Source organism: Corvus cornix, chromosome 9 (assembly GCF_000738735.6).
Source record: "Corvus cornix cornix isolate S_Up_H32 chromosome 9, ASM73873v5, whole genome shotgun sequence".
In the NCBI taxonomy this organism is placed as follows: Eukaryota; Metazoa; Chordata; class Aves; order Passeriformes; family Corvidae; genus Corvus; species Corvus cornix.
In genome coordinates, this window is record NC_046339.1 from 9868506 (window position 1) to 10143247 (window position 274742).

At 53.0% G+C, this 274742-nt stretch overlaps 13 protein-coding genes and 1 long non-coding RNA gene across 25 annotated transcripts; 7 read left to right on the forward strand and 7 right to left on the reverse strand.

Annotated features, from left to right (window-relative positions):
• Positions 1-1835: 1835 nt before the first annotated feature.
• On the forward strand, positions 1836-27914 carry RUBCN (rubicon autophagy regulator). Its single transcript, XM_039557211.1, is given in 24 exon segments — positions 1836-1914; positions 8019-8172; positions 9975-10058; positions 11007-11166; positions 11341-11447; positions 12014-12154; positions 12374-12530; positions 12767-13315; positions 13870-13914; positions 15855-15950; positions 16124-16239; positions 16727-16928; positions 17289-17390; positions 18154-18228; positions 20906-20966; positions 21507-21639; positions 21997-22093; positions 22096-22141; positions 22447-22511; positions 23052-23290; positions 23691-23752; positions 23934-24087; positions 24459-24552; positions 25328-27914. Coding segments are annotated over 24 exon segments (3141 nt in total). The 5' UTR covers positions 1836-1876; the 3' UTR covers positions 25492-27914.
• A 415-nt stretch (positions 27915-28329) lies between these two features.
• Positions 28330-32064, reverse strand: LOC104687943 (deoxyribodipyrimidine photo-lyase-like). Its single transcript, XM_039557212.1, has 10 exons — positions 32003-32064; positions 31444-31714; positions 31121-31266; positions 30819-31001; positions 30497-30655; positions 29973-30171; positions 29731-29883; positions 29359-29480; positions 29091-29250; positions 28330-28916 (listed from the first exon to the last, which is right to left on the reverse strand). The coding sequence occupies exons 2-10, from the start codon at positions 31673-31675 to the stop codon at positions 28765-28767; spliced, it is 1506 nt and encodes a 501-aa protein (XP_039413146.1). The 5' UTR covers positions 31676-31714; positions 32003-32064; the 3' UTR covers positions 28330-28764.
• Positions 32065-32094: 30 nt separating this feature from the next.
• LOC104687940 (mucin-5AC) lies at positions 32095-39011 on the forward strand. Its single transcript, XM_010397207.4, has 6 exons — positions 32095-32415; positions 33568-34503; positions 37114-37470; positions 37690-37806; positions 38110-38195; positions 38448-39011. The coding sequence occupies exons 1-6, from the start codon at positions 32349-32351 to the stop codon at positions 38520-38522; spliced, it is 1638 nt and encodes a 545-aa protein (XP_010395509.2). The 5' UTR covers positions 32095-32348; the 3' UTR covers positions 38523-39011.
• A 3851-nt stretch (positions 39012-42862) lies between these two features.
• LOC104687939 (collagen alpha-1(I) chain-like) lies at positions 42863-55886 on the forward strand. Of its 3 annotated transcripts, none has more exons than XM_039557135.1 (12): positions 42863-43043; positions 44923-49962; positions 50622-50761; positions 51053-51217; positions 51491-51646; positions 52135-52265; positions 53127-53215; positions 53633-53812; positions 54231-54383; positions 54595-54714; positions 55021-55062; positions 55187-55886. In XM_039557135.1, the coding sequence occupies exons 1-12, from the start codon at positions 42983-42985 to the stop codon at positions 55201-55203; spliced, it is 6294 nt and encodes a 2097-aa protein (XP_039413069.1). In that variant the 5' UTR covers positions 42863-42982; the 3' UTR covers positions 55204-55886. The 3 variants fall into 3 exon arrangements, with proteins under 3 accessions (XP_039413069.1, XP_039413070.1, XP_010395508.3); XM_039557136.1 differs by having other exon boundaries at positions 44923-49290; XM_010397206.4 differs by having other exon boundaries at positions 44923-48699.
• Positions 55887-56361: 475 nt separating this feature from the next.
• MUC4 (mucin 4, cell surface associated) lies at positions 56362-71245 on the reverse strand. Its single transcript, XM_039557302.1, has 29 exons — positions 71125-71245; positions 70577-70779; positions 66669-70481; positions 66220-66359; positions 65866-66030; positions 65632-65787; positions 65369-65499; positions 65048-65136; positions 64565-64741; positions 64329-64472; positions 64112-64231; positions 63712-63914; positions 62925-63003; positions 62509-62679; positions 62221-62322; positions 61780-62016; positions 61259-61393; positions 60991-61169; positions 60734-60893; positions 60556-60654; positions 59796-59978; positions 59630-59703; positions 59264-59328; positions 58776-58975; positions 58399-58567; positions 58140-58313; positions 57233-57270; positions 57052-57149; positions 56362-56830 (listed from the first exon to the last, which is right to left on the reverse strand). Exons 3-29 carry the CDS (start codon positions 70375-70377, stop codon positions 56774-56776), a joined length of 7254 nt encoding a protein of 2417 aa, XP_039413236.1. The 5' UTR covers positions 70378-70481; positions 70577-70779; positions 71125-71245; the 3' UTR covers positions 56362-56773.
• Positions 71246-72992: 1747 nt separating this feature from the next.
• Positions 72993-93678, reverse strand: TNK2 (tyrosine kinase non receptor 2). Of its 6 annotated transcripts, XM_039556866.1 has the most exons (17): positions 88099-88391; positions 87669-87962; positions 83929-84106; positions 83721-83791; positions 82277-82489; positions 82033-82185; positions 81557-81834; positions 81355-81481; positions 81117-81263; positions 80663-80757; positions 77743-77937; positions 76222-76313; positions 75661-75705; positions 74130-75445; positions 73617-73712; positions 73400-73527; positions 72993-73290 (listed from the first exon to the last, which is right to left on the reverse strand). In XM_039556866.1, exons 2-17 carry the CDS (start codon positions 87843-87845, stop codon positions 73284-73286), a joined length of 3318 nt encoding a protein of 1105 aa, XP_039412800.1. In that variant the 5' UTR covers positions 87846-87962; positions 88099-88391; the 3' UTR covers positions 72993-73283. The 6 variants fall into 6 exon arrangements, with proteins under 6 accessions (XP_039412800.1, XP_039412803.1, XP_039412801.1 ...); XM_039556869.1 differs by lacking the exons at positions 87669-87962; positions 88099-88391 and adding an exon at positions 93306-93678; XM_039556867.1 differs by lacking the exons at positions 87669-87962; positions 88099-88391 and adding an exon at positions 90169-90401.
• A 720-nt stretch (positions 93679-94398) lies between these two features.
• On the forward strand, positions 94399-97231 carry LOC120410463. Its single transcript, XR_005602636.1, has 2 exons — positions 94399-94622; positions 94735-97231. It is a non-coding gene; the product is annotated as an uncharacterized LOC120410463 (long non-coding RNA).
• Positions 95595-114046, reverse strand: TFRC (transferrin receptor). 3 transcript variants are annotated; one of them, XM_010397202.4, is made up of 19 exons: positions 113751-113897; positions 110280-110350; positions 108088-108301; positions 107278-107497; positions 106939-107082; positions 106150-106249; positions 105666-105788; positions 104334-104429; positions 104038-104177; positions 103500-103669; positions 103068-103187; positions 102381-102466; positions 102202-102265; positions 101806-101873; positions 101372-101439; positions 100913-100994; positions 99789-100013; positions 99189-99329; positions 95595-98907 (listed from the first exon to the last, which is right to left on the reverse strand). In XM_010397202.4, the coding sequence occupies exons 2-19, from the start codon at positions 110310-110312 to the stop codon at positions 98665-98667; spliced, it is 2337 nt and encodes a 778-aa protein (XP_010395504.1). In that variant the 5' UTR covers positions 110313-110350; positions 113751-113897; the 3' UTR covers positions 95595-98664. The 3 variants fall into 3 exon arrangements, with proteins under 3 accessions (XP_010395504.1, XP_039412797.1, XP_019140229.1); XM_039556863.1 differs by lacking the exon at positions 113751-113897 and adding an exon at positions 111901-112001; XM_019284684.3 differs by lacking the exon at positions 110280-110350 and having other exon boundaries at positions 113751-114046.
• Positions 114047-125986: 11940 nt separating this feature from the next.
• Positions 125987-128702, forward strand: SLC51A (solute carrier family 51 subunit alpha). The gene is made up of 9 exons (XM_039556854.1): positions 125987-126135; positions 126340-126434; positions 126821-126975; positions 127092-127165; positions 127241-127399; positions 127532-127643; positions 127745-127891; positions 128091-128196; positions 128318-128702. Exons 1-9 carry the CDS (start codon positions 126101-126103, stop codon positions 128452-128454), a joined length of 1020 nt encoding a protein of 339 aa, XP_039412788.1. The 5' UTR covers positions 125987-126100; the 3' UTR covers positions 128455-128702.
• Positions 128703-129732: 1030 nt separating this feature from the next.
• Positions 129733-149591, reverse strand: PCYT1A (phosphate cytidylyltransferase 1, choline, alpha). 2 transcript variants are annotated; one of them, XM_010397200.4, is made up of 9 exons: positions 149540-149591; positions 142784-142924; positions 139932-140031; positions 137851-137967; positions 135849-136000; positions 134969-135047; positions 134105-134247; positions 132882-133070; positions 129733-132300 (listed from the first exon to the last, which is right to left on the reverse strand). In XM_010397200.4, the coding sequence occupies exons 2-9, from the start codon at positions 142898-142900 to the stop codon at positions 132094-132096; spliced, it is 1104 nt and encodes a 367-aa protein (XP_010395502.1). In that variant the 5' UTR covers positions 142901-142924; positions 149540-149591; the 3' UTR covers positions 129733-132093. The 2 variants fall into 2 exon arrangements, with proteins under 2 accessions (XP_010395502.1, XP_010395503.1); XM_010397201.4 differs by lacking the exon at positions 149540-149591 and adding an exon at positions 149510-149529.
• A 1913-nt stretch (positions 149592-151504) lies between these two features.
• DYNLT2B (dynein light chain Tctex-type 2B) lies at positions 151505-156746 on the reverse strand. The gene is made up of 5 exons (XM_010397198.2): positions 156624-156746; positions 156037-156170; positions 154373-154442; positions 152580-152643; positions 151505-151966 (listed from the first exon to the last, which is right to left on the reverse strand). The coding sequence occupies exons 1-5, from the start codon at positions 156689-156691 to the stop codon at positions 151919-151921; spliced, it is 384 nt and encodes a 127-aa protein (XP_010395500.1). The 5' UTR covers positions 156692-156746; the 3' UTR covers positions 151505-151918.
• Positions 156690-166570, forward strand: PDCD1 (programmed cell death 1). Its single transcript, XM_019284548.3, has 6 exons — positions 156690-156798; positions 161186-161581; positions 163519-163851; positions 164149-164301; positions 164859-164893; positions 165717-166570. The coding sequence occupies exons 1-6, from the start codon at positions 156690-156692 to the stop codon at positions 165933-165935; spliced, it is 1245 nt and encodes a 414-aa protein (XP_019140093.2). The 3' UTR covers positions 165936-166570.
• An 8691-nt stretch (positions 166571-175261) lies between these two features.
• On the forward strand, positions 175262-176560 carry LOC104688122. The gene has a single exon (XM_019284607.3). It carries the CDS (start codon positions 175269-175271, stop codon positions 176256-176258), a length of 990 nt encoding a protein of 329 aa, XP_019140152.2. The 5' UTR covers positions 175262-175268; the 3' UTR covers positions 176259-176560.
• Positions 176561-181116: 4556 nt separating this feature from the next.
• On the reverse strand, positions 181117-204108 carry MASP1 (MBL associated serine protease 1). 2 transcript variants are annotated; one of them, XM_039557160.1, is made up of 11 exons: positions 203826-204108; positions 201701-201926; positions 194755-194932; positions 194363-194494; positions 193690-193886; positions 193237-193384; positions 192623-192741; positions 191689-191767; positions 187230-187367; positions 186166-186240; positions 181117-183698 (listed from the first exon to the last, which is right to left on the reverse strand). In XM_039557160.1, exons 1-11 carry the CDS (start codon positions 204083-204085, stop codon positions 182803-182805), a joined length of 2448 nt encoding a protein of 815 aa, XP_039413094.1. In that variant the 5' UTR covers positions 204086-204108; the 3' UTR covers positions 181117-182802. The 2 variants fall into 2 exon arrangements, with proteins under 2 accessions (XP_039413094.1, XP_039413095.1); XM_039557161.1 differs by lacking the exons at positions 181117-183698; positions 186166-186240; positions 187230-187367 and adding an exon at positions 189535-190077 and having other exon boundaries at positions 203826-204107.
• Positions 204109-274742: the final 70634 nt, after the last annotated feature.

A 274742-nucleotide genomic window follows, 5' to 3' on the forward strand; every position in this document is an offset into this window, starting at 1 on the left:
GAACCAGTATTTTAACTGTGTGAAGTCCAGTATGACTGGACTTCCAGTATGACTCAGCTGTGCTGAGATTGTAACACGGTGTAACTGAAACACCCACAGGCTGTAGTAAATTTTGGGTCTGGTGCTTTCCTGGGCTTCCCACACACATTTCCTGAGAACCAGTTGTCTCCTCACAGAAATGAGACCTCATGGCTTGTCTGCCCAGTTACCCCTGCTGTTTCAGTAGGAGGAATTGCGGAGGAATTGTGGAGGAATTGCGGAACAGATGTTACCTGCTGAACATGCAGAAATTCTTGGGACAAAGTGTAAAAATTACCAAGCAGAAATAACACCCAAGGATCAAGTGCTAAGCACACTCAAAGATTTAAAGCCAGATGGACTGTCTAGTCCAAGCTGAATGTTGTGAGCTGTGAAATACCACACCTGCTTTGATCCCATATTTATACATACATAACATACCTTTACAATTGTTCACCTCTATTGGCACTTCTTAAATTTTACACTGGAGGATTAATGTCCAGTTTAACCTCAGTGCAGATCCAGAAGCTCATGTCTGTGTGTGACCACAAGCTTTTTATTGATGGTTTTTTATATGCTTTCTAAATTGATGTGGGCACTGACAATAGTTAAGTAAACAATGACTATAATTAACATATGCAAAACAACATAATGAAGCAGGGAAATGGAGATTTTTTTTCCTGAAGAAATTTAAAAAGTCACCGTTGGGCAACATCCAGGCTATTTCTGACTTGTGGAGCTAGAAGAATGTTGTAATTCCTGGTGGAGGAGCTAAATTAGATCTGTTAGCTTTATCTGTATGCTCCATTTCACCAGACGCGCTCATCCAACAATCACAATAGTCCTAATGACTTGATTTCCTCCAGTGTGTTTACAGTGAGAGTCAACACAGTCTGATGCCCTGAGACCTAACGTGCCACGTACAGGCAGTGTTTTCAATTGGTGCAGTAGGCTCTATGAAAAGAAATTTCTGCCTGATGACCTGGCTCAAGTTGTTGTTCCACACTTGTATACAATTACTATGCATGAGGAGTCCTGGTCTCTTCATTAAGCACCTTCTGAAAAATATGTTATTTTTATCAAGAACAGCACTATAGAACCCGGTATCCCCATGTGCTGCAGGAGTACTGTACTGGTAAAATAAATCACATAGAAAATGTCAGGCCAAGGGGTGCTTTTTCGTGTATGCAGCATATATTTATCCTTACAAGTAACAGTTATAGGGAATTTCCATTGTACAAATGCCTAGCTTTGGTTTCTGAGGTGTCAGACAACTCCAGAGATGTGTCTAGGTTTTATCTCTGATAGTAATTTGTCATTGACTATTCTCAGTCTGAAGGCAGCAGCATCACTTTTTCCTTTTTGAAGTTTCATTTCACTGCATTTCGGTGGAAGGTACATCTTACTCTGCTGTATTTTTCACATCCACCTTACAGTGGGCGGTAGGACAGAACCCTCTTTCCTTTTCTCTGTCTCTGCAGGTGTGATCAGTGCGTGAGCTGTCCCTCAGGGACACGTCGTTTAGTTTTTTCCCCTTGCCATCACATTTTCCTCATTCCGCCCGAGGCAGGATTTGGTAAGGGTTATCTCACCAATCACTGTGCTTTTTCCCGGAGCTTCGAAGTCGGGGTCGCACCGAAAGCTGCGGGGCGGGGGAGCTGAAGCGGACCGCCCGCCGTGGCGCCCGGTGCACGCCGGGAGCTGTAGTCCGCCGCACCACCGGGTGCGCCGGGGGGCGCGGTGCACGCCGGGAGTTGTAGTCCGCGGGTGCGGCGGGGCGGGGCGGGCGCTCGCCCCTCCCGCGTGACGGTGTCGCGGTGGCGGCGGCGGCGGCGGCGCGGCCGCGCGCGCGCCCGGGATGGAGATCGGGCCCCACGCGGGGCACGCGGAGAGCAGGTGGGGCAGCGCGCGGCGGAACACGCGCGGGAGGGGCGGGTGCGGGTGTCCCGGGGACGCGGGCCGCGTAGGCGCCCGTCGGAGGCGTGACACGGGGCGCGGGTGTGACACGGCGCGCAGCGCCAGTGCCGGCGGTGCGGGGCAGCGTGTGCGCGCCGGGGGGCGGCAGGGTCCTGTGTGTGCACGCGTGGGGTGACGCACAGGCGCGCGCGCGCGCGCGTGTGTGTGTGTGTGTAAATGTATCCAGGACGCGGCGCGGGATGGGCGCGCAGGAACGCGGGTGGCAGCAGTGCCAGCAGGCGCGTGGTGCCTGGGAAGCAGGAGGGATGCGCAGGGGATGCTCCTGGAAGAGCTCACGTCCTGCGTGGGTGTGTGAGAGTGTGCGCACAGCCAGCACCAGGGCGGAGGTGTGGGGGTATCGGGGGGCGATCAGGGCAGGAACAACCCTCCCGTGAGTGGGATCAGTGCTTGCTGAGTGTGACACTGCCCCCGGCTCCGTCCCTCGTGGCACACAGTGGGCCGGGCTGTCAGAGCCGTAACCCACCCGAGGCCAGCGCATCACTCTATTCCATGGCCTGGGCAGGAGTCTTGGCCGCTGGAGAGGCAGTGACGGCTACGGATGTGCGCCCTCAATACCTGATGCTCTGTCCCCGCTCTGTCCTCCATCAGTAATGGCCAACACAGCAGCTGCCAGGCCTCTGCTTCACGCACCTTGAGCTTAGGGGCGAAACCACCCCGCCCTGACGCCACTCTGCCACCGTTCCGGTGACTCTGCAGCTTGCTGCTCTGGGATCCTTATCTCCTGTCCCTCCTGGCAGTCGTCTGCATCCCCTCTTCTAGGTGCTGGGCAGAAATGTATTTATTTTTCTCTTTATTCCTGAAGGCGAGGCCCTGCACCTGCACGTGGCTGGCGGTGAGCATGGCCGCACTGCAGTGATCTCACCTGCGTGGTCTTCGTTTGTGCTTCGGGCCTGGTTTTTCTTGTTCGCATTTATGTGAGCAGCAGAGGCTGTTTCCTGGAGGTGTTTTGATGATGAGTCCTATTTACTTCAGGTTTGCATGTGTGCATTCGTTTTGCCCTGGTGCTCACAAGCACAGGGTGAATGTTAGATGGAAATTGGAAGTGTTGGCTGGGGAGGAAGGAGCAGCTGAAACTTGATATGGAAGCATTCCTTATCTGAGGGGCTCAGCAGTTTGCTCTGTTCCTGCTTGCCGTATCAGCTGGGAAAATGCTACCGGTGCTTTTAAAGCTATAGCACGGGTTTGGGGTGCCTTCTGATTTGCACGGTTCGAGCTGTTCTCCCACTTTACTAATGCTTCAGACACAGCAGGTTCCAAAAGGTAAGAGGAATTGCCTGCATTCACTGCTTTGTCTTTCCAGGCTCATCTTTGTGCATTTTCTTGCCTTTGCAAGCACAAGTTCTGCACTACCAGACTCTGCCATCGTGTGACTAATACAGCTGGGGTGGTGCCACCCCCAGCACTCCCCCAGGGACAAAGGAAGGTGTCATCCCCCACCGGTGCTGGCACATGCAGGGGCCTGCTTGTTCTCCTGGCTGGCACTGATGCCTTGGGGAGGATCCTGCATGGGATTTTGTCCTTTGTGTGATGGGTTTAGCATTTTTATTCCCAGTGAGGTGCCATTTCACACAAGATTGTGGCAGTACTGATAAGATAGAGATCACTAGATCCATCTTCTTGTGAATTACAGAAAATGCAGAAGCAAATGAGGAAATGAGAGAGGAAAATGAGGATCTTGTGCTGGACTTTTCCTCCTAGCAGGAGGTCTGAAATGCATTGAGTGGCAGGACTGTAATGCCAATGTCCGTGGAGGACATTGTCCATAGAGGCGGGAGAGTTAGTGCTGTCCTGCTGGGCAGAGAGCAGGGCTCTTGGAGTGCTGCAGAGGACACAGCAGTTCTAGGGGCCAGTGGTCAGCTGGGCAGGTTAGCAAGAGCTGCCACCTTTGTCTCTGGCACCAGCAAGACCCTCAGGGACAGCAGAGCTGCAGGAGAGGGTTCCTAAAGGGAACCTGCGCTGTAAGCAATGGAGGGATGTGAGCAGCTGCTCTCAGGGAGGTGGCCTGCTGTGGGGATCTGCTCTGCCTGTCACTGCCTCTGGCTGCCTGCATGCTTGTCACAGGCAGGTCCTGTGCATATTGAAGCCCAATGGACAGTACCCTGGGTCCACAGGTTGTGGTCATCTGCTTGTGAGAGACTTAGTCAGATGAACAGGTAAAGCTATCTGCCATGGCAAGGCTAAAAACCACCACCTTGAATCCCTATTTTCTTCCCTCATCCTTTGCCAGTGCAGAGCAAGAATGCATCAGTAAGCAGCAGCTCGAGGCTGTGTTTGCTGAGGGCACCTTTTGTGGTTGTGCCCCCATTTTATATCAGTGCCAGCTTTTAGCGTGGATGCAAGTTACCCTGTGTGTCCCTTTTCCGGCCACCCGCTCAGCTATTCCTGCCCATCCCTGCTGGGCTGGCAGAGCTCTTCTGGCTTCCTCTGTCTTGTCAGCCACTCCCCGTGACTGCAGATGAATTGCACGAAGCCTGGCTTTCTTTAATCCCTTTTCCCAGCAGTGCTGAGCCTGCTGGAGGAGCAGGCGGGGGATTCCAGGGAAGGGGCTGCTGGTTGTCTGGGAGATCTGGGGACAACGAGGCGGGAGTAGGCTCTGAGCAGGGCAGGTTACGTGGCGTCTTCGGTTTCTGCAGGAGGAACTGACAGCCAGCACAGGAATGAATGTCCTTGGAGATTTGTCAGAAGTCCCTCCATAACCTCAGCATCCTTAGCCCGACCTCTTTAGTGTGCCAAGAAGGATCAAGAGAGTCTTCCAGGTACAGGTCAGGGTTCAAGCAGCCATTGCTGGGTGCCTTCTACAGAGCACAGGAGATACACAGCAGATGATCTTTGCCAGAAAGATGAGCTTCATTTTTATTTTTCATTTTTGAACGCTGGCTACCTGTGTGTTTCTGTTTTGGAAAGTAATCAGGGTTTGGTTTCATTTTAAACAAAGAAGTCAGCAGCATGGCTCCCTGCCTCTGCTGTGAGTCACGTTTGCTGACTTGGACCAAGAGAAGTTCCTACCCTTGCTGGCATGGAGGGGCTGAGAAAGCCTTGAAAGAGCGAGTAGCATTCCCTGTTGTCAGCAGTTGCAGCATTAAGCCATTTTTTGCTCCAAAGCTGGATTCTGTATTTTATCACTCCAGTGTGAAATATATATTCGGGACAGTTATATTTGGGACAGTTCCTGATGGCAGCTTGATGTTGCTGTACCTGAAGGTGGAGTTTGTTGTGAAGAAAGGAGACCCAGTGCCAAGTTTGTGGAGCTGGTGGTTAAAATTGGAGGCTGGATCAGAGGTTGTCTTTAAGGGAGGATAAGGATGCAGCTGAGATCTCACCATTGCTCCATGGCCCCTGCAAACACCCTCGGCCCTTCTGGCTGGGGGAACCAGGCTCTGCTAGATCAGGAGAGCAGAAGTATGTGTGGTTCTTCCAGGGGAAGCTCTGGTTGTGTTCTGTGACCCTCTGGGGTGTTACTCACTTTGCCCTTATTGTAAATTGGGGTGTTTTCATGATGTAGTATGAATTGGCCTTACCCCATGCCAGGCCTTCTATAGCACTAGCAAAGTAGAATTCTCCTTATTCAGGAAAAAAAGCAGATTTCTTACTAGTGCTCGGAACACTGTCAGAAAAGGGAACTTGGGCTTTCTCCATCCCTCCTGGCAGCCAAAACCCAGGCTCTGTCAGTGGGAGGGGAGCAAACCCTACCGCTAATTCGGGGTTGCCCCAGAGTTTGGTCAAAGCTGAAATGTGGTTGGCTGTGCTCTCAATTTCCCTGCCACCTGCAGCTAACTATATGGGTCTTCATTTCTTCAGCCTTGTGTCACTGTGTGCTTTTCAGCATGTTCCAGCCCAGAAACAACTGGGGTTAGGGTATCAAAAAGGTCTTGTGTGTCTAACTTGTGAACTGCTTTGGGCCAGCAAGTCCTGTAGGATACTTACCAGGATTTAATTCACTTTTGGTGGATTCAAGATCACCTCTGCAAAGGTGCTTTAATTATGCTGTTCATTCTCTATGTGTTTTTGTGTTCAATGTTTTAATGTTTTGATGTTATTTTGTTCAAGGATTGCTTACCCTTAGTTTCCCTGTGTTAGGAGAGAGCCATGGATCCTGGTTTCCTACATCTTGAGATGCACAAGTCCTTCAGTGAGACCATTCATTTGCAAAGGCACATCTCTGAGTGTGCTACCCTCACATCCTTGTGTGCATTGCCTGCTTTTTATAGCATGAAATTACATGGGAGGGAGTTCCCCTGACTCACTGACTTGGAATATCAGTGGCGTGGCTGAGCTTTCACTTGCATTTCCTAACTCTGAGTGTTGCAAACATCTTAGGGAGGAGCTGGTGATGTTTGAGCTCAGTGGCTGCCGGTGCTCTTTGACCAGGGACTGCTGATTCCTCTCTGGGCATCCATAGACAAAGAACATCTGCATCCCTCAGGGCAGGGATGGGAAAAGCCTATAAATTCAGAAGAGCTGGATCATTTTTTTTGTGTCTCCCCAAGCTGTATCTCCTTCAGAAAGCTGCCTCTGATTTATATCTGTGCATCTTTCTTCAGTCCCTCCTGAGATAAAGCCCTGACTGTGCCTGTGAATCTAAGTACAACACAAACATACACATGCTGCCATATGCACTGCAGCTGTGGTCTAGAGCTCCAGTGCTGTCAGGGTGACAGGCTTTGCTGGTGGAATGGGTTGGCTTCTGTGTGGTTTAAGCTTAGGTGGGCACTGAAAGTGGTGATGTTTCCCTCGTGAGGAAGGGGAGTGAATGGGAGCTTGAAGTAGAGCCATTAATTAATGATCTGCTTGTTCAACTGATCAGTTTGGCAGTAGTGAACCAGTCTCAAAAAGAGAATATTGGTGAGAAAAGCTTTGTTTTAATTACCAGAAGTATGCAGCTCACAGTTTGATCCCCAAGGGATGAAAATGAAAGCAGTTTTAAAAAATGTTATTTATTTTAATTTTTTTCCTTTTTTTTTTTTCCTTTTTTTTTGAGTCTCAATTTGGTTTTGGCTGTGGGAGTGATTAACTGCTGAAACACCTTCTTGTTTCTTGCCAGTTGAAAACCTGAACTTTCATTTTAAGGTGGCAGTTAGGGTGCTTTTGTTACAAACCCTGCAGAGACATTTTTTTGTTGTTGTTATTTACACTCCTAACTATACCTTGCAACATTCCTGTTCTTCTGAGAGAGTGGCTCCTATTTGAATATGTGTTTTTGACAGCTGCTGTTCATCTGGCAACATTGTCAAGCAGCTTGAGTGGGAACCTCAGTCATCCAAAGCTTCCTTCCCCAAAGCTGCTTTTTGCATAGTCAAATGATGTTTCCTCTCTACACCATCATTCCTGCTTTGTGGCAGATAATGTTGATTTCTTGCTGTATGCAGGGCAGCCGAGGGGGATGATATTGGTGAATTGTTGTGCATGCTCTAGAGTTCACCAGCAGTTTGCTAATCTCTGTCCAGAACATGACGAAGGCTTTTGCAAGTTGTGCCTACAGCAGCTCAGGGCCCAGAGAGCAGCTGTACAGCTGGAGATGCAGATGAAGTGTCACCTCCCTGGGAGAGGAGCACCTCTGCATCCTGACAGGGCTGGAGTGCTTGATGTGGTGTGCATTCCTCAGGGATTGCTGCTCTGTAAACGCAGGGTCTGCTCGATGTGGTGGCCCTCACACTGTTCCTTACAGCTGCTGTGCTCCTGAGGGGCTGCTGCTCTCTTAGAGAGAGCATGTTGGTGAAGCAAGAGGCTCAATAGAGAGATAACCTCCAGCTTTTTTGGCCCAGACTGGGCAAGTGGTACATTGCAGGAGCCATCAGTCTGTTCTGTCTGTCTCCTGGTGGTGGCTACCAGTCATCAGAAGAATCATTATGATACAGGCAGTTGGCCACAAACAATAATGCCTGGAGGTAAAGTGCTTCAGCTCACCTTTGCTAGCTTCTGGACCACCAACGGTTTCAGCCTGAACAGACTCCTTCGCGAGAGTGTTCCTGTTGCAAAGCTCCTCTTGCTGTATCTCTGATGTATCTTGATGTGTTCCTCTGCAGGAAGGAGCACTGGAAGCTCCTTGGCAACCTGAAGACCACAGTGGAAGGTTTGGTGTCCATCAGCAACCCAAATGTCTGGTCCAAGTATGGCGGCTTGGAACGGCTCTGCAGAGACATGCACAGCATCCTCTACCATGGGCTTATCCATGACAAGGTACAGCTCTGTCCTGCCAGCACAGCTGTCTGTCTGTCTGTCTGTCTGTCACAGCCTCAGTGCCTGTCACAAGCAGGGCTGCAGCTCACTTCTGTGCTCATAGCACAGAGTGGGCACAGCGCTTGTAGCGATGTGGGAAGTGATGCAAGCAGGGACTGAGCTTGCCTGGCAAATGCTGTGGTTGCCAGAGGGACCTGGGTGCACATTCTTTCTATCTCATCTATTTTCAGTATGGTTTTTCTAAGTACTTGTGCCCCCTGTGCTGAGGCCAGCCCCTCTCTTCTTTCTTTGTGCTGCAGCCAAGCGATTAAATTGCATTTGCAGTGAGTCAGCCCCGTATCATCTGCACTTGGACAAGTCCCCAGCGAGGCCTGGCAAGAGAAACCTCGCATCTTTACTGTTTCTGGTTAGCTGTGTTAATAACAGGAGCTGGCAGCCAGACCCGCACTCTGCATGAATGGGATCACTCTTTCCAGGCTCTTGTGCCTGCAGTTGCTCACCCAGCCTTCCCCCTTTCTGTGACTGCGTGGAAGAATTTTTCTTTCCCACTTGTGTGCAGAGGCTTGAAGATCTCCCCTTCAGCTTGCAATTACCAGCACAATTAATTTACAGTGGAAAGGTGAAGCAAGGTGTGGAAAGGTGAAGCAAGGCTGCAGGGCGTGCCTAGGGACAGGCTTCCCATCAGTGGCTCTGCCACCCAGAGAGAAGAGAAGAGAACGGCACAGAGGAGCCCCAGGCAGCTTGCCCGGGCCAGCTGGTCCCGGATCAGGAAAACTGCACCTATGCACTGCTGCACCCAAGCTAATAAACCTCCAGGAAGAGCCTGACTGGCAGGTTGTCCGAGCAGGGAGCTTTGCTCCCTGGATTTATTAAGTTTGCAGACAGCATTAGTTGAGGTGCTGCTCTGTTGCTGTTAGTCCCCAGCTGCATGGACCAGGGACCTTCTCTGGGAGATTGACAGATAGAGGAGCTGCCTTTTCCATGTGAGGTGTGCAGTGCTCCCTTCTGACAGACCTTCTGACAGGCTTCAAGAAGTGAGGTTTAAGTAATTTATACTTGTCTGTCTGTTGGTAGCAGTTCATGCCAGACCTGCAAAGCAGGATGGTGTGTTACCTTCCTCAGTGCTTTTACTATAGGCAAAGACAGCTCTTCCACTCAGGAATGTCTCCTCTGTTCAGGCATGTGTGACAACAGTCAAGCTATGGGAGTTGCAAAAGGAGGCCCATAAAAATACAGCTTCCTAATAGCAGTTGTCTCATAGTTGCTCCAGCAAAACATTTCCGTTTACTTTTTATTTTCTTGGCAACTTTTTTGCCTACAGCTGGGAATTAAAAAGAAGGTGAAAAAATACATATGTACACATTAAGAAAACTAGGGTAAGAGTTTTTTAAACTTTAGAATTAATTTTATTTATTTGTCCAGAAAACCCAATTCAGTCTAGAAAACTAAAATTGCCGTGTTAGTTTTCTAGTCTTATAAAACAAACTACTCCCCCACCGAACCCAAGAAACCACCAAAACAGAAGCCATTCCTCTGTCACTTGTGAAAGAGGAAATAGGGATGGAAGTAAAAATAATCAGCTTTTTGGTGAAGAGATACTTTTTGGGTCTGTGTTTACAACCAATAGGGTGGAGAGGAAAACAGCAACTCTGCTGCAGTTCCTCTCTAACGGGAAACCCCTCACTGTCTGAATAAAGCAGAGGCAAACAGCATGTCCTCTCATGGCAGCAAGGGACTAACGGGGATGTACTCATTTAACTGGCACTTGGGAGGTGGTACCTAACTGTGCCTGTCCTGGGCAGGTGTGCTGCAGACAGAAGGATTACTGGCAGTTTGTGAAGGACATTCGCTGGCTGAGTCCGGGCTCTGCTCATCACCTGGAGAAGGTGGGTTCTGGTGGGGTGGCCTTGTGTACCCAGTGGGAGGGGAGAGGGCAGCTGGGCTGGAGCCTCACCCGTGGGACAGTGGTGCCTGGGCTGCTGTGAGTAAAGTGGCTCCATGGCTTGTGGAGGCTGACACAGCCCCGTGTGTTTGGGTACAAGCTGTGTCCTGGGAACTCAGTGTGGCTTGGGCTGAGACAATTGGCTGCTTATTTCTCCCAGGCCAGTCTCCAGCTCTGCTGGGCTGGGTGCAGCAGGCATCACCACGGGAACTGGCACAAGCAGTGCTTGTGTGTGCGCAGGGATGATTCATGTGTCTGTGCAGATTTCTAAGGGTCTGGGCTGTGCCATTTCTGGGTTGTGACTTCACCATGCATTTATTCTCCCATTCCTGACTTGTGCCAACCACTGGTATATGGGGATGCTCTTGGTCCTTGGCTGCACCATGCTGACATCCATGTTCCTGCTGTGGATGGGCATAAAGGGCTGGCCACTGGTGGTCGCTTTGTCCAGCCTGCTGCTGGGGGAATGGGGGTGTAACTCCAGTCCAGCTCTGCAAGCTGCAGCAGCTCAAGCATTGCCATAGCCTTTCCCAGCTAATATGTCAGCTAGAAATGACTGTCACCACCGGGGTCAGATTGGATTTGGGTGCATGGGGTCCCTCCAGGTCAGGGGCAAGGCTCATGGGTGGGAGAGTGTGCAAGCGAAATTCGTTGTGCTGGTGGCTCTCAGAGGACTTTGGTCACTGGCTGACCTTTGAAGCATTGTTCCTGCCTGGTGCTTTTGCCTCCTTGGTGACTGGGGAGCTGCTGGGACATGCCCTCTTTCCTGCTGATGGTGACTGGCACGGGAAAGCTGCTGTTATCAAGGGGACCAAAGCCATGTGGCAGAAACAAGCCCTGCTCCCCTTCTTGCCTCTGCCTGCCTTAACCTGTGCCTGACGTCCCTTTCCAGTTCATCAGCCTGCAGGAGAGCGGCCAGCGTGACCCTGAGGGCCCAGGGGACCAGGCCATTGCGCAGCTGTGGCTGCAGCACAGCCTGCAGTGCCACTGCCTGTCGGCGCAGCTGAGGCCGCTCCTGGGGAACCGGCAGTACATCAGGAAGTTCTACACAGGTAAAGAGCAGTGGGCCTTTTCCTTCTTACTAGGAAAATATCTAGCTGGTGGCATTTCCAAGCTGCGTGGGAGTGAGGGAGGACAGCCGAAAAGTTGATTTGCATGTGAGCAACTGGTGTGCCAAACCATGTGGGTGAGAGAGACTCCCTTGAGCAGCATTTTTTTCTCCCCAGATACTGCCTTCCTGCTCAGTGACGCACACGTCACGGCCATGCTGCAGTGCCTGGAAGCTGTTGAGCAGAACAACCCCAGGCTTCTGGCTCAGATTGACACCTCCATGGTGAGTTGAGGTCCCGGATTTTCCATCTGGCTCTCCCCAAATGCTGACTGGCTGCGGCTGCTCCCACAAGGTCACATTCAGGGCACTTGGAGGCCTTGGACAAGAGGCTGGACTTGGAACTAGTAAAAGTTGCTCCAAGAGGGGAGGAGAGTGGGGAACTGGTCCTTGTCCTGCCTGCATGACCTGTCAGGGATCAGGGTGGCGGCGATGGCTGTGTGGAGCCTATAGTGGGGCACTTTGGTTCAGGCTTGCACCAAGGATTTGAGTAGAGGACCTGAGGACTAGTTCCTTGTAAGAGGCACCTTTGAAGCCCTCTCCAACAGTCCCAGGCTTCAGGGCCAGCAGAGCGGCCTGGTCATGAGGGACAGTCACCCTCTGAGGGGATGGGCAACGCCCCAGGACACCTGGGTGCCTACTCCTGCTCATCATGCCAGTGACCCCCTATGCAGCCCTGCACCAGCTGCCCCCTCTCCAGAGGAGGGAAACAGCAGCTGCCTTCTTTGCACAGAGCTCCCCAGAAGAGAGCAATTAATGAGGCTCATTAAATGGGGGCTGTGTTCTTTCAGCTGGCCGGCACGTCACTGCCGTCCCTGTGCGCGTCAGACCCTTCTGCTGGGACAAGAGAGATGTGTGATTGCAGCACTGAGGGACATGAGAGCCGTCTGCCGGGAGCGCTGGGCTGCCTGGATCATTTCACTGAGAGCCTGGTAATTTCCCAATGGGAATCTGTCCTGTAGCTGTGAACAAAGAGCTGCTTCCCTTCTTTGCTGCCGTGTTTTTTCCCCCCACCACCGTTGTGTTCCCAGGGCTGCCACGTCGTTTGTGGTTGGTGACCAGGCATTTGCAGGTTGATCCCTTTCTGTTGCTACTCTTTTGACATGTAGCCCCATAGATGCTGATTTATTGATGATGCCACCTCTCTTCAGCTTACTAGGAAGAGTGGCAATCCATCTCCAGTGACCAAGAGTCAGAGCCTGACTGTCCTCCCTGCATCCCTATGCGTCCCTGCTGCCACCTGCACACAGCAGCGCTGCTTTGGGTCCTTTTCCAGCCTCCAACATCCAGTCTCCTCTGGCCTCGCAGGTATCAAGGGTGGCTGGGGAGCTTAGAGCAGACCCAGAAAAGACTTTACCTAGTTATCTGCTTGTGTATTTGTTGGGGTGGATGGGTATGGAAGACTTCTGCCCATGATGGGAGGGAGGGATTTGCCTGTGGTGGGTGGACATGTTGGTGTGAAGCCACAAGCTTACTGCTATAGGATATGTCTCCTTGTCTCCTCGTGCCAGAGTGTGTGAAATCATGCTCCTGCCTCTGTCCAGACAGGAGACCAGTGAGTTCCTGTGGCAGCTCCAACTCCAGCCAGCCCCAGGAGCGCTGCCCATCCACTCGGTCCTCCTCCTTCAGCGAGGGCAAGTCCCCTCTGGAGCAGCCTGGCTCTGTCACCCACTTCCACGTCCCCTCACCCAAAGACCCCTTCTCTCCAGCCAGCGAGATGAGCTCCAGCACCACCAGCCAGAGCGAGGATACCTGGACAGGGAGTCAGGATGATGCACAGAGTGATGTTAATGACGGGCCGGAGTACCTGGCCATTGGCAACTTGGGACGCCGGGGCCGGGCTTGCAGCAGCGCCAGCACCAGCAGCACCAAGAGCAGTAGCTCTAAACTCTTCTCCTCCAGCAGCTCCCAGAAGCTGGACTCAGTATCATCCCTGGGGGAGCAGGGAGCAAGTGGAGGTGGCAGCAGGGGCCTGAGCCTGTTGCGTCGGTCCAGCTTCTCGGAGGGACAGTCATCAGCTCCACAGGGCATCCTCAAGAAGAGCCATGTGCGCTCACACTCTGACACCAACGTGACTTCCGGAAAGTTGCACGGTAATGGAACAGCTTCTCTGGGATGGCTTTTGGGTGTGGGAGTCCCTGGTACCAGAAGGCTGATGCTGGCCACCCCCTTGAGTCCATTGATCACGTTGGAGAGAGGGACAGTGGGCAAGTGATTGGACTTTTCCCTTAGCTTGTCAGCTCCACACTGGAATGATGGGATGACATCTTGCTTCCCAGAATGCCCAGGGGTGGACTGTTACTGGTACTGCAAGCTTTTACCAAAATCTTAGAAAATGGCAGCAATGCTGTGGCATTAGCTGTTCTGCTTCCCCACTGGCCTTGCTTGGCTAGGATATGGGACTGAGGCCTGGCCTCGTCCTGCTGGTAAGATGTTATCCCAGTGCTAACCTGCTGGGTTCTCCTGTGGTCTTGAGTGAGTGAATACATATGGATGGGGAGAGTGGGGTGTGAGGGGACAACCAGTTTGTGGGAGTTTGCTCTGGTGCTGCCTTCATTGGAGAAGTGGAGGTCCTTGCTGAGTAGTAACCAGTCTGTCTCTGTTTTCTCTCCCTTAACGCTGTCCTTTTCCTCCTCTGTCTGCCCAGGAGGCCTCAGGGATATCACCATTATAATAGAAGATCCAGTGGCAGGTTTGGGAGCCAGTATAACAGCCCTTCATTAGTGATCATTGCATCAAGTTCAGGATTGCCATCAACCCATTAGTGTTCATTTAGAAAACCAAAAAGAAAAATCTTTCTTTGCTGTGTCCCAGCTGATGCTTTGAAGTGTGGTCTGGTTTATGCATGCAACCTGACTGAAGATCCCAGCTTGGTTTGTGGAAGCAGTGGACCAGACCCAGAAGTGTGTCCAGCTCCCCTGCATGGCATTAGGGAGTGCTGGCCACCAAGTCTCTGAGCTGTATCCCCTGCCCTTCCCTCCACCCACTGCCTCGGAAGCCAGCCATCTCTTACCTGGTGAATAAGGGTTGGCAGCCAAGTAGGCATGGGCTTGAACATCTAATTTTTCCTTTTATTTTGTGGATCTGTGGCACAGGGAGGTTTGATGTTGGCTGATTTCCAGTGTATGTACCCACAGCTGAGACTCCTGGATGCTCTTTTGGGCTCAGGGCAAAGAACTGGGCACTCAGACTTCTTGGTGTGGTTGTGTTGCAGTCAGTCCTGCTGAAGAAGACCCTGTACCTCTGGCCTTCAGGATGGCTTTTCCCCCGAGCAGAAATGCTGGGGTGCTGCCATCCCTTTGCCCCACATGCAGAAAAAGTCAGCAGCTCAAAAAAGTGGGCTGTTTTGTTTTGCATCCAGTGAATAGTGGCACTGGGTTTGTCGACCTCACATCTGGGTGCTCTGTGTCTGGGAAGGCTCCTCCTTGGGGGTGATGGGTGTTCAGAGAGATGTGTCCAGCCCTGTGTCCTGCTCCAGCAGATGATGCTGAGCACTGCCTTGCCTTACCCTTCAGCAGTAGGCTCTGTTGTATGTGGCATCTACCTCATGAGGTGGTTTCTGTGTTGAGGTGGCTGCAGGACACCCTGTCAGGCTGCAGTAAGTAGCTGTGAGAGGCTCCTACCCTGACAAGTCTCCTTTGTCTCCCAGCCTGTGGGGTGGGTTGATCCCAGGCTCCGTCCTGGTGACTGCTGCTTCATGGCCTTCACAGGGAGAGGCTGGTATTGGTGGGCTCAGGAGCCCCCAGCCACATCAGAGTTACAGCACAAAGCTGGGAACAAAAGTGAGCAGGAAGTTGAGAGGACAGTGTTGCCCTTCTGTTACGCTCAGGATGTCAGCTGGCACCTGCCCTGTATCCAGAGCTGTGTGCTCCTGTCCCACTCCAGCCAGGGTGTTTTCAGTCTCCTTCAGCAGTCCTTTGTCACCCAGCCACTCCATCCAGGTGTTCCCTGGGGCCATGGCTCTCTGCAGAGCACATGTTCTTGGTCCCCAGTCAGGCCAGCTCCTGGCAGTCTCCACTGGCTCAGTCTGGCAGGGAGCTGCACCACAGTGTGTGCATGGGGCAGAGCCTAGCCCACAGCCCGTGTAGGTCACCTTGGGCACTGCACCCAGGCTCCAGTGCTGTGTGTGGAGAGCCCTGGCTTATAGTGGAGCAGGAGCATGTCCTTCAGATGCCTCCTTGCTCTGGTGTCCAGGCTGCTTTGCAGGGCAGGGATCCCCACAGATCCTTTGGCTGCTCGCATTTCCCTGTGTCTCCTGTTCTCTGTTCTGGGGGATAACTGCCCTCGGAGATGCTCCATCAGGAAGAAAGGGCTGGCAAGAGGTACTTGCTGGAGCCTGGTGTGTTCCCCAGCTCTGCTCTGGGGTAAACAGAGGAAGGCTCAGGACTCAACTGTTCCATGGCTCTCATGATCTTCTCTCCGTCACTCCCCTTCTCCTGCCTGAAATGCCTTTCTAGTTTTGTCTCATCCTGGGCTTGCCCTCAGCTGTGGCATGGGGCAGGAAGATGTCTCTCTTTATTTCCATCCATTCATGCCTGTGTGTGTGATGCTGAGCCCCTTTCATTTCACCCTGTGCAGTGGCTGGGTGCCTCTGAGCTACTGAGGTGTGCCTGGTGTCATCTTCCCTTCCAGAGTCCCATGGTGATCCAAGTGGAGGGAGAGGGCCGGTCTCTGCTTCCACGCAGAGCAGTGAACTGAGCACACCCAGCTCCCTCTACATGGAGTATGGTGAGTACAGCCAGCCTCAGCAGGGACACTCAATCCTGGTCAGGTTCCTCCATGGTCTGCAGTGACCTCAGCTGCTGGCACCTGCTTGTGGGATGCTGGCTGGGTGCTGGCAGGGCTTGGTGGCATGGAGATAGCAGGTCCTTCCCTCATACCTGTGTCTCTTCCTTTTCTAGACTCTGGACAGTACCTGAGTTCGGGGGAAGGGATGTTCAGGAGACCTTCAGAAGGGCAGTCCCTCATCAGCTACCTCTCTGAGCAGGACTTTGGCAGCTGTGCAGACCTGGAGAAGGTGAGGGAAGCAGCAGCAGCCTGTGTGCATTGGAGAATGTATCTTGGTGCAGGTTCAGAGACACTTCCTGCCGTGGGGAAGATAATCCCATGGTATTGCCTGCTGTAGAGCTGTGCACCGAACTCCAAGGTTGAGCTCCTCGGTGGTGTCTGGTAGCTGGGATCTGCCCATCCGTCATATACGTGGCAGTTTTGCAACATGTTAGGGCCTCTCGGGGCCATGTGCTGACCCCCCAGAGTAGATGTGTTGCACATCCTCTTTGTAGGATGCCTGTTGTGTTTTGTGAGTATTCTGATGCCCAAGAAGGCTTTGTTTTCTAGGTCCTCATAGAGGAGTCATATTTTACAGGGCTGACAGAGGTTAATGGCTTTCACCACCATCCATGAGTAATAAGCTCTTTCCTGTCATAGGTGGGGAGCAAAATTTTACCAAGTCTTCTTAGTTCATCCAAGGCATAGCCTTGAATGCTTTTGCTCTTGCCTTGCAGGAGAATGCCCACTTCAGCATCTCAGAGTCCCTGATCGCTGCCATTGAGCTGATGAAATGCAACATGATGAGCCGGCAGCTGGAGGAGGAGGAGGAAGACAGTGACAAGGAGATCCAGGAGCTTAAACAAAAGATTCGCATTCGGCGCCAGCAGATCCGCACCAGGCACCTGTTCCCTACCTGCCAGGAGATAGGCTCAGGCAGTGGGTGATGCGTTTTGGGCTCATCAGCTAGTGGGATGTGGGTTTTCTGTCCATTGCCTGTCCTATAGCTGCCTGCCTTCCTGCCCGTTCCTTGCAAACAGTTAAATTGCTACCAAGGTGCTGCCAAGATTTGTGAAACTGCTGCTATTGAAGACCATAATGTGACAGATACCATCCATTGATAACACTGCTGGCACTGAGTTATGGAATGTAATTTCATTTTGAACCCATAGTGTGTTCCATCTTTGAGCTCCATCCCTCCCTTCCCTGGCCGTACCTGGCTATCCCCTTCTCCCATAGCTGTCAGTGACCCTTTGGAGCACTTCCACTGGTGACCTGGCTGTGATGCATTTCTCCCAGGTCTGGTGGCGACAGACAGCGGGTCCCAGTTCAGCTCCCACGGCTCCATGCGGCTCTCTGACTCTGGCTCTGTGGAGGATGTGGAAGAGTACGAGATCCGAGGTAGGAGGAAATGGCTGTGTTGGCTTCTTTCATAGAAACAGACTTCTTGGTGTGGTTGTGTTGGGGTCAGTCCTGCTGAAGAAGACCCTGTACCTCTGGCCTTCAGGATGGCTTTTCCCAAACAACTGGCTGAATTGAGTATAAGCAGAACAATCAGTTTCCCTCATGTGGTGGCATGATTTTCCTTCAGAATCTTCTGTAACCCTGTCATGTTCTGTGCCTCTGGCTGGTAGGTGGTTTCCATTTCATTGCCTGGTACACACAGCTGCTGTCACAGCTAGAGAGGTGGGAGAGCTGCCCTCCTGCTCTTCTTCTCCCCAGGCAGAAGGAGCCATAGCTCTGACCACTTACCTCTTGAATGGTGGGTGCTGGTCACATCCCGACCTGCAATACCTCTAGTCTCTGCTCCTGGCAGCTTGGGTGGCTGAGCTTATCACCCACAGGAGACCAGCCTGAGTCCCTGGGTGTTCATTTCCTTCAGAGCCTTGTTCATCCTGAGGTGGATGACAATAGTACCTCCATCTCTCTTACTTTAAAAAGAAGATGGAGTTGTCCAGTCTTCTTGTCTCCTGACTATTGACAGCAACCCCTCCTTTCAGTCCATGAGGGTGAGGTTTTGGGCTCAGTTTTGTAGCCCATGGAGGAGTGTGTGAATTCAGTTCTGGGCTCTCCTCGTGTGAGTGCTGCTCTTGTTTTATGCCGTTTCTCTCTGGCCTGGCTGAAGCACTGAAGTCGACTGTTTTGTCATCACCGTGTCATACAGATGGTAACGATGGATCTAACCTGATTCAAATGTCCAAGAACGGCCTCTCAGTGTCAATGGCTTCCTTGTTCTCAGGTACCCTGCAGTGCTCCCCCGGGCACGCGCGCGTGTGTGTGCAAGGTGTGTGTGTGTGTGCACGGGCACACTTCTCTGAAAGCTGCCTGGTTTCAGAACTGGGAATTAGTTCCAGTACCATCCAGATGTCAGCAAGAAAAGCTGTGGCAGGATGATGTGGCAGGATGGAGTAGAGCAGAGGCAGAGGAATTCTACTGTGGGCTCCACGCCCCCAGGGCATTTTGCCATGCAGTATTTTGGATGTATCAAAAGTGCCTGCTGTGGTCAAGACCTGTCTTGCCTGGGGTAGGACTTCACAGGGCAGTGAAGCTCTGTAGGTGTTGAAGGCTGAGCCTGGGTTAAATGAGAGCAGAGTCCTCTATGATGTGGGACTAGGTCTCCATCCCAAGTGCCTTAGGGAGCATTATCCTACTTGACTTGGCAGAGCTGGCATGCCATAGCTTTGATCTGAACCACAGCCAGCCCTTCCTGTTCTGCTCAGACTTGACTTGTAGTGGAATCCTTCTAGAAAGAAGTTCTGGAGGGAGAAGTAGTGAGATCAGACAGGGCATTGGCAGTTTGTTCATGCTGGAGGCCCTAAGCACTGAGATCACATGCAGCTTAGTGTTTTTATTGTTTACAGTAGTACTAGTTAATCCTTCTGGTCTGCTGGCCATGTTGAAATAACCTTCATGTGCTCTCTGTTTTCTTTAGCAAGGGAACAGCCTGCTGGGCTGCTGCTGCTCTCTCCTGTCTGGTGTTCAGCACCAGCATGTTGCTCCTGCTGGATTTGCTGGTGCTCAGATCTTTTCTGCCAGCCCTGTTGGGTTCACAGACCAGGCTGTGATCCTGGCTGAAGCTGGCACTGGGGTGTGGGGCGATGTCCTTAGATTTGGGGGCTGTTCACAAGCCATCTGGGGGCTATCCCACCTGGTGATAGCATTGGCAGAGATGTTTTGGGCAGCTAATGATGATTTGGGAGTGTTTGCTGTTAATGTTAGGAAATGAGCGGTGTCCCAGTGCTAGCTCCTGTGGAAGCCTACGGTCAGATCTGGCTCCCTCTGCCATCCCTGAGACCATGTCAGTGCCTGAGTGTGCTGGCTCTGCCTTCCCATAGCACCTGGCCCACTCTGTGCTGCGTGTGCCCTCCCGTTTGCTCATGTTTGTCATAGTCTAGGACCATGCGGGACCTTCCTGCGCAGAGCAGAAGGCACACCGGAGCATGGCAGGTGTGTCTGACTGGTGTCCTACAAGGTTGTGAGGCTGTTTGCCTGAATTCCTTGTTTTCTGCAGCTAGAATTCAGTTTGCATGACCTAGATACGTGGATTCCTTAACATTAGGATGCTTTCGGGTGCCTGTTTCAGCAATGGATGTCAAACAGTGAAGGTCAAGCATCCAAGCTGAATTCCAATAGTGTGAGTCTGTAAATTTGCAGGACTTACTCCCTTTGTTGCTAGGGCAGTCCTGCTCTCTGTAGGAAAGCTCGGGGCAGGGGGACACTCCTTGCTCAGCCTGTGACTGCTTTGGCTCACAAGCTGTGATTCCCTTGGCCTCAGTGTGCAGTTGATGCCTGGCTGGGATCATATGGGCTCTCTGCAGATTTGTGTTAGCCTGCTTGGGGAATAGGAGCAGGGACCCTGAGCTGTGCCTCCCCATGCCAGCCACTGGGGCAGGGGAAGCTACAGGCTTTTTTGTGGGGGTGGTGTGGTCACTGCAGACCATTCCTAGAGCTCCCCAGAGGTACAAAACAGATCTGCTGGGATGAAGGTTTTGGCTTTGGCCACTCTTCTGTCCTGACCTGTAGTACCTTCACCTTGCATGCCCTCTTCCCTTTTCTGGGAGCCTTATCTGCCATGAAGCAGGGTTTCTGTCTATTTTTGTCTGCATTGTACAACTGCAAGTGTCCTGACACAGGGGTCTTCTACTGTTGAGATGGATTCCCGGTTAGGGTTTAACCTGCTGGAGTGAAAAAAAGATGAGTGTAAAAGGTACCTCTGGGTATTGCCTGCTACTGGAGCTGCAGGGCAGCCCAGGACTCTTTGGGAGCTGATGGAGGGGTGGAGGGAGCACGACTTCAATGTCCTGCACCTTATCTTGGACCCTTCCCTCCTCAGGAGATGAGTCTGTGACCTCTGCAGAGGGCTGGCCTCATGGCTGCTGGCCCTTTCTCTGCAGGGATGCTGATGTGTCTGGGCAGTGCTGGGCACAGGCTGCCAGCCCTGGCTGTGCAGTCAACTGACAAGCTGTGGCTTGGCCAGTGTCTGATCTTAGAGGTTGCAGTCAAGTAGAGAGAAGGGCTCTGCATCCCATTGCTAATCCCTTCCAGCATCTATACTGTGTGTAGAGAGCTACTAAACCTTCTTGCTAGCCCTGCAGTCCTGCCCTCCTGTGTGTGTTCTGTTTCAGGCCCTGTCACTGCTAGGACTTGATGTGTGACCTGTACCAGCAGCCACTTGTCTCCCCCAAACCTCAGGCTGGCTGTTCACAGCATCCCACCATGCCTTTCCCTTGTAATTTCAACAGCTGACTGATTAGGCTGCACCCCTCCTTACTGCTCAGTGCCACTGGTAGAAGTTGATGCTGTAGTTCACATGCTTTTGAATAGCTTGATGAGTTTTACCTTGAAGCTTTGGTTTGAAATGAGTGTATCCCCCTGCCCTGTCCCATCTGTTCCACCTTGTCTGTTTGTGATTTCAGATGCAGACATCAAGAAGAACCCAGACTCCAGCAGGAAGTCCTTTCTCTCCTCGGACTCCATGTACGTCTTCAACCTCATGGTGACACATCTTGGGTACCACATTCTCTTTCTTCAGCTCTGCTCTTCCATGTGCATCAGTTGCTGTTTTGCACTGGAGTAGATATCCCTCCCTCTCTCCCTCCTGCCTTCCCTCCCTCCCTCTGTGGGGATCCCTCTGCTCGTGTGGTAAAATACAAAGCTGTGTCAATGGTTGGCAGCTGCTTGGGTAGGTTCACATTGGGAGAGCAGTTTTTTTCTGGCTTACACAGGCACTGGCTGTCACTTTGCAGCTTCCCCTGCAAACAGGCACAGGTTTTGCTAAGTGATTCAAGTTTTGCTCACCTTTCTGAACAGTTGCTGTGGTGCCATTAGCCAGCTTTGCTTGGGGGCAGCTGCAAAGACAGAAATCAATCACGTGTATTAATTTTAAGCCTGTGTAGCAGTGCAGAATTATGGTACCAGAGTTGAAGAGAGGATCTTCAGCTTGAGCTGGGACTGGCATGGGGCTGCAAGGAGGGTGCAGCGGTGAGATCCAGTACTAACAATTCCTTTGCTGTCTAGATCCCACTCCTTCCTCAATTCAAACTCGGCAGAGGCTGTGGCCATGGGCCTGCTGAAGCAGTTTGAGGGCATGCAGCTCCCAGCTGCCTCTGAATTGGAGTGGCTGGTCCCTGAGCATGACGCCCCGCAGAAGGTAAGGCTGTGAGTTCGTGTCAGTGATTGCATTTGATCTTCCCTGAACTCCTGGCTTCAGGCCACTGCTGAGGGGGCTTTGCTTGTCCCAGTGCTCCCTTTGTGGAGCTGGAGGAGCGGGTTTGTCTGGGCTTTGGAGATGGATGCATCCAATCAGGGTTGTGCCACTGCAGCCTCCCACAGCAGTGTCCAAATCCCTGGAGACAGCCATTCTTCATCCCCCAATTCAGCTGGAGGAGCAACTTGGTGCCTGGCAGTTTTCCAGAGGGCTGCAGTTGCAGGTTTCTGGCAGTCCAGCCAGGTGCACTGCCTTTGCAGTACAAGATAGGGATCTGACCCTCTTGCCTGCCTCTCCCAGCTCCTGCCCATCCCTGACTCTCTGCCTATCTCTCCTGATGATGGAGAACACGCCGACATCTACAAGCTGAGGATTCGGGTGCGCGGAAACCTGGAGTGGCCCCGCCACGACCGCAGATCATCTTCAATGTTCACCCAGCCCCAGCGTAAGGACCCGTGTGGCTGGGGGCTCTCAGGGGATCTGCCCTTTCCATCCCTTTTCCATAAACACCGAGGTTGCTTATCCTCTGGTTGCTGGGGTTTCCCCGCTCTCAGACTGGTAAATCCACAGTGGTCACCACTGTGAGATGGTGAGATGGAGCCAGTGCCTGGGATTAGTGCCAGGACACAGAAGGGCTTTTTGCCTTGGATGTGTTGTCCACATAAACCTTCCAGGCCTTCCAATACCCATCTTCTGGTGCCAGGTACCATCAGGGCTGGGTCATGCATGTTGTCTTCTATCTCTGGGCAGGAGGAAGGTGGCTGTGGCCAAGCAGAATTACCGGTGTGCAGGTTGTGGCATCCGGACTGATCCTGGTGAGTGCTGGGAGCCTGACCTGTAACTGGAGAGTGCAAACAAGTGGGAAGATGCTGAGTGAGTGGGTGGTGGTAGAGCTCAGCACAAGGTCACTGGGGCAGTGCTGCACTGCCTTTGCCAGCTCTGCCTGCACATTGGTGTGCACCATCCACAGAGGAGTCTCCTCTTCCAGAAGGTCACAGAGCTGGTGGAGGCAAAGAGCAGCCAGCCTGTCCTTTGGAGGGCATTTCAGATCTTGACTCTTGTAACGCAAAGTCCTGTGTTGGGTCCTCAAGCTCCCAGCAGGTTCTGTAGCTGCAGAGCTCTTCCCTGAATATGTAGGTAGATGTGGCTGCATGAGACTGGACTATTGGTCCTGAAGGCTTTTGCAGCCAGAGAGTGCTTGCAGACCCGAGTGTTGAACACTCTGGGCTGGAGGAGATGGCAGCAAGGCAGAGTTCCTTGCTTGTTGGAAATGCTGAGCAGCATTGGGAGTGCAGCATGTGGCTGTGCAGAGCCCGTGCCTGGGCTGACCTGCCTGTCTGCCTGGGTTTGGCCAGATTACATCAAGCGGCTGCGGTACTGTGAGTACCTGGGCAAGTATTTCTGCCAGTGCTGCCACGAGAACGCCCAGACCGTCATCCCCAGCCGCATCCTGCGCAAGTGGGACTTCAGCAAGTACTACGTGAGCAACTTCTCCAAAGACCTGCTGAGCAAGATCTGGAGTGACCCACTCTTCAACGTGCAGGCTATCAATCCTGCCCTCTACCAGAAAGTGAAGGCTCTCAACCAAGTGCGGGTAAGACCCTTTCTGTGCCTTCCTGAGTGGGGTTTCGATGAGGTGGGTGGCTGCCAACTGTAAACCGTATTTCAGGGAAGCTGGGGAGAAGCAGATACTCAGTTTTGGAGGCTTAAAACCTCATCAGTATGTGTTTCCATTCCACGTCTTCTTATTTCTTCAGTGGCATAGGAATGTCAAAAGGAATTTGTGGCTGGTATCCAGCTGGGCTTCAATTTATCTCCTGGAGCACAGGATGATCGTTGTGCTTGCCTTGCCCTGTGTGATGTAAACACCTTGGAAACAGGAGAGCAGCAGCTGAGGAGCAGCAGTTATTTCAGCAGCACAGGGAATGGGGCAAACCTGCTTGGCTGAGGACTGTGCTCTGTTTACTCATTCTTTGTCCCCCCTTCCTCTGCAGCTGCTGAGAATCCAGCTTTTCCACATGAAGAACATGTTCAAGACGTGCCGGCTAGCTAAAGAGTGAGTCCTAGGCTGTTTTGCTGTCCTGGTTCTGTCCCCTGGCAGTTTGCATTGGGAATCTGTGCAGCCTGTGCATTGTGGGGAGAGAGGGGAGTGGAGGGGGAGAGAAAGCATAAGGAGTGGAGAGAGGGGTCTTAGTGGAGTCACTTTGCTCTGAGCTCTGGTTTCTCTGTCCTTGCAGCCTCCTGGACTCCTTTGACACAGTGCCTGGCCATTTGACAGAGGATTTGCACCTCTACTCACTGAGTGACTTCAGTGCCATCAAGAAAGGGGACCTGATGCCTCACCTGACAGAGCTCCTGAAGGCAGGCAGCCTGCACATTGACAAGTGCATGGTAAGGCCTCCTCTCCTGCCTCTTGCATGGCTCTGCAGCCTTGGGAGCAGGCTTTGCTGTAAAGATAACTGATGGGGAGGCTTTGGTGTGCCAGGCAGCCACCAGATTAACTGATTCAGTGCTAACTCTTCCTGCCTGCTTCATAGAGCTCCTACCTAGCACAAAAGGGATATTTGCTACCCCATTTTGGCTCTCCCCCACCCCTGACACAGGTTGATTCAGCCTTCCTGTGCTCCATGCTGGGGAAGGGCTGTCCCACATGGTTAGAGCAGGGCACCACGTCCTGCTGTCCTGCTCTACTCTACCTTCTGCCTTAACTTGCCAGGGAGGTGAGCATTTAGCTGCCTTTTCCTCATCTTTTCTCCTTCCAGCTGTGCCAAGCCAAAGGCTTCATCTGTGAGTTCTGCCAGAATGAGGATGACATCATCTTCCCCTTTGAGCTCAACAAGTGCAAGACATGTGAAGGTGAGATACTGGGGAGCAGCAGGGAGGGGGCAGACCCTGGGGCCACCAAGGTCTGCTTCCAGTTTGAGTGGCATTTGTGCTAGCAAGAGGTAGAGAGCCTTAGCCAGCCAGACCAGAGTGCACTTGTGCATGGCCTGTGTCTGCAACATACTCTCACAGCAGTAGATCAGCATTGTAACAGTGTTTGCTGGCGTGGGGAAGCATGTAGGTCCCCTCCTGACCACGCTGTGTGCTGCCTGCCCTGCCAGCAGCGGGCAGTCGGGCTGTGATTGCAGTGAGCGGGTGTCTGGGAGCCCTGGCTTCCCTGCTGCTGTGCTTACAGGACAGGCTGCAGCCTGCACGCAGCTCCCCTGCCCCTGCTTGGATGGCTGGAGCTGACCTTGCAGACCAGAGAGAGCCTGAAGGCTTTATCTCTGTGTCCTTCCTGCATGCTAAGAAATCCCTAGGCCCCTTCAGGAGACATCCTCGATAATGCCCAGTATTAATGGCTGAGTAGAGCTTGGTCCTGCATCTTGGGACCAGCCTCTGAACTGGCTTAAAATAGCTCCTGACTACATGCAAGCCTTGCTTTGGCAGGTGCAGTGCCAGAGAAAACTTGGGGCAAAGTCATTATTTCCTTGGAGTATCAAGGAAGTCTGGGGAGGGACCTTGTGTGGAGCAGAAAACCTCCCTCCTGTGCTTCCAAAGCTTCGTAAGCTAGTGCAGGGACCTGGGGTGTGGAGTGTCAGGCAGTCTGTCAGCCTGCACCAGTGCTCAGCCATGCTCTCCCTCACAGAGTGCAAAGCCTGCTACCACAAATCCTGCTTCAAATCCGCCCGCTGTCCCCGGTGCGAGCGTCTCCAAGCCCGGAGAGAGCTGATGGCCAAGCAGAGCATGGAGTCCTACATCTCGGACTACGAGGATGAGCTGGAGCAGCCGGAGGCAGTGGCAGCCACATGAGCATGTGCAGCAAAGGAGCAGATCATGGGTTTATTTATGTGCGTGGCCTTCATCACCAGAGACTGAACCACACAGACTGAAGATGAGGAGGACTGTTGGGAGGCTTGGAGCACTGTCTTGAAGGGATCTCTTTTCCCTCATGCAGTAGTGCTGGGCTGGGAAAGGAACATATTCCATCATGTGGATCTGCTCCAGGTGCTCCCACTCCCTGATGCCTTTGCTTGGGGGGAGGCAGCTGCTCCTGCCTGTCCTGCAGGCAGAACAGGGATCTTTTCCGAGCAGTTGTTCATGCTGGACTAGACAGGGCTGTGCTGTCCATCTCTGTGCCTTGCTCTGAGCCGAGCAGGGTCCCCTGCAGGGTCAGCACTTTCTGCTCATCAGCTGTATACTAGGAAGCTCTGGTCACATCTGCTCCTTGGAGGAGGGAATCAGGTCTCAGTCCTCTGATCCTCCATTCTGCTGCTGAGGGTTGTGTGCATGGAGGGAGGGTGGGGGTTTGGGGTTGGTTGTACATTTAACAGCTCCCTTTCTCAAATGTGCTGTGGGACACTGCTGGAGAGCAGTTGCTCTCACTCCAGAGTCAGAGCAGAGGAGGCGGCAATGATGAAAATGCCAGATTTCCCTGTGCTGCAGAGGGACACTGCCGCTGGAGCAGCTGCACAAGTGGATGTGCTGATGGACTTTTGGCAGGCAGATCCCCATGGCTCCACAGAAATCTGCCTCCATGGGATACGGTGAGGCTTCTGACCCTACTTCCTTCTCATGCTGCCAGTCTGTCCTACCAGGGAGACATGTCCTCCTCTAAGGATGACATGGGACCTCACTCTTGTGGCACCAGGACCTGCCTTGTGTGGAGCTGCCTTTCTGCCCAAGACCTGTTGGGATGCAGGTGAAGGCTCATGCCTCCAGCTGCATCCCCAAGCCTCTGTCTTGGTTTGTTGTTTTAGGTTGTTTTTTTTTTTAATCTGCTGGATTTGGTTTTATTTTTTTTTAATGTGGTTGTTTGTATTTTTAACTGTGTGTTCCCTCTCAAGGAGGTGCTGCTTGAAATGCCTCCTTAGGGGGTATGTGATCTGCTTGGGACTCACCAGTATAAATCGCCAGGGCTGTCCTGCTCCTGGTTCTTCACCCCTGGATGGAACTGGTCCCCTCTCCCAGCAGATCTCCTGCTTCCCTTGGGAGAGGAGGGGTCCCTGAGCCAGGCAAAGCCTTGAAGCTTCCCAGCTGTGCTGTGGTGAGATGGTCAGGCAGCCTGCTTGCAGTGGGGATACCCAGGAGGAGAGCGGTTTGGCACTGGGGTGCTGCCAAGGTCTGGTTCCTCGCTGATGTAGAGCCACCTGCCATGAGTGACAGCTCTGCAGGGTCAGGGTCAGACCCAGTGGGACAAGGTGAGCTCTGTGCCCAGTTAAGGAGGTGCCTCTGCATCGTGGGGGGATGTTTTAGCCATGGCATACCCAGCCAGCACCACCTCAGCATGGGTGGGATGTGGGGTGTTAGGAAGGATGGTGTGGCCTGTGTACGTGCAGAGGGTGTTGAGGGACCAGAGAGCAATGCACTGGCAGGAGGCCTCAAAGGGCAGTGGCTCTTTCAGGACATGTCCTGATTTGAGGCTGGGATGTGACCCCTCATGGGCTCTCCCTGTGGGGGCAGCAGGGCTGGGGAGAGGGGAAGAGGCAGGGGCCAGGAGAGGTGGCCGCAGGGCTTGCTCAGGGAGGGTGGCTGCAAGCCTTGCAGCTGGGGGCCAAGCTGCCGCACAGCAGCATCTCTCCCCTGCCTGCAGCGTCCTGACAAAGTCCTGGAAGCAGGGTTCAGCTCCCCACTTGCTCCCCCAGGGATTTTGCTGCCTTGTGTCTTGCTTCTGCTTGTTTTCCCCCAGAGCAGCTGCTCTTCTGCTCACTCTGTCTGCAAGCCCTGGGGCTACCAGATGTTGGTCTGCCTTGGTCTTGCCTGTCCCCAAGCCCAAGCCAAGCCCTCCTGTTGCTGCTCGGACCTGGGAACCCCTTCCCTGGAGTTGCCTCAGCAGCACACCTCCATCCACCCTATTTTGTTTGAAGCACTTTAATGTCATGGGACAGCAGCTGAGAGGCTGCCCAGATCCCTTTCTCAAAGCACTGAGTACTTTTAGAGAAGAGGGAAGGAATTCTGGCTTGTTATGGTTTCCACCCTCCACCATGGACTGTGTGCGGAAGCAGCAGGACTTGCAAACCTGGCAAAGGTCTCCAGGGCGAGATTGTGCCCAGCACTGACACTGCTGCCCAGCACTGACCGCTACAACTAACACTGGAACTGGCCAAGACAGGGACGCTCTTTGGGAGGGAGAGCTGGGGGCTGCCCTGGCTGTCAACTGGAGCTGTCACAACGGGATTATTATTGCACAGCACAGCAATTAAAATGCCGTCCTCAATAAACTAAGTTAATAAGGAGTCTGGTTGTGTTGTGACATTGTTTCAGGTGGGGTAATGGTGTGTATCCCCCCTGGAGGTGATGGGGTAGGCAGGGAGTGCTGCTGATGGCAAGGAACAATGGAAGGGACAGCTTGTGCAGCTGGTGATGCAGTCACTGGGAGGGGGTTACTGTCACTACACCGTGACTAATTAATCTGGTTTGTGGCCTCCGCCTGCAAACTGCCCACTGGACTCAGGGCAGGAGGTACAAGCCACTGAACAAGGGGCTCTCTGTAATGCCTGTTCCCTTCCAGAGCCTGCTTTGGCTGCTGTCAGAGGGGCCCATGGGCCTGGCCTTGGCTGCTCTGTCAGTGCTTGCATCCCCATTCCCCGCCGCCCAGCTCTCCCTTCACAGCAGTGTTGTGCATGTCCCCATAAACACCATCAATGCAGGTGATAGAAACTGTAAACTTTAAAACAACTGTTGAAAGATGGGTCTGACAGACCCAGCACTGGCTTCACGAAGAGCCTCTTCCTGGGGGCTTTTTCCTAAAAACACCTTGCTCAGCCCAAATCTCCGCTGTGGTTACCAGCAGCAATGGCGATCTGGGCTACTCCTGAGGACAGTGGTCGTAACAAAGGCTTCTGGCAGGCACAGGCATGCTGAAGATGGGCTCTCACAGCTGCCAGCAAACCTGTGGCAGCAGGAGGGCTCCAGCAGCTGCCCCAGTGTGGCAACTCGAGCACCAGCTGATGGCAAAGACTTGCAAAACCTTGGAGCTTGCTGCTGCTGCAGGGAGCCCTTCAGCATCCCGGGGTGATCCCTGCCCTGGGTGATCACTGCAAGCTGGCAGCTTGGCAAAGGCACAACGTGCCCCAGCACAGAGGGTCACTGGGAGTGTGTGGGGGCGTAGCGACGCTCAAACTGGTCCACGTCGAACTTGCGCTTGCAGCCGGCGTAGTTCATGTAGCGAATCTTCCCAAAGATGGCCCGCTCCGCCCAGCCCTGGTCGTGAATGCCACAGATGGACCACAGGCAGCCTGCTGGGCACAGGGACAAAGCGTCAGCTCTTCCCTTGCTCAGAGGCACCCAGAGAGCAAGTGGCATGTGGGTGCAAACCAGGATGCGCTGGAGTTGCCTGCAGAGAGCACCCACTGCAGCCTTGGCCATCACAGCTAAGGCCTCCCACCCCATGCCCCCATCCTGCAGCTTGCCTACGTATCCATTGGGGTCCCTCCCGTCCAGCTCGTAGCGGTCATTGAGGTAGATGGCAAACTGCAGGGCCTCCTCAGGGGAACGCGTCCACTCCAGGATCTTCTTGGCCCAGTACATCCGCAGGAAGCCGTGCATCTTGCCCTCCTGGACCATTTGCAGCTGTGGGGATAGGGACAGCCATAAGGGTCAGTCCGTGGTAGGTCACCTCTACCCCTCTACCCCTCAGAAAAAAGCTCAGCATTTTGTGGGGAAGATGGAGGGCAGTACCTGGGCAGCATTCCAGAGTGGGTCATGTGTGGTCCCCTGCTCCAGCTCCTGCAGACTGTAGAGATAAGGCCTCTTGTCTTTGGCATGGAGCTTCAGGGTGGTTTGCGCCCAGTCATAGGCACCTGTGAGCAAGAGATGAAGAGCAACACTGAGCAACCTGTTCTGTAGGGTCCTGAGAATGGGGCTACTGAGGGCACTGTGCCCTAGAGGCACCAGTCTTGAAGAGGGCACTCGCCAGCTGCTGTCCTACCTCCAGAAGGGACCAAATGATGGGACATTAGTGCCCCCACAGCCCTTCTAGGAGAAATGGGATTGCCAAGTTGGAGTGACCAGCTGGGTACCCAGCATGGCCCACGTGACCCGGGATGTTACCCTGCACGGTGTCGTAGTTCTCATTGTAGTAGCAGAAGTTTTCAGCCAGCTCCCGCCGCACCACAGCCTCCTCCACAAATGCATCCACTGAGTCCTTGTACGTGCGCCGGTGCTTCTGCACCTCCAGGATGGCTCGCTGGGTGGAAACTTGGCCTGGGGACATGGAGAAGCAGCAAATCAGGCTGCTGGTCCAAGCCACAATGCTCAGGCCTGCTGCAGAGTGGGAAGCCTGGGACACTCACCAAAGTGAAGCCACGGGGACAGGTTGCTGAGAGCCGCCTTGTTGGGATCATTCCTGTGGGTGCTGAAGAATTTCAGCCGCTCTGCAATGAAGGACTTCAGCACAGCCAGTCCTGCAGCTGTGCCAGGGGTTGCCCACTCCACCTCCTTCACGGTGTGGTCCACCTGCAAGCTGGAATAACAGGCCTCCCAATCGATGGGCTGGGTGGCGACCAAACAGTGAGTGCATCTGCAGAATCTCTTCAGTGAGGGCTGCCCTGAGTATTATGTCTCCAACCAGCAAGTCCCCAGCCCATGCCAGCCTCCTCCTCTTAACTAGCCCTCTGCATGGCAGAGATGTGGGAACCTGATGAATGAGGTGCGAACCTCCCTCTCCCCAGGGCATCCTCATCTCCACACCATCTGTGTGTGACCTCAGGCAGGTCACTGTCCTTATTCCCTGCCAACCCCTCCCAGGATCAAAAAATATCTGTGAAACACTCTGGGACCAGCCCGTGGATGGGTTTGGAGTGTCTCGTGCTGGTACCTCTGCTGGGCAGGAGGGGGAATGTGGGTGACGAACAACAGGGGGAAATTCAGTGAGGAACTCAGGTAGCTGAGCGTGGATCTTGCCCCGGATGGTCCTGGCGCTGTACTCCTGCTTGGGGGAGGCGACCCAGCAGGGCACGATGTTGTGGGCATCAACCTGGGAAGCAAAGCCATGGAGAAGGGCGTGAGAAGCAAACAGTCCTGATGACATGACACACATGCTCTCTGCTCAGGTCACTCCAGTTCGCAAGACACAGGAGACAAGTTTGTCCCACATCTCACCAGCCAGAGTGCTCCATTCCCAGAGTGCTGACACCCACCTGTGCAAATGGCACATCCTCCGGCAACCGTTCCCTGACGTCCTCCACCCACTGCCGGGGCAGGCGGAGGGGACTGAAGTCTGTCACCAGCCCACCCACACCATGCTCCACCACAAACGTGGGCAGCACGTCCTTGGCATAGCCCAGCAGCAAGTGGAAGGAGATGTTCAACTCTGCACACTCCTGCAGTGACAAGGAAATGGCTGTGGGACAGTTCATGGCTCTAGAGACCCCACCCCACCACCATCTCCCACTTCCCCAGGAGCCCTGTCCCACCCAGCGTGGACATCCCCTGGCCGTACCTCGGCCACCTCCTGCAGGCCCCTCAGCATGAACCTGTAGTGGCGGATGGTGGCCTCCAGGAATTTGGGCACCAGGCAGAAGCAGACATGCAGAGGCAGCTCCTGTTTGAGGGCCAGGCGCTGGGCGTAGAGGAAAGCCCAGTTATCTGGGGGAAAAGTACACAGGGCGGCGTCAGGAGAGTGCTTCACTGATGGGATGGAGTTTCACAGGAAGTTTCCCCCCACACCTCCCTGTAGAGAGTGGGGCCAGCTCCAAAGTTACCGAAGGAGGGAACCAGCGCTTTTACCACGCATGGGAGCCCCTTCCACCAGCTGGTTCGCACCTTGCACTCGCTGATCCCGGCACATCCAGTAAAGGATGCACCGAGCATCATCCTTTAGGTCCGAGCCCTGTGAGACAAGGCGAACACGCTTTTTGTTGTACTTGAACTCTCGAACGGACGGGGCCGCCTTCCGACGGGCCTCCTGTATCGCCTCCTCTTCCTCCGTCCTCCTCCGAGACACAGGTGGCACCTCCGTGACCTCGGCCTTTCGCTTCCCTTGTCCCCGCCGCATCCTCAGCACCGCCCGGAGCAGCGTGGTTGCGTGCGGCCGCTGCGAGAGGAAACCAGGCCGGACTGAGCTCCCACGCTTCCTTGCGAATCCCGGACCCCGGACCGCCCCCAGAGCCCGGGGGATGCTGGTCCCCTGCCCATCCTGGTCCTCGGGAAGCGCCGGATAACGGTGTTCCGGTCCCCGGCCCGATCCGCTCCTGGTCCCGACCCCGATCCCGACCCCGATCCCGACCCCGATCCCGATCCCGATCCCGACCCCGATCCCGACCCCGACCCCGGTCCCGATCCCGACCCCGATCCAGACGCCGATGCCGATGCCAGTCCCTACCTGGCAGCCACGCGGCCCTCGAGTGTTACACAAGCCGTGGGCGTGTGCGAAGGGCGTGTCCAGGGGTGTGGCCGTGTCCCGAGGGGCGGCTCCGCGCCCGGGACCGCCCCCCGCACACGGGCGCCGGTGCTGCACCGATGTCCCCGGCGCGCCCAAGGCGCTGCACCTGCCCCGGGAGGGGGGTCAGTGCCCGCTGGTGCCTCCCCTCCCTGTCCCCGGGAACAAGGAAGCAGCTCCAACTACCTTCAGCCATCACTCGGCAGCGTAGTTCCCCGCTGCCACCTTCCCCACGCTCTGTGTCCTCAGGTCCCCCACCTTGCAAGGCGTTGGGGTGCTGGCTGTGGACATGACTGGGGGCACGGGAGGGCTGCCCCTGCTGCTGCTGAGCCTTGCTGTGCTGGATCTCCCGCTGGGTAAGGGCTGAGCGGTATGTGGAGCTGTCCAAGGGGTGGGGGGTGAGTGAGCAGCATTGTTCTCCAGGGTGGTGGGTGGCCCTCGGGTGCCTTTACTCACAGAGGTGAAACTCTTTGGGTGCTGTTTGTTCTCCAACATCTCAGCCCTGTCCTAGTGAGCAAACAGGGCAGTGGTTTATAGAACACAAGCAACAAGCTCTATTTCTTTTTCCTCTGATGGGGGTCTCCATTTGGGAAGAGAAGACCTTAGGCCCAGCTGACCCCCTTGCTGAGCCTTGGTCCCTGCTGGGCTCATTGCCTTTGCTACAACCTGCCCAGTAGCACCAAATGGCCCTGCCCAGATGGCAACCTCACTGGGATGTACTAGGCCTGCAAAACTTCAAATGCCATCCCAACATTTGCACTTGATGCAAAGTAAGAGCAATGTTGAGTTGAGAACTGGGAATAAACCTGGGGCTTGTACCTCCTGAGAACCTTGAACTACAGCTGTAGGTCCCCTCCTGCTGCATCCCTCAACCCCCTCCCAAAGCTTTTGTGGGTCGCAGCAGGTCTCTCGTGGACTCGCCCTGAGCTGCAAGATGGGATTTGTTCCTTTGTGGGGCTGCTTCCCCCGTTGCCATTATTTACACCCACCGCTATCAGTTCCTGACTATCTGCAGCGCAGAGGGTTTGTGTAAACTGCTGCTGCTGCATTTCCAGCCCGTCTCACGGTCACCAGTTCCTGCTTGGCTCTTCCTGTCAGACGGGTTTGTCTGACTTCCTCCAGGCATGGGTGAAGATGGTGGAATGGGTCTTAGGACTGGCGCCTAGAGGAGTTTCTGTCCTGAAAGCAGCAATGGCCATGGCTTGTTCCTGCTTTGCCAGGCTGGGGATTTACGTGGTCTGCATGGCTGATTGTCATGTTGCTATTCAGGGAATCCACATGCTTGATCCATGCAGGACAGGGAATTCCCACTCCTGATGATCCATGGCTGATGCAAGGCTTGGGCAGTTCATGGTGGTGGTAATATAGCACCATCCCCAGCAGAGCCATGGTCCCAGCCTTTCACTGCCAGCCCTTGTGTGCCCTCTCCCACCTCTTTGCAGGGACCGCTGTCAAAGACGTGGCAATCCCTGTATCCCTGACTATCCCAACCTCCTTGACACCCACAGAGACCACGGCACTGCTGCCCAACACCACCTCAAGCACTGCAGCAGCCTTCCCTCCCTCCCGACATGCAACCTCCACCCCAGGGATGCCAATGGGTAACTTTACACCCGGTGCTTCTACAGCTCGGCAGAGTAGCCCGGCAGCCTCCAACACCACCAGACCACAGGTGAGGGGCAGCACAGCTCACAGCACCTCTGTGTCACCTGGGCTGGGACCTGCCACCACCAGCAGCACCCCAGCACAGCTGGAACCCACCACCAGCAGCACCCCAGCACGGCTGGAACCCACTACCAGCAGTACCACAGCATGGCTGGAACCCACCACCAGCGGTACCACAGCAAGGCTGGGGCTCACCACTACCAGCAGTACCACAGCACGGCTGGAACCCACCACCAGCGGTACCACAGCAGGGCTGGAACCCACCACCAGCGGTACCACAGCACGGCTGGAACCCACCACCAGCGGTACCTCAGCAGGGCTGGGGCTCACCACCACCAGCACGCCAGCTCCAACCTCCATGGCCATGACACCCAACTGTGACAAGATGACCACTTTCACGTCTGTGGGGACCAGCACAGCCCTGGCTGTCAGCTCATTTGGAGTTGAAATGAGCATGCTGCCTCCCCCCACCTCTACTCTTCTCTCCTCCACCTTGGTGGGCACCACGTTTGGCACCAGCACCCACCAAGGGCCAGCCACAACCACACTGCTTGACAACACATTCCCAGGGACCGGCAGCACCTCTTCTATCACTCCAGCAGTGACAGACACTTCAGATGAGCCCTCGATGTCCCCATCACACACCACGGTCTCCCTTGTTACCACCACAGAGGTCCCTGGGAGCACCCCTGTCCCCAGCCAGCCAATTGGGACCACAGCCAAGACCACCCCTGGTACCTCCACCCCAACAGAACCAGAGACCTCCAGTGACACTGCAGGTGAGTGCAGACACAGGGCACCTGGAGGTGGTGGATCAGAGTGGTAAATCCCCATGGGATCTCCCATCTTGCTCAGCCAGGTGCTTGGCTTCTTCCCCCAGGGGCCACCCAGTCTCCAGGCTCAGCAGGCCAGCGGGTAGCCCAAGGTTGGGGACCTGTGCTGTGGTGTGGCAGTACTGCTGTGTGGCTGTGCCATGGTGTGACTGTACTGTTGCTGTGCCCCCAGCACTGAGCCTGTATGTACACACCCCCTGGCAGTGAGACTCTGTGTACCCTGTACCCCAAGGAGTGTGACTGTCCCCCAGCAGTCCCCCTGCACTGCTGTCCCCTGGCAGTGCCGCTTACTGGGCACCCGTGTCCTGTCAGTGTGGCTGTACCCTGGTGGCTGTTGCAGGAGCCTTTATCCTGGGGCTGCAGATGTACCCTGGTGACACTCCACTCCATGCACCTCAACCAGGACAGAGAGACTCTACCCTGCCCCAGTACCCCTGGCCGTGCACATGTCCCTGGTGTCCCTGTACCCCAGTGAGCTACTGTATCCTCACAGAGTACCTGCACCCTGGCCCGATGCCTACGGTGTGAGAGCACCTCATCAGAGTGCTGGTACCCTGGTGATGGCCTCTGTGTGCCTGTGCCCTGGCAGTGCCCCCATGTGCCTGTTCAGCAGCAGGGTGGCTACACCCTGACAATCCTCCAGCATGCCTGCCTGTGGAACGCCAATACCTGGCCCAGTGCCTGCAGGCACCTCTGAGTGCTCTTGTGCCTGACCCTGAAGAGAAGGAAGCAGCTCCAGCTGTCAGCAGTACACTTGGGCTGTGGTATGCTGTGACACAGGGAAGTGATGCCTGTACAGACAGCCCAGGGGACAAACCCTCAGCCTGGAGCACGCCCTTCCTGAGCGCCGCCTGTTCTCTTGGCCAGTTCCTCGCGCTCAGACGGAGCTGGCTGTTGTCTCCTGAGGGCGTTGGTGCTGGGAGCCACCACCAAACATCACCCCTGTGGTGAAGTGCGGGGTTTCAGGCAGCCTGGCTCATCCTTGGGCTTTTTTCCATTGTCACCCTCCCCTCAGCAGGCAGAGGACGGCCACAGGAGCCAGGTCTGTGGTAGTGGTGGCCTTGCTGGCCTGCCCTGCCCACTTCTGGTGGCTGCTCTGGGTCGAGCCGTGCAGTTGATGTCTGCTGGGCATTGCACCAGTCCCTGGGAGTGTCTGTGTCAGGTGGAACCCCCTGCCTCGCTGCCAGCACCTGGAGGGTAAAAGGACCCACCTGGATGCTCCTCCTCTGCTGGGTGAAGGAGACCTGGAAACCCCAGTGCTGGGGCTGTGGGGAGCACTCAGAGCGGTGCCTACAGGGGTTTGTCAGCTCCTGCTCACCTGGACATGGCTGGGCAGAGAGGGGGGCTGTCCCTGCCCCTGCCCTGGCCCCTGCTGCTGCTGAGCCTCACCTGCCTCGCCGTGCTGCACCTCGCTCTGGGTAAGGGCTGAGTGGGATGTGATGCTCTCTACAGGGTGGGTGGAGAGCGGGGAGCATCATTCCCCAGGGTGGAGGGGATGGTGTGCAGGGGATGGAATGCTGTGGGGGCTGTTTGCTGCTTCTTAAATGGGAAGCAGAGGTGGACTTGCTGCTTCTCCTTTTGTGAGGATGAGGCCCTTCTGTGCAGACGCTCACCTGGCAAGGGCTGGGGTCAGACCTTTGCCCTTCGCCATATTTTTATTTAACCAGCTGCTGTGTGCAGGGAGGGTGTGGTTGCCAGGGGCTTTGGAAGTTTCTGGCTGGGTTGGCTGAAAGCAGATGGCAGCTTGTGTTTTGGTTTCCCATCCTCATGTGAGCAGAGTCCCAGACTCACCGGGTTTGTGCTGGGATCACTGGGGAATCCAGTCTGGCATCCCAAAGCTGCCACCTCGCAGACACCCCTTGACAAAGGTTCAGGCAGCCAGGCTGTCCTGCCCATCCTTTGGAGAGGGTTACAGATCCCTGGGCTTCTCTGGGGACAGCACACTGCTCTGGTAGAGAGTCCCTAGTGGAAGAGGATGGCTCTCCTGTGTCCCACCCCCTCCCCCCAGAGCTTTTGTGGGTTGCAGCACGTCTCTAACGGCTCATCCTGAGCTGCAAGCTGGGATTTGTTCCTTTGTGGGGCTGCTTCCCCCGTTGCCATTATTTACACCCACCGCTATCAGTTCCTGATTATCTGCAGCGCAGAGGGTTTGTGTAAACTGCTGCTGCTGCATTTCCAGCCCGTCTCACGGTCACCAGTTCCTGCTTGGCTCTTCCTGTCAGACGGGTTTGTCTGACTTTCTCCAGGTGGAATGGGTCTTAGGACTGGCGCCTAGAGGAGTTTCTGTCCTGAAAGCAGCAATGGCCATGGCTTGTTCCTGCTTTGTCAGGCTGGGGATTTACGTGGTCTGCGTGGCTGATATCCATTGCAGAGATCCGTGTGTTTGATCCATGCAGGATGGGGAACTCCCACTCCCAATGCTCCATGCCTGATGTGTAGCTCTGAGTTCCTCAGGGAGCTCACTGTGGTGGTGATCCTGCACCATCCCCAGCATAGCCATAGGCTCAGCCTTTCACCACCAACCCTTGTGCATTTTATTGTCCCAATTCTTTGCAGAGGTCACTGCCATGGATGTGACAGCAACTGTGTCCCCAGCTCTCCCTACCTCCTCAACACCTATGGAGAGCTCAACACTGCTGCCTACCACTGACTCCATCAGCACAGCCACCCTCCTTTCCTCCAGCCCTGAAACAGAAGCCTCCACCCCAGAGGGGTCCGGCACATCCCCAGAGACTGGCAACACCTCACCGCCCACCGCGCCTCCTCCCACTGAAACTACAGACGATTCAACCAAGGCCTTGACAGCCCTGACGGACACCACAGGCAGCCCTGTTATCAGCACATCAGACCCCATGAGCAGCCCCTCTTCAAGCTACACTGACATCTTCCCCTCAACTATGGAGTCGACTCCAGGTACCCTGACAGTATCTGGGACCCCCACTGCATCTATGAGTGGGTTCAGCCAGGGGGCACCTGGAAGGTGGGGACATGATCAGGGTGACAAATTCCCATGGGAATCCTGGGCATGTACTTGGGTGGCTTCACATAGGTGGCTTCACTTAAGCCTGTTCCCAGCGGCAGGAGCATCCTGCACCTCTGCAGACAGCACTAACCTTACATTGCTTTGCCCAGGCACTGAGCCCTCTTCCCCTGCCACCAGCTCAGCCCAGACCTCAGAGGTTACCCTCAGCACGCCTACGGACCTGACAATGCTGCCGCCAGTCTGCCCCTCTGGCTCGTCCAACACCAGTAAGTGCAGTGCCTGTGGGCATCACCACCCCCAGCATCAGTGCTCGGGGCCAGTGCAGGGGGTCCTGGAACCCCACTGCTCTTGCTTTACTCTCAGTGTGAAGGTATTGATGTTTTGGGGTATATGTGGTTTGCTGTACAGTGGGAGACTTGTTCTCCTGACAGTGTAGCGTGTCCATGACACAATTAACCTGGGAGGAGGTCCCATGTCTGTGGCAGCAATCCTGGAGAGAGACCCTCCAGGTTCTCTGGCACAGCCCAGGGTTCAAGGCCAATAACCAGAGCCCTGTTTTTAATCCCTAGGTGCATCTCACCTCTTTCTGTCGCTGCAGCTAACCACCCCCCTGGACCTGGGGAACACCACGGTGCAGGAGCTGGTGCTGTCCCAGGTGAGGTGCGCAGGAGGAGATCCCACTCTGCATCTGACAGCTGTGGTTCACGCAGGGAGGGGGTTGGGCAGCCAGTGGGAGGGGAATGGCTGCATCTTGCATTGAATGTCATCCAGAGCCCTTTCAGATGAAGGGGAGACCCTCCTTTGGCTGCCATGGTCCAGGATCAGCCCCTTTCTATGTGGGAACAGGGGACAGGAAACCCCCTCTGGCACAGTTTGATGGCTGTTTGATGGCTGTTCTTTCCCTCAGCTCCGTAAGGACCTGCAGACGGCGTTCCCGTGCGCTGGCCTGTCTCTGGCATGGCGAGGGAGGAGGAGGACCTGACCACTGCCCCTCACCCGGCCTGCTCCTGCCTGGACTGCCAAGCCACCTGCTCCCAGCTCCTCACTCCATGGTGGTGCAGGCCCCTGGGAAATCCTCTACAGCTCCTCTTGAACCTGGGGCTTCCCATCCCTTACTCTGCACCCCCAGAGGACCCCCAGTGCTGCTCCTGCCCCTTCCCACAGCCTGTCTGTAGAGCCCGAGCCCTCTCACCACCCTGCTCCAGACCTGGTTCCTGTGGTGGGACCCCCTCCAGCTCTGCTGGGGGGCTGGGAGAAGGGAACCCCGCAGGACTGGGCTTTTACATCTGGGACTGAGCTGGCTCAGCCATCAAAGCCACCCTGGGGACAGAGGAATGGGAGGAAGGAGATCTGAAGCCCCCAGGATTGCGGTGCCCAAGGCTCACCTGTGGTATTGCTGACAGAGGAGAACACCTGTGCCAACACAGGCTGGGCAGTAAATAGAAATTCCATGTTTTCTGTGTCGAAGTGATGACTTCTGCATTTTCCAAGTTGTCTCTCCTGATTTTCAGCTTTGCCATCTATTAGAGGTACCAGTGAGGAAAACTTGAGTCCCGAAAGCTTTGCGTGGAGAGATGGGCTCAGGGCTGTCCCCTCCCGCCAGGGGCTGCTGCAGGCATTCCAAAAGATGGCTCGGCACCCTGGCAGACTGGGGGGTCTCTGCTTTGGAGCTTTCTGCCCCATGACACCCCACAGCTGCAGGGGCAGCTCTGTGCACTCTGGGGCTGTGGAAATCCCGTGGGCTGTGCTCCTTCCCTGTTTTTTCCAGTCCCCAGCTAAGGAGACAGCCGCAACATCTGTCCCCCTGCAGCAAAGTAATTTATTAACTGATTAATTAACCAGATAAAATCCAACTGAAGCAATTATTAGCCTAAGCAAGCCACCTTGCCTGGAGATTGAAAACTGAAATAATTAGCAAAATAGCCTTTTTGCGTGTCAGGGGTTGTTTTTGGCTGATCCCTGCTTCTCACTGGCAGGCCTCACTGCCCCAGCACAGGGAGGGCTGGGAGGGGGTGTGTGGAGCTGTGGGATTCCTAACCTGGGGACTGCTCTCAGGCTGTCTGGATTTTCAACTGGCTGGGAAGGAGCCAGCAGCTGGACAGGATGGGGAGAGACACCATGGGATCACCCAGCTGCCTGCCAGCTCACTGGGCCTGGGAGAGGCTGGCTGGGGCTGGAGGCTGTGCCCAGGCAGCTTGTCAGGATGCTCCCATTTGGGATGCCCTTGCATTCCAGGGTTGCCCCTTTGCTCTTTAGGATGCTGCCTGACTTTTGTGGGCTTATTTGGCTCATCGAGACTGAGAGAGGTCTCTTAGCAGCCAGGCAAGGAGCCGGGGAGCAGGCAAAGCCTGCTGGAAGGGGTCCCTGTGCTGGCTGCCTGGTGGGGTGCTGGGAAAGAAATCCTTGTGGTCTGCCTACGCCTTGGAGCTGGGCCAAGAGTCCTCCCACGTCGCGTCCCACTGGGCTGTTTTCTCTGGCTGTTGAATCCATAACTTCAGACCCCGGGACATGGCCGGGCGCCAAGGCCAGAGTAATGGAGCCAAACTGCGTCACAAAGGGAGGAAAAGGTCCTGAAGTGCTGGGATGAAAAGGTGACCAGAGTACTCACTGTTCTCTGCTGGCACAGCCTCCTTCCACCGTTATTGTGGCTGGGGAGCTGTGGGGGGAGGAGATGCTCTGGTCCCCTCTGCCCCCGCCTGGGAGGGAGAAGAGGGTCCCACTGGGGGGATGTGTCATCACTGCAGTGGTGGCACAGAGCTCTGACAAGCCCCCGACACTGCCCATGCTCTCTGTGCTTGCCGTCCTTGAGGTGCCACCTTCACCCCATGGCTGCTTGCCTGCCATAAACCCCTGACAAGAGGGGCTTAGGAGGCTGGATCCAAGTCTTGCTGCTTTCTCAGTTCACAAAACAATTCTCAGCCTCTTTGCTGTAATACACTCCAATCTCTCAGCATTGTCCAAACGAACAAATCTTGTGCCCAACATGAATGTCACCTTCAGAGGACTTGGCAGCATCATGGGGTGCATCTCAAGATCCTTGTGACTCCAGTGTCCCTTCCAGTGTCCCTGTTCCCTTCACCCCTGCTGATGGCTATAGCCCAGCTCCCACTATGGCAGGAGGGTGTTGCAACACACCCAGCATGCCAAGTCATCCAGAACCTTGGGGTTGATGGATAACCTGGTTTCCCCCACTGCCACCCCTGAGCCCTCTCCAAATGCCCTTGCCAGGAGGCTGGAGTGGAGCCAGTAGGAGATGCTGTGTTCTCCACAGGAACAACCAGCCCATTAATTCTAGGAAAGCTGATAAGGCACTGTGCTGGGCCATGCTCTGCCACGCTGGATGGTGCAGAGCCCCTGGGTGCTGGGATTCACAGAATTGCCCCCTGGATACAGGCTCCTGAAGGGCTCCAGTGCCCACTTGATGCTTTGGTCTTTGGTAACAGCGGATTAAATGACTTTTACAGGAACCAGTGCTTTGGCAGGACCTTGGTTTCAGGCATAGCAAAAAGATCAGTGAAAAGCCCCTTCCCAGCGTGGTAACAGGGTACTGTCCTCAAGATGAGGCATCCCTTGGTGGCTGTGGGCTTTCTTGGGAGGATGTGCCAATGCCTGAGCAGAGGGATGTTTGGTTTGTCACCCCTGTGACTCTGCTGGGAGATGGGCATTTCTGGGGACAGCATGCGCAGGAGCAGCAGACACAAGGGTCTCCAGACAGTTCTGGCCCCTGTGGAGCATGGACAGGAGCTTGCAGGCAGGCTGGGGCCAGTGCCTTACTTCAGTCGAGTTGTTTTTTTCTATGCTGAGCAGCATGTTTGCAACAATCCCTGTGGTTCCCACCACATTTTGCACCTCAAACGCCATCTGGAGCAACTCTCTCCAGCGTCAGCATGTATTCCCTGTTGGGGTTGCTTTCCAAAGTGATACAGCATTGTCAGCATGGGCAGGAACAACTCTCCCACGGCAGGTTTACATCTCTCAAATCCTCCATCAGCCCTGGTGTGGTCACTGCTCAGGTGGCCACTGATGGGTCAGTCACCCCATAATCTGCAGTGCTGATTGCAAGACCCCCAATGCACTGTCCCCCCCAGCTTTACACCCACACTGGCATTTTTGGTGGGCAGGTGTTTAGTTCCAGGTGAGCGATACTCCCCCCAGTTTATCGCCTGTGCGCTGTTCCTGCTGCCAGGGGTAATGCGTGGGTTTCACAGGACGGGGTTCCATCAACCGTGACCTGGCCTCCCCTGGCATTTCCCCATCCACACTGCCCTGGTGCTTGGCCAGGGTGTCACTTGATGTGCTGCTTGCCCGACTCCAGCAGGACACTGTGTACTGCCTAACACCCCTCATAACACTTTGCAGGAGTTGCCTGGGGGCATTTCTGGTTGAGAAGTGTTTAATTGACTACAAAACCATGTAGTGGTAGGAGTTTGCATAATGCTGTTCACAGGGGAGCTGGCAGCAGTTTTCAAGGGGGCGTGCAGGAATTGCTGCTCCAGGAGGAGGAGGGGGGCGAGACATAGGGGTGAAGTGACCCAGGGGATCCCCATAGCAGGGAAGGGGGTCCAGGTTTGTGCCTTTTCCTGCTCCAGCCTCTGGGGATGCTGGTCCAATCTTGCAAAGAAGCTTCCCTGAACAATTTACCCCCTCACAGTACCCCAGCACTGCTGTGCCCAGACTGAGGTGCAGGTTTCAAACCCCACTGGGGTGTGCTGGGGCTCTGAAGTGCTTCCAGTTGCAGCTGAGCACTGAGGGGCTCAACTGACACCCCAGGGCCTGACCCCAGCCATATTTCGCCCTGCTTTATGTAACCTGAATCTGCTCCTGGGGAGCCAAGTGGGGACTTGTGTTCTGCCTTGTTCTGGCCTGAGACATGGCTCAGCTGGTGATTTTAGTGCCCGTGGTGTCCTCACAGGCATGGTGACACCAGCTGGCACTGCCTTGTCACCACCACACACTGCTCTGTGGCCCCATACCCTGCATGTGGAACAAGTCCTGTGGGGTCCGTGGGGTGACTGCCATGCCACTGTTGGCAGTGCCACACACTGCTCTGGGCTCAGCTTCACCTTCTGGTGCTGGCAGCCCGGGGAGCTGCACCAGGCTGTGGCCAGGTCCCTGGGGAGATGTGGGTCCCTGCAGGGTGGGCTTTGAGTACACCCCAGCCCATGCCCCACCTGAACAGGGCATCCAGCCCTTGGGAAGGGGAGGGCTCGACCGGAAGGGAAGGAAAGGGTGACAGGGACATTGGAGGGAAGGGACCGGGGGCGGGAGAGCAACCTGCCTCCTTCTGTCATCCCTATAAATAGGAGGGAGCAGGAGCAGGAGCACCTGTGGGACTCCAGCTCTGCAGGAGAGGCAGGCAGGGAGGGACGGAGGGAGCTGCTCCTCGCTGCTCTCTCCTCCCTTTGAGCTTCTGAGTGCTCTGCCTGTGTGGAGGCCTGAGGCATGGGGACCAGGCAATGGACGCTCTCCACCTTCCTGGGATGCTGCGCATGGATTCTGCACGGTATGTCCTATATTTTTCTGCTAGCCCATGTGCTACCTGAGCTCTGTTGGGGTGCAGCAGGTATGCTGTGAGATGCTTTTCACTCCTGGCTGTACTGGAAACTCCTCTTATGACCAGTCCTTGCAAGGCATTGCAGCCAAAGAGCTGGAAAAGCGTTTTACAGGGCAAGTATCACCCCGAGGGGCTGGTTGCAGGCGTGGAGCTGTGGGAGACATGAGAGCCCAGTCCGGAAGCCTGCAGGCAGCTGTGTACCCCTCCAGCAAAGGAGCCAAGGGAAGCCAGCTGGCAGAGCAGGACCCAGGGATGCTTCCATCCCTCCCACATCCCAGGAAAGAGCAAATGCTGGTGCTCCATGCTGGGGCCCCTCTTGCACAAGCTTCTCATGAATGGGTATGTGGGGTAGATGGTGTTTCCTGCTCCACATTGAAGAATTAAGATAAAGCAGGGATTTACTGGAGTGGAGTGGGCCAGACTGAATGGGAACGACTTGACTGATGTGTTTTGTTTTCCCTGAGATGGGGAAGGAAGCTGCTGAGCCCCTTTGGCTGAGGGGGCTGGTACAAAGAGCTTATTCCAGCCAGGGAAGATGACAATGAAGCAGCCTGATGGCAAATGGGTCTAGCAGAGGATGGACCCCTCGAGGACTGGTCTGGCACAGGAGCTAATATTCATTAATGACCCTGCACAAGCTACAGGCTAACGAGCTGAGCCGGCGGTGAGGTTGGAGGCACCTCTGCTGCAGGGAGATCTGGCTGCCTGTCAGGGGGAACCTGAAGAACTGGAGCACCGGGATTGGGAACAGGCTGGGGCTGTCAGGCTGCGGCAAAGCCCTGCTGGATCTTGCCATCGGGGTGCCCTTCGTCTCCTCTAATTGAAGCTCCCTAAAGCCAAGCGTCAGCAGATCCACCCGGCTCCTCACGGAGCCAACGGTGGCAGCTTGGTCTCCCAAGAGCCTGCGTCCCTGTCCTAAAAATAAGACCGCGTGAAACGTCACCCATGGGTGCCAGTAGGTTCTGGGAGACACGTCTGGGATGTGGGCAGGTGTCTCCTCCTTTCAGCAGAGCTCCTGGATGTGGGTTAAGATTTTGGCAGCAGGAGGAGAGAGCTGTAAGCAGGGCTTGGTCCTGGGAGCTTGCATATATTCCCTCTATGGGCGGGGAACCCCTGGTGCCTTCACTCAGCTGGAGGCAAGAGGGATGGGGGCAGGAGCAGGCAGGTGCTCAGCCCAGGAGAGTTTTATTGAACCTGCTTTAAGTGCAGCAGATCAGAATGCATCTGCAGTCAGGGAAGGCTTCCCTAAGCCTTGGCTTTCCTACCTGACAATGGGCTTTGGGTAAGGTTATTTAAATGTCCCTCAGACACCCAAAAGGTAAAAAAACACAGAACCTCCCCAGGCTCTGCAGAAGCGACTGTGCTCAGAGCTGTCCCTGCAGCGATGGAAAGTGGGCTGAGGGTTGTCCTGGGGTGGCACAGCTCCACAGACACCCCCGGGGCTATGAACCAGACTTACTGGGCTCCAGCTCTACCTGGTGGCTGAGCACCCCAGTACCATCCCCAGCACGACTGGACTGGGTTTCAGCAGCTGCTTTTGCCTCCATGCTTGCACCAGTGTCTTTCTCTGACCTGCAATGAGTTGTGTCCTGTCTCAGCTCCTGGCTGCTAATGCTGGGGATGCAAGAGGTGCTGTGCAGTGATGTGCCTAAGGCAGCCCAGGCTGCACTCCTTGGCTTTTAATCTGGGCCTTGTAAGGCTGTGGGATGAGGCAGAAGGGGTTTAAGAAGTGGTGGGAGGTTTGTGATTCTCATGGAGACGTGTCTGAGCCTGGTAGGCTGCCACCTCCAGCTCCCACTGTAACGCTCCACTCTGTGCTTCTCTGCAGGGCTTGGGGCTGTTGCTGCTGTCCCTGTCACTACCGATGGGCCCTTTACTGTGGGGACAGCTTTCCCCATCACAGCAGAGGACGAGTGGCCCCATACCACACTCACTGCAGAGATGAGCATTACAGCAGCTGATGCTGAGACCTTCCCTCCCTGGACTGAGACAGACCCAGTGACGGTGATGAGTGAATACAGCTCTACAGTGCCAGCTTTGGTGAACGTGACCAAGCCTCCTAACACGACTCAGAGTACTGAGGGAAGTTCAGCTGCTCCCACTACAGCCACAGCTGCTGCTGCCATCACCACGCAGCACCCCGCTGTCACCCCAGAAGCAGAGCATGATGAAATAGACATCCCTCCTGATGTCCCTCTGGGGACCACTCCTGTCCTCGAGGATGTGAAGGAGGACATCCTTGCAAACAGAGAAGACACAGACCTCAGTACTGGCAACACCACCCCTCCACTGGCAGTCACCTGGGTGCCACAGCCAACTGCTGGTGTCACTGTGCTGCCGAGCCAAGGGCTGACCACAGCCAAGGGAGCAGTCGAGGAAGGTGTAACCCTGCCTGAAGCTATTCAAAGTGAAGCCAGTGCCAACTCCTCGGGCCCCAGTCCCGATGCCGCTGGGGAGCTGCTTCCAACTCAGCAGGATGGAGCAGTAGGTGGGGTTGAGGGCATTAACCCAGAGCCAGCAGGAGAAATGGCCCCAGCTGGTGAGGAAAGTCCCTTGGCTTCAGAGTCTGGAGATGCAGGAGATGGAGTGAATGGTGAATTCAGCACAGCCAGCTCATCCCACCTACCTCCAGAGAGCCTAGTGATGTCAGGAACAGTGGAAACCCCTGAGAATTCCTCCCTCCTCCGTGGCCAGGCAGTGCTGAGTCCAGACTCTTCACTGACACCATCCAACGGTGGGGATGGGCAGGGTGTTCCTGGAGCGTCATCAGAGGCTTCTGGTTCAGTCTTGTCACCTGCAGCCAGCAGGGCACCAGTGGCACCTGAGGGAACAGAGAACACTGCCACCTTACTGCCAGCTCCAGAGCTTCCCAGTGATGCACACAGTGACACGAATCTCCCAGTCTCAGCCACTGCGCTGCCCGCAGGGGATGTGGGAGCTGTGGATCTGGCCAGTCCATCTCTCCAGCCTGCTCCATGGCAGACCCCCACTGGAGAACAGCCAGTGCTGCTTCCCGATGCTCTGACATCCCCCACAGACATCCCCAGTGCTCCCGGGGCCGCTTACCCAGCCCCAGAAGCTGGAGCCATCACCCTGCCTGAAGCTGATGGTGCAGCAGAGACACCAGCAAGTCCTGACCTCACTACTGGCCCAGAAGCACCTGTGTCTCCATCTCTCAGGGAGCCACAGCCAGCGGGGATGCCAGCTGGAGCTCCCCAGGAAGCCGATGGACTTGGCACTGGCTTGAGTTCAGATTCAGATGCCCCCAGCCCAGTGCCTTTTGTACCTGATGGACTGGCATGGCCCACTGCTGGGATCCAGGGTCAGGGAGCTGAGGGGATAGGGGACATGGCACAGGCAGGAGGTCCAGGGGATGCCAGTCCCTATGAAGATACCCAGAGTGACATGAGTCCTCCAGCCCTTCAGCCCTCAGCATCTCCTGCTGATAATGGAGAGCTGCTGACTGGAGGAACAGAAGACTTGGCAAATGCTGAACTTTCCCCTCCATCAGCACTTGGGGATGGAACAGAAGCAGGAGAAGTCCCAGCACTGGGACAAGTGTCTTCAACTGGTCCTGCACCTCCCAGCAGTGCTGGAATGGAGCCTGATCTCTCAGGATCTGAAGGACCAGGGGACCTGCCTGGTGAATCTGCCAGTGCTCCTGGGGCTGTTTTCCCACCCCCAGAGTCTGTGGCTGGCCCCGTGTCTGAGGCAGAGACACCAGTGAGCCCTGACCTCAGTGCTGCCCAGGGAGCACCTGGGTCTCCATCCTTTGGTGGGTCACAGCCATGGGGGACAGCAGCTGGTGCTCTCCCGGGAGCAGGCCTCCCTGGAGCCAAAGGACCAGACACTGACTCAACTTCAGCATGGGATACCCCCAGCTCAGCAGTTCATGGACCAGTAGGACCCCAGTCACCTGGCCTTGGGGACCAGCTTGGCACAGACGTGGGGCTGCCAGCAGCAGAAGGGCAAGGAGCTGGCATGGCAGAGCCAGCACTGGAAGGAGCAGGCAGTGGGATTGAGTCTGAGCCATCCCTGAGCTCCACCACAGGGAATGGAATAGCAGCTGGGGTGGATCGACTGCCTGGCGCTGGTTCCCCATCCGGTATCGCCTCTCCCAGTGATGTGGTGGCAGCACCTTCTGTGTCAAGGGGTGATGAGGCAGGACCCATCTCATCTGCAGCCCCTGGCCCTGACAGTCTGTTCCCAGCCTCTCCAGATGGTGAAACTCGCCCAGAGCTTGGTCTGGTGCAGGGGACTGAGAGTGCAGGGGATGTGGCACAGGCAGGAAACCCAGAGAGTGAAAGTCCCCATATAGAGATAAATCCTTCAGCTGTCAGCCCTCAGCAGGACCTCACTAACACCGGAGAGCTGCCAGCAGAAGAAACAGAGGATATGGCAAATGCTGAACTTTCCCCTCCATCAGCACTTGGGGATGGAACAGGAACAGAAGTCCCAGCACTGGGACAAGTGTCTTCAACTGGTCCTGCACCTCCCAGCAGTGCTGGAATGGAGCCTGATCTCTCAGGATCTGAAGGACCAGGGGACCTGCCTGGTGAATCTGCCAGTGCTCCTGGGGCTGTTTTCCCACCCCCAGAGTCTGTGGCTGGCCCCGTGTCTGAGGCAGAGACACCAGTGAGCCCTGACCTCAGTGCTGCCCAGGGAGCACCTGGGTCTCCATCCTTTGGTGGGTCACAGCCATGGGGGACAGCAGCTGGTGCTCTCCCGGGAGCAGGCCTCCCTGGAGCCAAAGGACCAGACACTGACTCAACTTCAGCATGGGAAACCCCCAGCTCAGCAGTTCATGGACCAGTAGGACCCCAGTCACCTGGCCTTGGGGACCAGCTTGGCACAGATGTGGGGCTGCCAGCAGCAGAAGGGCAAGGAGCTGGCATGGCAGAGCCAGCACTGGAAGGAGCAGGCAGTGGGATTGAGTCTGAGCCATCCCTGAGCTCCACCACAGGGAATGGAATAGCAGCTGGGGTGGATCGACTGCCTGGCGCTGGTTCCCCATCCGGTATCGCCTCTCCCAGTGATGTGGTGGCAGCACCTTCTGTGTCAAGGGGTGATGAGGCAGGACCCATCTCATCCGCAGCCCCTGGCCCTGACAGTCTGTTCCCAGCCTCTCCAGATGGTGAAACTCGCCCAGAGCTTGGTCTGGTGCAGGGGACTGAGAGTGCAGGGGATGTGGCACAGGCAGGAAACCCAGAGAGTGGAAGTCCCCATATGGAGACAAATCCTTCAGCTGTCAGCCCTCAGCAGGATCAACTGCCTGATGCAGGTTCCTCATCTGGTTCAGCCTCTCCCAGTGGTGATGTTGCAGCACCCTCTCTTTCCGATCCATCCAGCCTGGGTGCACTCGAAGGAGCAGGCAGTGTTGCTGAAGGTGCTCAGCCCTCCCTGGGTGCTGGCACTGGCGTCCTTCCTGCTGCAGAAGAAGGGGCAAGTGAAGTGGTTGGTGGTGGAGGGTCTGCAGGGCAGTCCCAAGCTCCTACCGGAATGGGACCAGCTGGTTCAGAAACCCTTGATGGAGAAACAGGAGATGCATTGCAGTCTGCATCCTCTTCCTCGTCTGCAGAGGAGTCTTCATTACCTGGGAGGACAGGTGAGGCTGCTGGTGAAACAAGCCTTCCTGGAGCTGCTGGAGCTGGTGGTGACTTGAACACAAGCTTGGAGGCTGCTGGCTCTCAGGAAGCATCTGTATCTGCCCCTGGCACCCAAAGTGGTGCCAGTACTGAACTTTCTGATGGAAAACTGAGCAAAGTCGATGTGGTGGAGGTGCCTGGAGGAGCCTTGGTGAATGGGGAACCTTCCCCTGGTGCCAGCCTGGTCCCAGTGGCTCCAGACAACAATGGCGTTTCCAATGGCATGACCACCTCAGTGGCTGCTTCTCTGCTTCTCCCTGGACATGGGCTGAGCTCAGGGCTGGCACCTAATGGGGACCCCAACTCTGCCCCTGGCACCCAGAGTGGGAGCAGGCCCCTGCTGCCAGTGTCACCAGGTGGGCTGTCAGAAGAAGCTGGAGGTGCTCAGTCGTGGTCTCTTGAAGATGAGGTGGCCTCAGGCATGCCGGCACCTTTGGGAGAAGCTTCCCCTCATGCTCCCATATCCCCCAACGCTGCCCCCGTGCTGCCTTCTGCCCCACAGAGAGGAAATTCTGCAGAGGGGGCGTCTGCCAGCCCTGGGCTTTTGGCACGTGAGTCAATAGTGGGGTCCCCTGCAGGTGGAGAGGGAGAGCTGGGGGCTGCTGTGCCAGGGGGCCCTGCCTTGGTCCTGCCTCCCCCCCAGCCAGGAAGCCCCGGAGCCCCCTCTGGGGATGCTGACAGCCCTGTTCCTGGAGAAGCGAGTGCTGTGCTCCATGGAATGATGGCAGTGCAAGGGGATGTAACCCGTCTGCTTCCCAGTGCTGCTGGATCCGGGGCACATATGGAGACTCACTCCCCACCTGGAGGGAGTCCAGGGCTCCCTGGCCTTCCTCCCGCTGGCATCACTGCTGGCAGTCCCGGAGCAAAAACCCTGGGGCCAGGACCTGCTGGTGGCTCATCACCCGCTGCCCTGCAGCCATTCCTGGGCAGGGAGCTGACCACCAGCCTGGCAAACAGAGCCCCTGCCACGTCTGGGTCGAGCCTTTCTGGAGCCTTCCCAGGCCAGGGGGGATCCCAGGGCGGGTTCCCAGCCACTGCACACCCTGCCACACCCTGCAGCCCGACCCTCGCCGGCCCAGCCCCACCAGCCCCCGTGCCCAGGGGCAGGGAGGTGCTTCCCAGGCCAGGAGCAGCCACTGTCACCTCCCGCGCATCATCCCCCGTGGTTCCAGCTCCACCAGGAGGGCCAGCAGCTGTCCCAGCCCTGCTGCCCAGTCCCGCAGGTATGTGATGCTCGCAGAGCAGCCTGGGTGTGACTAACGCATCCAGTTTCCTGACGGACCATCCTCAGGGACATTCAGTGCCTAGAAAACAAGGGATCTATTTGAAGACAGGACTCTGGGGGAGACACAGCATGAGGAGCCCCTGCACATGAGCTTGCACTGTTGGCAGGGTGAGCCTGCCTTCAATACAGTCCCATCAGCTGGAAAACCCATTCCCTCCAAGTGTTTTTTTTTTAACAGACATAAATAGGGAACTGGAGGCTGTAAAATCTCTAGAAAGAGCTGTGGGTGTTTAATTCTGTACTGTCCCCTGGCACAATCCTTGTATGATGTTCTTCCCGTCCTAATGGCAGTGTCCCAACAGGGCTGGTTGAAGCAGGGAACACTTACCACAAAGGCCATCGTAGCAGGTTTAGGGCAGCTGTGTTTGAGTAAGGCAGTGAAAGGGGTGGGAACAAGCTCCCGCGCAGGAAGGTGACATGCAGAGTGTCCCTGGAGGCTACTGGCAGTGTCGCCCATCCTTCTGCTGCCCAGGCTGTGTCGCAGTGGAAGCAAAATAATTTCAGCCCTTTAAAATTTTTGACACAGACCAAAGGCTTTGCTGTAAACGTGGTTTGGTTTTACTGTTTGTTTCTTTGTTTCTTTGTTTTCTTTTCCAGTTCCAGCTGTGCCCCTCTATGGGTATGGGGCAAGGGAAAATGATCAGGAGTACGTGGAAAGGAGAGTGGATTTTAATTCTCCGCTTTTCAAGCCTGAGACTGGATTCCCATTTGGGAAGACCCTGCGCAGCTCTCTCTATGTGAGTCTACTTGGGCTTGACTCATTGGGCAAGCAGCCATCACCCAAAAACCTGGGAGAGGCACCAGGGACCAGGTGCCTGGGATGGGACTCTTGCAGGGCTGAAGCTACTGGGATGCCGCTGTGGTCTATTTGCAGCAGGAGGTGACTTTGTGGCCGTTTCAGCAGTGGCAGGCGGTGGCTTTCCTTGGGCGTTGCTCAAAATGGACTTGGAAATGGGAGGGCTGCCAGCCCCATGCCAGGGACTGCTGCTGGTCCTGATCTCACCTGACGGAGGGATCCCTCTGCTCAGTTTACAGACAATGGACAGATCATTTTCCCAGCCTCGGACAACAGCGTCCTCACGTACCCCAACCCTCCTCCCAGCGGCTTCAATGGCCACGAAGAGGTTCCCATGATCGCCGTGTTTTGGGACAATGCTGACTTCTCCAGAGGTGTTGGCACCACGTTTTACCAGGTGAGTGAAGCCACGTGGGTGCATGATTGCACGAAACACCTTTCGATTATAAACTCATCCCCTATTCTGTGGATGCCTCTTGAGATGTTTAATTAATGGAGCTCGTGAACAGTTTTTCCCTTTTCTGAGCCAAATCTAAGAGCTGTTGGTGCTGTGTCACCTCTTGAGCCATCCAAATCCCGTCCAGCACCTTGGTTACAGGGGTCTGTGTGTGACCCCAGTCTAGGCCTACTACTGGGAGCTAAAGCAGACTTGTTTGTTCCCAACCCACAGGAGTTCTCCACCCTCAACACGGCCAAGCCTCCGTTCGTCCGTGACGTGGAAGCGAAGGTCCGGCGGTACCTGAGGTCCTCCTACTCTGCAGTCTGGACCCTGAAAATCACCTGGGAGAAGGCACCTGTCTATGCAGCAAGGACTGACACCCGGAAGGTAAGGGACTGGTGGAACACAGGCGCTGTTGAGTAGTCAGAAATCCCCAAGACCACAGTCAGTGACCTTCTCTGTGCCTGAAAATAAGAACCAGTTTTATGACAGAGGCCAGTCTTGAAGAATTTTGCCAAAAAGACCTGGGCTGTGCCCATGTTTTGGTGGTTTTTAGGTTTTTTGAGGGATATCTTTAGTAGAACTTCTCCCATTCCATAAAACCTTTCTCTTTAATGTGGTGGGAGTTTATTGCACACCAGAAACGCTGTTTTTCAGAGGCATAAAATTGGGTGAATTTGAAGCTTTTCATGGAACAGCTTCAAAGTAAAACCATCACATTTTCCATGCGAAATGTGAACCAGCCTTGGCTGTGTTTGCCTCGTTTCCCTCCAGACTTCAGTTCTGCTGTTTCCCAGTGAGCACTGACCTACACTCCAATTTTAAACCCCACATCTTCACTCACTTTCTTACCTGTCTGCAACACTTCTCCCCAGACAATCACATACCAGGCTGTCCTGACCACCGATGGCTTCAGGTCGTACATCCTGATGCTGTACCAGGACGGAGGCATGCAGTGGGATTACACCAGGCTCACTTCCACCAATGTGCTCATCGGCTACACCAGGTACAGCAGCTCAGCACCCCATCCCTGCCTCCTCTGAGCACTGGGTTGCATCCCACCCACAGCTCTGGCTGGTTGAATCCTTCCCCCATGTCCCAAGGAGTGCCCTACAAGGATGAGGACAGCCCAGAGGGGGTCTGTATGTCCATACAGCCTTAGCATATAGGGGCCTCACAAACAAATTTGCCCTACTAGGGACTGGATCACTCTGCAGCATGCTGTCTTGCTGGGCTGTGCTTGTTTTAAGATCCACAAATTCCTCTGGAGTCCTGGGCCCCCAGCATCCTGGCGGTTTGGGTGGAAGGAGTGGGAAACAGGGGATGTTTGTTGAACTTTGCACCAGCCGAGGGAAGGGATTTCCGTGCTTGGCCGGAGCAGTTGCTTCCTGCCTCCTTGCATTATGTCTTGCCCTGTACACGCTGTCTCCAGGGTTTTCCCATCAGCTGCTTGCTGCAGCTGGGCAAGGAAAAGGTGGCCAGGATGGGAAGTGCAGGCGGCACAGGCGTGTGTGTGTGTGTGTGTGTGTGCATGACCACTCATGGGTTTCTGCTCCAAATCACCCAGCAAAATGCTGGAAACCATGGAAGCAGCTCGTGGGGGTTTTCAGATGTCTGTGGGCTCAGCCCCTGATGCAGCAGGAGTGTTTGCAGCACCCAAAAAGAACTGCACCCTATGTAGAGGAGGAAGCCAGCTGGGGCAGCTCATGCCTTTGCCCTCTTGTCCCCAGAGCTGCCATGTGGGTGCTGCAATCCCACTGGCACGGGAACAGGATGGCTGAAGGGCAGGCTGGGGCTGGGACTGAGGCTGGGATAATCCCACCTGGGAAGAGCAACCCCTGATTTTTCCTCTTTCCTCTTCACTCAGTGGGGATGGCTTTTACCACAACGATGACCTGACTAAGAGACCTCCAGCTGCCAAATATCGCCCTGACCAGTTCAGGGGCTACAACACAGGTAGTGCCACAGAGCCGGGGTGGGTTCGCAAGGAGGAGGATAATCCCAGGGAATGAAATCCAGCCTGCCACTATGGCGAGGCTCTCACTGAATTCACCAATGCCAGGCTTTCCCTCCCAAGCACATAAAACTTGCTTCCCCTGGATACCAGCTATGCCCTGAGGCTGAAACATTCCTGCTGTGCCCATGGACACTTTTTGTCCCAATGGCTCTATCCAAAGGCTTTCTTCTTTGGCAGGAGCCTCTCCCCCCGTTTCCCTGCTGTTGAGTGGCTGTTGAGCATGGGGTCCCATGACTAAGAGGCAACATGGGCTTAGCTTCCAGCATCAGCATCATGTGACTCTCAGCTTGAGACAAAACAGCCCCTGTGGTCCCCTGGGTCAGACATGACAGCTCATGGTTTCTCTCCCTGCTCAGACCTCCGTGGATTGTGGATTTACAAGCTGGAGAGCCGCGTGGGCTACAACTACCGGCTGAAGTGTCTGGCATGGACGGGGCAGCAGCAGGAGCCCAGGATATGGAGCCAGGGCCTGCCCACCTGCCCTTGCTCCCTGCAGCAAGGGCAGCAGGACCCACGCTTCAAGAGCAGCCGTGGAGGCAAGTGGACATGCTGCTTCCTCACTCTCCTCATCCCCAAGCTGTCCCTCCCCACCTTCCCTGCGAGAGTGCTGGGGTCCCACTTGGCAGGGTGGGCAGGTGACCCTAAGGAAAAGAAGAGGGGGACTGGCCTACCCTTCAGAGACAGGAAAAGCAAGGAGGATTGAGGGCTGACCTGTTCCTGTCTTATTAGACTGGCCAGAGTTGGTCTGACCTGCATAGGGATGCTGGGGACCAGGGTCTCATCCTGGGGGACCACTCGGATGGTCTCCATCAGATCGTCCAAACCCCTCTAGCACCGTGGGTGATTTGGTGAGAGTGGTGGATAACAAGGAGCCAGCTCTGGCCTGATTCTTGCCCCGAGGCAGGTGTGCTGGCCAGGCAGAGCAGCCAAAGGCTCACTGCTGCCCCATTGCAGGCAGGTGGGGTGCCCGTGTCTCCATGCTGCACTCGGCCTCCCCCAACCAGCACGGCGCCGGCGTCCGCTGCCTGTACGACAGCCAGAACCAGCTCATCGAGGGGCGGCAGGAGAGGTACTGGAGGTTCTTCAGGCAGGCGTCACCCTACCGTGGTAAGCACAGCCAGCCTTGGCATCTCTTGGCTGAGGCTGGCATTGTTGTAGCCTGTAAATAATTTTAATCTCTATGCCAACCTGTTTCCTGACATGCTGTTTTACTTGGAGGGCGTGTGGAGCTGCCAAAAGCCAAGGAAAACCTCACCTGTAACCAGCCCATCTCCCCCTCCTCTTCCCTTCAGCCCCTCACTCTCCTTTTTGCCTCCAGACCAGGAGCTGAAGCTGTACGACTGGTGCTGTAACCGGGCGGGCAGTGCCCAGCTCTGCGCCCACTACAGTGAGAAGAGGCCGAAGATTGGCTGTGACGGATACCAGTCCCCCAGCATGGGTGGGTTTGCAGCTCACGTGCACTGGGGTGATGCTGTCTTGGTGCCCAGGGTTGGGAGGGGACTGGGAATGTCCCAGCCTCCCTGTGGTTAAGGCAGCAAGAGCCCTGGGCAGATGGGGGAAGGGTTTTGGGTTGCCCATGTGCAGGTTGTGCCATGCCCTGGGCTGTGCAGGGTTGTAGGGGCATCTCCTTCAGCAGATAACCACCAGCATAGTCTGGAGGTGACGGCACTGGGAGGGGAGGAGGAGCACAGCAAATGTGGTTACGGTGTAAGCTGATGTGGAGCTTTCTTGCAACCCTCAACAGATTCCTTGGAGGAGGCAGAGAATGACTCGGATGAGCAGATAGGTGAGCAGGATTGTGGGGTCTCCTTTCCCTCTGTCCATGTGCCCCTGCAAGAAAATGCCCTGGGAGCTCCCAGCTTGCCCCACAGGGAGAAGGTGGCTGAGCAAATCTCATTTCTTCTTTGCAGACGGAGAGGACAAGTAACTGGGAGGTTGCACACCCACAGCACGTTCTGGGCCATGGCTGATCCTCTAAGTCCTTTGATCTGCTCTTCTCTCATGTCCCACCCAGAACCCATCACCCCTGCCCACTACGCAGGGCAGCTCACTTGGCCAGTGCCTGCAGTTGCCTGCCCTGGCACAAGTTCACGTTTCTAACCCAGACTTGTCCCAAGGATTCAGTTGCTTTAGTCGCCCTTTCCCAGCTGCAGCTGAGGGGCAGAACTGCTGGGGAGGTGGGCAAGTACCCCCCACTACACACACCACCCTTGTCCTTCCTACATCCCACTGTGCTCCCACGCTGCAGGGTGAGGCTGGACCCCTGGCACCCAGGGAAAGGGTTTAAACACCACGTGTGGGTTGACTGTGGCCAAGCCCTTAAATGCCAGGGTGCACCAGGCTCGTCCTGTGAGCCTGTCCTGTCTTGTCCCCCACTTCTGTTTCCCAGCCATCCCTCCCTGAAGTGTTCCCCCAGCCCCTGTGCTCAGGAGAAGGGACAATCCTCCAGATCAAGCCAGAATCAGATCAGTACGTCTGCTGGGTGTGTGAGGGCAAAATGCAACCCCATGATCAGAAATGTTGGGAGAAAAATAATTTTTTGTGTGTAAGAAAGCATCTTCCTTTCTTAAAAAAAATAAATCATTGTCAAATCCTGTTTGTTCAATAAGACCTTGGAAGCATTTGAGCATCACTGATCCTTCAGCAGCCATGTCCTCTCCCAAAGTGGGGTGGGAAGCAGTGACGGGGCAGGCTTGGAGCAGCAGGATTACAGGATACTTCTGTCCTTGGATTTAGTGCTGGAGATGCAGATAAGCCAGGGTCTAGGGCAGTGAATGGGGTGGGAGTTGGAGGTCTGATGGGGTCTGATACACCCTCCTTGGATCAACATCTCCTAATCACAGGGTTGAAGGGCTGTGGGATGTTTGTGGAGACCAGAGCCCGACCTGCATGATCTGAGCCACTGTAAGCAGTATCCATGAAAGCAGTGTGAAGAGACTTGTAGCTTTGTAGCGAAAATGAGGGGATGAAGCAACCAAAAAATCTACATCCATTTTCACTTTGGTTCTGTGCATGGGACCAGCAGAAAGCAGGGACTTGAAGGCTCGACGACAGTGAAGCAGGGTTGGAGCAGGGACCCATGAGGTGCAGATAATTGAACAGCAAGCCAACATTTTTGGTTTATTCTATTTGGTTCCTAAGGGGTTACAATCACTGCATTGCCCCACCTGACCCTGCTCTCAGGGGCTCTGCAGGGTCTGGTTATATCACACTAGTGCATACCCTGGTGCAGAAACATTTAAGGATGGTCCCTGTTGTCTCTGCAGGTAGTCAGGGGAAAGTGAAATTCTGCTTTGGTCACCCCACATAAACCCACATTTTTCATTCAAAAAAGCACTTCCTCCAGAGTGAATCCTCCCACAGCCCAAAAGGCAGCTGCCTGTCCCCTGCTTCCATGTGTTGCTGCTGCTGCAGACCTTGACAGCAAGCAGTGGAGCAGGCAGCAGCATCTGGCTTCTCTGTGAGCCTGGAGGTGCCAGAACAGGACCAGTGGCAGGTTAGGGCTGCTGGGGGGGCTGGCTGGGAGGCATAACGTGGGGTCTCTGGATTCTTATCTGTAAAGGAGGGACAGGCCATGCTGTCAGTGTGGCACTGGCTCTGTGCCTAGCGACGAGTTCAGACAGTGGCACAGATCCCAGTGCTGGCCAAAGCATCAGTGATGCTACAGGATGAGGCACAGCTCCTGAGCACCTTTGAGGCACAGGGCCAGTATTCCATCCCCAGCCCGAAGTTCCCCACCCCAACACCCCATGGAGACAGTAACCCCAGGGCAGACCTGGACTGAGGGGTCAATGGCCTGGAGCTGCAGTTTCCAATGCCGTTCCAGGGAGTGGGAGAGGGTGGGCTCTGCTTGCTCTCCTGCCATCGTTAAAGCTGGAGCAGGGAAGATGAGCAGAGCTTGAGGACTGGGGTGAAGCAGAGCCATGGTAGGGGGAGTTTTACAGGCATGTACTCACAGGAAAAGGGTCGTGTCCTCCACAAGGTCTCCTTGGCCCTGAGAGAGGGGACAGAAAAGGAACAACAGGTTAGCAGAGGCTGGGAAAACGCCTGCCTGATCCTGGTGTCTGAGTCAGATGGCAAAGGGGAGCAGTGACTGACTGCAGGGGTAAGATGGGGCTGTAAGAGGAGGAAAAGCCCCAGTTGTTGTGCACACACAATTTCTTTCCTTGCCACAAGTGCAAATGAACAGAGGATCTTCCCGGAGATCCCTGGCTCCAGGGCTGGCAGGGAGCTGGGAGCATGGGCAGGACACAGCTCTGACCAGAGCCATGGGCTTGGGGGTCTAAGCTTCCCCTGAGTGTGGATTGCCACTGCAGGACCAAGGGCTGGGGAGCGGGGAAGGAGATGCTGGTGTTTCCACCCCAGCCTTGCACTTTGCCATTCTTCTGCTAACTCCCTGCTCTGCAGAAGAGCAAGGTCCAATCGTGAAACGACTTCTTCCTCACTCCAGGCCAGCTCTTTCCAGACCCATGTGAATTGCAGTGGAAATAATTTGGGTGGCATTCAAATTAAAATTAAATAGAAAGCCAGTCTGTAACCGAATACTGGGTGGGATGAGGAAGAAATGCAAACATTCCCTAACATGGGGGAAAAAAGGAAAGCTAATGAGCTAATGTTCAACCCACTGATGCTATCGCACCCCCCCTCCCCCATCCCCCCCGAGCAGCAGATGCCTGGGAAAGGGGCTGTAAGATGTTAAAAGGTCACCCAACCCTTCCCCCAGGGCAGGGCCCCCCTCCCCAAACCAGAGTTCTACCAGTGGTGGATCTTTCAAATGTGGATTTTCGATCAGTTTTTCTCTCTGACACCCAACCTGCCACACGCCCAGCACCCTCCCCTGTGCAGGTCCAGCCCACGGCTCACCCCTGGTGCTGGCGGCGGTGCTGGCGGCAGAGGTGCAGGGCCAGGCAGGCGATGGCAAACAGGAGGCAGAGCAGAGCCAGGGCTCCCAGCAGGATGCCGAGAAAGGCAGCCAGGCTGATGGCCAGCCACTCGCACTGGGTGCCAGCCGGGGAGTAGATGGAGAAGGGCAGGCAGCTGTGGATGGGGAGGGAGGAGCAGTGATGCCATGGGGAGAAGCAGCTGTGCAGGGTGGCCTCGTCCACCCCAGGGCTGCTGCTACCTGCACGTGGGCCCCTCGGGCAGGTGCTGGCACTGGCCACCGTGCTGGCAATAGCCCATCTTGCACAGGGAGATGCAGACAAAGCCGATGGTCCCCATGTAGTGGAGCCGATAGCCTTTGTAGCCATACAGAGAGCAGGGGAAATAGTCCCTCAGCTCGTCCACTGTCACTGGTGAGGGAAAGCACATGGGTTCAGCCTTGCAGCGACACCTCTTGATGCTTCCCCAAGTCTCCCCAAGCTGGATCCATGCCTGGGGTTGGGGGGCTGCCCACGTGCCTCCCCCATGAGAGTGAACCAATCGCCAGGGTTATGGGGACAATGGGGACAGTGGGGTAATCCTCTTGCACTCCCCAGCTCAGTGCCAGGAGCAACTCACGCTTCACCAGGTCAGTGATGTTGTCCTGGTGCAGGCGCTGGAAGAGGAGCCCCATGCCTGCCTCCCGTCGCCCCCGCCGCGCGTTGAAGGCGCTGGTGATGGCCGCGGGCAGCTCCTCGTTCAGGAAGCGGATGACGGTGCCGCGGCTGTCATAGGCAAACTCGGCCACCACCACAAAGGTGAAGCCATCGCTGTCTGTCCTGCAGAGAAAAGAGAGGGCTGCTGGCAGAGCTGCTGCTGCCTCACAGAGTGACTGAGCCTCACCGTGCCTCAGTATCCCCATTTGCGTGATGGTAAAGAAGGGATGAGGCAGGAATGGAAGGTGCCAACTGGCTGGTGTCTCCAAGGGTTTACTAGCATGAGGGCTGGAAAAACAGATTCTGAGCTGGGGGAAAATGCCCTTTGTGCACCAAACTCCCCGGGCCCATGCTCAGCCCTGCTCCACCAGATCCTTGGAGTGGTCACGGGCTGCTTCACATCTAACTCACGTCTGGGTAATGTTGGTGTTGCTCTGGAAAGCCTTTACCTCCAGGGAGTCCAGGATGGCTGAGACCTGCAGCGGGGGGAGGAAGAAGGCATTAGGGGAGGGCAGAATGACACCAGGATGGGGAAAGGTTGATGAGTGTTGTGGGCATGGTGGCCAAGCCCCAAGGGTTGCTCTGGCCTTTGGTTCATTTGCTGGGGACGTGGCACATGGCCACAGCTGCAGTCATAATCGTGCACTTGGTGCTTCCTCCCCTTATGCCCAGAGATCCCGTGGGAGGGCATACAGAGGCATGGGCACCCCAAGCTGCCACATTTCCCAGTATGCCAGTGTGTCCCCTGCTCTGAGCCCATCCCCTCCAGTAACATACAGTGCTGTTGACTTCCTCAGCAGTGGTGTTTTGCAGCGTCTTGATCCTCATCTGGATGCTTCTCCGAGGGAGATCTGCTGGGGGAAAGCCACAGAGGTGGCTCTGGCATCCCAGGACCAGGGTGAGTGGGGTTGGGTTTCACCCCATGCAGGGCACAGGTACCCACCTGAGCTGGGCAGTGGCCGAAAATCCCCCCCTGCCACCAGGCAGCGCTGGTCGGTGAAAGCCGGAGGGCAGGCGCAGGTAGGGGCACAGGTGATGGGGTGAAGGTGGCAGTGTCCCCCGTTGCTGCAGTAGCCCTCAGGGCAGGAGTGGTAGCCACAGGCTGAGCCACAGCCTGGCCTCTCACCTGTGGGACGGAGAGCATGGTAAGGTATGAACCTGGCTGCAGGGCAGAGCCCCAGCTCACTGAGCCATCCACAGCTGATCCGTAAGGCCTTTTTTCCAAGTTTTGTTTTGTTTTTCTTTCTTTGTGTTAGGAGTTTTAGTACAAATTCAAGGAAAAGCCCCACTCTCCCTCCTCCCAGCTGGAGCCATTTGCTCTTCTAAAATCCCAGACTGATGCATTAGAACAAGTGCAAAAGCCATCAACCCAACCCCACCACAGCAATCTTAAAACAGAGCTTGATTTAGCTCCCAACTTCCGCATGTGCATTTGAACTTTGCTGGGATGAGAATTTTTCTCAAGGAGAAAAATTGCATGGGAAAAATCTCCCTTCCCAGTGGATTAGTGAGATCTGTGGCCTGGGAACACGAGTGGTAGCTGGACTCTGGTCCCTTCTGTTAATGACAGTAAGGGTTTGGGCACAGAGCTCAGCCAGCTCTCCCTCTCCTCTCTGGCCAGCCTGGGTCCGTCAGGAACTCTCTCCACAGAGCCTGGTGGTGATGAGGACAAGGACCATGCCTGCCAGGGACCCCATACTCACCCTGCTCACTGGCCAGGCAGGAGCAGATGTAGCTGCCCACGGTGTTGGTGCAGGTGCTGTTCCCTGGGCACTCCGTCCCCTGCGCACACTCATCGATATCTGCCGAGGCAATGCACTATGGCACCGGGACAAACGCCTCGGCTGGGGTCCCAGTGGCTGTGGTGTGAGCCCTTGTCACCTGAGCAGTGCTGTCCATCCCCTGTCAGGCCAGCTGGGCAGGGGCCACAGCCACTGAAAGGGTCACATCCCACACCGGGGAAGCATCCCTGGGCGCAGGGGTCTGGAGGGTCCTGGCAGGAGGGACCCGAGTAGCCACTCTCACATCTGCAGGCTGCCAGCTGGGAAGGGGATGGTGACACTGGCTTAGGGAATGTGAGGAGGGTGAGTGGACAGAGAAGACAGCCAGCACAGCTGGCATGGGGACAGGCACACTACCTGCAGGGAAGACTCCCTGACAGTGACAGTGTTGCTGTAGTCACACTCCTGGCTCCTGCTGCATCTGCAAAGGGTGAAGCGGAGCTGGAGGAGTGCAGAGATGTTGTTGGACCCAACAGCCTCCAGGTTGATGGTGAATGGGGCTATCCCGTGGGGTTCCCATATCAGGGTGCCATTCTCTGCCAGGAGGAGAGATGCCAGTTAGAGGTGGCAGAAGAATTCCTTCCCATTCCTTCCCATCCCAGCTGCTCCATCTCTCCTTCCTTACCCGATATGTTGAGCTCTGGTGAGAGATGGGGAATGAAGCGTGCACCTGCCCCCAAGGCCTGGTACTGCCTTCTGACCCTCTCTGTCCTGAAGGCTGTGATTGATGGGTCACCGGTGATGACGGGAGGGAAGGCATCTGAGGAAAGAGCAGCCCAGCACACAAGTGGCCGTATCACCCCTTGGCTCTGAGTCCCCCCCAGTGAGGACGGGACCCCAGGCAGAACTTGTCATGGCTTCCCACCAACAAGGCCCTTATGTTGCACAGCATGGTGGCATCTCCCAGGTTTGGAGACAAGCCAGAAATGCAGTTCCAGGAAATGCAGTTCCAAAATCTTGGTGGCAACTGTCCTCCTGGTAGCATTTCCCAGGACCGGAGACAAGCCAGCTGGGCAGTGCAAATCCAAGATCTTGGTGACTTCTCTCCTGTCTCATATGAAGCAAGAGAGCCCAGGAAAGGAGCAGGGCACTGCCCAGTTACATCCAAGCCATGCCCTCTCGGAGGTGAGGATGTGTTCCACTTACTGAGTGCTGTCTTCCTCTGCTGGAAGTCGGCTGCAAGGCTCTGGGTGGCCAGGCCCAGGGTCAAGTTCCCTGTGCTCAGCGAATCGTAGATGCACTCCTTGCTGCCGTGACACTGCGAGGCTGCCAGCTGGTACTGGCTTTCATTCTCCTGCCGCAGCCGAGACAAGAAGAAGGGTGTGAAGTTCAGTGCTGCTGAGTCCAGAGGCTGAGCGAACAGGCTGTGCTCCCCAACAGCCCCTGCAAGAGAGCACACCATGTATACAGGCCATTTTAAGGTTTGTTGTATTTTAGGGTTCCTTTTCACAGAGCAGTGGGGACACCAAACACCTTCCCTTGGCACTGCTTTTGCTCAGGCAAGTGTTTAGGTATCTCAAGCCAAAGCATGGCCAGAAGGTGCAAGAAGGAGGGGATCATCAAGGGAGATCCTAAGCCCGGACTTACAGGTCATCCCATAGCTGTAGATCTTCTCCTCACTGCTGTTCACTGGGATGCTGGTACCATTTGGCATCTGGAAGTCATCTGTGGGGTCATGGTCCCACACACCTGGTGGAGCAGCACCAGAGGACTGGAATCCCCCCTGCCAGGGTTGACCTCTCTGGTGCTGGCCAGTGTTTAGTTTACACCCAGGTGTCCCTGCCCTCACAAGCACAATTCCCCAGTTTTCTAGCCTACTTTAGAGTGGGAAGAGAATTTACACCCCGGCTCTGCGGCGGTGCCAGAAGCCCTCACCCAGGAGGCCCCTGGTGCTGTTTCGGTACCAGTCGGGCAGGCTGCAGACCACGCTGAGGATCCCAGAGGCAGCCGAGATGGAGACAGAGATGGCCCCATTGAAGACAGCCGTGACAGAGGAGGCGTTGATTAGCAGGACACCAGGGCTGTAGTAGACCTCATCACCCAGGTCTGCAAGAGAAGGAGAGCACAGAGGGAGAGTCCAGACAAGGCTGGGATCTGAAACGATGACCATGGATTCATGGAGGGAAGTGCTCCCCATCCACCCCACCCAAATCAGGGACAGGTGCAGGTGAGAGACATTTGATGGATCTCAGGATGTCTGCCCTCGCATGGGGCAGGGCTGGTCCCAGGGGATGGGGACATCTCTGGTCCTCCCCACATACATTTAGCATTTAACAGCAGATCTTGCTCACCTTGGGAATAGGAAAACTGGACAGTTTCGTTGTTCAGGAGGACTTGGATGTCATCCTGGCTCCCCAAGGTCCACTCAACCTGAAAATCATGGTGGATGTCCCAGTCAGGCCCTCTGCTTTCCCTTCCTGCTGTCCCCCCATGCTGGGAACAATTAAATCCCATCCTCCTCCAGCCCATGAAGAGAGGCTCAGCCCTGGGGCCTGCGTTGGTGTGTTCTTCACCCCAGCAGACACATGACACAGCAGCTTTGATGTTTGCACAGAAGAGGACAGCCAGGTGCCCATCACCACTGGCAAGGGGCACACCCACGCCACCACCACTGCTCAGCTGACCTCGACAGCATGGAGAGCTGTGCTGGTGGGCTGCCAGCTCTGAGCCCCCTCCTCATGCTATTCAATGGCTGTTCCTGGTGACACCAGGACATTCTGCTTAATGAAACTAAACGGGTGTGGGGAGCAATTCTGCAAAGTCAGGAAGAGCAGTCGCTTGTACTAAAGTGTCAGGACAAAGAGTGTGCAATGAACAAGGTGAAGCAGACCATGTTCGTTCAGAGTCTCCAGCCCTTGCTGGCCCATTAGAAGGAGTTGTTAGACCTGTGCCTGGTGAATATTAGTCCATCCAACCACTATTAGTACTTTGTTGGAGTAGCGGGAGGTGGCAGGAAAAGGAGAGGGCATGCCCCTCAGGTCCCACCCACTTGTAGGTGATGCAGAGGTGATGCCCAGCTTGCCAGAGGGGTACCTCCCATTAGAGGCTCAGACTCATACCCAGGGCACTCCTACTCACTGTTGTGGTGGTGTTGGAGATGTACTGGGCAGCAAAGGCCACAAAGTTGGTGGCCTGGGCCATGCCAGTCTGTGCTGTGCGCCCTTGCAAAATGAAGCTGGTCTGGGCATCACTGGCCAGTAGCAGGACAAAGTCCCCGAGCCCATTGAAGGTGTAGGTGAGTCCATCCAGGGTGGTGATGTGAGGGTCCCCGAAGGCACCAGCTGGGGTCCAAAGGGGATGGAGCCGTTTTGGGGGGAGGAAGAAGAGCAAATGTTGGTGTCATTTCAGGGAGAAGAGCAGCCCCAGAGCTGTGGTGGCTCAGCAGCCCGCACTGGCATACTGCAAAGTGTGAGTAATGCATGGGGTCCATGCACAGCTCAGTGCCCTGGCACAGCAGAGGCAGAGCCTGGGGACTCACCGGGTGTGGGTGGCACGTATCCCTCACAGCCAACCCTCGGTCTCTTCTCAGCAAACCTGGCACAGAACAGGGGCTTCCCCACACGCCGGCAGCACCAGTCAAATGCTTCCAGCTCCTTGTCTGTGGAGGAAGGTGCTGGGGTGTGTCAGAGCCCTTGCTCTGCCTGTACTTGATGCTTGGGATATTTCAGGGTGAGGGAATGCCAGCTCCCACTTACCAGTGGCAGTGTGGAAGGGAAGGCTCCATGATCTCTCCTGCCAGCCTTCAAGCAAGCTCCCACCTTGGTACAGACATCGCACCCCAGCTCCAGCTGGGCTGGGGGATGCAGTGCGCAGCATCCTCACGGAGGTGTCTGCTGGGCCTGAAATAGTGGGGGGCATCACAGCTGTCCTCAGAGCAGGAAGGGACCATCCTCCCACTCTGCAGCTGGTCCTGGGGGGCTGTCCTTGGTACCTCTGCTCCAGTGGTAGCGGGGATCCAGCTCTGCCTGGGGCCGGGAGCAGGGGCACGGTGGCAGCTGTCTGTTCCAGGTGGCCGGCGCTGGCTCTGTGTCCAGCCACGCCAGGCACTGCAGCCTGTAATTCACCCGGGAGCGACTGTCCAGTCTGTAAATCCACAGCCCGCGCACATCTGGGGCAGCAACCAGAGATCGGCACCGCTCAGCTGGGGTCTCACCTTGTGCTGAGGGATCCCGTGGGACAGCTGTCCCTGGCCACTGACCTCACACGAGGTCTCCAGGCTCCCTCTAGAGCCAGCGGGGCTGTGGCAAGCCACAGCAGGACAGGGGACACCCACAGCCTGCTCTTGGTGGCCAGCTCTTGTCCAGTGGCTTTGCTGGCCCGTCACCTCCCAGGGATGGGTGCTGGGGTCACGCTCCCAGCACAGAGCACACAGCTCCCGCTTCCCCACCCGCCCGAGGACCCCCCAGTGCCGTACCGGAGTCGGTGCTGCTGTGCTGGTCTGGTCGGTACTTGGCAGCTGGTGGCTTCCGGGTCAGCTCATTGTTTTGGGCATAGCCGTTGCCGCTGTGTGGAGAGATGAGGTTTGGGGTCATCCTTCCAACACAGCCCTCCTCCTCTCCCCATAGAGCAGCTGGGGTGGGAACTGCTGCAGTTTGCAAGAGAAAGTGTTTAAATGGGGTGGGGTTGCTCTATGACTGGCAGCTGGGCTCTCCTGGGGGTAATGCCTCGGACAGTCCCAACACAGTGCTGGAAAAAATCCCTGCTGTCCCAAAACCCAGTGACACGTGTGCAGCACCTGGAGAAGCCGATCAGCACATTGGCTGCAGCCAGCTTGGTGTAGTCCCAGCGCATCCCACCATCCTGGTAGAGCAGCAGGGCGAAGGAGCGGTTCCCGTCGGTGGTGAGAACTGCCTGGTAGGTGCTCGTCTGGAGAAACCCAAGGCACCCCCTTAGCACCCCCAAAACCTCCCCTGCTCTCCCTGCAGCCCAGAATGAGGCGGTGAGACTTGAAACAGCCACCAACAGTCCTCTCTGTCACCTGGGTCCCCCGCTGCTCACCTGAGTGTCATCCCTCCGGGATGGGTATGCTGGAGCCTTTTCCCACGTCACCTTCAAGGTCCATTTTGCTACATAGGAGATTTTCAGGTATTTCTCAATCTTTGCTTCCACATCCTGCACAACGGGGTCTTGTGTAGAGCTGAGTGTAGAGTACTCCTGCCAGATGGCAAGAGAGAGAGTTAAATGAGTGAGCCAGGAACTGGATTCTCCCAGAACACCTCTGGTGGCCCTCACCTGGTACCAGGTGGTGCCAACACCCTTGGAAAAGTCTGCATCATCCCAAAAGACAGCCACCATTGGCAAGCTTTCCTGGCCAGTGAAGCCCCGGGGAGGGGGGTTGGGGTTGGATGGGACGTAGTTGTCCGTGGGTGGAAAAATGATCTGTCCGTTATCTGTAAACTAAGCAAAAGAACTTGTTATTTGCTGACTGGGATACGTTTTAGCCTCCATGGGTGAGCAGAAACCAACCATTTTGAATGTAAAAAAAAAGATATTCAGATGAAATTTGGTTTCTGCTCCATTTCATTGGGGGTTTTTTTACCAAAAAGGTGGCACATCCATTATGTGCTCACCAAGGGGGGCACTCACGTAGAGAGTATCTCGCAGCGACTTCCCAAAGGGAAATCCAATCTCTGGCTTGAACAGGGGTGAGTTGAAGTCCACCATCCTCCAGACATACTCTTGGTCCCCTCCTTCCATGCCAAAGGGGTAGAGTGAGGCCGCTGGCTCTGGCATGGGCAGGAGATCAACGGAAAAGGTGTAAAATCATTAATGTCTTTTTATCCATCCTGCAGTCAGGACAAACCTACCTGCTTGCTGCCAGGATGCTGTGCCTGTGCTCTGATGGATTGTAACCCAATTTTTAACCCACTTTTGGGATGCTCTCAAATGTCCAATTTTGCCTTTTCCCATGAATCTGGCAGCCCAATGTGCTACGCATATGAGATACCCTGGACCAGGCCTCATCCATCCCAGGGCTTGACTGGCTGAAAACCCCTTTCCTACTCTTGGCTTTGGGAAAAAGAAAATCTACTTACTGATAAGCTCATGGGGGGGTTGGGGCTCAGGGGCAGGATTTCTGTGCCCAGTGGTGGTGCGGGCAGATGTGCTTGGTGCTGTGGATGGTCCTCTCTGTGTCCCAAAGGGATGAGCCAGGGTGGTGGCAGGGCTGGTGGTGGCTGTTTGTCTCACTGGTGCCGTGGTTCCTGGGGCTGGGAGACTTCCCACCTCCTTGGCTGGGCTCACTGGGGCTGTGGATGCAATAGCTGTGGTGTTCCCTGCAGTGATGGCTGTGGTGCTGCCTGCAGCGGTGGCTGTGGCGTTCCCTGCAGCGGTGGCTGTGGTGCTGCCTGCAGCGGGGGCTGTGGCGTTCCCTGCAGCAATGGCTGTGGTGTTCCCTGCAGCGGTGGCTGTGGTGTTCCCTGCAGTGGTGGCTGTGGTGCTGCCTGCAGCAGTGTCTGTGGAGTTCCCTGCAGCGATGGCTGTGGTGTTCCCTGCAGCGGTGGCTGTGGTGTTCCCTGCAGCAATGGCTGTGGTGCTGCCTGCAGCAGTGTCTGTGGAGTTCCCTGCAGCGATGGCTGTGGCGTTCCCTGCAGCGGTGGCTGTGGCGTTCCCTGCAGTGGTGGCTGTGGCATTCCCTGCAGCGGTGGCTGTGGTGTTTCCTGCAGCGGTGGCTGTGGTGTTTCTTGCAGTGGTGGCTGTGGAGTTCCCTGCAGCAGTGGCTATCATGCTGCCTGCAGTGGTGGCTGTGGTGTTCCCTGCAGTGGTGGCTGTGGCGTTCCCTGCAGTGGTGGCTGTGGTGTTTCCTGCAGCGATGGCTGTGGTGTTCCCTGCAGCGGTGGCTGTGGTATTCCCTGCAGTGGTGGCTGTGGTGTTCCCTGCAGCGGTGGCTGTGGTGTTTCCTGCAGCGATGGCTGTGGCGTTCCCTGCAGTGGTGGCTGTGGTGTTTCCTGCAGTGGTGGCTGTGGTGTTCCCTGCAGCGGTGGCTGTGGTGTTTCCTGCAGTGGTGGCTGTGGTATTCCCTGCAGTGGTGCCTGTGGTGTTTCCTGCAGCGATGGCTGTGGCGTTCCCTGCAGTGGTGGCTGTGGCGTTCCCTGCAGCGGTGGCCGTGGTGTTTCCTGCAGTGGTGGCTGTGGTGTTTCCTGCAGCAGTGTCTGTGGTGCTGCCTGCAGTGGTGGCTGTTTTCTCCCCCCAAGCAGGTGCCCCTGGAGATGTCTGGAAGGCAGGAGGTGACGTGCTTGCTGCTAATCCCATGTCGTGGTAGCTGATGGGTGTAGGAGAAGTGGTGCCTTTTGCTGACTCGGTGGGAGTCTGTCCAGCTGCTGCCACCCCAGTTGCACCAACACCAAGCAGGGATAAGGGGGCTGTTGTTGCCTCCTCTGTTGGGCTGTGCAGGCTGGGGAGGAGAGAGTTGGACATTGCAACAGCAGTGCTGGAACCAAGGATGTCCCAGGATCCAAGAGTTGTCTCCACCAAGGGGTTACGTGCTGCTGGGGATGGGACAGGCTGCCCACCTCCATTTGTCTCACTGTGTGTTACAGCAAGGGATAGGGCACTGCTGGTGCTGGTGGCCTGTGCTGTGGCAGATGGCGTGGCTGTGGTGACCCTGGTCACAAAGGTCTCCCCACCTGTTGAGGTGATTGGAAGGGTAGTGCTGAGGAATGTGGTGGTGGATGGTGTGGTGGCCAGCATGGTGGCCAGGCTTGTGCCAGTGGCATTGGAGTCAGGGACACGGGTGCTGCTGGTGCTGGCTGAGGGTGCTGCACCCTTGGTGCCGCTCTCAGAGCGGGTGCTGTCCACATGGGCAGTGGTACCTGCGGCACCTGGCCAGGATGAAGCTGTAGTCTCCCATGCATTTGTGTGGCCAACAGCTGGCGAGGTGATCCTAGCTGTGGGCTTGTCCTCAGTGGCAGGTGGCTCTGATGATGGTCGTGCAGTGACAATCACGTGGCTGGGAGCTGGCCCCGCTGCACTGGCACCGGGGTTCTCCTCTGTGCTCACTTCCAGGAACCCCATCCCCATCCCTCGCCCTGTGGTGCTGCCATCAGGCTGGAGGTCACCTGAAGCCCCCATTGCTTGCAGGGGGGCAGCTGGGGACAGCGGGGACGTGATTGCTGCCATCTCTTGGGGTATGCTGGATGGGGACACCTCTAGAGCCATCCCTACACTGGCTCTGCCTTCCAGGAGAGGGGGCATGTCTGCTTGTGGTGCCATGGGGACAGTGACTGCTCTGGGCCCCCCAGGGGTATCTGATACAGCTGTGCCAGTGCCTGGTGCAGCATTGGGTGACAGCATCTCTGTCCCTGCAGCTTCCACAATTTGGAGCCCAGCCCAGAGCACTGGGGTTTGTGCAGATCTGGGTGTGACACCATTTCCTGGGGTTGTTGAGCCTGCTGTGGGACCTGGCTGGCTGTGGCTGGGGTATGTATCAGGTACAGGCAGGGTGGCTTCAGTGTCCCCTGGCATTGCAGTGGCACTGCCACTGGCCAGTGATGCTGATCCCATCCCTGCTTCAGTAATTGGAGTGTTGCTAACAAAGGAGGATGGATGGGTAGTTGTCACAGTCCCAATGCCATATGCAGCAATGGAAGGTGATGGTGCAGCAGCAGCAGCTCGAGGGGCCCTGTCTGGCTTTGTTCCACTGGTGCCCATGAGGGACAAGGGCATGGCCATGCTGCGAGTGGCTGGAGGAGATCTGCCTGCAGCTGCCTCTGCTGTGGTGGTCCCAAGGCCTGTTGAGAGGGACTGAGGGAGCAGAGAGCCCATGGAGCGCAGAAAGGGCCTTGAAGAGGAACCCTCAGGATCATTGAGAGCTGCATGTGGGGACAGACTCATGCTGAGCCCCCCTGGCACGTCCTTGGTCTCCGAGATGGCAGTGCCTGCTGTGGCTTTGGTTTTGGCCTCATTCCTGATGGACACCAGCTCAGCACTGGTGCTTCCCAGAGGTGGGATGTGGTCTCCAGCCACGACATCCATCACTGTAGCCAGTGTGCCCGGAGCTCCTGTTGTTGCCTGGGGTTGGGTGACAGCATTGGCTCCAGGCAGCCCATGTCCAGCAGTGGTGGGGGCTGCGCTGTGGCTGGGGGGAGGTGTCTCCCCTGTGCCCAGCGCAGCATCATCAGGAAGCTGGGGCAAAAGGGCTGGAGGCAGCTGAGTGGGAGGCCCAGGAGGGTCCTGTGAGGCACTGTGGTCAGTGTTGGATAAGGTTCGTGTCCCTGGTTCTGTAGCCTTGCCGGTGCCAATGGTGGCAGAAGAAAATGCGACCTTTGCCAAGGATGCACTCGGGAGGTCTGCAGATGGTGGGGCTGCCAGGCTGGCTTGCTCCGTGGCTGTGTTGGGGGGGCTGGTTGAGGCTGCTGCCATGTTCATGGGGTTGCCCCTGTCCTGAGAGATGCTGGCAGCTGTGGCCAAAGGTGAGGTGGCCTCACTCAGCCCCAGTACGACCTGCTGGGACAGGAGCATGGCAGTGGCTCGTGGCCCAGCAGAGCTCCTGCTTGTCCTGGGGGGTGACGACCCTGCGCTGTGCTCATCCTGGGGGAGCAGTGGCTCTGTGGTCCATGCTGTCACTGGCATCTCCTCTGCAGTGACAGCACCCATGGCAAGACTCACCGCATACCCCGTTGGCTTGGAGGACAGAAGCTGCACGTGCCAAGCGGTGGTGGGAGCTGGAGGGACGCTGGTTGGGTGGCCGGCAGCATCTGGAGGGGAGACCCCAGCCCCTGACCCTGCCTGGGGGCTGCCTTGCATAGCTGGACCCCCAGGGAGAGCTGCCGGACTGGGTGGCCCCTCCTGCTCACCACGGCTTTCAGCTGGGAGCAGCCCTCTCGCTGTTGCCTGTGGCACCAGGATGCCTGTGGAGCGAGACAAGGCAGCTCCAGCTGGATCAACCCCACCGCGGCCCCAGCAGGCAGGAACCTGCCCGCGGCCAGCTGCCTGCCGGCCTTACCTGAGCTCTGGCTGCCACGGAGGCGGTGGTCGGGCCGGCGGGAGAGGGCAGCTCTGCCCGTGCGGCTGCGGCTGTGGGGAGCGCCTGGCACATGCCCATGTCTGAAGGCAGCTCGGCGCTCGTGCTGTCGGCCACATGGGAGATGCTGCCCGACTCTGATGGGTCCAGCGTGGGGACAAGGGGCTGCCCCTTCATCTTCCCGGCTTGTGCAGAAGGTGGGTGAGGGCAGGATGAGGAAAAGAACAGCCCGGAGTCCCCATCACCCCTGTCCCTCCTCCGTTCTGCCGCAGGACCAAGAACAAGACAGGCACCTTCTCCCAGGGTGAGTCTCCCTATTTGATCCACAATTCCTGCCACCTTCCCCTGCTGCAACTGGGGACCACGACAAAGTTTTGGCACCCGCGGACAGAGACGGGCCAAACCCCGGCCGGGCCCTCGGGCTCGACCTTGCAGCGTTGTAGCAGCCGGAGGGTTGTTTAAAGCCCGTCACCCACATGGTATCAGCCACCTGGTCAGCCCGGAGCAGTGCGAGGGACCCTGGCACTTACCTGGCAGCACCCAGAACCCCCACAGCACCCAGCTCCAAAGCGGCCACGGACCCCGGCACCCCATAGTGCTTCTTGGGCGTCAGGGAGGAAGGCGACAGGGCTGCAGCTCTCACTGCCTCAGGGGAGCGCGCAACGGGTGGCTCCGGCGGTGAGCACTCCCCCAGGTGGGGGGGACGGGGACACCACGTGCCCTGCCTGGGGCACTGACGTCTCTGTCCTCGCAGCCTGCGCTGAGGTGGCAGCGTCCCAGTTCAGGGGACCCACTGTTGCTGGGGGACACACCCATTTTGCCATGGGAAGCTTTAGGGTCCTTCCCGGGCTGACCCCGTTGCTGACCGCCCAAGGCTGTGGTCCCCAGCTCCTGGGGAGCACCCGGGGGCTTTCAAAGTTACTTGGCCTAAAGGCACTGGGATGACAGGTGGGGACAGGGGTCCCAAATATCTCTGGGAGGGGTGGGTCAGTGCTGGGCTCTGCACCCCCATGCACCCTCCTGTTTGCTGTCAGGTTCCTCCACACTCGGCTGCACGGCCGATAACCCCTGGCAGGGGTTGGCCCGTCACCAAGGAGGAAGAAGGAAGGAGCAGGCTACCACTGATGCCTTGGGGTCCCACGTACTGGCCCTGCCCTGTCCCCCCCTTCGGCACTGCCGGTCCCAGGCGTTATCTGCCCATCGCGGCAAACGCCCACACAAACCCGGATGGAGTGGGGGGGTTGTTCCCACACGGGCGATGGTGCCAGGCATTGCCCTGGGTTGCAGGTCACCTTCCACCAGGGACAGAGGCTGGATGGACCCAGCTGCATGAACGGACCCAGGGAAGTCACTGCAGAAAATGAGTTTGCTTCTTCACAGGGTCTCACCCAGCTCCAGGACCACTTAAGGAGGGGGAAGTAAGTCAGTGATGGTGTTGTGCCTTCCTCACTTCACTGACAGCCCTGCCATGGTGGCTGCACCTCACATGGGAACACAGAAGCACAGAGTCCCAAGCAGTGATGCGTGACCGTGCTCACAGCAGCACCAGTTCCCCGTCCATGGTCAGGGCGGCCAGAGGACCAGAGCTGAGGGAGCTCTGGGTACACAGGCTGTGGCCAGGTACCATCTACCACAGGGAGGGATCCACGGTCATGCCGAGGTAGCCCTTCCTCACTGTGTATGGCGGGGTCTCTCCTCTGAAGCTACCAGCTCTGGAGTCGAGTATCCTAGAGAGCAGTACCTGGTGGGTTTGGGCACCAAGATCCTCCTCTACCTGATCCCAAGATCCCTTCCTGCTGCTGCAGGAAACCCAGCTAAGGGGCTTCGATACCCACTTGGAGGGGGGAGTGAGCACGGACACTGTCTCTGGGACCCCACAGGAGCCACCCCTCCACTCCTGCACCTGCTCCCAGCTCCAGGAGGCACCCGGTTGCACAACAGTGCTCGCGTGGGTGGGGGCGATGCCGGTGCCGCCACTCCCTGCCCGGGCATGAGTCAGGCGGCAGCCGGGAGCCGCGGGGCACCGGGCAAGGGGGGCCCGGCTGCGGGGGGCTCCCCTGCAGGCAAGCACTGCCCACTCAGAGCAGGCAAAACCGTGCTCAGCCTTGGGCCTGGGGGTGGGATATACCGTGACTAACTCCAGCAGCCCTGGATGGGGAGAACTTTGCACCCTAAAAAGGCCTGGGAGGACTCAGCAGAAGGTTTTACAGGTGCACATGTCACACAGCTTCCTGGGGATCCCCACAGTCCATGCATCCCCTCCTGAGCTTCATCCCATGGGGGATCCCAAGGGTTACAGTCCCAGCTGCCTGCAGGGAGGAACCAGCACCCATGGAGATGTGGCCTGTCCCTGTGTGTTGGCAGGGATAGACCTGGGAGACGGCCACAGGCACCCTCCTCTCCATAGAATATTTTTATATATACACATAATATATATATTAAAATTACATTTCTCTTTACAAAAACAATTCAACAAGGGGCCAGGGGACGGAGCCCATTGCCAAGGCCAGGGCACAAGCACCCTGGAAAGTCTGTGGTGCTGGGCAGGGTCCCTTTTGGGATGTCTCCACCCTCCAAGTGGGGGCTCAGTCCAGAGTCCTGCAGCAGGTTGCGTGGGTGGAGGTGGGGGGATTGGCCCCGTGGTGAGATGCCTGCTCTGGATTCGACACAGCTTGCCCTGTCCCCGCTGTCACCACCTGTAAGGAGAGGACAGGACATGAGCTCAGGAGGGGTGATAGTGCCAGTCTGCCCAGAGCAGTGTGGCACAGAGAACTGCTCCCCCCCCAAAAACATCGATGTCCCTACTTCTGGCGGGTGGTGCTGTAGGGATCGAGGAGGTGGGAGCTAGCCTGTGCCAGGTTCCAGTCGAACATCTCCAGCACCCGCTGGCACTCCATACGGGACTTCAGCCCCAGGCAGAAGAGCTGCTCCACCTGCAAAGGGACAGGGCATGGCCAGAGGGGTGACAGGGGTGCCACCACTCTTGCTGGAGCCGGGACGAGGGAACAGGGGTGCGCTGTACCTTCAGGTACTGGATGGCCCGTTGGATGTTCCAGTTGTGGTTCTGCAGGGCTGCCTGACACTCCTCGGTGGTCACGCCATGCACCGTCTCCTGCACCTGGGGGGGAGCTTGTGGTCACTGTCTGCTGCCACCCCTGGGCAGCGAGAAGCCTCTGACTGAAGCAGGGGACCACCGGGGCTGCCCCCATCCCTGGTTCTATCTTCAGGGAGCACTGTCAGCCTGGAGCTGGGATCATTCTTAACCCTGGGATCTTAAATCTCTCCTGGGCTTGGGTGGGCCACAATATCCCCAGCCTAGAGAGACCAAGGGGACGATAGCAACAAGCCACCTTCCCCCTCCCCAGGGCCTTCAATTCCCATTTTAGCATTGCAGTGAGATTTATGTCCCCTGGATATCTGGGGCCTCCTTGTTGCCAATCCCCTGGGGTTGAACTTGCAGAAACTGAGGCACAGGGTGAGGAAAGCTCTTGCCCAGGTGAGCCCACTCCACATGGATGCTGGGAATGACACTTACCAGCCGGATCTTGTCAGCAGGACGGCAAACATCTGGCCCGTCGTAAACGATCTTCTGGAGGCTGCAGGAGGCTTTCACCAGGCACTTGGGCCCAGGGTTGCTGTTGTTGGAGGAAAAGTTGGCCTTGCAGTCTGGCAGTGGCTGCTGCACCATGGGACGGACAGTGGCTGTGGTGACCTGGCGGGATGCTGGCACCTCCTCAGGGCTTTTAGCCTCCTTGAAAAACTTCTCATACTTGTCCAGGTAGGCAGGGCGCTCGGGCAGCAGGTAGTAGTGAGTGCTGCTGACCTTCTGCCCATCCTTCACGATAGGCAGGATGCAGGGTCCCTTGGAGCAGTCCTTGCCCTGTGCCTGGATGACCTTGGGGGTGGCGTATTTGGGGTCAAGGGCAAAGCTCTGTGTGGTGGGCATGGGCTTCCCTGGTGAGGTGGAGAGGCAGGAGCAGAGGGCAGCACGTTGCTGGGGAGAGCCCACCTGCAGAGCCATGGGGCTGGGTGTCCGGGAAGTGGGCTGTGACAGTGGGTCCCGTGGAGGGATCTGGGGCGGCCGGTCTTCCTCGCCCCCCGAAGCTGGGGAAAGGTCCCCTGACCAGCGCCCAGGCTCATTGCGGCGAAGGGGCCGGGGTGGGATTGGGACACGGGGCGGGATTTGGGGCTTGTCGTCAGCTGGGGCGGCTGGTCCCAGAGGGACGTTGAGCCTCTTCATGCACTCCTGCTGCAGCTCCTCGAAGAGCTCGGTGGTCTGCGTCATGCTGGGCTGTTTGGTCTCCTTGGGGGGCAGGAAGAGGTTGTCCTCCAGTGCTGGTCCCCGCTCACTCTCATCCACAAAGCCATAGTTGGTCTTGCCCCGCCGGCTTGGAGGGCTAGTGATAGAGCAGACCTCAATATCATCCTCATCCTGTGCCACGTCATCATAGGCAGGCGGTGGGGGCAACGGCCGGGCGTCCCAGTCCACCACTGGCGTGGGGTGGAGAGGCCGAGGAAGAGCCCGCGTGGGGCTCTGTGGTGGGGTCTTGTCCAGCAAAGAGCAGGCCTCCATGGCCAGCTTGGCTAACGATGGGGCTGTCAGCTCCCCCACTGGAGAGGGGCTACCCTGGGGCACTTCCTCCCCAAAGTCAATGAGGGTCACCTCGCTGCTTGCCAGCCCCTCACTTGCCAGCCGTCCGGGTTGCCGCTCGCCCACCTTGGTGCCCGGTACTCGTGCTGATGGCTTGACCGGTCGCAGACCCTTCCCTGTGCCTGGCTTCTTCAGGCAGAGCTTCCGGAGACCCCCTGGCAGACCCTCCTCCTCCTCACTGACCGGGTCGTAGCAAGGCTCTAGAAGGGGACAGAGAAGGATAGTGAGGGTCCCAGCACCCATCTCTAGGGTGCAAGAAGGGGCATCTGCATCTGCAAGCCCCCAAACCACCCCATAGTTTCAGCCCTCTTTGCTCCCAAGGCACACCAGGGCACCTGCCCCAGGCCACCCAGGTAAGAGAGAAAAGAAAGAGGGTGTGAGGAAGGGAGAGCAGCACCAAAGAAGCCCAACTTACTGGTGAGCAGGACGGTAGGCTGAGGTGGGCGTGGAGGAGGCTGCCCTGCAGAAGAGAGAACCCAAGAGAAGGGGAAGCATAGGGTGAACATGCAAGCGGCAGCCAGGGTGCTTGTTAACGGGGTGCATGCTTTGTTGTGTCCCTCTTCACCAGTGGCACACAGAGAGGATGCTGGTGGGAAGCCCCTCCAAGTAAAAACTCTAGGTTTATGGGGATTGTGGCATATGCACAGCATCCAAGTTCCCTCCCCATAGCAGCTCTGCTGAGATCCCCTGCACTGAGGAGGCCAGCTGTGGGAGGCTGGGAGGAGACAAGGGACTCGGATGAAGGGCAGCAGGGCAGAGTCCAGCCAGGCAGAGCCACCAGCCGCCCACACTGCTGGCAGTGGCGTACAGCCAAGTGACAACACGGTCCATCACCCCAGCTACCCCTGGTCTGCAAAAAGCAAGTGCCAGCAGAGAGACAGAAAGGAGAGGGTCCAGCCCATCACCCTGGCAGCAGGATACAGGGATGGGGGCTTTGTGCAGCTGATGGGCAGGAGGAAGGAGAAAAGCCACTCACTTTTAGCCCTCCCTGGAAGCTGTGTAGGTCTGGCAGCGCTCGGGTCCACACCTAAAATGTCAGGAGGGTCCATGGGATTTCCCAGGTACAGCCTGTGGGGAGAGAGGAGAGTGCCTGGGAGTCAGCAGGGGCCATGTGGGACCCCTCACTCCCCAGGCTCATGCCTTGGGACACCCCACAGCTCCTTCACCACACACCATGCCTGGTGAGTACCATTCCTGGGAGTGCTGGGGCAACACACCCCAGAGGCCTCCAGTGCTACGGCACAGAGCCTGGTGCCATCCCAATGTCGTGCCATCCCAATGTCATGCCACCCATCTCCGGCTCCGCGTGCATGATGTGCTGTGCCCAGGGGACTGCAAGCAGGGCACCGTGTCCAGGGTACTTGTGCGGGATGCAGTGCCCAGGACGCCCCTCCAGCACCGGGGCGATGCTGCGCCCAAGGCAGGGTGCCCCAGTACCACGTGCCAGTGGGTGCCGGGAGGCCCGGGCGAGCTGTCGCAAGCCAGGGAGCCGGCGGGAGCTGGCGCAGCCCGAGGGCTTGGGCGTGTGCCGAGCTCGGTGCGTTCTCGGCAGCCCGGGCAGCACGTACCCAGTGCCCGTGCCCACGCAGCGGGGCGCGGGGAGGCCTGCCGGGGCACGAGCCAGCTCTGTGCGCGCAGCGCCTCCGTTCAGCCCTCTGAGGGCCACCGGCACAGCCCACGACACAGGGGGCTGTGGAGGGGTCAGGCTGGGACTGAGGCACCAGCAGAGCTGTCCCAGGCCTGGGATAACAAACAGCAGTTGGGATCATGATTCCAGGGGATGGACTAGCGCAGGACCTGGCCCTACCCACCAGGAGCTTTCCAGGTTTTGAAATCCTATCCTGTGCCCCACCGCACTGACCTCCCACATCCCTCCAGCCCAGTTCAAGGAGAGACCCCCACATGCCCCCTGCCAAGGTGCTCCTGCTCACTGCCAGACAACCAGTCCCATCTGGCAGGGAGTATGTGGGACACTGGAGCACAAGCACCCAGCCCCCCTCCCCCCAGTCACAGTCCAGCCAGGTATCTTCTGATAGAGCAGGGTGGAGAAAAAAATCATTTTGGTGGATTTTTTTCATGTTTTGCTTTTCAAAAAGACTCATGCTGTTAGAAGCGTGGGGACAGGCTGCAAGCCACGCACATTTAACCGCCCTGGGACATCCCAAAAGTGCTTTGGGGTAATGTGGCCACCTCTGGGGTGGTGCTTACTGATGTCTCCCTGTCCCAGGACAGCCACAAAGGTCTCCCCACTGGGACAGCCACAAGCACAGCAGCCCCCGACGTCCCTAACCCCATTAGTAGGAAGAGGCAAGGAAGTTAGTCCAGCTGCAGGAACCCTACCCAGAGCCACCATTCCCATTACAGCGGGGGCGGAAAGAGATGCTTCATGGCGGGAAAGGGGGGCAATAGCCAAGCCGCGTCTTGCTCCCGAGCCCAGTGGGCAGCAGGGAAGGGAGGGAGCAGGCAAAGGATGCAGAGAAGACAAAAAGTTTCTTACTCATCAATTTTATCGGGAAACCCCCAGCAGTGCTGCGGGTTGGTGTCTCCATGGCCTGTGTGGATGAAGCTGTTTTTAAGCGGCTGGCTGATGTCGTGGGCTGACAGCCCTGCCACCGAGGTCACCGTGTTTCGGGGAAATTGGCCAACTTTTAGGGTCCGTTTATTCTGACCCCGCCACCAGTAATTCTCGGCCCTAAGGAATAAAAAGGACCTCGTTACTGATGAGGGGATGGGAGGTTGACACGCGCCTGCCCCAGTGATGGGGAGGAGGCAAGGTGACTCGTCCAAGTCCATGAAGGCGTGCGGTGACACAACCAGGAAGGGAACCTGGGTGCCCAGGATCCCAACCCTACACCGGCAGTATGCTTTGGCTCCCACCCCACATGGTCCCTGCACCTGGTGGTGCTGGGAATGCAAGTGGTGGGGAACAAAGCTACATGCTTTTGTCCCAAAAGATATGCCCCTTCCTCCTCCTTGCTGCCTCAAGCTATGCAGGAGCCTTGGGGTGATGCCTGCACCAAGCTGCTCGTTACCGATCCCTCTGTGGCCCATGCACTTAAGGAAGGCATAGGGGACACTCTTGGCATCTGATGGGGGCCCATATGGGGGACGGTGGTCTGTGGGGTCTTCCTCGCTCCCTTCCTACATTATCAGTGAGCCCTGTGCAGGCTGGTGCAGGCAGGGGGAGTTGGGCAGAAAGACAGGTGGTGGGCTTAGGCCACCCTGGGGTACTGGTCCCCAGTGCGTTCCCGAGGAGTCGCCCAGGACACAGCCACCTCTGGGGTGGATGAGCAGGTCATCTAGTCCAGAGGGACTGGTGGGGGGAATAGGGATGGGGCAGGGAAAGGCATCCCAAATGGTGTACCCCACCCAGCACTGTGCCAAATAAATGGTGGGGGGGCTCTGACCCTAAGCTACCCCCCTGCCTGTCAGGGCCCTACCCTCCCCGTGGGCAGGGTGTGCTGCGGGCAGGGGGCAGTGGCAGTGTGGGTGCCAGCCTGGCGAGGCTGGCACGGGCCCCGAAGTTTCCTGGAGTCACCTGTGAGTCACCCCCGGCCACCAGCTCAGCCCTTTTCCTGTTTACCTTCCCGCTGCCGCCAGCCAGCCGCCTTACTCAGCGTCGGGACCCCTCGGCAGAGCCCCGGCAGAGCCCAGCCAGTACCGGGCACCCTCCCTCACCCGCGGGCAGGCTGGGGGAGGTGGGGGAACGGCTCCCCTCCCCGGGAGGTCCCCTCCACTCGCCCTCCCTGCGCCCCTCACCGCCGCATCCCGACAAAGGGATGCTGCGGCCGGGCCATCCCTCCACTCTCCCTGCTCCCACCCTCGGTCCCACCGAACCCCAGCTCGGACCCCCGGCACAAACCCGCTCCGGCGCTGCCCTGGCTCCTCTCCCCGAGACAGCCCCGTCCCGCGGCCGGCTGGGTCCCCGGGGGGCTTTCAGGGAGGTCCCTGCCCCTGCCCACACACACGTACGCACACCCGGCGCCTGCCGAACGACAGGCAGGGGCTTGAAAAGGGGTGGGGGGTGTTTACGGTGCCCCGGGCGGCCTCGGCAGGGCCGGATGCAGCCCCCGGCTAGAGGCTCCCCCCTTTCCCCCGCCAGCTCTGCCGGGCATCCCCGCAGGCAACGCGGTGGGGGGCGGCCGCCGCGGGGGAAACTGAGGCACGGGGAGGGGCCTCCCCTCCGGGAATACCGGCAGCCGCTGGGGCTCCTGCCATCCCCCGGCTGCTGAACCCGCCGCGTGTGCCCTGAGTCCGCACCCCCAAAACCTATCACCGGGGGTCACCAAGGACCGGCGTCCCTCGGGGAAACTGAGGCAGGGGAAGCTGCGCCCCGGCTCTGCTCCACTCCCGGCAATTCCCGACCAACAGGCAACCTCCAGCCCCTCTTCCCGCTCCATCCTTCCCTCCGCGGCTCACCTGGGGCCGGCGGTGGGGCGGGGGGCGCGGACCCGCAGCCCAGCCGCGATGCAGCGGCAGGGACGATGTAGGCGCTCTGGCGCGGCCGCACCGCCCTCCGCCGCTCCTTCCCTCCCTCCGCCGACGCCGCTTCCCCTCCCCTCCCCTCCCCTCCCCTCCCTGCAATTAAACCGCCAGACCCTGGGCAAGAGTCATCCCCGCGGCGGCGGACCGGGAGCAGCCGGTCCCTGCAGACACACAAACCCGGCCTGATTCACCCCGGGTTGTGACTAACCGCGGGGAGCCGGCCCGCGGCGGGGGGAGACGGGAATAGAGCCCTCCTCCTCCTCCTCCCCTCGGGATTGGGGGGCCGGCCCTAGCGCGGGGACACGGAACTCCTTTGGGAGGTCCCCAGTCTCCCCCAGCTGGAAGGTGACAGGCACATCCTGGGATAGAGATGCAGGGACAAAAGGGCCCCCTACTCCAGTCCCCAGATCCCCGGGAGGGCAGAGGGGGTGGCTGTGCCCTGGCGTGGTCAGCAGGGACCGACGAGCCCACAGCATAGCGGGTTCTGCCAACACAGTACCAAGTCCCACGGTGCCTCTCTCAACCCGATGACAGCAGCACGTCTCCGGGTGCTGGCGGCACGTCCCCACCACTATCAGCAGGGAGCGGCCCTGGGGCGTGCGGTTTCCCAGGGCAAACCCACGGGCACAGTGGGGTGAGTCAGCAGGGATGGTTCGGGCAGGGCTGTGGGCAGTGTGGGCAGGGCTGTGCCCCCCACTCTGGAGTGGCCCCACCATGCTGTGCTGCCTGGGGGACCACAAACATCTCAGCTCTGCCCACCCGTAGGGTACACGGCCGGGTATGCTGGGGGCAGAGCCACCCCTTCCCATCCCTGCTTCCCATAGCTCTGCTAGTGCTCACATTGTCCCAGTCTCCCCATTCCCTATCCCTATGCACGCTGGCAGGCAGTGCATTTCCCCCTCTACAATGCCTGCCACCTTCCCGTGCAGTACCTGCCCTCGATGACCGTGATGATGTCGTTCATCTGGATGTGCAGCTTGTCTGGCTCCTCAAAGTCCTGCAGCGCTCTCATGTCGGTGGGCTGAGCCTGGGGGAGAGGTGGGTGAGGACAGGGGACACAGCCCCTCCGTCCACCCTATTTTGAGGGCAGGCCCAGCCCCATGGAGGGCATGGAGGCCCCAAAAATGGACAAGAGACAGCATTACCACTATCCCCTGCTCAGCTGACACAGCCCTGGGGTGCACGATGGCACTGCAGCAACCAGATGCTTCCTGCTGTAACCATATCACCACCCTCCACCTCCCAGCCTGCAGGGCTGCCTGGCCTGAGCTCCCACCTTGGCCCAGGTCACTTCCCACCTCAGCAATATTCTTAGCTCTATCCATGCTTGAGCAGAGCTGGCAGGACAGGGTGCTGGAGCTCCTGTCCCCCTCCCTGCTCACCCACCTCCACCAAGAAGTCTCGCAAGGCCACGAAGGTGGGTCGGTCCTCAGGCTTGTGTGCCCAGCACTGCAGCATGACGTTGTAGATGTCCTGGGGACAGTCCTCAGGCCGCGGCAGCCGCTCACCCTCCTTGTCTATCTTGTGCAGGATCTGTGGGACAGCACATGCTGTCAGGGTGTCCCGTATCCCCCCCAGCACCAGTGGGATGAGGTGAGGGGGCAGGTCCCTGCTGTACACCTACCTGGCTGCCATTGAGGCCGATCCAAGGCTCCTGACCATAGGTGAACATCTCCCAGAGGGTCACTCCGAACATCCAGGTGTCACTGGCATGTGAGAAGGTGCGGGTCTTCAGGCTCTCAGGAGCACACCTGCAGGGGGAAGGACATGAGCATCAGAAGGCCATGGGTGCTGCACCTCCAGATCTCCCCCTCCCCAAGGCTCACCAGGCAAAGGGGACCTTGCGATGCTCCTGCATCACGTAGTGATCATCATTTTTGGGCAGGGCCCGCATCAGTCCGAAGTCCCCAATCTTGACGAGCTCATTGGAGGCCAGCAGGATGTTGCGGGCAGCCAGGTCGCGGTGGATGAAGCGCTTGGACTCCAGGTAGGCCATGCCCTTGGCCACCTGGATGGCATACTGGCACAGGGTGGAGATGAGGAAATGGCCCTGGTTCTTCCGCAGGCGGTCCAGAAGGGAACCCAGTGGGGCCAGCTCTGTCACCTGGGCCATGGGGTGTGGACAGCAAGTCGGTCAGTCCAGGGGCACCCTGGTTTGGCTGGCTTCCAGCCTTCTTATGCCCCACTGGGGATGCCAGCAGAGGACTTGGGATAAAGACCCAGATCAGCTTTGCTCATGCCATCATGTGGGACCCCTGCCATGGGGGTGTCATTGGGGTCAGCCCCATCCCCCCACACTCACCATCTTCATGGGGTGGGAGAGCACCACACCATACAGGCGGATGAGGTTCCTGTGGTCCAGGGAGTGCATGGCATTCACCTCCCGGATGAAGTCGTCCAGTGCCTCTGGCTGGCTCAGCACATCTGTCTTGAGGCACTTCACTGCCACATTCAGCTATGGCCAAAGGAAGGATGAGCTCCAAAGTGTCTTCCCCTGTGGGTGGTCCCACTGCCTGGCTCCCCACCCCCCTAGAGCAGCCTCTCACCGTCTTGCCGGCAGGCGTGCACCACTCGCCGCGACGCACGACACCAAAGGAGCCGTCACCCAGCTTCTCAAAGATCGAGAGGTCCCGCTCCCGCACAAGGCAGGTGAGGGAGTGTTGGCCCCCAGCTTCAGGGGGTGGTGGCGTGGGGGGCTTGCGGAAGGTACTCTGGGGCTGGGGCGGCAGCTCCGACTCCGGGCGCTTCCCACTGAACACCTGTGGGACATGGAGGAAGGTGAAACATGGGTATGGGAACATCCCAAGCCCTCGGGTCTGTAAGTGAGCAGTGCTGGCACAACCCCTTGCCTGGGCTGTACATGCTGGAACCTAATGATGACCCCTAACAGGTGATGACCCAGAGAAGGCTGGTTGTGGGAGAAGGCTCTGTTCCTCCACCTGCCAGCACACTGAGCTGTGATTCCCGTGGAGGGAAGGGATTGTTCATCCCGCAGCAGCTCTGCAGCAGTTCCCCAACAGCCACAGCAAACCAGGCCGGTAGCCAGAGGGCCCTGGGCACTCCTTGGCCAGGCCAAGGCCACACAGTGTGCCTGGGCACAAAGCCAAGGGAAACCTCCAGCTTGGGCTGAGTGTGGTGACACATCCCTGCAGCGACATGGGCTTTGCAATGCGTGCTGGCTGCCACTGCCACCACTCAGAGGGGATGGGCTCTCCTTCCATTTCCCTCAGCTGGGATGGATGATGTGCCCCATGGGGCAGGGTCCATCCCAGTCTTGATGCAAGGTGTGTGGGAGCTGGGCCCAGCATGTGTCTGGGGTGGGAGGTGGCATTTCTGCCATTTATTCTTTAATATAAGTACCCTTCTATTAAAAGCCCATCCTGACCATGTCCCAGCACAGACAAGTCATGCAGGGGAAAGGCCATGACCCAGTGCCCAGCTGGCAAACAGCTCTGCCAAACTCTGCTCTTCTGGGGTGCCAGGTGCCATAGGGTGCCAGCAGCACCAGCTTTGGATGGGATGGCATCAGGGCATATGTAAGCATCCCAAGGTCCCCTGTCATAGTGTGTCCCAGCCTGCAGGTACAAGGCTTTGCCCCCTTGCTGTTAGGCAGCAGGGTGGGCAGTGTCCTGAGCACCATGGCTGCCCACAGAGCTGTCTGGAGCAAGGCTCTCTGGTTCACCGGCTGCAAACAAATTTCCTGACAAAGCAGCAAATAACATGAGGGGAATGAATTTTCCAAGTGCTGGGGTAGCAGGGCTCTCCTTTGCTGGGAATTGACCCAGGAGCCTGAGTGGGACTGGGGCACACACTGGTAGGGTCACACCACAGGCGGGGCAGGGATAGCTGGGGCTTCTGCCCATTTCCCCGTCAGCCTCCAGGGACCAGGCATGTGGGAGAGCCAGGCATCCCGAAAGGGCACAGGGAGAGGTCCAGCTCCTCCTGTCTGCCTCAGTTTCCCTGCCACACCTCTCTCTCTCCCATCCCTACCTTGCTCATCCAGGATTTCCGCTTGCACATGGCTTTCCTCCGTTTCACTGCCTCCCACAGCCGCCGCTGGCCTGCAGGACACAGGGACACAGTGACTGTCACAAGCCAGTCTGGGATAGGGGTCCCCTCCAGCCCCCTGTGCTCCTGTGGGCTTCCCAAAAGATGCTGCACATCCAGCTGGTGAGAGGTTTGGGGGGGATGTACACACCGGGGCGTCCCATGCCGATCTTCTCCAGATCCTCATTTTTGACGTACTCGAAGTGGGAGAGGCGTGTGACATTGAGCTCGTCTCGGATGCGCAGGAAGTACTGCTGCAGCTGCAGCTCAGTGAGCAGCTCCAGCAGCCAGTCCGTGCCCTCCTCCGCCTGCATGCTACAGCTCAGCCTCTGCTGGGACACAATACTGGGTTAGGGGCAACCCTGCTCTGCTCCCCTCTGCCCCATTCCCACTGGGGAGTCACCCAGAGGGGCTCAAAATCAAGGCTGGGGTGCTGTTGTGAGGGATACTAGTGGAGTCATCTCCTGAGCCTGTCACCAGCTCTCTGGGGGAGGCCAGGAGAGGCACCCTATCATCAGGACCCCCAGAGATAGGCAGAGCCCCCCAGTCTGCCCTGTCCTGCCCATAGAAATACCAGCCCACCTCTCCGTTCCAGCAGAGGCTATCCCTGGTCAGGGGTGCCAGGGACAGAGGAGGGAAGCAGAGCCTCAGAATAGATGTGCCCGCCCAATTCCCTCTGCTCAGCTGGAGGGGCTGTCCCCAGCAGGGACAGCCACCTTGGCCCCCTGGCATGCCCGCACACTTGGCTGAGTGGTAGTACAGACTATCGGGGGGTCTCCTCTGCCATAGGTGGTGGCACCTCACTGGCCAGACACAGGGAGGGGGCAGAGAGAAACATGTGAACATGTGGGTCTCTAAGAGTCCTGTTGCTCCAGTGCTGAGGTACAGGGCACCCCAGTGCTGCTGGCATCAGCCCCCAGCCATGCCAGAGCACAAACACGGAGAGATGAAGCCCCATGCTCCCCCCCACTCCCCATCCCTGCCTGCTGTCCCGGCTCTCCCCCACTTTCACCATCACCTTTCTGGAAAGGGATATAGCTCTGCCTCCTCCTGCTGAGAGCAGGAGGGAGGTTGGGACCCGCCACCCCAGCTCCACAGAGCGGTAGCCCTCTCCATCCTCTCTTCTTCCCCGGGAGACGACATGGCCCCTGGCGTCTTCACCCGCTGTGCTCGGCTCCCTCGGCCGCGTCACCGCAATTGCAACCCTCGGCACTGGGCTAAAAATACGGCGGGCGCGGCGAGCAGCTGGGCACGGGGGCGCATGGGGGCACGCAGGGCCACGCGGGGCGAAGGGAGCTGCGGCTCCCCCGCCCGCAGGCGACGGGGACAGGGCCGGGTGATGGCCAGCGCAGGGTCTGCACGGGGCAGGGGTCGGCACTTACTCGGTAGAGGCGGAAGCGGGTGAAGAAGGGGAAGGATCGGTGCAAAGCCTGGAAGCGTCGCATCCTGCCTGGCTGCCCGCCGCCAGCCCCTGGCACTGCTGATGTCCCTTCCCCGCTGCCGGCGTCCCACGGCGCAGCCCGCTCACCGCAGCCGGGGCACCCGCAGCCCCTTCATTTGCGCTACAGAGATGTCCCCTGGGCTCGGCCGCCCCACAGACCCCACTGGAGAGGGCAGGGGGTTCGGGCTGTCCGTCGGCCGGACGCGGGTTGTGGCTCTGCCCCTCCTTCCATCCGGCTCTCGATCCTCTGGCCGGCCGGCCCTCCCCTTCCCCAACGCAACGGGGCCGGGGTGGGGGGTGGCGGCAGGCAGAGCTGGGGGTCACTCCCCTGGCTGGAGCCGCTTCCTGGGGACCCCCCGCTGGCAGCGGGGCTCGGTCCCGGTCGCCTGCCCGCAGCGCTGCCCAGGAGGGTTATTTTCAGCCGGGCTGGGACGCGCGCCCAAGGGGCCGGGCTCCCATCAATGTCCCGCTTTCTCCCTTGTTCGGCGGTCGCTCGCAGCTGGGAGCCCGGACCCCCGCTCTCATTTCCATGGAAACTCGCCCCGGCCTTGGGAATCGCTCCCAGGCCTCAGTTTCCCCCCCAGGAAGCAGGGAGGGAGGGAGGCAGAAGAGACATCCGGCTCTCTGCTCCCCAACCCAGGCCACAGGCATGATGCCAGGGCGATGGGCACTGCGGGGGGGAGTTTCTGGCTCGGCAAACATATCCGCTGCCCAGCTGCCAGCCCCCACGGGGCTCTGCCGTGGGGTGCCACCAGCACCCCGGCGCTCGCTCCCCTTCCCTGGCGGGGCTGGCACCCAACCCCAGCAGTGCTGTCCGCCCGCGGGCTCCCCAGGGAGAACAGCTGGCCACGCCGGCAGCCACAGCGTGAGAGAGGAAAGACCCACAGCAACCTCTCTTGTCACAGCCCCCCCGCCTGGCCCCTCCAAAGCGTGGCCATTGCTGTGCCAGGGGGGGCAGGTAAGAGGGAGTTAAGTGCATCCCCAGGAGGAGTCTCCACTGGGGCTTCCACTGCCACTGGGATCCCAGCTGGCACCCGGCAGCACAAGCGCCGGGCACAAGAAGCCCATTGACTGGGGACAACTGGGCACAGTGCCCTCGGCACCAACCTCTGCCACGCGCCAGCTTCCCCCTTCCCAGCTCAGGGGACACCGGGGGTGGGGGGGTGCCCTGCCTCGACAGAGCATCACCCTCATCAAGCAGAAATGGCACCCACTGGGACTGGCACCGAGTGCACTGCCTCCTGCACCCCCAAGTCCCAGGTGAGGCTGCCCAGTTCAGTGCTCACACCGGGAGTACAGATTTCCAAAAGGGAACGGGGAACCCAGCTTTGCCTACCATGCCAGGGGAGGTTCCGTGCCTCAGTTTCCCTCTCTGTGATAGACCCACAGGCACAGGGAGTGATCCTGCGACCTCGACTCCGAGTTGGGCAAGGAGTCCTGCCAGCAAACTCCCATCCTGTGGTGGGGAAGTCACAAATCCCCTAGACCCCCGGCACAGGTGCTGCTCGGCCCTCGGTGCCCTGCCCGCCCCTGCCATGCACACCCATCCCTGCAGCGCCAGGGATGCACCCTACGTGCACCCGGGCTCATGCACGCTGGGCGGTGAGGACGCTCACGTGCGCCCCAGGACCACACAGGAGCGATCCCCCCGCGTGCTTCCCGCCACCTGCACAACCGCAGCCGCCCCCCACGCGCGTCCCCTCCGCGCACCCCCGGCTGCCGCCCTGCCCGGCCGCACGTGCGCAAACACCGCCGGCGGCACCGTCCCGCTCCTGCTCCCGCCTCCGCCCGACGCACACCTGGAGCCGCCTGCCCCCTGCGCGCCCACGGGTGCCCACCCCCGCTGTGGCATGTTCCTCGCCTCCGCGCTTGCCTGGCAGCGCACACACCCGTCCGAGCTGGCACGTGGGGGGGTCAGTTCCTCCCCATCTTCCCCCCCCCCCCACCCCATTACATCTATCCATAAGGACAACACAATACCTGTCCTACACCTCAAGCCACCTGCACCTACACATTCCCCACATCCATACAAAACCTGGCCTCCGCCAGGGACACCCCCGTGTGGGGATGGCAGCCTGCGGGGCCACCGTCTGCTTACAGCGCTGCAGCTGGTGGACGGCATCCTGTGCTGGGCACCGTGCCCCCCCCTTCACGAGCTGTGCCAGGCTTGGCTGATCCTCGCTGCCGCACACCATTCCCCCATGCCTCAGTTTCCCCAACAAGAAGCAGTAGGCATCCCCCCTCCCGTGGGTCAGGATGGGAGCACAGCCGAGCAAGGGGGGGTGTCAAGCTGCCCCGGATGCTGTGGGGTACTGCACATTCCAGAGGGGAGATGCCATGCAGGGACCCCCTGTGCTCCATGTCAGCTGCCAACCCATGCCCATCCTGGGACCATCAAGCTCAGCCAGGTGCCCCCCCCCGCTCTCCTCTACCGATTGCCCCCCACTGACCCTCCGGCACGGCACGCCCGGGGCGATGTCCTGCCGGGGGGGTGGCGTGGGGCGCCTGCTGCCCAGCCGCAGGGCCCGCTGCCCGGTGCTGTCCGAGAAGCTGTGGGGCAGGGGGCCGTGCATTTCCTCCTCCTCCTCGGCGCTGCTCAAGCGCTGGTAGTCGCATCTCTCACCCATGGCTGAGGCGGCGGCGGCTGCGCGCAGCGGCGAGTGGGGGGCTCTGCGGAGACGCCCGCGTCTGCCTGGGGGCGGCGAGGGCTGGAGCCGGGTTTGGGATCACATGGCAGAAAGTTGCTGCAGTTCCGGAAAACAGCGAGAGGGTGAAGGTGACCGCGACGGCGATGGAGGGGAGGCGGGGGGGGGATGGATGGAGGGATGCAGACGAAAAGGGAAAAGAGAAGGGGGCAGCCCCTTGAGCGCTTGTCCTCACCCCAATCCCAACCTGGCACCACTGTGTTCCTCCCGGCGCGGCAGCCCAACCGCCCACCTTCTGTCCCTGCTCCGGCTCCTGAGTGGAGAGGTGGTGGCATCGCCGCCAGCACCAGCGCCGCGCCAGCAGCCCCCTTCTCCCCGCACCCCGGCACGGTGTACCAGGCAGCCAGATGGAGGAGGAGGATGAGGGGGGACCATCGTCAAGCAGCCGGGGCTCTATGGCAGGCAGGATGGGTAGGGAGGCACCTGCAGAGGGATGGGGGGGCTCTGGCGCTGGCAGTATCCCCAGCATCCCTCCCGCTTCCCTGCGCAGGCAGAGGGGGATGGGATGCACAGGGAAGATGGCTGCTCCGCAGCGACCGGCAGCGCTGGCGCAAGCACGGCACGGCTGGGACAGCAGCCAGGCCCCGGGGGGTGCGGCTGGAATGGGGGTCCGAAGGGCACGCCAGGATCAATCCTCTCCCCCCACCCCGTTGCAGGGGCCTGGGGGTCTCCTAGACCTCTGCCAGGCGCTGCTGCACCTGGCACGACCCCGAGCAAGAAGCCACCCCCCCGGATGGGGAACCCCCACACCTGCACATAGGGACTGGCCTGTACCCCAACGCTGCCCAGCCACAGTCCCTCTCCCAGCCCCCTGGGCCAGAGCTGCAACTGGTTGAAATCAGAGCGGGGGGGGGGGCCTGCAGCCCCCTCAAAGACCTGTGACCTGCCTGTCCTTTGGGGCACAGCAGAGTCCCCAGGGACCAATTTGCTCCTCATGCCAACGCCACGGGGCATGATTCTGACCCCCAGAAGAACCCCCATGACCCCTCATTGCTCCCCCCACAGAGCCCTGAGACTCTGGTGTAGCCAAAGGAGTGGCACCAGGCTGTCAACGTGCCAAGGCAGGACGCAAGAGTCTGTCCTAGCCCCCCTCCCCTCTCCCTCCCCCAGAGAAACAAACACCCCCAGTCCAGGTGGGCATCTGCCCTGGCTGAGAGGCCGGGCGGGGACAGCTCCTTGGCGACTCCTCCTGCCATACCACGGAGGTGAGCTCAGCCGTGGAGCCGAGGCGGGCCGAGCCTGCGGCGTGGGAGCAGCGAGCCGCCCCCGCGCACGGCCCGCCGGCGTCACCGCGCTGGCACGCCACAGGACGGTGACTGATGCACGTGCTATGCCACCTTCCCTCCGGACCCAGCCGCCCTGCGCCACCCCAAAACCCTCGCCAGCCTGCCCCGTGAAGGCGATGCTGTGGGGATGAGTAGGGACGGCCCCTGTCCCCACAGCCCTGGGCATGGATTTGGGTCACACTCCCACACGTCAGGTCCTCCAGGCCTGACCAGGCTTAACTGACACCAGAATGATTAGGTACCCTCCAAGGAGACAAATGGCATCGTGCCCTGCCAGCCTTGACTCAGTTGCCTGCAATTCCCACCCTGAGGGGGGGTCCCACCACAATGACAACCACTGGATGGGGTGCACTGTCTTCTACCCTCCAGGGTGTGACACCCACACTGAACAGTGTCCCGCCCCTCTGCGGGGACAACGGAGCTCCCCAGCCCTCTGGGACACCACACTTGGCCCCACATCCCTGTGACCAGTGCCACAGCATCCCCCAGGCCCACCACCCCGCACAGAGGACCCCAGGAAGTGACAGGTCCCCCAAACAAGCTCCCAGAGCGGGACCGGGTCCCCCACTCACCTCCATCACGTCACCCTGCTCACTGTCACAGCCCGCCTGCCACCTTCCTGCCACCTTCCTGGCAGCTGTGTCGCCTGGAAGTGATCTCATTGACTGTGGCTGCAGCAGGGCAGCCACACCGTCACCCCGGGCTGGCTCATTCAGCCCTTGCAGGGCCCCGAGGGCGGCCCCAAATTGTGGTGACATACTCCCCAGCCCGGCTGCCACGGCGCAGGTGTGCAGACACGCACACATCCACGCGTACAAACACATCCTGCTCCCACCAGAGGCAGGGCTGCCGCCTGCATCCTGCCCACCTGTGGGATGCTGCTGCCACCCACCTCCCCGGGGACTGTCCCCAGCCCCTCACTGGCCTGTGCCACCCCACGTACCCCCATACCAGTTTACCTCCCTCGGTGCTGGCACCTGATGCTGCTTGGTTGGCCGGATGGAGCAAGCAGGAGGTCTCGGGGGGCCAGCACGAAGGACTGGGGACCCCTGTGGCAGGGGTGGCCGGGGAGGCCGAGGTGCCAGGTTCCTCCTCACTGCCACCTCTGGGCTCCCAGAGCCTGGCCCCATGGTCTGATCCTGCCCCCCAGCACAGGGCATCCCCTGCTCTGAGCCTCTGTCTGCAGCAATGGCTGTTTGAAAAGGAAAGACATAGGCATGTGGGGCGGGGGGGGGCATCCCGGCACAACCCCAATCCCCTCCCTAAGCCTCTTTCCTCTGCTAAATCCGCTCCGCAGGTCGAGCTGGGGCGGGCTTAGCTTGTCTTGCACCTCCCAGCTCACTGGCATGGGCAGCAATTGCTGACCCTATAGCTGATCCTCACCTCAGCCCCAAGCTCTCCCACCAAGGCAGGGTCACAGTGCAGTGTTTTGGGGGACAAGCATGCAAAGCAACTGTCCCTGGCACCCTCATTGCTGGGGAGGTGGAGAGGGCAGCTGGCTTGGCATCACTGAGCCCTGGTGTCACCGCCACAGTAGGGACTCTGCCACCCTGCCCTGATGCAAGGCTGGTTTGTGCCTGCCAGCCCCCCACACTGATCTGACCTGGGCCACAGGGACAGCGCTGTGGGGGTCCCCTAGCAGTGCCAGCCCCAGAGTCACAGCGAACTGGGCAGTGTGCAAGGGGGCAAAATGTCAGGGCTCACGTGACACTGGTCACAGGGTCCCCCTGGGATGAAGTGGGAGAGGTCAGAATGGGTCTCCCTGCCTGGCACCCCTATCTGTCCACCCCAGATGCTCCAGACTTCCTGATGGTTAAGGTACGGGAAGTCTCCCTGCATCCAGGGTCATGACCTGCTCTGCCCAGGCACTTGGAAGAGCCTTTGTGAACCTGCTCCCCAAGTGAGCTTTGCCCCCAGTCCTGCCATGGAAGGGGGGCACCAGGATGCACCCTCAGCCCTGGGTCCAACCAGCCCCTCCACCGCGGGGGTGCTGCGAGCAGTATCCCCATCTCCACCCCAGTACAGGAGGTGTCCTTGGGCCGGGCTGCAGCTGGCACGAAACAAGTTTGTCAGGTCTCAGGCCAGCCTGGCACAAAGCCACATCCACACAGCAGCATCTCCCCTTTGGGCGGGGAGCAGGCAAGATTGAGCCCTCATCCTCCTTTCCAGCCTCCCTGGAGCTGGAAGGGAGGATGAGGGCTCAATCCCCGCAGTTCCCCAGCACCAAAGCAGTGCAGCATCCTGGCCAGACCATCCAGTATTTGCCGGTCATTAGCACTAACTGACAGCACCCGAATTAGCCAGGCTGCAGCACGAGCAGTGGCCCTCCCCCAGGGCTGCTCAGCAAAGGGATGAACAAGATTTTCTCCTAAGTCCTCCTGTCCTGGCAGGGGCTGTGCATGAAGCAGAGCCTCCTCCTGTCCCCCAAAACCCATACAAGTGGGTAATACCCCCCCGGGATGCTTTGCCCCTGACAGCTGCCATCCCTCATGGACGCAACTGAAGTCAAAACTCAGGTGGCTCCAGGGGCAGGATGGGACATCTCAGGAGGAAACTGAGGTATGCTGTGAAGTCTGGCGTGCAGTTGGCTGGGACAGGCCTCGGCTACAAGCTCACAGTAGTTCATGGTCCTGTGTGGGCTGCTCCTCTGCCCATGCGGGCCCCCCTTGCCCCGGGGAGGCTGAGTCACAGCAGTGGGACAGCAGGCTGGCATCGGCCTGAGGAAGAAGCAGGCATCGCCAGCCCCCCCAGCCATACCCACTACACCCCACCCTGCACTAACAAATACCTGGCTAACGAGGCTCTGGTAGCTCCAGGGGTTGGTAACAGGTTGCACAGCCTGCACAGCCCCCACCCTGCACCCCCAGGCCTCGGCGCGGCCCGACGGGGGGATGCGGAAGCTGCTTCTACCCCCCCACTCCCTGCGGGGAGCAGTGGGCTCGGGGCTGGCAGCAGGAGCAGGGCTGCAGCCAAGGATGGGTGTGCAGCAGCCGGGGTCCATCCTGTACCCTCTCCCTAAAGAGGTGCCTGGTAGCGCAGACCTGCTCAAAGACACCCCACGAGGCAGGTCCTGTTTTTAGGAGACTTTTGCAAAGCCCAGTATCCAAAAACTTTGTTCAAAGCTTTGCCCTGAGCTAGCTCAATGAACAGCTGAAAGGGGAATGCACAACCTCCAGAGCCCACAGCACCTGGCAAGAAGGACACCCTTTGCACCCCGGTGTGCCCGCTGCACCAAGTGGCCCCAGGGAGGTGAGGGTGTGGGGAAGTGCCAGCGCCAGGCTCTGCCCCAGCCTGTCCTGCCCAGACAGCCCAGCCCCAGCATTGCCGCCAGAGACACTGTCCCTGCCTGGGTTCCTCTGGCCACCTCCAAACGCCCTCTCCAGCTGCTGCTTCAGAGTGGGCAAGGGGTCAGATCATGCTGGGGGAAGCTGAGCAGGATTCGCCTGGCAAGGTGGGATCCTTGTCTGGACTGTCAGCACCATCTTACCAGGTTTAGCTTAAAACTTTTATTAAAAAAAGCAAAAGCAACAAAGAGCAAACGTACCCAACGGTCCTGGACTGTTAGGAGAAAAACCTGCCACAACACGGCTGGATACAGCCACGGTGCTGCCTGCTGGGCCGGTGGTCAGAGGCTCCCCGCATCTCACTGTTGGCTCGGGGTTTTGGCCGAACACAACACCCCGAGGCGCTGGGCTGGCCCCGGAGGACAAGGATCCTCTGTTCAGTGCCACAGCTCCCACGAGCCCAGGGAAGAGGAAGAGCAAAGCTGCCTTTTCTCCAGGAAAAAAAAAAACTTCCCCCAGCTTCCGCTGTGGTTTAGGAGAGTTCAAGGGCACCAGGCACCCACTCACACCAAACCCTGCTGCCTGCTTTGGCCTGGCAGCTGGAGCAGGACGTCGGGCATGCTGCCGGCGGGGACTGAGCAGTCCCGCAGTGCCTGGGCACGAGCGCAGCACCGCAGCTCGCAGTACTGCGGGGCACGGTGCCAACACACCGGCACACTCAGACGTCAACCGGGCAGCACCACAGTGCCAAGCCCTGAACCCCCCTGCCCCTCGCAGGACCCCCAAACATGGGGTCGCGCCTCGTTCCTTACCTCTGCGCTCACCGCCACTGCCACCGCATCCTGCGCCGGGTCTGCAGCGTCACCGGAGGGCGAGGACGGGCACGGCGTTACTCCACACAGCCGGCATGCCAGGCGGGACGAGCCCACGCACCTGCCGGGGCGGGGTGCGACGATCGACGCCGGCGACGTCCAGGACGCGGCTGGGATCACCCCCGGGGCAGCGGGCACCGGGCACGGGGTGCGGCCTCACACCCGGGCGGACCTCCTGCGGCTCGGGCGGTGCGCCGGGGTCCGCGTGCCGGGGTTGCCGCCGGGGTGCTCCTGCTCTCCCGGGTAGAGCTCGCCCTCCTCCTGCACTCCGCCCCGGGCCTCTCCCTCCTCCTGCCGGCCCGCCGCACCCACCAGCGGGCGCGGGCCGGGGGACTCGCCGCGTCCCGCCGCCCCCGCCGCGCTCCTGCTGCGCCCGCCGGCCAGGCCCTGCTCCTGCCGGACCTTGGGGCCGTGCTCCTGCACCCCTCGCACCGCGCCCCGCGCCCGCCGTGCGCCGGGGCTGCCGCCCGCCGCCGCCTCCTCCGCGCCCCGCGCCCGCCGCCGCGCCCGCGCCGGCCCCCGCTCCCGGGGCCGCGGCGGCTCCGCGCCCGGCTTGGGGCTGCTGAGGGCGGTGACGGGCCCGGGCCGCTCGCCCCACTCCTGCAGGCTCGTCCGCTCGCCCAGCGGCACCCAGTGCCACCGGCCCGCCCCCCCGCCGCCCCTCGGTTCCCCGCCGCCCCTCGGTTCCCCGCCGCCGGCCACCAGCTCCTGGCCGCGGGGCAGCGCCCCCAGCCCCGCCTCCTGCACGCCGCGGGTGAAGCCCCCCTGCTCCTGCACCCCCGGGGCCACTCCGCCGCCCTCCGGCACCGCCGGGCTCAGCCCCTCGCCCTCCGGCACCCCTGGCGCCCCGCTCGCCCCCCTGCCCCCGGATGGTGCACGCGGCGGCGGGCCCCGCCCCGGCCCCGCACGCTGGGGAAGCCCCCCCGCGCCGCGCCGCTGGAGCTCCGGAGCTCCGACTCCGCCGCCCCTTCCTCCCCTCCTGCCCCCCCGCGCCTCCTCCTGCCGCCGCCGCCGCCGGGAGCCCGGACGGCCCCCGACCCGCCCCCGGCCCCGCTCTTAAAGGCGCCGCCCCGCCGCTTTACGTAACGGCGGGGGTGAGGACGGACAGACGGACAAGTGGATGGATGGATGGATGGATGGATGAGCACGGGGATGGACGCACGGACAGACTCACCACGGAGCAGCGTCAGGCCCCGGGACCGATCCGCTGCACCGGGGACGCGGGCTGCCCTGCGCTGCCCAAATGCCTGCTCCCAGGTGAGTTGGAAAGGGCTGTTCCCCGTTCCCTCTGCCCTGGCGGGGCTGGCGCTGCCCGGCCGCAGAAGGGCTCCCGCAGCCCCGGCCCGGCCTCTCGGGACGCTTTGCTCAGTTACCGCAGGGAGAGAGCCCTGCCAGGCGCGGGCAGGAGCTGCGGGAAACGACGTGCTTCCAACAAGTAAATCATCCCCGGGGGAAGAGGAGGGACCAGAGCTATGCCGGGACAGCCCATAAAGCTCGAGCTGGGCTCCTGGAGAAGCTGCCACTCACCCAAATAGTGTGACTTCTCAGGATGTGGTGAAAGGTGAGAGCAGTATGAGGGAGGGGGGAGGACAGCAGAGAGAAACTGACCATATTTAAATGCAGACCCCCAACCCCCTGGGGTCGCACCTGAGCAGGCCTCTGGGGCTGAGGAGGCACCTCCTGCCCTCCCAGAGCTCTAAGCAGTCTCCACCTGTGCATTTGTACCTTGGCCCATGGGACCTCCAGGATGACAGAGAGCGTGGACAATGCAGGAGAAAGTGCTGGCTTCCTGGGACACAACCAGCCACAGGCCTAGCCAGCCACCTTCTCAACAGCAGAGACCTGCAAGGCCACAGCCAGGGGGAAACCTGACATTTCCTCCTTCTCCCATCCTTCACCTGTACACCGCAGGCTTTTCAGAGTCAACACTGTGACGGAAAGGCAGGAGGTGGGACACGGCCATGAAAGGAGGGGGAGGGCTGGGGGCTTGCATAGAGTTGTGCTCCTCTACCTCATTACCAGAGTCCTCATTCCAGTTGTCTGTGAGGAGGCAGGACTCAGCTGAGCAGCACTGTGAAGTTCAGATTTGCTACTGCACATCAACAAGGTGGTAGTGGAGCTGCCACGTACCAGCTCTGATGGAGCAGGATAACAGCCCCCCTTCTCCAGCTGCCCATGGCCACACTGCCCCAACAGCATCATGGCTCTGCAGGAAGTCACAAGAGAAGGTGAATGTTCAAGCTTCAAAATCTTTATTAAAGCAGACAGCAGGTAATCCAGAACCCCACAAGAGAAGCTGAGTGTTGAAGCTTCAAAAATACTTTATTCAAGCAAACAGCAGGTAATCCAGAAACAGTTTAGCACCCCACAGAAGTCAGATGCCAGCACTGAGCAAGGCATCCCAACATTGCAGTAGTCACGGCTGTGCTGCCTAGCCAGGAGACAAGCTTTGTCTTCTGTCTCTCTCTGCTGGCTATAATGCACAAGATTAAGTCTGATACCAAGATGCATGCAAACACCACAGTGAGGACTCCCAGACAGCAGCTCTTAGATGCCATCCAGAGAAATGTCACTAGGAAACACTAACACAGACAGGGCTGTAGAAGTTAGAGAGTTAAGAGAAGTTAAGGAAGAGCAACAAGTTGCACAAGCCTGGGCATCAGGTTTCTAGAGACGGATGAAAATCCAGCCCTCCAAGCTGGTGAGCACTGAGCTCAGTAACTAGGCTGGGGGCTGGTCCCTGCCCACTTCTTGTGGAGCTCCAGCTGAACAATGTTCTTTCCCTCAAGGACTACTGCTGGGGCTGAGGCCACTCGCTCAGGTTAGGTTTAAATGCCAGATCAAACTGCAGAGTTTAGGTTAAAATTAAGCCGCAGGTTAGGTTTAAATGCCAGATCAAACTGCAGAGTACAGGGCTAGCAACAGCCACTGGGAACAGGCAGCACAGTTTAGCAGGTGTCACACATCAGCAGTGCTCAGTTTCGGGTCACACAGCAGAGCGGCACCATTAGAAAGCTGCCACTGATTTTCCTCCCTCCATGCAATACCCAAGGGGGCAAGACTGGAATTTCCAGGCAGAACTGGAGAGTGAGCAGCCCGTGCACACACACCAGCACCCTCCCAGTGCCACAGTAGGCCAGCCTCTCAAAGTGTTACATGCACCCAATCCAGAGCAGTGACCAAAGCCCTCCAGACAGCTGTCAGCCCCAAGCCCTACATTCACCTTTAATTCCTCAGGTCTTTGTAACTGATTTGAAGGAAGCTTACTACACCACAGAGCACACAGTCTAACTAGCCTAGTTTCCACTAAACACTCAAGCACCACTCCCGTGACTGGAGGCAGGAAGCCAATTCACCACAGCACAGCTATTTGAAACAGTTCAGCCTATGGAGAAGGAAGAGTCTAAGGATGTACATAACAGACTGAAATTTGTATCTGCATCACCACAGGAGAGTGAAAAAATAGGACTGCAGGAAATTAATCCATGTTAGATACTAACCATCAAGCTTCGCAGATGACATTGCGTGATAAGCATAGAACAATTATGGGAAACACTGTCCCCGATAATTACGTACACCCATAGTGCAACATATGGAGGTCACTGCCTCCGATATAACACTGTGGTAGGCAAAAACTACCTTGTTCTTTACACATTATGGGAGACACTGCCCCCGATAATGTCAGTTAGGTTTCATGATACATAAGGTACTGGAAGTTTGCAGGAAGCTGCCACTTAAAAATCGTGCCAATGCCTAATCTGAGGTACAGGGAGTTTGTGTGTGTTGCCACAGGTGGAATTAGGGCTACACAGCAAGGCCCTCTGCTGGGGCTGGGGCCAGGAAGGAAGCTGCGCTCCCTGTGAGAGCAACACAGCATCCAGAAAGGGGAGCAGAAAGAAGTCTGAAGCCCACAGAGGGGCACAGACCCTGCAAGGAAGCCAAATTTCTAGTATTGGAATTTCCACCCAGGTTTTCAGCATTTCAAGGATTACTTTGGAGCGCAACCTGGAGACTCACTACCAGGTTTGCACCTTCGTTTTCTTCCAGAGGGGTGTTTTTGCCACAGAAAGCTTAACTGCTAGTTTTCCAAACTTTTTGAGGGGCTTGTTTTGATTATTTTAAATGCAAAGTTCCAGTATCATGTTTGATTGTAATAGCAGATGCTGCTTTATTCAAAAACGACAGTATAACTGTCATAATTATGGAAGGCACTGCTTCCGATAATTATCTTCTATAAAAAAACACACCATTTATAGTGAACACTGTCACTGATAAATAAATAAAGAAATAAATATCTCAGTGCCAAACAAGAGCCAACCTGCAAAATGACATCAGTCAAACAGGGTTTGGCCAACAAGAGACTTGATTTCACACAAGGCCCCTGAGCAGCAAGGTCTGAAGTGCCAGTCTAAAGCCATTTCTCAGTGCTGCAGGACTCACTGAGGTGCCAGCCGAGGATATAAAGGGGACATTGGATAATCTTTGGGTCATTTTCCCTGGGTATTGATATCTGCCTTGGCAGAAGCAAGCCTGCAAGATGTCACTGGGACCCTGCTGTTGAGTAAAGGCAGGCTGGGCACTTCAGAGCTTGCTGGTAATCCAGCACATGCGGGCTATTAATACATTGTTTAATTTTTGAACTGCAGCTCTCTGCAGCTTCCTGTCAAGAGAAGGGATCCTCATTACCAGTGTTCAGAGGAATTCATTCCCTGTTTTGTCACTAGGTTTAGGTGGCCAACAATTGAAAGTCTGAATAGATGAGAGTCCTCCCCACTCAAGGTACCAGTTCAGGAAACACCTGAGCTCTTAGTGCTCAAGTACACTGGAGGCAGGAAACTCCATAAACAGCTGTACATGACCAGTTTGGACTGTGGTTAGACGGGAGCCTGGTCAGAGGAGACTTTATGGTAATCTTAGTACTGCTTTAAAACTGCCTCCTGTGAATTTGTCAAGGTGAGATTTAAATTTTAGGCTCAACTTTGGTCAAAAACATTTTGTTGCCAGAATATCTACAAGAAAGTAATGCCATGTTAGGGAGTGGGTTTCACTTAGGTTTCAGGGGATTTTGGTTAGGTTTCACAATATATAAGGTACTGGAAGTCTGCAGGAAGCTGCCATTTAAAAATTGTGCCAATGCCTCATCTGAGGTACAGGGAGTTTGTGTGTGTTGCTACAGGTGGAACTAGATCTACACAGCAAGGCCCTCTGCTGGGGCTGGGGCCAGGAAGGAAGCTGTGCTCCCTGTGAGAGCACACAGCTCTCCTGTACCTTAGATGGGTAATCCAGATGTTTGCTGTGTCTAGATTTCGTTGTCCGTGTTCCAGATATCACCCACTAAAGCATTGGCAGCCCCTTTAATGGTCCAGGTCGCCAGGGCCAGTTGTTCTTTCAGCTTGTTCACATCCACGCTGTCCCTGTTGACTTCCAGCTGCTCCAGGTTCTCCAGCAGACTCTGCAGGGTGTGGGAGCCTTTGCCAAAGAAGATATGGCGGAAGGGAGCATCTTTTGGTGAGAGGTATGGGGAGAGGAAGTCGTATTCCACCTGAGTAGAGGTGCAAATTTAGGGTTATACTCTCACCTCCCAAGTTTTTCTTTCCTTATCTGCCCCAAGACAAGCTGCCGATCTCTGATCCCCACTCAGCCCTTTCTCACAGCAGCTCTGCAAGGGCCAGACCCTCTCTCGTGAGCAAGTGCAGAACTGTCACGTTCCCACTAAGCAAGTGGAAGAGACACCAGTCTGCCCATGGCCCCTTAGGGAAAGGCCCATCCCAGCCAGCACTCTCTTCCTCTGTGAAGGAAGAAAAACCAGTTGAAGATACCCACCTTCATCATCCTGTCATTCAGGGATCTGCGGACAATCCTGTTTTCCCTGTCACTGTTTGCGATGTCTCTTCTCAGTGCATCTGCAGCTCGCTGGAAGTCTCCACGGGCATAAAACAGCCATTTCAAGGTCAGCCCCAGTGCCTGCAAGGGAGGAGCTGTTAGCAAACCTGATTTTCTTCTTTTGCTGCTCTCTTACCAAACGAAAGTGTTGTTTTTTGGGGGTTTTTTTTGCCAGTTTAGCCAAGTAGCAGAACAAGTTCCTGGCAGGCTCTTCTGAGGTCATTCCCTACCCACAGTTTCTTGTAGACTTTCAGCAGAGGTGCAAATGAGATGCAAAGCTGCACTATGCTGTGAATGATAACCAGAGAAGAAACTGTTCACATCCACTTCCTCAAGAGCTCACAACAGCCAGATCAGCTAAATCTGTCTGTCACAGCTACTCTGCCTGCACTGCTCCATAAGGAACATCAATTCTGATCACACTTCACTACCCTTTTATGCCTAAAAGGGAAAGATATCCATCCTGCTGTATCCACTGGCACAGGGCTTTATTAGCACATGGCCCCATGATCATCAGGGTGAACTCAGAGTCCTTCTTACCTTCACTTCGGAATCGAAGGGCAAAATCTTTTCCTGGAATGATAGCAATTCTTCACTGTATCTATCGAAGTCCAGGAAGAGCTCATGATCATGGGTCAGCCTGAGAGCTATTTGTCCAGCAACTTCTGCAGCAGTACGCATGAGAGGATACAACTTGTCAGTCTTCGCTTTCAGGTTAGCCAAAGTGTCCTGAGTAGTGCCCAAAAAGGAATATTCATCACCTTCCTACAAGAAAAGAGGTATTGCAGTTAGCCAAGAATGCTTTTCCAGTTAAGACTTTTTTCATCCCCCGCCACAGGTTACTTGTTACTTCTACCACATCCCATCTCCCTGTGCTGTTAAGGAGCAAAGACTCAAGTGGCAAAACTCCAAAGCACAGGGAAGGGAATGGAGCTCCTGCCTCTCATCCCTCACAGCTTCCAGCAACCAGCAAGATGTTCTGCTTGTTATTTAGACCCAAAGACATTTACCCCTCAGAGCTCACTGCGGAAGTGTAGGTGGGAAAATCTCACCACCCAGTCTGGTGTTTGCAGCAGCCTCCAACCCTTCCTGTCAGGGTAACTCAAATATTTTGTGAAACAAGTCTGACACTAACAAACCCCAAGCATTCCTAAGAGAGGGAGCTGCTATCACTAAGGCGCCCAGCTGCACACCTGCAGGCTGCTGGGCTGATGTCACCCCCAAGCTGCTGCAGCAGCAGACCTGAACAGCCTGAGGTAGTACTTGCTCTGGGCAATGATATTGCTTCCACAATGCCCTCTGCTTGGTGACCAGTAGGCTGTAGAACAGTCTTTCAATGGATGCAGCAACAGCTTGACATCTTCCTACTGCTTTTAGCTCCGGATTCTGAGCCTCCAGAAAAGCAAGTGACCCCTCTCCCCAAAAACCTGCAAGTATTCAGTACTTTGCAACAGAGACTGTAGGCCAGCCTTGTCCCAGGAGCAGCTGTGACAGCAAGTCCTGCCACAGCCACCAGGTTCAGAGTCTGCACCTCCTCCCTCTGAGAGGCTCTCGCAGAGGGAGTGAGCTTGGGACAGCACCTTGTGCTCTGCCATCCTGGAGAGCAGATGTCCTTACAGCACTCTGCGTGAAATGGGCACACCAGGCAAGCACACGTTACTTACATCGTAGAAACCAAAGGAAACCACTGGGATTCCTGAGTAGGCCAGAAAAGGGAATGCTGCATTATCCAGATCAAGGGGAACCCTGCAGAAGATAAGCACTGAGTAGTTACCAACTGGTTTGGGTAGCCCAGGAGAAAAGCTACAAGCTCTACAACTGAAGCTCTGAGCCAACTGGACTACTCTGTCTAGACAAGACTGAAAGAGTCCCAACCAAATCTCTGGACCTACTTGTCCATTCCATTGGACTTGGCACAAGGCTCTTCTTGTTCCACAAGGAGGTGTCTGGGCTGCCTCAGCCAGCTTGGGGCAGCAGTTAGTGCTGTACTGTTCATGCTTGCCTGACCCCACATCAGAAGGTAGAGCCCACCCCAGACAGCAGTATGACACTCAAACAGAATCCATAAGGTTTGCTCCTTTATGGAGATCTGCTTTCCCAAAGGGATGGATGACAATACTTACACGCTCTTTACCCAGTCAGAGCCAACTCTGCTATACAGGTATCTCGAATCCATTGTGGGGTCCTTTACCTGCACAGAGATGACAGTCAGTGCACTTGTTCCGACCTCTGCTTGGGCTTCCAGGTCCATCCTGGAGCTTATGCTGCTGTGCAGATGCCAGAAGCAGGTGTGCTCCCCTGACCTTTCTCCACACAGGCACATCTGCCACTGAACTGTGGCATTTGCTGATTTTAGATTCTTCATGTGTGAACTGCAATTCCCAGAGCCCAGCTCATTTCAGAGAGGGCCCTTCAGAATATCCCAAGTTTTTCTCCTAAATGGGTCTTTCTCCTCAGAAGGTATCCAGTGGGGAAAGGGACCCAGCACAGCTCTGTCTGCTTTCAGTTCCTCCTAAAACCACAGTCACCTTGATCAGACCAAGGCCCTTCAACTCACCCTCTTCATAGTTGTCTCCAGCAATGAGTAGAGCAATGGGCTAGCAGAAATCTTTATATGTTTGGAGCCTGCAAAAAATGAAAGGGTATTTGACATGGTGGCACAATCAACCACTACTGCTAGAGCTGCCCAACCCTGATCTACAGCTACAGTTGCCAAAGGATCGTCAAAAGGCACAGGACAGTCTACTGCAATTTAGCAGAGCTGACTCCTCATGGCTTAGGCTGTATCAGCCTTCCAGCTTCAATGACAGCTGGAGAATAAATGGACTCACACCATTCTTCAGCCAAACACCCACCAGCCACCTCTGGCACAGCCCCCATTCCTAGAGGGATGTCTGTTCAAGCTATTCTAATCCCACCCAATTTCGAGAAACTCAAAAGAGTAGCAGGTTACCCAGGACTGCAGTATCCAAGTTGATGTAAGTGAAGGCTTTGGCATGCAGCGTGGTGGCGTACCCCTAGAACAAAACGAGCATTTTAATAAGATGAGCAGCAGCAAGTCAACACTGAGATGTTTAATGCACAGGAATAACTGCACAGCCATCCTGCAGAATTCTATTAAACAGACAATACCTCCAGCCACTCGGTAGCACCCACAGCTCCATACTCTCCCGCACTCCAGCTAGCAAAGATAATGCTGCGCCGTGGTTTGTAGTCATCTGTAAAGAGAGAGAGACTGAGATGTCTGCCCTTCCCCCATGGAGATGCAGATTAGCACTGCGGGCCTGGGATGATGAATTGCCCGCTCCTGAGACAGCGCTGCTGCAGAGAAATGTGCACACTGCATGGACACTGGACCCTGCCCCCACGTGCTGCAGAACTGCGCAGGAGAACAATGCTGTCTGCATTTCCACCCTGTTTTGTTTAGCTGCCTGAGCCCAAAATTAACCCTGGAGACAAGTGTGCTCATACTAAGTGCCACCATGCAGTCCCCACTGCTCCAGCTGGTCAGATACTTCAGAGTTTTCCCACTTCAGGCCTGGCTGTCCAACAGACAGCTCAAGTTTAAGGTTTGCGTCATGTGTTATCCAAGGACACTCTTGTATTTGAGCCATACCAGATACAGGCAGGCAGTCCCTTGGAAGTGAGTGCTCACTGCAGACAAGATGTATTAGACAAGTAACAGCTTCTCAGGAAGCTTTCTCAGATTCCCTACACCTTCTAAAGGACTGCTTTGCAACTAGGCTTTCCAGTGTTAACACACACAGAGCTAGACCTGCATCACCTCCCACCGTCATGCTTTTGTTCACAAATATTTACCATTTTTCACGATGTCCGAGATCACACGTGCAAGTTCCAACAAGATGGCAGTGCCAACGCCAGCCTTGGCCGCTCCTGGCCCCCAGGAGTCTCTCTGGGCTCCGAGCACAACGTACCGATCTGTAAAGGAGACAAAATCAAGACCTGAGCTGCAAGCTTCAGATTGCAAAAGCCACTTATGAGAAGAGCAGCTTTCAGCTTCTGTACTAGGAAGAGAGTCTCTGCAGTCTGATCCCTGAATCTGGCACACTGAGTCCTTTCATTTAGCCTTTCCCTGGCAGCACAGTTCAGGTTTCTCTTTGATCCTCAGGGGAAGGCCTTGGTTCTGCTGAGAAAGAACTGTTGTCTGTCTGGGAGCAGCTGTCACATTCCAATGACCACAGAAGAGGAAGGGTTCCTCTCAAGATTGAGCCACAATGCAGCTGCTGTTACCTGGTTCTTCAAATCCCTTGATAACACCAAAGATGTTCAGAATCTTCCTGTCCACCATAACGTTGTTCACGGCCAGTTTCACTGTCATCTTGCTGTTGCTGCTCACTGTCACCTTACATCCCATGATACCAGATGTCCACTCCTCAAGGCATTTTTCTCCATCCATTTTTCTGAGAGAAAAAAGAAGACCCTTTAAACTCATTATCCAGCTCTGACCTCATTTAGCTATCATGTGAAAAATGCACACCTGCAACTGCAGGTGCAACCTTGTTCAGGGCCTGCCTAGGAGAGAGCTTGCACTAATTATGCGGGGAGGGGTAGAATGCAGAGGCCGAGAGGAATCCAAATCTAGATTAAGTTCAGTCTTTAAGACATGAGACACCGACACAAGTGACACTTCTCCAGCTAGTTCCAGAACACGCTCCCTGCCATACACAGCAGAGAGCAGCAGAGAGCTCTGTCTCACAGCACCTCAACACCATCCTCACTCCTGCAAGAGGCCACAGCACCTTAGCCTGCAGACAGGAGAAACAGTTACCTGAACAGTGCGGCTGCTGCTTGGCTAGAGATAGTCTGAACAGGAATGCGAGGTAGTCCAGAAGATTCCACTGGTGGGAACTGTGTGTGATTGAAAGAAGGGAAGCCTGGGGTGTAAGGGTCTCCAGTTCCAAGGTGGGCCTGTGAAGAGCAAGAGGAGTCCTCAAGTCTCACCAGAGTCCAACAGTTTTCACCTACACAAGGGCACTGCTGAGCCAGAGGCCTGCAGGACTGCCCCAGCCTGCAGCCCACAGCCAGAGAGGTTCTTGGCAACAGGGGAGCCAGTTGCATACTCACATGTCCAAAGGGGACAAGCAAATCTGTTTTCTTGTAATCTGAGGGATCCAGGTACATCAGGGCACCAACTGCTCCTTCCTCTCTGGCATTTGCAGCCTGCAGCAAAGAGAAACATTAACTGCACATCTGTACTGCAAGCAAGGGGAGTCCAGGCAAGAACATGGAGTAATGGTGTGAAGGGTTGTGCTCCGCAGTGCCCAACTCCACAACAGATTTTAACAGCTACCTGACAGATACATAAGGCAGCTAAATCCTAGCAGCTCAGCCCTGCTCCAGACAAACTGTGTCTAACATCCTTTTGAACAGTTAGCACACAGTGCAGTGTCTCAGTCTATGATTCCTTCAGCTTATACTTGCTCCTTGGAGCACCTTAAAATTTAATATTATTTGATTTTGATTATCCTCCCTCTGTTTTCCCAAAATGAGGTTAGTTTCAAGACAAGCAGCCACTGGAGACTCATCTTCACATGGAAAATGGAGGAAGAGTGGACCAGCCAGGTCCCTGTTTAACACACCAACAACCCAGCTCTGGTACGCCACTGGTACAAACACTCTTGCAAGGCTAGACACCAGTTTGAAAAGTGGGAATGGGATTGGAGAATCAGTGACCACACTTCTCGGAAGCACTTTCCAACACTGCCTGTGTCAGATGCCTGCAGACAGGCTGAGTCCAACTGCAAAGGGTCCTGTGCCCCAGCCCCGCCAGGAGCACCCATCTGAGGGGCAGCTCTGGTCAGATATGGAACAGGCTTGCATACAGAAGCACTTGGATCCTTTAGGCTGCTTGGCTATTTGGTTCTATTCTTTACAGAGGGAACGCTACAGCAGCATGCAAGGCCACCAGCTGGACACACAGTGCCAGCACTGCCACTTGGTCCAAGGGAACAGTCAGCAAGGGCCCAAGTGAGACACTGCAGCCAAGCTTTGAAAGTATCTGGCTACAGCAGCAAGAGGTGCCCTGGAGGCAAGGCTGTCTTGCTTCTTGCAGCCTTATGGCTGTATCTAGTGATATTAGCCAGCTCTGCATCCTGGTGCTCCCAGGCTGCCTCCCTCTGCCTCCCAGCCCCACCACTCCAGAGTCCTGGTTGTTCCAGCAAATTGCCAGAGGCCAAGAAGAATGGCACCATGAACAGTAACAAGCTCTGCTCAGCCTCACTGTCCAGACCTGCACGTGGAGCCTTAGTGCAAACAAGCAAGACCAGGCCTGCAGAACAATCCTACATACATGAGTTCTACACACCTGAAGAAAGACATACCTCTGTGCCTCAAAGACTAGGAAGCATAGCTTCCTGTTGCCAAGTATGGCCAGCCTGTGGGGCAGCCACTGCTTACCTTCTCAGCAAGGGTTATTTTTCCAGCTCTGAAGATGATTATAGTCCCATTCATTGGAACACCCATATTTTGTATCTGCTGAAAGTCCTCTTTCCGTCCATAGTTCACATAGATGGGTTTGCCCTGGAATACAAACACTGGTTATGAATGCAGCAGTCCTAGGTCAGTAAGACACCTGAAACAGCCTACTGTTAACAGTAGGGAGCTGAAGCTCAGCAATGTAAACTGATCCTGTCCAACATGCCTGTTGGAGCAGCACTTCTGCCAAGGTTCTGTCTGGATCCCAGCAGGGAAGTTTAAAGTTACTCCTGCATCTTGCTGCAGTAAGAATACATGGGCCCACTCCTCTCCCCACTCTGACCACCCACCCCAGCTCTCTTAACTGGGGAGGGCTTTATACACTCCGTATCTTAAAGGGACTTATTTTGGACACATTTTTCTATGCATGCAGACACATTTCCAGGATCCTCCTGGAGTCACTTACAGTAACTGTGTCGCTCTTGCTGTATGCCACATATCCATCAGGACTCTCCAGTAACTCTTCTGGACCACCATCTTCTACAATGAACACTTGGTTGTTGCTACTGTTAAATGTAAAGAGACAGCATTAAACTGACTGTATTCAGTTTGTGCTCTAACAATTCTGATCAAGTCAACAGAGCCTGAAACAGGCAGACTCATCCCAATACTTCCATGCAAGAATCTCTGGAGTTGGTCAGAGACATTAACAAAGGCTGATTTCTAAGACAAGTAGTAGAAAGAATCTCTGCTTCCAAGTCTCTCAGTCACCTCCTAAGAGAAGCTATGCAAACTCATTTCCCCTGACAAAAAGGCCAAGTAAGACATGAGGGTGTGAGCTGTCAGACAACACAGTGACTGCTGACACCCTCCTGAGCTACTGGAGGACCCACTACCAGGTGTGCAGCCCTGTCTGGGTGACAAGACAGAGTGGCCTGTGCTAGCAGTTTTAGACACAGGGAATCTGCCTTTCAGCTGAGTTTTTACTCAAGTTTGTTTTCTCTCCAATTCCTAAGCATACTTGGAGGAAACAGCTGCCCCAGGAAACATCCAGAGTGCTGCTACTAGACCCTCTGGATTTAGAAAGCCTGAGAAGAGGCAGGAGCAGTTATTGCTTGGCTGGATTGAGGTCATCTTTGGAGAGTGATAACTAGCTCACAATTTTCACATCATTTTAAGCAGAAATCACATGTTTGCTCAAGACTGCGGGTATCCATGCTATATGGAAGAGATGTGCATCTCTTCATTAACGTACCTGCCTTTATCCTGCAGCCTGATGTAGTGCTCATCATTCCACACATCATCCAAGCGGAAGCTGGTGAACTGGTCATGAATGTAGCTGGCAGTGGTCTCGTCTTCAAACTTGCCAGCTTCAAAAGAATTCTTACCTTCTCTTTGCCTGTAGGTAACAGATATACATGCAGCTTAGGCTACAGCACCAGGTTGCACTGCAGCCTGCAAAGCCATTTAAGCCTGTGTTTAACACACCCCACCCTACATCACCTGTAAGGCCCTTGTTCTGCAAATGAGCTCGAGTTCTGCTCACAGGCCATACCTCTCTCAAAGCTCTAGCTAAGCTTTCTGGAACTGTTACCTCAGGTTGGCCTCAAGATGTGCAGCTGACAGTTTAGCTGACAACATGTTTCTGAGTTCAGGCCAGTATAAGATACGTGGTACAGGAACCTCTTCCTCCTCTGTTCCATCATCTGAGAAGTAAGATGCAGTAGGAGTCATCTCGCAGTTGCCACTTCCATCCAGACACCTGTTAACCCTCTGCATTCGTCCACGGTAACTCAAGTAGCCGATGAGAAACCCTGTGGACAGAACAGGTATTTCTTTGTGCTGCAGAAAGATGACTGAACCAGCCCCCCACCACACAGCTCCACGGTTAAGATGCATCTGCTCTCACACCATTTTTGACAAGCTGGCTTACCCAAGGACAGACAGAATTATGCAGCCTGACATTTTGCCTGAGCTGGCATGTTTTAAGGGGCACTGTAAATCTGATCTTGCACTTGGCAGAGTCCCTCCAGCACCACTTGGGAAGGAGAATGCTCACTTTAGGCCAATGGCAGTGTTAAAATCCTTAAGAGACAAAGGCTTTACTCATCTGTTGAGCCACATCTCTACAGAAGTGTTAGGCGTTAATGGAGGGAAAACCAAAACTTCCACATGGACCAGTTTTCCCTTTAGCTAAGTCACAGTTCCACTGTCAAACGCCACAATTCTTTGTGCCAGTGCTGTACCTTAAGTCTCAGCTAGACATATTTAGTGACAAGAGGCTCCAGCCTGGATCCCAGTTGTTGAATTATCACCCAAAACAATACAGATTCAAATTTAACAGCCTTGGATTACATACAATACCAGAGTCCACTTCATGCAGCTGCCTCCCACCCTTCCTTACCAATCAAAAGGAGGAGGACAGCTGCCATGACTATGAAGCAGAGGTTCTTGCCATTCCTCCGTGGAGGAGACATGCTGGCATGCAGGTGCTCTGGTCTCCCAATTTCCCCTCCTTCCTCATCATCAGCAGCCAGCTTCATCTCCACGTGGCTGTTGTCTCCATCCATTTGCCGGGCAATGCTGAAGCGTGTGTATGACGTTGGCTCGCCACCAAACTGTGTGGAAAGATGTGATGGAAGAGTTGGCTCCACCAGCCTACAGTCCTTGCAGCCAGCTGCACCTGTGCTCCAGCCCAAACACTGCTTGTCCATCTACAGCTGCTCTAGTGCAGGGAGTGTTTGGTCTGTCAGTAAGTCAAGCTGGATGCTTTAAACACAGTTAAGACTCTGACCCAGTCAGGGTCTCCAGAGTCTATTTAGATTCCATTTACCCTGCACAAGTTTGGAGCCACACTGATCGGAGTTTAGCCTGGAGTCTGTTACAGATATGAAGCAGCCAATGGCATCGGCATTTCCCACGTGACCCCATGGCTGAGGTCGAGTCAAACAGAAACTCCTGGTCTTAATCAGCAGAACACAGATCTGACTTCAATGAGTACAACTTGCACTTTGATGAAGACAGGGGAAAGGGAAGGCAACCGTCCATGGCTGTGCCTTTGAGCCACATCCACTTTGATGTAAATACTCTCATGCAGCACCCAGATAATTTTGTATTAAACTGCCTAAGGCTACCCTTAAATTACACTACTGGTAGTGTTACAAAGCAGCTGGGCTGAAGAGAGATGACCCATGGGCACCGTGCTACCTCAGCTAACGTGAAAGCTGAGGCTACGCCTCTTGCACCCGCCAACGACTAGCACTGTTTGACAGGTTTTTACCACTGCCCCAGCAGAGCTTCCAGTCTGGAGCCCACTTTTCTAAACAGGTGCAAGGCACAGCCTCCCACAGAACAGCAGCCCGTGGACAAGGCAGCTGCTCAGATTAACTCAATTCCAGGCATAGCCAGGCACTGGCTGAACCACTCAGCTTCCATTAGAGACGCTGAAATTGCCTGGTTGTGCTGGAGAGTGGAGTGAGACTGGTAAAAGGCCAAAGGAGTAGCTTTGGGAGCAGCACTCCTGCAGCCCTCTCCTCTGTACTGGAGAAGCAGCTGGTGACAAGCACACAAGCCCTGTTACAAGCTCAGCGGCTCATCCACAGTTCTCAGCTCACTCTCAAACTATATGTTAGAGCTGGAAGTGAAGAGACCAGGTATCTGCTTGCTTGGGCAAAAGAAACCAATGTCATTTCAGACCTGCAGTTCCACTCCGGCCCACGCTGCCCACAATGAAGTGACTGCCTGCTCAGATTTTGGAAAGGGCAACATTGCAGTCTGTCCTAACACTCTCCCTGCTCAGCTGCTCCACAGCTTGGCTTCCCTCACACTTGAGGCATGTCCTCACACAGAGAACATGCCCCAACCCCACATATCCTCCATTCTTGTTCAGAGACCAAACCACCACACTCACAGTCCTAGCCTCGGGTCATTTCACAATCCAAGCTCTCTAGGACTGGCAGGCTTGGCTGAACAAGTTCAGAAGTCCCTCCTCCTGCACATTTGTTTCAAGCACAGGTTGCTTTCAAAAGCTGGACTTGAGGTTGAATTCCCACCTCCCAAGTAACAACAGAACACATGTTGACTGTCCCAGTAGCATTTGAATGGCTTCCTCTGCAGCACTTCCCTCTGCAACTTTGTTCAAGACCCACCCCCCCCCCTTTCTTACCAGTTTTCTGAGAGACCCAAGACATGATAGCAGTTAATGATAACCCCACCAGCAATGAGCCACTTGAGCCACTTCCTTATCATGGCCAGCTACTTGCAGTGACATTTGGCTCACCAGCCACACAGCAGCATCTAACGCTGCTTTGGATTCATCATCTTCTCCACTACTGATAAGGAGTGATATTTTTTTGAATAAATATAGCTCACTACTGATCAAATATCTTTCATACAGTTCCATCAACACAGCCACCTGTTGCACAGGATAGCTATATTCAATTCTACAACCAGTGTATGTTCAAATAGATAACAAACAACATGGAAAAAGTATAAAAATAGTATTATACAATCTCATACACGGATGTTGTTGAACCTTTCTTCTGCAGTATTGTCAGTGCACCAAGAGACAAACAACACTGGGGTACTACGTCTTACCAAGTTAGAGATTGCTGCTCTGGCATGGTCCATTGCCTTCTGGATGAATGCAAACCAACTTTACCAAAGCCCTAGAAGTTCAGAATATAACAAGTCAGGTCAGGCTGTTCCCCTGCCCCTCTGTTACACACCTGAAGCCAGTCACTGCCAATAGTGCACTGCTTGCCCATGGATTTTCTGTGCATACTTCCACCTAAGTCACTATGTTGGTGAACCTCCATCAACCTTCAATGCAACCTAAAAGTTCCCACAGCAATTATAAGCTCCAGTGAACACATCAACTCTTTCTTTGAGCTTTGGGCATAGTGACATGTGTACAAATGAGGAATACAGTCTCCAGTGGCTAAGTTCAGCCAAGGGTCTTATTAATGGCGGGGACATCTCAACTCAGGGAGTGCTGGCAAGAGGCATTTACTCAGCTGTGACAATGGCCTCTAGATATCTAAAGTTCCTGGGGTCTGTCTCAATGACAGGAAGAGTCCAGCTGGAAGAGAGAAGTGGCACAAGGCCATAAGGCAAAGCAGCACAAACTCCAACCCTGATAAAACACTTCTAATACGAACATCCCGCCTAGATGGCTATGTTCTCTACCACTTTATGAAGGCAATTTCTGTTTTGAAAAGTCTCTGAAAATTGCTAAGAGCATCTCCCCAAATTCATTTCAGCAACTGTTAAAATCTTAACTTCTCTGTAAACAGCGAACATATCTGAAAGCTAAACTGTAACTTATTTACTTCTCCATTTCTTCGTGAAAAATGTTTGTAATTTAGTGAATGACTAGACAGGTGTTGAGGTTGGGAGTAAGCAACCCCAGTATGCCCTGAAGCAGTGCTGCTAAGAAATGGCTCTGCTCTTCAGGTACACGTGGATTAGCTCTACACCTGGGAGCTCTGCAAGGTTTTATTTGGACAGCAAAGGTTAATAGTGGCCATTGCTTATTTCACCTTTTATTTAGGGGAAGAACACATGGCAGTGAAACACCGACAGATTTGAGAAGCCTTTCCCAAGTGACAACCTGAGGCCGCAGGCTCCCACCAGGGCACGAGTGGACTGAGCAGATGGAAAGGTCGCTAGAAGCAAACCCGGGAAGACGCAGGGAAGCACAAAGGGCCTGCGGCCAGCGCACCTGGTAGGGATGCTGGCCGGGTGCGCGATGTCTCCCCGAGCCCCTGCGGCCAGGCCCCAATCGTTCAGAAATAAGGCGAAAAAAAAAAAAAAAAAAAAAAAAGAGAGAGAAAAGCGAGCACGTTTGAGCAGCCGCCCCACAGGGATGGGCGGCCCCGGTATCGCGAACAGGGCCCGGCTGCGGTGCCCCAGATAAGCGGCGCGGGCGATACGCTGCCGGCCGCGGGCACGTCTCCCCCGTGCCCGCCGTGGGAGACGTGCGGGGCCGCGGCGGCGGCGGGGCCGCTCTGCGCTCCCCGCCAAGGTCAGCGGGCACTGCCGCATGCGACGCGGCCGCGTGCCGCCGCCCGGGGCCCCTGCGCCTGCCATCGCTCCTGCCATCGCCCCTGCCATCGCCCCTGCGCCTGCCATCGCTCCTGTGCCGCCGCCTCCCTCCCTCCCTCTCTCTCCCGCCCGTCCATCCCGCCCCGCTTCCCGGCCTCCCGCGCCCGCTCACCCGCTCCGCCGCCGCGCCGGCTCAACTGAGCGGCCGTGCCGTGTGCGCCCTTTGCAGCCCGGCGCAGGCCCGGCCAATCGCCGAGCGCGATCATATTTCGCCACACTGGCCCCGCCTCCCCGCTCCCCTCCACCCAGCACGGAGCCGCGGACACGTCCCTGCTACGCCTTTGCTGCTGGTGCGGGTCTGCGGCCCGCTGCCCGCACAGCTCCCCCAGGGGCTCGGGCGTGTGGCTCCTGCGTGCCCTGCCTGGCCCTGCGAGCGTAAGGAAGCGCAGAATCATAGAAGACACCTCCAAGGTCATCCAGTCCAGCCATCAACCCAGCACCATCCCCATAACCCCTAAACCATTAAACCGTGTGATCCAGCACCAGATCCAGGCACCTCGTAAACGCTTGCAGGGTGACCCCATCACCTCTCTAGGAAACCTATTCCAGTGCCTGACCACCCCAACAGGGAAAAAAAAATTTCTAATACCTAGTCTGAATCTCCCATCTCAGCTAAAGGCCATTTCCTCTAGTACTCTCTCTGTAGGCATGGTAGAAGAGAGTGGTTCCCTCCTCACGATGACCTCATTCCTTTATAAAGAATAAAACTGCATTCTTTATAAATTGCCTTTAGGTGCCCTTGGTACGAGCCACTTGCCAAGTGGCAAGTGTTTCACTGGGTGCACACCAAGTCTCAGCTTCCCCTCAGGAAGGGCTGAAAGTGAGGCAGGGAGATGAGGTTAACACCTCATGCTCGTACCGCAGTAGAAGAAGGAGCAGGTCACAGATTCAGCATTCCCACTCTCTCAGCATTTTGAGGGATGAGGGCAGGAAAAATATTTTCCTCCCTGGGTGGTGCAAACCAGACACAGGACTTGCTCTGGTTTGGGAAGCTCTCAGCATCCTCAGGTCCCAGCAAGTCACACATGCTCAGGGCTGCCTTTTTAGATCTGAATGGGCAGAGATGCCCGGGGTGCCTTTCTTTTGTGTTGAGCTGCACAGATTGCTATTTTATTTGTACGATGGGAAGCATGGTAGGTATTATGACTTCCAGCCCCTAAACACAAGAAGTATGGACAGCCCACATCAGGACACAGGCTGCCTGTGGCCCACTGTGAGAGCAGGTAACTACTTCCAGCCTCAGTCCTTCAGCTCAGGGCATCCCTCAAAAGCATGTCACAACTAGGGAACGCTTCAAGGTTCGTGTGTGCGCATGTTCTGCAGTACTGTGCTCGTTTGTCCCTTGCTCATTAGAAAAATAAATCAGTAGGCCCGGATTATTGCCTCAAATCCTCTCCCAGGAAAGAAGGATAGGAGCAGAAAGTTTGTAGTTTGGCAGAACACATGATTGCAAAGAGGATTATGTTTGGTGAAAAGCAATACATTCCTGCTCTGATAGAGGGGGGATTAACTAGACCTGAAATTCAGCGTGGCAGTCTGGAGACAAGTCTGTAAAGCGTCTCTCAGGCAAGACGTGCTGGTGGACCTGCCAGTTCTGTTTAGCAGAGGAGGTCTGAGCCAGGCTCCAGTGCCCAGGCTTTCTCTTCTCCAGGTTCATCCCTCCCCAGCTGTGGTGATGCCAGTCACAGGAGGGAAAACTATTGTCACTTGGCGTGTGACTGAACCATGGGACATGGTGCTGGTGGGTGCCTTGGTGGAAGCCCAAGGTGTAAGAGGGTTCAGAAAGAGTTTAGATCAGTCCTGCAAGCTGGATCCTCTGATCATTTCTCACCGCAACAGTCTGGATACAGCCTGCAGCTCAGGAAAGTGTAACCCGGGGAAAGCAGTCCCAGCTCCGCCCTGTTTTTTATGCTCCTCCTGAGCTCCCCCCGCCAAGCCCTCACCTTCCAGCAGCGCCTTTACCTGTGCACACCGTGCCAGGCGCAGGGCAGCGATTCCACACCGAGGTCCCGCCGAAGGAGGGACACCTGCAGGAGAGCTCAGACTCGGGACGTTCCCTGGAGCAATGCCGCAACGCAGGCAAGGAAGGCGGCAGTCGGATTTATTCCTCCCCCTGGCCACCGTTCTGGGTGCCCCCCTTCCGGCTACAGGAGGGGAGGTGCTCCGCCGCGCCAGCCCCGACCTGCCCTGGCAGAGACTCGCTGCAGGTGTTTTCCGTTCCCTCTCACAACGTGCGTGCGCTGAGCAGTCAGTTCCCCATTTCTACACGTGCCGAGAAAAAGAGAAGAAAGCTGACATTCTAGAAACTCAGATATTTTTGCACCTCAGCTGGTGTTGGCAGTGAAATACCTTAAAATGAGAGTTCTTCAAAGGCAGTGCTGTGTACCCCTGAGCAGTGGAGCACCCTTCACCTTACAGGTGGTTGGGAGTTGGCTGGCTATCGGTGCTTGGTGGCTGGTGCCACCTCTCTCAGGGACACCTGTTGTTCACACAGCGGTGCCTGTACTGCTGGCGATGCTGAGCCCAGGTGCTCAGGCTGCCCAGTCCAGCCAAAAATCTTCACAAGGAGCAGAAAGTAAAAGCTGGGAAATAGATGAAGAGGAAAGAGCATGTAGGATTGGTAACTGCTGACTTCTGATCTGTCTTCCCAGCTTCAGGGTGTTCCTTCTCATTGTGGCCTGGCTTGGTTATTTTAGGAGATGTCCTCGTGTCCTCTGAACTCCTGGGGGGCTTGTGAGTCCTCTGACTTGACTCAAATGACTCTGCATTCTTTTGTACCATATCTCATGATGTGACAGCGTTCTTCCTCTGGGATTCATGCTGAGAACATGAGATCAAAATGTGGGAAGGAAAATATGGTTTCACTTCAGTTTTGCAGCATAGCTGACCCTCGTGTGACCAGTTGTGTGACCCATGATAAGGCAATTTAAAAGCAGCCAAAACACATGCAGCTCTGAGGTTAGCTGGTTAGAGCATGGTGCTAGTAAGGCCAAGGTTGTGGGTTTGATCCCTGCATAGGCCATTCACTTAAGGGTTGGATTTGCTGGTTATTTTTGGTCCCTTCCAACTCAGATTATTCTGTGAAAATCTGCTTTGCCAGCATCTTATCACGAATGATGTTGTGAGGTGACTTGAACACTTCTATGGGAAGAAATACTGCAACTAACATGGCTCTTCAGTCTGGAAGGGATGGGAAAGCCAAGAACTAAATGCTACGGTGTGGTGCTAAGTTGGATGTGCTGTTGGGCTGAGGCCAAAGGTTGTGGGACATGCAGTGGCCTATGGGGTGGGAGGTAGTTATAGGGCTCCCATTGGCTGTGCACTCCATGGGACAGGGGCTGTGGGGCATTCCAGGCACCCCGGGGTGTAGAGGCAGAGAGGCAACAGATATCTGGGGACAAAAAAGAGACTTTGATCTTCTGCCCTGAATGGCAACTGCTTCCTCTGGATCCCAGCCACTCAGAGGAGTGGCAGTGCTAGCTCCTGCCTTCCTGGGAGCAGGTTTGAGGGATACTCTGTCTGTATGCCCTGATCAACTCATGGATTGCACTGGGGTGCAGTCAGCTATTACAGGTCCCAAGAAGCTGTGAAATCTAGGCTTTTTTTGTGTCAGAATCATGCTGCAACCCCTCTACTACCCTAACCTTCCAGGTTAGGGCTGGCAGGCATGGCTCCCAGGAGAGCCAGCTCTCTCTGCTCCAGTCTCACCAAGCCAAGAGTGCAATAGCCAAGAATTTCACAACACCATGAGTACCCCCATCTTCCAGAAGACCACGTGTTTTGGCCTTTGCTGTTGCATTTCTTAATTGCCCTGACAAAAAGTGGGTGAACTAGTTGGGTATGACCGTTTCAGGAAAAGCCATCATGCTGCCTTGGAAGATGTCATTCCATCCTGCTCTCTCCCAGCAATCCAGGCACACACAGCCATGCTTGGGAGCAGTTGCCCCTTGGCCACAGTCCTGACACGTGCTGCCATGCAGGCTGAGGAAGGATTGTGGCCAGAACTGGCATCTGGGAGAGGATCTGCTGGCTCTTGTCCTGTAGCAAAGAGGCTGTGGAGGAGGTGAGGGAAAAGGCAATTGAGAGAATGGAAATACAGCGGTGACACTGGCACCTGGCCACAGCTTTGTTGTCCCTTCAAAATAACACCCATCTTTGCATCCTTCCTGGGGAAGCACCTGGGGCTGGCCTGGCTCTCCACATTTTCCACAACTGGCCTGGTGCTCCCACCAGTTAGCTGGAGAGGAGACAGAGTACCAAGCATCTGGAGGAGAGATATGGGGCTGAGGACAGTGTGGGCTCTTGTTCCTATAAAGATGCAGACCTGGGGTATCCCATGGGCCCCCCACTCAAAATCCTCTGGGATTTTTTTTGCCTTCCTGCAATGAGGAGGCTCATCTCCCCATCTCTCCCATCACCCAAGGAGGGATGCGGATGTGGTGATGCTCATTACTGCTGGTCTGCTTGCCAGGGGCTGGCATGGAGGCCCAGCAGAGAGGCTCATGCTTGGACACTGCCCAGCGGGACTAAAACAGTCTGGCTGTTTTAATGGGGCTTCCTTGCTTGCAAAGACTGGGTTTCACTGCGATTTTAACCCTGAAGTCCTGGGGACCCCTCTGTGCTACTTGCATGACCTTACCCTACCTACAGGGAGGGGGGTGGACTGTTACCCTGCTTTATGCCTGCCCAGAGGGCACGGAGAGATGAGGTGATGATCAAAGAGCAAGACTTTAGTGTTGCTTCCCGCCTGGCAGTTACATCTTTTGGCAAGGTGCTGGCCCTCCCCAGATGCAGCTGAGGGGCAGAGCAGCAGCACCAGGACATTCCTCGGCGTGCATGGCACTGATACCGCTCCTGCCAACAGCCCGAGTGCCCCGGCAGCCCCGGGGCAGCACCCGCGGCCGGTGCAGATCTGTGGGGCTGTTGTTGACCTGGAGCCTTCACCCCTGCGGGGTCGGCCCGGCAGAGCTCCCGCTATCTTGGCAGCTGCACCTCGGACGGTGCCGTTTGTCCCTGCTCTGATAGCGGCTCTGCCGCCTGAGCCCGGCTGCTTTTATCTGGGGGTCAGGGCGGCTGCGGCTACGGCAGGGGGGCTGCGGGGCTGGGGCCCTCCAGCAAGTGTACAAACAAGCTCAGGATGTGAACACAATAGCCAAGGACCGGCCTTTGAAAAGCAGGGGGACGCAGCGTGGCCCTGGGGCACATCAAAGGCCCGTCTCTGTCTGCACTGCCGAAAAAGCCCGTGTTTGATGGCTACCCACGGACCGGCCCCGGCACAACGGGCCAAGGGTTTGAGTGGGGGAAAGTGGAAAGGGAAAAGAGAGCAGCAGGGAGAGAACACAGGAGCTGGGACACGGTCATGTGGGTCTCTTCCTCGAAAATGTGGGCTTCCCATTAATTCCCTTGGTCCACTTTATTCTGGCTCTTCCTGATCTGTATCTGGAGTGCAGTACACTGCCTCTCTTTCTCCTTCTTCAGTGCACCTCCAGGCAGGCATTCCAGGTCACTTTTGCAAAGTGCTTCGTGTGCAATTTTACAAGCACTTCTCTTGAATCAGCATTTGCCACAGCTGAGGGCTGTTGGGGTTTTTTCCCTCCAGACTTGGTGGTTTGAATCCTAGAAAGCCAGGCATACATCCACAATTTGTGGTGTTTTTTCTCAAGAAGTGAATGTGTTGAGAAGGAAAGTTACTGTTACTTAACAGCCTTGGAAACAGCTCCGTGCAGTGCCTGGACAGAGCCAGAAAGGACATGAAGATATGGTGGGAGAGATCTGCTTGGTATGCTGGACATGTACCTGCCCAGCAGGGTCCTGCAGTACCTGCTGTACCTCTCTAGCAGGATCTGGTCCTGCAAGTGTCCCTGGCTGCTCAGTCCTGTGCTCCCAAGAGGGCTCGGAAAGCCCGGGAAAGTTTTGCCTCTGATTTGCTCTGCACTGTGTGCACACACTGCTGCTTATGGATTAAAGACAGCCTGAGCCTGCTCCGTGGGAACCACCCTCTGTGATAAGGGCATATGTTGATTTAGAGATTAGAACTGTCCACTGCTTTGTTTTTTTACAATGTGCATTTATTGGCATAAGAGCAGTGCAAAGGGCAAAGGAAAACCGCAGCATAAAAAAAGCCAGCACCCTGTGCAACACTGCAGGCTCTGCAGGGGGGGAAAAAGGTGTCCCTAAGAGCTGAAGCCTGCAGGTGCTGGCCCCAGGCATGTGGGAGCAGCAGGCAAAGCCGGTGCCTCCTCAGTGAATTTGTGATTGAAGGGGTCTCATGGCCCTTCTCTTGATGCCATTGTCAGGGTAATTAAATGCTCCCAGGCAGGTGCCAGAGCCTTTTGCAAACTGAGAGTTGGCTTTGTCTTCTTGGTCTGCTGGAAATGCCTTGTTCTAGGGTGGATTAATCTCTCATAGCAGTATCTGAAAGAAAAGAGGGGGGCTTTAATTGGGGTGGGATTAGCACAACAGGGCTGAACAGGGAGAGCAGGAGCTTTCTTACTACCTGCTAATTGCCTCTTCTCTGCACTGGTGGCAGCTGTGACACCTGCCCCCGGCTGCTGTATGCCAGCGTTGTGCCATGGGGACTCAGGGGATGCCATGTGCCTTGTAGGTTTATTTATGGAGCAGAGGGGGAGATGTGGTGCTCAAATCAGGGGAGCTTAATCCCTCTCTGGCAGCCAGGGATGGGATGCTTTCATCACTCAGGTGTTTGACATGGCTCTGGGGGGCTCATGCCTTTCTCTTGGGCTGAGCTGAAACCTATGGGCTGCAGTTTGCAGCCAGTCCCCACTGCCAGGTACAGGCAGGCAACAGACCTGGTCGATATAAATGTGAGTCTGGATTGTTTTCCCTAGAACAGGAGAAGCAGGTCAGTGCCTCAAAGGCAAATCCCCTGGGAGGTGTGTGCTTGGAGAAGGCCTATGGCTCTCCCAGCTCTTGGAACGAGATAAGCAGCCCGTGCCTCAGCCAAATTGCTGACCTTCCCCTGCTTGCTGGTCTGCCCTGCAACAGCCTCCTGTCCCTGGTAGCCACTGTCCCCCCCATGTCCTCTTCAAGGGCAAAGGTCCATGGTGGGCTATGAGGAGGAAAAACTTTGCCTGTCCTCCTCTGTCTTAGCAAGCATCCTTTGGGATGCACACATGGCAGGGCTGGGCCCTTGCCTGGTGGGAAAAGCTAGTTTTACTGTAGGGGTAAAAAAATGAGTTTTTATTTTTGTCTTGATGTGGCCTGAGAGTCAAAGTCTTTCCTGCAGCTAGAAAAACTCTGTGGTCAAACCAATGGAAAAAACTTCCCCCGCTCTCTTCCCCACTCCTCCAATGAACAGTGGACTGTATTTGGTTTTACCTCCTGACTTTTAGTCATCTGTGGTCTGTAAAGGAATGGTCAGCAGGGTCTGTTTCCAGTACCAGCCTCTCCTTTAGCTCTGCTTGGCTCAGTGTGTCCATGAGAACTGCCCTGGGGGCTGCTGAGCCCTCTGTGCCAGTGCAGGTGTCCATTGTGGCTCCCTCCTCAGCCCAATGCCATTGTGGGGTTTGCCTGGTGTGATTATCCCTCTCTGGAGAAAACACCTTTCTTTGCCTGTGCACGTCCCCGTGGCTTTTATGGCAGATATGAATTTGGAGGTTCTATTTATTACTTGGGGATGCAAAAAGGGCAAAGGGGCCCAGGGTGATGTGCACATCTCCTAGTGCTGCCCCAGCCCTCTCTTCTCTTCCTCATCATTGGAGACTGGGGCTGAAAGGCCTTGTCCCTTTGTTTTATGCCACAGCAGGGACTTGGGGAAGAAGTGACATCTGGGAGAGAGGCTTGTCCAGGGCTGAGTGTTGTTTGGCTGTCACCAAGATCTGGTGATGCTGGGCCTCCACCAGCCTCTGCCTCGGCTCCCTGGCTGTGCTCACAGGTGTGAATGCCAGCCAGGTGGACAAACCCACATGTCCCACATCTGTACATCACAAGGTTGGGCACACACATGTGTACATGCACGTGTACACCCCTACCCACACATGCACCCAACATGAGTGTGCCCACACCTCTCCAGGCATGTTCATCCCCTCCCATCCCTCTGCCTCCTTGCCTGCCAAAGCAGGTGGGAGCAGGCAGCATGTGGGAGTGCTTGCCCAGCACCCTGGTGTGGACCTGGCACTGGTAGAGGTGACAGGAAGGGAAGGTATTTTTCTTGGTTCCCATTGAGCTGCACTTGGGATGCTTTCCCATCTGCGATGGGAGGCAGAATCACTCAGGGACAGATGAAGAAGTCCCACAGAGGGCTGAAGACTTTCCCCCAGCAGGTGGGACTGCTCCCTATGACTGACCCAAGCGGTTGTGGGTGACCCCATGGGGTGGCCGAGGCTGCTGGGTGGGTGTCACAGAGCTGGGAAGGCTCAGGGCCATCAGGGGAGCAGCACCTCCCTTCCACAAACACACTGTGTCTCTACTGGCTCTCTGGGAAAATATTTGTCCATCTGAGGCATGACTTTTTAAAGCCTCAGCATTTTCACCTGCGAGCTTCTTGCAAGACAGACGAGTATGAAAATAAAGCTCCTGACCAAAGCAAACGCTCACAGCCCACTCAGAGGGTGTGTTAACCTCGTCATTTACCAAAAGCAAACATCAGCAGTGACGTGACTATTTTAGGTAGCTGTGGCAGAAAAAGGCCCCTCTGTTTTTCAAACAAGGTGCCTTTTCAGTCAGAAGTTGGGGGCGGCTCTAAGAAACCAGTGGCATGTCACCGAGACACCCACTGGAAATGCAGATGTTACCTTAATGGCAGGAAAATACTTCTTTGCATCCAAAGCCTTGGAGCAGGCAGGAAGCGGCTCCCAAGAGTTTTGACTGTGGTATTTCCGCAGGATCCCTCCAGTCGGGTTGGGACCGCCAGCCGTTTGTTCGTCCCCTTTGAAGGACACAAAGCCCTCACCATGCTGAGCCCCACAGCTTGGTCACTTCCCTTCTGGCCATCGGACATGGAGCTGCTGGGAGGAAAAGCAAACAGAAAGGGGGCCAGAAGAGTTGGACAGAAGATGGGGGTGTTATCAGGTACCCCATCTGTGAGGCTCTGTTCAAACGGGAGGAGAAGGCAGGGGCCATCAAAGCTGCTCTGATGGCCTCGATCCAGATCATAGAAAGGTTTAATCCAGCTTCTGTTGGGCTTCTTTCTGCTCATGGTGGGCTCCCCTTCCTCCCAGACCAGGGACAGGCTCCACCATCCTCCTCCTCTTCTCTGTCTGGGGGAGGACCTACAGAATGCTGGGCATTGCAAAGGGCAGCCCCCTGCCCTGGGGAGCCCCTTTGGTCACCTGTGGGGCCAGGGGCCCCTTGGGTGGGCCAGTACACCAGGAGCAGTGGTTTGGAAGCGTGATTGAGGCTACGGCATGGGCGATAAGCCGGCCTGTGGGGAAGAGCTGTTCCAGTCTGAGGGCACACCCATTCCAGCTCATCACAGTTTATATCCACTGTACAAGATTCTAGATAGTGTAGAAAGTCACACACATATTTATAGATGTGTAGGTATATGTTATGTGTGGCTTTTCTATGAATATATGCACATGGTCAAATGATCTCAGCAGTTTTCGCAAGAGGCGTCTTGCTGACCTGAACTGCAGAGTTGGGCTGCTGAGGGCTCACAAGCCAGTTCCTTGTGGGGTGACCCCTTCAGGTGCTCTGGGACAGACACAGTGACATCCAGGTTGTGCCAGTGTCTCACTTCTCTTCGCAGCCTGGCAGCAGGGGAGCCTGGTCAGTGGCAGCCTCTATGGTGCACCCAGATGTGTATGGGGAAGGGACAGGAGTGTCCCTGAGGGTGTTGCCAGGGCTGTGCACAGGAGCTGGTCCCACAGCTGTGGCTGAGCAGTGTTTCTGAGAGCCAGAGCACGGCCCACACATCCTCTGCAGCACTTCTGCTTCCCGAGAAGGTTAGACATCCGGGGCTGGCTTTTCGGTGAAACAGTGAGCTGTTCTGGTTAGCAGAAATCCCCAGCTCTGCCCTGTGCTCCCCCGTGTGCCGCTGCTCTCATCCCACCATCACTGCCCCACGGCCACCTCCCGGGTGGGTGTCCCATCACCCATGGCTGGGCAGGAGGCTCGGGGGCTGGGGTCTCTTATGGGAATGATCCTTATCCCCTCATGCTGGGAAAAGGCAATTTTCCCCACCCAGAAGGGGAAGCTGAGGCCAGAAGGACTCCAACTCCAAACCCCTCCAGGGCCAGCATTTTTCCTGGTGACCTTGAGGTAGAAACTGGAGGCAGCCAGCTGGCTCCCAGGGCAGTGTCCCCCCTCTTCTGAAATGCCAGCTTGGTCTATAAATAACACCTGGCATGGATCTCTCCCCAGGCACCAGAGCAATGAGAGACTGAGCCCTCTATGCCCTTATGCTGCAGGACTCATGCCCCATTTTACAGCTGGGGAAACTGAAGTGTGCTGGGGTCCTTGATTCTGCCTTGCAGCAAGCTCGTGATGCAGCCTTGTAGGTTTGCAGGGCACTGGGAAGTGTTTTCCAGTGGCAGAGGACTGGTCCCTACTGGAAAGGGGAAAATTTGTGGAGGGTTGTTGCTCTGCCAGGGGGTCCACACTTTCTCCCATGCCAGCTGTGCTGTCAGGGCAGCCAGGACACCTTCACCTGCCCAGAGAAGGGACCCAGAGGGGCCCAGTGTCTCACACCCCTGCCCTCATCACTCACTGCTCCCTCCTGGCCGTATCTCCAGAACGGTGGCTCCCACCCCTCTAGCTGCCTCCCGGGGCAATCAGTGGGGAACACATGGGTCTTATCCATGGGCCAGACCTGGGCAGGGCTCCCTGCCATCCCTATCAGTGGGGTGGCTCCAGACCTGGGGCTGAGTGGAGCCAGCTCCATTCCTGCTATGCTGGGGCCAGGGCTGGGGGCATTGTCACTGCCCCACGCTGACCATTGCAGGGGGATGCTCAGAGGTCTGGGACCCCTCCCCAGCCTGGTGGCCAGTGTTGCTGTGACAGTGACAGATTTACAGGGGTACAGCCAAGGCCACCGAGCTGGGCAGTTATGGACTGTGGGACACTGAAGGCAGATAGTGGCAGCAGGGCCTGTCCCTCTGTGTCCTGCGACAGCAGTGACCATGGATCACCAAAAGCTCAGGGTGCAGATCTTTGTTGTCCACTTGTCTGGCTAGATCACAGCCTGAGCTGGGCGTGGGATTCTCACTCCCCAGCATCCCAATCATCCACTGTGGCCCCAGGCTCTGGGTGGGAGAGGAGAGTATGAGAAGGAATGTGTTTTGGTCTCCTACCAGCTCCTACCAAGGATTTAAATGAGGAGTTTTCTTCCCTGCCGTGTCCTGGCCATGGGGAAGCTGGTGATGGTCAGCTGGGAGCTTGCTGTGCCCACTGAGGTCAGCCCCTCTAGCCATAACCACAGGGAATTAGAGACGGGTGGAAAACTGTCTAAAACCCATGCAAATATTTGCATTTTAAGGGCTTTTCCAAGTATTGGGGAACGCTGACATTGCAGCAGTGTGGGCGATGCTGGCATGCTGAGAGGGTCTGCTTGGCTTTTTTGGGGGGGCAGGATTTCCATGGTCAAAGAGTTTTGTTTAAAATAAAAAAAAGCTAAATGAGCAAATGGGGAGAATTTCCACCACTGCTGCTGGTTTCTCTGCCAGCTCCTTGGGGCAAAACAGCCACCCTGATGCTGAGTGGGCCATGAGCCTTCAAGCCACCCCTGCCCTGGGCAAGTGGGTGTATGGCTCCCATCTCCGTGCTCCTTTTTCCTTCTCTGCTGAAGGGGTTTTTGGCAGGAAAGGGAGTCTCTGTGCCTGGGGCTGCTCTACCCTGGAGTATCCTGAAGGTCTGGGGCTGAGGTCAAAGTGGTAAGAGCTTGACCCATCTGTTGGCCCCCATGCCCATGCTGGGGGAATGCTCCCCTGGCAGCTTTTGGCTGTGGTAGCAGCCTGTGAGAAGGCTGACTGGGGGACAAAGGTGCCTGTGGACCCTGATGGCTTCAGGATCATACATCCCAGGCATAGACAGGGGCTGGAATAAAGGAGAAGTTGGAGGGACTCTGGGCTATCACATCCCACTGCATTCCCCCTCTCCACACCCATTTCCACCAGCTCCTGGGGCAGGTTGAAGCAAGCAAGTCACAGGCACGTCCTGTCCTGCTGTTGCAGGGAGGGCTCAGCAGCATGGGCTGCAGGGGTGAGAGCCCTCCATGTCCCCAGGGGACAGCTCTGGGGTGGTCCAGACCCGCAATACACTGTCCACAGCAGAACAGTGTGTGGGTGTGTCCTGGCCCCATGCGGGGTGGGATGGGGTGGTCTTGGGCACGGTGGTGGGGCTGGGGGCTCAGTGCAGGTAGGTCAGTGCTGTGGGTGTCACTGGTGCATCCAGCCCCAGTGGGGATGGAGAGGGGAGTGCGTGCAGCGGTGGAGCCCTCCTTGCACACGTGTGCATGTGTGGTGGGACGAACTCATGCAGAGCATCAATGTCTGAGGCTGCCCCCTTGCTCTGGGCTTGGGGTCCACTCATATCCTGCATCCCCCTCATGGGCTGGCAGGATGCACCATGCTGTACCTTGCACCTGGGGGTGTGCTGTGCTTGGGGAACGCAGGGGACCAGGGCTCAATCAGGCTCAGGCACTACCTGAGTGGTGAGAAGGATCATCATGATGCTGCAGCAGTGAGTGAGGGACAAACTGACACAGGTGTGGTGGGCAAGGGGACCAGTTCGTGCCCCCGTGCAGCGGGCACCCATGGGTGGTGCTGGCCCTGGGGCCACGCCAGGCAGGGGAAGAGACTCCTGCACGTGTCTGGGCAGTGCAGCACATGTGGCTGCATGCTGGGGCTGGGCTCGGCTTCCCCGGGGCCAGGGATACGTGCAGATTGTCCCTGTGCTGATGGACCACAGAGGGATGAGCACCAGGTGGATGAACAGGACAGCAGGACTGCCATGACATAGCCTGCAGTGACTGTCACATAAAGGCCAGCACAGCAGATGTGACAGGAGCTGACGTGTTTCTTCAGCCGTATGCAATACTGGTGATACTGGTGTGGCACAGGGGTGCTGGGTGGGGGGCCCCCATTGGTCCCGTGCACTCCATGGGGCCAAGAGCAGCCATGGTGAGGGCCCTGCTTGTGTAACGTGTGGGTGAGTGTGTGTGAGTGTGAGTGCAGAGGGCTGGGTGTGCAGCATGCAGTGTGCCAGGTTAGGTTACAGCATATAGGGCAGGAAAGGGTATGTACAGTGTGTAGGGACAGAGATACAGGGCTTGGTTAATGGGGCTGAGGGGAGGGGAGTGCCAGGTGTGCACAGCACCTTGGAAATGCACTGAGTCCTCATAGGATTCCCTCTTCCCCCATCCCATTCCCATGGCCACTGAAGCATCCACACCCATTCCCTTTCCCTGGCCCCTCCCCACCATCCCATTCCCATGATGACAGCAGCATCCTGCTCCTACAGCAAGGTGCAGAGCACCCATCTGGGGTCTTGGTGCCACTCTGGCTTCAGCAGGAGCCCCCTGCCAGAGGGGCAAAGGGCAGCGGTTCCAAGGAGACCCAGTACAAACCAGCACTCATTTTCCTTGACGGGTTGGGAGAACACCTGGAGCCGTGGACACTCCTGGGACCCATGTGGATTCTGGGATCCATCTAAGACAAAGATACGCTGTTCCTCATGCCTAAGGCCTCAACTCCCCACTCAGACTGTTCCCTCCAACCCTCTGGTCCCCTCCCCAGGCCAAGATGCTGCTGCTGTCCCGAGGCCAGGGCTCTGAGCGCTGGGCCAGCCCTGCCCTCTAGTGCCGTGGGAGGTGCTCCCTGCAGGGCTCAGCCCCGGGCTCCCTGGAGCTGAGCCACCCGAAGTCCTCCCAGGGCCCGCAGAGCGGAGCAGGGGCTGACAGGCTTCCCACCGGCCCGCGGCACCACCTCCCACCCCGGCACTGCTGCTGAGGAGACATGAGGACACGTCCCAGACCCTCCATGGCATCACCAGCCCACGTCCAGGCTGCCCGAGGGTGCAGCACTGTCACCCCAGCACCGGTGCCCTGCGCCCCTAGCCCTGGGACACGCAGGCGTGCCGGCACGGGTGACAATTGCCTTCCCGGCACCCCGGGTCGATAACCGGGTGGCCAAGGCCCTCGGTGGGCCGGGATGGCGTGGGGCCACTCCAATGGGTGCCCGCAGCGGCGGGAGAGGGAGGGAAGTTCTGGAGGCTCTGGTTAAACTGGAACGAGGCGCGGCATCGTCCCGCGGTCCCTGCCCTGGGGACTCTGACCCCGTGGGCCGGCGAGGGGAGCTGAGGCAGGCGGTGACGAGCAGCCCCACAGCCACGGAGCTAGCAAGGAGCTGAACAGCATGGATCCCACTTTGGAGCTGGCAGATGACCCTAGGTGAGTCCTGGAGACCCCCGTGCCGTTTTGCAGCCAGGCAAATCCAAATTTTTGGAGCAGAATTTTGGATTATGCATTCCCTCTGTAAAGGAAAGGAGACGTACGGTGGTGAGGCAAGCCAGCCAGGGGACTGCTCGGACCCTGCGGGGCTCGGTGTCCCCGTGTCCCTGCGGCCCCGTGCAGCACTCCCGTTCTGCTCCCCAGGTTCTCCCGCCCTTTGGTGGAGATGCTGATCAGGAACTTCAGCGTGCCGGCAGCCTGCTTCTCCCTGCCGCCCACCTCCCGGCAGCTGCTGCACCGTAGGTGGGGGGACGCGGTGGGGGGGACCCTCCTGTTGTCGCTGGCGAGAGCAGGACAGGGATGAAGGTGGTAGGGGGGCTGTGTCAAGTGCAGGCAGGGAGCAGCCCCAGAAGTCAGAAGTGGGGCCGCTGCCAGGGTCTTGGCCTCCCATCCCATAGTCCTACCTGCAGGAACGGGGACAGCCCAGGGAAGGCCAGCACCGGGGGAGGTGACATGGGACAGGGAGCAGCGGGGCAGAAGCCCCAGCTCTGGCATAGACATGTCCAGGGCGTGGCACAGAGCTCCCTAAACCTGTGGAGTGGTGGGTCGTGGGGCAGCTCCCTGCAGTAGTGGCCCCAGGGGGGACAGGACAGGATGAAGACAGCTTCTCAACCTTCCCTGGCAGAGCTGGACACGGCCCAACTCATCATCCTGGGCCTCTGCACCATTATGACACTGCTGTCGGTTGTGATCTATGTGGAAGAGGTTTTGTACCTCACCCGCAAGATCCGCTGCCCCATCAAGATGAAGACCCTCTGCTGGAGCAGCTCAGCCCCCACGGTGAGCTGGGCTGTGGGGGTGCTGGGGGGCATCACCCTGGGGGGCCAGGGCCACCCAAGGGATGCCAGCCCACACGAGTGGGGAGTGTCAGTGTGCCAAGCTCGTGTGTTCCCCAGGTTGTGTCGGTGGTCAGCTGCTTCGGCCTGTGGTTCCCACGCTCCATGATGGTGGTGGAGATGGCTACCACGGCGTGAGTATCACCCACCCTGGGACAGGGGCACCACAGAGCCCACAGGGCTTGACCTGCCTTCCTCCTCCTCCCCAGGTACTTCGCTGTCTGCTTCTACCTGCTGATGCTGGTCATGGTGGAGGGATTTGGCGGGAAGGAAGCGCTGCTCAGCACTCTGAAGGACGTGCCCATGGTGATCAGCACTGGGCCCTGCTGCTGCTGCTGCCCCTGCCTGCCCCGAATCACCATGAACAGGTGAGGGAGAGCTGGGATAAACCTCTGCTCCTGGAGGGCTTTCACTCCCTGTTTCTGTTGGGCTGGAAGAGAAGTCCCTGGGCAAGGGACTTGGGGACCTCAGAGTGCTATTGGTCTCTCTTGCCATGCCAGGAAAAAGCTTAAATGGATGATGCTGGGGACTTTCCAGTATGCCTTCTTCAGGGCAGTCGCTGTCTTCCTGGGGCTGATCCTGGCTGCCGATGGGAATTACAACCCTGCTGACGTGAGTGCCAGAGCACAGGGATGGGCAGGTTGATGACCCAGACAGGAAGCCTCCACCTGAGCTTTGTCAGCCCAGTAATGTTTTCTGTGCGTCCCCCTCAGATTTCAGAGGAGAGCGTGGCCCTCTGGATCAACACCTTGGTTGGCGTCTCCACCCTCTTTGGGCTGTGGGCCCTCGGCATCCTCTTCCGGCAGGCCCGGCTGCACCTGGCTGAGCAGAACATGCAGGCCAAGTTCACCTGCTTCCAGGTGAGCCCCCGTCCTGCCCAGCTCCCTCCTAGGTGAGGGGCTCCTGCAGCACAGATGGGATGAGGCGGCATGAGGGAAGATGCTGGGGCAGGAGCCACTGTTGGGCGAGAGCCCGGCCAGCTGCGGGACAGTGGGGAAGGTGAGGGGTGGGAGCTGGGCAGCAGCACAGCCCTCACCACTGGGGTGCTGGTGGTCGCAGATCCTGCTCCTCCTGACGGCGCTCCAGCCTGCCATCTTCAGCATCCTGGCCAACAACGGCAGCATCGCCTGCTCGCCACCCTTCTCCTCCAAGGCCAGGTCACAGCGTAAGTCAGGAGATGGGGGACAGCTCAGTGCTCCTGGCTGAGCCCCTCCATCACATAGCAGGGAATGAGGGGTGGGCATGGTGGATGAAGGCAGCTTCAAATGACCCTTCTGCTCTTCCAGAGATGAACGTACAGCTGCTGATCCCGCAGACCTTCATCCTGGCGGTGCTGACGCGGATGTACTACCGCAAGCAGGATGACAAGCCAGGCTACCAGCCTGTCAGCTTCGCACCCGCAGGCGCCAACGTCAAGGCGTGAGCAGGAGGGAGAAACTGGGGTGTCAAGGGGCAGAGTGAGGTGAGGGGCTGGTCTACCCTGCATAACCTTCTCCTACTCCCGTGGCCCTGGGGAGCTGCTGGCAGCAGAAGAGGCAGAAGGGGAAAGGGCATCTTGGGACAGAATGAAACAGTCTGAAACCTAAAAGCCATAAACCAAGGGGGTCCATGGAGCTGCCTCCAGCCCTGAGGCTGTTGTCTAGCACTGAGTAAAGATAAATTTTTACTTGAGTCTTGCATTGGTGACTGGGTTCATATTACCTCTGCCTAGGCTGGGAGGCAGATGACTCCACACAGGGGTAGGAGGATGGAGCCCAGACCAACACAGCCATGGCATGGGACTGTCATGGGATGACCAACACCCAGCTGTGACACTGAGCTCTGGGTGCTGCTGGCTGGGGTCCCACAGCCAAGGCAAGCCCACGGCAATGGTGATTTCTCCAAGGCATTGGGATGGGTCTGGCCTGTCCCCTGGGCACGTTCTCCATGGCACTGGCTGCTCCTGAGAGCACAGAGGGAGCATCCACATCTGCCAGTCAGGGGCCAGGCAAAGGAAGGAGCCTTGAAACACCTTCGTAACATTGGCAATTAGTTAATGCTGCCTTGACCAGCCTTGGTCCAGTACCAGTATCTGCTGTAGAAGTGGAGATAGACATCAGGAACAATGACAACTTGGAGAAACCACTGGGTAATCTTTTGACCCCAAGTGTTCATTACTGACAGAGGCACAACTCAAACCATGGTTTCAAATGAGCAGACCACAGGTTAAAAAGTTGCAGCACTTTCCAATGCTCTTGCTTCTACCACCATCCCTGGCACCTCTCAGCTCTGTCCTGTTGCTGCTGTTCTCTACCATCAGAAAATCCTCTCCCAGGAGCACACAACCCCAGATCTACAGAGGAAGTGAGACAGGGCTGTCTCACATGCGTAGATGCCTCTGGATTTAGCAGTGTCAAACTCCACAGCGTTCTTCATTGTGTGCTAGTAAAGTTTTGTTTTTTCACTGCACATTTTACTCCATGCTTAGTTCAAGCATGTCTCTTTTGAATGCTTCTTTTGAAGAGTGAGGGATGGGTTAGAGTTGTGCAGGACAGCCCTGGAGCAGCAGCACTGGGTGTATCTGTGGGTAACAAGATGATCCTGAGGAACTTGGCTCGTGTTTTGCTGAAAGATCCTATTCCTGATAAAACATGACAGTGCTGGAGAAGACTGGTCCAGCAATCCAGAAGAAAACAAAACAAAGGAAAAGAAAAGACTAGACTGGGATTTCAGTGTCCAATTTAATTTCAGTGCAAGGAGGAAGCAGGAATTATTGGTTACAAGAAACAGCTCTGTTATTCCAAGCTACACGTAAAACCATGGCTGGCTTCTTATCAACCACCCCAGATTTTGCAGAGAGACCAAGTACATTAAGGTCTCTGCAGAACAAGCCACCATCCAAAACACCACTGTTACCCAAACTTACAGAACACTGTTGCATAACTTGTGTTTAAAACAGTAGTAAGGCTCTAAAGCAGCTTGGCCTTTGTGATCCAGCTCAGGGAAGCAACGCAACATCCACACTGAGGGAAGGGTGAGGAAGGGAAGGTGGGGAAGAGGAGGGAAGAGACAATGTGGGTGATACAAAGGAAGTGCTCTACCACCCATAAACCAGGGGATTAACAACTGGCTTCTACCAAGTGACTGTTATTTGCTCCTTAACAGCTTAAAATCCACAGCAGCCAGCCATGCTCCTACAGCTGTGCACATCCCTGCTGAAAGAGGTCCAAGTGGCAGATTAGTGATCCCCAAAATACCCTTTCCCATACTGGTTCTGGCCTCAACAGAAGCGCAGAACCTCTGTCAAGCCCTTCGGGCAGTGTGACAAAGGACCATCAAGATAAAAGCTGGAAGGAAGCTGCAGCCTGTTCCTACCACAGGCCATCATGTGTCCTGGAAGCACCACAGTGTGCAGAGCTTGTGGCAGCACTTCATGAGTTTCCTCCTTGCATGTGCTGCTCCCCAAGCCTCACATCCTACTCTGGAGACCTCCCTGCGGCATTGCTGACTGGGCTCTGAGCTGTCCTCTGTTCCCAGCACTGCAGGACACAGGCAACTTGGCCCAGCAGCTCCACCCAGAGACAGTAGGTATCAGAGGCAAGCCCTGACAGAAAAGCTCCACAGGTACACGACAGCAAGGCCAGTCCTTCCAGCACTGGCTGCAGGACAGGGTGCATCATCCTGCTCTGCTCAGCCAGGGGGAGTGCAAGTCTCCTTGGGGAGCCACAGGCCACAAAGCTCAGTGTGTATCACAGACATGACAACAGGCACAACTTCGGGCATGGACTCAAATGAGCATTATGTGTTTAAATAACCTTAAAAGCTGCAGCACTCTCTGATGCTCCTTCCATCCTGCCCCACGGAGCAGAGTGAGCAGGCATGGATTTGTGCATGTACTGCACAAGCCAGCTAACTGTCACACAGGGCTGGGGCCCTTCACTGGGGTAGAACGTGCCCTTCATCCGTCCAGCTGCACACACTGACATGGGCAGCAAACTGGCTGTTTGCCCCTAGAGCAGCGACTTCATGGCACCAGTGTAAAGGACTCCTCCAGCCCCTAGAGCACAGCAACTGAAACAGACCAACACACACAGAGCACAGTGCTGAGGGGCCGTTTGGACACACACTAAAACGTGTAACACACCACAGACTGGGACAAGGAACTTCTCAAAACAGTACACACATTCATTTCCTACCTGGGCTCTGACACACCCAAGGAAATGCACGACAGTAAGTGCCCTGAAGCAAAGATTCATCCTTTTCTCTCCAACAGCAACTGAGGGCTCAATTTTAGCTCAGGATTTAGCAGTCTTGTTAAGATTAGCTGGAAAAGCCTTTCCCCTGCAGCCCCTCTATATGGAGCTGCGCATGCTGTGCACTTGACGGGGTGTGCCACTCTACAGTGCTGCAAGTCCTTCCCGGGTGTAACTCCTGCGTGCCAAGCTGGTACCCCCTGCCCAGCACGTCCTCACTGCGACACGCTGGGAAGCTCAGTTAAGAGGCATGTGAGCACTACAGGGGCTGCTGGATAGATTCCTATCGGCTCCAGCCCAGCAGGGATGTCTCTATTTCCTAGAAGCCTCATTACACCACTGCTTCGTGCGTGCTCTTGAGGTCATGCTGGTTGAGGAACTGAGGGGTCTTTTGTTTGGCAGCGGCACAGATGCTGCCTGGGGGTGTGGGGATAAGACAAGAGGAGCCGAAGGAAAGAAGAGACAGATGGGTCTTCCCACTCTCCCTCTTGCCTGGAGGTTTAACATGGGAAAAGAAACCAAAAGAAAAGCCACGCTTGAGTGCTATTCTTTGCACTTTTAACAAATATTTCCTTAAAATATAAAAACCATCTTCACCCTGGAAACCGCTAGAACGTAAACAATAAAAAGGGGATTTGGGGAGAAGAAGGGAGAGGAGGTTTGAATGTGCTTCCAGGCAGCAGCCCTTGCTAATAGCAACAGGTGCCTCCAAGGCCCTGTGCTCACCATCAGCCCTGTTCCTATGGCTCTCTTGCTCATTTAGAGTTCCCCAGTGGGTCTGGACTTAGGATTCAGCAATTAGCGGTCCGCAGCAAATCCTGGCAGGTAGGTTAATCCTCTTCATCCTCACTGATGTCATAGGTGACTGCAGACTCGTTCCTGGAGCGGTTGGCAGGTGAGGAAGGAGGAGTCTTGGTGGAAAAGGGCCAGCGGAAGGAGGGAGATGGGGAGCGGTCGTGCGTGGGGCTGCTGCTGGGACTCTGCTTTGGGCTGATGGCCTGCAGCATCCGGCCCTTGCCCTCCTTCAGCATGTGTTTCTGGTGATGGAAGCAGGAGGACAGTTAGCATGGTTTACAGTCATGGACTTGGAGACTACTTACAGCCTGTCCTTTTGAGCACATTTTGAGTTGTGTCCCTACAGTACTTTGTGCAATCTAAGAGCAGAAAAAGCCCCAGCATCACTCTGGGCTTTGGGAACTGCACAGTGTAATCACCACCCATTTTCAAGCACTTCTAACATAAAATGCCTGAAATATTCATCCAGCAGTGCAGGAAAGCCTGGCATAAACAAGTAGCTTCAGACTCATCTCAGGCCCATGACAAGGTGACCACCATCCTCTTGGCAACTCAGTGGTCAGCAGGGCACAAGGTAGAGTTTAGAGGCCAGCTTGTGAGACAGAGGAGCTTTTCACTCTACAATGTAACTGGCATTATCTTGTTGGCAATGGTGAGTACTCCCTGAAAACAGGCTGCCCAAGCCTGGGACAACTTGTCTGGAGACTGGCAGCACACTGAGCACAAATGCCAAACCTTTGCTCTGCAGACTCTGTAGAAGCTCTACAATGTCTGTTGATGTCTCCAAAATTCCCTTTCCCCTTTTCCCAGAGCAACTCCTTACCAATGCACCTTCAGGGCCAAACATCTCCAGGAAATTGCCAATGAACTCCCGGGACTTCTCTTCCCACTTCTGAATGAGATCAATACTCTTCTCTTCCACTTTCTGGACAAATTCCTTTGACTTCTCCTCTACATCCTTCACCCTCTTTTTCACCTTATCCACGCGTTCCTGGAGGTGGTATTTTTTCTCCTGCACAGAGAGTGGTGGATCAGAAAACAGCTCACCAGATTTGAGTGGCAACCAACTCTGCTCTGTGTTACCACACTCAACTGCTGCTTGAGACTCAGCATCTCCATTAGTCTGGTGACACTTCTCCTTCACTTCCATGACACTTCTTCCCTAGACTGCATGGCAGACACAGCAGGGCTGTGACACGCTCTGTGGCAGGCACTGGCACAGTACACAAAGCAAGACTAAAGCCAGAGATAAGCACTATCTAATAGGAGTGCATGGGAGAGGGAAATATTTATACAGCACACAGATTAGATTCAAGTGACTTGCTGTAGGTCTCTCTGCATATCACAATGGCACCAGTCTTTCTGCTGGGTGTTTTTAAACAGCGGCAGAGTTATGTGCCAAAGAGAGGTCAAGCAGCCGTTACCTCTCCTATTTCATTCATTGTTGTTCAAAGGCACAGTATCTGAGTGATAAAAAAAATGTTTATGACTTTACTTCCAACATCAAAAATATCTTCTGCCATGTATTCTTCCTGAGGACTAGAGCTGCTCAGCACAGGATAAGGGCATGTTCTTCTGTCCTACCCAAGCACTGCTGCTCCTGCAGCTCCAGGAAGGGAACAGTACAGTGGAAACAGCATCAGATTTTATCCTAAAAAATGACTCTACCCCAAGGAGGTGGCTGGGGGAAGAGGAGAGAGATGAGACAGTAGCTGCTGTCAAGAACAACTCACTCTTCATTCAAGGTAACACACATTTTGCCACACACTCTCTCTCCAGATCTTTCAATAGGTCAGACATCACCAAGACATTTCTGACAAGAGAGCAGTATTAGCAAACCCCCAGTTCCTCCAGGGAGTGTGTCCCTGAGGCAATTTCAGGGGTGGAAGAAGTCTAATTTCTACTCCAAGGACACTGGTTTGGTGCAGCTCTGCAGACAGGCCTTTCACTGGCACATGGCAGGACTGTGCTATCACTAAACTAGATCTCTTCACACTTTGCAAGACTCTGGCTCCCGCAGGTGTGGTGAGACCCACTTCAACTCACATTTATGAAGCTGACATTGAGCTCCTTGGCTGTGTAGCCCCGCTGCAGGTTCCGTCTGGCATAGACGTCGTAGTCCCGCACGATGCGCGTGATGATGTCGGACGTGGAGATCCCCTCAGTCCTCTGGGTCGGTGCAAACATGCCTAAAGTTGGGGAACAGGACCCAGGGCAGCTCGAGCAAGACACATGGCAAAAAGCTACTGCCACCTCTATTAGGAAATAATCTCTCCCATCAAGAGCTCACTTCCTAACTATTCTCACAACTTTGTCCTTAAAAGTACAATACCAGAGTCATCCTTTCTGGGACACCTAAGTAAAACCAAAACATGCCAAAACCCTGTCAAAATATCAGGTATTCCAATGAAAAGCTCTTCACTTTAGCTGGTTTAAATATTGACTATAATCCACTGCATACAGAGTAGTGTGGGGACAAGGACAGGACAAGGGGTCCTACAATTTAACAGATGGAAATATAGCACTCTGATGGCTGAGTTTGGACAGATATAAAAAAGCTGCACCACCAGTGAATTTTACAGCAAACAGCTAGAGATGCCCCTCTGCCAAGTCCATGAGACTCCTCATTTGTGGGAATCCCTAAGCCAAACCGTAGTATGTTTTCAAGAGGTTGCTGTTAATTCAATCAAAATAACTAGATTGAAATTAGGAATTAATGCTGGGCCATGCTTGGGCTGGGACATGGAACAGTCCTAGTACTATGAAGCAAGGCCCAGAGCTGCTTCTTCCTGCCCCCAGAGCCTCCTGGGCAGACCTTGTTCCCAGAGGGGCATAATCTTGCATTACAGAGGTACAGGAGAAACTACAGATCTTTGTCAGGAAGCCCTAGAAAATTTGAAGGGGACCCACCTGCTTCTTTTATATGCTTATAGACATCATCACTGCCAGCAGAAGAGTAGGGGATGTCATCATGTGCAACAAAGTCGATCTGAAAATTAAAAAAGCAAGTCAACATTTTATCGGGAATGTGCAGATCTCCTGCTGCTGTCGGAAGATGGTAACTTTTGGCTCAACACCTCCACTCAGGGGTGTGAGAGAGAATAGCAAGACACTTCCCTCTGTTACAATACAATACAGAGCAGTCCCAAGTTTTTAGTGGCAATTGCCTGTGAATTGTAAACACATGACAGAGAGGGAAGAAAAGGCTGGGAATAAGGACACAGCTGCTTTAAGCTCCACAGGGAAATGGCTTGTTAGTGGCAACAAGGGTAAACTAAGCAAGCTCCTCTGGAGACTCCTTCACCTCCCAAAGCTGTTCAACAGATGTTAGAGATTCCTTTCACTTTATCTCACCAACTGATAAAAGGCTTTCAAGACAGCTTGTCTGGTCTCCTGTGGCAGGGAAGCTGATGTATATCTAGGCTGCTCCTGCTGTAAGCAGGGAGTTGGACCAGACAGCCCCCAGAAATCGCTTCCAACCTATGTAATCCTCTCTGTACTGCATTTCACACCTATCTATAACCAGCACCAACTTCTGAAACAGCGAGAACCCTCTCAGGCTTTTTCACTATGTCACAACCTCTACCTTATTTTAATAGTACCTGCCAGCTCAGCAAATGCTTCTACACTCCCAAGAAACCAACTCAATTCCCATAACCCAGTTCATTCTATATATAAGGAGCTTCAACAGAAACAGTTTGCTCAGGCAGAGGTCACCCCCAAGGATGAATTCTTGCTGTAAACAGAGAGGCTGATCGAAATTCCAAACAGATCAGGTGTCACGAATTACCCTGTGCTCTGCCAGGAACTCAGGCGTGAGGGTCCAGGGCGCATTTCTCACCACCTCGTCCACATAGCGACAGTGCTGCACAGCATCATAGCGCTCGTTTTCATTCATTACCGTGAAACCCTTGAAGTTGTGGGTCAGCTCATCACTGCAGACTGGAGAAACAGGCAGAGAACACTGAGTCTGAGCCACTTACCCCAGTGACTTACAGTAAAAGGACCTTGCCCACACCCCTGCTGAACCAGGCAATGCCAGCAGCTGACAGAGGCTGGCACTGGTGCTTCCAAACCCAGCTCTTCCAGCCACAAAGCACCAGGAACAGGGAGCACTGCAAGGCACTAAACTCCCGAGCAATTCTGGGCAGGCTGTTTACAACACTTATCAAGAAAACCAGACAACACAGAAGACAACTCTCCTATACAAAACAGCACCTGGGGGCCTGCTGGGAAGAAATCCGCTTTAAAAGCAATGGATGTCTCAGGCTTGGAAAAAACTCACTGCCTAAACTTCTGATTTTATAAAATGCCAAAGCACAGTCTAGCTCTTGGAAAGTTAAGTTAAAACAAAGGGGGAGTTCACAGGAAATCAAGTTAGCTTAATTATTATGTTCTATGAGAAAGTAAATATTGAGGAAGGAGTTCTATTTGATTATCAGACTCCAAAGTAAACAAGGCATTACCAGTCTCACTGGTATTGGATGTATTTACGTTCTAGACAAACAGATGATAACGAGTGGGTGAGATTGGTCCCTGCTTGGAGCTAATTTTGGGGGCTGCAGCCTCTTGTCTCAGTCCTGGTGTAAGGGCAGCAGTTCATTGTCTTCCTCCTCACCAGTCTCCCAGAGGCACAGAGCATGGTTAACACTCCTTGCTACTTAAACATGTTAATAGTTTGACCTGAAGTTATTTTCCTGTTTGTTGTACAGTGTTTATGTACATGGGGATGTCTTTCAGCCTCTAAGATTTCTAAGCTCAGGGCAGTTTGTAGGTTGGAGCAACCCTTGCAGCTCTCCTCCCTCCCTTCCCCTTCCAGACACTACTGTAGCACACATACCACTATAAAAATGCTCTCAGCAATGAATGAAAACTGTGATAAGGAAACAAACCACCCAAGGATGTTATAAGCGTCCTATGGCAGGGTCAGAATTTCACTTTGCTTCACAAAGATACTGGGAGTTGAGAAGACCAGTTAAAGGTATTTTCAGTTCTCATACTTCAGCACCATTATGCAGCCTGACCAGGGGTCAGCTCCTGACAGACAACACGCACAGCCTGATGTGTCCTTAAAAGGGGTGGAGGGACGAGCACAGAGGCACTGCCTGGGCAGAAGCCCATGTACTGCAGCAGCCAGAAGAGGGGTATCTTTTTTCCTGTTATATTCTGGAAGGAGCCTGGCTGAAACACCTCTGCTAGATTCAGGCACTCAGCAGGATATTCCTGGCATCATCTAAAGACCTATGACCGAACAGACAAAATGGGGAACTTCTGTTTGGAGAAAGATGGGCTCACTGACTTCCATGTGTCCAGGCACATGCCCAAGAAACCACTGTGATCTCCATGCTCCCAATGGGATCTGTTTGGCATTAAGCAATCTCCAGCAGGAAATTGGAGCTGGAGAGTGACTTGCAGGGCATTACAGGTGACACAAAGCAGCCATGGAGGGACTCATACTTTAGCTGTCTCATTCAAGAGTCAGATGCTCAATTATCCCTAATGTATTTTGATACTCAGATGTGCAACTCACCTGTATCTGTCACAGAATTGAAAGGTCAAATTAGAACAGCACAATCAAGAATCTTTTCCTTAAGCACTCATTTGGTACAGGATACCTTTCTGCAAACATATCCAACCCTCAATGTTTTGCAATAAGACTCCAGCAATATTTGGGACAAGTGTCTACAGTGAGAGCCACTGAGGCCACAAAGACAAAACCCCTGTATGCACAACCACAGACAGAGCTAAACTGTACTCCTGCAACAGCCAAAGTCAACAAGGTCACTCCTTACCTCCAACAATGAGGTATGTGTTTGGGAAGAGATTCTTCGCTTGCATCAAGGCCCGGGCATGTCCAGAGTGAAACAAGTCAAATATTCCATCGGCATAAACTCTGACAGGACGGTCCACTGTGCCAAAGGGACAGAGAGACAGCTATGAATATGCCTTCCTGGAGAAGCAACTGCTGCTCATACTCATGTTTGAGGACCTTCTGAAAGTCATGGAGGTGCTACAGAATGCAGCACCATAGCCAGGACAGAATTGCGAAGATAAATGCCTGGCTCTCTGCCTTCCCATATGGAAACAAATGGAGCGGAGTACAGAGCTGAAATACAACCACATTCAAAGACAGACTGAAAGCCTACCATGTATCACCCAAACAAGGTGAAGGGAGACCAAGGGGAAAGCAAACCCTGAACATTTCCCTGCTATGGAAATCCAAATACAGAATTAACTGCAGAGGGGAACTGGCCCAAATATTTCACACGTGCCTGATTTGCTCCTGCCTGCCAGGATGGCATTTCAAGACCTTTACAGGATCCTCCTCTGCAGCCTGCTGCCACAGCCACCAGTCTGGTTGAGGTACCAGCATCAGTAGCTCCCCCAGACCCATGCAGTGTATGGCTTTTTTCAAAAACACAGCTGGACTAGTCAAAGAAAAGCAGACACAATTCTTCTGAACCACTGGCATTACCAGCTAAATCCATAGAAATACTACTACTACTATTACTACTAATGAGGAACCAAAATTCCCTCAGGCCACCTCTGCCAGGGGAAATTGTAGCTCAGTTCTTTGAGGTCAGCACAGAGGTAAAGTGAGATAGTCTGCGCTGCCATGTAGTAGTGGGAGGCTTCTGATCTTGGGACCACACAAGACCACGGTCCTCTTGCTGCTGGTAACCAAAAGCCACTGTCTTGGTATGTGACACACTTGGGAACAGCCTGGTGCTCCCTTAGCCCAGTTCAGACAGACAGAGGAGTGGTGAGCAGAGGCGCACCAAACCTGCAGCGAAGACGGGGCAGACAGAAGACCTGGCAGGAAGCTGAGACCCCATGGGTCTGGGCAGGGCCCTGGAGGTACCCAGAGACAGAGCTCAGGAGGCAGCAAGAAGAGGAGTTGATGCAATGGTCAAGGCTGTTAAGTTCAAGCAGAGAGGTCAGCTTGAGGACAGCCTCTTACAACCATTCTTTAGTAGTTCTAAAACCTCAATCTGAAGATGCCAGGAGGCTCTGAAGAGCCAAGGATTTGGAGATCTGCAACTGCAAAAGTTTTCTGTATGCTGGAAGAGAGCTGGTCCTGGCAGACCTTTATGAATGTTCATTCATATTCTGGAAACTGGCTGGGACATCCTTCCCTTTCCTCCGTACCTGCAGCAGCTACAGTCCCTGAGCACAAACATGAACAGCAACAAGGAAGTGTGCACTGTATTTTAGTCTTGGCAGGCAGGAGAGCCACCACTGTTGAAATCAGAGACCTTTGTGAAAACTCTGGAGGGTTTCAGCAGGGAAATTAATGCAGACTGTGAAATACACTGGATTTTCAGAACCTCTGGCATGAAACCACAGCCAGGTCTCAATCTGAGCTGGCTCATCTCTCAGCAGCAGTCAAGTAGATACAAGTGCAGCATTTTTATTGTCTCTGTAGCCATAACAGAGAGGCTAGGTAAGACAGCACTGTCTGCACACTCTGGCAGAAGAGGGCAATCACCCTTCAGGTGTCACTTGTGCCTCTACCTCCCCTTCGCACTTGCAAAGAGAACAGTGTTTCTGCCAGCCTGGTTTAGAAAATAAAAGGACACATTTTTGTTGTGAGGTTGGCCTGTGGTGTTTAATGACACTGACTTTAATTCAAATCCAGGCTAGAATGGGACATTCTGGACTAAGATATAAATTAGTTTTACTTGCCCATTTCAAGTTTCAGAAAACATGACTTTTGAAGTGCTTAACTTTAAGCTACCTCAGACAAAGTAGTACAGAAGTGTGCAGTTCTGTAACTCCAAGGGTAGTTTGGTCTCAGAGATATCACAATCATACCCACACCCCCCAAACCCAACATTTACACAATCCCCTTCCAGTCTGTGTTCTTACTTACAAGGGGTCCCTCTCATGGCTTCTTCATACGTCACTCTGATGTATGGCTTGCTGTAGTCAATCTCCACTTCGTCTGAGAACGGAGCTGGTTCCCTCAGTCCCTAAACAGCCAGGGAAGTTTCACTGTGAGAGTGCAAATGTGAGGGCAGTTTACAGTGGCAGCACTGACATTACAGTGTCCTCGTCACTGGGTGACTCACTGTGCTCACTGTGCCTCTGCACAATTCAGGCACGTGTACTAAAGACTAATCAGTGTAAAACCTCAAAACAGCCCTGCAGAGTGATTAGCCTGAGTTTAGAGAGGAAGAGAGAGAGAAAAGAAGAGTTTAGAAGACAGTAGTTATACTGAACCAAGAAAATCAGAGGCTCAGAACTGCAGCAGCTAAACTCAGGCTTTGGCAAACAGCAATTTACAGCAGCACAAGCCAAGCTTCAAACCTCACTGTCACAGCTCCAGCTCTGCCCACTCTGGTAAGACTCTGCTGTGCCTGAGTGCTTGTGCTGTGATGCACAAACTGTAACAGCTCCTTGATTTGAGTACATGAACGAGCAGAGGAGCAATACCAACCACAGCACTAACTCCCTGTGTGTTGTCACCATTTCTGAGCCATACAAGTGAGACACTGAGTTTGATCTGTGGCAGAGTAACTCCCAACTTCTGCAAGAAAACCCCTCTAGCCTGCTAGCTTGACCACAGCAGTACATTTAATCAACAGCTGAAGTCCAGGCATCATTTCTGGTCTGCTCGGAATGGGAACGAAACATCTGCCCTTCCCATAACAAAACAGCTCAATTTCCTTCCAGCTGGAACGTGTAGGGCTGCAATGGACATCTTGTTCCTGAGGCAGAACACTAGGAAACAAGCTTACAAATCATTACAATACCGTCAAGCTGAAAAAGGCTAATCCACAGCTTCCTCTCTGGCTTCCTGTCCCAGTGCAGAATCCTGCCACAGTGTCCAGCACCAGTGCAACCAGAAAAACCGCAGCTATTCTGGTCAGTGTCATTCCTTATTAGAATGTCACTTATAGTGAAATGCACAGGAGAACAGCCACTGACCACTACATTCAAACAAACTGCTACTACTGAACATCTCCTTTAACTTACTGAGGGCTCCACATTTCACACAGCACCTCCTCTACCAGGATCCTCACTGTCAGATAAGGCCTGCAGGTCTCTCCTATCATAACTGCCATTAAGTCTAGGACTGCCATATAAAACTGGATTCTTGACAGTTTAGTTGGCACATACCTGATATGAAGTTAGAAATAAAAGCACAGAAAAACCGTATCAAAATTATCAGAGGAACACAGAGAAATGTCCTCAAAAGGTCCTGCCAGAGTCTTGCCCTTCCCCTGCAGGGCCAGTGAGGGTCAAAACTCAACCTGATGTGCACAATACAACAGGCTTATGTGTCAGCAGGTTTGTTACCACCATCTGCTGCTGAGCCCTGCTGCTTCAGGGGAACATTCTGCCAACAGCTGCTTAGTTGGGAGTGGTAAAGGCTTCAAGGTAATCTCACAGTCAGGCAACACTATTACTCTTGCTATAATAAATAAAACTTTTGCAAAAGGAAGAAAAAAAATCTTTCACCAGAACTGTATTTGCCCTGTGGCTAAAAAACAGGCAGGAAGCTTAGAAAGTGGCTAGATATTACTTGTCTTGTGCTGTTCGCAGATGCTTTATTTCTAACACGGGACAGAGAGCAACTCAAAGAGCAAGTGACTCCTACGGACTAATAAATAACCTGCACACTTCTCTTTCCTTATTGAAATACGTGGGATCTTTAAGAGGGAGGGTGGGTTTTGGCAACAGTCAAAGACAAAGGTTCTGTGGGGTAAGTCACACAACAGCTTGAGCCTCCATCTGCAGTGCCTGCCTCCTCATTTCTCACTGCTGGTGCTGCTCTTACTTCACTATGACCTGTCAATGCTCTGGGACAGGGCTGAAGCCCTCCTGAAGAGCAAAACATTGTCATTGAGGAGGAAAGCTGCAACACATCACCACGTTTTGCCAAGGACCATGACCCCAGTATGACGTGGCAGGGATGGTAGCTGGCTTTTGACAGAGATAAGGAAACAACAACCAGAGCACACGTGATGCAAAGGACAGCCCCAGGAAGAGGGCACAGAAGAACTATAAAAAGCCAATCATTGCAATATTGCGGCAAGGACAAGTTAAAGATAACCTTTTACAGTAGCATTAACTGGATCGGACCCCCTTCAAAAGAGATCCCACTGGCTTTAGCTAGTTAAAGCCGTCCCCAGGTTGATCTAGAAAACAAATCTTTTTGGTTGGTTGTTGCGGTTTTTTTCCTGGACACTCCCAAAGTACCAGCAACATAAATGCTCTCTCTCTCCAGACCAAGAGAATGAAATGAACAGTGATCTTCCCAGTGCGTCAGAGCGTGGATTCAACAGATCACTTCTGCAGGTGCTTACAGGCTTCAGACCCTCCTCCAGTTCCATTATGTGCTTCTTTGGAGTATTTCTCCCTCCCGGTGGGTCACTTAAAACCCACCTGTGAGAAATGCCTGCTACTTCTCCATGGCTATCTAAGTGCATGTCTGTTTGGCTCAGCTTAAGTGACAAGCCGGACACACCACAAAAGCAGCTTAGTGATGCTTGCCTCAGACCTAATTTAAGTCCATGCTGTAAGTATGTTATTAGTATGAACAAAGGAAGATTCCAAGCTGGATTTGCAAGAAGAAGAGCTATTGTCATTTGCTTCTTCTCCCCTGCCCCCTCCTTCTTTTCTCAGTCCACAGACAAACCACCACCTGTATCTTTTTGCTGTTACAACTCAGTGTCCTCATCTCACAGGCTCCCAGAATTCTTATCTCTGCTTACTTACGAGTGAGCGTCGGGACATTTTTGGAGGAATTCCATCCAGCTCTGTTGCCCCATTAGGGCCTGATCCATCTTTTCTTCTCTTTCGGGAATTCAGTCTGGAGGAGGTCGGTGGCTCCATCTTGCCAAGCACGTCCAGAAAGAACTGGAACAAAATGAAGGAGGGGGAGAAAAGAAAAAAAAGAAAGGAGATATTTCTCAGTTCTTCCAAAGCAGAATCAGTCAACAGCAGGCAGAGTGTACAGAAGGTCAGTGCAAAGACACAGCCACCTCACAAGGGGCTTAGCCAGTTGTATTCGGCATCAGCTGCCAAGGCTTGACAAACAGTGCCTGGTGGGAATACTGAATCATTTAATGCAACTCAGAGCTGTTCTGCAGAGAGAAGTGTGCAGCAGTCAGCTGGCTGGAGAGACACAGACACAAGGGTTGCAATGCAAATTATAAATCATTACTACGAGGTTAATTATGCTATTTTCACATCTGAAAGGCAACCGAAGGCTTATGGCATGCCCAGCCCACATTCAGCCCTCCTCCAGCTCTCATTTGGATTCTTTACCCTTTACACCCTCCAGGACAGCTGGTGGGTGTGCTGCATCCCTGTACAGTCTTGAAGAGAGGAAGGAGCAGATCTATGCAGAAGGACAAGGGTGAGGGAAGGGCTCACAACTTAAATGAGTAGCTGGCTAGCTGTTTGCTTTGTCGTTTGTGTAAGACTAAGCTGCAACACCCCAGTGGGGACAGCCCACCTTGGGATGGCTGCCACCATGTTCCCCTCTTGTCCCTTGTCCCCACCGCAGTGGTGACTCAGCAGATGGGGAAGCAGCTGCTGACACCACATTAGGCCACACTTACTTCTGGCACTTTATGTACCAATTTGCAATTAGTGGTGGTTCAACTGAACTGCTTCAGTGATGAACAGACAGACACACGACCAATTTGGGAGAAAAACTGTGACAATTGTAAGGAAGGATGTTATCTGGGCTTTAAGCTGGAGTCACTGAACCTTTCCAAAAGGGCCTGGAGTGTTAGTAACTCCAGCTTCACACAGCTGAAGCAAAAATAGGGATTTATAAGAAGGCATGACGGCGAATATTCGGCTGCTGCAGGAGTTAGAAAGGGGTGCTAGATTTGCAAAAACTAAAAAGCAGCATTATCTCCCTTGTTGACTTGAAGTGTGCACCTCTCCAGCACAGCACATAGCACTTCTGGCCTGCTATTCCCCAGAGCAGCGTGACCCCTCCGCCCAGGAACGATCCTGAGGTGCGTGCCTCAACTCCCCAATAACAAGAGTGGTGCGGAATTTAAAGCATCTCCCCACCCACATGCAGTGGGCGTGCTGGAATGTTAGGTGGGGCAAGTGCAAGGTGTGACAAAGAGCAGATGCCCCTCTGAACAGCACCTTTTTCCTCAGCAGAGGGGGTCTGCTGAGTGTTCTACTTGGGATGAGCTGGGACTGTCGCCACTAAGGGCCACTGGCAAAGCTCCGCAGTTCGGCAGCCAGGAAGGGTGTGCTTTGTGAAAGAGCTGTTAAGTAGCAGATTTAGTGATCGGACTTACTCAAGCACACATGACTCGCGGTTAAGGAATGCTCCAAAGTAACAACTAAAAAGCAGTTTAACGAGATGCAAATATCTCTCCCTCCCCACTGAGCATCAGCATGATGATACCTTATGGACAGTTTTAGGGTCAGACACAGCTGAACTCGTTTGGGGCGACTTACATGTAAGTATCCCTGGCTGCTCTGCTAGGCCTACCACAATGTACTAAGAACAAAAGAGAATCCTAGCTCAGTAGGGAGCCAAAAAAATAGTGTGGAGAAGATAAAAGTGACAGTGAAGAGCAGCCACAAGGACACTTCAGAACTGTGTGACCCATCCAGCACTCACTCCATAATGCCTGTGAGTCAAGCTTGCCGTTTCTCCCATTCCAGTAATTAATTTACTATTTCCTGAGAACAAACATATGGGAGGGTGCAAACACAACCTCAGGCAAAAAGAGTTTGCAACCCTGAGACCCAAGTCTTCAAACATTTAAGAAAACATTTAACTTTCAGGCAAGATCTGTGCTATAAATGCAGCACGTTTAGGAGTGCCTCTGTGAAAACACAGGGTATGACACAAATCATTCTTATATTTTGCAAGGTGTCATCTTGCAAGCATACCCTGCATCAGTCATTTACCACTGTGGTCCTAACAGAAACAATGAGGTTCACAAACAGCAGCAAACATCTGTCTCTGGTTCAAGTAACCCCAGACTTCATTGAAATAGAGGGGGAAACAGCAGCTGATTTTCTTGTTATTTGGTTAAAATAATTTCACTGTGCTTCAAGTCTCCGACCACTTGCTTTCCTTACCTTGGGAGAGAATTAAAAGGTCTGTTAATGTGCTGAATGCAGACATTCTGAACCACTGCCCAGTAAAAGATCAAAAGCAGAGGCTTTGGCACTGAAGCACAGATGTAGCAGACCCACACATAACCAGGTGAAGCTCTTCCCACGTAAGCCTGGCCCATCAGAGCAACCACACTTCTCTGCACACAAGTACAGTCTCTGCTGAATTAGCACTTTGCTGCTAGGTGCAAATCTCATGGTTAGCCAAAGAACTGCAGGTTACAGCACAGGGCAGGCACTGTCCCAGCTCAGGAGAAAACTCCAACAGCTTCTTCCAGCTCCTCCCACACCCAACCATCTCCTAACTTTTCCATTTCTCAGGGTATACATAGTGAAACAATGGCAAACAACAACTTAAGGTAATGGATTCCAACTTGAAGGACTCTATTATTCGCTGTGTATTAAATCAGCATCAGCTGCACAGCAGCAGCTGCTCTACCCGACATACCAAGTGAGAAACCAGCTTCAAGGGGGGGATAAATATGCTCCATCTGCTCTGACCTTACAGGTTAGATGTTGCTGAAGTAGCCTCTGCAGTGTCCGGACAGCTGGGCACTTCATGAGTGACACAGCTCTGTAATTACTCAAATTAATGCAGAAATGAAACAGTAATTTTACCACTATTCAGAACTTCAAAACCTCTGTCCTGTGGCTAGTGCATTTCTGAGAAGTCCTCCCATCACCAAACTTGTCTTCATGAAAAACTGGAAACACACCACACCTTACTGCAATAAACCTACTAATCTTAGAATGCTTCATTTTGACCCAAGGGACTAAAATAGCATCCCAAACAATTACTTACCAACAGTGGGATCCAGCATCTGTAGCTGAGCTTAACACATGAGGACATGGCTTTGCTTCCCCAAATGCATAAAACACTGCCTGTTCTAAAATTAATTACATTTGCAGCAGATGGGGAAGAGCAAAGAGAAGATAACTCTCAAAGCTCATTCTGAACACTTCAAGATAGAAACCAAGCATAACCAGAAGAAAAAGCCTTGCTGTAAAATATTAACATTGTTCTATTTTAAGGTGTCACCCTCCTGCATTATTGAGTTCATGGCTGAATATGAGAAACTGCTTGCAAGGAGAAAAGCTGGAATTGCCCTGTTTGGGAAAGCCATGGGCAAATCACAGTCTCTGCACCACTTTATAAGACACTCAGGGCTTTTCTTCTGAAACGTATTTCTTTGGTGCATACTGTATCAAAGAAGAGCCTTGCATCACCTGCCAGCTAACTCACTGAGAGAGAGAGAGACCTGCACAGGCTCGGCAAGGAGCAGTTGACTGCCAGATGGGGAAAGAGTTGCTTTCCCTGTCAGGGAATCACTGAATCCCACTGAAACACAGCCACTTCTGTGAGGGGGAAAAAGGACAAGCATTGATTACTAGAAGAAAAAAAAAATGTATTGGCAGGGAAGGAATTTTAGACTTCTCCTTTAGTGTCAGTTAACTACACCATCATCAGAGCTGGAATTGAACCACAACACCAAAGTTAACACCTCTGGCAGGTAGAAGAGGTTAGAATAGGCACAGTAAATCTTCCTGCTTAGCCAAAGCCTTATCTCACTCTCTGCATCTTCATGGACAGTGCTGATGTTTTTTAATCTCTGTGGTGTCAGAGAACTCCAGCCTCACACTACACCAGAGAAGCAGTCAGATCTTTCTGTACCTAGGAACACGGATGGCATGAGGACCTGGCCCATCTGCCTTTTGATCTCCTGAAGAACTTCTTGGAGAATATTAACTGCAAACCTACATCAGTAGCAGGATTTCTTCTGCCACTTCTGCTGCTTTTCACTTGCAGATTTACCTGTGAAGCAAAATAAATGCTGCAACTTAAACTGAAAACGAGCTCACTGTAACAACTCAGTAAATGCTCCAGCCCAAGGCTGCTGGAATTCCCAGCAGGGACCCAGAGCAGCTGGACCAGCGAGGCCCTGGGACACCCACAGCTCCCTGGGTGGCACTGCCTGCTCCAAGGCTGTCCTATCGTCCCTCTGAACTTGGAAGGCGTTGGCACAGTCAGATGTGACTGTCATGTGCTGCTTTGCCTACAAGATCATTGCACTTTACAGGAACAAGATATTTCTCTTCTGCTGACTCATCTGCAGGCAATACTACTAAACTTTGCACTCTGCCAGCTGTCTGCAGAGAACTGCCTTGACACATGGACAGCATGTAAGCAAGAGCCTCAGGGAAAAGGAGTAAGTCCTGTCACTTCACATAAGTCCCTTGCCAGGCTATAAAGTACCAAATCGACCCTACATTCCTCTGCATTCTTTGACCATAGATCAAAGAGAATCCTTTTCCCCCTGTTCTCACCTCACCTGCAACCCCCAGTCTCCAATTAACCTTACTGGTGTGTATCCCTGTGGAGATCTGTGGAGACAGAGACCTGGGAGACATTAATGACAGAAGGCTCATCATGGATCTCTCTTCTATCAGTGCTTAAAAAACTTGCCCAGTCTCCAAAGCAACTTCATGCCCAGTCCGGGCTTGCCAGGCCCAGCTCTGTCCCAGTCTCCAGACTCAGAGCATCTGCCTGGAAAGAGAGTGCTGCTGGCTACAACCCAGCCTGCTCACCTCCAGACAGACTGCAACGCTCCCCACAGTCAGCATCTGCTCCACCTGGATGGTCTAAGCCCTTGTGCCCCTTATAAAGGTTACTGCAGCATCTGGCAGAGTCCTGTCCATTTGTAAAACACAAGCTGCTTCCGCTACCTTGGATGAAGATTAACAAAAGCAGCTGTCCCTCAGTGTGTTAAAAGCCACACGAACATATAAAAGGGATTCTAGTTCAGCCGGTGCCACACATTGGTCCAACAGCATCCACACCTTTGCTGTACCTGCTAAAACAACCCCCCAGGCCTTACATCCCCTACTGGTCCAGGCAGGCTGGTAACATTTTCTCAAGCAGAGTCTGAGTAGGCAGAAGCTCTGGTACCCATGTCCTGCCATCGATGGAAAGATGCTGCTTCACACCAGCAAAGTCCCAAATGGTGTAAGATAATTCTGCCTAACCACAAGTGAAAACAGTTCAGCACGGTCACCTAGATAGTGTTGCTAGGTAATACACACGTAAAAAAGAGAAACTGCTGTCAAGACCTTCTCTGTGAATTCACAGCCTTTCTAGGTATACCATAACCTCCAGGCACTGAGTGTCCCGACATGTGACAGCCTCTGCTGGGTGAGTGAAGCAGCAGAAATAGGGTTTATGCAGAATACCAGAAAAGATACTGTCAGGGACAATGAAGTATGAGAATAGGTGGTCATTCTGACCTGACTTCTGCATCGTTTTGTTTTTAGGGATTAGCAACAGAGCTTTTTGAGACTGGAGATGTAAACCTCCTTTAGTAAGTTTACACGCCAATACCAATTCCTTACTGCAACAGTTATTGTTTGTTGCTCTTGGTACAGTGATTTCAAGAGATTTACAATGCAGACCTTGCAGTGAGAAAGCTCAAAATCAGGAATTTTAGTAATTCTGTAGATACAGCAAATTCCTTTGGGAAATAATGCATGGGTATTTGTCATCTGAATTTCAAAACCAAATACAGTGGCTGTCCTCAGATCCCAGGGTCCTGTAGATGGAAACCCAGCATTACCTGTTTCTGACCACCCCAACCTTTGCCAAGGTCCTGGTGCTGCAGCAGCACAGGGTGGGGACAGAGGGAAGGCCACCTGCAGCATCCTGCACCTCCACAGCGAGCGAGGGCAACAGAGGAGCATCACAGCTCTCAGAATTCCTGAGGACTTTTAAGTCCAATTACAAAACCATTAATCAGTGAGTGCATCCAGGACTTCGGTGGACACAAAAAGCGGGTTAGAGACGATGTGCGCCTACGCAGCAGCTGGGTCACACCTTCCTTCGCCGCAGCCAGGGCCACCTCCTCACTGTCCTCCCTAGGCTTTGACTGTGTCCCCTGGGTGGGGGGATGTCCCCTGTAGCCCCCACGCTCCAAGCCCTGAGGGTGCAGTACAAAAGTTTCCCACTGATCTGGCGCTGTCTCCTCTCAGCTGCTAATCCTGCCATCTCGGAGCATCATGCCCGAGCCCCGGCCTCTGCCCAAGCCCCCACAAAGGGGACGCAGCGCATCACGACCACCCCAGCAGACACTGCCCTCTTGCCCAAAGCCAGTGTTCCACGTCCCGACCGACCAGCACCTCCCGACGCGCCCTCCGCCTGTGCCACGGCTACCACGCTGGGAGAGGGGCCCGGGGAGGGACCTGACCGGCTCCACAGGAGGAGCGCGCGGTGCCCTCATGTGCCGCCAACCCAAACCCACCCCAGAGCCGCCGGTGCCGTGACAGGCTCCGCTCCCTGTCCCCTGCACTCACAGCCCCCCGCTGCCGCCGGCCGCCCCCTACCAGCGCGCCGCCGGCCGCCGCCGCTTCGCAGCCCAGCCCGGTGAGTCCGGCCCCGCCGCCGCTCCCGGCCCCGCCCCTCTCCCGCCGACGCCAACGGGGCGCGGGCGGAACCGCTGCGTGTCCGCCCGGAACCACGGAAGGGACCGGCCCGCCGCGGGGAAGCCGCGTCCCGGGAAACCGCGCCTGGAAGCTCCGTTCCGGCTCACCACGGTCCTGCCCCGCGGCTCTTCCTATCACAGAATAATATCCTGAGCTGAAAGGGATCCGCAGAGATCATCCAAGTCCAGCTCCTGGCCCTGCACAGCACCATCCCCAAGAGTCACACCAAGTGCCTGAGAGCCTTATCGGAACGCTTTTTGAGTCCACCAGGCTTGGTGCCATAACCACTTTCCTGGGGAGCCTGGTCCAGTGCCCGACCACCTTCTGGGGAAAGAACCTTTTCCTGATATCCAACCCAATCCCCCGCCACAACTTCAGGCCATTCCCTTGGGTCCTGTCACTGGTCACCACAGAGAAGAGATCAGTGTCTGCCCCTCTGCTTCTCGTGAGGAGGGGAGACTGTGATGAAGTCTCAGTCTGTCCAGTGTATGGATGCATCCAGTGTAAATTCCAAAGGTTCTGGAACGAAGGAGCTGCCCTGCTGTCCACACTGACGTGCAGTGCCTCAGCAGCGGCTCGATCTTTCTCCAGGGAAAATACAGCATCCCTTATGCGACCCCTGCCACAGCCAAGGGTGGTGAGGCTGGGTGATTACAGACCCAAACCTACTCACCTGCTTTGCACAACACCTTTGTGAAGAAGCCATTAAACCCCTCCAAAATGGAGCAGATGCAAGGTGAAACATTGTGATTTAATAGCCATGACTTTATAAAAGCATCAAAGTGAGTCTGAGGTCGTATGTACCATCTCCTGGAAAAATGTTGTTGTGTGGAGGGCTTTGCTGTTCCCCGAAAGTCACACTCCCAGGTTGTGCACAAACCGAGCAGCACTGTTGCATCTCTCTGCAGGTTTCTTAACGGGTGACAGCCACAGGGAACAGCAAAGCAATCAGAGAAGTCACCTTCTATTTCCCACCAGAGGAAAAGGAGAGGAAGACTCATTATCAAAATATTTAAAACTAATACAATCGAGAACCAGTGGTTCTCTATGCCTCCAGCATTGTGGCTGAAAGAGGGATTCTAGAAGATGCATCGTGATTTTTTACTTCCCTGGCTTCCAAGAGCTGCATGGGGAGGGTGTGTTCCGCTCTAAGTTAGTGAGGGTGGGATTTAGGGTTCATTTCACCCTGCTTCAGCACTCTAAAACCCATTCATGCCACTGGAATGGTTCAGCTGTGCTTGCTCTGTTAGCAGAGAGAGAACAGGCACCACCACAGAGCAACTCATCCTGTCTTCTGATGGGCACCCTAAGATGTACTCTGGTGGCACCCACTCTCTCAGGAACCAACCTGGTCCTTTAACTTTTGGGGAGCTGAGAAGCTTTAGCACTCTTTTGCAGATCTACTGCAGCCTTTCCGAGGCTGGAGTCCTAGCAAAGCTGGTCTCCAAACATCCACCCTCATATTCCAAAACAATTACAGAGGGATTGAGAAAGCTCTGCAGTGTCTGCTGAAGAGGGTGAGGAGCAATGATCACTCACAGCATCCATGGGTGCCAAACTGCACCAAACCAAGGAGCGGTTACTGCAGGGAGGAGTTCTGGCAGTCATGGGGTGTGTGGGCTGCTGGCCTAATGTCCTAAATACCTTAATTGACTTTCCATCAATTAATACCATCTCATGTGACACAGCTGGGACTCATAGCCCAGTTGTGGAAGTCATAGGAACAAATCTGGATAACGAGAATCAGAAGTCAGCTTTATGGGTTAATTGACAAAGAATCGTGAAAATGCTCACCTGAGAAATGCAGACAAGCCATCCAGGCTAGTGCATCTTGTAGAGTGGAAGAAAATGCCACAGGAGAAGAAATATTAAATACATAGATTTATTGTTTTTTTCTTATAAATATTTCATTAATTTCATAAAAATAAAAGTAACAGAACCCTTTCGAGACAGAAGTTGAGTTTGCCTTAGAAGCAATAATTGGCAATACACTTTTAGGACAAAACCAACACTATATAAAAAACAAAGGGCCATTTAAATAAAGGACATAATAATAATAATAATAATAATAATAATAATACTATTGTGCTTAAAGCTGTATCAATATCCACAAGGAAGAAGGAATGTTGTAGTGTGTAGAACAGGCATAGGATGTGCTTCGTAGAGCTGTTAATTTTGTTAGGTACTAAAGGAAGAACATGATGCTTTTGTGCACTTAAATAAAAAATACTCCAAAGCATTCTCCCCCACATCTGTCCTTCTGTGCAATGTTTGTCACCTTCAATAGTAGAAGCAGCCAAATGCAGCCACCACACAAAACAGGCTGTCCTGGGGAAAACAGAGAAAGGCTCCGTGTTAGTCAAAGCAAGCTTTTTGCTAGTGGAACAGGCAAACCTCAGGGAATATTTAGACCAGACCATAACTGTATGGTAATATATTGCAATTTTCTGTCCTTTATTTAAGTTTCTTATTCACCTCACTTGTGGTGTAACCCAGGTCAGTGCATATGGATACCAGAAGCACCTGAATTTCCTCCATCTATACACTCACAGGTGTGTCAGTTTAAAATAAAGTTAATAATGAAGTAAAACCTTGACTTTGACTCAATCCTGGATTTCAGCCATACTCCATGACTGCAGTTCAGCAAAGTATGTAAGAAAAGACTTTATGTCTTGTGCTTCCTCTCCCCAGCAGTAAAATGGTGTGACTACAATGACTTTTGTACAGTACTGTGTGACCTGCTCAGGAGAGAACTTTTACTACGTTGGCTATTATATCTAAATATGTTTTGTGAATGAGGATGTAAATCAGGCTGTTTCAATAATCTTGATTCCTTCCCTCTAGTAGTTGTTTCCTTTCTGCTCCATATTTAAGGTGACTCTGCCTCTCATACAAAAGCAAGTAGCCTTGCACTTCCCATGGGAATCCAGCCCATACTTACGTTCATGAACACGTCGTGAGCACAGCTGTCAGTGTCAGCGTCCCAGAAACATCGTGCAGCCATGCTAGACAAAGGAGCCAGACAGGGACATTACCCAGAATTCAAGTGTAATGACCTAAGTGATCACAGATACTTCCCTTGAAAACCAAACTGAGCTTGCTTTAAAGGTTACAGAATTGGGAAGTGTGCTCCTGAATCCCAAGCCTGGTTCTCTACTGCTGAATTCTACCACATGCTGTAATCCCCTCTGTATCTGCTCCACCTTCAAACTCATCAGCTCTCAACCTTGCCACCTCCACTGTGCAGCAGGGCTTGAAACCTCATGCTTAAGAATCTTTGACTTCTGGCCTATGCATATCAGTGGCTAATTTAGCTTATTTGTTCTTGTCCTTCACCTCCTGCACCCTCATGGCACACACTCCCAACTTATTTATAGGGAGCTATCGTATTCCTTGGCAGATTCCATGCTACGAGACCATGACCTCTTCTAGTCTTTTCGTATCTATACCCTCTGTTCCCTGACCATCCTGATGGACTGACACACCCAAGCCCTATCCTGAGGACAACCGACCAGACAATAACAGGATCTTACATATGAGACCTTGCTGCTGCCTTGTCTAAAGGCACTGACATTCCCCTTTCTCTGCTGCAAGAATCCCACTTCCTGCCTGCCCCAGTCAGTCTCAGCTGATGGAATTCCTTTTGGGGCACAGTCCCTCCATGTCTGACTGCCGTACTAAGATGACTGAATTTCATCCTTCTGTTACCTTAGCCCTCAGGGTTATCCTGCCTTTTTTTTTTCACTTCAGTATTCCACTTTCCCTCTGGAATACACTGGCTACCTGTTTTTTGCATTAAGGATGTCAGTGATCGTGCTTCAATCTTGCCTCCTGTCTGCTGTAAACTGGGAAATTTCCCCAATTGCTCTGTCAGCTTGTGTTGCTGGGCTTCACATTTCTGATCAGACCACCTGAACATTGAACTGTTCACCCTGGTATGGTGCTTCTGGAGCAGTCTGCCTGCAGATGGACATTCCTGACAAAAGCCTGAGCAGCAGGTACAGATATTCCTCTCTGACCTCCAGAACAGGGAGGGAGCAGATCTGATTACAGCTCTGCTGCACTTATCTTCTGCTGGAGTACCAGGCACAATAATAAAGATAAGCCCAGCAGATAAAGCACATAAACCTTTCGAGCTGTTCCCTTTTGTCTTCTCCCTACCCACTAGTAATAGAAAGCTACAGCCCTCTATTGCAGCCAAGAGGAATTCTTTTGTCTGACTGCAGGCATCTGGAGCTGACTGCAAGTGCTCAGCACCCACATGGGAATCTAGGCTTGGTTCCCACGACAGTATCGAAGGGGGATTATAGAAATCGAAACTTCTGAAAAAAGGAAATGAAGTGCTTATGGAAGCTTTCTGGCTTTCGACAGAAGTGAGTTACCATGGCTTTTGTGCTCCAGCAGGGCCTTGGGAATGGATGAGGCGTGTACCCTAACTCATTATATTCATGATGATGAATACAACATAAAATGCTTCTGCAACACTCCTCACAAATGCTCTTCAGCATTTCAGCTTGCTAAGAACCACCATAGAGCCAATTATCACTGGTAATTCAATCAGCCAAAACCTAAACCCTCAAGTTACCACGAAAAGTGAAGAGAAAGTGATTTACGCTTTATCATCTGCAGACAGATCTTTGCAGCTAGGGAAGATGGAAGCAGCTTCCAAAGGAAAAAAACAGACCCAAACCCAAAAAACGTGATAGAAATACAATTAGAAGATGCAAAACTTACTTCACTCCTTCTCCTCTCTGCTCTCCAATGACAACCTGCACCACCATCTTGTACCTGTCAAATCCCTCCTCTGGAGAGAAAAAAAATATTAGTGAGAGCAATATTTTTTTTTTTTAAATACGATCCCAAAACAGAACCCTGAGAGCTAAAGATTTCTGGCTACAAAGCAAGTGGCCTGTACTAGCCTATGCAAGTAGCCAAGTGAACACACTGCCTTGCAAGGCTTCATTTTCCTACTACGGAGTACCATGGTTTTATTGGATTTGAAGAGTGAACAGGGTAGTTGGCATCCATCAAAAGGTGCATCTAAGGCACAAGACACCCCTGAGCAGCCACACTGTATGTCAGCATTCTGCTTTGACAACTTTCAAGAACTGACCACATGAAAAGAACATGAATAAAGCTGCTGGTGGACAAAATGCAATTTGAAAAAAACTGTCTTATTTTAGAACTGCTTTGAGGCAAAGGCCTTGTGAGATTCTTCTGCCACACAGGTGTTTCCTTTGCTTCTGAGTGGGATAAAAGGCCACATAATAGCTGTGTTATGTGTCTGCAGAGATGTGCTGTTGTTTCACAATAGTAAAGAAGTACCTCTGGGGCACAGGCCAGATCCAATCAGGCCATGGCAGTGTTCCAGAAGCCAAATCAGAACAAGCATGTTTAAAATCAAATATAGGTCCCAATGCCTGTCTTCAACAAAGCAGTGTCCCAGGATGACTCCAGAGCCCTGTTTCCACTGGAGGATTAAACACAGCATGCTGGCTCTGTTAACATCCACCACGTCAATGCTTATCAGAGAAGCCAGCTGATAGAGCAGCCACGCTGGGCCAGCCTCGCTTCAGGCTGCTGCCACTGTGGTTACACATTACTGAAACCAAGCCCAGTGCAGATGAGCTTGGCATCAACACGTGCAGGGACTACAGCTGCTGTTGGCTTTAAAGCAGATGTGTAATTCTGGGAGAAGCACAAATCCACGGCTCCTACCGAGGGTGACCGTGTGGCTGTGCCACCACATCAGGCCAGCCCAGCAGATGGAGCACCAGCCTGTCCCCAGGAGGAAGGCAAAAGAAGTGTCCATGCCAGCACACACATCCATGTACTTGTTCCAGCACGGAACTCAGGAAACACCTGCCGGTGCCTGCACTTTTCTTCTAGAACTCAAAAATGTTGGGGGGCATCCTGTGCAGCAGCACAACCTTTTTCCAGTACTGTAAGGCTGTAGTCACATCCCTCCTTGGCTGACTGTCCTCTCTCCCTCTTCCCTGTGCCCCCTGAGCCTTGTTCTGATCTCCACTGCTATTCCAGCTCTGATCTAACTCGCAGCAGAAAAAGAGCAGGAATGGTTCTGTTTATGGAAGCAAGAAGCAATGAAGCATCACTTCTTTCTTCTCTCTAATGCAGCTTCTCTCCCCCTGCAGCCCCTCCAAGGCTGGCATCACACACCTGCCAAGCTATACAAAACCAAATCTTGTCTGCTTGAATTAGGTCTCCAGTTCCGCAGGCGAGGAATGTACGTATATAGGACAGATTGTTTCATAACAGTAGACTCAAGTCAGTCAACAGGGAAGGAATAAGTTTCAAGAATAAAAGAAGAAAGAGGGATCTTGTCAAAAGGGAGAGGACATGGCAAGAAAAGAAATTACTTCCCCAGCAAACCTCCTTACCTTTCAGTCTGTCTTTTATTGTCTCTGATAAAGACTTTGTAAGCTCAGGCATTTCTTCTGGGATGTACTGTACATTGGCCAGCTTCTCCTTCAGTATCGCATGGATGCATTCTTTTACTGTGGATGATTTAAATCTATCATAGGGGAAAAAAAAAAGTGCAACAGAAAGCCCGGGAAGATCACACAATGTGCAGAAACATACACAACCCCACCTGGGAAAATGTAGCTTTCACGTATTAGAGAAAAATGACAGATGACAAGCTGTGGGGAAAAAAAGCCCTGCTAAAATGGAGATATTGCTGAAAGCCAAACACCTACCAACAGGGGTGAAACCAGCCCCTCTGGAAGCTGCCCCTCCAGCAGCATCCCCCACCTGAGCGGGTGTCAAAGTTGGACTGGGAGCCCAGTGCCCTCCAACCCCAAACCCTCGGGGGCCCCCATTCCCAGCACCCCGCACCGCCTCACGCCCAGGGACGCCCTCCCCGACATTCCCACCGCAGCTCCCACATTCCCGGGGCCAAACCGCGCCAACCCAATGCCTCCCATCACGCCGGCCCGCATTCCCCCACCCTCCCCCGGGGCCTCACCGGTGCTGGAGGCCGGGCCGCAGGCTGTACGTGTTCCCGGCGCCTTCGTCCGGGCCCAGCTCGCCCATGGCCCCTGCAGGCCCCGGCGTTGGTTACCGGGACAACCGCGGCCGCTTCCGCCGCTTCCGCCGCGTCACCGCGGCACCGCCCCGGGGGTGCCGGCCCACGAGCGGGGGTGCGGAGTGTTGTTCTGTGTACTACTGTAGTTTATATTTTATGTCTCTACAGCCTATGTTATTGTTTTGTAAAAAAAAAGAAAAAAAAAGGCAATTTTTGCAATAAAAAGGCTTGTACAATGAAGTAGTTGGTAAATAAGCGGTAAATAATTGCGGTAATAATTGCAAGCTATTTTAATAATTGTAATAATTGTAAAATTTTACTATGTCTTGTAGAAGACACTGAGGTGCTGGAGCGAGTCCAGAGAAGGGCCGTGGAGCTGGGGAAGGGTCTGGAGCACGAATCCTGTGAGGAGCAGCTGAGGGAGCTGGGGTTGCTTAGTCTGGAGGAAAGGAGGCTCAGGGGGACCTTATCCTTCTCCATAACTCCTGGAAAGGAGGGTGTAACCAGGTGGGGCTCAGCCCCTTCTCCCAGACAAACAGCAACAGGATGAGAGGGCACAGATGTTCCAGGGGAGGTTTGGGCCTTAGGAGGAATTTCTTCACAGAAAGGGTGATTAACATTGGAATGGACTGTGCAGGGAGATGGTGGAGTCACGGTTCCTGGAGGTGTTTAAGAAAGACACTACATGGCACTTAGTGCCATGCTGTAGTTGTCATGGTGGTGTTCACTCATAGGTTGGATGGGATGATCTCAGAGGTCTTCCCCAACCTAACTGATTCTGTGATTCTGTAACTAAAGGGTTTGAAGAGGTTGCTGCCTGGGGTGTGACTGGAGGTGTGATGGGGAGAGAGTGGGGTAAGATGGCCTGGCCTCACTGGGCGCTTCCCTGGTGCCCCACTCCTGACCCAAACCAGGCGGCAGCCATGGCCCCTGCACTCAGCCTTGCCCAGGGCCTGAAGGGCTCCCTTCCTACCTCTGGATGACACATCCCAGACATCAGGGAGGAGATCCCAGCCTTGCTCCTTTCCTCCAGGAACTTCTTAAATCCTCCAGAAAGGTCTAAAATTCCTGCTCCCCAATATCCTACCTCTTGCACTCTTTTTCCTGCCCACAGCTGCTGCGTGTCCCAGGGAAAGCTGCGTGTGCCGCAGCCCCTGCTGAGAAGCTGACATTCTGTTTCCTCTGCAGTTTATCTCGAAGCAGCGATCTCTGTGATCGATTGTGCTTCCCACGTGCAGCGGATGACATGGCTGAGAAAGGTCCCTGTGTGCCTCACCTAGCTCCGAATGGAAACAGTGTGAAGGCACAGCCAGTGCTGCTGCAGAGCGTGCTGCTGCCAGGGACGAGAGGCTGGCAGGGGCCATGAACTGTGACAGGGCTGGGGGTGCCTGGAGGTGCCCCTCAGGTACAGGAAGTGTGAGGTTGCACCACAAGGAAAGCGCTACCGCTGCTGGAGTTTTGCTTGGGATGCACAGGCATATCCTAACTGGTGCCAGATCCTGCCCCAAACTCCTCTGTGCATGAATGGGCTGCTGAGACCCTGTGCCGCAGCAGTTCCTGATTTCCACAGACTTTACCAGCACCTCTTGCTAGAAATGGACCATCAGAGTCCTTAGTACCACTGGGCTGGGTGACAGCTCTGCCCACCAGCAGGAACACTCACTGCCATGCTGAAGGTGACATTGGCCCCATGCCTTACCCATGTGGCGCCTTCCCATCATAGCTACCATTGCTCTGCCCAGGCCCTGCAGGTTTCTGCTTGTTAAAGGAACAGTTTTGTGCCTCTGTTCCATCCCTCCACTTACTCACTGCTTACCGCTGCTTACTCACACCCGCAGGACGCTGCCTGTCCCCACAGGGTCAGGTGTTGCTGTTCATGCAAATCATTTGCGGAGACCTTCATAATTTCTGAGAAGTATCTGAAAGACCTCAACACTCCCTGTGTTTATTTGCAAACACTATTAACCGTTTCCTCTTCTTACCACTCGCCTCCTGCCTGGGTCAGACCCACAGATGTGAATTCAGTTAAACCGTTGGGGGAAGGATCTTTGGAACGTGTGGGTTTCTGTTCCTCAGCATCTTTTTGTGGTAGTTTGTGTTTCTTCCTTCACTTGGGAAGCGATGCTTTCCCTGGACTTCAAGGTCATTCAGCTCTGGGCTTCAGTCAGCTCCATCAGAGATGTTTGATCACACCTTTCTTTTTCTTCGTCCAATTTTTCAGTGCTCCTTAAATACCCCAGATGCTTTAAAGCCATTTTGGGACTGACCCTCAACCCTTTGAGGTGAGTGCTCAGATAATAGCTGTGTGCCCCAACAGTGATGGCTGCAGAAGACCGGGCCCTCCTCTGAGCCACAGCTGTGTTGATGGAACTCACCAGCTTCTGGTTGGAGAAAAACCATGACATTTGTGCTGCAATGAAGTGGTGTGACATGTGCTTGCTGAAGTTGCTGTTTCTTAGTTTTAAAGAACAAACTGTCTTCTCACTTATTTCTGTTTATCCTTCCTTTTTAGACTTTATTTTCATCTTTTGGTGGCCAAATAGAAAAGGACTGTCCCATGCAATTTGCCATGCTCCAAGTCACAGAAAGAATTTTTATTTTTTAAACATCAAAGGAGCTTTTTATGACCCCATCAGCAAACCCCAAGGTGTACCATCCACTCCACTGGGCTGGAGGGGATTTACCAGCACAAGCAGGGAGCTGCATCATGGTTGGAGCCAGGCTGTTTTCCTTGGTGCTGCAGAACCTGGTGGAGGAGCCAGGGTGAGCTGTGCTGGTCTGGCAGGGTGCAGGCAGGGTGCAAAGCCTGCTTGAAGCCCTGGGGGCTGCTGTGGGGCTGGGGACGGGCTCCTCTGTGATGCCAACACCTGAGGCATATGCAGGGCTGGCACTGCTGCTCACCTCACTTTCCTCCACACCAGCTTCCTAGCAGCTTGATCTTTTAATCTTTTCACCACTTTTTTTTTTCTTTCAGAGAAAAGGGCATCTTGCTGTTGTTGGTTTCTCGTGGACATGGCAGCCTCCCCGCCCTGGGTGCCAGTTTATACCCATCTCAAGTGTGCATTGGAAAGTTTGAGCAATTTGTGCTATGATTCTAATCAGAGCCCTCCGCTGCTGTCACATGGGGCGGGGAGGATGAGCCAGTTTTTCCTGCCAATCCCTGGCTCGCTGAGTTATGATCTTGGTGGTGATACCCATTACATCTTCCACCTCTAGAAACCAAAACATGTGGCAAGTGCCAAACAAGGTGTCCCGCACCTGGCCCAAGTGCCTGGTGTCACTATTTGGGGACATAAAGCCTCAAGGTGGAAAAGCCTCCTTGCTGTGAGCTTCCTTGTTTTGTGGAGTTTAGTTTAGTTTAGTTTAGTTTAGTTTAGTTCAGTCAGGTTTTTTTTTAGTGGGAATCCAGGAAATTATGAAGGTAGAGGTGATGTCCAAGTCAAAACCCACCTGCACCCTTGCATGTGGTGGAGAGCACTCCCTTTGCCACCCATCCAGGCAGCATGGTGGCCTCTGGCCAGGTGGCATAGAGAGGTGATAAGCTGGGCACAGTGCCCAACCTTGCTCTGCAGCTCAAGCAGTGCCAGCAGCTCATGAGAAAGGAGTGATGCTGCAATGCCAGGAGGAGACTGGAAAAGAGGACCAAGACAGGCTGGACTGAGCCATCATCCCAGGGTGAGCCCTGTTTGCCCCAGCTCAGAACACCCTCCTTGGCCACCCCAGTTTGACCATCATGGTGGTGTTGGGCTAATGGCTTTTGATGGTCTCAGAGGTCTTTTCCAATCTCAATGATTCTATGATTTCATGATTCTATGGAATTAGGAGTGGCTGCCCCAGCCCACTCGCCTGCCAGGGACACATTTGAAAGTGAGAGGTGAGCAAGCCCCAGCCCCACAGCTTGTTTCTTAAAGCCTGGAAAAATAATGAAGTCATCATGAGAATCACATCCTTCTCCCCAGTTATTAATTTTCCCCTGACACTTTCCAAAATTGCGGGGCACCGAAGCTGTGTTCTAGAGAAGCGGAGGAGCGCGCTTTCACCGCTGGTTATTTCCTATGCCAGTATTAGTCAGTGTGGTGAGCAGGGAGCATGGATGGAGAAAAATTACAGAAGTCTCCTGCAAATGTCGCCCCAATAACAGCACTCTCGCCCTGGGCACCTGCCCTTGCTCTCTGCAAATCTGCTAAGTAACGCACCTAAAGAGGAAAAACTCCTCTCCACCCCCTCCTCCTCCTTCTCCTCTCCCATCCCATCCAGGTGGGAGCAGCCTACCAATAGGTGCCCCATGGCTGCTCAGACCCTATCTACCCAGTGCCACATCTCCTACATCCCCACTGCCTTGGGCACCAAGTGGGAGCACCTTGGATGCCTGGGAACCCAAATCAGCTTTTGCTTATGAGGAGCTGAGGACATGTCCCTTGTGGTCCCTGCGTCCTCCATCCCTGGAAGCTTTCCCCAAAAAGGGTGCAGGCTCAGAGGTGCCTGTCCCTGCTGCTTGGCAGCTGGGTACCTGCGTGGGAACATGCCAGGAGCGCTCAGGGAGGGGAAGGGGCCAGGTCTGGCTCAGCTGATCTTTGCCTCCGTGGGGAGGAAGCTGGGGGCGGGAGGCAGCCCGGGTTTCCCTCTGGGGAAGAGATGGGCACGTTTCACTTCCACCCAGCTCTTGCTGTGTACGACAGAGAACAAGCTGCCACTGCGGGGAAGGAAGCACGGTGAGAGCCGGGAGCGGCACAGCACACACGGCACAGCACCTCCCGCCTGCCTGGGCAGGGAACAGACCGGCTCACCATGGCTCCAGGTTGCCTCGAAGAAGATGTGGGGCAGCGTGGAGGTAGCCCTGGCTGACCTCTGTGCCATCCTGCTCTGCTGTGGGCCCATGCTGACCTGCTGCCGCCGCGGTAGGTACAGGAGTGTGGTGTGTTCACGGGCATGGCTATGTCATTTGCAGCTGGTGGAAAATGTCTAAGGGCTGGGAGCGTTGTAGTTAAAAATCATCTCTGGCATCAAGAAGGAAGAAAACCTAAAGCTGAAGCAAAGGATCTGGGGATTCTTGGGGTAGAAATGGGATTAAAGGATGGAGAAGGGGACAGGTCCCCAGCCCACAGTGCTGACACCAGAGCCGTATTGCGGCACAGTGACGGTGGTTGGAGTTTGGTGTTGAGCTTATGGGTTTGCCAGTGGCATCTGGGGTTTCCTCTCTGGCTCTTATGGCTTCAGTCTGCGCCCTTGGGCTGCAACTTGATCCTGTGGGAGCCAGGGCCCTTGGTCTGGGTGAAATTTGGGGGAGAAGGAGATGTTGAGGGGAACGTGTGAGTCTGGGCAGAGTGAGTGAGAGCCCTGGTAAAGCTGTTTCTCCCCTTCCTTCCAGCCCACTGTTTCTTTGGTGGATTCGTGTATTTTTTTTGCCGCGAGGGTGGGCAGAGGGCTGGGTGTCCCTTGGAGCAGATGTTACCTCTGGAGCTGGGAAGATACAAGAAAACATGTAAACACAACATCTGCTTTCAGAAGTCCTCCAAATGCTTCATTCATTGTTGGCAGCGGCACTAATAGGAAACAAAGCCCTGAACCTGCCAAATATTTTCTGTTAAACACTAGAAATCCAAAACATGGCAAAAATTCCATCTCTTGGTGTGGACACTGCCACAGCCAGTGCTGCCTGTGGGAACTGGGGCACTTCTCTCCCTCCCTCCTCCAGTTTGGTCTCATCCCTCATTTCTCAGCCCAGTTTTCCATCTAGTCTTGTATCTATTCACAGAATTTCCAGGTTCCTTTTCTAACTGGTGATGCTGTGGTTATGGTCCTATGGCCTCAGGCCAGAGTTGGAGGGATGGGAGGGACTTTCTGACTCTGCCTGCAGGCCCTGGGGCTGCTATCAATGATTTCTGAAAAGGGAAGGTGAACTTCCTTGGACAAGAACTTTACAAAGCCTTCGTGGTTTGAATAGCTTGGTCGGGTGACCTATGTGAAAAATGTTTCTTTCTACTTTTCGTTGCTCTGAACAGAACTTAATGCAAGAGCTGCCATGTTCTGCTGTGTGGGACTGACTGAGGCAGGACATTGTGTGGCTGGCCTGTGTTCGCAGCATCCCCACTGCGCAGGATGGATGAACCCACCAGGATAATGGGCAGGGAAATGAGGTGAAGCAGCAGGGCTGGTGCTAAAGCAGAGGAGCTTGTGCCTGTGGCTGACTGGATTCTGTGTTGGGAATGGCCTGGCAAGGCCAATTGTACACATAAGGAGGGGACAGGCCCTTGGAAAGGGATGACACTATGAGCTCCCGGTTGTTCTGCCCTGCCAGGTGGTCTCAGGCTGGAGATGACAAATATTGTGCCATGGGCAGCCCCTGCCTGCTCTGAGCTCCCAGCATGGTGCGGCAGGTAGAGCCAGAGCATCCCAGCAGGCAGCCAGGCATGTGATGGGCTGCACCACAGGACACTGCCCTGACCTGGGACTCTGTCCCTCTGCTTACTTTCAGAGTCAGCCTCAGCTGGAGAGAGGATGACTCAGACATTAAAATACAGCATATATTTAAAAATAATACAACCCCAAAAGTCTGTTTTCCCTGGTACAGGTGTTCAGTGTTAGCTTTAGGTAACCCAGAGCACAATTTGGTCTGCTGAAACCATTTCACAGTACTGTTGTTACCTCTGAGAGTGCCTCTCCAGCCAGGCACACATTTGGAACAGGAGAGACATGGGCTGATGTACCTGCCCATGTCCCAGTGTGATGATGTGGACTGGGCTTGCATCACTGGCTCCTACACAGGGAATTGTTGTTTCTGAGATCTGTGCTTGCTGTAACTATGTCTGCTCCCTGTTTCCTCTCTCCCAAATAGTGACCATCTTCCCAGCATTGTTAACTCTCCCTGAACATGACAAAGCCACCTTCTTCTGCAATATCTCCATGGAGAATGACTCTGGTTCAGAGTACAGCCTCAATTGGTACAAGGAGACCAACCACAGCCAAGCCCAAAAAACTGCGGAGATCAGCCCACGAAAGACCATGACGGAGACAGAGAAGTACCGGCTCATCAACAGCGCTCCTGTCTTTAAGATTGAGATCCTGAACCTCCACCAGAATGACTCAGGCTCCTACTACTGTGGATTGATCACCATCTTTGAGCCCGATAAAGTGATGGAGAGCAACCGGTCCCAGCTGATGGTCACAGGTCAGCCTGAGGGGCTGAGCTGATGGGGACAGGTCCCAAGCTCATTGTAGCTCCAGGACTTAAGGCAGGCAGTAACCTGTTGGCAGAGGACCTGACATGGGTCAGGAGAGCACAGCCCTACCCTGTCCCTTCTCCTTTGTAGGAGAGGGGTAGTGGGGCTGTGGCAGCCTGCCCGGCACTGAGCTCTTTCTGAGGACAACCCCCATGTTCCCCTGCTGCCTTTCACAAGGACTGCAGAGGCCATTTTACACTCCTGACCTGCTGTTTTGTTCTCCCTTTTCTGAATGGCTATTGCAGCAGCCCCCCAGATGAATGCCACTGATGAGCCAGAGATGGAGGAAGGCAACCCCTCAGAGCACATCAAGGCCATGCTCCTGGGCATCCTGCTGCTGGCTGGAGTGGTTGTGCTGCTGATCTTTGGCTACCTCACCTTCACATACAGGAGAGGAGGTATGATCCCCCTGTAGGCCATGCAAACCCAGTTTGGGACCTGGGCTCAGCCAGATGTCTGCAGCTGCCTGGGGTACATGGACTGGTTCCAGGTGCTAATCTCAGTTGTGCCATATCCCTGTGGGATAGATATCTCCATGCCTGGGGGAGAGGGGTGCTTTGAGCCCTGCTTGCCCTTTGTAGAGCCCACAGACCACATGCAGTAGCTCTATACCACTCGTTAGCGTGGTGCCTTAAAGCTGCACTTGAATCCCTCCCATGCACCTTGCCCAGGTACCTTTGGAGAACCTTGCCCTGCTGCAGCACAGGGCATCGCCTCAGCCATGCCACAGGCACTCACAGAGGATTCCCCTGCACTCCACTATTCCAAATTAAACCCTAGACTTTGGGCTGGTGTCTCACTTGTTCTTGTAATGCTCAGGGTGTTAGATGCTGAACAGACAAGGAGGAGGTGTGGTGAAAAGATTGTGGTGTCCAGTGCTCTCTAGGACAAGGGTGAGGCTGGGCCAGCTTACGTGGCACACAAACCTCCTCTAACCAAGTGTGTTACTTTGCAGATGTGCAGAAACCACCGAGTGAAAACATGCCAGCGGTGAGTTTTCTGCCTCTGTCTCCCTGCTGTGCTGCAGGAGAGCACCGTGGCATTGCTGGGGTGAGGAGGGTGCTGGGCCTCCCTTTATCAGCTCTTCACAAGCATCTCACTTCTTCTGTCTTCTCTGCTGCTGCTTGATCTTTTCTGCACAGCTACAACTGCTTTTCTGCACCTGCAGCAGCTCAGCCCCATCACAAAATCAAAATAAAATTACCCAAGATAGGATGGCACTCTCTAGTCCAATTTTTCTTCAAAGCAGGCTTATCTTTGACAGTGGATTGTGTTGCTGTAGAAAATAGGAGGATGTTTCCTTGCAATATATCAAGCTAAAATTTATTTTGCTGCAGCTGGTGCCTGTTTTCTTCTCCCTTTAGCCAGGCACCTCCGGAGGGATCTGTCTCCATCTTCTCTCCAACCCCATTCATTAGGTAGCTGAAGGCAGTGACTAGGTTGCCTTTTGCTCTCTCCTCTCTGGGCTGAGCAAACTCAGCCCTAGGGTCTTCTCATGCACACCATGCCACTTTGGAGCCCAATGGAGAGGTGGAAAAGGGGCTCCTAGCACAGTCCCACCTTCTGTGGCTGGGCAGGCAGAGAGCCCAGCCTGCCTGCAGAGGCTGAGGCAGAGAGCTGAGACCCCAAGGCTCATTAGGTGGTTCCTCCGTGCATGTTCTATCCTAGGTCTGTGCATCTTTCTGCTGTGTATCACTCTCACCCTCCCAGGATGCTTCAGAGCTGATTTTGGCACTTGCTGTAAGAAGGGGCTTGTGCTGCGGGTGGTGGGTACCTCCAGATGTTGAACCGCCACGATGGGGTTACCTTGCAGAAGGAAGAGAAGCCCCCCGTGGTGTCCATATCCACTGTGGACTATGGTGTGCTGGAGTTTCAGAGGGACCAGCGCCCCCCGGTGCCCCCCGAGACCCAGCCGGTTGAGCAGACTGAATACGCCACCATCATCTTCCCAGAGGAGAAACCCGTGACGCCAGAGCGGGGCAAGAAACACCTGGATGAGAGGACTCGACAGCTGCCCTCACAGCCCTGCTGAAGGTCAGGGTCCCTCCTCACCAGGGTGTGGGCATGAACAGGCTGCCCCAGTCCCTCACTCTGGGAAAAATCCAGTGTATCAGGACTGAAGCAACAGAGATGCTGCTGCTGGAGTCGATATTGAACAGTCCTGGCCACAGTGGTATTGTGGCCATGGGGTGGGTACCACAGGATGAGGAAGGTCCCTGCTGTGCTCCATGTGCTACTTCTTCTCTCAGGGCAGGGAGGATGGGCTGGGACAGAGCAGTGATGTCAACAGGTCTGTCCCAAAGGTGATTTACATTATGCCTCGGTTTGCTACCTCCACCCAGTGCTCTCTGGAGTGGCCACGCTGCTTCCCTGCCCCAGGTCTGAACCAACTATCAAAGCATGACTGTTGAAGAAAATGCTGGGGGTCAGAGCTGGAGTGAATCCTGTGAGATGCTGCTCACGGGAGCCCAGGGCTGTGGGCTTCTCCTAGCTCGGAGCAGAGGTTGCCTTGTGTACCACTATTCAGAAATCCATGGGAAGCTGGTCTTCTGCCTGTCTCCAGGCACTTTCCTCCTCTGCAAGAGGGGTGATCTACCCCTGTGTCCCTCTCTCCCCAAGCAGGAGTCAGATCTGGCCATGGGGGTGAATAAAGAGTTTTGCATCCAAGGAGTTTGTTGACTCGTGATGGCAAGTGCGTGGGCAGGCAAATAACGGCTCTTGCAGTGCAGGGGAGACCTGGGAGGTGGCAGCATCTGTTGTGGTTCCTGGGCCTCTCTGTGAGATATGCAAGCTTCTCTTTCACAAAGATGCTCTTAAGAATTTAGAGAGGTTGATGCTCGTTTTCTCCTTGCCTCTGTCTGAGCTGGTCACCCAGGCGTGGCTGCAAACCAATACCCCCCCTTAATCAGGCTTGTCTTGGGGCACTCAGTCCATGGGGATGAGCATCCCTGCTGTGCCAGGGGTCTGGCTGCCATCACCCAGGGCAGAGCTCACACTGTGGTGCTCAGTGCAGCTTTTTGGCTTCCACTTTCTCTCTTGAAAGAGATGCCGGGGCTGTGCTGCCTGCCAGAAACCAGAGCGGAAAGAAATGACAGCTGCTCGAGAGAGGAGAAACCCCAGTAAGGAGTGGCTTTGGAGGCAGCAGAGACTTGCCAGGAGAGTGTGAAACTCAGTAAAAACTGAGAACAGTCACTTGCATCTCACACTTTGGCAGCACTGTCAGCAGGTTTCTTCCTCCCTTATCCCCAATAAAACCAGCACAGCCTTGCGGGAGCCAACCTGGGCACTGGGGGAAGGGCGGAGGCAAGTCAGGCACCATATCTTGTACTCTGTGGGGACTGGAAAGTTGATGAGAAACCTCCAGAGGGGAGTAGATGGGATAAATATCCATTTGGGATAGCTCACACCTTTCTTCAAGGTAGGGTAGTGGATGTGGTGCCCCTTTTGGTCCCCAGTGCTGCTGAAGGCTCCCAGTAGCCTCCATGGGCAGTGCTGCAACTCCCATGACATTCACTCATGCCAGTTCATGGTTCAGCCCATTGGGGCTTTTTGCCAGCAGCAGCCCTGCTCCTTGCCCCAACAGCTCTGTCAGAGACCTGCTGTGGCCAGCAGGGCCCACAAAACTGAGGCAGGAGGCAGCTGCAGCAGGAAAGAACTGGGAGCTCAGTCAGCAGTTTTGCATTTGCCTTTCCCGTCAGACACGACACTGACATCGTCGAGAGGGTGGACCCTGCTTCATATTTTCCATCCTACCTCTCACGCAGCAGAGGTGCCGGCTCTTCAGCACTTCCTGCACCCCCTGGCTGCAGCTATGACTCCTCCAGGAGCAGTTGGGGCTGAGTCCTTTCCTCTCTGGTTGGATGGTGGTCTGCAGCTGACCGGAGGCTCCCAAGCCATCCAGTGGGGTTGGAGGTGTAGCAAAAGCATCTCTCACTGCCATTTGGGACAGGAGAGCATCCAGCCTGCACCAGTGCCTGTGCCCCTCCAATCCCCATCAGTCTGGCTGCAATCCTGCCCCTTACAGGGATGAAGGCTGGGGCCTCAAATGCATGGGGTGAGCGGTGGGGATTCTCCAGTCTGCCAGACACCATCTCCCATCCCTGTTTGGAGCACAGGATGCCCAGCACTAACAGACATGAGCTATACTCCCCTGCACCTGTCGTGGCACTGGCTGTGCTGGCCAGAGTAGGAACAGGGCTAAGATGAGCTCTGAGCAGGATGCGGGTTTCAAGCCCCCAGCTGAGCATCCCCAAACCAAGCAGTGCCCTGAGATGGGTGTCAGGCCCCATGCCCCAGCATCCTGCTTGGGAATGGGAAGTCTTTATGCACACATGTGCAAGCACACACAAATGCTCATGAACACACGGATGTGCAAGTAACTCACCATACAAATTTGTGTGCACACCCCCAGATTTGCACAGCTACTGTACCAAATACCACCCCCTACTGCAGGCACACATCCCCTCAGGCCCCCCATCTGTGTGCCACAGCTTCTTCTGTGCTGGGACTCAGGACCAGCCAAGGGGGAGGCTGTGGGTGCTGGAGCTGCGGTGTTTCCTGTACAGTCTGGTCTGGCAGTTAAAGCAATCTCTTCTGACTGCAGACACCCAGCCCTCCCTCGAGGTGTGGCTGCCACCACTGTCAGTGCCAAAATGTTTCGTCAGTCCCCTGAGACCACACACCAGCTGAGACCTCTGGAGAGGCTCACCCTGGTCCCATGCTGAGGTCTTGGTGATGGGGAATAGCCAGAGCCCTCTGGGAGACTTCAGAGAGCTGGGACCGATCCCTGTCAGCATCTGCAGAAAGCTGGATGTGGGCTATATCTAAGGAAGCAAAAACCCCCTACATGGTGCTTGAGAGCCAGCCTGGCTCCCTATATACCCCATCCTTGATTAAAGGTGGTTGGGAACAACATGTGAGCAAGCATCTCTTCAAGAAACCTGAATGCATAAACCATATCTTGGGAAAACTGGGCAGGCAGATGAAGATGGAAAGGAAATCCTCTACTGCACTTTTCAGCAGTGTCTTTGAGGAGAGCCATGCCATGGAGCAGCAAGGCACTGTTCCTGAAAACCAGGGCATTGCAGATGCTGGGGGGAGAGGAGATGGTCAGGCCGTGGGAGAGTAGGGTCAGTTTCAAGTGAGCACTGTCCTGGTTACTGGGAGGTCTTGGAGGTTTCTGGTTGGGAGAGGTTGGGCTGGAGGTGATGCATCAGTTGTGTGGGTTATTTGTCCCCTGGGTTAATGAGGTGGCTTGTGGGAGGGGTGAGCTGCTGGGCAGGCTGCCTGGACCCCTAACCATGGCCAGGTTGCACAGCTCTGGTGTGTCCTGAGGGGTCTGGATCCACAACATCTCCTCCATCCTGTCCCACCAAGAGTCTCACCCTAGCTGTCACTGAGCTGCTGTAGCCCTGCAGAGTATCTGTGTTTCCTCCTTCCGCCCTCATTCTGCTTTCTCTAGTTTTGCTTTGAGTTGTCTCCAGAATTTCTTCTCCTCTCTCCTCCCTTTGGTGGGATGTGATGCTCAATGAGAGAGCTGGCAGTCCAGATCCGGGTTCATGAGGCTTGGAGGGCCAGGCAGGAGCCCTGTGCCTGCCAGCTCCTCTGTCCCCAGACCAAACCCACTGCCCATGGCACTGGAGCAGAGCCTTGTTGGAGGGGGTTAAGCTCTCTCCTTACATCTGAGGGGACCATCACGAGGCTCACCAGGGGAACAGGGAGCCTAAACCCATGTGGGGTGATACCTTCCCACATCTTCATATCCATTTGCTCCCTTATATCTCTCTCCATTGCTCAGCATTCCTCTCCATCCCAGAAGTCCTGGATGATGGGGCAGTGTGCCCTCTCTACAGCCCAGCTTGGGCATAGCCCCATTTCCAGAGGAACTGATCCTCCTTTCCTCAAGTCCACCCTTGGGCGGGTGGACACTTCTCCTCCAAGGGTTCAGCTGTGCAGACAGTCCAGCATGGAAGGGAACATCCCAATGTAGCCATTGTTTTTCCCTAGAGCTGGTGAGTTTCACCACCATGGGGTGACAACCATGCACTGTCAACAGCATCAGGGTTGGGGGGGGACTGAGGCACAGAGCGCTGTCGTGGAGCCATCTCCCAGGAGGATATGGATGCCCAATTCACCATCTGCTTCATGGAAGTGGAAAAAAGAGGATCTGGGAAATTCTAGATGAGTCAGCCTGCCTCAGTACCCAGAACACCGCTGGAGCAAATTCCACCCAGTGGCAAACACTGACAGGACAGTGCTGGGGCTGAGAACACGGATTTAGCAGGAACTCATGTCAAACCATCCTCATTTTCTCTTCATTAGGGTGGCAGGTACCACAGGGAAAGTGGGAGTGATGCTATCTTTGTGCTGCCTTACATTACATTCTCATAAGCAAATGAGGAAATGGGAAATTCTGCCACTGTGGGTGGATGGATTCTCAAGAAGCTCTATCCCATGAGCAGTTATCAATAGCTTGTGCAGCAGACACATCCAACAGAGATTTTCCGGGGAAGCCTGGCTCACATGAAAGCAAGATGCTATTGAAGGAGGGTGTAGGGGCTGTTAGGGTGGAGGGTTAGAAACTGAATTCGCCCTGATGACCTGAAGAAAACAGAAAAGAAAGAATGACTGATGGAAAAGAATTGGGTGTGTTCAGCACAGGAAAAAATGACTGGGAAAAAGCCTCAATATGAAGCAAGCAGTGAGAAATGTTTAGGGTTCTGCCCTGCTGCTTAGATGTCAGTTCATCTGTCCTGCAAATCTTGATGTGCCCGTGGACACAGCATCCCCACTGCTGAGGGGATGTTCCTCTCTGCAGTCCTGCCTAGGGACTGGGGTTGAATGTCCCTTTCTACCCTTTCCAGGGACTGCTGACAGGATGGAGCCACCAGGGTATGGGGTGACCCATCCCAAAGGAAGGGATGGATGTCCCAGCAGGAATGGGTGCATGTGGGCCAAAGAGGGTCCTTACGGGCAATGTGGGCACTTTGTCCCTTGGCTGGAAGAGTGGGGAATGTGGAGGCTGACACATAGTGAGAGATGAAGAGGAGGAGAAAGAACTTCAGGAAACCTTCCTGCGCACACCGAGGTGGCTCACCCAGGGGTGGGAGCTCAAGTAAAAAATAATTTCATGCTGTGCAAAAACAGCAGGGAAATTACTGCCCAGGCTGCACCTTGTGTGCTTCCTTCATGCATCCCACGGAGAAGCCATGACCAGCATGCCAGAATGAAGAGGGTTGGCAGGGTGTGACCCTGGCAAGGGCTGCCAGCCCAGCGAGGTCATGCTGTGTCCAGGATAGGGCTTGTCCCCACTCCCTGCTGAGGCCAGGCTGTGGGAGATCCTGTAGGAACAGCTTTTATTTCCAGGCAGGTACTGATAAGCAGCAAGGTGCTTGGGCAGAGCCAGGAGGTGTGTGTGAAATGGAACAGGATGTCAAAGCAGCTTCGTCTCTGTGGGTTGTTCTAGGAAAGTCCCTTTAGTAAAAGCACGTCAGAAGCTTTAATAGATGGACCAGCACGTGGCTGTCTCAGAGATGACTGTGAGGGCTCAGCGCATTGTGGGTCGCGATTTGAGTTGTGCTGCCATGACGTAACAGGGGACTGGTTTCCATCACAGCCAGGTTTTGAAGGCAGGGACCTGTTCCCACGCCAGGTGTGCTGCTGGATCCCTGCTGAACAGAGGGGCAGCGTTTTGGCCCCTGGGGTGGGAAGTGGGGGGAGCAGTGCCTGTCCCATAAGGAGCATCCCTCTGCCCTGTGCCAGGAGCCTCAGGGAGGAAGAGGTGGGCTGGAACCACAGATCCCCCAGATGAAGCGATCGGTTTGTTTGGGTGAATATGGGAGTATCGGGAGACAGGGCTGTGTCCCAGGGGGGCTCCTCCTCCTCAAAATAGCTGGAGGTGTCTAACACAGGCATGCCCTAGATATAAAGGGAAGGTGTCAAAACCTTTAGGTCTTTCCTGCATTCAACCTCCCGAGGGTAATTCTTGGATAGTAACACAGAGGTGGCCAAGGGGACAGGCAGATGCTGCAGGGTGGGGGCCCCATCCTGGTCACCCTGCTGCTGGCTGGGTCCCCATGCCATGCTGGTGCCAGCTGTGAGGCCATCCCTTTCCCTACTAGCTCCCACCTTCTGCACCGTGAGATTTGCAGCCCTGGAGACCTCTCTGTGGCAGGGTCATGAAGGGGTTTTCTATAGTGAACCTGTAGAAATGGGGGGTCCAGGGAAAGGAATGAGAGGAGGCCAGGAAGATCTGCTGCTTCCTCTCTTCCTCAGGCACCAGCCCTGAGCCAGGGATGTCCCCAGCCCCATCTGTGAACTCTGAAAACACTGGTGGTATGACCCTTGCTTCACTGTCCTGCTTGTAGTTCACTGGCCCAGCCCAAGCAGGACCCAATGTACCCATGATAGGGGTCTCAGCAAGGGGGTGACTCAGGTTCTGTTCATAGGTTAGGGCTTTCTACCCCTTCATAAGCCTTCTGAAGACCTTGTCTTGGCTTCTCTGCTTCTGAGCACTCTGTTTCCTTCCAGTCCTGCTCCAGTTGATGGTATCAAGGTGTAATTGAGAGTGGAAGGAACCTCAAAGAAGGAAAGAACGTGGAAGCTGAAGGTTTGCTCTGCCCTGGGATCTTGTCACCTCCCTCTGCTCTTGCAGGAGGGGCAGTTGTGAAGGTGTTACAGGGCTCTTGGTACAAACGACTTGCTGGCTTTTCCCTTCCAGCAGCAAAGATCAGAGCCTCCCTGCCAGGCTGTGATTCCTGGGATTTACCTACATGGACTGCCTGGAGCTGACCCTGCCTTATCAAGATCTTTCTCAAACTCAACACCTGTTCTCTTTTGGCATCTTATCTAACCTGCTCTCCGTGCTCTCCATGGGATTCCCTGGGGGACCTGTGCACCCTTCGAGGGGTGAGCTGGGAGGCAGAGGGTTGCACGCAGCTCCAGCCCTGCTGTTTAAACCTTGCCTGGGTGCTCTCAGCTCAGAGCACACCTCACCTGTTTTGGTTTTACATACCATGCTGTCCTCCCCAACTTTCCACCCTGCAGTTTCATGTTAGGCCTTTTTCTGCTCAAATTGACTGAACGTTGGTAAAAATAGCCCATGGTTGGTGGCAGCTATTGAGACAGATAAGGTTATCTGGAGCTGTATCAGCTGCTGAGTCTTGTGTTTTCGATGGGTTTTGCTTTCATTATTCCTAAGCTGGGCAAATCTCTGTAAGTTCACCCCACTGCCATGAATGTGATGGGCATGGGCAGCCTAGCAGGGGGTTTTGTTTCCAGCCTTTCTCTCTATGGACAGAGCAGCATCGTGGCTTTCCAAGGTCACGAGTTCATGTACATATTTTGAGGAAACCCACCTTGTCCTTGCTTTGGGTGACATTTCACCTGGCCAAGACCTGGTTGTGCTAGTTTGAAAACAAACCAGTGAGAGGCACTAAGTCAGAATAACAATTTAATGGAAATTAAAGAAAAGGGGAAAAAAAAAAAAGGTAAAAGAAAACACTGTCAAACTGACAGAGTCAAGGTACAACCTGACACCCTGTTAGGCAGGGTGGTGGTAGCAGTCTGGTAGAATGGTGGCTGCAGTCCTCTGAAGCAGTGATCCTGTAGTAAAACAGTCTGCTCTTCCTCAGGAAGTCCAGTGGTGGCTGTGTAGCTCCTGTCCTCTGGAAATCCAGTGGGAAGCCGGTGTCTCTGGTGTTCAGCCTCAGATTATATCCACGATGGGATGCTTGGTTCCTCCCTCTGGGTGGAGCATCTCACAATGGGGTGATGAGTCATGAGGCAAAGTGTTGATTAGGCTCATTAACAGAAGATAGTCCAGAGGGAGTTATCTCTGAGTCAGGCGGCAGGACAATGATGGGCAATTAACAGAAAGATAGTCTGGGGGGAGGAGGCAAGGAAACACTGCCCCACCTGATTTCAACGGCTGATGGGGATGGTAATAGAATACACTGCAACCCAGGACACTGGTGCAGTGTCAGCAGAGACTGTTGACCCAGAGATTGGGATGGGGAGGTGCTGCCCATGCAGGAGCAAAGGTTCCCCTCTCCAAGCACAAAGACATTGTACGAAGAGGAAAAGCATAGGGACAAGGCAGTTGTACATGTGTATTAGCATTCAGAAGCTGCAAGCTTGACCTGCAGGCTTGGTTGCTACCTCTTCCCCAGCTCCAAGTGGAACTATGAGCACCTGGCAGCGCATTTTTGCAGTGAAGATTGAAGAAATGCACATAACAGATTCATGGAAACTTCTGGAGGATGATGCCCTGCAGGTGCAGGCGTGCAGGCCTGGCTGGAAGGAGTTTGTGCAGCGCCGTGCTCTTGGGAGGTAGGGGGCTGCTGGCACTCCCTGTTGGAGCAGGATCAGGATTGATGGGTTGCCACGTGGACCTTTTCCTTTTTCAAAATTTGCTTTCAGGAAACAGGTTTTTGAGCAAAAGGGGAAGTTTGGAGGTGGTTGGGGCTGTGAAGGGTTTCTCCATTTTTCTTTGAAGCTCAGTGGGTTATTGCCAAACTGGAAAACATGATAATTGGAGGGGAGAAGAGTTCAGCAGGTCCGCAGGGCCAAAGGGCAGCTGGTAATTGGCCAGAATTTTTCCATGTTGTTGTCAAAATGAAAAGAGCTCCTTCAGCACATAGGGGGAGTTATACCATAGTGGAGCCAAATCTTCTGGGTTTGCACCCAGAGGATGAGGAGAGGGAGAGCCACTGTGTGCTGGGACATGGGGTGGTGCCTCAGCAGCCCCTGCACCTGCACCAGGCTGTAGGGTCTTGGACAGAGAGAGACTGTGGCTCTGTGTTGCTGATGAGAAGCCTCATCCCAAACATTTCCACCCTGGGCGTTGATCAGACACCCTGCCTGAGTGGCAGCAAATGGAGACCTTGGTTGCCAGCCCCCATGCAGATTGTGCAAGATTAAGAGCTGCGGGTTGCACACCTTTTGGCTCCTCAAGATATCTCTTCACCTGCCCTGCACCCTCCACCCACACCTTCCTTCTATTTTACTTCTTTTTATTGTCTTATCCAGTCCTGGGCTTCATGCTGGCTTTCCACTGAGCTGTGGTGAGCCAGCACGGGTGAGGGGCTGGAGTCCCAAATAGGGACCTGATGCTTCCCACCCCAAGGGCTCCTGCTTTTGGCAGTGGGACCAGGATCCCGGCAGACAGCCTGGCTTCTGAAATCTCTAGTGCTGGGACCAGCCCTCAGCTCACATCCGTGGTGAACTTCCCAGACTGGCATCATGCTGTTAGGGGGAGGACAGCCTGGTGTAAAGCTTGCATGAGTGAAGTTAGTCCATAGTCTGTGTTAATCCTGGTCCCTACTTACTGTGCCGAAAGCTTCTGGCTCAGCATGGGGAGCCTGGCATGAGCTGGTCTCCTCTTTGCCCTGACAGGTTTCAGTGCTCCCAGTGCTTTCATGAGTGGTCTTCTGCCAAAGTGCACATCCTGTTCCACATGTGCCAGTGCCAAGGCTGGGGCACGGTATTGATGCGGATCTTTCGCCAGAAATGCAGGCACTGCCCCAACCCCCGGCTGGAGGATCCTGACTTCAGCCTGGAGACTTTGGAGATGATTCTGCACAACCTGGTGATAAAGATCCTCCAGTATTTCTACAATAAGCCTGTCCAGCCCTCTGACCTCCTGGAAATTGTGGTGGATACACCGGTGACAGGCCCACATGACAGTGCCCACTGCGAGGCCTGCCAGCTGGGCATTTGTAACAGGTCACAGCGGGCCCTGGCACCGGATGCCTGGAAGCCCTTGATGGATGAGGACAAGGCCACGATGCACAGCACCGAGTCATGGCTGGGCTGGGCAGCAGGTGTCTGGAAGTCCTTGGCAAACGTGAGGGAGGCCAGGACCCATCGCACTGAGCCGCAGTCATCCCTGGAATCATCCCTGGGATCAGATGACTGTGAACCCTTGACTGGTGTGGGCAAGGCCAGGACCCATCGCGCTGAGCTGCAGTCATCCCTGGAATCATCCCTGGGATCAGATGACTGGAAGTCCTTGATTGGTGTGGGCAAGGCCAGGACCCATCGCACTGAGCTGCAGTCAGCCCTGGAATCATTCCTGGGATCAGATGACTGTGAACCCTTGACTGGTGTGGGCAAGGCCAGGACCCATCGCACTGGGTTGCAGCCAGCCCCGGCACGGGTTGCCGGGAATGCAAGTGTGTCCAGGACCTCTCAGACCCTGAAACACCAGGGCTTAAGGCCCCATGCAGCCGCGACCCACCACCCCTCACCCTCCAATAGCAGCTTCCCCTGGAAACGCTGCTTCTGCATCGGCAGCTCTTTGCTCTGTGTTTTGGCACTGATCATCTTCGTTGTGCTTTATTTGACCGTGATGTAGAGGGGCCTGGGGATCGTGAAGAGGAACTGGGGTGATGGCTAGGGAAGCTGATGGAGTGCCTGGAAAATTGGCTACCCAAGGTCAGCCCTTGCTCTCGGCTCAGTGAGGCTTCCCCAGCTCCTGGTGGCACGGGAACACATCAGGATGCCTCAGCCAGGCACCTTGTCCCACAGCCTCTGGAAAACTGATGGGTCTGATGGTTTCTTATGGGACATATTCTGTATGAAGATGAATCTCTCAGCTACCCCATGCACAGGAGGAGGTTTATTACTTGCAAGAATAAAACAAGCCCTTTTTCCTCAGCCCAAGGGTGCATTTGTGCTTTTTAATTTCTCAAAAGCCTTTTCTAGGTGTGTGTGTGTGTGTGTGGGCAGCCCGGAGGGAAGCTGGGGGTTGTTTTTATCCACCAGCTGAGCTCTGCTTCCAGGGAGGCACATCTCCAGTCTGCCCTGTCTTTGGCCAGCTGTCTGAGTTCCCTGCAGTGGGGGCAAAGGGTGCCCAAACTTGGCAAGTGCAAGAAGGCTGCAGCAGCAAGTCCAAAGTCTATGCCCCAATTATGAGGAAATTGCAAATATTGGGCTGCAGGGTCTGGGCAAAAGGGAAGATGCAGACTCTTGCCTTCTGCTACTTCACCCTGCAGGGCTTTAGGGACCTGGTGGGTGTCATAAGGTTGGGAGGGAACCTGTTGTCCCCATGCAGCCTGACATCCTGACTCTTACCTTCCCTGCAGGGGAGCTGGGCTCCTGCAGAACTTACACGTGGGGACAGGATGTCCTGTGGCCATGACTTTGGCCCAGAAAAACAAGGTGAAGTTGGTTTGTAAGTGCTTGTGTCCTGGTTTCAGCTGGGATGGAGATAATTTTCTTCTTTTTAGCTGTTACAGCATTGTAATTTGGATTTAGTATGGGAATAATAACGTTGATAACACACTGATGTTTTAGTTGTTGCAAGTAGTGCTTGTTTTAAGTGAAGGATTTTTCTGCTTCCCGTGCTCTGCCAGTGGAGCAGGTGCACAAGGAGCTGGGAGGGAGCATGGCCAGGACAGCTGACTAGAACTGGCCCAAGGGACATTCCATACCATGGAACATCCTGCTCAGTGGATACACAGAGGGAGTTGGCTGGGAGGGGCCGCCTGCTCCTGGGGGATGGGCTGGACTTCGGTAAACCAGTGGTGAACAACTGTAGTGTGCATCTCTTGTCTTTATTGAGTTTTATGTCTCTCTCTCTTTATCTCTCTGTTTATGACTGTTATTATTATTAATATTTACTTTGTTTCAATTACTGAAATGTTCTTAACTCACAGACTTTACCCTTTTCTGATTCTCCTCCACATCCCACTGGGGAAGGGTGGTTGGACTGAGTGAGAGGCTGTGCTGTACTTAGCTGCTGGCTGGGCTTAAGCCACAGCAACTTGAAAAAACTTGAAATAGCTTGTAGCCTGTACATCACAAGCCTCGAATACAACCATGGTTACCAAAGTCTGTCTTCTCTGGGATCCTGGGGTGAGCAAGTGGGGGTGGGGGGGCATGATGTGCTGTGTGAGAGAGACCATTGTGAGGGCTGTCACCTGGGAGTGCACTGGGGGATGCACTGGGGACACCAGGGATGCCATGGGAAATCCACCTCCATGGGCCCACAGGAGAATCCAGGAGATGCAGCCATTCCCTGGCGAAACAAGGTGCCAGTGACGAGCATGCAGTCACCAGCTCACTGCTGAGCCCTGGATGGGTTTAGGAACAATTTGGGAGACAGCACCCCTTGGTGTCCTTGTGCCATTCTCATCATAGTTTTTGTTTTCATTTGATACCTTTCACAGAGATGCTGGCCAGTGGTCCTGGCTGATGAGTGACTTCTGTTAACTCCAACTTCCCAACTTCCACTGCTTTAGTGGCCCCAGGCACCTGCTGTGCTAGGATGCTGGTTGCTGGGATGAAGTGGGGGTTTCCAGCACATTCATGGCTCCCTCTTCTCTGCTGTTTTCTCTGGGATTCATGCACTGCCTGTGTGGTGGAGGAGCTGAAACACAGACACCAAGGGACCTGCTGCTTACCTGAGTAGCGAGAGCTGAATTGAACAACCCCTAAACTACTTCGGGTACTGAAATTGGCTTTAGGCCTGTCTGTAAAATTAGTCTGACAATGAACAGACCTGCAGAACCACTGAGGCATCTGTATCCATTCTCTCCTGACTTTGCAAATGTTTTGATGCTGAAGATGGGTATGATAGCAAAGATTTCATGACTGAATTAGTGGAAGAATGATGGGCTGAAGGATAAACAATAACCAGACCTACTGTGGCTCACACAGCATCAGTCTCTGTCCGTGCAGCTTCCCAGCTGCTGTTCTTTCCTCCCTGCTGTATCCTGAAGGGCCCTTTATGCTACTTCTTCTGCTACTGTAAGATTCTTCTGTATTTTCATATATGCAACCTGCAGGCTATTGTTTAAAAAAAAATGAACATAACAAGAAAACTCTGTGTGGTCCAGACGCCATGTGGATTTGGTTTTTTAAAGTGCTCTAACCTGCTTTTACCCCACCAACTCTTCCCAGCACCTTCTCTCTGCAGCCTCAGCAGCCCTGGCCACGGAGCCACCAGATGGAGCTGCAGATCTCCGGCACTGCGCTGGGAACCACTGGGACCAGTGACCCGCCAGCACTGGGTCGGGACAGCATTCCCCCCATGGGGGATGCCCTCCCTCCTATTTCTGTGGCCAGCTGCTTCCCTGTAGCATGGTCCCCCCAAAGCCCATCTCACGTGGGTGCGGGATTGGTCTGTGGATGAGTGGCTCTGATAAGTGTCTCTGCTGGGGCTCTGCCGGGGCTGAGCTCTGATGAGGCTGATCCTGCAGCCTGGACCAGCTCCCTTCCCTCCTGTGCTGGGAGCAGCCCGCCCTCTCCCTGCCGGCGTTATGTCATGAAGCAGAGATACGGCCAAGTTTCTTGCTGCCATTGCCCATAGCCCTCTTCTTTCCATGCTGAGGTTTTCCCAGCCCCAGTCATCATGTCTGGGCTGTCTGCAGCATTCCCAACCACCCAGCTGCTGACTGGGAACTCCCTTGTCTCTGCCTGAGATGCCAACTCTGGTGGAGACTACATCCCTGCAGGGGTCCTTATTTCTTGCTTGAGTCTCTCTGCTCCTTTGCAAGGGCAGATCCACGTCTTGCTCCCCTGCAAGTCTTTTACATGCCCGCTGTGCTCCCCCATCCATGGCCTTGTGTGAATATGCTCCTTTTCCCCTGGTCCCCTCCTCACTGCTGCCTTCTTGCCTGCCTGTGTCCTCACCCTGTGCAAGCATGTCCCCTCCCTCATGCAGCCCCTTCATCCCCTCCCCAGTACTCAGAGCCTCCTGTGCATACATGGGCTTCTCAGCCATGGCCTCATTTTTGGGGTCCTTTCCAGGATACCCCTGTCCAACATGCAGTTGTTCCCATTGCTACTTTCATAGCCAACTGCCCTCAAAATTCTGCTTTCTGTGGTTCTTGGCACTTTTGGGGTCCAGAGCAAGCACTCCTGGCCAGGTCAGGCCCCCAGCTGGCATGGGAACAGTGAGTCCATCCCAGGGGATGAGGGAAGAAGGATGCTCTCTCTGCGGGTTCTTTGCAGGTCCTGGTTGTCCCCCCTGGTTTGTTTGAGATTGGGCTCTGCAACAGCCAACTCTCAGCTCACGCCTGGCACTCGCAGCCAGGGACAGCAAAACTTCACCCAGGGATGTTTTGCTGGCTTTTCACCACAGCCAGCCTGATAAATAGCTGTCTCTGCGCCTGTCTCCCTGGAGAGAACCTCTCACCACTCTGGCAGGTTGCGAGGTGCCAGAAAATGCAAAGCCCATTGTTGCTGTCACTTTTCTCCTCGGCTGCCTGTTCCCAGCCCACCCTGCAGCCACTGCAGTGCCCGTGGGGCGCTCGGGGCTGGCACTCGGCAGCGGCAGCTTCGTGAGCAGGGGGCGAGGGCTGGGCTGGGTCGGGGATTTCCCGGCAGAGCTATCGACGGGAGGCGGGGAGAGTCTGTATTTACCAGTGATCTATTAAAGGGCAGCAGTATTTTTTAATGTGCCCCAGGGCTGTCTAGGCTCACATCCTACAAATGATGGTTTAATGCTCAGGGGACCAGGCCTTTGTTTCGCTTTTTCTCTCTCATCTCCTTTACTCCTGCGATGTCTCTGGATGTGTTAGCAGACCTGTGAGTGAGCCAGACCCACTGCCCTCCTGCCTGTCATCAACGCAGAGGAGCCTGGTGCTGTTTTTCAGTTCTGTGCCATAGGAAAATAGGGATCAATAACCCAGCTCAGCCCTGGATCCAGGCACATTGGAGGAAACATTCCCCATGATTTTAAGCTCTCTTCAGAGTCTAGATTCTCACAGTCTCTGATGCAGAGATGCCCGGCAGAGTTTTGTCCCTGCCTCAGCTCATATCTGAGCTCACTGCAGAGCCTCTGCTGTGAGAACGTGCTCTCTCAGTCCAACAGCTAGTGGGGATGGGCTGATTTTTCATCCCTTTTTAAGCAAAAGTCACATACCTCATTTTTTTTTCCTCGTGTCAATTGAACTCAGACTTAATTGCTATTCTCAGCAAACAGGTTGCTGCCCTCTCCTCCTGCCACTACCCCCATCTTCAGTGATGTGCTAAGGCTATAAATAATTGAAGGCAGGATCTCCTCTGTTGTGCCCTTTTTTTTGTGATTTGTATTCAGGGCTGCTCAGGGTCTGTCTCAGCCCAAGAGGCTGCACAGGCCATGGCTGAGCAGCTGTCAGAGTGAGGGATGGTGTGAGGATTCTCCTGGGAGTGCAGGCGTGCATGGCAGACATCAGCAACCAGTCTTGACCGTGTTCCTCTTGGAATAAAAGCCACAGGGCACAAGCTCTGTACATACAAAAGTTTTATTTTGTTCTCAGGAGGAAGACTGAGAAAACCATCCTTACATGACACCAGATATTTTACAGAATGTAATATAAAAAAAAAGAAATACATATATATTAAAAAATACCTTGTAGTAACTACATGACACAGCCAAGAGTACAGTTCATAGTGTATCTGCAAGTTTAACCTTCCTTAGGCCTTCTGCTCCTCTACCAGGTCTACAAATGGCTTTTTGGATGATAGCAAAATGTCAGAGTGGCTCATCCACTGTTGGCTTCTTCCTTTCATGGCAAAACCAAAGGAGGAGGAGGAGGAGAAAGAGAGGCCTGAAGGAGGCTACAGGCATGCAGAGAGCACAGCAGGCAATTTTTGCATGTTGCTTACAGCTATAGGTGGGCTTTGCTGGCGAGTGAAGGAGAAGGTGTCCCTGCTGAAGGAAGGTCAGCTCACCTGACCTAGCTCCTTGTTGGGACTTGTCTGCATGGGCCATGGAGGTAAGCTGGGGAGATATGAATACTTCTGGTGTGTTAGGTGGGTTTGAGTCAGTCTAGAATGACTTGGACACGTGCAATAGGCCACAAGAGCCATGAACAAACACTGAACACCATTGGTAACCTGTAAATCAGCTAAATCAGTGGTCTCAAAAGCAGTTAAAAGGGACTAGGTTCTTGGAAGAATGAATAAACTCTCATGCAAGACTAACCAGGCCCCTGAGAAAGAAGTGAAAGCCAAGGAAGGCTGTTTTAAATGAAATGATTCTGCTGAAAATAAGTATTGCTTAGATACAGCCACTGTGAAGCTGTCTCATGTTGGAAAAGTTTCCTTGGGAGGTCTGCTGTGGCTGGAAACCACAGAGCTAATCTGGGTGTGGGACTGAAGAGGGCTTGAGATGATAGAAGATTGGAGAAATTTTTGTGGCTGGAGGTGAGGGTGATGCTGAGTCCAAACCCTGCTCCGCGTCCTCGTGTCCTCTGTGGGTCACTTATCCCACATGGTGGGATACAGGTATCCCATCTGGGCTGGTGATGTCTTGGCAGCCATGGCTGAAGTTTCAGGCTAAATGTGGATGCATTCTCACATCCTTGGGGCCAGGTGGGCATCATCTGAGATGCCACCAGGAAGGGATGTTTATTTGCTTATAAAAATAATGGCAAACCCCCAGGACTCTGTCACTACTCCTTGCACAGAAAAGGAGTTCCCCAGTGTGGGAACCTGTGAGTCCCAGTCCTGCCCACATGAGTTTCCTGCACTGTCCATCGGCTCTGAAGCTCTGTAGTTGCATCTTCTGATGGACAGATCTGGCTAGAGAGTCCTGGGGGTGGGGGCAATTCCCTGTGTGCGGCACAAAGCTTTGGTGTCAGGGAAACACTGCCTCAATTGCTGTGCCTTTTTCCTGGCTTGGAGGGAGGCTCCCTGCAGCGTGGGTGAGGTTTGCAGATGGGCAGCACATGCGGAGGACACCAGCTGAAATCTTGTCCTTCGCCCCCTCCCTCCAGCTCCCTAGCAAGCATTTCCTAAGAACACAAGCGAAGGGATGCGGGACCAAGCGAAACAAATGACCTGGCAAGGGCTTGGCGTGCGTGGAGTATCGTGGCTATTGCTTGCGAAAGACCCAAGTCTGGAGCACATTAGACAATAACAACAACAACAAGAAAGGGAGCCGCGGTGGCAGCAGGCTGCTTAGTCACTCATCTCTCCAGCTCTGGCTCCAGAAATGTCCACCTCTCTGAGGAGCCTGTTTTCTGCTCCACCCAGTCCACATAGTTAGAGACCTTGGTGTACACACCGTACACCTGCTTGCTGCCACACTCCTCTGGGCCACCCCATGAGACCAGCCCTTGGGCCACCCACCTCCGTGTTCCTGGGTCCTGGATGACGAAGGCTCCCCCGCTGTCTCCTAAACAAGTGTCCTTCCCCCCCTCATAATAGCCGGCACAGAACATGTTCTCGGTCACGCTGTAGTTGCCTGAGCGTGACTCGTAGCTGGTCTTGCACTCGGCGTGCAGCACCACGGGCAGTTTGACATACTGCAGGATGTCAGACAGGGTCCTCATGCCCGAGCTGATGATCTCGTCCACCGTGATGTTGGGGTTGGAGATCCCCCAGCCAGCCACCAGCCCCAGCGTGTTGGGGTGAGGCCCCTCCAGCTCGTGCTCAAACTGGGGCAGGCAGACTGGCATGACGTACTTCCCCATGGTCACTTTCTCCTTTAGCTTGACCAGGGCGATGTCGTGGTTGTAGTTCTGGATGTCAAACTCCTCATGGAGGATGATCCTCTCCACCGTCCTGTTGACAGCTTCCATCTTGTTCCTCACATCATGAAGGGCCAGATAGATGGTGACGTGCTCCTTGGAGACGGGGATGACGGTCTTGTCCCGCCGCTGGGACCGGAGCACATGGGCGGCCGTCAGCACCCAGGACTCTGAGAGCAGGGCCCCGCTGCCAAACCATTTGTCATTGGGCACCCGGGACATGTCCTCCACCACAATCAGGGCCTGCCACGGGAAGAAGCCGGGTTCCGCGTTCCGCCCGCCAATGATGCGCTTGATGATCCCAGGCAGAGGACGAGCTGGCTGGCCACACACTGGGGACAGAAGGGACAGGACAGTTACTTCCAGCTTATTTATCTAGGGAACAAATGAAAAGGGGTATCCCTGTAGATTATGACACATAGCTGCTTATCTTCCAGCCAAATACTCTGTTTTGTCTTTTTTGGTTTTGTTTTTCTTTCCATTTTCAGTTTCTGGAGTGATTTGGCTAGATCTACACCACTTCAAAAGCAGAAAGGCCAAATGAGTAATCCTATAGCCTCACTGTGTGACCTGTGAGCTCACCCAGCCCTTCCCAGACCTTTTAGGCACTTGCCTGGCTCCTGCTCAGTGTGCTGAGAGACCCAGGGGAATGATGGTGGGAGGACTGGAGCTTGACATCAGCCCAGTCTCACCCCACACTCTGAGACCTGTCATGAGGTCTGTGTTCTCACAGCCATGGCATTTGCCCTCCTGGAGCTGCTGTGGCTGGAGAAGGCTTGGCCATGGGACGTTGCCTAGCACCATGGGCTTTCCTCCTGCATCTCATCACCCACAATTCTGGCAGCCAAACCAGAACCTCTCTGCTCAGCTCTTCAACAGACCCAGAATGAATGCCTGAAGAGCCCTAACATGGTGCCTGGTTTGCTTCCAGGAACTTTATCCAGGCACAGTGTTAGGAAAATGAGGGGCTCAGGGTGCTGAAGGTGGCTCTAGGAGGTTGGACAGAGTGGGGAGGGACAATCCTGTCCCTTGGGACATGACTGTTGGTGGTGGGGCTGATTCCTGCCTATGGCAGCACTGTGGAGGGGGACTCCCAGGTGGCTTGGGGATGCTGATGTCACTAGGAGGTTGTGGGAGCCTGTTTGGGCTTGTCTGACATCTGGAAGAGTCCCAAATCACAGCAACTCAGGTGCTGGTCTCCTTCCTCTGAGGTCCTCCATGGAAAGTGCTGGGACTCTGACTCAATGCCACCTGTGCTGTGAGGGGAGGATGCAAAGCCTCACAAACCTGACCCCTTAGAGTGATGGGATCAAGGCAAGAATTGGTCTTGGAACCAGTGCAGGAGCACAGGGAGCTGCTGATGTGGATTTGTTGAGGCTGGGGTCTGTCTCTAGGAAAAATGCAACTCTAGTAGGGAGGGAATATGGTGAATGTGTCTCTGCATGTACTCCGTACCCCTGTCATTCCCAGTGCTGAAAGGAATAGAAAACATGCTCAGGAAAAGAATTCCTCTGTCCCAGCCCAGCTGCTCTGCTGCACCGAAGCCGACGGCTGTCCCAGGGAGATGCTTTTAGAGGAAGTGCATCCAGCCAAATATTTATTCTATTAAATTACATATCAAAAATGCTGACCAGGCTGTAAATGCTCCCACTAATGGCAGAGGCAGGCATGGAGTGGCCTGGAAGAAAGGTTCCTATTGATGGGGAGGTGCGTGAGACATAGGGGAAGATCTGAAGAGCAGCTGGCCAGCTGCTGCCTGCAGATGCCGATCTCAGGAGAGCGTCACCCTCTCTCTGGGATTTTCCATTTTCCTGAAGTCTCTCTGACTCCTGTCACTAATCACAAGGCCTGGAAATGGCCCATGAAAGCAGCTCTGGCCCCAAAGCTGTCCCTGTATGCTCCCAGCTCAAATTAGTTCAGGCTGAAACATCAAGCAGAGATGCAGAGAGCAGCTGCCACAACAAGAGCAGCCACAGCCCTGGTCTGGGAGTTTTGTGAGATGCAGGGAATCTTAGGAGTCCTTCTTCTAGCCTTGCAGTGGCTCAGCATGGCTGGAGAGCAGATACCCTCCATGGGCCTGGGCCAGTGTCTGAACACCAGGGTGGTTGCATCTGCAGCTGTTGCACGGCAGCTGGATCCCTGCACCTCTCTGGAGAGCCATCCCTGCACAACCCATCGAAATCCACACCCAAACTGCCTCCAGGCCCGTGACGTGCCAGTCAGCCTGGCCTCATGCTTGGCTATGGCCAGAAATTGTCCCAGAGACTGTTGTTTAATCCTGAGCGGGCGCCTGGCCTGGAAACTTGCTGGCTGCAAACATTTCTGCCACTGCTCAAAGACTTGGGATGTTTCCTTCCTTGTAATGCAGTTTGGTTTTTCTGCAAGGCTTGAAGAGGTGATAATTGCTACTGGATGTGTACACACTGCCAAGAGGAGCTGATAGCCAGGTAATGCTCTGCCCTTGGCTAAAGCCATCTCCAGGGATGCTGGGGGCTGAACATGGCCAGTGGGCTGCTGGTTTGCTTGTGTGCTGGAGTGGGGAGCTTGGGGAGCCCTGACAGCTGGGATGGCTGTGACCCCCGTGCCACCACTGCAACCTGACCGTCTGGGCCTGCTGGGATAGCAGGAAGCCTCTGTCCCAACCACTCTCCTGGCCATGCATTGTGGCACCTGGATATGTGTAGCTGAGGCATGTGGCACTGTCACCAGGAGCACAGTTCCTGCACGGCAGCATCCCCCCCCTGCATGTCCCTGCTCTGCACCCCTCCCTGCAGGAACCAGCCACCCCAGCAGCAGTACCTGGTCGGCAGGACGGCAGCTTTGTCCCCAGCTCCTCGCTCCTCCACTGCCCCGATGCATCACATGTGTAGGTGGCTGAAAGAGAGCAAAGTGTTAGTTGGGCTCAGGTCCTGGCATGAGGGATTGTCCTTTCCAGTGAGGAGACCTTGTCCAGCTGTCAGGGCCCTTTGAACCTTTCAGAGCAGGAGGTGACCTCCCTTTTAATGCCCTCTGTGCTCCATTGCCAGGGGGGCCATGATAGCCCTGCCCCCATACAGGGACATGTCTCCATCCTCAGTTTCATTGCCTTGAGCTGTCTGCAGGGCTGTGCTATGGCCTCAGTCTCTGCTGGCAGCTGCCTCCACATAAAAATGCTGCCAATGCCCATTCTGCTAATTCATACGGGATGCTGGGACCATGTGCAGGGAGATATAAGCAAGGAGACAAGAATGCGAGGAATTCTTTTGGCTTTGCTTGCTGAGGGAGGAGAAGGAAGAAGGGCTAGGCTGTGTATGCACCCTTTCTACAGCCCAGAACTGGGTCTGAGGGGTACAGAGACCTGTGGTGCTTGATAAACCACCTTGTGGTTTTTCTGTGGTTGTGCACCAAGGGGGATGGCAGGAAAAGCTCAGAGTGATATGATCCCACTGCTATCTGCTCAGCTTTGTCTACGCTGAACATTTGGTATGAGGAGCCTTGCAGAGCCCTTTCTGAGGCTGCTGGACCTGGTGCTCTCTCCAGCAGCAGCTCCTTTCACAGAGACTCAGAAAATTTCATAGTCTGCAGGGAGCAGATGGCAGGGTAAGATGGCAGAATGCAAAATACCCACATTGCTCTGCTGAGGCCATGAAACACTCAGGCAAAGCAGCCAGCAGGGCAAACTCCATCCTACCTCATTGTGGAGCAGGATTTGTCCAGTCTGACAGTCCAGGCAGGGCAGACACAGGGTTTGGTATGAGTAGGCTACATCCACAGCCTGCTGTTTGCAGAACACCCTGGAGCTGCCATCCCAAGCTCCCCCCAGTTGCATCCCGTGTGCCCACCCTCCCTGTGCCGTGGGGATGTGGCCTGGCCCCATTGCTCACCGGTGCTGTTGGGGGCCATGTGGTAGTAGGGGTGCTGGCAGTGGTACTGGATGGCTGCTTGGTAGGTGGTCAGGTTGTTCCTGGTGGAGAAGGTGACAAAGCCGTGCTCCAGCTCCGGCGGCGCTTTGCAGTCAGCAACTGAAAGCCAACACAGAAGGGGGGTTGAACCCTGTGCTGGTTGAACCCTGGGTGTTCAGCCAGCCAGCAGGCAGGCAGTGCTGGGCTTTGGCATGGGACAGTGGTCTTGTGGGGCAGACCAAGGGCCTGTATGTATGCTGTATCCCTTTTCTCTACGGCACTGCAGGAGGCACATCCTAACATGGACTCAGGTGGCAGCAGAAGGCTCTGTCCTGGCAGGGCAGCCTGGCACTGTGAAACCCTCCCACGGCCACCCTGCACATGTGAGAGCATGTGAGTGGCACCATGAAACACCAGCAGGATGTCCCACCCACAGGCTGTGTGACCAACACCCCTCTCACTGGTGGAGACCCCAGTGCTGGGAGCCCCTCCATGTAGTGCAAGATCTCTGCTATACCAGTGAGAGGGGAAGAAGCCTGCTCTGGCAGGTTAGGTCTGTTTTGAGATGGTCCCAGAGTGTGTCTTCACATTGTAGAAGTGGGCAGGGAGAGGCAGGCAGTGATTCACCAGCTGTGCATCAGGGGTGCTCCTCTATGCACAAGGCTTTGCTGAGAGCACAGCCCTGTCCTTCCTGCTCTGGTCTTGCTCAGCAAACAGTGCTGATGAGCATTTACAGATCAGGTGGAACAACCCTTGGTCCTGGCTGTCCTTTGACTGCAGGAGATGAAGGACATTGAGAGTGTGGCTTGGCTGGCGTGCAGGCAGGGATGAGGCTGGTGCATGTGGCTGAGACCAAACCTGCTCCATCCCCCAAGACATCAGCAGGGTTGGATCTGCTTCACCCATCCCTGGTGTTGACTCAGGGTCTGATGGAGGGAGAAGAATTTTGGGGTGCCATTGCCCTTCCCCATGGCCTGTCCATGATCCCCTTCCTCCCCATGATCCCTCAGAGTGTTCTGCCCAGCCTCTCCCCCCACCTTGTCCGTGGTATTGGGTTTGTACCAAACACACCAGGGAGGATCCCAGGCTGTGAGAGGGTTCATCTGCCAAATCCAGGAGTCACCTCCTTGGAGATTAGCCTCCCTGCCATATGATGCTGTGCAGCCTCCCCCTACCCCATCCTGGGCGACCTGCTCCAGTGGAGGGCAGGAACCAGGGTCTGATCCTGCCAAGAAATGTAGTGCTGTGGAGCTGGGTTCTGCTATGTTTAGGATGAGGAGTTGAGTAGGGAAATGGTGCCTTTGCAGAAAGCAGGTCCTGTGGATCAGGGATGATGTGAGGTCTATTGGTTTCCATGTGCTCCAGGATGCAAAGGGGATGAGAACAACAGTCCTAACTGATCCAGGCTAACAAAAAGAGAATTCACTAGATGTAGTAGCTGAAACCAGGGATATGTATCACTGCTCAGGATTGCCCGGTTGCTTGGGTGAAAAAAGCCTGGTTTATGGCAAAATACTGCAGCTCACCATTTACCAGGATCCCTTCAACTTTCTGTAGAGACAGCAAGTGATGGGATGAGTGTGTGGGTGCAGGCAGGCTTGGTGGAGACTCTGGATACCTGCTTCCTTGCAGGAAAGAGGGAATGAATGTCGGGGGACCATCCTGGCTTGCACCTCTACTCTGGGGTTGTTTATGGCTGCAGGATAGCATTCACTGTCCCTCACAGCCCATCTCCCCCCTGTTTGTCCCTCAGACCTGAGCAGGCCTGATTCCTGGAGAATGGGCTCTTGTAGAGAGGTGCTGCTGCACCAGTGTTGCAAGTCCTGCTGAAAGGGTGAGGGGAGGACCTTTGTTCAGTGAGCCCTTCTAGAGTTTTCCCTCAGGAAAGGGGCCATTTAGCATCTCTGTCTTTGTAGGACCAGAAGTGGACCGACCTCCCCAAAACACACCTCCTCTTCCTCCTCCGCTCCCAGCCTTTGGTCCACATCCCAATATCCTCCTAGTGAAGCCTCCAATGCCCTAGGGAGTACAGGGTGCATGCCCATGATTCCTGGGGATGAGAACAGGGCCAGATACCAGGCTCTGACCTCCTTCAGCTGCAGTCATCCTGAGACCAGTCCATCCTCACCTCTGCCAGGCCAGCCGAGGGCAGCAAAGGGGAAGTGGAGGAAAATCCATCCCCCTGTGTTGGTACCAGGGCTCGGTGCCTGCAGGAAAGGGCTGGCCAACCCATCCTCCAGGCCTCCCTATCGGGAGGGTCTGAAAGGCACCAAGACTCTTGGAGAGAGGAGAGGAAGGAGTGTTTCTTATTTGCAATGCTGGGCCACTGAGGAAGGACAGTGTGAGACTGAATCCAACCCACCAACCAACCAACCAACCGGGCAGCTGTGCTGCAATCCTTGCAGGGCCAACTTGGAGGGGGGCCGAGGTGGCCCAGGAGTCCGAGTGGAGCGGGAGGGATGCAGAACCCGGGAGCCAGCAGCAGCACTTGGTCCCCAGGCAGCAGTGCTGGGGCCAGCTGGGCCCCCTTCCCGTGGGGCAGCGTGTCAGTGGGAAAGGGGGGCTCGACGCCAGTCTCCTTCACCCTTCTCAAGACGGAGTTAAGAAAGCACCAGGCGTAGGGGTTAAGAGTGCCATGCCGGTTAGACAAGCCACAGAGATGGATTTGGCAGCCAGGCCAGTGGAAAGGGAACCGGCCCTGGGTACTGGACAGAGCAGAGGGGCATCGAGACAGGCTGCCCGTCGGGGCGGCATGGCCAGCGCCAGCCTCACGCGGCCACTTGCTCCGAGCCGGCTCTTCCCTCTGTCTGGTTGTCGGCTCTATCTGCAGCTGCACCAAAAGCAGAGGGGAAGGAGGAGAGCAGAGAGAGAAAGCCCAATTAGTAGATGAGCAGAGAGAGACATGCAGGAAACCCAGCCCCCAAAACACCAGAAATCGTTAATGAGCTCCCAGTGAGCCGTGCCAGGGTGCCGTGGATGCCAGCAGAGCCGTGGCCCTGCTGGGGACCCCCTCGCTCTGCTCAGCCAGGGCAACCTGGGGGCAGCGGCTGGGAGAAGCTTCACAGGTTTCTGTTTAGCCTCTCCAGGCTATGGAATTGGATTTTATCCACTTTGCTGAGAAGTTTTCTATTTTCTGCATTGTTTGTGCCCTGCCTCTCACAGACATCCCGGGGAGGTGGGAGTCTTTGCAGGCTGGAGGCCTAAATTGTCCATTTAGGGGCTTCTTGGCTTTCCAAAAAGGCCTTAGAAATTTAGTGTGGTGAGTCATATTACACAAGAAGGGATCAGTTCCAGCCCAGCTGGAACAATGCAGGTAATAATTTCAATTTTCTCAAAAAAATAATTCTTTTTGGTGTTAAAAGTATTTACCTAGATTTTGTTCTAATTTTTAGACGATGCAAATATTTATCTGATCACTGTTCAAGCTGGATAAAATCAATGGGAAACTGTGGTAGTGAGAGTGTAGGAGTGGGGAGATCCTCAGTAGGGCAGAGGCATCACTGACCCCACAGTTTTAAAGGAGCCCTTTCAGATATTAATCTATTTAGCAAGTCTGAGAGCCTCCCAATTTCCATTTGGCTTGAGAAAACATGAACTAAAACTCCAGAAATACTTTTTCTTCTAAGGTAAGATACACAATATTATTAAAAGAGTCTGCCCAGATGAGGAGAGCCTGGATCCCAACACCCCTGGAAAGCATTCCCTCCTGCCTCTCCTGGAAGGACCTGGGACAATCTCTGACCACGTTTGCTGCTTTTCTACTCTCCGTGCCAGCCTTACAGCACTGAGCAGCAGTGAGAGCCTCCTTGAGTGCTGAGAGGTTTGGGAGAAAGGGAAAAGGTGTGATCAGGTACATCTCCCAAGCCTGAGCTGAGAGAAGAGCTGGGTTAGATGAAAGAGAGCTGATTCAAATGATCACCTCTCCTTTCAAATGGCATTTCTTTTCTTCTCCCCTTTTCTCCCATTTTATGGGCTGTAAATATTTGGACAGTTTTCTCTCCCCTCTCACTTATCTGAGCAGTTCCCAGTTTAGGCTAGTACCTGGAACCTGTCTAATGCCCTGCATCTTAATAGCCTCCATTGGGAAGGAAATTTGGACCAGGAACTAGATTATCCCACATTGTCCCAGGTTTTTCTGACAGATGCAGTTCTCAAGAGTCAGGCTTACTCTTTCTTTGACAGGGAGACAGCAAAGTGGCTCACAAATCAAGTTACATGAGTAATCTAAATAAAAGCACCGATCTCCTGCTTGTGGCATTTGGCCTGAGCCCCGTTATGTTATCCAAGAACAAGCCAAAAGAGCTTTGCAGGGTTACGTAGCCTCTCTGGCTGGGTTCATGTCTCTGAGTAAGGAACTCCACTCTGGCAGGGCAGCTCCCACTAGCATGAAATGATTTTAGCAGGAAAAGGACATTGGCAGGGTAGGGAAGGGCGTCCTTACTTTTGCAGATAGGGATCTTGTTACTCCATGTGCCGTCCTTCAGACACTCGATCTGGAAGGAGTCGCTTTCCACGTTATCCTGTGCAGAAGGTACCAAAGGAAAAAAAAACCATATCAATGTTCAAGGCAAAGAAATAAATCTCTCAATAAAAAAGGAATTTCTTGGTGATTTAGTCAAGTCATATCCAACATCCCCTGGAAGAGGACTTTTTTAGCTAAAAATTGCAATAAAATCATAATGAAAAACTTCAGGAGTTTTCTTGTTGCCAGCAACTCAGTGGCACGCTGAAAGCCAAAGAACTGGAGTAATTTATTCCTGTTGTAAATGATGGGATGGGTAAGGAGGCAGCTCTGCGTGAAGAATGGAACTGGGAGGAGATCAGAGAAATACATAAGTCCGTGCTGGAAGTCAAAATGGGCTACTGGCTTGGAGGGAAGACAGCCACCCTGTGAGTCAGCCACGCTCCCTGTGATTCTCAGCTGTTTCCCAGAGAGAGCCTGCCAAAATCTTGCCCCTCTTGACTCGCTGAAGCTGTCCCCAAGTCCCTGAGGACCTCCCAGTCAGTGGAGGCTGGCCTCTGAAGGGCTGCTGAGACAGTGCCCACTGAGATGGGGGGCAGGCAGAGCCCTGGCAGCTCCCTCAGGGCTTTTGCTGATTTTTTCTCTGGCAGAGGTGCTGGGCCTGATATTCTATGACCTTGCTGGCTCCGGAGGGATGCTGAGAGGGTGGCTCAGAAAAGTGCCATCTCCTCTTTTCCTCTGTGTCTTTGGAAAGGAAAGGTGTTGGCTCTCACAGGAGGTGTTTTCCTTGCCCCTGGGAAGGGGGTGAGGATGGTGTGTGATTGTGTTCACTCTCCCAGAGATGCAATGGCTTTCAGAGGAACTATCCTCTTCTTCTTACCCATATTCCCATCTCCATGTCATCAATCCCTACCTTCAGCACTTTGTATCCAGTGTTGCAGCTGATGACAACCTGGTCTTTGAAGGTGTACTTGGCTTGAGAAGGCTCAATTTTCCCATTGATTGGAGGTTGCACCAGTGGGCATGGGTTTCCTTCGAATAAAAAGCAAATGAAGATAAACAGAGGAATAAATGGAGCACATGCAAAGTCCCAGCTCTTCCACACAGCCCACATAGCAGAACCTGAGCATCTCTGCCTTGCTTTTACTCTTAGTCTACACTGGCATGGCTCAGCCAGGCTCTTCTAGAAGGCATGGAGGCTCCAGGTCTTTCCTTCAGTCTGTAATTCTCTGGCTTTGAGCATTACAAATCTGGGAGTTAATAACAGTAGCTTGTGCAATTATCCTGCCCAAAATTGCTCTGCTTTGCAATGTGGTCTTGTTTCAGAGCCCAGTTGTTGTAGGGAAAAAAGAACCCTTTGGAAGGAGGGCTCTGTGTAGTTTTATGTCTCTCCTCTTGTGATTTCTGAAACAGATCCTTTCTGGAGACAGGGTCATGGACCACCAAACTCATGGTGTCCACCTGCAGGCTTTATAAAGCCCTTCCCATTCCCAAGCCCAGCAAACAGAGGAAAGCAGCAGTAATTACCAATTGCTGTGTATGACAATTTCCAGCCCCTGTTCTCTCCAGAGTTGTCACTGTGGAAGCGGATCTGCACGCTGTTGGTTTGGGTTTCAATGCGTCCTGGGGACTTTTCTCCACAGAAAGGTCCAAACTCCTTTTGGCCTGCTTTGATCTGCCGAGGCAAAGATGAGTGGGTGGTTTGAAAGGGCTCTTTGATCCCTGAGGGCAAAGGATGAGGCTGCAGTGGGGTCAGTGGGGTTCTAACACCATGTGTTGGGGGGATGTAAACAGAAAGAGGGTCACTGTTGGCTAAAAGGGTCCCAAGCAGATGTGATAAGACACAGGGTTCAACAGAGCACAGAGCTCCTGCTGATTCCATCACCCCTGTTTAGACTGGGGTGATTTTGATCCCATCACCAGGGCACTGGGGACGCAAAAGGCGAGTGAGAGAGGAGGAGTGTGCAGAGCCCAGCTCACCTTGATGTGGTCATATGGACAGGTCACTTCGGGGTGGTCTTCCACATCAAAACTGTCCTCAAAGTTCAGGGTGATGAAGAAACCCTCCTCCAGCTCAATCCGGTACAGGCAGTCCGAGCTCTTGGGGTAGGGGCTGGGGAAGTCGGCGCTGGTGATCACCCCATTCCGCTGGGTGTAGAGGTTGTCACTGCACTCCACTGAAACACAGCCATGGCTCTGTCAGGGCCCTGGCAGTCATGTTCCAGCCCTGACCATACTCAGGAATCCTCCCAGTGGAGTGGGGTCTGTTAGGTGATCCATGGATTCCACATATTGGTGCGTGGATCCCAAATATGTGTCCATGGAAGGAGAATCTCACACAGCCAACTTCCAAATATGCCCATGGCACAGAAGCCCTGGGCTGAGGGCTAGTCCCAGCTAATCTACGATACAGATTCAGAGCAGGGACTAAACCTTTTAATTTCTCTGACTTGAGGAGGTCTCTAGAGCTTAGCTGAGGAGCACAGCCCCTGGGAGAAGGAGTCCCAGACTACTGATTTCTAGGGGAAGAGGCACCTCATCCCTCCTGGGAGCAAAAAAGGGCTGTTTTGCTTGTGTTTGGTAGGCCCTTTTCAGAGATTACCCAGGGACCCTCTGTGTGCCCATCCCTGTGTCTGGGCTGTGCCTGTGGTACCTTTGCAAGTCCTGTTGTCGGAGTGGAGGATGTAGCCGAACCTGCAGGAGCAGTAGTACCCGCCAATGTAGTTGTGGCAGTAGTGGTCACAAGCCAACTCCTCATCACTCTTCTCCAGGCACTCATCCACATCTAGAACGGAGATAACAAGGAAGGCAGGTCACCCTGCAGCTCTCCACACGTCACTTCCCGTGGGGACATTTGCCACTACACTGAGAAATCTGTTATCCTATGTGGTGGGTCACATGAGCACCCAGTGAGTCCCACATGGCCCAAGGGCTGCACAGGAGTTCTTCTTTTGCCAGGGAACCCAAGGCTGACCTGGACTGTGATCGTTACAAGTTTGCTACCCTGTCCTACAGGCTGGCCCTGCAGGCTCAGATGCTGCTCACCCACGGCGGTGTAATGGGCATCGAAGCCGGTGAAGCGTTCCTCATTGGAGAAGTCAGACCTGAAGGTGAGCCCCATATAGGGCCCTGGGGACAGGATCACTTGCTGTCCTGGAGCCTGCTCTGTGTCCGTCGTCTCCCTGCCACAGAAGGTTGCCAGCTCCTGGTCCTCAGTTTCAATCTGTTAGCAGAAAGAAGGGGTGAGCCCAGAGAGCCTGCTGTGTGTTCCCTGGGGTGGTCAGGCTGGGACTGGAATCATCCTCTGTATCCAGGAGCTCACACCTCTGCCTGTGCTTGCCCAGCCTGTCCCCTGTCAGGACTCACCAGTGTCTCCTTGGGGCACAGGGACTCAGGTCTGCCTGCTCTGCCTGGAGGCACCTCTGAAGCAGATGCTGAGAGCAGGTAGCATCCAGGATGTAGGGAAGAGCTGGGGGGTGTAAGGGGAGGATGCAGGGTAGGAGCCCATTTGGGAGGTGGGTAGGGACATGGGGAGGTGGTGCAGAAGAAGGGGTGTGAAAATTGGCCCTGAGCTGTGTCATTCCCAGTCAGAGCTGTTGGTACCTGAGATGCTTCCCCTCACCTCTTCCCATGGCTCACTGATCCACATAGCAGCATCTGCGTGAGGAGCCTAGAGGAGTCCCAGCCTATTGGTTTTGCATCAGCTCAAAGCAGCAGCTGTAATTTGTTTCTGTCCCCTGGGCTGCCTTTGGACAAGCTTGGTCCTGTCCCTGCCACCCAGGCTCTCTGTCTGGCTCCAGACCTGTGGTTCCAGGCACTGCTGGGACTCTGACCACACACCCCGAGGACTGAGGAAGGGGAGTGATGTGCCAGGGTGCCCCGTTTTTGTATCAGCATACTCAGTATTCTCTATGTACATCCCTTTAAAACACAGCCTTATCTGTGCCTTAAAGTACTGTAATCCCTGCAGGAAAACTTCCAATTTTCCCTGGAAACCTCCTCCTTTCCTTTTTCCTCACCGTTTTCTCCTGCATTGATCCATCTCCTTCTCCTACACATCCCATCCCAACCCCTGTCCCAACCACGACCTCTCCCAGGCAGTTCCCAGCACCCTGCCTGCTTTGCCCCAGGGGATTTGAATATGAATAAGCCTCGGCAGAGGAATGTGATGGACACCACCAGCCAGCCTGCCACTGCTCATGCCAAGCCACCGCTATAGAGGCTGTGATGAAGTCTGCAGCCCCCCAGCACCCCCCCAGCACATGCCTGGGGAAAACAGTCATCTGCTCGGGGCCCATGGGGTCCTGGAGGTGTTGGAATGCTGTCCCCAGCTGGCTTGGCCTCAGCAAGGTGAGACCCTTCTCTGACTCCATCCCTGTCACCTAGAGACCCTCAGGATGTGCCTGCTGGGGAGGGTCTGGGGCTGAAAGGGAAATTTCCCAGAGCTGAACAAACAGGCGGAAACTCGTTCACACCAGGGAAAGCCAACATGGAAATGGCAACTCAGCATGCCTTGACATTGCCTCCAGATATTTTCCATCCTCTCATACAAGCTGGAGCTGGCCAGAAAAGAGAGACACTTTCCGATGATAAATTTTGGGAATTTCAAGAAAAAACACGCACCCTGCTTTGGGGACAAAAACCCAATTGAATTTTTTTATTTTTTGTAACAGCATTCTGGGGCAAAAAAAGAAAACAAGTAATTTGTGCTCCATCTGGTTTCAATCCGTTTGAAATATACTGTGGTGCTTTAGAATTGCTTTTAAATCTGAAAGATTGTTTTGAGATGAAATACTGTTTCAGACTGAAAAACAGGAGTGCCATCACCAAAAGTGAAGGAAAAAGGCATTTCAGCCCTGTCGTTCAGACTTGGCCATGCCAGCACACAGGACACAGCCTCTTCCACAGAAAATGCTTTTTCTTAAGGAAATCTGTGGGAAGGAGGAATTTCCAGCCAGCTGCTCTGTGTGGGGCTGGTGGCTGTCACCTCTGCCAGGACTCAGCAGCCACCGTGTGAGCTCCCATCGCTCTTCCTCAGCCCCAGAGAGCGCAGGACCTGGAGCACAGCATTCCTGAAGTGCGGGAAAGTCTTCCCGGTGCCCTGTGTCTCATCTCGAGGATGCTCCAGCCATGGGGCCAGCCCCAAAGCTGCCCCCAGCATCCCTGGATACAGCCCGGGAGCGGCAGGATGGGGCCCTGGAGAGCTGTGCTTTCCTCACTGGAGGTATCACAGCCCCTTATCTGAGACGGGTCCCATGCCCCGAGCCACAGGGAGCAGAGGCAGCCCTTCAGCAGTAAACTAAACAGAGAGGTCATCATCCCTGGTTAATATTTGCTGCTTCTGCTGGGGACTGTATACTTTTTTGTAGATCATTTACATCCAGCGAGCAGGCTGGTAATTAAATCCTGGTTGTTTGTTTGGAGTTTCTCCCTCTCGGGTCACGATGTCGACGTTTTCACTAGAGAAGATGTGTCCCTGAGGGAAATATCAATTGCCACAGAGAAATTCCCTATAAAAATACGCTGAAAGAATCCTCCTTTGAAAAATAAAATATAGTGACACCCTTGTGCCTTAAATTTATCCTTGCCAGTGTCTCCTGCTGTCTTCTCTGTTTCTTCTTGTATCCTCAGTCCCTGATTATGACTTCTGCCCTTCTGGATGGAGGCAGATTGGAGTTCCTCCCTGACTGTTGCCCTGTCCCTCTGCATTTTGGCTGGTGCTGTGGCGAACGGGTGTCCCAGGCTGTGGGGCCCCTCTCTGCCCCACCCTGATTTCCGCCTTCGGGGCAGGAGCTGGGATGCCCTGGCTGGCAGGAAAAAAGGGCTGCCCCAGGGCATGGGCTGCTGGGGATGCACTGATGTTCCGGAGGTGCCTCCTGCAGCCATGGGGTTAACGAAATGCCAGAAACACCGAGAGGGATTTGGCCCGGCAGCTTGGTGTCTGCTGCCGGAGAGGAGCAGGCAGTCGGCAATACGGAAACACAGCCGCCACCCGCCCCCCCTCTCCAGCCCTCCAGGAATGCACTAATTGGACTCGTGAAGGCCAAACATACCAGTTGTAATATATATAAATGGCTCATTAGGCAGAGAAATCGCAGTGCTGGGCTGAAGACACTGGGAACATGACATGGGCAGGAGATGCTCAGAGCCAGGGCAGGGCATGAAGTGGCCCCCGCCGAGCGGCCCCGCAGAGCGTGGCAAAAGGCAACACCCAGAGCAACGGGGCTTTTTTTCCCCCCAATGCTGCTGCTACTCACTGTTGGGAATGAAGCAGCGACAGCCCCTGCAAAAGCCTCTATCTAAGTCTCCTGGAGATCCTCTCCCCAAGATACATCACGGGTCCTTTCATATGCAAACATGAAATTGCCCTGAATTTCCGCGGGAACACACGTGGCAGCCCTGCCATGGGGGACAAAGGAGGGTGGCTGGTTTTCTGTCCTGTGGATTTAGCTTGGTGTCCAGAGACTGTGTCCTCCCGCATGGCAGCTGCACCCACATGTCCTATTTCTGGGCAAGGCCTGTTCCTTGGAGGGGCTGCGGGTGAAAAGAGACCCAGGCAGGATGCTGGGGTCCTGCAAGAGCTGCTGACTTGCTCCCATGACTGGTCCTACTCCTTTCCCTGCACTGGGGGTAGCTGGTCCCCAGTGGCACAGGGGAATGGCCAGTGCCACCAGAGACCTCTGCACAGAGCTACCAGGAGGGGAGAGACAAGCAGAAAAGTCCTGAGCTCTCCCTTCCTTCCAGCTGCCTCCTGGGGTTCAGTGCTCCTTTTGGGACCCCACGCTCCCAGGGAATGAATGACCCCCTGGCTGGGGCTGGCTGGCAAGACCAAAAGAGGATGCTCTCCTCCTGAACCCACAGCTCATGCCAGACCTTGATTTGTGCTTTTTCTCCCTCGTTTAAGCACAGGAAGGTGTACATGGGTCCTGTGCACCCTTCTTGCAGCCTCAGACTGGGCATGCACTGCCCTGAATGAAAAACCAAGCTTGTTCCCTGGTCCTGCATGTCCCCCTCCAGTGCCTCATCAATCACTGTCAGGGTGTCCCCCCATCTTCATTCCAGTGAAGGAGCTGCTGTAGATGGCTGCCAAGCTCTTGGGGGCTGATTTCATTCCAGGGCTTGACTGAGCGATGTGCAAAACCTCATTAACAGGTCCCCAGGCTCAGATTCCTCTAATAAACTTGGGGATTTACTCATGAAGGTCCCTCAGAAGCCAGGATTGCATCACCCATCTCCCTGCCTCTGCTACAGTGCTCCTCAGTGACACTATTCGAGTCACTTAATCTGATTTCCTGGTCAGGGCTGTGGCTTTTGGGATGTCCTGGGCCAGTGCTGGAGACTTGTGTGCCAAAGTGTTCATGGCTGGGTGATCCCAGAAAGGGGGTCAAACCATGGTGAGACCCTCTGCAAATGAGGAACCCCCAAATCAGTTCCCTGTGGGCGGTGATGAGCTGGGCAGAGCCTGCTGAGCAGCATGACAGAGGGCAGGAGCTGTGAGCCCAGGGTGGATGGCTGCTCCATCCCTGTTCCCACGAACCTGGCAGGTGGCTGAGAGGAGCCATGCAAAACCTGAGGAGAGGCTGTATCCAACGTGCTGAGGGCCAGAGTTTGGCTTCCCAGCATGTGACTGGTGTTTTCTACCTGCATGGGAGGCTTCTCCAGGTGGGTATTTTGGGGATGGCTGTTCCTCCCATTCCTCCTGGCTCTCTTACTTACTGAAGTGCCACTCCCGGTCTCTGCCATCTCCATTTGCACAAACAAGCCTCCCATCCTGTGAGCATTTCTTTAGGAGCCACGTTCTTTTTATATATATACACACGCGCATGCGTGCATGTGCACATATATAAATAAACAGCTATTGTTTTAATTAGCCATTGTTTCAGAGCTCTGGAAACTGTTCCCTTCTGCAGACCACCCCGAAGGCAGAGGTCTATGCCAGTTTACAGCTCGGATCACCCTGAGCTTGCCACTTGGGAGGAGCTTCTACACTGCTTTGGAGCTCCGGTGTGTGGGCAGCCAAGGAGCAAGGGAAGCAAAGACCAGGGCACAGGGGCTTTTTGCCTGTCCTGAGCTGAGTCCCCACCTGCTCAGCCCCTTTTTAACCTTCTTATGGCAGTCAAGATGATGAAGACCCTGAACAAGCAAGAAGGTGTTTCTTCTCACACACAGAGGCATATAATCATATATTTAACCTGTGCAACTCTCTGGCATGTGGTGTTGCAGAGTTTAAAATTACCCATGAGCTCAGAAAGCAATGGTACAAATTCATAGATGGGGAATCCATTGAGCACTGTGGAACACAGAGATCTGCCTGTGTTTCTGAGCTTCCTCACTGGGACCAGCAGAATATTACAGAGAATCACCTGTATGTACCAGGTCTCTAGTCACATTCTATAGCCATGCACTGTGGCCTGTGTCAAAGAGAGGGCTGATACTGTTTTTACACCTTGTACTGGTGCAGACAGAGCTGGACACACAAACCCAAGGAGGAAAACAGCCACAGAGTCATTCACTGCTGTCCTTAATGTTTTCTAAGCCAGTGGTTTAGTAGCATCAAGATTGCACCCTTACCCAGCAGAGTAACCTCTGGATCTCCTGTAATCCATCCATTTTCATCACTTCTCAAATGTAATTCTGTGGCGGAGGCTCCGCAAGCTGAGTTAGAGCCCTGAGCAAATTTATACAGCTGAGATCTAAATCCCTGTGAAAAATACCGCCTTCTTATGGAAATCCAGCGGCAGGGAGAACTGTGGTGCCAAGTTGGCACCGTGGCCAAATAACAGGGAGCCTTATGAAAAAGGAAAAAAGAGCAGGGGATGAAGGCGGGAGGAGGGGTAAAGCTTGGAATGGGGAAAGTTTCCAAGAAATCTGTTCCTTGAGCTTATTGGGGTTTTAAAGCAATATATCTCTATATATGTCCCTGGCCCTTGTGCTTGGAGAAGATCCAGGAGAAGCAGAAAGAACTAATCAAACCTCAGTGAGAGCTGTTAGTAGCAGAGTAAGTGCCAGCACAAAGGGGAAATTAAAGCAGGGAGCAACAGATCCTGGAGGAAAAAACACACAAATGTTTGCTTTGTTTCCTTAGGGCAAGAATAAAAAAATAATTTCAATTATCTGGCAACTAGCACCAGGGCCAAGTTCTGTGGTTGCAGACCTGGGAGCAAGCTCCACCTGCCTCTGTGAGGAGGGGGAGGGTGGAGCTTCTGCTGGGTGATGGTGTAAGGTATGTTCAGCCAGGCAACCCTAAAAAGCATCTGCTTGCTGCTGCTGGTCTGCCAGAAGCACCACACTTAACCATTTTCAAAGATGTGGAGAGCCCCCCTTGTCCTGGATGTGAAGGAGAGCCCTGCTTGGAGAAATCTGTGGTGCAAAGGCAAGGCTGGTCTGTGGCACTGCAGTGTGTGGCCACCACAGTTCTGGGTGGGTTACTGCCCAGGAGTGAAGCAGACTGAAATATTTGGAGGTTTTAGCCATGACAGCTCCCTGGAAACCTGCACAGCAGCCTCAAGCTCAGGTCTAACCTTTCCCTTTTGCTTCCTGTGGGGCTGGACAGGGTGTCCCAAGAGCCTACAAGGCATGGCCAGGAATGCAGGCTGGCTGCAAGAGGCACCCACAGCCATGGCCTGACAAAGTGTGCCCAGCTCAGGGGCCCTCCTTGCTGGCATCAGAGTGGCACAGGCTGGTGTTTAGCCACAGGTGTTTTATCAGCCCATAGGTGTGAAAATCCCATTGGGTGCAGTAAGAATTAGGAGCTGAAATAGTTTCAGAAATCTGTTCCTCTGTGGAACTCTGGTGTCCCACTCACTGTAAGTCCAATGGATGCTGCCAGCTTACCTGTGTTCTCCCTGTGGTCCACTGGACTGACAACTCCTGAGCCCAATAAAAGAGGGAAAACTGTCTTGTCTCCAGCTTTTCCAGCACTACCCTTTCTCAGCTGGCCAAGCAGCTCTGCTGTCTACCCCACCATCTGCCCTGAGATCTCACAGCTCACCTTCACATAGTCGTATTCACAGAGGTAGGATGACTCCAAGTCAAAATGCATGAAGTACAGCTTGATTTTAAATCCATCAGGCACAGAGATGTTCCATGTCATTTCCGAGTCGCTGGGATAGGAGTCGGGGAAGTTGGGAGACTGGATCTCCCCAAACATGTCTGTCAGCTCCACGGCATCTGCCACGCAGAGCAGCAAGGCACAGAAGGGCCAGGCCAGGGGGTACCTGGAATACACATGTGAGGAGATGAAATGAAATTCTGGCAGCGACAGCACCTGTTGAAGGCTCATCTCCTTTCCCAAGTGGATCCTGCGAGAGGAGGTGCAGCACCGTGGCACCATGAGCAGCCCCTGGGAGGTGGAGGTGGGAGCTGCATGTGGCTCCCATGAGGGGAAAGCCCGTTTGAGAGGTGGGTGCCACAGGTGCCACATGTGATGCAAAGGCACCTCCACAGCCCCCAGCCAGCTTGAAGTGCCATCAGGAGCTCAGTGTTTCCCATGCTTCTGGGAGCAGCAGCCATTGGCAGCCCATCCGTTAACTACTGGAGCTCTGGTGGGCAAATCTTCATTTAATGGAAAAATAAACATAAGGATGCTTAATAAAATAATGATGCTTTCTAAATTGGTTTAATGAAAACATCATGGCAATAACTGCTAAGTATCATTATTATTATTATTACTGCTTAGTCTCATCCTGCCAAATCGGGATTATTAACTCTCAATAAACAGCACACATCTTTGCAGCTGGGCAAGGATGGAACCAGGCCCCAGCAGTGCAACCCACCATGTTACACTCTACTTTCTTTCCTCTTTTTTCTCTTTTCTTGTCTTGTCTTGTCTTGTCTTGTCTTGTCTTTTCTTTCATTTTTATTCCTCTTTCTCTTCTCTTTTTTTTCACTCCAAATGGAGAAGCACACAAGGGCTGAGATCCATAGAGGAGTTTTGTCATCAAACCAATCTTTTAAAAAATCTCGGCCTGAAGAGTTTGTCCCAGCTTGTTACCAACTTGTTTATCCCAGAGAGAACAGGTTAATCTGTGGTGGTCCAGCTGACTTCCCACCAGCCTCGAGCTTCATTTGACATGAAAGGGAGCATAGACTCTGTGCAAGGAGAGAACACCACCCGTGCTGGAGGTGTGAACACAAAAGCCGGTGCTATTGCACAGGACCCAGAAAGAGGAGCAGACCTCAGGCTCTTTACACATAGCAGAGCATACAAAGGAAAAGAAACGTGCAGGAAATAAGAGCCATTAGAGATGAAAATTTCTAAAATAGGCACTAAGGCCTGGCAAAGGCTTGTAGGTGTGTACAACAGACATTGGAACTACTCACACACACACGTACACCTGATTTCAAAATCAGGGCTTGATTTAGATATTCTGGTGAGGAAATTGAAGCTGCATTAGTGAATTATTTTTAACCTGTCTGTGTTCCTTCAAAACCAGGGCAGAAAATTTCTGGGGTTCATTTGTGTAGCGCCATCACTTTTCTCAGCTCTTCATTACAAAGAATAGTAAATGGGAGCTGAGAAATTTGGGTTGATTTTTCTTTCAAGCAGAGTGAGGTTGAACATGCCCTTTTCTGACAGCTTTTCTGAAACCACAAAAATGTGTGAAGGGAAAAACTGTTACTCCTCTGGTCACAGTACATACATGGGGCTGGATGCTGAGCTGGTGTAAATGGGCATCACCTCCTCCATTTCAACAGGCTGTTTTCTTGTGTGGCTCTGCTTTCCCCTAAGCGGGGGAGGCAAAACAGCGTCAAACTTCTTCCCCACGACAGGAAAGTCTTAACCTCATGTGAAAGTGATAAATGACCGTGGCGTGCACAGAAACCTGAAGCCCGTGCAGCAGGTCCGTCCTCGCTCGCACCTTTTCCCCTCGGCCGTGGGAGAGCGGTGCCCACGCCAGGATGTCCCTTTGCCTTTGCCGGGATGCCGGCGTGCAAGCTGGGCTGCGGCACGAAGCCGGGGCATGAGCAACGCCTTATTCGCTCACGGATACGGGAACTGGAGCCGCGGTCATCATCGAGAAACCTTCCTCAGCAGGACGGCCCCCCTTGCTCGGCCGTGCCCTGAGACCACGGGGTGCAGGAGCCCGGGGTCAGCCCGTCGCGGAGGTACTCACCTCATTTTGCTGCTGGGAGAGTTTCCCGGCGGGTTTGGTGCGGAGGATTGATGGCTCGCTCGCGGGGGACGGCTTTGCCTCTTCCCCAGCGCTCCGCTGTCCGCCTTATCTCTGTCCGGAGATTTGCGAGCGTGTGTGCGCCTATGTGTGTGTGCGTCTGGAGCTGTCTGGCATTTTCCATGCAGGTCACGCCTTCCCGTGCCTGCAGCCGTTCCCCACATCCAGGCAGGCAGCAGGCAGGCAGGCAGACCTGCCCGCATCCGAGCCCTCCTCCCCGCCCGCCTCTCCCTCCTCTCCGCCGCGGGGCTGCCCTGCGCTCCAGCATTCAGCGGAGTTTTTGTCTTCCCTAATCTCCAGAGTTTTGTGTGTGTGTGTGTATGCCCATGCACATTGTGTTTTCTCTCTCTCTTTTCCCCCCTCACTGCCTGCTTTGCCAGATGGCAAAAATTTGCCTCTCAATAGGGTCTGAGGCTCCAGCAAAAACAGAAGGCAAGAATGTGTGAAAAAAAAACCTGTGCGGGGATAAATAGCTTTAGTGGCGGTGCTGCCGCTGGGATCGGCGCTCGGGAATTGCTTTCAGCATCTCTGCTTAGTGCTGAGCAGCGTTTGGGATGGGGATCTGGCTTCCAAGAAACTTTGGAGTTGTGACAGTCCAAATAAAATCAAGCCCTAATTTGCATCCTCCTCTAGAACTGAGGAACTGCCGGATTCAGTATTTTGTCCCAGGGCAAAAGAGCAGCTTTAGATGTGGACTCTGCTCAGGAGTGAGAACTTTAAACACTTAAGTTCCCGGTTTTGAGCCTGATTCCCTCCCTTTCAGGAAGCAGGTAAAAACATGAACACTCCCCGCCAAGCCACAGGAGATTTATCTCCCCTCCCTGTGCCAGGCACAAACCAACCCAAACTCCCCTGTCTGCATAGCTAAGTGGGAAGAAGATCTATCTGGGCTGCAAATAAAGGAATAATAGCATGTAGGACGTCAAAGGATGCAAGCGACTCCCTCATTCAGAAATCGCCTTGGACACATGAGGAGCAAAACTTTAATAGCTGTTCACCAACTTCAGCTTGAGCTGGTTAATGTAAACCCCGCAGACATCCACTGGCAGGCACGGATACACAGGCGGCATGTTAAAAGGCACACAAAAACAAGAGCCGGGAAGAGGCAGGGAAACAGGGATGTGCTGGCACCACTCCTGGAGCAGCAGCTCCCAGCCCTCCCGGACTCCACAGCTCGCTGATGTCAGGCTGTGGCGCTGCTGTTAAAGGGGCGATGGTACCTCCAGCCTCTGCACGGGCTTTGCCCCTCCAGCAGTCCTGGAGAAGCTGGGAGGGAAGGGGACAGAGTGAAAAAAAGGTAGAATTTTCTTTTTCCATTTCTTGTCTTTGTGTTTTGGGGGTTTATGGTTCCTTGGCTTCCCGTGCAGAAGCTGCTTCTCTCGTTCCCATGAGTCTCTCATTTTGCACTGAGAAAGAAATGGTACCTAAGAGACACAGTGAAATAAAATAGAAAAATATGGGTGGAAAAGCACCAGAAAAACAGGAGAAAGGCCCTGAGTACAGGGAAGATCTCAGTCTGCCATAATTTGTAGCTGTATTTGGGAAGTTTTAACAGCTTATCACTAAGCAGACATGAGCTCTCACTCATGCTAACACACCCAGGCAAGCTGATCAAACTAATTAATATGTAAGCAATGTGTCAAATGCAAGGATTTATTTTTGAAGGCAAGTGTGGTCTTGTCTGAGCCCTGAATACACTGTGATCTATTTTTTCCCTGCCTGTTCTGCAGGGTGGGTCCTTCATGCATTCGTTTTTCCATCAAGGCAGCCTTCTATAACTTTTTGGAATGGCTTCTCTAATTCAGGGGCAATGTTAATTCTGAAGTGAGATTTTCTTTGCCTGCTGGTGCTTCTTTCAAGACAGATCACCTCAGGTTAAAGTCAGTGTTTATGCTTCAAGGCTGGGAAATGTAAAGTGGTAACAGAAGCTCTGCATGGTTTTGGAACATGTTGGTGGATGCAGCATGGGCTTAGAGCATCCATGCTGACTGTGTAGGCTCTGGAAGGCAGGAGACGATGCCCAAGAGGCAGGACTCTGCAGATTCCACCAGCAGCCCTCTGAGCTGATTTCCCTGCCAGGTTGCTGAATCCTGGGGGTTTTCCTTGACCCCATGCTTGTCCCCATCCCACAACCCCATTGGTGTGCAGAATCATATCTCCCTGAAAACTCATGCTGACCAGCTCAGGACTCAGTTTTTTCCTGGCCAAATCTTACCTGAGACATTGTGGCCCCCTAAAGAAACTCGAGAGGCAGTGGCTGCATGGCCACCACTTCAATTCTGCTGTACCCAAGTGCCTAAAATTACCTGCAGCCTCCTGCATCCCCATTGCCTCATGCTCCAAACTCCAGCCCCGACACCTGCATTGCTGAATCCTCTAGTAAGGGACTCAGGTCTCCAAATGAGTCCTGTTGGAGCCCTAATGGTCTGGCCTGTCTAATTGTACTGCCTCCCTGGGTTACAGCAGATCAGCTCTGATTGTTCTCTGTAGCAATATAGACCCTATGCTGCAGAGTCTGCTGGTGAGGAGGCAGATGAGGATCTGCTCTGGCTGCAATGCCTCCTCCAGTGTTACTCCCATCTGTTAGAGAGGAGGGTTCACCATAGCCAGGCCTGGCCACTCACACGGCTTTGTGAAGTGTCAGTGAAGAGTAAAGGCAAAAAAGGTCACCAGAGGAGGATCTGGTGCTGTCCAGGGAGGGTGCCAGGTGAGGGGCACCTTGTCTCATGTGTGCTGTTACCTGCTCTTTACCTGAAACATCCAGCTTCCTCTCAGCTACCAGTGATGCCAGGGGTATGGAGCCTTGTCCCACCTTACTGGGGCACTTGAAAAATATTATCTGAGCTCTCACCATGCAGTGACTGGAGTGGGCATGCTGAGTTTTTAGGAAGGAGTGTTTCCTTCTACAGGTGCTGGTGGAACAGTGGAGTTAGACTGTGACAGATCAGCAAACAGGCTTGGATCTGCTTTCTCACCAATATCTCCCATGCTTAGAGAGGCCATTCCTGGAGTTACTTCTACCTGTCCATGATGCTCATCAAGGACTGAGATCAGCAGTGTTGTCTGAAGCATTTCTTTAATGTGGGGGGCAAATTCACCTCCTTGAAATAATTCTCCAACACTGAGTGGAGTTAGGGATAAAACAGATGTGAGGGATAAGTGTGGACCCACAGGAATAAGACTGTGGGGTGAATCTACAACTGGTGTAAATGGTCATACACTGAAAGCCCGTAGCCTGCAAATGTTTGTGACCCTGCTGCCCTCTGGGTCAGGCCAGCCCACACCACAGCCTCTCTCAGGCTCTGTGTTAGGCACACTGCAACATGTGCACCACTCCTTGTCATGATGATGTATGTGTCAGGGACCAAAGTGCTGGCAGATCCTGCTCCTGGTCTGAGCTGTGACATCTCCTCTTCTCTCCTCCACCCGGGGTGCTAGAGAAGACTTCATTCTCCAGGAGATCTGAGCTCTGCTCTTAGCATCTCTCTTCCATCCTGCAGGAGATGCAGGTTCTGCTCCTGGCATTTCTCCTCCACCTCTGACGGGTTCCTGGAGCCCCCTCGTGGTTCCTACCACGGACAAGGTCCCACCGAAGTCACCCTTGGGGAGCTGCTGGGAGGCCCACAGCATCCTTGCTGCTGGTCCTTGCAGCTCCAGTGCTCAGGAGGCAGCAAAAGTCACCTTGGGGATGTTACTGGGGGGACAGGGCGTGGAGGTGACAACAGAGACGCTCAGGAGTCTGAATAGGGCAGACTGTCCCATTGCAAAGCCATCTCCCTGCTTTGTGAGGGAGATGAGTCCTTCAGTGGCTTTGCAGTCCCTGCCCTTGGAGCCTGCTGCACCGTGTGACAGTCCCAGGGGGAGGTGGCCACAGCCCAGATCCGGCGTGGAGGAAGGGGAGGATGTAGGGGCATGGGAAAGGGGGCAAGGGTAAAACAGTGGGGAAAAAAAGGAAAATGGAGGTCGGGGGAGGAGGCTACACAAAGGTGGGAAAAAAGGGCTGTGGGGTGATGGCAAAGGGTGTCTCTGTGGAGAAGAGGGGAGAGTGGCTGGGAGGCGGCGTGCGGAGGCTGTGGGCAGGGCAAGGCTCGCTGCCCGTGTGTCCCCCGGGGCCCCGAGTGCCACTAGATGGCACTTGAACCTCTGCGCGGGGCGCTCGCGGGGCAGCGGCGCGGAGCGGCGCGGGGGTCCCGGGGATGCGCTGCGCTCCGGGGGCTCTCAAAATGCTCCTGGCAGCAGTTCCCACGGGTGATTCTGCCCTGGGGGCTGGATGGGGAGAAAACGTAGAGGTGAGATGGTTTTTGGGACAGATACTTCCCTCCCGTCCCCGGGCTGTGCTGGCCCTCCTCCGGCACTTGCCCTGCAGAGAGGCTCATGCCACAGCCCTTTGCAGAGATGACCTGCTGAGGTATCACACAGCATCCACCGGAAGGTACCTCAAAAAAATCTAGTGCACTCTCAGCACAGCCCAGTGGTTATTCAATAAATTGATGCTTTGTTCGGCTGTGACAGAAAATCAGATCCATAGTGCTGTGGATGGAAATATTGAGCCCTTTTCCTCATTTTCAGCCCTGTCCTCTGCCTCTACATGCACACCGTGAGGTCACAGGAGGCACCCTGACTATCACAGTGTGTTCACGACTGGCATGAGAAGATTAGGATTGTTTCAGCAACCAGCCATTCCCCTCTCTGCTGAAACTGAGGGATGCTTGGGTGACCCCAAAAGGGTGCAAGAGGAAAAAAATGCATGCAACACTGAAATAGAACCAAAGAAATCAGGATGTTTTGTCATATATTGGCCAAGTCAAACATATCTCTTCTCCTCTGATCCCAGCTGTTGCATGCCTGGCTCCTGACAGCTGCCAGAGCTGTGACTTTGTGCTGCTGTGTAACCGTGTGTGCTGGACCTGACTTTGATGGACGTTTTGTCATTGCTCCCCTTTGTATTCCGCTGGAAGGGAAGCCCATGAGTGCTTTTGAGAGTGTGAGAGCTGAGGTGCTGAGGCATCATCCACCTGATGGGGTACAGGCTTGGCTGAGCCTACACCACAGTTAAAGGACAGGCACAGGACTTGTGAAGGGTTGAGGCACTTAGTACCCACAGAAGCAAGCAGCAGTGCATCTCTTCCACACCTTTGAGAGAAAAAGACCTCTGAAATTTATTTTGAGCAATCCAAAGAAAATGTGGGGTAGGGACAGGCTTTGAAACCTGGTCCTGACTCATAGCCTGATGCCCCACACCCTCCCCAGTCCAGGGGAGCACTTGGCATGAGAAGGGCCCTGTTTTCCATCCTCAGGTTCCCAGACTCAGCATCCTTTGTCTCTCCAAGCACTTTTCTTAGTGACAAGTGAGTCACTGGGGAGCTCTGGACCCTCTAAGGGTCACACCACAACCAATCCCTCTCTGTGCAAACCAGTGTCCTCTTAAGAGGCGGCGCACAGTTGTAGCGCTTTCAGACAAGCCCAAATCACTGTGATTTTGCCCTGACAGAGCAGCTGTGAAATTGCATTGGGACAGAGCGTGGTGTGACTGAAGTGATTATGTGGGTGGCAGGGGATGATAACAAATCCATGGCGCTGGAGGGGGCTGAGCTGTGCTCCCAAGCACAGATAACATGAGTTTACTGAGTTCAGTCAACAGTTTGACTGCAGGACCTTGCTTCACCAGGAAAAAAAAAGGCACAGAAAAATCTCAGAGCATTGTTTCCTTCTCTTTTTTTCACTTCCAAAAGCTTGACCTCGCTGAGGCTGGTGGGTATTGGACCATGATGTGAGTCATTGCTGGTCCTGATAGCACCAGCCCCTGCTCACATGCCCAGGACTCACTGCAATTCCCTGTAGCTCGTGGTTCCCAGCATTCAGGTCTGCAGCCCCCGCTGCAGGTGTGTAACTCTCTACCCTAAATGCAGCCTATTTCTCCTCTTGGGAAGCCTGAAAATCAATGTCCTGGGGAACCCAAAGCTTCCTGCCACAGAGTGTCTGTTTTTTCTCAGGACCAAAGCTCCCCCAAGGGGAAGCCCTCTCTCCTGGATGGCTGTAGTTACTTCTAGACATGGTGGTGGTGAGGATGTGATGGATGTGGAAACCTGCAGGTCTTTGTTAGCTGCATCAATGAACAATCCCATCCCTGAGAGTGTTGTGTTGGGTCCACCTGCTCCATGGGGTCTAGGTTGTGGTGCCACCAGGTAGGATGGTGACCGGGGAGCAATCTGTCATGAATGGTGACTCCTGGTGGTGCCATTTGGTCCTTGGTGGAGCTGGGGTAGGCTGGCAATCTGCTGTGTGTCACTGGTGCTGGGGACACTGCCCATGTGTGCCATGACCAATGCAAATTTATGCTTCAGGCCCTGTCTGTGCCTCTGGTTGGAAGCATTTTTAAGGCTGGTGATGTTGTCCTCACAGTGTTTGCTCTCTCAAGCAACCCAGCCTGCAAAGAAAATGATCCAAAGAAGGTCTGGTGTATGGAGAAGTGTCGTCATTCCATCCAGTGCCTCTGGACTTGGTGAGGCCAAAACCGATGGGAAAGCCCTGGTGCTGGGGCTGGTTCAGTGGTGAGGCAGCTCGTACAGACATCTGTGCCAAGTGACTCATTTCCTCCTGGCCACAAGGGGAAACTGCTGCTGCCAGCATGGAAACCCACATCTTTGCAGGGCCTTCCAGTCACTCCAGGAATCATCCCTCTTGCTTCCCATTTCCCATAGGGTGGGACATGGCAGCTGGGTTGCTGAAGAGCTGCTAAGGCTGGAAGGCAAGGCAGGAGTATGGGGATGTTGCAAAAAGAAGAAGGTGTCTCAGACAAGTCCTTTGACACTGGTGCACACCATGTTACTGCTGAGGAGACCGCCAGCCCCCCACAGCCACAGCTGGGTGTGTACCTTGCACCTCTCACACAGTGTGACATCCATGGCAGAGGCCTGATGTCACCTACCTCAATTTCTCTTGGTGAGGACGACTGTCCAGGGCTGAGCCTTTGGACACAATGACAATACAAATGTTGAGGTCATTGTGCCACTTACTGGTAAATGTGCTTCCCAAACTGCTGCCTTCCATGTGGCTAACTGAAGGGCCAGCTGTCCCAGCCCTCCGGGCACTCCCACTCAAGGAAGGTTCGGATATTTATCCCTTCCACTGGCCATCCCTTGGAGCAGCGATAGGAAGACTGGAAACGCGTGGCTATGTGCAGACAGGGGAGTAGAGGAGGACTCAGGGATTGAGGGATGCAGGAGAGGGCTGTGAGCTGTTTCCCTGCCTCTGTGCACTGCTCTGAACCAGCTCGGGAGCAGTCATTCTTCGTGAGGGCTTTATGAGTCTTGCTGTGGAGGATTATCGACAGGCAGCAGCTCTGCCCCCATTACAACCCGTTAATCACCCGCCCCGGGTCGTTCGGAGGTGTGCGGAGTGGCAGGCAATGCATAACGTGTTCCTTGGCTGGAGGTGAACAGAGCTTATGGATCACACAGCTGGAGACAGGGGTGCCGGGGGAGGAGGGTGTTTCAACAACTCACCTGGATATATGAGACCAAGCAATGGGCCGTTAGTTATCTTTAGAATCTGCTGTGGCTTGTGCTTTTATGGACAACCACATTTACAATGCCATTCAAATCACATCTTGGTTCTTACTCATGTCCTGGCCGACCCATCCAAGACATACAAATTCAGCTGATGATGAGCCATGGGTTTGGGAAAAGCAGAAGGTTGTTAGTCCTGGGGGCAGCAGTGGGCAGAGAGGGATGGTATCCTGGGCTGAATTTGTGGAGAGCAATTTCTGCATTATTCATTCACGAGTGAGCTCTTTGGGGATGTATTTGAGCACAAAAATTGATATTGAACATTTTTAGTGTCACAAATAGATTGCACACAGGTGATTTCAGTTGCTGTCACGACGTGGCCACTTCTGGGGCAGAGGACAGGTACCCAGAGCAGGGTACTGGGGCAGGGGAGAGGCAGGGGTAGACTGAGGCAGGAAGAAGCCTGAAGCCAGTGTCTGTCTGAGACACCATCAGGCAGTGGCCCAGACACACTGTGCCCTTCCTTACAGGCAGAAGAAATGTAAACATCAGTTTTACACCTCACGGAAAGCTCTGCAGCCTCAGGGCATGGCTCGGGACTGTGCTCCCATCTCAGAGTAGGGTGCTGAGCATGGCTGGAAGAGGGGGGTTAATGGTGCTCGCTGGTCTGACACAGGTGCACTGGTTTTGCCTTCAGACCAGTTAGAAACCGCATAAATAGCTACGGAGCAGCTGGGCACCGTGTTGGTATCCTGAACCTCGGGAAGACTTTCTTTCCCCATGATTCCTTTGCTCTGTCTCCCTCCTCTGCTGTTTCCATCAGGCTTGGGGCACACAGGGGTGTGAGAAGCTGCTCAGGAAGTGGAGGGAAGCAGTTTGGGTGAGGTGTGGTGTGCCTGGTCCTTAGGAAACCTGGTGATGAGGGTGGGGGCACCTGTGACCTTGTACAGGAGAAGGATGTAGCCTTGGCTTGCCAAGGAGGACTTCCCTCCAAGCCAGCTATGTCCGATTTTTCCTTAATGGTGTCTTTTAGTACTTGTGGGGGCTGAGCTGGGACTCACAAACATTTGTTCAGCTCGCAGTCTGGGTTCCCTGGGGAAAGCCAGTCTGTGATGGCTGGAGGCCAGAGGGTACAATGTGCAGGGGATAAGCTGTGTCTACAGCTGGCGTAGGTGGGTGAAGATTCTGTGTGCTAGCATGCTATAAACAGTAGTAAAGATACCAAACCCACACAGTCAGGCCACTGATGAGACTCCAGCAGCCTTAACAAGAGACTGAGAAACCATCCAGCTGCCTGCAGCAGGTGCTGGTGGTGAGATGTGCTTCGTGTCTCAGCAGTCCTGGGGAAGTGCTGAAAAGAGAAGCAAAATGTGTGAGCAGGGATGGAGAAGAAGAAGCTGGATGGAAAATGTGACTTTAGATCCATTTCCAAGTGAGAAAAATCTTGAACACATTAGAGGACTGTGAGGGGAGGAGTTTTTGCCCCGGAAGGGTTTGGATCACCCCATAGCAGCACTGGAGCTGCTGGTATAGACAATAAGAGCATCCAGTTTGGACTGTGCATCTGTGGAGTGACTCCAGCACACACTTGTGCACCAGCACTGTGAGCAAAGCTGAGCTGAATCCCAGCTCCTGGACCACTTAGTGCTGGAACTGTCAGCCTGGGAATGTCCTGTACCTTCCTCTGAAGCAACTAACTCTGGGGACAGGGTAATGAAGGAGGGTACAGCATAGGGCGGCTGTCACTTCCAGCCTGTCCCATCTGTTTTATGCCAAGGTCATAAATGTTTTGTGGTTTTTCTGTTTGATTGGTTTTTGGAGTCTTTTTTTCACCCCCTGGTTGTGTAATTTCATCTGTAAAATGCTGAAGTGTCAGCTGGGTTCAAGTCCTGCCTTTCATTTTCTGTTTCTTTTTAAATTATTATTGATGTAGTGTTTATCTTTATTTAATATTCATGGTAATAAAAGACTTGGAGCCATTCACTTTTAATTACATTCTTCTCATAGAAACAGTTTAGCTCAATTAGAGGGCTTCCAGTGCATGAAAGAAAAACAGTGTTTTTGCCTCCACTTCCAGAAGTGCCAAGTGGGGTTCCCAGGGGCATCCCCTTTCCCTCTGCTATGGTGGCCTGTGAGCAGAAGCTTCTGTCTAGGACTCCTCTGGGCTGTGCTATTAGGGAGTCCATAACTTTTGCAGGCCTCTAACGTGGGACAGTGTCCAGAAGAGATGGGAAGGAGGCAAATGTGCAGCTCCATTGGATGGGAGTAGGTGGCTGTGAATGGAAGCAAAAGCAGCCGGGCTTTCCCAGGTCGGGGGTTGTGATGTGGGAGTTCCACTTCTATCCTTGCAGCAGCCCCGCTCTGTGTGTGGGAATTGGAACCCTTGTGCTCTCTCCCCTCCCTTCTGGCTGGACACGTGTCCTTGTGCAGCTCAGAGAGTCTGCCTCTTCTCCCCCAGCAGTAACAGCCACTTAAATCAAATCTGGGAAAATGACCGTGGAGTGATGACTTGATGGCAAGGCAATGGCCAGCTCTCCTCTGCAGCACTCAGACAGCATTGCTTCTCTCTCCTGTTACATTATCCATGAGCAAATTGTTGTATTGAGCTGTGAAAATTGCCCAGGAGCTTCTGCTGGGAGCCTGAACCTTTTCTGACACATAAAGCCAGAATCTGTCTGAGCGTGCCTAATGATCAGACATGGTCTGGCTACAAGCATCTCTCTTGGCAGCTGGGGCAGTGGTGGCTTCTGCTCTTGGTGTGGCTGGTGACAGGAGACAGCAAGCCCGAGGACTTCCTGTGGACTGCAACAACTCTCTTGCTGTCTCAGAGCTGGGTTTTCACAAGTCTTTGAAAATCTGAGCCCTTAAGAGTTAGATGTCAGCGCCCTATGTGGGAGCATCCCATGTTACAGCTCTGTTTGGAGACTGCTGTGCCAAACAACTTTCTGTGCTCGGGCTGCCTTTGGGTGAGGAATCAGACGTTGTTGGTCACATCCTGCTCACAACCAGCTGAGTGCTCCCCCTCCCCGGGGCTTTCTCACGTTCAGTGTGTGATTCCAGCAGCGATGTCCTTTGGCTGAGACAACACCTTAGTGAGGAGCTCCTTTAAAGTCTCTGCTCTGCTGCGTTCAGGCTGGGCTGAGTGCAACAGGCTGATCATTTTCAGCCTGTAAAATATACATCATTCCATTTTACTTAGGGGATAATCATTGCAAAACTGACTCTTATTTTCATCCTTTTCCTGCTGTAATTACTATCCCCCTGCTGATGCCTGCGCCGATGTCTGTGCATGATGAGTGAAAATTTAAACTGCCCTGGGTGATGGGACATAGACCTTGCTGAAAAATTTAAGTGTCTTGTATCCAGAGAAGGCTGGCCCATAAATAAAGGATGAAGTCTCCACTGCAGGAGGGGGAGAGCTAGTGCAGCTCCCGATTTAACACCTTCCTGCCCACCTCCATTTGTGCTTGGAGCTGTGGTTATTCTCCTTGCAGAAGTCTGGGAACTTGTAGGAGCCCCAGGGTGTCAGGAGCTGGAGACCCAAAGCTAGGAGGCCTGGCTGAGTCACTGTGTGTCACAAGGAAGCCTTGGAGTTAGGAATAAATTGAAAGCAACCATCCTGAGCTGAAGTGGGAATGTTGATCCATTTAGCCTAAGAACTAAAGCTGCTAGTACCTGTGGAGCAGAGAGGCTTAGTTAAAGCAGAAGTAATAGGCCAATTTTCTTCATAGAAAAATGAGGAATACAAGTAACTAATCTCCTTGTGACATGGAAGGGATGCTGGGGGAGAGTGATTATAATATGCTATGAGCACTAGCATGAATAACCCACTATCCCGTAAAAGGTCAGTGAGTTTTAGTTTTAGAGTGGAGAACTGTTTCTATTCCCACATCTCTTCAGAGGTATTTTACACTCATAATTTGCAGATCAGCCCAGACAGTCACAGATGAAATAACAGTTTGGTGAAAAATCTCTCCCAGTAGTAAGTTGCTATTTCTGTGCATTACTGACTGTGCTGCTGAGTTCACTGTAAAGAACAGGAGTTGGAGACCTGTGGCATGATCAGGTCTGACTCCCTTCTGTCACATGCACAACATCACAAAGACTTCAGGGGTCCCTCCCCCATCTTCTGCTGCTGGCAAAGGCTCATCCAGCACACAAACATAAGGGTCAGTCTCCCCTGGGACATCAGTCCTCAGTCCACACTGATTTAAGCAGTTGTGTGGAGGAGGAAGTTGTGTGGGATGGAGCAATGTTTCAGGAGGAAGCAGTGACTCTTTTTACCTCCCAGGTGGTAATTTGCTCTGAGTGTGAAATCTCTCATTTCCAGCTTCATGTCCCAGGAATGAGATAAGGGGCTTGGCCTCCTGTCTCTCACCCCAGCACCTGGCACCTTTAGCCAGTTGATAGTCTCAAAGATGTTAAATTCCTCTTCAGTTCAATGAAAGGTGGAAGAGAAAGACTTAAATTGTTGTCTCCAAGGGGTGAACTCAACAGCATCAGACTTGAGAATCCACTTGGGAAAGTCCCTGAAAAGCCACCCTCATGTCTCTGCTGTCTGTGGAAGACTAGGTGTGAGCAAGTGGGATGCAGATGCAGACAAGTTAAAAGCTGTGCTTAGATGGCTCTGTGGCACCTTCTGCCATTGGCCCTCGGGGGTGGGGAGGGGGAGTAAAACAGGAAGGATGGAATATTTGCTTCCATTAACATGGGTAATTACTTTGTCATTCTCTTTCCAGAGCTGGGTGCAGTGAGCTGTGCAGAGCAGATGGAAATTGCACTGGCACAATTTGGGGGCGATGCTGAACTTAGTTAAACTGCCAGGACATCCTTCACTGGGGTCCTGTGGAGGTGGGTGCCTCCCCTCTGGTGGGTGTGCTAAAAAACTGTCTTATGGGATGGTGTGGGATCACAGGGATAGGGGGAAGCTCATTCCTGGGGCTTGCTTCTTAGGGAGGTCTGTGTGGGTTCTTCCAATGAACCCACTATACTTAATTAGTAAGAGCTCCCGGTGGAGGCTGACAGGTAACAAACTTGAGGGTTGGTCCTTATTAACTCTGGGTTAGGATATTGGATGAGGAAGTGCAGGTTGCTCTGGAATTTGCTGTCTGAATCCTGGAGAGACTCTGCTCCCACCTCCTGAGTGTCCCTGTTCCCAAGGCAGGCAGTGTCACACAGTCCCTGTCAGCACTGTATTCTCTGCAAGATGTTTCCATGAGGTGTCCCATGCACTTACCAGGACTGAAGGGGCTCTGGATTTTGCAGGATCACCTCATGGGCCACAGTTTTTTTATTTGCAGGCCTTCTTTAGAGGGAAACTCCCAGAAATGGAGTTTGCTGCAACCAGCAAAGCTCATGTTGGTGGCTTGGGGGCTCTGTAACAGTCTGGTGGAGGTGACCAGAGATGCCTGCCTGTTCCATCTTCCTGCGTTCCTGCTCTTTTTTGTGCTGGAGACTTTGGACGAAGGTTTTCTAAAGGCCAAAGCAGTCTATCCAGCTCTATTCCAGCTATATTCTGCCTGCAGCAAGTAGTTTGTGATAGCTGTTTTATCTTGCCTTCTACTGCCTGTTCCCACCTCCCTGGTGTGGCCCACCCTCCCCCAAAGCACAGTGAGGAAGCCCTTTCCTTTTGCAGCTGCACTGCAGAGAAAAAAGGAACTCTGGGTTTGTATTAATTTTGAAGAAATAGATATTTTGATTGTCAAGTCAATCCCAGATTATTTTGGGCGAATGCAGTCTGACAGACCATTATTTTGAAGGGACATGGATCATTTAACCAAGCCTAATTGCCTCTGTGTCACAATTAGTCACTCAGGCTGAGGAGGAATTGGTGTCACCATCATTTTGTATTTGGGAGCCAGTGACTAAATCTAATGAAAGTGTTTGAATCAGAACTTTTATGTACGTACATTCATTATAATGCAAAATTGGCCACATCTCCTTGTGGGACCAGGCAAGACTTTGTGTGAGAGTGTGGTTGCTGCTGCAAAGGTGAAAAGAAGTGCTGAGGATTTGGGAGAGGAGAATGAGGTTTTCAAGTGCCTCCTTGGCTGGAGATATGGAGGGCTGCTCCTGCAGGTGTGGAAAGTGGTGCTCAGTGCCAGTTTTGGCTCTGAGATATGATTAAGCTCCTGGCAAGGGCAATAGGCTCCTGTTTGCAGCACAAACCTATTGGAGGGAGGAAAATAGCCAAAGGTCGGGAGAAGGGAGAGGTTCCACAGTCCTTGGACTGTTCCATCACTGGGTGCAGTCACCTTGAAAAGCAAATCAAGAAGCTTGAGACCAAGGGTGCAAGGGTGTTCCTCAGGATGAGGTGAAAGACTCTGTCCTCTTTAATTTCCAGTGGGTAAATGAGGCTCTGTGGCTGTGTCCTGGCAGTGGTCAGGGTTACACAGCAGGAGTAAGGGCTTGCAAGCCTCCACTGCCACCCCATAGCACACCGTGTGATGCTGAGGCGGTTTATTTGCTATTTACATTTTAAATGTGTCAGGTAAATCTTGCTAGACTTTGAGGCTGTCAGTGTTGAGTTCAGTGGTGGGAAGGTTTTGGGAAGGAAAGGTGGAAGGGCAGTGCTCCTGTTCTTCAGGTACCACAGGCACGGCAATGCCATGCAGGATGGGGAGGTAGCAAGTGGTTTCTGGGAACTCACCCTCCTGTCCCACAAGAGCCCGAAGTTTCAAAAGTCTTTCAATTTTTCAGAGAACTGCAGACCGTCAGCTGAACGTTGCAAGTGAGCAAAGGAGCCAGGAAATGAACTTCTCCATGAAACAAAAATCAAACTGACTCATTTGTTTTGAAGGTTCTTTACCCCAGCAAAATGAAAGCCATAATCACACAGGGGAAATAGGAAGATAAATTGGGTGTTATTTCAAGTATTGCTTGCTCACATAATTTTATTGTGATGTTTGCAAGAATGGGCATTTGTTCCAAAGCTTTGGAATCTGGATTCAGACAGATTCTTGTTACTCTAGGCTTTTAGTAGAAAAAAAGGATGTTTTATGCCTCATAATCATAGAACACAGCTTGAAAACTGTGGCCTGAGATTGACTTCAGAAGCTCAGCAACCAGAATGTGAGTAAGGAGAACTCAGAGGACACTTTGTCAGATTCAGGCCAGGAGGCCTTGCCTTTGGACACCTCTGCCACAGTGCAGTATAGATAATGAATGTGTCTCAATGTCTGGGGACATGGAGGTGTGAGCTGGTTGTGACTGAACCAGCCTCCTGGGGAGCTCATTTGTCTGCAGCATCTCTGCAGCTTGAACTTACTGGGAGCAGGGGAACGGGGTGCGTGGGTTATTTGTGTCACTGAATGGGGGAAGGACTCGGCACTGACGTCAGGGGACGATGTTGTGGGAGCTGCCAGACCCTCTGACCACCAAATTTCTGATTTTATTATGCCCCAATGCTGTTGTCAGATGAACGGGGTGAGTTGGATTCAAATCGTGCTCCTCCTCTGAACAGCTTTGACAGCTCCTCTGATGGAAACAAAACTGCATTGGCCCCTCTCCTGTTTTGATCAAGACAAATGTTTTTGTACTTTCAAACAGCCAAACATAGTCTTGGAAGGACAGTAAATTTTAGGGGTAGATCAGGTAATCTCTGCATGAGTTGGAAAGCAGTGCAACATCAGGGGAGATGTGGGTCTAGCACAATCTTTCCATGCTCTTGAGAAACCAAATACCTCAACCCACTATGGCTTTAGGGGAAGGGAGTGAAGCGGAGACAGGATCAGTGTGGTACAGTTAAGGTAAGATTATGCCAGGCTCTCTCACATCTCCATCCCGCTCCCAATAGATGGATGCCCATCACAAGAGGATCCGGGTGTTATACACACCATTTCATAACCGTCTGAGCCAAGTGAAGCCCTGAATGGCTGCTAATGTGCCTTGCAGAGCTGTGTCCCCTCTTCATTATAATGTTTAAATCCCTTTCAGAAGCACAGACATTAATTTTGCCATTGCCTTGGTGTTGAGGAGCCAGCACAGGACACGCTGAGTGTTCCTGGAGGCAAAAGTCTGGCTGAAAATATCTCCCACTCCACTCAGCTGCTGTCCTCATCCACGCCATCCAGGAGGAGCTGGACTCAGTCCTTTGGTGTGGGTGCTGCTGGTCAGAGAAGGTCTGCTTCAATGAAGAAGGGACAAATGTCTCGGTGAATGCAGGGGATGAAAGGTTCTATCTTGTCCCTGTCCTGCTTTTATCTCCTCCCCTCTAACTTGTTCACTGCTCTTTTGGGTGCTGTCCTGCCTTAACTTGCCTGTGATGCATTTTCTGAGGTGGGTGGCTGTCACCTGTCACTCCAAAGTGTCACAGCTTTGAAAGAAGAGATTATTTCAGAACAGAATAGTTATAAAGTGGCAACAAGAAGGATCTGGGGTTTTAAGAAATAGTCCCAGCGGTTACTGGGGGAAATTCTAGCTATTCTTTTGCCCAAACAAAATGGAGAAACAGTCAAAAGCAAGGTGATATTCAGCAGGAAGAAGCAAAAATTTGTCTAATATATCGATGCTCCCTGACTGGCTCTGGCCAAGTAATTCATTAATGTATTTTGATGGATTCGCTGTCACAGCCAGCTCCACCACTTGGACAGCTGCAGATTCAATAGCTACATGGCAAAATCTGTGCTGGGGATGGAGCTGTTTCCAGGCATGCTACAAGTGCTGTGGACATGGGTGGCACATCCCTGAGGTCTGGGACGTGCGTCTTGGTACCTCTGGCTGCCTAGGCAGAGCAGGAACCCATGGGGTCAGAGGTGCTCGGAGGATCAGGAAGCAGCGTCTGAGACGTGGCTGTGGCAGCCGGGAGGCAGGGATGTAAAAGAGGGAGGGGGAGCCCAAGGACCCGTATTGCTGGGTTATGGGGCAGTCCAGCAGCACAGGCTGTGGCTTATTCAGGTGGGTGCTGTGGGGAGCACACATCCCTCCGCACGGGTTTGGGGACCACATTTCCTGGCTGGCAGCCACTAGAGGCTGCCCTGCTCCAGCTCCTGAGCTTCCCCTGCTTGGGATAACTGCAGCTTTGCTGCCTGTGCTGGAGGCACCAGGAGAAGACCTGAAGGTCTGCTTTTTTTTCTCCTTTCTTCTGGTGGCAGGTGTCACAGCAAACCTGGGACCTCAGGGAGGTACCTTTTGTTCCTGCTCACAGACAGAGGACCTGAGGTACAAGAAGCTGCATGGGGAATGTTATCACAGACAGAGCCCAGTGCCTGTCTGTGGCTGCTGCCTCGAAAGAGGGCAGGAGCACACCCTCTCTCTCTCTCTCTCTCTCTGTGTGTGTGTGTGTAATAACAGCAAAATCCGTACACCTGCTGGGAGAGCCTGGGGGGACCCGATTCTGGGAGCAGCTGGGCAGACCTGATGGCTGGGAACTGACCTGAAGCACCAGAGCTTCTCCAGGAGAACTGTAGTGTCCAGCTGCACATGCACCCTCAATCCTGCACTCATACACCTCTGCAAGCCCAGCACCCTTTGCTAAGTCCCCTGTTCTGGGGCCAGCTGACTTCTTCTGAACTTCATTGTTGACACCCCCCCCTGCAATGTCCTATTCAACAAAAATCCTGCCTGTATGGTCCAGGCATTTCTGCCCTGCATAGTGGCAGATGCAGAGATGTAGCTGCAGAAGGGTAAAACCTGAGCTGTGCTGAGCAAATTGAATACATCCTTGAGACAGTCCTGGTGCCCTGAGAGAAAGCCATGGTGATGGAGACGTGAATTCCAGGCAGGATGCATGCGCTGATCCCATGGGGATGCTGGATGCCAGAACAGATTGTCCTGATGGTCCCTCACAGCCTTCAGACGGCTCAAGAGCTTCGGGGCTGATATCACCAAATTCTCAGCACCAAACCTTCCTGTCTGCTCCCTGTCATTAGAGGGGGACATGTGTGGGGCCCAGCCCTGCTTTGCAGGGTGCCACACGTGACACTGGGCTGGCTCGTGGGCCAGGTTTAGTGTCATTGGATCTGGCACAATTCCTCGATGTCCCAGCCATCCCAGAAGCAGCTGTGTGCTCCACCGTGTGGCAGCAGGCAGGGCAGTGCTGGGGAGGGGTGGTTCCCGGGGAATCAGGCAGGTTTGGGGTGCTCATGGGTCAGAGCCGCCACTCCTCTGTTTCTCCTTTGATCTTATTCATTGCTGCTCTTGTCTTTTCTCCTGTGCCTTACAGAGGTTGTCATAAATCTCTGCCTCTGCCCTGCTGCTAATGGGCTGCTTTGTCCGGAGGCAGCAGGATCCTCAGGTGATGTAAATTGGTGCGGCTGCCCTGTGATCAGGGTTCTGGCACTGAATTGGCCCAGGTGAGGATCTGCTCCATAGACTCTATTTCATTGTTATCAAAGCCCAAGCATGGATTCTGGTGCCTGAAAGTCGCTGCCTTCTATCACATTTGGTCTTTCGCAGACCAATGTGTTGACAAAGACATCTTCGTTTATCTTCTCAGTACATCTGTTCCGGCCGGATGCTTCTCTGACCCCCACGTTTTCAATAATCTTTTTCCTCCTTCCCTCCAGCATTACAGAGCCTCTTATTCATTTGAGAGATAAGTATTTATGTATGTGTTGGTGAGGAAAACTTAATCAATAATGCCTGTGAATAACATTTCTTTGTGTGTTAGACCCACCAGATCTCCCCCCCTTCCTTTGTTTTGTTGAGGGCTGTTTGGAGTGGTTTTTTGTTTATTTTTATCCTTTCCCTGCAGGATTCACATTCTGCTCTGGCCCTTTTGTTTTTCTCCCCAAAGTTCAATTGTCAGAGGGAGAAAGTGAACTCCAAGTAAAAGCTGTCATTTTGGAGAGACACCAATCTCATCAGCCCCCTCCATCCACACCATGCCTGTCCAGAGGGCTGCTTGCCCTGCTGCCCCCAGCCTCTCCATGAGGGACAGGGAAGTCCCTCCCTGAAAATTCAGACTCACATCTTCTGGGCACAGACTTCACTGTTGGCAAGTGGTTCCCCAAATCTGCACATTTCAGAACTGAGTGGTAAAATGCAGCTGCAAAATCCTCAGGCACAGGTTTGGGAGTTTTTTCTTTTCTCCAGGTGATTTGAAAATAAGAGACACAAAATTGTGTCTTCCAGTGCAGGGGTCTTAGTGAGGCTTCAGCTGCTCTCCTTGCAAGGGCACGGTGCTGTGGGCACTGGACCTTTTGCCTTCTCAGGGTGAGCTGGGGCAGCCCAGAGGTCACTCTGGCCAGGGAATGTGATGGGATGCTCCAGCTCCTGCTGGATGGTGGGAAAACCCCCTCTAATCTTTCTCCCTGCTGTATTTTCTATGCAGTGGGTGGCAGATGGGTGTCATGTGAACCACACCGTGCTGGGACAGTGTCAGTCTGGACCAGTCCTCACCCACTGGTTCAGCTCAGCGCTTGTGCATCTTCATGTCGTGTGTGCCGACTGTTCTGGACATCAGCATCCCTGGGGATCCTGCTCTGCACCACCCTGGACATGGCTGAGCTGCTTTTCCCGTGCCCCTGGAGCAAGTGTGACGGCTTCATGTGTATTCTGCCCGGTACCTGTGGTAGTGAGAGGGAAGCTCATACACCATGGTGATGTGTGTGTGTTTGTGGGAAGCAGCTACAGGAAACTAATGGACTGTGAAATTATCCAAGGAAAGAAAAAAAAAGGAGAGAGTTAGAGCAAACTACACAGCATTCACAACCTGCTCCGCTCTCAGCCAGCTTAATGCACTGGCAAATAAGATATAGTAGTTTTATGCTGAAGACAGGAGAGGCTGGTAAAATGGCTCTTTCCAGGTTATTTGGGTGACCTAGTGTGAAGCTACACTGGAAAGATCGATTTCCTCGGGGAGGCAACAAAGAAGTGTTATTGCATTAAAACAGAAGGAAAAAAGAAAAGCAAAAAAAAGGCTTTCAGGGGAAAGTGGATAGTCATCATCACCCTCATGATAGTAAAGTGGACTGACCCAGCAATCTTTATCTCAAGGGATCCCAAAGTGTGTTGCCAAATTTTGTATACAGAAATGTGCTATTTTTCTGGAGCTCCACCTCCAGTGGGGGAAGGACATGTGGGGGCAAAATGTGCTTGAAAACAGAGACTGCAGGGAGAAATTGAGAGACATGGAATAGCTACTTGGAGCAGAATTCAACAATGGTGAAGCATCCCTGGGTGAGAGGGATGGAGGTTGCTAATGGCCCTGAATGGGCAAAAAGAGAGCAGCAGCAGCTTTTCATCACCAGACTCCCTATCTAACCTAATACGATCTAATCAATTCTGCTTTTTACATTCCTGCCACAGCAGTGTCTGAGATGGGAAATGAAGTTGTCGGCAGTAACTAGAGCTGTTTGGGAAATGTGTAATTTTTTTCCCATCAAAAACGTCTGGTGAGAACATATGTTTTTGTTGAAGCCAGAGAAAAGCCCTCTGATTTTTATTTAGTCTATTCAAAGTCTGAAGCTCAGGGTTTCAGGTTGCTGGAGTGTCTATTGGAATTACTGCACTTCTCAACTCACAGAGAGGAATTGTCTGGGGAAATGTTAAGTGTCCATTTGATCTAAAAGCTGTGTTATTGCTGTGTTGCTCCAGGAGTAGAACATGACTGGTCTGACTCTGCCAAAGAATCAGTCAGAGATCATTTATCTATCTGATGAGAGACTGTTATGGCTGCATCTTTCTCCACAGCTTCACAGAATCAGAGAATACCAGGTTGGAAGGGACCTCAGGGATTATCTGGTCCAACCTTCTTGGCAAAAGCATGGTCCAGATAAGATGGCCCAGCACTGTCTCCAGCTGAATGTCAAAAGTGCCCAATGATGGAGAATCTGCCACTGGAAAGATTATTCCAATGGCTAATTATTATCATGGTGAAAAAAAATCTTTTTGTGTCCAATATCTTATTTATCCCCAGGTTTTGCATCCTCCAAAACAGAACCTGTTACTGGGACCCAACCCAGGACTCAGCAACAACTTCAATTCCCCATTACCAGGTCTGAGATGGACTTCAGGATGCACATGCTCAGGGCCTTCTTTTCATCCTGCTAGAAATATCTGGAGAGAGAATTTCATCTGATAAGAGAAAGACCAAGAGGAAGTTCTGGGGCTGTTTTGTGCTGCTTGAACCTGTGCAGTAATTCAGTTTCTCCAGTGCCGTGTTCGTTCTACACCAGCTGAGGATCTGAAATCTGTTTGCCCGGCTAATCTGCCTGAAAACAACAGATAATTGACACCAGTGCTGCAGCTTAAATGCTATGTGAGAGAATGTAAGCTCATGTGAAAGAGCAAACACCCCCCCAAATACAGGATGATGGCCATGTGCTCTGCTAAATACAGCTCCAGCTGGGATGCAGAAAGTGGAAAACATGTAAATAAGAAAGAGGTAGAATTGTCTGATATCACTGCTTTGAGTCATGCACAAAGGCAGCTACAGGAGGTGGATGGGCAACCAGAACACGTGGGTTTTCCTCCACCTCCTCTGTTTTTCCCTTTGCAAAGTCTTTTGTGGAAAGAATAAAAAAAGTCCCTGGGAAATGAAGCTGTGCTGGGGGTCTCTGGTCCTGTTGTGGGACGAAGCTCCCGCAGAGCTCTTCTGACTGAGATCCTCTCCTCTCACCTGGCTGAGAGGGCCAGCACTCCTCTGGTCCCCTGTGCCAGCAGGAGAGGTGGCCCAAAGTCCCTCATCCACAAAGGATGGGTCATCATCTCCATCCTGTCCACATGCCAGACCAAACCAGGTGGTCCCAGCTGGTCGGTCTCAGGGTGATGAGCTGTCAGAGCTATTACAGCTCATGCTGTGGCCATGTCCCTCGGGTAAAGAGAGCTCTCTTCCCATCATGGGTCTGCCTAAGATTAGTCCTCTTGAATCCCAATAAGCAGCGTGTCCCACTGTGTCACCAGAGTGGGAGCAGCCCGGAGCAATGCCGGGCTCTAGCAGTCCGTCACCGCTCAGCCAAGCACGGAGCCCTGCTCTCTGCTTATGAAAAGAAAGTTACATTAGAAAGGCCTTTTACCCAGATACTTAATTAAAATAATATTGAAACAAGCAGGACACACTGTGTGCTAAGCACACGGTCACAGCTTCCCACAGCTCATTTGCAAGAGTGCTCAATAATGGCTGCGGGTAATTATTTTTTAATCAGCCAGTGTAAAGAACGATTGGCATGTTAACAAATGGTACTTATTTTCTCTTGCTCCAACGGGGCGACATCAGAGGCGATGTGGTGCCAGCCAAAGAGTATCCCCTGGCACAGCAAAATCCTGCAGCTCGCCATGGCTGGGTCTTGTGTTTGGAGATGCAAAGAAGTGGCTGGGATTAGGGAGAGCTGGGGGCAGGCAGGAGGAGGCTGCGGGCATAGGGCAGCCCAAAAGCAGCCCAAAAGATGCTTGGGAATGAGGCTCTGTGTGCAAAAACAGGAGGAGGAAAGTTGGACAGAGATACCTTTGCAGCTATAAGCCTTCCATCCTGCCTCCTGTGTGAGCCAGGAGATAATCCAGGACAGTTTTGGGGTACTGGCTTAAGTCTGTCCAGAACCAATACTTCAACTGGAGAGACTTGGGCTGGCTTTCTCGGTAATTAGCTGAGATGCCACCAAAGCTCAGATGTGATTTCAAGGGCAAGAGCAGTGTTGCCAGCCAGTGGTGCATCTCTACCCCTTGTGAATATTTTGCCCTTCCTAATTGCCTGCTGTCCCACTCCCTGAAAGTCTGGGGTGACTCAGAAGCAGCCCTGAATTAGTGCAATTAGACATTTTTCTCCCCTTTTAAAAGCTAAGTGTCTGTTATATTTTATTCCTTCCAAAGAGCAGAGCCATCAAGGGGGCATGGGACCTTTTCTCCAAGGTTCCTGTTTTCTCCCTCTGCCTGCCTCCGAGGACAAGCCCAGCTGAACCCTGAAGAATGCACTTTCTCAATTCTGGCTTTTTCTTCCTCAGTTTGTCAGCCCTGCTTTGACTCTCAGAGGGCCTTGTGCTCCCGACAGTGCTTGGGTAACTTTGAACATTAATAATTCTGCTTGTTCTAAAACCACACTCTGGGTGACATGAAAATTAATGAGGGAGCCTCTGGAAATCAATTTGCTGCTGTAAAGCTCCTTTCTGGAGAGCTGGGTGCTGTGGGTCCTTGGGGTTTATTTCAGGATGGCAGCATTCCGTTATCCTTGGCCAAAGGATGTTCTGTCTCGGGCTTTTGCTGTGCAAAGATGCTCCTTTTTTAACTGCCATGCATTTTCTGCCTCCTTTAAGTGACAAGGGTTTGCCAAGACTTGCTCTGACTCTTCTGCTCTGGGTTTACTCAGTTGACTTGGACTCAGGAGGGTGCCAGCAGTGTCTCCTCAGCTCTGCAGGGTTAAGCCATGCTATTTTTCCCAGCCTTTCTGCAAGGCTCTGGCTCTTCCTGCTGCTGCTCCCTGCTCATCCTACAGATATCAACCTCCTAGGTTTTCAGGTTTTACTCCCCTTGGGAGACATCCCAGCAGGTCAGGAGGAGCAGAACTCTGTCTACAGTCCCCTGATATTGCTGCTCAGCTGAGCAAGAAGTTGCCCTTTTGTGGCTCAGTGGCCATGTGCTCCTGAAACCTCAGCCCCAGTGGCTGGAGAAATTTCAAAGATGCTTCCTCACTTGGGAAATTCATTGTCATCACCACAAAGGGGGCTCCCAAGTCTTTCAGACAAGCTCTTGATTTCCCAGCAGCTGGCTTCATGTGGACTTTGCATTCCCACGAGACTGTGTGGGCTCATCTTCATCTCGTCTTTCCATCTGGTTGATTTATTTCATTAAGTTGCAAAATTAAAACTGACACATTCCTCCCACAATTGAGTTGTTTTTTGGGGTGCAAAAAATTACTTGTCATACCACCCAAGTGCTGTAACTTCTGATTTTCCCATCTGTGCAGATGTGCTTGGTGCCTCTGGGATTTCAGTACCCACATTGCACCAGACAGTTTTACATCACCCACCATCTCCAACCTCTCCATTGTGAAGTGCTGTTCAGGGGGCAGAGGTGGGCAATGGAGATTTCCCATTCCTTTGGTGCAAGTTTAATTTATTTTCATTGATTTTGTTGCTAATTATTCTGTTTGGTTCTCCCAGGTGCAGTGAGTTCTCATGGCTGTCTTTCCTTGCAGAACCTCCAACACAAATAGTCTCAAACATGGAGTAAGATCATAGCAGGAAGCTGGCTAAGAGGATGCTGATGCTGCTCCCACTTATGACTTATGGGTCCCATTTGGAGCCTTGAGATGGGTTTGAATCCAACACCACCAGCCAGCAGATGATCTGTCTGTCCTCTTCCCTCCTTTACTTTCCACTCCCAAGATGAGACTCCATCTGTTCCCACCTCGTTTTCTTTCCTCTGAGCCAGTATATCATACATTTTGTGCCCTCATCTTTGAGGTGCCCAAAGGTCAAATTTGTTAGAGAGCTTTTCCCTTTCTGCGTTTTAAAAGCAATTTCATTAAAACAGATCTCTAAACCGTGCCCCTGCCCAGACTCAGGGGACCCAGCCAGGGCTCTTCTTCTTGCAAGTCAATTTTCCCTCCCAGTCAGTCCATTAAAATGCTTTTCCCTGCCTGAGGTGTTCTGGGTGAGAGCACTTTGCTTTATTAACATGGACATGTTTGCTTGGGAATTGGAAAAGGGGGATTTCTAAGTGAATTTTATCCTTTGAAACAATTCAGTGGTTCTGGCTGTTTGTGGTTTATTTTCCTCGAGTAAGGATAAGATGGTTTTGCTGGGGAACTGACCCGTTAGGGTTCTGCTTGGCTGGCTGGGGGGACATGCTCAGGTTGTAAAATACGAGCAGTCAGTACTCAGGTGCTGCTGCGTCCCTGGTAAAATCTACATTGCAGGGAAAGGGTAATCAGGGTCCTGACCCATTCCAAGCATGGGGACAGGAACAGGGCAAGGGATGCCATGTGCTCACTTGGCTCCTGGGGTGGTTGTTAGAGGCGAGGTTCTCTGTACAACACACTGCACACCCTGAGTAGTGTTTGCATGCAACTAAACAAACAGCTTGCTCTGAGATCTGAGATAAACTGCTTTTCCAATCCCAGAAGATTCCCTATATCCATTACAGTTCCTATTTAGACTCACTCTTAGCTGGAAAATGAGTACACGTCTCTGCTGGTGGAGATGTTCAAGGTACACCCACATCTACATTTGGAGTTAATCTTGTAGTCACTCTCTGTCAGTTCCAGTAAAATGAGCTCCCCTTTTCCCATCAGATCTCAGGTGGAAGTTGGGATTAAAGTGTGAAATTGATGTCGCCCAGCAAAGGCTTTTCTGGAACGGCCACTAAATACAGGGACCAAGCACAATCCCACACACATCTGCATACATGCAGGGATGCGTGTGGACAGGCACACATCCTGTCCTTGCTTTAAAGATCACACACACTGACAGACAGAGTCAGTCCCTGCTCCCCAGCCAGCACACAGGCTCTCAGCAACATCTAATCTCTTCCTGTTGTTAGTGATGATTGCCATAAATACCCACAACATGAATGTGACTTCAGCCAGGCAGTTAAATTCCATTTGTTTTCCCATGATTTGAATCCCACCAGCCTTGGCTGTGTTAAAAAGTATAATTTTTCTGCCTTTCCCCACTGCCCTCTGCTCTCCTCCATATGAGCCGGGGGAAAGTAAATGTCTTATTTGAAGTAAAAAAAGAGAAAGATAATGTTGAAATAACTGCTGTTGGAGGAAGATACATTTTTCAAACACATCCTTTGTGCTCAGCGTGAGGCAGCAGCTGCCTGTGTTTCAGAGCATTATGGTACGTTAGCCTCCACATGCAGTGTTGCTTGCTTTCTTTATTATTTTTATTTCCACGTCTCTGGCAGGGGTAGATGGTGCCAGGGTGACAGTATGGGAGGAGTGAAAGGGTCTCCTTTGCCGTGCAGTGGGGCTGGGGACAGCAGAGGTATCACTCCCCAGGCAGACAGCTAAGGGAGGAGGGGAGGGAGGAGGACACTGCCAACCCAGCAACAAACATGACAATTCCTTCTCTTTTCCTGAAAAAAGAAGTGATCTGGAGCCTCCAAACTCAGCTTGTATGAACAGCTTGGAGGCTGGGCTATAGGGGTCTTTGACAGGACGTTGTCCCAGCTACTCCATCCTTACCTGCTCCAGGGGAGGAGCTGTCTCACTAACAGTGTGGGAAGGTCAGTGTCTGTCTGTGGAGAATGGTCTGGGTGAGCTAAAAGGGGTTACTTTTCTTTATGACAGCAACCCTTCCTCCCTGAGCCCTCTGTGCTCCCCATGTGAAAGCAAAGATAGGAAAATGTGGGTTCCAGTCAGCCCCCATCTTCAGTCTATCCTGTGCAGATGGGTTTCTTTGTCCATGCTTTGTTTTAGCATCTCCATAAAATTAGGGCAACTTTTGAAGAAAAAAAAAAAAGACTTTGTAATGGAGGGGAAAAGAGAGAGAAGATATTTTGACATTCTGTCTCAAAACACCCTCCTTTTGTCTCTACCAAGACTTTTTGCTGCATTTGACCTGAATTGTCAAGCAGCTCTAGCCCTCCTGGAGGTCTGGTTTTCAACAAAAATACCCCTTTTGATTCACCAAATAATGTTGCCCAGCTCCACTCAGGAGGCTGCCCACAGAGTGCTCTGGGGTGCCAAGATCTTAAAGGGCTTCTAAATTCCCCATCAGCTGGGTGATTTAAGCAGAATATTTGTGATTCTGCCTCTGCCCTCATCCCTGGGATGTGCTGATGAGTGCATCTGTCCCACTCCATTGCCTGGAGAACCCCAGAAGATGGGAAGCTTGGGAGATGTCTTCCTCCTCTGAGAAGCTATTTGCAAATATTAACATAAAGCCTATTTGTATGCATTCAAGGCCAAAGTTACACTGAGTTCCTCTTATCTCCAAAGACCTGGTGAGCTGGGGGGAGAGCACGCAGTGTCTGATGGTGAGTGGATGGAAATGAGGGGTTGGATTCATTAATGACACTTTTCACTTTCTGCCTGGTTCTGGTACCAGCACAGATTTGCAAGGGAATGCAGTCAGTGAGTAGCAGAGATGCTTGGAAAATAGTGTCTCTTTGCCTTTGCAAATATGGTAAGGAAGTATAAATCAAAGTAAACTAATCCCAACAGCTCTAGAAATGGACTTGACTTCTGATAACAAAAAAACTGGAATAAAATATTGTCTTGAGAACCAAATGCTTTGACAGAAAAGGGCTGAGCAGCTCTGGCAGCTGGGTAAGCAGTCACTGACAGATTGACCACTGCCAAGTGCCAAATGGCTGAGCTGGTTTGGCCATTCCCTGTGAGCATTCCAGGGTGTGGTTGTGGTCACCCAACCTGAGCTCCCAGTGTCACAGCCAGTGGGGCTTTCCAATATTCTGCATGGTTGCACCCACTTGTGCCTTCTCAAAAGGGAGTGGATCCTGGTCAGGATCCAGCATCCTGGACTTCAGGCCCTGACAATGAGGAGTCTGCTCTGAGCTGGTCCTGCAGGAGATGACAAGAGAAAGTGGTGTCCTGCCACATCATGGTCCCATCTGCCTTGAAACCCCTTCCTGGAGCGGAGAAGAACATCCTCTGGAAGTGCCTCTCTCCCCTCTGACTGCAGGGAGAGCAGGACATGGCAAGTTCCAACGCAGCCAAATTTCAGGGAATGGAGTCTTGTCCTGTATTTAGTAGCTTTTTGTATCCCGATAGAACAGCTGGGAAAGGGATCTAGGGGTCCCAGTGGGAAAGGTGCAAATCATCCTGCAGCCCTGTGTACCAACATGGCCAAGTGCCGGTTCAAAGCAGCCACTGCAGGTGAAGAGATAAGGAGAAGGAGTGAGACTTTGATTGCTGTGAATGTGCAACACATGGAGAAAACAAAGAGAGCCATTGATCTCTTTTATTGCCTGGTTCTGTCAACAGGAATGGAGCAAACAGCTGCTCAACCCCACTTTGTCAGAAAATCCTGCCCTGAGTATTAGTTTCAGCTCATCCAAAAGAGCCTGACACTAAACATGAATCACAGTCAGAGACAGATGAAATAATACATGTGTATGTGTCCTTACTCTGGCATTATAGTACAGCCCAAAGCTGGGACTTCAGGGTCAAATGCTTCAAGTAAAGACACAAAACTTCTTGTCTAACCTCCCTGTAATGCCTGTGAATCAAGCCAGTATTTTCAAGCCAGAAGGGGTGGCTCTGTCCAGCCTTTATTTTAGGTAGGACTGAAATCTGGAAAGATGAAATGAAATCACATGGCTTTGCCAGACAGCTGACAGTCAAAAATAAATGTGTTTCCATGGGAAAAGGGGAGAATTTTTAGCAAATGTATTAAGGCTTGCTAATCTCAAACCTCTGTTTCACTTTCTTTACAAAGCCAGTAATTGCAGAGAGGATCTGGAGGAGTTGGAGCCACTTGAGATGAGTGATTTGTAAGTAGAAACTAGTTTGAATTTCACTTTTTGGAGCTGATGGTGAAGGGGCAGTGTTGGCTGGTTTCTAATGCAGTGTTTTCCAGGTATGTTTTATAACTTTTTTTCTTCCAAATCTCTGGAGTGGTCCATAATGAGCAATTATAAAAGGCTAATCCCATTAAAAGGAAAATCTCCTCATTCATTTAATTCTTAAATCTCTTTCTGTTGGGAGGGGAATATTTAAATGAGCTTCCTCCCATTATAAAGTTACTTCATGGTCTGTTTTTCATCACAGTTAAATCAGAACAGGGGCATGAGGTGCTTTTACTTTAATCTGTTTTTAATCTGATTTTTCTTAAATGAAGTTGGATCATTTCTGGTGCAGAGTCCTAGAAACCAGGGAGATGATGACTAGCAAGAGGTCATTTATTCTGCTCCATAGCCCCAACAGGGACCCTAAAGTTTCATTAATGATCACTGCAGCCATAAAGAAACCCACTCGTTTTACTCATTGGCCAATAAATACTTTATAGTATTTAATGTGACTCTTCTTTATTTAAAGATAGGAGGGACAACAGCCCTTTGTAGAAGCAGAATCTCATGGGGAGAGCTGTCAGCAGGGAGGAATGTTGTCTGCACGTCATGGGGGGCTGGAGAGAGGGACCCAGAGCTGGAGCAGCAGTCTGGCCTCCCCCAGAAGCCACGTCTGGGAGAGGGGATGCTGGGCAGTGGTGGAAGGGCCAGCAGCACCCTGACATTGCGGGGGAGGTGGCTGCAGGCTCTGCACGCGCACGGCGCTTCGTTATCTGGGCTGTGCACTCCAGCACTGCCAGCCTGCATGCCCGGATAGCACCTCTGCCAAATTCATCACTGAGCCTTTCTTCCGCTCCCCTTCTGCCCCTTATCAGCCACCCCCGTGCCTCAGCACCCGCCCGTGCTGCCGGGAGACAAGGCTGTGCCTTCACCACCACCCCCTCCTCTCCCCAGGGCAGGATTTGGCCTCTCCAGTCACTCAGTGGAGGAAGGCAGAGCTCAACAGGACAAAAATAAATCCTAATAATAAAGTAACACACCGCTCCAGGAGAAGGAGAGTACCTGGAATTACTTTTCATTCAGAAGTCAGCCCGAGATAAGGCGTCAGCCCAAATGCCAATATGTTAATGTTGATCCTTCAGCAATGTGCTGTGCCAGTATCTTTACCTTGCTTTTTCAACATCTGTGATAACCTGTCTCTCCTCAGCACCAGAGATACTTATTTTGCATAGAAATTGAAGGAAATAATGCAAATGGTTCACTGTGAGTGATTAAAAAAGGCCAACACCCTTATGCCATCCTCTTAAGTGTCCTCTTTCTTTCTACCCATCAACCCTGTCCCACTGAGCTTCCCACCACATTGTCTTTGGAAGTGACTCCATGGTTTTGGGTTTGATCCCTGCCTTCCATCTGGTCCACTCTCCAACTTTCCAAAGGCAAATATCCAGAGTTTGATGTGGAAGGATGGAAAATATTTTGCTAAGGGGAGGAGAAGAAGAATGGAGGGTTTGTTCAAAGAGAGAAACTTCAGCACGATGAGGGACATTGTTTGAAATGGGCCAAAGCAAAACCTGGGGTTAGGACATTGTCAGAAAATGGCCAGCAGGAAAACTGGGACCTGGACCAGAGTGTCACAAACGGTTGCTTTGGCAAGAAACTGGGTTTTTTTCCCAGAAGAGGGTTTTATTCTGGCTGTCTTTTCCTTTCTCTCTATTATTTCATGTTTGGGCTACTCTTCCTTTCTGCAATGAGAGACAGTCCACAGATGTTCTGTGCTTGTCCCTGTAGGAGGAGAGGAGCTGCACCGAGGCAAGTTTCAGTTGTTGTCTTGCCTAAAAGCATTCACAGACAGTCAATCCCGTCTCTCAATAAATGAAGTATTTCCTCTCCGGTTTATCTCCCTGGATGCCAGCAGCCCAGATTGCTAATTGGCAGCAGCCTCTTCCCTCAGCAGAACAATTCTTTCTCATTCATGGATTGTTCTCCTCAGATTCAGTCATGACAGAAGTGGAAATCCATTTTTACACCTCTTGATTTTTTTTCTGGAAGAAAACCCTTTCCTGTTGAAATGAGTCCAACAATGAAAACCTTTTTAAACCTGCAGACAGATTGCTTTCTCTCTTGGTCTTGATTAATTTAAATGTAAAATTTAGGTGAGTAGTTCCTGACTGTAGGAGAAGGCTGGTTGTGGAGTTTTGTTTTCTAGGAGTCATCATCCAGAGCAAAGTAAATAAACACAAAATGAAATAAAACTAAGGAAATATTATGAAACAGTGTATTCTTATTAGGAGATCTGCAAGTGATATTTTCATTTTAGAATCAACGGGTAGCCATTATTATGGAAACAGTAACCTTAATAAAAAATGACTGTGGTAAAATGATCTGTGGAAAGAAAAGGTCTAAATCCCTGTATATAATTTGGAATCCAAAATGCTGAGTTTAAAGGAAAAAGGTTGGAAAATGGTTTTGTTTCTTTTCCTCTGAAAATGCTGACTTTAATACCCCCTGCCCCAAAAAATTCCATTGAAAAATGCAGAAAATATTTCAAGTGAAAATTACCCAATACTATAAATATCACTTCCATTTTTGAATGTAAAGATATGATTTATTTGTGAGGAGTACTGCAACTTTCTAAAAAAGTCTACCAGTACTTAATCAAGCTGCCTGACTCCCAGCAAAGTGTTCCTGCTTGGAAAAACCAAAGCCCTCGAGGCTTGCCCAGCCTGACTCCCACCAGCACAGACAGCAGTGAAAGGACCCTGGGCAAGCCCTTCTCCAGCTCTCCAAATGAAGATGGGTATTGCAGTATAACCTGTTCTTAAAACCTGCAGGGATGAATGGGTGGATGGATGGATGGATGTATGCTCAGTATCCACCACCAGTAACTCTTTTCCCTGCTTGGTTGGTGATGTTCCAGCTGTATGTTGGCACAGAATCTACAGGATAGTTCCTCATTTTCAGTCACTATAAGTGCCCAGATACCAGAGGGAAAAACAAGTGTAGCCTTGCCTCAGAGCCTGGGTTAAACCCCAGCCCAAGCATCTCCGGCTGGATGAGGGCTATGTTTAAGGAGAAACCTTTGCTCCTTCTTCCCTCAGGGCTCCAGGAAGCCTGTGAGAATGTAGGAGATATGCTGGGTAAGACAAGGTTGGAGAAGCAGGACCAGGATGGCAGAGCTATTCCTGCCTGTCAGTTCTTTCTAATCCCAAGGCTGCAGAAACAGCTGGAGCTACTGCTTACACTCCTTTCTTCTGAGAGCAAGAGTCCTCACAAAGACGTGTGTTTTTTCCAAGTGCACAGCTTTCTGGCTGCTATTTTTGCTGCGCTGTCTGATCTGCTCCCATGGCATGATGATATTTCTGTTCTTTCCTTCACAGAATTATTCCTGACAGGGTGCGCAGCACCTTGCAAACATCCACAGTTGTGAGCTTGCCTTCTCCCTTTGGTAGAGAGGGGAACTGAGGCAGGGGTAAGAGCTGTCACACAGCCACTGCTACTCAGGGAAAGCAGGAGACCTCAGGAGCTTAGCTCTGGGTTCAGTGCTTTAGTAGCAAACCCCTTCCCCTCTGAACTGGGCTACTTTAAGTTGCCTCCGCGTTTTATTATGTACAGGATTTTCGTCAGACGTGCAAAGTAAATTAGCACCGTATTCACAGCCATAATCACCTACCAATGATCTCATACATGTGGCACAAAGGGAAAGGATCTGCATGGGATTCTGTTCTGCAAGTATAATCCGCCCATAGCCTCCTTGTTAATTAGCTCCTCTCAAGCATCCAATCTGTGGCAATTATAGCAATCAAAAATGCATTCAGCCCCCCATCCCTCCTGCTCCCCATCAGCACCTGACAAGCCGCAGGCACATTATCCCAAACCACGGCAAGCGCGCGCTGATAGGACAGAAACCTCCCCGCCGCCTGACTCAGGATTCATCACCCACAATACCAGCCCTGGCATAAGGCCTTGCATACCAGGAATTATTACAAAAAAAGAAGAAAAGGAGACAGAAAGAGACAGATTTCAATTTTCTCCCATAGTTTTGGGAGCCCATAGAAAACCGAGTGAAAGATGCTATTTAGCCCGTTGGGTTCAATTGGCATCGTCTTCCTTTTTTTTTTTTTTTTTTTTTTTTTTTTTTTTTTTTTTTTTTTTTGCTGATGTCAATGGAAAAGTGAATCTCTCTTATTTTAATGTTGCCTGATTGAAAGGGCCGCTCGCCACATCGCGCCAGGAGGCCCAGGTGGGATGAATGCCTGGGCGATGGATGCATTGTGCTGTGCTCCTCGAGGCACACTTTGTAAGCGCAGCAGTGGGATTGTGCTGGGGGAGCTGGGAGTGGAATCCCACTACAAGATCTTCCAGTTAAATGCAGCTCCTTCCTCCTCCTGCTGCTTCCCAGCGCTTCTTGCTCCAAGATCTCTGGGTTATGTGTGCAAGAGCAGCTACTGCTGGGCATCTCAATTTGAAGGTTGCACTATGGGCACTCCTTGCTCCACTTGGGATCAATAATATTGCATTTCTTGGTCAAACCCCTTTGATTTGCACTAGTACTTGCTACCTCGGTAATCCTAGAGGTAAATTTGCTCCCTAGCTTCCTGAATGGATTTTTTCTTTGCTGTCCAAGTATACAGATAAAGAGTATCTTTCTCAGTCTAGATCTTGTCACTGACTTGCAGGGACTCAGATCCAGCAGCCCTCCACACTACCCATTGCTGTGTCTCAGTGCTGGTGCATGAGACAAGCCATGTAACTGCTCCCAGGTCAATCCAATGCAAAATCAGCTGGCTGAGCTCACAAGTTTCCTAGCCCAGCTTGGCTGTGGGCATATCATCCTTCAGGTCCACTGACCCCTTGGGAAAGTTGAACTCTCAGTCTGATGCTCCAACTTGCAATGTGAGAGATCACAGGCCCAACCGGGTATAACATTCTGGGTCCTGTAGACTGCATGATGCTGCCAAGCTTTGAGCTCTCAAGTATTGGGAAAAGTCCACTAAGGGAGAGATGGTCCAATAAAGCACAGGCTGAGCTCAGGAGAGCCCCCAAATAGCTGCTGCATCCAAAATTGCTGGTGCCTTGGTCTCCTTCAAGGTCCTCCCAAGGAGGGAATTTACTGCTGTTGTTCAGAGACAAAATATGCCCTTGAACTCCTCTGCCTTGAAAATAAATGTCAGAATACCCACACCCCCTCATAGCCTACATGGAGCAGAGGCAGCCTGATGAGGGAAAGACTACAGGGCCAGAGACAGGCAGAACACCTCCACAAAGACCTTCTCTCCAGGTATTTGAATGACTATATTGTGCCCTCTTCATCCATCACAGCACTTTGTGCATGGCTCCAGCCCACACAGAAAGCATGCGGGACCGGCCCTGCTTTTCAGGCTTCGCTGACAGCTTGTGCTGCTCAGGTCCTCACTGCAGCCTGAGACACCTGCCATGGGCACAGGGCTGCTTCAGCAGGGAGGGTGAGGAAGGAGTGGGTGGGAAGGTAGAAAAAAAGCTGTATGAGCAGCAGGACAGTTGCTGCTGTACCAGTAAAGAGAGCTTTTCCATCCCTGTCTAACCAAGATAGTCTGAGGAAGTGTCCCTAGGCAGAGCCAGCCCTGCAGGGAGCATCTGCTCTGGATGCACACAGAGGCAGCAGGTCCCAGCCACTGTCCAGGGAGAATCACAGTGTCCTGAGCAGTGGCCCAGCCACAGTGGCACCAGTGGAGACCAGCTTAGATAACAGTTGACATCTGGCCTTGGGGTCCAGCAGGATTTCCTCCTCCTGTCATTGCCATTTTTATCTCTCCGCTTCAATCCTCTGCACCTTGATGGGCATCTCCTTCTCTTGCCTTTCCACTTTCAAGCCTATTTCTCTCTCACCTGGACTTGCTACAAAACCACCCTCACTGCAGGTCCTGCTGGCCCTGAACTTTGCCTGCCCTCAGTCATGCAGGCCAGCACCAGGCAGAGAACTAAGCCCCAGGTACCACCTCGGCCATCTGTTACCCACAACACTGCTTCCCTTTGCTTGCCCAATAAACAAAGACACTGCGGAAGTAGCTCCATCAGTTGAGAGGATTCATGTGGCAGCTGAATATCATGTGAAGGGTTTTTGAATGACATGAAATGACTCTCTAGAGCACTGTGGTTGCCTCAAATCTACTGCTTATGCCCATTTGTTTAGAGGTTCATGACAGGGTTTCTTTCCTTTGAGCACAAAGTCTGTTTGCTCTCTCGCCTCCTTCCACATATTCCTGGTGGGAGAGGACAGAGTTGCATCCCTGGATGCGAATGCTTGAGGGGTGAGGGCTGATGGGAAGAAAGCCCAATTGCCAGCATCCTCCATGAGGGGGATGCTGAGCTGGAGTCAGGGTGTGCTGCTGCTTGGAGGTGTAGGAACCTCTGCACAGGACTCGAGCCTCTGCACCGGTATGGAAATGGCTGGAGAATGGGAACTAATCAGTATATACGGAAATAGCGGGAATATTAGCTGAATTAGCTAAGCTGTCATTCAGCTTCCCTTTTCCTTTCCTGCTTTCTTTCCTTCCCAAGCCAAAAGAGCTGGTTTACATTCTAATGGCTTTAATTACTTCACGAAAATGTGAGCGGATGGGGAAGCTCTCCCACCAACAACGCTTTCATGGTCGGCTGAACGCAATTTGAATTAATTTGGCTGAGATGGCTATTAGCACTAATACTCCAGGGCCTGTCTCACTGTGGTGCTTTAACTTCCCGTGCCCCTGACGGAGTGGAGGCTTCCAGGCACTTGCTCAGCCGCCCACCCTCTGAGGCACCTCAAGGAGAGTTGGGAAGTGCTCCCTCTCCTTATCATCTCCCTCAGTCCTGGCTTTATTTCACTTACACGTGTTCTTATTTTGGAAATTACTTAGAGCTGTCTTTGAGCCTGTATCAAGCCATTTTCCCTGTGCCTCCATCTCTCACAATTGCACTCTCTGGCATCCAGAAAATTGTGAAATTGGCCCAAAGTGCATCCCAGCTTGGCTCTGTGCCTGTGTGCTCGTCTCTGTGTGTATATGTGTGTATTCTCTGTTATGAACCAAGGGGCTGAGCTCCAGCTGCTGTGCATGGGTGGAAAAAATAGCAGGAGCCCCTCCTCAGCTTAGTCACATCCACTAACTCACAACATTTGTGGGGAATTCACTTCTCTAGGATCTTTCCCCTCTCTGGAAATGGCCTCAAGGCTTAAAAGCTTCAGGGGATGGGACTGGCAGCCCTTTGCCAGAATGGTACTCCCAGGTTCAGCTGGTCCATATGAGCCCCATCTCTCTAGGAAGCCAAGGGAGAAGCAGCAGCTCTGGCAGCATCGAGGCAGCAGCTCTGTACCCGAGGGCTGAAACTGGCTGCTGTTTTCTCTACAAGATCCCCTTTTCTACAGCCTCAGGATGGACTTAAACCCCAGAACCAGCCATGGCTGCTCTATGCTTTCTTCTCCATCCCTGCCTGTGTGTTCTGCTTAGGATCAGGCCATGAGTGTCACCTTGCAGGCAAGACTTGGAGGCAAGTGGCTGCTGGACTGGCACAGCCGTGCTGGCAGTAGGTGATGTGCAGACCGGAGCAGGTGTGGACTGACCAGGAAATTGCATCCTCATATATTAGCACCTCTCAGGGCTGTGTTTGCAGCAGGTCACTTGGATTGGTCACAAGAAGCAGAAGCTTGTCACTGGTCCTTTATTCCCTTTATTTCCATGTCCCCTCCAGCCCCATCTGACCTCATGGCTGCTGTGAGAGATGCAGGATGTGTGGATGCTGTGGTCTCTCTTGCCCCTGATTTGTACCCCTGTGCTATCACATTTAACCTGGCCCCTACCACTCCTGCAACAGCCAGGGAGAGAAATCTGGCAGGGTGTTAATAAAGAGCCTGAAGGAGAAGGAAATTAAAGTAATCTTCTGCATTGTGTCCTTTCCTCGACCCCCACTGTGCTCCCTCCTCTCTGTCTCACACACACACACTCTGCTTCTCATTGCAAATGCTCTCTCCTGGGATGGATTTTATTTGATCCATCTGCAACCAAATCCTCACAAATGCTACCAGCTTCACTGACTTACAGATATGTCGTGCTTGAGTGGGCTAAGAAGCCTGCCACTGCTTTGGGTTTCATGTCCCTTTCATGAACTTCAGCTGGAGAGGGCCAACACTGGGCTGGGCCAGCACCTGAGCCATTGCTGGAGCCTGGTATTCCGTATCCTCTGCTGCATTATCTGAAGTGGCTGTTTTCTGTGTCGCACTGGGCTGGAGGTGGGACCAGCAGAGCTGAGGGTGAAGATGCTGGTGGGTGCTGAGTGGGGCCAGGGTTACTCCTTTGGGAGTTTTTGCTCTTGGTCATATCTTCAGGCAATGTTTCCCCAGACTCTTGAGCCACCTTGCTCAGTCTGTTGCCTCCATCTGGCTCCACTCCTTTCCCCTGCTTCTGCAGTAGTCAGGCCCTTAGCAGTCACTCCAGCTGCTCCCTAAACACAGACCTGGCTCTCCCAGCTGCAGTGGGCTGCTGTCCCCCTCACCTTTTGCCCTCCTAATGAAAATTTGATCTCAGACCAAGAGTGTTCAAATGAGGCACCTTTCTGCCTCTATGCTGCTGTGAAGGGAGAGGACAGCAGTGCTTCTCATAACTACCATGGGCACCCTTGCTGAAGAAGTGCCCCAAACTTTCTGTTTCCCTCAGTTCCACCCCTCATCAGATAAAAGCTGGTGCCTCTGCCTGGCTCCCAGGCTGTCCTGGAGCACCTTGAGGTGTCCTCAAAGGGGTGCACAGCCCCTCCTGAGGGATGAGCTCCCTGGGGCAAGCTGAATTGTTACAGGGTCTTTACAGCATCATGGATCACTGGATTAAAACTTTGATACACCCTTAGTGCTTAGAGGGCAGTAGGTCCGTATCAAGATCTTTGGATGCTCCAGAGCTTGATGTGAGACACCTTCTTGGACTCCAGCCTAAACCTGAGGCCAGGCAGGTTGCAAGCTGCAGGGGAATTCAGTCTGGTTCCAGCCCTGCAACTGGACGTGCCGGGACACAAAGAGAACAATCAAATATTAATATTCATCCTTGAGCTCTGGTGATGGACTGATTACTGTCTGCAAGGAAGATATCAGACTGCTCACGGCAGGGACAGCTTTCTGAGGTATAAAAGAGATTATTGTATATTTAAAATACAGACTTTGAGAAATGTTTTCTTGGCTCCAAGAAGAAAAGCTTCTTTATTTGTGGAGTTAATTTGCATTTACTGTAGCCTGCATTAAAGTTACCCATTTCCTTTCATTCAAGGGACTTCTCCTTTGTTCACATGAAAGCAGGCAGATTAACCATCTGCAATGCACGTGTTCCTCCTGCTAATTGCTTACGGGATTCTTCCCTTTACACTCCCCAGAAAGACTTCCCAAAGACTAAGCCAAAGTCACCACAATGTCCCAAGAAGATTACCTAGGAGGGGACGCTCTGTCACAGCAACACGAAAATACTGAGCATGGACAAACACCGAGGGATGGACCCAGCACCCAATTCTACTGATGCACTCTAGGTTACAACAGCAATCAGAAACTGTGTCTGTCAGATATCGCTTCCCTGCTGGCCTTGTTAGCATCCTGCAAGCAGATCACAGGGGGACGGCAGGCGGCTTTGAAAGGAGCTCTTGACTTCTTGGGTGCATACGCAGCGTGTCACGAAGTGTGGCAGTCCCTCCAGCATTCCCTGCCTGGCTTGCTAATGAGAACTCCTTTGATTCGGCATCCCTCTTTGCCCTTGCTGGTATGTAGCAGGGCTTTTGATGGCATCATCAAGTGGGCTCTGTGGTGCTAGGTGCTGTACATAATAAAAGAGACTTCCTGCTCTGAAACATTTAGAGTCTGAAAGGGCTACACAAAGGAGAGAGGCTGGAAACCCAGAGAAATGAAGACCCAGCTTCAAAAAGGTATCTAAAAACCTCAAATACACACCAATGCTAAGAAACTCCCCGGAGGCCAAGGCAAAACTGGCACACCTCCCAGATGGGTATCCCACCAACAAAAGGGGCTTTTTTTCCTCTTGTGAGCAATGCTTGGGAAAAACTGTCTGAGGAAGTGATTCACTACACTACCTGCTCTGTAGGAACACGGTTTTGTGCCTTGCTCCTAGGTCTGTGTGTTTCTCTGGAGAGGTCCTGCTCCCCTGTTCCACACCTGCAGTTTTGCTAGTTGTTGACAATTTTGCAGATGGAAATCCTTATCTTCTTTCCATCCAGAACACTCAGTCCCTGCCTCTTACAGGGTTCGAGGATGCATGAGATACGGATGTGTATGATGGCTATGCCCTGCTCCTTGGACAGAACACATAAGTGAAGCTAGGTGCTTTCTAAAGCCCTTGGTCTGGGAGGGACCCACCAACTCGTTGAAAATAAAATTGTCCATTAAATGTCCCTGCTGCCCATTTTCAGCAGGCCTGTATGTCTGTGAATCGGTGAGTAAATATCCTTTAGATCCCCCTCAGGGGGACCTGATCAGGCTTTCCCCAGAGGTGTTTAGCTTGCAGGGATTCAACACTAAGATTGATACATATTTTAGCTAAGTGAATTAATGACTGCAAATCACTAAAGCAAGTTAAAATAAGAGCAAGTGATGCAGCTAAGAAAAGGCTTTCAGAGGAGACAAGGTTTGTAAGTTGTCAGAGGGAACTCTCTTCCTGTCCTCCATTTAACATGAAAATTTGCCTATTTTTATGCTTCTAGCACCAAAAATGACGATTTCTGACTCATTCTGGGGGATTGAAGAAACACAGCTTCTTAGGCTCAAAGGAAGAAAGCAGCAATCATGGAGACTAAAGCATCACAGACCACCCCCCCAACAATGCTGTACCAGTTTTCGGCATCCAATGTCACTAAATCCGTTGTGGGAAAGCACTGCCTCTCTCATCTGAGCAGCCCAGAATGAAGGTTTCATCTAAAGCGCCACCTTGCCTTTGCACAGGGGGATTTGTAAAGAACAAAAGCTTCAAATAATCCTCCTCATCTTAATAAAAGGATGAGGCACAGTAACAAGCAGTCTGGGGAAAATCTAGTTGGGTTTCAAATTTGGACAGGCAGCTTAAGCCAGGGAAATTAAAGTGTTTGACAGACATAAGTATTTCTGTCCTCCTGAATTATTTTGTGAGCAGAAGACAGCAGTGTAGGTTCTTAGATGATCCTGGCAGTCTGCTGAGAAGAGCTGTCCAAATTCCTTGATTTCCTTCCTGTGAGGGAATACTGGTTCAGACTGTTGGCTGGCACACACTGGCTTTTCCCCTCTGATGGCAGGGGAACCCAGCCAATTCCAGACTGCTGAGCTCCTGGCTCGCTTTCCGAGCTGCAGTGTTGAGGGTAAGCGTGCCGGGAGAGTCTTCAGTGAATGAGCCCATGTGCTCAAGAGAGACCATCTGGTTTTACTGGAAGCACTGCAGATTAAAGGTCTCCTAATGGTATTTAATTTAGATTCCACAAGACCTCCAGTGGATAGTTAACAAAGGATCAAAAATGTATTTCTTTAAACATCTCCACTGAGAGATAGCAAAGCTGCTGAAGCCTAGTGGGATGTAAGTGTGTAAACACTGCTCAGCAAGCTCCTCAGCACAGGCTTGGTTCATGAAGAACAGCAAGAGAGAGCAGACAGCTCTTTTTTCTCATCTCAAGGCTTTCCAGAGGGGTATGATGGTGAAATGGGTGCTGGAGCTTGGTGCAAGAACTGCATGCTGCTGGCCGGTTTGTCCTTTGCCTGTGGCACAGCTGTATATAGGCATATTCTTGACATTATCTTGGTGAATTTGGACCAGACAGATGAGAAATGTAAGCGTGTTTCTAGGAAGGAAGCTGGGTACCTCTTTATGGATGCTCAACATCTTTCAGATCCAGCCTTGGACTGGTGATAAACGGGTTTGAGATGCATCCTTTGGGACCATCTCCACTTCTAGGTATTGCGTCTGTGGATCTTTGACCCTGCTGGATCTCAGCCACATTCACAGGAAGATTGCAACTGATTGTTTCATGCAGCATTCACCTGACTGTGATGTTTTTTCTGAGTGAAGTCCTCACTTCTTCCATTTGCTCCAATCAAGGAGTATTTTCTGGGATGCCAGGAGTGATGCTGGACCATCAGACTGTGTAACTCTGGTTTTCAACACAGTAAAACCTTATGGCAGGAACTCTGCCCTGCAGAACATTTTGCTGCTGTTTCTCCAGCCCCTGCCAGCAGCGAGATTTCTTGCTGTAGCAGTGCAGCACCATATAACCTACGCTGAGACTTCTACCAGAGCGGTACCATAAATCCTCCTTCCAATGCTCCAATTATCCCTCTCAGTGCACATCTGACTTCAGAATCCCATTAGACAACTTCACTTAAATTCTACGAGCAACCGAGTCATTAAGAGCAGTCTGGTCATCCTAATTCCTTAATAATTTGACATGGGCATTTTTTCGCCTTTTTTATGCCAATATGGGGAGGTGATTATAATCAGGGAAGTGACTTGGCTCAAATGACATAATTGGTTTTCATATTTATTCCCCCTCACTGATCTCAGTTCAAATGTGCTCAGCTCACAAGTCAAAAAGATGATTTCTTCTAATTATCAGTTCTGCAGAGCTCATCTTGGGCTCTGCAAATCCAGCTGTATCCTTTGTGCCTCTACCATGCTGTCACCAAGAATAAAGTGTTTGCAATCAAGAAGCAGTCAGTCATGTTTTGTTGCTAATGTGCAAGGCAGAACGGAAGCTCATTTGCTCCTTCACCCTGCTACTGGCTCTGTTGAGTCAAGAGCAGAAAAATGCATGTTTTCAGCTGGGGCATGACTGCAGGAGGGAGATGCAGGGGGCTGTATAGGGGGAGTAACATGAGAGGGATATTCCAGGCTGCAGGAACAGCAGATGAGGTGAGGCTGATGAATGTCTTGGGGGATGAAGTCACTCATGAGTCAGTCTCCTTGCACAAAGGGTGAGTGGAAGGGCTGTGTCCCCTTGCTTGAAAGCTTCCTGCTCTGTGGGCTGGGATATTACAGCAGGCTCCTGCAGCCTCTGTGACTATTCCTGTAGTCAGGAGTTTGGGTTACACAGTTGTATTTATAGGTCTGTGACACAGTCCCAGAGCTGAGGCCATACTTGTATTGACTGATGTTTAAACAATCTCTGATATTGATGCTGTGGGCCCTCCTCATTGAAGCTGAGGTCTCTGCTAATCGAGCTCTTCCTGAACTTTCAGGCCTTGTATTTGTAGGCTAAGATGAAATCATGGCTCTTGATGAGAAATTGGGGTCGGGCTACTCTTGCCAAGGGAGTAGGAAGGGAGTACAGAGGAAAGACCCAGGAGGAGAACCAGAAACATACAATTTTTTCTCCCTGCAGCTGCTGCACAAAGCCTCTTCTTCCCTGTGGATGGACCCACCATGGGCTCCACACTCTGACCCATCTCCTGGCAGCAGTCAGAGTCAATCTGACTGTGAAGTGTTGCCCCTGCCAGAGGAAGAAGTGGATCCATGGCCCTTATACCATTCTCATCACTGTGTTGGCTGAGCAATGACTTAATTTTGTGCACAGAGCTGGTGCTGCTAATGGGTTTGATAGACAGCTCATCAAAATCCGGGGCTCAAACTGGCCTTTGCTAAGGACCTCTATTTAGCCTGTCCATCTGTTGCATGGATGGCACAGATGGAAAAAGCCATATTTCTGCAAGACCTCTGCACATATCCTCACCTGGTAGCCTGGGGAGTGAGCTGATGGCAGGGCAAAGGGGAGCAACACTAAGTGCTGGAAAATTTTGTGGGCAAGTAGAGAAGAGCAACTGAAGATCAAGCAGCTGGGGGCTGAAGGCAGATTGTTCCATGAGTCATGCATTTTTAACAAAGTGGCTTCTACCTGGAAGAGGAGCATGGTGTCAGCTCCATCTCCCAGAGCTTTCTACCCCAGGCTGCAAGTCCTGCTACAGCACAGCCCTGCCACACACAAATGGGCTCAGCACAGGGCACTGAGCAAAGACCTATGGGCTGTGATACCTGGGGGTACAGAGCTCCAGCTTCTTATCTCCTGAGCCAGGCATCTCTGAACTTCCCCAAGCAAACCCACTGCAATTTCAGACATCTGGTGGCACATTTGCTGCCTCTTGTCCCCTCTCCCTGTGCCACCTGAGAGCTGTGGGTTTGTTTTCTGTCAGAGCTCCAGAATCTCAGGGGATGTTGGCATGCTGTGTACATGGGATGTGGGTGAGGTGCTCTGGGGACTCTCCTGCCTCACGTGGCTGCCCTGGGGCTTCGATTGCCAGGGATGTGGCTTGAAGTCCCTTTTCTTCCTTTCCAGTCTTGTGTGCCTAATTCCTCTGAAACAATCCCAAAAGGGAAGTCAAACATTTCCATAATAAGGAGCATTCTAAATAAGCAGTTTCTGTCTCTGCCTCATCTGTAGGCTTTTCTTAAGACAGCAAGTAGTTACTTTTGAAAGTAGGAACAAAACCCCAAAGAAATCAAACTGAATTTATTTCCTTTAAACTGTTGTAGAAAATGTTAATTATGATGATGAGCTTGTCATGCTCTGTGGGTTTTTTTCAGTGCTTCTACTTGGAGGGAATGAGTAAATTCTACCTATGTTTAAAGTATGGACGATTTTATGCACTTACACATTTATATATATGTACATATATATAGCTAAGCTTTCCTGATCTTGCCTACAGCTTTTTTGGACAAAGCTCGTGTTAGTCTTCAGATATGGATACTAAACTTGATGCATGATGCAGTAGTTCTGTACCTGAAATAAAGATAAGGTGAACAATTCCCACAGCTCTATTAATAGTTTTCCCAGCAGGAAGAATAATATTCATCCTCTACTTGAGATTGGTCACTTTCTGCAGAGTTATAAAATATCTCTCATACATCAAAAATCACTCCAAAATGAGGGACTGCTTTTCTCTGACTTGAAACAAAAAGGATTAACACAGAGTACAAATGTAAAGCTGATAGATAATGGCCTTTCTTTCTAAAGCTCCTATTACTTTCAGATTTCCAATCACCTGATGGACAAGTTCACCCCAAGTTATAGGAGCAGCCAATCCCTTCTGTTTACCGCTTTGGCATGATGAAGGAGATTTGTAAAAGCTTTTCCCATTTCTCTGAATTTGAGACTGACAAAGCAGACAGTCACAGCGAGTTCAGGGCAGACATTACCAAGACTTTTCAAATATCTTGTTTCTGAGGATCTGCATTATTTTGCTATTTAGTGAATCCATCCATCCATGCATCCATCCATCTGCACTGAACCCCACAGTTATCTATGCACTGATGTACAACCATTCTTTTTGCACAAACACACCAGCCCACCCATCCACCCTCATATTGTGCTGGGGCTGGCAATGCAGCAGGAGCTCCCAGACTGGGACCTTGTGGTGCTTGTCAAGGAAAAACATCTTTTCTTCAGCAGATTTTAATCCGGTCCTCCCAAGGTCATCTTTCTGATAAATCAAACACTAAAGAGTTGCCTTGGAAGATATCTCACAGCCTCTCAACAAGCTCTCACATCCCAGCATGGCAGGAGCTGTCACCCTGTGAATGGAAGAAGCACCCTGGGAATTTTCACATCCAGACATGCAGCTGAGCCAGCTCCCAGAAGAGTGTTTGGGAGCACAGGGGTAGCAGGCAGGCAGAGCATGGCAGAGCCAGGATCTTCTACCCTGTATTTGTCCTCTACCCCTGCACACCTCACATGTCCTGTTCCTACTTCATCTCACCATTACTCTTGTCTCTCTTCCCTGGATGGGGAATGATGCTGTCCCCATCCCCACTGGCTCTTGTTGGGGAGGAAGAGGCAGGGAGGCATAGGATGAGGGGAGGGGACAGCACAGAGAGGAGAAGGATGCTGGGACAGCTGATTGATGGCTCACAAAGAGGAGGGATAGGAATCTACACCCCTGCAGAGGCACCAGCCCAGGAGGAAAGGTACTGAGCAAGCATCTCTCCCCTGCAGAAGTGCCAGGGGAGGCTTTGTACTTACCCGTGAGGGATCCCTGCCCTGTGTTGCTGCCACAGTATCACCCCTGCAAGAGCTCCCCTTCTCCTTCTTGGGAGTTTAGAGAGTTCCCAGGACTGCCAGAACCTTGCACGATCAAGGCTTGGCTCCATCACCTGTATCTGGTCCCTCAGTCCTGCCCCTGCAATGCACAGCAGCAGGCAGCTCTCACCAGCCACACAGGCTGGGAGGGCTCTGCAGGATAAAACACTGGATTTTCCCTTCTATGAGTGGCAGCAGGTAAAGCAGCTCTCCTGGAAGCTTCTCTGGGAGCAAGCATGCTGAGAGGACCCTCTGAAGAGCAAGGCTCCATTTTCCGTGGGTGTTTGGATTTGGTGCTTTGACACATGGGATTATAGAGACCTGCAGTCCTCAGGGCAATGGAGAGCCCAACCCACTGCCGGGAACCTCTGAGAGTCCTGCTGGTGTGGCTGTAAATCACTCTATCCTCACTGAGGTCACCCAGAGTCCATCCCAGCCATGACAGTGGCTGATGTGCAGAGCCTCCTGTTCGTCTCCAGCACCAACAGAGGAGCAGGACCCTGGAGAGCCTCCACTGTCTGGTGTGCAGCTCCAGTAGCCCTCAGACTCCCAGGCCAATTAAAATCTTCTTCAAACGATGTGCCTCATCTCCATATCCCTCTGGGGAACTTGCACCTCATTAGTGTAATTGGGAGATATTTCCACTCCAGCAGAGCCCACCCAGCCACTGAACTACCAAGGCTGTTGTGGGAGTGAGTCCCGTAACTTGAGACACAACAGGGTGAAGGGGACCATCAGCTCTGACATCTCACAGGGACCTTCTGTAATCACTCCTTGCAGGGTTCAGCAAACAATGCCACAGCACTTTTTAAATATCATCTGTTATTTTCTGCGATGCCTGTGTTCCCCCACCTGGAGCTCCACTCACTTCATAAATGCTTGCCACTGTGTCTAGGCACCCACAGGTTGGCTACAGCTTTGAAAACCTCCCAATTTATCCTCAGGGATTACTAGGTAATTATCCAACCCCCATGTCCCAGGGAAATTGAGGCAGAGGGCTGTGAATTAGACATGAACAGTGCGGTCTCCTCTCTGGCCCTGGAGGGCTGTGGAGTTAGAAAAAGCAGATGTGGCATGTTCTCCCTCAAAAAACCTCCCTCCAAAGAGGTTTCCAAAGAGCCAGGGAAAGGGAGCAGCAATTTCATGGTGTGGATTCCCTAAGGTGTCCTTTCTTCCTGGGACAGTCTGAATATGGCTGTCCACCTTCTACCAGACTCTGCCACATCAGCTGTGCTGTGGGGCAAGAAGCTTCTAGCTCACAGTGGGGGCAAAACTGATTTTAATGGAGCTGGCACTGGAGGGAAAGGCTGGGGAAGGCAGGGGATGAGGTGACTTATCAGAGCAGCCTGTGCTCTACCCTTCTTTCATGTGCAGGGAATTTAACACACCAAAGGTTTTCCTGCATGACAGTTGGCTGATGAGCTTGAAATAAATGAGACAGCAGCATGGGGAGGTGTGAGACCAGTGCTGTGGAGTGAGGAGGGGGCAGCTGTGCCAGCTCCTGCCCTCCACACATGGCAGGGCTGGGGAAACTGAGCCCCGATATCCTGATCCCCAGGGAGCTGCTGTGCTGCTCGAGCTGGTGTCCTGCACGCTGCCTCACCAATATGGGTGCAGGTAGCACCGTGTCCACCCTGCTCCCAGCTGATCAAATCAAACACCTTACTGAAGGAGAAGCAGCAGCACTACATGGCCACATGCTCAGCACAGCAATAAATCCTTCCTGGTTCCCACCTTAATGAAACAGCTGTAACCATACAAAATTGCCATTTTCCTGAATATTTTCTGCCTGCAAGGAACATGTTTGCTGCCTAATGCAATAGACACAGACTGGGACAAAGTAAGTTCAGTGACAGCATAAGGACAGAAGTTTTTGATAGAACCTGGCTCAAAGAAAAACAATTTTGCATGGCATTTAGGAGGTCTTCTGCTTCCTCTAAGTATTGGCTCCAAACGGATATAGAGCAGAAGTTGTACGGCAGGATTGTCCCCTTCCTGTCTTAAAAGTATTATGAAAGATTAGTGCTTGCTGTCATCATGGTTTGCAGGCATGTTATTGTTATTAATTATGGTTATTACTGCAGCGCAGACCCACGCAGCATCTGGCCCACAGGCTGCCTGCAGAGCTGGGCTGCCAGCACGGAGAACAGCTCCTTCTGCCCGGACAGCTTGGGAGCCAAAAACCCGGCAGCTGCCCGAGCAGCAGGAGCTCACCCGCGCTGTGGCCAGCTGGCTTGGCAGCCAACACACCGTGCCAGCGAGCCCGGCAGCAAGCAGGAGCTCTCCTGCCTCCAAACACTGCCTGCTGCCTGCCAGGAAAGGTGGGAATCTTGGGAGCATGGGAAAGGGACACATCCCTTTGGGAACAGCTGCCATGGCGGGGTGTCCGGCAAAGCTGAGTGTAAAACAGGAATGAGTTTTCATGAGTGTTTTCAAGCAATGGATTTAGCTCTGGAAGTTTTGCAGAGTCCTTCTCTTGCATTAGCCTGGGATGCTCAGGAATGCTGGGGGGTTTTTTGTGGCATTTTTTGGAGGCAGGGGAGGACTTTGGTGTTTTTAGAGGCTCTCCTTCATCTCCCCTCTGTTGCCTCTTTGCTTTCTTTCTTTGAAGAAAAGTGAAGAGAGGAAAGGGAAAAAGGAAACACTCCAAATTGAAAAGGGCGGGCTTGAAGCTTTGCTGGAAAGCAAAGAAGAAACCTCCCCTGGTGGCCCTTCCCTGGGGGAAGAATGAAAGGAAATGTGGTGAAATCAAAGTACTTGTGGAAATGTAAATTCCTAGTAAACACCATGGGGGAAGGAGTCTGTGAATATTTAAGTAACTCTACTTAGTTGTATCAATGGCAGCTCAGCCCCGGCAGGGAGGAGGAAGGGGGGGCTGCCACCTCTCTGAGCCCTGTGACATGGGACCCCCAGTGCCCCACGGCAAGCGATTCATCCCAGGGGACTAATCAGCTCTGCCAAGCAGAGATGTTCCCTGCTCCATGGGAGTTTCTATTTTTGCCGTGACTTACAGTCACCACTGCTCTAATGGGAATGGCCGGGTGTTAATGAGCACCCCTGGATGGGGTGTCTTGGCTGGCTGTTCTTGACAGCAGGATTCATGGGCTCCATCCGGCCTTGTCACCCCCAAAAGTGGCCGATGGGCCTCAGCGGGACCTTATGTGTCATCAGACAGGAGAATTAACGAAGAGATTTACTTCATCCAGAAGAATTATTTGCTGAGAAAACTGCTGCAAGAGGAGCAAGGAGCAGCTCTTTGTAGGAAAGGGTACTTGCCTTTTGTAGGAAGAGTCCATGAAGATCCTTGCCCCAGAGTCTGAGGTCCTAGGAGAGAGGGCTTAGCAGGCACAGTGCTTTTGGCAGCACGTAACTCTACCAGGTGATTGCTCAGTAAGTGGCTTGTTTGAATTATACAGAGCCTGGGAAAATGTTTTTTTTCTGGGAGGATATCTTGGTAGCGAGCATCGCAGATCCACATGTCAATGGAGCAGTCCCAAACACCCCGAGTGGGGGGACAGAGACCCTACAAACCCTGAAGGGTGAGCAGGCTGTGTCCTGAGCCTGTTGCACTAACAGCTATGGACTGGCATGGACACAGAGTCTGCAAAACTCAAGACTCAGCCATGATTGTATCCCCAAGGTCATTCCAGCAAATTCAGGGATGTCTGCTGCTACTTAAACCCAGAGAAAGTAAAGCCTTTGATTTGGTTTTACATCTCTGTGTCTAGATATCCTCTTCCCATGGAGCCTTGCACAGGAAAATGAGAGAAGGCCAAGTCATGGGATAAAAAGTCAGGACAGAATCATTTATTTTATGTATCCTGATGACTTGCTTCTTTAAGTCCTGGCCTTGCTATGACTGTGGGAGTCCTGGTGCCCAAATTGCTCCATGAGATTTCTCCTCCTGGGAGCCAGCACATGAGCTCATTGTTTGACTGGGAACGCTGGTCCCAGGTCCCCTCCAAAGGCAGGGATGGGGACTTGTGACCAGGGAAGAAGAAGTGATTAGGAGCTCCTCAAACTTGCCAAATTAGTCTGGAGCTGGAAGATAACAGAGGCAGACTGTTGCTCACTCCTCAGCAGTAGGAAATGCGGCTGCAGCTCAAGAGCATATTAAAGAGCTGAGACATACACAGACTTCATTAGCCACATGTCAGAAAGCACTTTTTACAGTAAGTCCTACTTAGTAGCCATATGCTAGGAGAGAATTAAAAGCTTTTTAGCTCTCAGACAGTTATGTAAACTTGAGAGAGGAGAAAAAAAAGATAACAAGTACCAGCAGAGGAGTCTTCAGTACATACCAGTTATTAATGTATTTATCTAGGCCATTTATTTATTGAAGATATATTTTTTTCTGGGACAGGCCTATTAAATCTGACAGCTTAATCGACATCCAATGGGAAAAATGCCATTTAAAAATGTAGTTAGACTCCCATTGATTTCAATATAAACTCAATTTTTTATTTTGCATTTTTCCCCAGCCATCACAGTCAATTTGACAGACTCGTTAACAAGATACTAAACTGCCCCACTCTTTTTTTGAGGACAATAAATTACTATGGAGAAAGATGCTGTTGTCTTAACAGACGCTTTTCACAGTGTAAACATCCCTTGACTGATAAGCAGAGAGGGAAGAAGCGTGCAAACGTCTTTTCATGCTAAATAAATAACAGGGCTGGAAAACTGGCACTGAAATCAATGCTGTTTTGCTCTGCAAAGAATGTTGTACTGGAGGACAGGATGGTTTAGGAGATGGATAATGGGATACAGAGAGTTTGCTTGGTTGTGGTTTGCCGTGTTAATCCATCAGACTGTGGGAGAGAGGAGCTCTGTGGCTGTCTGGGATGTGGCTGATGCGGGCTGTGGTGTGGGGCTGCATGGCCCCACCTTGCTCTGACATGGACAGAGTGGATCCTTCTCCTGCCAGGTCCCTTCATCTGGGTCACAGGGACAATAAGGTTTGCAGCAGGAGCCGTCTGATCTGCAGCTCAGAGGCCAAAGGGACCAGCCTGGGGCGGCACTGGCTGGTGGCTCATGCTTCCACGTCATTTGGCACAGGGGAACCCCTGCCAGCCACAGCACTGTCTGGATGCAGGGCTTTGTCAGGGTCCAGGGTTAGCTGATGGCAGTTCTCTGCTGGTATGTGGGTGAGAAATTGGGGAAGTGCACTGGGGAAGAGACTGGGGGCCACAGAGTTTCTAAGTAAGGGCCAGAGGCAATTTGCCAGCACAGAGCAGAATTTCCTGAATGTCCACTCCAGGAGAGAGATGCAGGACAGACCTGCAGGTGCTGCCTCTGCATGGATACCAGCTCCACCTGGGCAGGGACACAGGGAAATGGCCACGTACATGGGGCTGCAGGTGGTGGCTCAGCATCATCTGGCTTCTTTCAACTCTTCTCTGAGGTCTCTCCATGACAGGTGTTTAAGGTTGAGTTCCCCCTTTGACAGCAGCAGCTCCACCCAAGGTGGTGTCATGAGACATCATTCCCCAGGATGGCAGCACCTTCTTTCCCAAAGAACAGATTCCTGCAGTCAGTCACACTGGCATGGGTTATGTCTCACACGCTGGGGCTTGGCCAAGCCACCTGTGAGTCACTGACCAAGGCTTCCAGTGCACCCTCATCTTTACAGTGAGTGCTGCTGGGCTGCATTGGTTGGTTCTTCCTTTCCAACCACAAATAGAGGGGCAGAGGTTCCGTTTTAAAACTGAGATTCTGCCAGACAAGGCAGTCTGAGGGGGATTGTTCTGGGTCCGGGCAGCTTTACCCCTGCCTGACAAGATGGTCCTAGCTGTTGTCACACCTGTGGTGTTTGATGCTGGGGTAGCAGCAGAATGTCACAGCTCCTGCTGTCCCCCAGTGCTTTGCATGCTCTCAGGGACAGACACTGGCCATGCTCAAAGCCCCTCAAAGACCATCACCCTGGGGCAGCAAGCAGGGAATAACAGAGTTAAATTTTTCTGTATTTATACTTAATGCTTGTATTTGACCCTGCTCAGGATCCTTTTCTTACAACCACCACATCCAGGTCTTCTCCCGTGGGTGCTTCCTCAAAATCCTTACTAACTGCAGCATTGAGTCAGAAAGTTCCTGGTTTTCTTGGCATCCCCTTTCTTCCTCCCCCTCAAACCAGCCCTCCCCATCTACATATTCCCAGCTCAGAGCACTGCATTAATGCTCCATTTTATTGCATGCTCTTAATGACGCATCTGCAGATACTTCCCCTCTCTAACTGAGCAAATTCTTGCTGGGATGGAAATTTTAAAATGAGAGTCAGATTGTTTCCACATCACAAGGCACAGCCAGGCTTTAAATACGACAAAATTCCTGAAATCCGTTATCCTGTCACCTAAGTATTTAAATAATTAACTACAGAAACATCCCACAGGCCTGACTGAGAAGGCGAGAGTGTTTGCATACTAATTGATCACTAAATGCAAAGCAAACAGCTCATGGATCTGTCAATAATTACTTTCGAAGAGGCAGCCGTGGTCACTGAAATGAACTTAATCTACTCAAAGACTCAGCAGCACTTACAGGTGTAAGCACCGGCTCTGGCTGTTCACTCTAATGACTTTATTACTTCAATGTCATTAGCCCTGTTCCTCTCCAAGTTTTGCTAATGGGCATGCACATAACCAGCCTTTGCTACTGAATCATTCTCCCACTTCTTTATTTATTCCTTTCACTCTGTGGGGGCTGCAGTTGCTTTCTATATCTATGCACACACATATATTGATCTTCTCCTTTTTTTTTTAAATTAGAACTGAAAGGAAAATTTTCTTGCTGAAGGTGGTAATCAGAGGAAGGCACAGTTCATTTCTGAGGGGTTCCCACCTCCAGATCCCCAGCACATGCTGTGCATCCCGGGCTCCCTTACATAAAGACACATCAGAGCGAGGAAATGAGCCTGGCTGCTGTTTAACCATTGGGACGCTACTGCAGATCTTTTCTAGGAGACTGGGATGCTGAAACAAAGCCAGAGCATCCTCTGAGTGTGTTGCTTCCTGAATCCATCATGCCCTGGCTCCTGATCCCCGCCCCCCCCCCCCGCACGTCTCTCCAGGATCTTGGCTGAACCATCCCCAAGCACACTTGTTCTCTGTCCGGCTTCTCTCTTCCATCCTGCTCTTTCCCTGCTGCCCCAAAGCCCCTGCACCATTTTGGCTTCAAAATGCTGACCTGCCTGTACCAAAAACCTTGGATTTGTTCAGGGGAGGCAGCTGCCTTGGCTTCCCTGGGCCCCCCCGCCGCAGCTTCCCTGGCACTGCGGCAGTGGCTTGCTTCAGCCTCTGTTAATGAGGACTGGTGCAGGGGACTCTGAAGCTCCCTTAGTAAAAATCTCCCTGGGAGTGACCCAAATCCATCTCAGAACTCCAGGGGTGGATGTTTTTGAGGGTTTTCTGTGAAATGACATATCAGCAGCTGCGTTCACACCGTTCCCAGGTGGGAGATAGATGCGGCGGGGCTGTGACTGAAGGGAGACAGATAATTTTACACTTTCTGGACGTTACTTGAGTAAAAGGAGGATGGAGGTGAATAGAAGGAGATCTTGGTCTACAGGGAGCTTTACAGACTCTCAGAGCTCTGCTGAGCACTACTAATGCCCCTCAGTGTGCATCCTACAGGTGAGGAGTACCCAGACTCCCCTGCTGCCTCCAGCCCCGGTGTCTCTGCACCCCATGGCCAGGTGGACATGTCCCCTTTCCTTTTTTCTTGCTGGGACAGGGGGACTTTCAAACAGCCACCACTTCATTTATGCAGCACGTAAGACTCCCCAGGCCATGTTGGGCAGAGATGGGAATTTCAGTGCATGATCCCTTTACAAACATTAGTATTTCTCCACTAAACAATGAACCCTCACAGCCTTGGCTCAAAACAGCTTGGCTCAAAACAGCTCCTTTTGTCTCAAAACCCTTGCTTAGTCCAAACCCTAGCAGTATGAAGGACCAGGCTCACCCTTTTCAAAGTCAGTCAGCTATAGGATGGGAGGAAAGTTTCCCTGCAGGCATCTCAGCATTGCCTGGAGGTGGTGGTGGGGTTTCTTTGAAGAGCTTGAAGTCACACATCCCCCAGTGCAGGAAAAGCGTGGCAGCCATCTCTGACTCTGCCATCCCCAGCCCTCTTGAGGATGAAGTAGCGATGAGGGTTGCTTCTTTTAACCCAGAGCACAGAGCTTCTCGCTAGGAGTGTGAAAAAGTGCCTCGTAGGAGGATTATTTGCCTTGGCATTAAGCTTGAATAAACAGGCAGAGGACACTGGGTGAGGGATGGAGGGCGCTGAGCTCAGACACACGCTAATGAATGTGGCATCCTTGAGTGTGTGAAGGAAGGGAAGGCAGACAGAGCTGTCTGTGTGGGAGGCCTCAGCACTGACAGTACACTGATCAGTGCAGCCTCTGCCTCAGCCCTGCTATTGCTCAGCCCATTTGTTGAGCTGTTATCATAAAGATTTCTCATAGCCCAGCCCTTTGGTGGTTCTGGCTCACAGCAAGAGGCAGCCTTTGGTCTTCTTCAGAGCATCCTACTTACAAGATCACCTGTGACCAAACAGGGGCTGCTCCCACATCCACCGGTTGCATCCTACACCCCACTCTCCAAATTATAGCCTGATTAGGCCAGTCTCTTTTTCCAAGTCATGTAGTACAAATACTTATTGAGCCACTTTGCTCAGGGCATCTTCCTTTGTGGGAGATTGAAATAATTTTAAAAATCAGGTCCTCTTTCCTTATTTTGTGGGGTGAAGAGATGATTTGTGTTGCTGTCACAAGTGCCTCTGTTGTCAGCCATGTCCCAGCCCCACTGTCCCTTGTGCCCACGAGGTCCCTGTGCTGCGTATGCTGGGTTGCAGCCTTTTTCCTCCTTTGTTGCATTAATCAGTGAGGTAGGAACGAGAAGGCTGGAAGCAGCTTTTTTAACAATCCCTGCCATGACTCCACCACCAGCCTCTTTGACTTCATGATTTATTTCTTTTCAGGAGTGAGCTAGACTGTGAAATCACTTTGAAGTTTTTCTCCTGAGAGGAAACATCAGGAAAGTATTAATGCAACCAATTTTTTTCTGTGATAGAGGCAAAAAAGAAAACCAAGGCAGAAATAAGAAGAGCTCCTGCAGAGTTGTTTACTCTAGATTAAACTGTCCTAGACTCTCCAGATCTTAACAGCTTTAGCTGAGGAACAGCCTGAAAGTGATTAATTTATAAGGTGACAAATATAACTTGCAGGCAAGAGGCAATTTGACTGTTCGGCTGGGAGCGAAGAGGCTGTAAACAGGTTGTTCCACCCTGTGAACAATATATTTGCTTTCAAGTTGGGGATCAAATTCAGACCTCTGGATACGTTGGGTTTTGGTATCTGACCCAGAGCTTTTTGGCCATATCTTTACTGGTCTTGCTGACGGTCTTTTACCAGCTGATAGACATTCATAGCTCTGTGTAGAGGGTCACATAACCTCCCCCCCGAGAACTGCTGCAATGAGTGATTCAGGCAAAACTCTGCTGGGTTGTCTCAGGTGGGCAGGGGAACATTCAGAGGGAAGACACATCCAGGGGGATGTAGCCATGTGCCTGTGCACCCATGTGCCTGAGGGGCTGAGCGGGGCCTGGAGCTGCATTCTGGGTGCAGGCACAGTTACCTGTCTCGCAAGTTCTCTGCAGAAAGCCAGATCATCTCTCAGGACTAATGACATTAATTGTGCCTGGATGAAAGCAGACACACGCTGCTTAATTTATTCTTCCTGTATTGCTGTTGATTGCTTGTTATTCTATTACCCCCCCACTGGATAGATTTTGTACTCAATTATTACACTGATGACCCGCCTTTGCTGCTAATGTGACACTCTTGTCTCCTCTTCACTACAACAGCCTCTGAAATAACATAATGCATCAATTCTGTGCAGCAGCACACGGGGCTGGGCTCTCTGTGGCTCTCACACGCTGGCGCCGAGTGATCCCTGCAGCAAGAGACACCATCCTTCTGTGGCACCGCTTTAATGAAATATTTTGTGAGTTGAAGTTGTCTCTGCTGCTGTCCCCAGGCCCCATGTTTTGACCAGGCACTAGAGGCTTGAGAATGATTGATCTGGGTAAGTCGGGGAGTTGTGAATAATATGTGAACATAAGGAGGGATCTCACAGGAGATATATGAAGGCATTGGCTTGCTCCTTGTAGCTACTGCAGCTTTCTCATATGTCCTTCTGTTAAAATGTGCTCTGGCTTAACTAAGACAAGAATTAGAGGAAGTCTGAGAGCTGCAGGAAACAAAAACTTGGCAACCCACAACCGGGATGTGGGATGCCCTTGTAGCCCAGCACATCAGACAATGGGGTGCAACACAGACTTATCTTCTTCCTAATCATGATTTGGAAGATCACCCCTTCCCACCCACAGCTGTGGCATGATACCTTTTGTGAGGCAAGATGGGAGTAATGGTTTGCCTCCCAGAGCCCCAGTTCTAACCTTCTGCATGGTCTGGCCAGGCTCAGCAGGGAAGTGGGTCACAACCACACAGGCTGAGTGAGACTTGGAGGAGCCATGTCTGCAGAGCAGAATGTGCTCATCCTGCCACAGTGATTTGCTGGTCTTGAGCTGTCCACTGAGTCGGAGTCACTCTGACCCTGCTCCAAGCAGACCCACTGTACCCCCCACTCAGCCTGAGTGAAGACCTGTTGCTCCCTGTGCAAGAAGGGCCTGCGTGGTTTTCCCGTCCTCACTGCCTCCTTCATCACTGATGTATTTCAAAACAAGAGTTTTCACAGTTCATTTTTGCCAGTTTCAGAAAAAACCCTTCCTCAAGGCAGTAGTTCTCTGACTCAATAGCTTTGTTTATATCACTGGCTGCAAACGGGCTTCCAGAAGCCAGGCTCCAACTTGTCTCCTAATAAAAAAGTTTCAAAGAAGATTGGTTTGAGGGAGGATCCTGAAAATTACTACATCTCCAGGTCTTAGCAATGTTGCTCTCTGATAAAGCCAATGATCAGGATGGTTTTTGGGAACTCTGACCATTGCAGGGCCATTGGACAGACCCCATGCAGGGGTGGGAAATGTCTTCTTCCCTGCACTGGAAAACAAAAGAAAATGATTCTGAAAACTCAGCCTCTGAATGGCAGTTAAAGGCTATTCTGGTGCAGATCCTTCCAAACCATGGCCAAACCCCATTAAATGAGCCTTCTTCTGCTGCCAGCAGTGTTTTATCAGCTCCATGAATTCACGATCCAGGGCTCGCTCCTGGCCTTTGGCGATGACTGTGTGTCTGGCTGCTCAGCCCCTGGGGCATCCCTACTGCTCTTCCAAAGTTTCTCCCATGGACCAGCAAATAAAACATCCCTGGTGCTAACAACTGATCTTGGAGATGTTTTATTCCCCCTTCACATAATGTCCTGGTTTCTCATAAACACAGGAGGATGCAGCCTCCAGTTCTGCGTGGTACAGAAGTGCCATTAGGGCAGCTGGTGCAAGCACTGAGCAGCAGGCAATTTAGGATGATAGTGTGCTAAAACAGTTGAACAACCCACAGTCAATTCAAAAGCTTTCTGGCAGCTCTCCCTTCATTTTGGAGATTTCTATCTTACAGACCTATAGAGGAGCGGATTAGTAGAGATAAATTGGATAGCAGCTCTGCCTAATGTGTCAGCAAGGCTAGATTACAGCTCTCGGATGCTTTGTAATGCTTGGTGGTGCTGTCAGAAGTTTCTCCCAGGTCCGGAAGGAGGCTTTTGTGAGGCTTTGCTCAGGGCATGGAGGCCAGAAGGGAGCAGCCAATTCCAGTGCTCAGCTTCATAGTGGTGGTTTGAGGCTGTTCTGTACCCAGGTGCTGCCTTGTCCTTGTCCCGCTGTGCTGGCTGTCTGTTCCCCAAACTTCTCCATGGGCACTGGAAAGAGAAAGGGGTCTGTCAGAGCATGAGGAGGACTTCAGGCTTGGTGCCATCTCCAAATTGCTCCCTGGAGATGTTGTTTCTCCTCCTCAGCAGCATGCAAAGCAGAGGAAGGATCCCCTGTGAATTTATCCTGTTTGAAGTCCTGAGAGGCAGCCCTCCAGTGTGGGCTTCTACAATAAAGTGTGCTGCTTCTACAATTCCCTATGATCCTTATCCTTCTCTCTGATCTTGTCCAGATGCCACCACCACTTATTAACTACCTCATCTTTGCATCCAGTTGCTCAGCATCACCCGACTGATACGCAGAGATTCACAGTAGAGGATATCTGTGAGCACGTTCCTTTCTGTCCATAAATACAGATACTTTTCTTTTTAAATCATGACTACATGAACTCCATTCTATTTACTCCATTACCCACAGGCAAATTGTAAAATGACAGCCCTGTACTTCAACTGGGAGGCTGTGCTTTGAGCAGCTCCTGCAGCTCAGAAACTCTTATTAATGCTGTGGTGTGAAGGGAAGGGTTGGGGATCAGGGTATGTGTGATTACCCAGGATAAAAATGATGGGAAATACTCCAAGAGGAATGTACTAAAACGCCCCCCTGGTCTATTAACCACCAAGATTGGGGGGTGTACTAAAGCTACTCAGTTTAAACCTTATTTGCCACTCTAGGGGATTTTGCTCACTTTCCTCATTTAATCCACTTACTTTTATAGGCAGACAGGCAGATGGACAGGGACTGGTCCCTCTCTCACTCCTCACCCTGTTATCTGCTGACTTCTGTCTGCCTGACACCATCGTTTTGTGGCCTCTGCCTGCATTTTTCTTAAGGTGTTCAAAGTTGTTCTTTGAGAGATAAATCCTCCTGCAGCTTAAACTGAAAAATCTGAAATAGTCCTGGGTGGAGCAGGGATTAAGCAGCAAACCCTTATTTATTTTCTCCTCAATGCTCAAATCAGACCTTTCCTGCTGTTCCTATGAGGTATTGTCTGTCCTGCCTCTACAGACCCTTCCTCTGCAGAAGGGCACTTCTGGCATCAACCTGCCCTGGGAACTGAGGAGAATCCCCTGACTGAGCAGGGGATGCTCTGGGGGATGACTGGGGACCACAGGGGACACAGGAAGCAAAACAGCCCCATCTGCCCACAAAATTTCCCATCATTATGAGTTTCATCTGCTTGCCTTAAAAGCACTCACATACCTGGACGGAAACATCCCTGTGCACAGTTACTTTACTAATATGCTTGTTTTTAAAAAAATGCACTAACTCTGAACATTAAGTTGTGTTTACTATACCTCTGGAGATGTTTTGGAAACCACCTAGCAGTAATCTGGCCTCTAACTGTAATCAAAATGGGAATCCCCAGAAAAATCTATGAAAGATGGTATCTGGGGTCTGAACTGGCAGGTAATGGAGCCTTCAGAGCTAATAACTTCATGCCCTTTTGTTGACTGGCAGCTTCAAAATTGAATGTCTCTGGTTGTTGCTCTTGGGAGCAGAGCTTCCTGTGGCTGTTCCTCGGCAAACAGTGATTAAACTGCAGCTTTATTCTGCCAGAAAAAAAAAAAGAGATGGAAAAAAGTAGATTTGTAAACAAGCTCTCAGGAGAAGCCCTCCAGTTTGCCCTGCTCACCTTGTACATTCTCAAAGTGAACATAACCTTCCTTCTTCAAAAATCTGAGGTTTACTTAAAAATTGCCAGACTAAATTTTTTTAAAATTTATTTTTATTATTATTATTACAATTAGCGTTGGGAAACTAATTTGTCTTTTTCATTTTGCCATTGTTCAGGTTCTTATTTTTCCAGCTGCATGGGCAGAGGAGAGCACAGGACAAAGATGTGGAGATCACTCCTTGTCCAGGTGAACCTCTCGGCTGGCTCAGCCCTGCTCTATCGACTCCTCAGAGACTCTGCACCCCAAATGGGAGCTGCCTTGGACAGACCTAATAGGGTGCTAAGGAATATCAGGGCTGTGTGATATCATTCCTGGCACATGGAATTACAGCCTGGACACAGCCAATGCTCCACTCCCGGCTGCTGCTTCCCCATATTTGCCTGCTGAGCAAGTTTCTGACAGAACATTTAAACATTAGACACTCTTAATGTCATAAATGAGCAATCAATTTTTTGTTTGTTTGTTTGATTTGCTATCCTTTGACTTGTTTCTCCTCTTTTTTCCATTTTCACTTATTGGTTCTCAGGGTCAGACATGACTGCAGTGGGTGCAATGAGTGAGCCACCTACAACTGCCCCTTTACCATGCCAGGGCTCTGGGGCAGACACTGGCTGTGAGGCCGAAGCAGATGCTGATAACAAAAAATGCTGAGACTAAACCCAGAAAAATCCATTATTTTCCTCAGGCCCTTCAAGTAAAACTCCCCTCCTGTTGAACAGGGGCTTATTATTGCAGTGTCTTGAGAGGAGGGATGTTGCCATATAGTTAATGTGATGATTTCAGGTACAGTTGCTGATGCCTGATTAAACATCTCTGGGATCAAGCAGACTGCTTGGATTGAACGGGCCATTATTCTATCCCACTAACAGCAGACTCACAGAAGCACGTTATAATTAAAATCAGGATAGATGTCATCTCTAAATTTTGATGAAAAGAGCTTCTGGCTTCGTGCACATCCAGGGATGTGGGGTGAAAACCAGAGGACAGATCCTGCAGCTCCCTCTGTTTCCTTTCCCTTCAGCACAAGGGAGCACATTGTAGTTGTGCATTAGGGAATTTAGGGTATAAAATGTAAGATAATTCAGAACTTGAAGAACTAGACTAGGTCTGCTCCTATTGCCCGAGCCAATGACAATACCTGCCATGCTCTGGGTTCAAAGAAGCCGGCACTGGAGGTGGGTGGTGAGACCCTGAGTCCAAGCCCTGCTGTGGGTTTGAGGATGCACTTGAGCACTGTGGACAGCCTTGGTCTTTGCACTGATGTAGAATATTTAGAGGAGCTACAGAGAAGACTGAAGTAGTGCAGGAAATGGGAGAGCTACCTTAGGAAGAGACAAAAAAAAAGGCTGGCATTCTTAGCAGGGAGAAGAGAAGGCTTGAGGAGGATGAAATCATGAAGGTTTTATGTAAGGTGACTTGTTCACTGCATCCTACAGTACCCTCACTGAAACTAGCAGGATACCAATTTAAACCAGGTATAATGTGGCAGGGATTTGTACAGAGGCAGGACATGTCCTAAACATGCTGCCTGGAGGTTGTGGACTCTGACAGTGTCAGCAGGGTTGGTGCAAGAGCAGTTGTATTGATGCTGTCCTTCAATCCATGGCACAGGGCAGAAGCAGAATGGAGCACAGCACTACCCCACTGCTCAGAGCTTGGCAAACTCCTTGCTTCCCAGTGTAAGATATTCTAGTAAAGGCTGTAAAATTCCTGGGGCTGCTTTGCATGGGGGATGTTTGTCATGATCAGCGTGGGGTGTCACTTAAAATCTGATTCATCCAGATCCCCCTGGAATGACATGTTTAATATGAATTATCTTTTATCCTCCAGCAATTTTCTGACTGCTCCTCTCTATAGAGCTGCGAGATACCGAAAATGCTGTATATCTCCTTCCATGCAGCCAGTGTGGAAATTAAACATTTTACCACCTCAAGAGACAGATTTTTCCCCAAGCACAAGCCCAGGTAGCAGAGCTGGCAAGCTGGTTTGTCCCTTCTGGTTGCAGACACAGCCTTGGTCACAGTCCCTTGGGGACACATGCTGTTTGTGCCCAGCAGCCCAGATAACACCACTCCACCAGTGCAGCTGGCTTCCACTTCTCTTTTTTTGAGCTAAAATCCTGCCAGGGATGCTCCAGTGCAGTTCCTGCATCATGAGATGCCTGAATCATTTGTAAATGTGGAGCCCCCAAATTTGTATAGATGAGGCATAAGGGTAGGGATCCCATCCACACCTCCCAGCCCCACACAGCATGGGTTATTTCCCAGAGCTTTTCCTCTTTGAAGTGTTTTTTTGTAATTTCTCAGGGTTTTTCCCTCCAACCCCAGCCTGGCTCAGCACCATCTCATCAGTCCCACTCAGGTTTCCCTCTCTGAGGTGCTGTGGTTTAACCCCAGCCAGCATCGAGCCCCTTGCAGCCACTCACTCTCTTCCCCACCAGTGGGATCTGGGGGAGAATCAGAAGGGAAAAAGCCAGAAAACTTGTGGGTTGGGATAAAGACAGTTTAATAGGGAAAGCAAAAGCTGCTCAAACCAGCAAAGCAAACCAAGGAACTAATTCACTGCTTCCCATGGGCTGGCAGGTGTTCAGCCATGTCCAGGAGAGCAGGGCCCCATGACACGTAACGGTGACTTGGGAAGACAAACACCACCACTTCACGTATCCCCCCCTTCCTCCTTCTTCTCCCAATTTTATATACTGAACATGATGTCATACGGTCTGGAATACTCCTTTGGTCAGTTTGGGTCATCTGTCCCGGCTGTGTCTGTTCCCAGACTCCCCCCCCATCCCCATCCCCATCCTCCACTTCAGTGTGGCAGTACAAAAAGCAGAAAAGGCCTTGGCTCTGTGCAAACCCTGCTCAGCAATAACAAAAACATCTCTGTATTATCAGTCCTGTGTCCAGCACAAATCTGAAACACAGCCCCAGACCAACCACTGAGAAGAAAGTGAACTCTCCCCTAGCCCAGCCCAGCCCAGCCGGATTTGCTGCCCCAAGCCCTGAACAAAGGCAGCCCCATGGCTCGGGAGTCCCTGGCCCTTTTGCAGCCTGCAGTAGCTGTGCATGGAAACATCCCTGATCAGGACCAAGGTTGTGGGTGGAGGAATGCCTGGCTCTGAATCTGGAGTAGGACCATTGGCCACTCCACGGAGCTCAGCCTCACGGGCAACTCAGGGCCAGCAGCCACAGGTGACAGAACTGTGTGATGAGTGCCTCTGGGTCTCTGCATGTGTCCACTCACTCTCCTTGCTTCTGCAAGTACACATGTTTGCAAGCACACGTGTGAGCCTGCGTGTCCAGACTCCTAACCCCATTTCTCTGGGAAGAAGCCACTCAAGAGCTCTTTCCAAGTAACACTTCCAATAAAGAAACCTGCGCAAATGGTGCGTAAAGCTTTTATGAATCAAGCCCTTAATAAGGACGTCGGGTTTCTGAGCACATCCTTCAGGCCCTACAGCCCTTTAATGCATTCATCACATTAAGAGTTAATTTACAACACGCGGTTTGAGGCGAGCTCTCGGCCCGTCCGTGAGGATCCGCCTGAAGTGTGAGCCGTGCATTAACAACCCAAATGTATTCCACTCTCAGGAAAAAAATATTACCCCTGATATTTTTGCCCTTCAAGGGAGACTCTGGGCCGTGGAACAACATAGCAATGGTGTGACAGGACCACCACCGCGTTCATGAATTTTAGATGCCTGCGAGAAATTATCTATTTTTCTGGACCCTTGCTGGGCTCAATCAGTTCCTCCGTGGTTGGTGACAATTAAAGAACCAATATCATGCAAAGAGGATATTTTAGACACTGTTTGACACCAAGGCTCCCATCCTACTGGCTTTGGTCTCTTCCCTACCTCCCAGGACATGTCCCCTCTCTCTCTTTCCCCAAAAAGTATCAGCGTGTTTGATGTGCTCCCAGTTTCCAGGAAATGGCTTTCATGTCCAAAGGTTGTGTATCTCTATGCAGAAATTACAATCGTGTTAGAAGAAGAGGAATTAATTGCCTAACACCCTCTGCCCATGCAGGATGCTGGGAAGTCTTGGGGCTGGACTGTGGAGCACTGTGGACCATGAAGTGTGGATATCAGAAAAGCACATCTTCCCCTCCTTCTCACTTTTATCCTTCTCTCTGTTTTCTAAAGAGATGACAAATTTCAGACTATTTTTCTCTTTTGAGACAGTGCTGTTCTGGAACCAAACCACAAATCTGCTGGTGAAATAAAAAGGCCATGCAAAGGCTTTGTTAAGCAGCATCTTTCCTGGGGAGATCTTGCAGAGCTTTACAAAGCTCTGCAGATCCAGAAGATCACAATAGTAACAGCGTATTGTTGTCCCCATGCCCTCCTTTGTCTTCTTTCTCATAGGAACAGGTCAAAAACTGAGACACAGGGGACATGAAGGGAGATTACAAAGCCACAGTGCCAGCATTGGGACACTTTCCCCCCTCCTCAAACCCACTCTCCCCCTTTGCTGCACCAGCATTGCTGCAAGGCACAGCTCACAGCTGCAGGCGTGGGTTCCACTGTGTTCAATAAAGTCATACCAGGAGAAGGGAGATGATAATCAGCTGTGCCCCTAATAGAGATGGCCAGAAAAGCTTAACAGTTTTGGATGAAAAAAGGCTATTTTGATTTAAATGAAAATCTTTTTCAAAACATATCAATTTCAGCACAATATTGTCTAGGGAAAAGAGGCTCAAATTACCCTGTATTCATATGCTGGCATTGGATGATTTCCATTTTTCATCTGTTTTGATTCAAAAACAAATCCACAGTTTATAACATATATACTTCTCATATAGCTTTAAAGGTCAAACCAAAGTGCAGCTTGAATTCACTAAAACTAGATATTACAATTAAAACAGTTTTTACAAGCTAATAACATTGGAGAATTTAAAGCTTAATGGTTTTCTACTTCAGAACTGGAAAAGAAAAAGAGAAGGATTTGTGGAATTTTAATGAAAAAAATACGGTGTTCCCACACCGCTCTTCTACTGATGGACTGGCATGAGGGGAAAAGGAAACCAGAGTTCACATCCCTCACCTGCACAGTCTGGAGATTTGGATGCCTCTTATTTAAAAAAAAAAAAGCTTTATTTTTCTGTCATGGGCTTCTCTCATTTTGTCCTATTCAAATTGTTTCACTTTTCTACAAGGTAAATAGAACAGACCTGTTAGGCTTTGCCTGGACCCTGCTTAGAGCAGCATCCCCTCCATCAGGGTGTTTTCCTCTGACTTGTCCTGACTAATTTTAAACAGCCAGAAGATGCCATTGCTTGTGTTATGTGAAATTTGCTCAATTCTCCTGTTAAAAACCCCCACATTTCTTGGTATGTAGTTTCCTTGCCAGCCTCTGGTCATTCCTCCTATTGTGTCTGCCTCAGTGTTCCTTGCTCAGCAGAAAGCCTCTGCCTGCAGGCACCTTCCCAAAGTTGCAAAGCCTGGTCACAGCTGAGGTTGTTTCTCTTCTCTGTTGCATGAGGATCTCGGTCAGGGCAATGCCACTACCCAGCTTTTCCTGTGTCTATAAGGGATGAGGAAAGCTGGATGGTGTTATTGAGAAAGCTTCAATTTGCCAGCCCAGGCAAATACTCCACTGGCTCTTCCAACAAAGCAGAGACAAGTTCTCTGCTGCACAACAGGCAGACAAGTAATCCTCATGCAATTTATCACAAATCTCTTGATCCAGTCTTTGAATCTGGGAGCTTATATCATGTAAATACATATGAAAGCCTATTAGCTCCTTTGATCATATTAACCTGCTGCTGTTCACAATTAGTTTGAAGTCTTTGTCTGAAAAGCTCCACATTAGTGTAAGAAGAGACACAGGGGAGGAATTCAGCCTGTCAGAAGAAAATGGCTTTCGAGAAGATGAAAATTTTGTACGGTTATGTGATTCAAACGTAATTCTTGCTAGTCGAACATGGAAACCAAATCCAGCTGTAGCACAAAGGATGCCACTGAGCCTTCTGCAAGGCTTGTCTTGGGGCAGACAGTTTCTGGCTGTGGGTGGACACAGCATATAATGGGGTGACAAATGGTGACAGCATGGAAAAAAGGACAAGGTCAAGCTCTTGACATTAAAGAATTGATGATCTAAATAAACAAATATTTGGGGGGAAAAAGCATAATGTTGTTGCCATTTTCAGGTCTTATCATGGGTTGGTCCAGATGAAATGCTGAGCTTTCAGCCCAGTATCTTGTCTTATCCATGGGATGATCCCTCCCTCTGTGGAGGGACTTGATTTTGTGTTCTTTGAAAAGATGGTGATCAGCTCATGGGACAGAGGATTTTGATAAGTGCAATTTCACCTTGGCTGTTAACTCTGTCTGTTGCCTGGAATACCCTTTTCTGGAAGGGATGGCCATCCTGTTACCTCTGAACACTGCCTTACATAATTTTTGAGTAAGCTATTCGGGAAGCTCACTATCCTTGTGAGATTTGTGCTTGAACCCATCTCTTCTGTCCCATTCACCTGACAGTTTTTGATTTTTAGCCCCTCCAATTAGGTGAAAGGATCAAGGATCAATGACAGCATTGTTTTGCCCATACAAGGCATGGAAATAGGTGCTTCTGCTCTTGGATCTCTGCCTTGGTCTGCCACTGTTTGAGGTGGCTGGAGCTGCAGTCTCCCAAAGGAGACGTACAAAGCAGCCACTCCTCCACTTGTGCAATAGCAGTAGTGTCTCTTATCTGCAAAGACAATATATGTGGTAAAACATTCCATCTGAGCCAGGCACAGCCAGGTTTCTAGTTTAATTAAAAGTGAGGATCTGTTGTAGGGGGAGGGGAAGAAATATAACCGTGTTCAATGAGGGTATTCCAGAGGGAGCTGGTTAAAATAATCCACGAGGCTAATTAGCCATGTTATTTTCTTGTTATTTCTGGGTACCCTGCGTGGTATCAAATGTTTATAGTGGCTATACTCCAATCACCAGCAAAAAGAAACAAAGAGCATCCTCTAAACATGATGCTGAAAGAAAGTTCACTCTACCACATCTTAATCTGTGCAAGACTCAGGGAGATCAGCATCTCTACACAGCTCCTTGGTCTGTCAGTGCTAACAAAATACAATGGTTCTCCCTGTTTCATGTATCTGGCAGTGCTGACATGCTCAGGTATTCCTGGATAAAGTCTACTCCACATGGCTAAAAAAATCTGTTAAGCTCCTTGCTCTGCAACTCACCCTGCTGCCATCCCTGTAGCTGAAGCCAGTCCACTCAATTAGACTTAAGTGCTTTGTTTTTCAAGAGGGAGACTGAGGCAGATGAGAGCAACACATGCCTCATATTTTGTATTTGCACACGTCCTGATTTAGCCCTTGCAATGGTTTAAGTAGAGCAGCAAAGATGTTCTTACGGCCACTCTGAAGGACCCTGTTGGCAAAGGGACCTGTGTCCCAACCCTCCCTCACTGAGCTGCCACAAACTGCATGGCAGAAGTGCACCAACGTGGTGAGAGGAGAAGGTGAACCTAAACAGAGTTTGGGAAACCTTCACCTGAATGTGTTATCCTGGTTTGTACCAGACAACAAAGTGTTGGCTTAAAAACCGCAGCCAAATGTTTCGGTACACAGAGCAAAACCTTCAGCTGTGGGAGGAACTGGGTGCACAGGACATCAGTCACTTGGTATGTGGCACTTTCAGAGAATGTGGGACCTCATCACAGGCAGAAAACATGCACACTACAAATTAAACCCAGTTTCAGACCTGTTCTTGCCCTTCTAGCCACAGTGTCACACCAGGCGGTGAGCAGCAGCAGGGCGAGAGGGGATTGCTCCTGTTCCTACAGACAGAGGAGATGGCTCCCAGTTGCACACGCTTCCAGAAGAGGCAGTGCCACCTCGGGTGGACTGTGGAAAAACTCTATTCCTTGGACAATTTGATAGGAGGTTGTATTGGGAATAATGACAACATGGGAGCATTGCCATGCTTCTCTCCAAACTGAACCAAGTGACACATGCTTTTTTGGCACTATGAGGGACTGTTTGCTAAATGACACAGCAGCCAGGCATTTCCAGATTTGTGATAATTTGGGGAATTGTAAAGAAATAAATTGTTTACCAGCTGGATAGAGAAAAGAGAGGAACCAGGAATGCAAACACTTGAGGTATCTGTTGTCTGCTCCCCTGTTAGTAATGATACTCTGAGCAGTGATAATTCAGGAGCAGCCCTTTACCTGACAGAGATGATTTTCCAATTAGCCAAACTTCCAGGTCGCCTCCCGTGAGCTCTGTGGAGAGCTCACCAATACATTATGCAGATCTGCTTCTCGTTTCTACCCTTTCAATTCCCCTTGCTTTCTGCTCTTTAAAAACTAGGAGAGCCAGGAACAGGTTCATACCTGGACATGTTCTGTATCCAGGAAAATGCCAGAGAGCTGCTTTGCAACAGTTGTGGCAACGAGGAAGAAATGAAGGCAAAGGGAGCTCTGCTGCTCTCTCTGGGGTTTGTCCTGAATGTTGGACTCCTGCAAATGCTGCTGGATCAACACTAGTCTCAGGGACCTCTGCAGCAAAAGGGTCGGGCTCAGGGAAAGGATCTGCTGGTCCCCAAGCTACCACTGAGCTCAGCTGCCCCTTGAGCTCAATCAGCTCCTGCAGGACTGCAGAGAAACCAGGCTGTCCAGGTGAAAATTAAAGAAACCCACTGCCTCACAGCAGCAATTCCTTGCTGATGGATGCAAACTGCCACAGCCTCATGGGTGGATCTTGCTTTGGGCACACCTGGGCTGTGAGTACCAGCTTATTTTATGCATTTTCTTCCCTGAGTCTGCGTCTCACAGGCTTTCACCTGGGTTTTCCAATACAGCCTGCAGGACCTTCTGTGTCTGCCGAAGTACCCTGTCGGAGGGGATTGAGGTCTCCATGCAGGCTGTTCTGAATTATACTTGAAGTTGAAGCAGCGCTAGGACTTTTCAGGTTTGCCGGTGCTCAACAGCCTGAGGACTGATGGGAAACCTTCCTAAAAATGTATGGTCCATTCAGTCAGGAGTGCTCCTTGGATATCTGAGTGGAGCTTTCTGAACTGTATGGTCCAGAATGTCAAAAGATAGGGTCAGATTAATATTTCTAAACTTAAGATTTTACTAAAACCTGCTGCTTCTCTGTTGCTTGGCTTCCCCTGGCCAAAGACCAACATGCAACCAGACTTTCTACTGCTTTTAATCTTCCTGGAACTCGGAGAAATAGATGCCATGGGGCTGACTTTCACCTTTTCCTTTAGTAAGGACTCAAGCCACCCTTTCCTTGGGATCTGTGAGGATGCTCACTCCAGTGACCTGCCAGGGCAGGACAGGAAAATGAAAAGCCATGAGGAGTCAAGTGTGACCCAATGAAAAACACTATCAACCTTTAACTTTCCAAGGAAACAGCCATTTCTTGTGCCTGATGACCCCCCACCAGTCTGCCTGTGTGATGGGCTCAGGGGTCTGGAGAGGGGATATTCCTTAGACATGGGATCACAGGACACACTTGTGTACCCAGTTTGCAGTCTGCTTTCATCACTGCTGAGTGCTCACACACGTGGCAGCAACACTAAGGGGAATGTCTGGGGATTCCTGTCCCCAGTCGTCAGTACTTGATGTAGTCATGCAGAGTGGCCTCTCAGCATGAGGCATGTACCTGTAGCTGAAGCATTTTGAAGCAAGCTGAGGTTCTCATTATTTTCTGAGTCTGAGAACAACTCTGTTGCTTCATCTGAGACAGTTTCTTGTGCTTCTGAGGAGCTGGCAGGAGCCCACCCACTCCCAGCTGGCAGGGAGAGCTTCTGAAAAAGCACCCTGAAGTTGTGTGCACTGCTCAGCCTGGCCTTACACACCAGGACTGTGCTCATCTCACTTACAGGCAGCCAGGTAAGGAGGATCTGGAGAATATTCTCGATACAGATCCTGGCTAGATCTGTGCCAAAGACAAGCTCACAGCCCACAGTAGCATCTCTATCCCAGGCAGCCTTTTCTAAGTGGATCCCGGGAGGCAAATAAAGGTGGCAGAAAGCAGCTGGAAGCATGGGAAGATCTCAGCTATAAGATCAAAGCTGTCTTGATATTTCCTTAAGATATGGAAATCATAATTAAACTTTTCTGTTCGTCTGTCAGTGGGTTTTGGTTCAAGCCCTGCAGGTCACTGATGAAGAGACAGTGAATTATAGACACTCAGTGAGTAACAGACAGACCTCAGAGAGTAGATGGTGTCTCTGCTGGCCTATTTGCTGTGGTGGCATTTAGTCACATTTCTCTCACTGTCAGACCCAACAGGGAACCCACTGTGAAGAACATCACCACACAAATATTGTTAATCCCATTGGCCCCAGCAATGGGACTTGCAGGGATGAGTGTGTGTGCTATGGGAAGCCAGAGTTTGGAAGAGGTACTGGAAAGCCAGATTTCAGGTTGTTGGTATGCTAAAAGTCCCATTACCAAAACTTTTGCCTGAGTTTCTTGGGCATAATGGCACATTTCCCAGTCATGATCCCTTCTTTCCATGGGCTCCCAGAATTTGGAGTCATGCCAGATACATCAAATGCTCTCAGATCTGTGCACTGAAGTTTCTCAGAGATGAATTACCACGTGTAATTGCTGTGATGGATAACACAGCAAGGTATTGAATGGGGCCCTGGAGTCATTCAGGACCTACATTCTCCCCTTTTGTTCAGATGGAAAATTAAATGATTCTTAAAATAATAAATGTGCACCCTGGAGAGAAATACTCAGCTGCTCCCTCAAGAGGTGCTGTGCTGTTGTGTTGAGCAAGGCATAACGAAGGTAATTGAAAAGTTATTACTTTGGGGGCAAATTTGTCTTGGCTTGTATTGCCTTGCAAATAGACTCGGTTGGTGAAGCAACTCATACTGCAATGGGGGATCAGCTGTGCTTCAGGAAACCAGGCCACCAGATCTGGGGCCAGATACTGCACCTCCCTCTTCTTTGTGTGGCCACAAAAGTCTTGACCTAATCCCAAGGCAACTGGTTGTACAGTGGTGCCTGATCTGACCTGGCTGAGATTGTTCAAGCTGACTGGTGTCACCTGGGCTGGGACAGGCTAAGATCAGTGCTGGCCAGAACCCACTAAGCTGCAGGCAACTGGGCAGGGAAACAGTGTGCTTGGATATAAACAGCAGGATAAGTGCTTTGTGGGAGAGGCTGGCCCCAGCCAAACTGTTGGCATTACTGAGTCATGCCAAGGGAGACCACAAGGATTTGGCCATGCTTCCTCTTGCTGGAACCAGCCTTTCGGTCTCTTCCCTGTAGTTTTGTCTTCTCTGTAGCTGTAGTCAAACGGTGACTGTGGGAATGTCTGTCTTTGAAGATATTAAAAACTCAGCATGATGAGACCAGAGAAACACAATCTAACTTTAAAGCTGGACCCTTTGTGCAGAGGGGAGGGCCAGAGACCTCCAGATGTCCCATCCTGCCTCAGTTGTGCTGCTACTTTGGTGCTGGTTTGAAAAGAAGAGGAATAAAACCTCGCTAGTTCTGCAGAGGCAAAGAAGCTATGGGAGATGCACTCTGCCTCACCAGAGACTTGCATCCCAGACTAAGATACAGCTGATAAATGCTTTACTGGTTGTGCTAAAGGTTTTGAAGGGGTTTCTGTGTCTCTTAGATGAGGCAATGAAAGTGACTTTGTCCGCTGCAGCTCAGAGAGGGGTGGGACAATGCACCTTCACCTATGAGAAGGTGCATTGATTCCTTGAGATGTTTTCAGTGATAGTACAGGAGTGGTTGTGTACAGACCCAGTGTGTAACTGGTTGTCCCTGTCCTGCACATGCTGAAGAGAGAAAAGCTAGAGAAAAACAAAAGGGAAAATTCTCTCCTCAGTGTCTGCCTGGGACCTGGCCTGGCTGCAGGGAATTGGAAAGAAACATTTTAAAAAAACAGGTTTTGGGTTTTTTATTTGTTTGTTTTTTCCAGCTTCTTTTAAAAAATTAATTCAAGTGAAATTACAGTTTTCATATGTCAGTCTTCTGTTTTTAAAAAGCTCTCAAATAATTAGAGTACTTGAAGTAAACAGTCTGTTATGCTTTATTACCTGATATGTGCAATGACTCCATTAGAGCCCTGTTGCACTTCTACCATTTTCTGTATTTCAAAATGCTTTAAAGATGGGACTCCAATCATCAACATTAATTGCAAACCAAACAGAAATGAGCCTTCTAAAAGGGAAATAATTTTATAGCTCTAATTTGATTAAGTAGCAAAGCATGTTTTTTCCATCTTAGGTGGACAGTATAAACATAAGTAAAGTTAATATTTATTAATCTTATTGTGCATGCCAGGTAATTGCATTGCCTGCCACAGCAGTGAGAACTGCGTGACTCTTGCTCTCTTGCTGTATGTTTGCACACCCTTTGGGTAAACAGGAAAGAGAGAAAGGTTTGGTGCTAATGAGATGAAATTCTCTTTCCAAAGGGCTCCTGATTTTAATCATGTGCTCAGGACTATGGATGCAGGAAGTGAATTGTGTTTGGTGACAATGGCTGGAGTCCAGGAGTGGATGAGCAGCTCTGGGAGAAGCTGTGACTTACACACACAGAGGCACCAGTGTAGGCATCCACACACACAGAGTGCACATCTGCCCTTCTGTATGGTGGTCATTTCCTACACAGAAACCTTTCCATACTTCCAAAATTTTTTTTGGTTTTTTTTGTTTTTTTGTTTTTTAATTCTTGTCCCTTTTCTTGCAGTTTTGAAGCAAATCCAGCTGAGGTGTGAAGTCACTTAACACTGTGAGCAGGACCAGCACTGTGCTGTAACCAACACAAGTTGTGGGACATTGCCAGAAGCTGAGTCTTGAGTTCAGGAACTTTTGGGTCAGTTTCTGGCTTGCTGTGACTCTCCCTGTGCAGAGGATGACACAGGGACAGAGTGAAGGCAGGGTTGGGGCAGAGCTGCACGGGCTGGCTGGCAGGGAGCAGGGGCTGTAGACCAGCAGAGCTTTAGCAGGTGCTGGAGAATTGCCTCTTCTTGGCTCCGGGTTTGAACCCATCTTGGAAAAACCGTGTCTGAAAGGATTTTCCTCCAACAGTTTCACTTTCATGTGTCTGTAATTCTGGTCACTTCCATCACTGCAGTGAGCTCCTCAGCATCTTGTTTGGTAGACATAGGGCTCTTCTGTAGGAAAGATGCTTTTAACAGGGCAGGTGGAGGGCCACATGTGGGAGAAAGGCCATGACAGCTGCCCAGGGCAGATCTGACCCATCGTGTTCCTAAGTCAGAACCATGCCAGGGGCAGAGAGCTTTCCTGTCTCTGGCTTGCCAGTCGAGCCCACTATAAACACGTGGGCTTCACATGGCAAGCTGAGTGTTGCCTTCATCATGCCATGGCTGTTTGAATCCCAAGCCTGGCTGGGACCTGCCAAGCCAAGGCAAGATTGGCACCACAACCCTGCAGACAGGGCCAGTAGGCATGAAACCTGTGACCTCTG

Bases quoted from the DNA above. Each gene is read 5' to 3' on its own strand.
- LOC104687943 (XM_039557212.1), bottom strand. From the start codon at position 31,675: ATGCGGCGGGGACAAGGGAAGCGAAAGGCCGAGGTCACGGAGGTGCCA. The intron at 30,172-30,496 runs GTACCAGCACGA...GTCGCCACCCAG, and splicing joins CCCCCTCCTGCCCAGCAGAG to CCCATCGATTGGGAGGCCTG. The intron at 29,251-29,358 runs GTACTGCCCTCC...CTATCCCCACAG, and splicing joins CACTCTGGAATGCTGCCCAG to CTGCAAATGGTCCAGGAGGG.
- LOC104687940 (XM_010397207.4), top strand. From the start codon at position 32,349: ATGACTGGGGGCACGGGAGGGCTGCCCCTGCTGCTGCTGAGCCTTGCT. The intron at 34,504-37,113 runs GTGAGTGCAGAC...AATTCTTTGCAG, and splicing joins GACCTCCAGTGACACTGCAG to AGGTCACTGCCATGGATGTG. The intron at 37,471-37,689 runs GTACCCTGACAG...TGCTTTGCCCAG, and splicing joins AACTATGGAGTCGACTCCAG to GCACTGAGCCCTCTTCCCCT.
- LOC104687939 (XM_039557135.1), top strand. From the start codon at position 42,983: ATGGGGACCAGGCAATGGACGCTCTCCACCTTCCTGGGATGCTGCGCA. The intron at 49,963-50,621 runs GTATGTGATGCT...TTTCTTTTCCAG, and splicing joins CCTGCTGCCCAGTCCCGCAG to TTCCAGCTGTGCCCCTCTAT. The intron at 54,384-54,594 runs GTAAGCACAGCC...TTTTGCCTCCAG, and splicing joins GCAGGCGTCACCCTACCGTG to ACCAGGAGCTGAAGCTGTAC.
- MUC4 (XM_039557302.1), bottom strand. From the start codon at position 70,377: ATGCAAGGCAGCCCCCAGGCAGGGTCAGGGGCTGGGGTCTCCCCTCCA. The intron at 61,170-61,258 runs GTAAGGAAGGAG...TCCTCCTGGCAG, and splicing joins ACCAGAGCTCAACATATCGG to AGAATGGCACCCTGATATGG. The intron at 57,271-58,139 runs GTGAGCCGTGGG...CCCCTCTCTCAG, and splicing joins CACCGCCGCCAGCACCAGGG to GGCCAAGGAGACCTTGTGGA.
- TNK2 (XM_039556867.1), bottom strand. From the start codon at position 90,369: ATGCCCTGTGCTGGGGGGCAGGATCAGACCATGGGGCCAGGCTCTGGG. The intron at 84,107-90,168 runs GTAAACTGGTAT...GTGTCCCAGCAG, and splicing joins AGGTGCCAGCACCGAGGGAG to AGGCTGAGCTGTAGCATGCA. The intron at 75,706-76,221 runs GTGAGTGGCTTT...TCTCTTCTGCAG, and splicing joins GCTTCCAGGGAGGGCTAAAA to GGCAGCCTCCTCCACGCCCA.
- TFRC (XM_010397202.4), bottom strand. From the start codon at position 110,312: ATGGACCATGCCAGAGCAGCAATCTCTAACTTG. The intron at 105,789-106,149 runs GTAAGTGACTCC...TTTGTATTCCAG, and splicing joins GCAAGAGCGACACAGTTACT to GGCAAACCCATCTATGTGAA. The intron at 99,330-99,788 runs GTAAGAAGGACT...CCTCCCTTGCAG, and splicing joins CCTTCGATTCCGAAGTGAAG to GCACTGGGGCTGACCTTGAA.
- SLC51A (XM_039556854.1), top strand. From the start codon at position 126,101: ATGGATCCCACTTTGGAGCTGGCAGATGACCCTAG. The intron at 126,136-126,339 runs GTGAGTCCTGGA...TCTGCTCCCCAG, and splicing joins GAGCTGGCAGATGACCCTAG to GTTCTCCCGCCCTTTGGTGG. The intron at 126,976-127,091 runs GTGAGCTGGGCT...TGTGTTCCCCAG, and splicing joins GGAGCAGCTCAGCCCCCACG to GTTGTGTCGGTGGTCAGCTG.
- PCYT1A (XM_010397200.4), bottom strand. From the start codon at position 142,900: ATGGAGCCACCGACCTCCTCCAGACTGAATTCCCGAAAGAGAAGAAAA. The intron at 140,032-142,783 runs GTAAGTAAGCAG...CTGGCTGTTTAG, and splicing joins AAATGTCCCGACGCTCACTC to GGACTGAGGGAACCAGCTCC. The intron at 136,001-137,850 runs GTAAGGAGTGAC...CTGTTTCTCCAG, and splicing joins CACATACCTCATTGTTGGAG to TCTGCAGTGATGAGCTGACC.
- PDCD1 (XM_019284548.3), top strand. From the start codon at position 156,690: ATGGCCCCTGCAGGCCCCGGCGTTGGTTACCGGGACAACCGCGGCCGC. The intron at 161,582-163,518 runs GTAGGTACAGGA...TCTCCCAAATAG, and splicing joins GCTGACCTGCTGCCGCCGCG to TGACCATCTTCCCAGCATTG. The intron at 163,852-164,148 runs GTCAGCCTGAGG...TGGCTATTGCAG, and splicing joins GTCCCAGCTGATGGTCACAG to CAGCCCCCCAGATGAATGCC.
- DYNLT2B (XM_010397198.2), bottom strand. From the start codon at position 156,691: ATGGGCGAGCTGGGCCCGGACGAAGGCGCCGGGAACACGTACAGCCTG. The intron at 154,443-156,036 runs GTAAGGAGGTTT...TTTTCTCTCCAG, and splicing joins AATAAAAGACAGACTGAAAG to AGGAGGGATTTGACAGGTAC. The intron at 151,967-152,579 runs GTAAGTATGGGC...TGTTTTCCCCAG, and splicing joins CTCACGACGTGTTCATGAAC to GACAGCCTGTTTTGTGTGGT.
- LOC104688122 (XM_019284607.3), top strand. From the start codon at position 175,269: ATGAGCTGGTCTCCTCTTTGCCCTGACAGGTTTCAGTGCTCCCAGTGC.
- MASP1 (XM_039557160.1), bottom strand. From the start codon at position 204,085: ATGCGGGCAGGTCTGCCTGCCTGCCTGCTGCCTGCCTGGATGTGGGGA. The intron at 192,742-193,236 runs GTAATTACTGCT...TTTTATTCGAAG, and splicing joins ATTGTCATACACAGCAATTG to GAAACCCATGCCCACTGGTG. The intron at 186,241-187,229 runs GTGAGCAATGGG...GCTCTCTTTCAG, and splicing joins CATGGCCCCCAACAGCACCG to CCACCTACACATGTGATGCA.